The following is a 224149-nucleotide window of genomic DNA, read 5'->3' on the forward strand; positions in this document are numbered from 1 at the left end:
CACCCAGAACTGGACACTATACGCCAGTTGAGGCCTTATAGGTGGACCCTATCTCTGTTCAGCAGTCCTTCCCAGAACATCATCCATGGTCAATGAAGCCGAAGCCCTCCTGGTGATACCATCTGCCCAGCTGTGCATTCACCACCAGGGTGTCTGTCTTTGCCCAGGCCCCTACCCTTGACCATAAGGATCAAAGAGAACACCACCTCCCAACTCCTTCATCCTCCCTCCCAGAACCCTATAGTCGCTTCTGATTTGCTCAGTACCTCGCAGTATCATTAGTGCCTGCATGGATGAGTAGCATGATCCTCAACAATCCCTCCATAACTTCTAGATACAGGCCACTGGCAGGCAGCACGTCTCCTGGGATGCCACGTCAGGGTGACAGATGGGTGCTTCTGTCCTCTTCAGAAAGGAATCACCAACCACCACTATCCTACGTTTCCTCCTGGGAGTGGTGGCTGCGATCTTCCCAGCCTTGGGGGTACATGGCTTCTCCTCCTCACTTTTGGGGGTGATTCCTCATTGCTCGTTGCCAGGGCAGCATAGCAGGGCACTTGCTGGAGGATTCTCTGCTCCTTGAAGTCTTTAAACCACGATTTGAGGACTTCAAATAGCTCAGACATAGGTGAGAGATTTTTTGCAGGAGTGGTGGGTGAAATTCTGTGGCCTGTGTTGTGCAGGAGGTCAGACTAGATGATCATAATGGTCCCTTCTGACCTAAATATCTATGAATCTATGAATCTTGGGGCTCTACCGAAGGCCTGGTGTTCCAAGCCCTGAGTGCTGACCATTACCTCCCTGGAAGGCACATCGTGAACGAGGCAGGCAGACTGCAGGAAGAGAAAGGAGGGTGCCATGGTGATGGCAGTTGAATGCTGCCCTGGAGAACTGGGTCCTCCCCCTCTCTGACACAGATTTCCTGTGTTATGCTGGTCACGTCACTTAGCCAAGACTTTTCACGAGTGCTCACCAATTGTGTGTTCCTCATTTTCTGGGGGCCTGATGTGAGACCTGGGACCTGCTTTGCAGAAGTGCTGAGCACTCACAACTGCAACTAAAGTCAATGGGAGCTGTGCTGTGCAAATAGAAAGTGCTATAGAATGCTGAGTACTCTCAAAAACCAGGTCCGAGGCATCACAGATTGGACACCCAAAGTTAGTGGATACTTTTGGCCTTAATCTCATGGGCCTCAGTGCCCCACCTGTATAATGGGGACAGTAGTACACCGTCCTCTCACAGGGGTGTTGGGAAAAGAAAGGGTCAGTCCTCGGGCCGGTTTTGTTCAATATCTTCATAAATGATCTGGAGGATAGTGTGGATTGCACCCTCAGCAAGTTTGCAGATGACACTAAACTGGGAGGAGAGGGAGATAGGATACAGAGGGCCCTAGACAAATTAGAGGATTGGGCCAAAAGAAATCTGATGAGGATCAACAAGGACAAGTGCAGAGTCCTGCACTTAGGACGGAAGAATCGCGTGCACCACTACAGACTAGGGACCGAATGGCTTGGCAGCAGTTCTGCAGAAAAGGACTTAGGGGTCACAGTGGACGAGAAGCTGGATATGAGTCAACAGTGTGCCCTTGTTGCCAAGAAAGCCAATGGCATTCTGGGCTGTATAGGTAGGGACATTACCAGCAGATCGAGGGATGTGATCGTTCCCCTCTATTCGACATTGGTGAGGCCTCATCTGGAGTACTGTGTCCAGTTTTGGGCCCCACGCTACTAGAAGGATGTGGAAAAATTGGAAAGAGTCCAGCAGAGGGCAACAAAAATGATTAGGGGACTGGAACACATGACTTATGAGGCGAGGCTGAGGGAACTGGGATTGTTTAGTCTGCGGAAGAGAAGAATGAGGGGGGATTTGATAGCTGCTTTCAACTACCTGAAAGGGGGTTCCAAAGAGGATGGATCTAGACTGTTCTCAGTGGTAGCAGATGACAGAACAAGGAGTAATGATCTCAAGTTGCAGTGGGGAGGTTTTGGTTGGATATTAGGAAAAACTTTTTCACTAGGAGGGTGGTGAAGCACTGGAATGCGTTACCTAGGGAGGTGGTGGAATCTCCTTCCTTAGAGGTTTTTAAGGTCAGGCTTGACAAAGCCCTGGCTGGGATGATTTAGTTGGGGATTGGTCCTGCTTTGAGCAGGGGGTTGGACTAGATGGCCTCCTGAGGTCCCTTCCAACCCTGATATTCTATTCTATGATTTATCACTGTGGTGGGTGGGTTGGGAGTAGGAGTTGAGCATGGCCTGCTGCCAGAAGTAACCAGAGGTCAGTGTCCTCCCTGTGACAGAGCCATATCCTCCTGCCCCGGTGGTGTGATAGCAGTCCTCTCTAGGTGGATAGCTTCCTCTGCCTTGGATGTCTCCATATGAATACTCTCAATGAATTCCTCATGGGCACAGATGCTCTTCAGCCTAGTCACCTCCTCCTGTAGCTCTCCCAGCTGCTTCCTCAGAAATTCCACCAGCAGGCACCTTTTCACACTGGATCGTCTCCCCAGCCTGGCTTTCTGAGAGTGGGAGATGTAGGCCATAGTCTTTGCAAATCCACACCTGGATCTGGGTAGAGGCCTCCATGGTCATGTTCTCTGGGCTTGTCTACACTACCGCGCGGGGTCGATCTAGATACACAACTTCAGCTACGTGAATAGCGTAGCTGAAGTTGACGTACTTAGATCTACTTACCGCGGTGTCTTCACTGCGGTAAGTCAACAGCTGACCCTCTCCTGTCGACTCCGCTTGCGCTCCTCGTTCTGGTGGAGTACCGGAGTCGACAGGAGAGTGCTCAGCAGTCGATTTATCGCTTCTATACTAGACACGATAAATCGACATCCCCTGGATCAATCGCTGCCTAGTGTAGACAAGCCCTCTGTCTGGTCACAGGTGGAGGAGACAGGCGCAGCGTTGACACTGGTGATGCGGCACTTCCTAACCATAATAATTATATTACAGCTCCCTCCCACAAACCCCCACTCAGACTCCCGTTTGCATGTAGGTGACTTGCTCAAGGTCACCCAGCAGGCCAGAGCCAAGACTAGAACGCAGGTCGCCTGAGTCCTAGTCCAGGGCCTCATCCACTAGGCCACACTGCCTCCTCTCTGGCTTCTGCCCACTGAGGCACAGCACCCCTGTGTGTATAGATCTCATGTCAGGCATGGGAGCCATGGCTAAGCCTCAGTTCCCATTGACCTGTTGTTGGTCACAAAGCTCTAAGGTTTCAAGATCTGCCTGGGCAATGGTTCCCTGGCTCCAAATACAGTAAAGGGCGGGAGGGGTTCTCGGTGCAATTCTGTGATCCAGAGTGGGGGCACTTTGTGCTGGTCTGAGGGTCTCCCAATCCAGCTCTTGACTCAGTTCCTCCTGGCTGAGCTGGTGGGAGCAGGGAGCTGCACAGAATTGACCCTTTCAGGGCTGGGTGTGGTAGAGAGGTGCTAGGGCAGGACTGGCTCAGACCCAGATGGCCCCAAAGGAAAAGGTGAGGGGCCCAGTAGTGGGGCCACGGACTCTCCATGGCTGCAGATGGGGAAGAGGAACAGGTGAAATTCTGCCCTAAGAATCAGTGACCCTTGACCTCACCATGTTTGCTCAGCTCCCTGAGTCTCCCCTGTCTGCCCCCAGGAGCAGAAGCTGATACCTCTCCCTCTTCCACAAGGTCCCACACAGCTGCAGGTTCCCTATGCAAAGGGGTGAATGCTGCTGCTGCTGGGATGGGGGCAAAAATCCTATGGGTGCCAGTGCCTCCCTGACCGCAGCCAGGCCATCTCGACCCCAGATGGTATTCCACCCTGCTCTGGAGGGTGAACAGTGGGACCAGGCAGCCAGGCCATTGCTGGGGAGAGCTGCTGCACTGGTTAGAGACGCTGCACCAAAGGAAAACAGATCGCACATAAATCAGAGTCCCACACAGTTCGCCTCCTCCTGAAACTCTGCTGCCTCATTGTGGGGCCGCCAACCCAGGGACCTCAGAGTACGTCACAGACATTCCTAGATTCCAAGGCCAGAAGGGACCAATGTGACCATCTGGGCTGATCCCCTGTGTGACTCAGGCCAGAGACCTGCCCCCAAAATAACCCCTGGAGCAGAGCTTTTAGAAAAACAGCCAGTCTTGAGTTAAAAATTGTCAGTGATAGAGAATCCACCTTGACCCTTGGTCATGCGGGACAAGTTTGGGGTGCGGGCTCCGGCCGGTGTTGCTTACCTCAGGCGGCTCCCGGGTGGCAATGTAGTGGGGCTAAAGCAGGTTCCCTGCCTGCCCTGACCCCGTGCCACTTCCAGAAGTGGCCGGCATGTCCAGCAGCAGCTCGGGGGGGTGGGGGTGGGAAGAGGGGCAGGTGGGAAGAGAGGCAGGTGGCACCGCATGCTGCCCTTGCCTGCAGGTACTGCCCCCACAGCTCCCATTGGCCATAGTTCCCTGTTCCTGGCCAATGGGAGCTGCGGAGGCGGTGCCTGCAGGCAAGGGCAGCGCGGGGAGTTCTCCTGCCCCTCCCACTCCACCCCCCAGAGCTGCTGCTGGACATGGCAGCCGCTTCTGGGAGCAGCACAGGGCCAGGGCAGGCGGGGAGCCTGCCTTAGCCCGCTGCACCTGCGGACTGTTAGCTGCAGGAGAGTTGGCAACCCTATCGTGATCGACTGGTTAATTGTGGAGCCTCCGACAGTGACTGAGACTGACTGTCAGAGGCTCCACAATTGACAAGTCGATCGCGATCTACCGGTTGGTGACCACTGGGCTAGATGAACCTTTGGGCTGCCCTGTTATGGACGTTCTTATATTTGTTCCCCGTGTAGGTACTTACAGACTGTGATCAAGTCACCCCTTAACCTTCTCTTTGTTAAGCTGAATAGATGGAGCTCCAGGATTCTATCACTGTAAGGCAGGTTGTCTAATCCTTTCATCATTCTCTTAGCTCTTCTCTGAACCCTCCCCAATTGATCAACATCCTTCCTGAATTGTGGGCACCAGGACACAATATTCCAGCAGCCGTCTCACCAGTGCCAAATACAAAAATAAAATAACCTCTCTACTCCTACTCAAGATTCCCGTTTATGCATCTCAGGATCGCATTAGCCCTTTTGGCCTCAGTGTTGCATGAGCAGCTCATGTTCAGCTGATTATTCGCCACAATCCCCAAATCTTTTTTCAGAGACACTGCTTCCCAGGGTAGAGTCACCCATATGGCCTACATTTATTTCTAGCCTAAGACAGGAGGCCTTGTCTCAGAGGCCCAGTAGGAGGCCTGAGGCCTGAGCTAAAGTAGTGGCCAAGCCTGCTACTATAAAGCAAAGTTAGCAAAAGCCAGGCTGTGAGCAGAAGTCGGGCTCTGCCTGCATGTAAAGCTCACAGAAACATCACATTTAGCCATATTAAAAATGCAAATTGTTCACTTGCGCCCAGTTTGCCAAGCGCTCAAGAGTGCTCTGAATCAGTGACCTGCCCGCCGCATTAGTCCCCCCCGTTTCTGTGTCATCTGCAAACTTTACCAGTGATGACTTCATTGTGTCTTCCAGATCATTGATAAAAACATTAAATAGCCTAGGGCAAAGAATTGATCCCTGCGGGGCCCCACTGGAAACACACCTGTTTCATGATGCTTCCCCATTCACCATTACATTTTGCCAGTTTTTAATTCATGTAATTTGTGCAAAGCTAATTTTATATTCTAGTTTTTTAATTACAATGTTGTGCAGTACCCAGTCAAATGCCTTTGAGATGTCTAAGAATATTACATCAAAACGATTACCTTTAGCAACGAAACTTGTAAGCTCAGCCCAAAACAGTACCAATTTAGTGTGATGGTGTCTATTTTCCATAAACCCACCTTGATTAATCGAGTCCTGTATCAGCCGCTCCATTAGTTTTGCCGGGGATCAGTATCACACTGATAGAGCTATAATTACCTGGGGCATCCCATTTACCCTTTTAAAATATGGGCACAACATTCGCTTCCCTCCAGTCTTCTAAAACCCTCTTCAAGAGGTATTGAAAATCAACATTAATGGTCCAGAGAGCTCCTCAGCCAGTTTTTTTCCCAACTGTTGGATGAACAGTATCTGGATCTGCTGATTTTAAAACCATCTAATTGTAGTAGCTGCTGTTTAATACCCTCTAGAAATACCTAGTGGAATGGAAAGAATGTCAGCATCATATGACATGCCTACATCATCATTTCCCTCAGATACAGAATAAAAATATTTATTGAATACTTCTGCATTTTCTGTATTATCATTGAGAATTCTACCATTTCCATCTAATAATGGACCAGTACCATTGAACCATTAATGAAACCTCATATCCCACAAGGAAGCAGGTGTAATTGTCCCATCTTACAGATGGAGAAACTGAGGCAGGCAGCAGCAGTGAGTTGCCCCAGTTCACACAGGCAGCCTATGGAAGAGCCAAAACCAGAACCCAGGACTCCCAGGCCTCTACTTTAGCCATGCACATGTCATCTGCCTTTTACCCTCTCTACTGTAGCTATCTTCCAGCAGCTCCCACCTGCATCTGCCCCTCTGTTTTGCTTGGCGCTGGCTGCCTCAGCCAAATAGAAGAAGTTATTGCATCTGTTGGAGGGAGGAGAGGTTGGCATCTGCTGCATAACCTCCACCCCCGGCATGGAAAGTCACCATGCTGCATGTCCTCTCATCTGGCATTTCAGGAGCAAGTTGTTGCAGCTTCTGGTCATGCGGCAAGGGCAGGCTCAGGGACCAGGCAGGTGGGTGGCATCACCCTCTGTGCCCTCCAGTGACAATCTGCATCTGTTGCATTTGGCCGCTGCAAAGGGCACTTCATGCCGAGTCTGTTTACCTCTCCATTCCGTCGCTCAGTGTTAAACGTCCCTGGGCTGTGTCTCCTCCCGTCTGCTCAGAATGGACCAGCAGGCACATTCTGAGCCCAGGAGGCTGGACTCTGTCCCTGCTCTCATCCCGAGCTGATGGGCTGATCTGTATGTACCAAGGCAAAGGGGTTACAGTTATCACAGTGCAGAAACACATTGGGAGCCAAGCTCAGCCCCAGCATAAGCAAGTGCAACTCCTCTGGCTTCATTAGAATCAGGCTGATTTATAAAAAGAAAAGGAGGACTTGTGGCACCTTAGAGACGAACAAATTTATTTAAGCATAAGCTTTCTTGAGCTACAGCTCACTTCATCCTGAATTTCGTCCTTGGGCCTTGGAAACCTTTCCAAGCTGTGCCTGAGCAGAGTCCTTCAGCACAACACAACAGCTGCAGCCAGGCCTCTCAAGGCTGGGGCAATAGCTATGGTCCAGCCCCAGCAGCTCCCCAGCACCAAGCTATCCACTGGGCCACTTGTGAGCCCCCTCCGGCTCTCCTGGGCAGGCGAAGGAAAGCAGTAGGTGCACTGTGTTACACACAGGCAGAGGATGGCAAGTTGCTAGAAGCGCTGTGACCTGCTGCTTGGGGCATCGGCTGTCGGAAAGGCCCCCCCTGGCGTTGACCTTCCGGAGTCCTGGTCATGTGGGAATCAGGTATAAGAATGATGGGTAAAACGATCAATACCAGTAGCAGGATAGCGATCCAGAACACAGCCAGGCGACGGTCCCACAGGAGCTGGCATAGCCCCCTGCACATGGACAGGTGGGAGGCATGGTGGATACCTATCAGATCTCTTCCACTGATGTCCCGAGGGGCTGGGTTGTATAATAACTCCACTGTAACCAGCATCTCGGGGGCTTCTTCACCGGCTCTCACTTGACAGGGCAAGGACGGCTGTTTGATCCAGCACAGTCTGTGTCCATCTAGCCAGACCTCCTGCAGGGTCTGCAGCCATGGAGGGAACTGGGTCACGATGTCCATATTGGGCGGGAGTTTGGGGATCCCTCCGTCGGGGACAGGCACTTGGGTTCTGCAGAGAGGGCAGGGGAAGGTCTGGGCTTGTTTCACGAAGACGCAGATCCTCGACAGGCATTCCAGGCAGAAGGTGTGAGCGCAAGGGAGGAGCAGGGGCCTCTGGAAGATGTTGTCGTAGGGGCCGTAGCAGATGGGACACTCGGGGATGGACTGCTGAGGGGTCTGCAGCTCTGTCTGGTTGGGAGGGCTGGGACCCCAGTCCATAGCCAGAGTCTATCCACAGCCCCAGCAGCCCGGAGCTGTTTAACCCGAGGGGCACTTGCCAGGGGAGCAGAGTTGAGTAAGTTTTACCAGAGCCGCCAGCAGTGAGTGAAGCTTTTCCTGCTTCTCAGCCCATCTCAATGCTTGTTGCTGCATGGCCTGGGCTGAGACCCTAGGCTTGGACTCCCTCCTCTGCCCGGCCGGTCGGCCAGCACTGCTCCTGCTGCATAGCCAGCCTGTTGTGAGTTCCTTCGCTTAGTAACTGACATTGAGCTCTAACTTTTGCTAAGCCAGGGTCAGTTCAGTCCCTCCCTCCTCACATAGCAACTCCAGCTCTGCATACACACAGCCAGCTCACTGGGACACAAAGGAGACAGAGGCAGCCCTGGAAACTCAGAGCTCCCCAGGGTGGTGCAGGCATGCTCAGCACCCTTCAGATAAGCTAACAAGTGGCACGGCCCAGGATTTGGGCTGCTATGGTGCCAGGCCCAGTGGCACACGCTCCCGGGCCCCCATTGTTACAGGAAGCTACCACACCTAGGGAAAAGCCGAGCCCAACCTGCTCTGTCAAGCAGTGAAAGAACCATGGCCTTTCCTTAGTCATTATTAGCCGCAATTGAACCGAGAGCTGAAGCCAGACTTGATGGAGCCTGATATCCCAGTTGCAGGGCTGGATCAGCCAGCTGCCCTGGCTCTCTCAGGAGCGCAAGGGGGTGGTACTGATCTCCTTCACTCACAGGGAAAGCTGGGTGAGCCAGGAGCCACCAAAGCCCTCTCCAGCCGCTCAGGTGTCTGTCCAGCACAGAGACCCCAACAGCATCGGCTGAGCAGGTGCCAAAGCGCAGCAGGTGGGGGGGAGCGCAGGGGATGCCTTCTAGTCTCTGAATAGGAGCCGATGGCATAACAGGTATCAAAATAAAACCATGTAGTGGGCTGGGCAGCTGGGAAGAGAGCCTAGGTGCGCTGAGCTGCTGCAGGGCGGGGCCCGGCTGAAGAATCTAGGTAGGTTGGAACAGAGGGTCAGGCGATGCTGGCCTCCTTAGCAAGAAGGATGGGTCACTTCAGCAAGGGGCTGATTCACCTGGGTGTTGTCATTTACACCTGTGCTAGGAGGGGGAGCAATCCAGCATGCATTCTATCGCCAACTCTTCTCCCATACAATAACCCAGTATGGCCAACCGTGCCCGCTAGCCACTAGCCCCCCAGCCAGACCCCGCAAGGGCTGCCTCGTCTTCCCCAAGCTCAGCACAGCCGGTACAGCTGAGGCAGTGCTGGAGTAAGTCCCTGCAGTGTCAAAGTGCCTTGACTCGGCAAAGAGGGTGCAGTGCACTTACTGGCCTGTTAGCAGAATTACAGGTTTCAGAGCAGCAGCCGAGTTAGTCTGTATCTGCAAAAAGAAAAGGAGGACTTGTGGCACCTTAGAGACTAACCAATTTATTTGAGCATAAGCTTTCCTGAGCTACATATGATGAAGTGAGCTGTAGCTCACCAAAGCTTGTGCTCAAATAAATTGGTTAGTCTCTAAGGTGCCACAAGTCCTCCTTTTCTTTTAGCAGAACTAGACAGTGAAACTGCACTTGTTAAAGACATGCAGCCATCCAGAGCTGCAGAATTTACCTACAAAGACCCCTCTGAACCGCTCAACCTTCATACCGGCCCATGCCTGACAGGAGCCAGCTGTGCATGTGACACAAGAGCAAAGTGTGCAACGCCTGTTTCTGGTTGTGTTACACAAGTGACAGAGTTCACAGAGGCTTTAAGTGAAGAATTAGCTGATTCTGCTAGTTTTTAATGTTTTTTTATAACTAAGTTTGTCCTTAGGAGAAACATATGAATGAACTTTACAGGGAGGGGGGAAGGATATGACATAATATAGGTCCAAACATGCAGATCAACATTAGCAAACAGCTGCCTACACTCTACATTTTAGGCCCTGTGTGATGCTGCCCCTTGGCCCAATATGTTAGCAAATGTTGGGATGGGGGGGGGGGGGGGCGCGAATTTATGGTAGAGTCAGGTATTGCTTTGGGCAATTCTGCTTATTTAGAAAGCACACACGCATAGCGCTGCTTCCCTGAACACACCAGGAACAAACAGCAGCAGGCAATCTCCTTGTTGACAGTTCCGAGCCTGCTTCTGCCGACAGCCCTGTAGCCCCAGAAGCTCTGTCTCTGCTCCTGCTCTGGGCTATCCACATGGCTGCTTCTCTGGGATTTCTGGCCACTTTCTGCCTCTGACCCTCACAGTCACAACCAATCAGTGTTCCACCCCTGCATTTTAAATCAGTCCCCAAAGAAACTCCTCTTATTTGCCCCTAGTTCTTGCTCAGGCCTTCTATATGGCCCAGTGCCTTGGGTGGTGGCTTCCATTATTTCAGCTTTTCTACGCCATAAATGAGCTTAATTGCTTCTTCCATTTAGCCTGAAGTAAGGATGGCTAGCACACCCATCCATTTCAGTGTGGCATGTGATTGCCTGCAGATCAAAGCTGTGCACTGCAGCATAACAGCTGTAACACTGGATTTCCTCTGCAATGTTCATTCACATGTTTCTCCTCATGTGAAAAATCAGCAAAGTGCTAGTTACAAAACCCCATAAAAATCCACTCAAACCCATCAGCTAGTCACAATGTCGATAATGCCACCAGTGCACCCAGCTCATTACAGACAAGGAAATAAGACCATAACATAAGAACAGCCATACGGGGTCAGACCAAAGCTCCAGCTTGGCCAATATCCTGCCTTCTGACAGTGGCCAATGCCAGGTGCCCCAGAGGGAATGAACAGAACAGGGAATCATCAAGTGATCCATCCCCTGTCACCCATTCCCAGCTTCTGGCAAACAGAGACTAGAGACATATCCCTGCCCATCTTGGCTAACAGCCATTGATGGACCTATCCTCCATTAATTTATCTAGTTCCTTTTTGAACCCTGATATAGTCTTGGCCTTCACAACATCCTCTGGCAAGGAGTTCCACAGGTTGACTGTGTGTTGTGTGAAGAAATACTTCTTTTTGTTTGTTTTAAACCTGCTGCCCGTTCACCTCCTTGGGTGACCCCTAGTTCTTATAAAGAGAAGAGCCCTGTCCCAGAGCACGCACCCAGCTGGAGTGGCAATGCTGGCACACACCGGATTAGCTCCATATCTGAGAAATGCATTAGCATGTCAGAGGGAGTGAGGGGTTTACAACCTCCTACAGACAGCAAGGCCTTACTGGCCTCTGGAAGCCATGTGGTTATTTCCAGGGGGGACTCTGGCAAGCAGCAGAGCAAATAAATGGGGAAGTTCCAAGCCTTGAGGGCTGCATGGAAGAAGGTGCAGAGCGAGTGTGAGGGGGATGTGAAGAGAGCAGTGCATTGTGGGGCTTAAGTGGAGTGAAAACAGAGGGGAATGAAGAGTTGTAAGAACAGTCCCTGCTCTCCTGACAGCCTGGGTCCTTCCAGCTCAGTATTTCTATTGCTGACGGGCTCCTCGCCATGGCGGGGCTGTCAGCAAGACAGATGGGCTTCTGTTAATTACAGCTCCCATTAGCAAGTTGCCTGCCAGCGCAATAACACGGACTCTGATGACTTTGAGGCTGCTGTATTTGGGCTCCCTGAGCTGCTCTCTCCTCTCGGGATGTGATGGTTGCACCAGACACAGGCCCTTTGAAATACCTGGGCCAGTGCTGCTGCCAGACTTTCCCCAGACTATTGGCGTGCTTCCAGAGAGTCTCACAAGGCAGGGCGGAGGCAGTACTCCAGGACATATGCACAGTTGGACCTGTTCTTAGCAGAGCCTTTGCCAAGCTCTCCCCCATCTGTTTACACAGCATGCAGTTCGCTGATCCAATTAAACATTAACCCAGATGGTAAGAAAACAATCCTTAATTAGCCCTCAGTTCCCTGACACTGGCTCTCTAACGCAGCATTTCTCAAATGCGGCCACCGTGGACGCATACGGCCACCAGGGACTTCTCTTGTGGCCACGGCCTTCTGGGCTGTGATGTGGGGGCGGGGGGGGGGGGGGCAAAGTAACGCCCTCTCCCCCTCCCTGTTGCTCCTGGATGCACTGCTTTGGTGTTGGTTGCTACCAGCAGGGATTGGGCCCTGCCCCCCTCTGGAGTCACCTGGGGGACAACGCTGGAGGAGCAGGCAGCCAGTGAGTTCCCCACCTTCCCAGGGGCGGTGGGGCTCGGGCACTGGGCTTCAGCCCTGAGGTGGCGGGGCAGCAGGCTCTGGACATGGGGCTTCAGGCTCCAGCCCTGGGCTCTGACTGCATGACGGCAGGCCCCACACCCCGGCCACACGGCTTCGGGCTCTGTCCCTGGGTCCTGTCCTCCAGCCGCAAGGTTTCAGGCTCCGGCCCTCCGCTACCTCTCCCAGCCTCCAACCCCCATTTCCCCTAACCCTCACTGCCTCCCCCGACCCTCCATCCGGGGCTTATTTGTCCCCAGGCTTGCCAGGGCTGAGTAAGTCTGCTGTGAAAAGTGATACTTGTATGTTTGTTAATACCACTTTTCACAATAGACGTACTAGCTATCAATAAATAAACTCCAGTGATTTGGACATATCTATGTGCATATTTATTTGGTTTTCCTAAAGCTAATGAAGTATTTTAGGAAAAAGTGAGAGCGGCCACCAGCAAGAGTTGGGGGCCGCATTCTGAGTCCACCAAAAAATTTGTCCTGAGAACCCCTGCTCTAGCTGGAGTGATGAATGTTTGATACATGTAGATGTGCTGGACAGAAAATCCAAAGCCATCTGATAAATCCACTGTGCCTGACTGGAAAGCCGCCCCACAAGTCCAGTCTTTGGTGTTGCATCGGGATCATGACTCTGGACGTGCAGTGTGAGAGCTCAGCAGACTGCCTGGAATTTGTGACCATTGCTCTGACTGAAAGCCTTGGATTTCGCCAGCCACACTCACATCCATGGTACTTGCTGGTCAGGAACAGTCATGTCAGTGAGGGTTCTTCAGGGGACAAGTCCCCTCAAATCTGCTTGTTTGCAAACAGGGGGGTTTGTGAGAACCAGACATTACCAAACCTATGGTCACCCAGTGAGAGCAGCAAAAAAAGCATGTGACAAATCATAGCCTGCAAATGATGAATGTGGAGTAGCACGGTACTCGAGAGAAGCATATAGGCAGGAAGGGTTTGCATGAACTATTGGCTGAATAATTGCGCATTAGGAATAAACCAGTAAAACCCCAAGTCACTTTTGGGGATAATTCATCCCCAGAAACAGTGGCCACATTGATTGATCGATCTTGATTTTGATCTTAAAATCGGCCACTCACCACAGGGTGCTCATCCACCTCTCTTGGATGCCCTTGGCATGTATTTAAACACACTGTGCAGGAATCTGCATCAGTCAATGAATTCTTTGCATCAGTCTTCATGGCTGAGGATGTGAGGGAGATTCCCAAACCCGAGCCATTCTTTTTAGGTGACAAATCTGAAGAACTGTCCCAGATTGAGGTGTCATTAGAGGAGGTTTTGGAACAAACTGATAAATTAAACAGTAATAAGTCACCAGGACCAGATGATATTCACCCAAGAGTTCTGAAGGAACTCAAATGTGAAATTGCAGAACCACTAACTGTAGTTTGTAACCTATCATTTAAATCAGCTTCTGTACCAGATGACTGGAGGATAGCTAATGTGACACCAATTTTTAAAAATGGCTCCAGAAGTGATCCCAGCAATTACAGACTGGTAGGCCTGACTTCAGTACAGGGCAAACTGGTTGAAACTATAGTAAAGAACAAAATTGTCAGACACAGAGAGGAACATAATTTGTTCGGGAAAAGTCAACATAGAATCATCATAGAATCATAGAATATCAGGGTTGGAAGGGACCTCAGGAGGTCATCTAGTCCAACCCCCTGCTCAAAGCAGGACCAATCCCCAACTAAATCATCCCAGCCAGGGCTTTGTCAAGCCTGACCTTAAAAGCCTCTAAGGAAGGAGATTCCACCACCACCCTAGGTAACGCATTCCAGTGTCTCACCACCCTCCTAGTGAAAAAGTTTTTCCTCATATCCAACCGAAACCTCCCCCACTGCAACTTGAGACCATTACTCCTTGTTCTGTCATCTGCTACCACTGAGAACAGTCTAGATCCATCCTCTTTGGAACCCCCTTTCAGGTAGTTGAAAGCAGCTATCAAATCCCCCCTCATTCTTCTCTTCCGCAGACTAAACAATCCCAGTTCCCTCAGCCTCTCCTCATAAGTCATGTGTTCCAGTCCTCTTATCATTTTTGTTGCCCTCCACTGGACTCTTTCCAATTTTTCCACATCCTTCTTGTAGTGTGGGGCCCAAAACTGGACACAGTACTCCAGATGAGGCCTCACCAATGTCAAATAGAGGGGAACGATCACGTCCCTCGATCTCCTGGCAGTGCCCCTACTTATACATCCCAAAATGCCATTGGCCTTCTTGGCAACAAGGGCACACTGTTGACTCGTATCCAGCTTCTCGTCCACTGTCACCCCGAGGTCCTTTTCTGCAGAACTGCTGCCGAGCCATTCGGTTCCTAGTCTGTAGCGGTGCATGGGATTCTTCCGTCCTAAGTGCAGGACTCTGCACTTGTCCTTGTCGAACCTCGTCAGATTTCTTTTGGCCCAATCCTCTAATTTGTCTAGGGCCCTCTATATCCTATCCCTACCCCCCAGTGTATCTCCCTCTCCTCCCAGTTTAGTGTCATCTGAAAACTTGCTGAGGGTGCAATCCACACCATCCTCCAGATCATTTATGAAGATATTGAACAAAACTGGCCCAAGGACCAACCCTTGGGGCACTCCACTTGATACCGACTGCCAACTAGACATGGAGCCATTGATCACTACCCGTTGAGCCCGACAATCTAGCCAACTTTCTATCCACCTTATAGTCCATTCATCCAACCCATACTTCTTTAACTTGCTGGCAAGAATACTGTGGGAGACCCTGTCAAAAGCTTTGCTAAAGTCAAGGAACAACACATCCACTGCTTTCCCCTCATCCACAGAGCCAGTTATCTCGTAATAGAAGGCAATTAGATTAGTCAGGCATGACTTGCCCTTGGTGAATCCATGTTGACTGTTCCTGATCACTTTCCTCTCCTCTAAGTGCTTCAGAATTGATTCCTTGAGGACCTGCTCCATGATTTTTCCAGGGACTGAGGTGAGGCTGACTGGCCTGTAGTTCCCAGGATCCTCCTCCTTCCCTTTTTTTAAAGATGGGCACTACATTAGCCTTTTTCCAGTCGTCCGGGACCTCCCCCGATCACCATGAGTTTTCAAAGATAATGGCCAATGGCTCTGCAATCACCTCCGCCAACTCCTTTAGCACTTTCGGATACAGCGCATCTGGCCCCATGGACTTGTGCTCGTCCAGCTTTTCTAAATAGTCCAGAACCACTTCTTTCTCCACAGAGGGCTGGTCACCTCCTCCCCATGCTGTGCTGCCCAGTGCAGTAGTCTGGGAGCTGACCGTGTTCGTGAAGACAGAGGCAAAAAAAGCATTGAGTACATTAGCTTTTTCCACATCCTCTGTCACTAGGTTGCCTCTCTCATTCAGTAAGGGGCCCACACTTTCCTTGACTTTCTTCTTGTTGTTAACATACCTGAAGAAACCCTTCTTGTTGTTCTTAACATCTCTTGCTAGCTGCAACTCCAGGTGTGATTTGGCCTTCCTGATTTCACTCCTGCATGCCCGAGCAATATTTTTATACTCTTCCCTGGTCATTTGTCCAATCTTCCACTTCTTGTAAGCTTCTTTGGTGTGTTTAAGATCAGCAAGGATTTCACTGTTAATCCAAGCTGGTCGCCTGCCATATTTACTATTCTTTCTACACATCGGGATGGTTTCTCCCTGTAACCTCAATAAGGATTCTTTAAAATACAACCTACTCTCCTGGACTCCTTTCCCCCTCATGTTATTCTCCCAGGGGATCCTGCCCATCAGTTCCCTGAGGGAGTCAAAGTCTGCTTTTCTGAAGTCCAGGGTCCGTATTCTGCTGCTCTCCTTTCTTCCCTGTGTCAGGATCCTGAACTCGGCCATCTCATGGTCACTGCCTCCCAGGTTCCCATCCACTTTTGCTTCCCCTACTAATTCTTCCCCGTTAGTGAGAAGCAGGTCAAGGAGAGCTCTGCCCCTAGTTGGTTCCTCCAGCACTTGCACCAGGAAATTGTCCCCTACCCTTTCCAAAAACTTCCTGGATTGTCTGTGCATGGCTGTATTGCTCTCCCAGCAGATATCAGGGTGATTGAAGTCTCCCATGAGAACCAGGGCCTGCGATCTAGTAACTTCTGCGAGTTGCCGGAAGAAAGCCTCGTCCACCTCATCCCCCTGTTCCGGTGGTCTATAGCAGACTCCCTCCACGACATCACCCCTGTTGCTCACACTTCTAAACTTAATCCAGAGACACTCAGGTTTTTCTGCAGTTTCATACCAGAGCTCTGAGCAGTCATACTGCTCCCTTACATACAATGCAACTCCCCCACCTTTTCTGCCCTGCCTGTCCTTCCTGAACAGTTTATTTCCATCCATGACAGTACTCCAGTCATGTGAGTTATCCCACCAAATCTCTGTTATTCCAATCACATCCTAATTCTTTGATTGTGCCAGGACTTCCAGTTCTCCCTGCTTGTTTCCCAGGCTTCGTGCATTTGTGTATAGGCACTTGAGATAACTCGCTGATCATCCCACTTTCTCAGTATGAGGCAGGAGCCCTGCCCTCTTGCGCGCTCCTGCTCGTGCTTCCTCCCGGTATCCCGCTTCCCCACTTACCTCAGGGCTTTGGTCTCCTTCCCCCGGTGAACCTAGTTTAAAGCCCTCTTCACTAGGTTAGCCAGTCTGCTTGCGAAGATGCTCTTCCCTCTCTTCGTTCGGTGGAGCCCGTCTCTGCCTAGCACTTCTCCTTCTTGGAACACCATCCCATGGCCAAAGAATCCAAAGCCTTCTCTCCGACACCACCTGCATAGCCATTCGTTGACTTCCACGATTCGACAGTCTCTACCCAGGCCTTTTCCTTCCACGGGGAGGATGGACGAGAAGACCACTTGTGCCTCAAACTCCTTTATCCTCCTTCCCAGAGCCACGTACTCTGCAGTGATCCATTCAAGGTCATTCTTGGCAGTATGATTGGTGCCTATGTGGAGAAGCAGGAATGGGTAGCGATCCGAGGGCTTGATGAGTCTCGGCAGTCTCTCCGTCACATCGTGAATCCTAGCTTCTGGCAAGCTTTGTAATGATACCTTACAAGAGACCTTTTACATGAAGCATATTCCAGTTACATTATATTCACACTCATTAACATATTTTCATAACATCATATGGAGTGCACCGTCACAGGGGAATCTAGTGGATATAGTGTACTTAGATTTTCAGAAAGCCTTTGACAAGGTCCTTCGCCAAAGACTCTTAAGCAAAGTAAGCTGTCATGGAATTAGAGGGAAGGTACTCTCATGGATTGGTAACAGGTTAAAAGATAGGACACAAAGGGTAGGAATAAATGGTCAGTTTTCAGACTGGAGAGACGTAAATAGTGGGGTTCCCCAGTACTGGGACCAGCCTATTCGATATATTCATAAACGATCTGGAAAAAGGGGTAAACAGGGTGGTGGCAAAATTTGCAGAGGGTACAAAACTACTCAAGATAGTTAAGTCCCAGGCAGACTGTGAAGAGCTACAAAAGGATCGCACAAAACTGGATGACTGGGGGCAACAAAATGCCAGATGAAATTCAGTGTTGACAAATGCAAAGTAATGCACATTGGAAAACATAATCCCAACTACACACATAAAATGATGGGTTCTAAATCAGCTGTTACCACTCAAGAAAGATCTTGGAGTCATTGTGGATACTTCTCTGAAAACATCCACTCAATGTACAGCGGCAGTCAAAAAAGTGAACAGAATGTTAGGAATCATTAAGAAAGGGATAGATAAGACAGAAAATATCATATTGCCTCCATATAAACCCATACGCCCACATCTTGAATACTGCATGCAGCTGTTGCTGCCCCATCTCAAAAGATGTATTAGAACTGGAAAAGGTTCAGAAAAGGGCAACGAAAATGATTAGGGGTATGGAACAGCTGCCATATGAGGAGCAATTAATAAGACTGGGACTTTTTAGCTTGGAAAAGAGATGGCTAAGGGGGGATATGATTGAGGTCAATAAAATCATGACTGGTGTGGGGAAAGTAAATAAGGAAGTGTTACACAAGAACTAGGGGTCACCAAATGAAATTAATAGGCAGCAGGTTTAAAACAAACAAAAGGAAGTATTTCTTCATAAAACACACAGACAACCTGTGGAACTCCTTGCCAGAGGATGTTGTGAAGGCCAAGACTATAATGGGGTTCAGAAAAGAACTATTGAAGTTCATGGAGGATAGGTCCATCAATGGCTATTAGCCAGGATGGGCAGGAACGGTGTCCCTAGCCTTTGTTTGCCAGAAGCTGTGACTAGGTGACAGGAGATGGGTCACTTGATGATTCCCTGTTCTGTTCACTCCCTCTGGGGCACCTGCACTGGCCACTGTCGGCAGACGGGACGCTGGGCTAGATGGACCTTTGGTCTCACCCAGTCTGGCCGCTCTTATGTCATTCAAGGCTGCAGCACTTTTCTGGCCACCCCTCGGCCCTTAAAGGGACAGGCACTGGAGCAGGGATGAGCTGGCCCAGGCACACTCTGGAAGGGCAGCACATGGAGACAAATGGCAAGAGGCTATTTGGGGCCGATGAGAGAGGAGTCCTTGTAGCTCTGTGAGCGCCTTCCTCTCTGCTGTACGCTCAAGCACCCCTGCTGATCTCACTCTGGGCCGGAGAGGGCGGTGTCTTTCAAATAGGTAGGTCAAAATCTTCAGCTCCCCCTGGACCCCACCGGCAGCCAGAGCAGACCCTGTAGCACCTGGCCAGGACCTCTGCTGGCCCTGCTCTCTCCTGAGCACTCTCCCAGCTCAGCGTGCTGCACAGACATTAACTAACCCACCCATGCAGCCCTCCAGAGGTTGAAGGCAGCAGGGGGCAGGGCCATCCTTAGGCACACGCAGCATATACGGCTCTGTAGGGTACCCGAAAAGTTGGGGCACCACCAGGACAGCAGGTAAGAGCGGGTTGGCTCCCGCAGACTCAGCGCACGCTCCATTCTCCTTAGAGAGGGCCCATATTCACAGAGCCGAATGCACCGGCGCCGTGCATTCTGCGTGAGGCAGAGGGTCCGGGGATCTCTGTGGGGAACTGTGACTCTCCGTCGCTGTGAGACGGGCCAGGTGGCTCAATATCCTTTGCTGTCTCATCCTTCCTGCCAGAGCTGCAAGCCGAGGCTGACACACCATCTGCTGCATATGAAGCTCGGTGTGTGTGAGCAATGGGAGGGAGGGGTCCTTCTGGGGGTCCGTGGGTGGGGGGGTGTCTGTGCCCCAAGTCGCGCATAGGGGCACCAGTTTAATAATATTGCATATGGCCCCATAAATCCTAAGGATGACCCTGGCAGGGGGCAGAGCTCCCCTCTCTGCTGAAAGCAGATGGACACCCCCCGTTCCTGTGCCTGGCGAGGATGAGCTCCCACGCTCAGCTCAACCCACTTTTGCCACCAGAGAGGGCCACCCCAGGACTATTAAGAGGTGTGTGGGGAGGTTATTGGGTCAGGCTGTCTGCACTCAGGTAGACAGGACTGCTTCAGTTGCACTTGGTTTGCACAGGGAATGTTTTCTTCACATCCCAGGGGGTTTTACTTGCTAGAAATGAAAGCTCAGATTCTGGGGGATCTGGCTGCACAGTGTGGCCCCTAAATACAGCAGGGGGGCTTCCTCTTTCCTGGTTTAGATTCTACAGTCACCAAGTGTGCAGGGTTACAGGCATCAGGCTCCCAGTAGAATATCGGTCCTTCCCACTGGCATGCCTGATTGCTGCCCTGCCCATCCCATCGCCACCTTCCCTTCACCCTGTGCTGGGAGCGCAGGTGTCACAGATCCACAGAATCGGTGCAACGCCCACAGCACTGGGACAGGCTCTAGGAGGAACCCCTTCGATGTGCCAGACCCCCAGCTGGGCTCACTCTTCCTCCAGGGCAGACCACACAGACTCATTGCCTCCTGAGACTGAACCTCTGGGGCCCAGCTCTCCTGCTTCACCCCTTGAGCTCTGCCCAGCGAGTCCAGCGGACAGACTCCGGGTCAGAGACGTGTTCACTCTGCAGGGACTCATACACCTCGTGCAGCATTTGCAGCGACAGGCAGGTTTATTAGCAGGACCAGCTCTAGGCACCAGCAAAGCAAGCACGTGCTTGGGGCGGCATGTTTCCAGGGGCGGCGTCCGGCAGTTGCGCTCTCGGAGCTTGGGGCGGCAAAAAACCTAGAGCCGGCCCCTGTTTATTAGTCAGCCTGAACACAGCATTGGAAGTCCTTAGGTTGGCAGAGAGAACTGAAAGTTAAAGCATAGACCATTCTGGTCATCCCAGAGCCCAGCCAAGCTATAGTGAACCCCACTGCTCAAGCTCTGTCTCTCTCCGTCTGACCTCCTGGGTCAGTTCCCAGGTGAGAGCCCTGATGCCTTCCAGAAGCCAACTCTTATCCCCCACCTCACACCACCCCAGCCCTTTGTTCTCCAGCTGGGGACTGTGCTCAGTTTCCCTGCTGACAGGTGGGGAAATCCATCTCCCTCTGGGCCTTGCTTGCTAGGTATCGCTGTGCTGGTGATTGGCTTTGCTGTTGTCTTTCAGATTCTCCATTGAGATGCGGTTGGCCTCGTCCAGTCCTTTTTAATGATGGTGCCTGGCTCAGGCATCTAGGTGCCATTCATACCCATGTCTCCCAGCCTGCCCTGAAAGCAAACAGTCCTTTTTCACCCACTGGATAACAATACAACATATAGGGGAAACGGAGGCACACATCAGGGTCATAAAAATATTACTGAAAATTCCCACTTTGTCAACCAGGTTCACAGTGTCCAGTGTAGTCCTGGCCTGTCTGCGTGGCCCGGCTGTGCCAGTGCAGGCTGCTATGTAAATGTGCTGATTTGCATGGCTAACTTCCTGTAGCAAAGCACCCTTTCCCTGGCACACCTGGCCTGCGCTCAGTAAAGCTTGCAGGCATCAGCCAGTTCAGAGGAGGTAGGTTTGATCCATGGGGAGGGCTGAGTTTCTGCTGGCTCCTCAGCCTGAGGACGCTCTGCTTGGACTCTGCAGCCTGCTTGGCACCCCATGGGTAAGAAGTTACTGAGTCTGACTTTGGCCTTAAGAGCAAAATCCAGGGGAAAAAAAAACCTGAAATAAGAAATCAGAAGCTGCCCAGGGTTGTTACTCACCTTGCTGATATCAAGATGAAATATGCTGAAGTAGTGACTCTCTGGGAGAAGTTAGAGGAACATGTTCGGGGTTCTTAGCATGCTGGTTCACCTGCTTTCTCCCCTTACAGCTTTTTGCAAAGTTCGTGTAATCCTTCATGTGACTGCATTAATGCATAAGTAATCCAGTGCTAGCAATCCAGGAACAAGTGTGCTCAGCGTCCAAGCACACCCCTGCCATAACAATGTAGTGTGCAGTGTGCACCAGGCAGCCTTTCTGATCACTGGCCATTAAACAAACAGCATTTTCCAAAAGCCACTCCTGCATTGGTTTAGTTGTTGTTAGTGGTGTTACTGGAGCATCCAGGAGTCCCAGCCACTGAGCAGCCCCCCAGTGTGCTTGGTGCTGGACAAACCCAAACCAGAAAGCTGGGCCCTGCCCCGAGGAGCTCTCAATCTGAGTTAATGCAGCTCTGTAAGTGTAACCCTTCCAAAGTATGCTGGTCTGTTCCTGGTTAACAGCTAGAACGCCCAGGCATAACGCCTTGCTATAGCTGGTTGAATAAGGACCAAACAGACTCATGAAGAAATTACTCCGATTCAGTTCAGTGCCATTCGTATGCTGATAAAGTCTTTTCTGTGCCAATGTTCTCCTAGCCAGGTACTCAGATACCAGGGTGATGGGCCCAGTGTAAGAACCAGATGGAAATACTGAAAGGTTCATGTGTTATATCAAAGAACAAGTTGTTCCCAGGTCACTCTTTGCTGTTCACCAGGTGCTTTCTCCTCTTAAAAGGGCTGCTTGATTCAGAACCGGACCCTGGGGCTGATCACACATGTGAAGAGTCAGAGCGAATGGTTCAGCTAAGCACATTGATGGCTCCTACAGAGAGCACAGACAGTGGCAGATTTGCAGGGGAGGGGTTTAAATTAGCCAGGTTTCAGCTAGCCAATGGTGGGTCACTGACTTCTGCACAACTATGGGGTGGATGGGCTGTAGCCAGCACGGTGGGGTGGATGGGCTGTAGCCAGCGCCGTGGGGTGGATGGGCTGTAGCCAGCGCCGTGGGGTGGATGGGCTGTAGCCAGCGCCGTGGGGTGGATGGGCTGTAGCCAGCACTGTGGGGTGGATGGGCTGTAGCCAGCGCCGTGGGGTGGATGGGCTGTAGCCAGCGCCGTGGGGTGGATGGGTTGTAGCCAGCACTGTGGGGTGGATGGGCTGTAGCCAGCACCGTGGGGTGGATGGGCTGTAGCCAGCGCAGCAGAGTGGATGGGCTGTAGCCAGCGCAGCGGAGTGGATGGGCTGTAGCCAGCGCCGTGGGGTGGATGGGCTGTAGCCAGCGCCGTGGGGTGGATGGGCTGTAGCCAGCACTGTGGGGTGGATGGGCTGTAGCCAGCGCCGTGGGGTGGATGGGCTGTAGCCAGCGCCGTGGGGTGGATGGGCTGTAGCCAGCGCAGCAGAGTGGATGGGCTGTAGCCAGCGCCGTGGGGTGGATGGGCTGTAGCCAGCACTGTGGGGTGGATGGGCTGTAGCCAGCGCCGTGGGGTGGATGGCAGGGGGCAATTCCCAGAGTGACCTGCCTGTGCGCAGCCCAGCATGCAGTAAGCAGCCCTAGTGCAGCCACACAAGGAGGGAGGGGGCCAGTAGCTGCTGCACTCGGCCCCTCACTCTGGGTTCCCGGGGCTCGGTGTCTCGTGGGCCAGGCTAATCTCACGGCTGTTCTTGGCAGGGTCTGCTTGGGGCGTGTGTTAACGCATTGTCTGGCTGCCTGTGGACCGGCCGCCATGGGGTCCCCGGAGGAGCCAGCCCCCGAGGCGGAATGTGCCGTCTGCTTCAGTCACTACAGCAATGCCTTGTGCACACCGAGGTGCTGCCATGCTGCCAACTGTCTGCCTGGAGGGCCTGGTCTGCCTTAGCCTCAAGTCCCAGCCGCCAGCCGACATCCAGTGCCCCCTGTGCCGGCTCTGCACCGGGCTCCTGGCCAGCGGGCTTCCCCGGCCGCACAACAACCTTGCCATCCTCCCGGAGCGCATGGAGGGGGCCTGCAGTGTCCACTTCAGCCGTACCGAGGGGCAGCTCTGGGTCTGGCCCCAGGACTCCTGTGTGGCTGGGAGGCCACAGAGCCGCACGAGCAGCATCAGCCACAGCTCAGAGGTGAGCTGCCTGCCGAGGCAAGAGGAGCGGCCCCGCTTTGTGCCGCATCTTGCTGGTGATGGCAGCTGTGGTCCCGGTCACCCTCCGGGTCAGCTCCATTCTACTCCTCACTATGCCCCACCCCTGCAGTGCCAGTCACAACCTGACAGCCTCCAGACCTCCTGGGGCACTCCCCAGGACCCCCTAACGGCAGGTGGAGCAGGGCTAGCACTGGCTCGAGCAAAGAACTGGTCGATCCCCGCCCACAAGTCAGCAAACAAGATCGTGTCTCTTTCCCTTTCACCCGATCTCTTCCCAAACTGCCTCTCTCACTTTCCTTCCCTCCACGCTCCCCACCCCTCCTTCCCGCCCTCCGGCCGCTCCCTCTCTGGACTAAGTCATTTGTCTTCTGGCCCCTCTCCGCCAGCGGCTCATGCTTGTGGGTGGCTCCTGAAGCCCAGGGCTCTTCCCGCCAGACGGTTTCTCCCTGCAGCCAAGCTGTTCCCAGAGTCATGGTGTCTTTAGTGGTCTCTTTCACAGCCTTTGGCCAAAGCGGCCCCGGGGTTTCCTGCCAGGCACGCCATGATCAGGAAGATGCTGCTCAGACTAATCCACCAGTCTCCTCCCATGGAGCTGACGGACCTCCAGGCTGCAGGCTCAGCACTGGACAACAGCATGGTGCAGCCACATACACACGCTACTGCATGGCTCTTGGGTGCCTATGGGAAAGGAACGAGGTGTCTCAGGGTGGTTCCCAAGACACATGCATACATCACAGACCAGCCACCCCCCCCGAGTGGTACTAATGGCCGACTGTGCTGCCCCGAAGCCTGCCCTCCCCCTCACTCCTGGGGACGCTCCCTTCAGCTCACCCTGAGGGACACTGGCAGGGCAGTGCTGGGAAGCTTGTGGTGCCAGGGCAGGTCCTGTTCCATGCCTAAACCAAGGCTGTTCATCTCCAGAGATGCCAGGCTGGCATCTTCCCCACGCTGAAGTCATACAAGAAACCAGACGAGCCTCACATCTGTTGAGATGACAAGTTTGGCCGATAAAGGCAATAGTGATGTCATATGAGACAGACTTCTGTCAGGCGTTTGACTTGGTGCCGCACAACATTGTGATTAAAAAAACTAGAAAGATAGCAAATCAACATGGCACATGGATTAAAAGTTGGCTAACTGATAGATCTCCACATGTCGTTTCAAGTGGGGAATCATCTTCAAGAGGAGGTGTTTCTAGTGGGGTCCTGCAGGGATCAGTTCTTGGCCCTACCCTATTTAATGTTTTTATCAATGACCTGGACGAAAACATAAAATCATCACTGATAAAGTTTGCAGATGACACCAAAATTGGGGGAGTGGTAAATAATGAAGAGGACAGATCAGTGATACAGAGCGATCAGGTTCACTCGGTAAACTGGGCACAAGCAAACAACATGTTTAAATATGACTAAATGTAAAGTCACACATCTAGGAACCAACATAGGCCACACTCACAGGATGGGGGGGCTCTATCCTGGGAAAGAGTGACGCTGAGCAGGAGTTGGGGGTCATGGTGGAAAATCAGCTGCACATAAGCTCCCAGTGCGATGCTGTGGGCAAAGGGGCTGATGCCATCCCAGGATGCATAAACAGGAATAATCTCAAGTAGGAGTAAAGAGGTTATTTTACCTTTGTATTTGGGGTACTGGTGCAAACGCTGCTGGAATCCTGTGTCCAAGTCTGGTTCCCACAGTTAAAGGAGGATGATGATAAATTGGAGAAGGTTCAGAGAAGAGCCATGGGAATGATGAAAGGATTAGAAAACCTGCCTTACAGTGATAGATGTCAGGAGTTCAATATATTTAGCTAACACAGAGAAGGCTAAGGGGTGACTTGATCACACTCTATAAGTACCTACATGGGGAACAAATATTTAATACTGGGCTCCTCAATCTAGCAAGAGAAAGCTTTAACATGAGCCAATGGCTAGACATTGATGCTAGACAAATTCCAACTGGAACACAGGGTACATTTCCCATAGATTACCAGGATTGGAAGGGACCTCAGAAGGTCATCTAATCCAACCCCCTGCTCAAAGCAGGACCAATCCCCAACTTTTGCCCCAGATCCCAAATGGCCCCCTCAAGGATTGAACTCACAACCCTGGGTTTAGCAGGCCAATGCTCAAACCACTGAGCTATCCGTCCCCCAAGTTTTCCAAGTGTTGTGGTGGATTCTCCATCATGGGCAATTTTGAAATCAAGTGTGGATGTTTATCTGCTCTAGCTCAAACAGGAATCAATCTGGGGAGGTTTTCTGGCCTGTATTTTCTGGGGGTCAGACGAGCGAAGCACAGAAGTCCTGACTGGCTAGGAATCTAGATTGGGGCTGGCTCAGCGCAGGGGTTTGGGGCGCTGGGTTCAGCCTTGCAGGGGGCACTGACAGGACTGCCCTGCTCTGTGGAGGAGGAAGCACATAGAGCAGCTTGGTTAAAGGGCTGCTCCTCACAGGGTGGCTGTCCTGGCAACAGGAGGTGCGGGGCGGGGTCCCCAGCCCTTCCATCCACCCAATGGGGCAGGTGCCCAGACCAAGGGGAGCCCAAGCCTCAGACCCACCGCAAAGGGATTCAGGAGGCTCAGCCCACTGACAGGATGGCACTTGGCTGAGAATCTTTGAGGGAGCAAAAAGGGCCCAATCCTGCTCCAGCTGCCTGGTCAGATCCTGTTCCCAATGACAGAACTCTGGACGACTTCCCCGGTTGCAGAACTGGGCTCCTAGTGTCCATGGGACCAGGGATCCGTGGCTCCGGCTGAAAACCAGGCAATGCCCTTTGCCTTCCGCAGCCGTTTCACGGGCTCCAGCCGTGGCACAGCTGCACATGCCCAGCGCCCCTAGAGGAAGTGCTGCACTCCCCGGCAGGGCCCTGCCCTCTGTCCAAGCAGGGGCTAAAGATGGGCAGAGCCTTTCTGGGGCTCCCCAGGCTTGTGCAGCTGTTGGTTTATTAAGGCACCGCTGACCCTGCATGGCAAAAGAGTCAGGCCGACAGGCCTTATCCCAGCTCTGGAATAAGCAGCGAGTGCTTGCAAGGCTGGGGCTGACGCCGGCTGTCTGGAGTCACCTCCAGGTCCGTGCTTTCATGGGGGTACAGATCTGGGCTACAGTCTGCACCCACCTTTCCTTCCGTTCCGCCTGAGCTCCCCTCTGCTGAGGGCGGCAGAAGGCAAGGTGCCACCCGAGGCATCGGGAGCCTGGGGGCTGGGCCCGGCCGTGGCAGTGAATTACTGAGTAAGCTGTTTGCTTTGCCTCTGCTTCCCCAGGTGTAATATGATCCAGCCTGCGCCTGGTGCAGTGGGGATGTTCTCAGTGAGGTGCCGTCATGAGTTCAGCCCCCCGCACAATTCACCAGCCGGTGTGTTTGCATCAGATCAGTATTTCTGCCTGCTAAGGGCACCTTGACCATGAGCTGCATCTGCACCGCCCCCTCCAGACAGACAAACTCGCACTGTCCTCTCTTTGGGTGTAATTGCCATGGTTACTGTTGCTTTCTCACCTCACTTTGGCTGTGGCATGGCTTTAGCTGGGACAGGTGAGCAGTGAGGGGCACGTGACCTTAGGAGCCAGAAATGCAGAAAACTGGCATGAGAGCCAGCCAGGCTCTGTGCCCTGGGAAACTCTGGAGCCAGCAGCTGGCCTCAGGCCCAACCGCTTGGGGCCAGGGGCTTCCACACAGCTCCAGGAAGTGTCTGGAAGTGGTTTCCTGCAGAGGTATTGCTGAAATCAGCCAACAGGAAGGAGGGGACCTGAGGTTTGATTCTAGCCACCAGCTGGAAGCAGAAGGACGGGGGCATTGTCTTGCTGCCAAGGCCATATGAAAGCCAGCACAGGCCTGGAGACAGCTGCCCTCAGCCACAGCCCTGTGGAATTGTGCTTACACCCCCAGGGTGATCCATGGGCTTGTCCTAACTGACCACTAGGTGTCACCATGATGCCACAGAAATCAGCCTGCAGGGAGCACCCTGGGGTGTGGGCATTGCTTTGGGCAGCAGCAGGAACTGCCCACATGCACCATCCACCAGGCACTGACCCTCAGGAGAGCTGCTGGGAGCTGCTGGCCATACGGGAACACGGGACCCCACGCAGGGGGACGAGAGAGAGCAGAGGGATGCTGCCTGTCACTCGGGGAGGGAGGGGGGTGACACATGTCACTCAGGGGGAGGGAGGAGAGGTGACACCAGTCACTCAGGTTGGAGTGGGGGAGGGGTGACACTTGTCACTCGGGGGGGAGGAAGATGAGGGGCAGCTATTTGGGAGGAAGGTGCTCAAGGTGTGGGTGGCTTGGAGGCTGAGTCCAGGTGGTGGCTGCTGACAGTTCTGGGGCCCTGAAATGTGCTCCCGGTTTAGCCTGCCCATGCAGGCCTGGCAGGTGCCCCAAACCCCTAGGCCTGACACCCAGTGACACTTGGTGGCCATTTTCTCCACCAACAGCACCATTGTCCCTTCCTCCCCCATCACAGCTGCACTTCAGCAGCACTTAGCCCCTTATCCCCTGCTCACAGCCCTGCCAGCTGAGGACAGGGAGACAAGGCTCCCACCTGGGCCCAGAGGACACTAAGCACTGGGCTATGGGGCTCTGGACCTGGGAGATGGTCCAGCTGGACTTGCCAGGAGCTGGGCGCACCTTCAGCAGGGTATCTGCTGCAGATGGCACTTCTAAATTTTGGAACAGGGGTGCTGGCACGCCTGAAAAACAGGTCCCGGGGACTGGGCACCCAAAAGCGGAAAGACCCAAATGTAGAGGCCATGTTTGTCCATTTAGGCCTAAGTGACTCAGTCCCAATCTGCAGGGGAACATTGTGCCAGTTTAGCTAAAGAAGTGATTGGGGCATCTCATTAAAGTGGATGCTCTGGTTACTGTTTAACCTGGGCTTAGTCTGGTTTAGCATAAGTCACTAGGAACTGTTGATGCTAAACTGAAATAAACTGCTCTAAACTAAAAACTGAGCAGCCCTGGGTTTGCAGCCATTGAACTAAAGGGTTTAAAAACCCCTTTGAGTTAAACCAGCACAAGTCTCTCAAGCAGCCCAGGCCTAGGCAGGGCTGGTGCTTGCAGGGGGAGGACCCAGGCCTCTAGCTTCAGCTGCCCCCTTGTAGGACCCTGCTCCAGGGCTTTGAGCCCATTGCCAGGAACACATTTCAGGGCTAGTCTGCTGCTCTGTCTGTTGGCCGGGTATCCAGCCCAGCGCTTTGGCTCTGGGGGAGCCCACAGAAGACGAAGTGCAGTAGTTGTTAGCAGGCAGTTCCCTTTCCAGAACCAGGGTGCACCCCAGGGGAGGCAAGGGTGCGTGGGGCAAATGCTTGGGCTGGGATGAGAAGAAACATGGCTTGGGGGGGGCGGGGTTGTGGCCATAGCAAGCCTGGGGGAACGACTGGCATGTTACCCTCCCCAATGCTCAGGGGTAAATGAGAGGGGAGCAGGGCCAAGGTCACAGCCACAAGAACTTGGCAGGTTAAGTCAGACAGGCACAACAGAGCCTGGAAGGGATGGGGATGGGGACAGGTAGTGCTGCCCTGTTGCCCCAAGGAATCCAGTGTGTCTATGTTGCTCTGTCGGGTGGTTTTGCCTCTTTTGAATGGGCAGGTGCTAGAGCAGAAGCAGGGCCTGGGGTGAACGAGGCCGAGGGAAGCAGTGTTGGAGGAGAGGCCGGGGTGGGGGGCAGGGGCAGTGGGGATCAGTGCATTTCAGTGAGCTGGGGGAAGGGAGACGGGCTAGGATGGTTACTGGCACAAAGGGGAGGCAGGATGGCACAGTGCTTAGGGCTCTAGCTTAGGATTCAGGAAGAGCCATGTTCAGTGTCCTGGTCTGCCACCAGTGTCCCGTGTGACCTTGGCTGGCTGCTGGCATTCCATGTGACCCCAGGCTGCCAAGTCCCATATGACCCCGCCACGTCCCAAGTGACCCCAGGCTGCCACGTCCCATATGACCCCGCCACGTCCCATGTGACCCCAGGCTGCCACGTCCCATATGACCCCGCCACGACCCAAGTGACCCCAGGCTGCCACGTCCCATATGACCCCAGGCTGCCACGTCCCATATGACCCCGCCACGTCCCATGTGACCCCAGGCTGCCACGTCCCATATGACCCCGCCAAGTCCCATGTGACCCCAGGCTTCCACGTCCCATATGACCCCGCCACGTCCCATGTGACCCCAGGCTGCCACATCCTGTGTGATCCTAGTCTGCCGCCGGCGTCCCATGTCCCTGGTGGGGTGAACTTTAAGCACTCTCTTAACAAAGCTGCTGCTCTTGCATTAGGCTAGACACCCTCCCACCCATTTTAAGCACTGGCCTCTTCCAGTGCCATCCCACGAGCCTCAGAAGAAAAGGGGGTTGGCCTCATGGCTTATCTGGCCCATCCCCTCTGCACTGAGGCTGCAAGCAGGCCGCCTGTCTATCCATGGGGTGCTGTCTGTGAGCTGGTGTGTGGGGCCCAGCAGCCCTAGACAGAAGGGCTTTCCCTCCTGACCCACCAGGTGAGCCTCAACCCTGAGCTGCCCGGGCCTGCTCTGGGGGTGGAAGCTGATGCACATGACCTAATTCCCTCCTGTTGGTATTTTTATCCCCTCCCCTGCCCGCGCCTCTCTCCGGTGCCAGGTGCACTCTGTAAACAACAGCCACTGCCAGCCCCTTGGAGCTCAGTGCCCTGTGTGCTGCTCCATGGAAATCAGTTGCAGCCTTCTCAGGAGCAGCTAGTTCATGGATGGCTATTTTCCCCTCCCTCTTCTCTCCACTAGAAACCTGTTTGTCGAGGCCACTGCTGGCCCTGCCCACTGCTAAGCCATGGTGTGTGGCTGCAAGCGAGGAGCAGGCAGATGCAGACTGCAGAGGAGGATGAAGGGCGAGGATTATTGCACAGGGCATGTTTGCTAGCCTCTCTGAGGGGCAGGAGGAGAGCCCTGCTGCCCTGTGCCCCCTGCCAGGGGTTCCTGCTTAGCAATGGTGCCGGCGTTCAGCTGTGATACCGGGCCCCCTTTGTGAAAGTAAGTGTCCCCTGCAGCCTCTGGTTCCCCAAGGGCAGCTGGGAGGGAGCTTTCTGTAGCACAGCCAGGTGTGTTTCCTTGCTGTGCCGTGGCTGGTTGTTTGTCCGGGGCGGGGGTAGTGCTGATTCTTGGCAATCAGTCAGGAGCCCTCCTGAGTGGTGCTTTTGTGCTAGTGCCAGGCGCTGCTCTCAGGGTGCCCCTCTGCACTGTCGCCATTCAGCAGACCATGCCCAGACCGCCCTGGCTAGGGCGTCTCTCCAACGCCCAGGCTGGGAGCCCAGCACTGACTCCCAACGGACCCTCGATTTGGGTGCTGTACGCATTGAACAGATGTGGCCTGCTGGATCCAAGTGTTTGTCAGGCAGAACTAGCAGCCTGGTGCCCCCTTGTGCTCTTGATCTGAGCCCCTCCCCCAGTGGGAAGGGCCCAGGGCATTATGCTGACCCTGCATTGATGAGGGGGTTGGTAACCAGAGCATCTTTCTACCTTCTCCAACAAGAGGCTGAGACCTCTATGCAATGACAAACACTTGGATTTTCTTTGAAATGTGTTTGTTGCTCTGGCTTGAGGGCATCTTTGGGGGAAGGCCAGACCTGCTTCTGGGTATATTTGCTCAGGGCCTGATCCTGACAGGGGCCTCTGCTGCTATTGGGGTAGACATCTTGGGCGTGCTCCAGCCTGGCCTTTGCCCACAACACAGCAGCCCGTGTTCCCCGGTTTCCTGGGCTGATTGAACGCATCAGTCCTGCATTAAGGGTTCCCCAGGACATTCTGTATCAGGGTTAGCTGCATTCCCCGCTAAGGCCCATGATGGCTGTGGGCCATCTGAGAGACAGCTTTAATGCCACCTGAACGGGCCAGACCTCCGAGTTCACAATCACCAGAGGATTTGTCTGAGTTCCAAGCTGAAGTCGCTGGGAGGAAGAGCCTGGCATAATGGCTTCATGGCTTCTCCCATCTGTTTGAAAGCCCATCAGATCACATTGGAGCCTGCGCAGCATCTCTCTTGCTGTCACTTTTACCAGGCCACTGGGAGCATGGTTTTCATGTTCAGTTCCCTGTAGCAACCATCCAGCTCCCTGCCTGGGGTCAGGTTCTTCACTGCCTCAAGGGATTTCGCTGCTGGTCGGACTGACCTGTTACCTGTACCGATTCTCCCCTTCCCGGGGTCCTTGCAGTGTGTGGCTGGATCAGCCCCTGCCCTGCTGCCCAGCTCATCTTGTCCTGTCCTGAGCAGGGTATACGTGCCTGGGGAGATTAGCAGCTCACTGGGGTGCAGAGGGATGCATTGTTACTGGGCCTTTTGTGTTGTTCCAGGCAGCTGGTGGGATCATCTTTCCTGCAACCCTCACAGCAAATGGGCTTCATGGGTGCAGCAGCTGGGGATGGCACCTTGCCCCACTGAGACCATGTCAGAAGGGCTGTGCGGGGAGTCAGAGGCAGACTGCCCGGTTTGCTGGAACCCCTTCAACAACACCTTCCGCACCCCAAAGCTCCTGGAGTGCCAGCACTCCTTTTGCATCGAGTGCCTGGCACACCTGAGCCTGGTGTCCCCTGCCCGCAACCGGCTGCAATGCCCACTCTGCCGCCATCCCACAGTGCTCCCCTCCAACCAGCCCATCACCGAGCTGCCCACCAACTCGGATGTCCTGCGGCTGCTCAAACTGGAGCCCAACCATATCATCCTGGAGGGCCGGCAGCTGTGCTTAAAGGATGAGCAGAAATCACGGTACTTCCTGCGCCAGCCCAGGGTTTATACCCTCAACCTGGGAACAGATCCAGGGCCCAGGCTAGGTAGCTCCCAGGCTTCCCCTAGGCCGACCTCCATCCCCAGCCGCTCTTCCCTTCGGCAGTGCATACGCAACCCCCAGTTCCGCATCTTCGCCTACCTGATGGCCATCATCCTCACTGTGACGCTGCTGCTCATCTTCTCCATCTTCTGGACCAAGCAGTTCCTGTGGGGCATAGGCTGAGGGCTTGGCAAGCCCCATAACTGGAGCCCAGAGCTCAACGTCTTCTCAGACAGCAAAATGTCCCAGGCGACATCAGCCACTTTGCATCTGCTCTGGGCCTCTTAACCCTCTCTGCACCCTCCAGGGCCATCACTGCAGCCTCTGGCTAATGAACTTTTTTCCTGATCTCTTCTCAGTGATACACCCAGTCATGCTAGTGGCCTGGCTGCATCCAAAGGCCTGGGGGCTCCCCAGCAGCCACGCTGAGCGATGTGCACCAAGAGAAGCAGAACCTGGATGGCGTTCAGGAACTGCCCCATCAGCTGAAGCTCTTTGCTGCCTGTCATGGGGTCTGGGGCCAAGGCACTACGGGACATGAGTGCCAAGGCGCTTCGGGAATACAGATGCTCATAATAGTGGGCAACAAGGCCATTATACTGGATGGTCATGACCCAAGAGGAGGGGATGCTGCAAACCCCAGCCCAAGAGGAATGAGCCAGAATCTTATGGAAACAGTGAAGATTTCCAGAGGCTCTCCTGTGACTCATCTTCTTGTCTCTCCTGGGATAATACCATGGATCTGGGTGCCACCAAGGACAACATGCAGGCCAGGACATTCATGTCCACAGACTGACACCATCTGTTGTGCCAAAGGTCCTCACGGGGGGGGGGCAGCGCTGTTTCCATCTGCTGGATAAGCAGACCCCTGACCCACAGCAAAGACCTGCAAGAAATTTCATCTTTTGTCTTTTTGAGCTAATTGTTGCACTTTTTTGTTGTGTTGTTTACAATCAAACACATACAGCTCCTATGCCAGGGTCCGAGCTTCTCCTCTGCTCTCACCCCTCAACCTCACTTTCTTTTCTAGAGGCAAGAAAATAAATGTGAACGGTTTCCATTTCCATGGGGCGGACACGGATTGCCTGTTTTGAACAGAGAAAGCAGCAGTGTCTGTCCTGTTTCCTTCTCCTGCCTCCAGATTAGGCGAGTGGGCTCAGATTGCAGCAGCTTTGTTTGAAGGGGCAGCATGGGGAAGGTTGTTCCAACCCCCCAGGTTCACGCTGACATGTGATTCCTCAGCTGTGCCTATTCTGCACCTAGATGGGCTCAATAGCAGTGACAGTGTTCCCCATTGTGTACCTGGCTGGCAGCTAGCAGGAACTGCATGGTACGCTCACTGTGGGTAACTGCATTAGTCCCCAGGAATGCTCGGTATCTAGGCAGCCTGAGCAGCTTTGTTTCTTTAACATTTGCTCCATCAGCCCATCATAAGTTGTGCTTTAGCCAAACTGAGCAGCCCTGGGCCTTTCTAATGTGGATGGGAGACCTTTAAGGAAGCAATAGCCATGAGCCAGTCAGGGGTCTCTTCCCTTTGCATCCGCACTCAACCAGTGTTCTGGAGGTGCTGTCTTTAGAAGGTGAGTCAATAAAGAGCAGGTGTGGTAGCCACTGGCCACGTGGATAATTATATTCTGCTTCCTGCAGTAAGAGTTATGGAAGTTTGGCCTCATGTCCTTCCCCAGATTGTTGGGGAGGGTTACTGTGTGCTGTCATGCAGTAGGTGTGTTTCACCTCAGAGGTGGCTGCCTTTGAGTGGTGGGAGCTGCAATCCGAGAGGTAGGAACATACTTGCAGCAATGCTGGAATTCAACTGCCACAACTGGGGAAGGAAAGGGACCCACTTTTAACGTTTGTTCAGCCATCAGGAAAGGCCTTGGGCCGCAGTGTCATGGAGAAGAGGTGGAGCTTCCTTCTTCCTGCAGGCTGTACCCCACCACCCCTTTGGGAAGCCCCATTGGTGGCTCAAGTCTCCGTCATAGCAGGCACTTCCTGTTGGTGTGAGAAAGGGGGCACGTAACATGATGATGGGACCCATCCCTTCTGCTAGAGACTGACAAGTCTGGACTCCTGTGCGGGGAATGACAGCCTGATGGATGGGGTGAGGGCAGGAGGAGGAGAGAAAACTGGAGAAGCTGGAGTCACTAAGGAAACTATAAGGGACTGGATGGCTTCAGGAGTGCAGGCTGCTGCTCTGGATCCAGTTGTTACCATCTGAGAGCTGTCATGGGCCTCTCTGCAATGAATTCCATGCTTTCAGAAGGCAGGTGGCTACATTTGTTTAGTAAAGCAAAACCTGCTAGGTCAGAGTCCAGCTAGATCTCAGCCTGTTCCAGCAGCAGCTCCTTCTGCGGGCACCTCTAAGGTCACTGTAGCTGGTGCAACCCAGAGGAGGGACAGGGCTGGGTAGCTGCAGGGAACTCAGCCAAATGAGGTCTTGCTGCGGAGCTCAATCAAGTGATTTCTATTTGCCTGTAAACTACAGTATAACCTGCTTTAAGGTACTGTCCAGAAGACCAAACATTGGTTGCTTAGTAGAGTTAGATCTTAAAAGAGCAAATTGCACTGGATAGCTCACGGGACATTTCAAGTGGTGTCTCCAGGCCAGGGCTGGCTGGAGGTGGGGACCCCAGTGAAGGTCATTGTACAGGCTGGGATTATGGTAGGATTTGTTTTGGGTTTATGTGCAAAGTCTGTGCTGCACTTTGGCCATTATGTTGCCACTGCAACCCCCCGGGCTGGAAAGATGGCCACTCCTAGCAGACTATGCACTGGGCATTGGTCAGCTGCCATTGTTTCCTCAGGGGAAACCCTCTCACTAATGAATTAGGGGTGATGGGACAAAGAGCAGGTGAGACCAGATGCTTCATGTAGTCAGCTAGAGAGACAAGGAGTAACCCCACTTTCTCAGCCAAAAGGGTCCCATTTCATTCTTTTTCACTAACCATGATCCCCCACAGCACTTAGGGAATTGGTGGTGGTGAAGAACTACTCTGCTGCGGGTATGCACAGCTACTCTTGAAAGGAATGGGAGAAGATGAAGCTGCTTCTCCCTTGCTGGGGGCACTTTTTAGAGACAGCCCACAACAGACAGCTGTTCCACACTGCACGGCTATCTGCATGTTTGGAACTCTCCTATCTCCCTCGCCCTGTTTAATGCATTGGTTCGTGCATACAAACAAAACACAGGGAAGGGTGCAACTGAGAATGAGCAACCCTGTATCACCCATCCACTCTCCCACGTACATACACTGCTGCATGTAAGGTTTTCATATCGCTGAGCCAAGTGTAGGGAGAGAAGAGGGACAACAGCTGGCTTGATGCCCCCTGTGATGCTTCCTGGGTGCACAGCTGTGGCTGGTCACAGATGCTTTAGGCCCCTCCCCGGCACAGCTCCAGCACAACCAAAACGAGCAGACACTGAGGTCACAACAGGTTTCTTAGAAATAGGCACCTGCAAAACTTCCCTGGAAAGATTTGAGAAAGTGAATGTTCTCTATAGTTCTCTGTGCGGGGAGGGATAGCTCAGTGGCTTGAGCATTGGCCTGCTAAACCCAGGGTTGTGAGTTCAATCCTTGAGGGGGCCATTTAGGGATCTGGGGCAAAAATTAGGGCTTGGTCCTGCTTTGAGCAGGGAGTTGGACTAGATGACCTCCTGAGGTCCCTTCCAACCCTGATATTCTATGATTTCTATAGTGTGTGGCTAGAGCAAGAACCTTAAAGTGAAACAAACTAGCATCAAAGCTGTAACTGACACCTCTGTACGCACTGGCTCAGCAGAGACTTGCAGGCAGCTTAAGCTGGAGAAGTCCATGTGATTTGAAAGTGTTTGTGTTTTAATACGCTGAAGTATCAGAGAGGGGGAAGGGGATCTTGGGCAGTTCAAGCCTCATTTTGCATCAAGAGAAACTCCCTCCTCTTCCCGTGCTTAAAATTCACCCAGAGCAGATGCCCAAGGGGGCATGGGCTTCCACATTCTGCAGAGATCCAGTCTCTGCGCTAGGAGAACCAATGTGCCATATTTAAATGACTGAAGCAGCTGGCTCTTTGCCAAAAGCAAGATCATTCAGACTCCATGGCTGGGGAAAGTCTCCTACAAAACTGATCTCGAGGGTGATACCAACCGATGGGCTTTACGGCACAATGCATCTGAAGGGGGTGTGGGTAGATACAAACAGGTATAACAAAGAGAGTAAAGCCCATGATGGAGGGGAGGAAGAGCAGATGGCTCACACCAGAATTTCTCCCCAGAGGCAGGGGGCAGAGATTCTACAAAGCAAATCCTATACAGTGAGGTTCCAGCATCACTCCAGGAGCCCAGCCCAACCCTGACTTTGGCCAACTCCCAGCACAGGGGACACGCCGGCACCATGGGGAAGCCGATGCCAGCCAGCAACTCCAGCCACCATTGTAGTTGATGCAACAGTTGATTTTATATTTAAAAAAAAAAAAAAAAAGCCAGGAACAGCCCAGTCTGTGATGCTCCCTGTCCCGGGTCACTGGCAGCTCGGAGCTACTCTGCCATCCACAGCTTGAAGGTTCTGTCATATGAGCATGTTGCTATTAGCTGCCCATCTGAGGAGATATCCAGTCCCATTACTTTTCCCTCGTGGCCAGCCAGCGTTTTCAGAGGGGACCAGCCTGGGTGAGTCCAGATCTTGGCTGTGTTATCATAAGCGCCGGTGAGCAGGAAGTTACCATGCGTAGCTGCAGTGAAGGAGAGGGGAAGAGGTGAGGTTCGCATGTAGAAACAGCAGCAGAAAACAGATTGCCAACACCAGATTGCAGATTCTGGAGAGCAGTCAGTTGAGTTTTGGGATTTCTGGCTGTTACCAGCACTGATTGTTCTGCAGTTTTGTTGCACATACTGCCATCCCAGCCACATCAGGCCAGGGAATTAGGAGGAAGTGTTGCTAAGCAAACCGAGGTGTGGGAGGGGAGATACTTACGTTCAAACTTCACTCCGGTCACCAGGTTCTGGTGGGCAGGTATGGTGTAGACACACTTCCTCTGGCGGAGGTCCCACACTTTGCACGTGTTGTCTCCACTGCCAGTCGCTATGTGATATCTGCCATGGGGAGAAGGAAGAACACACTGGTCTCAGTTGGAGTTCATGCTCCCAGAGCCCCAGCTGCACCATGCCAGCTCCCTCCTTACCCATTCGGGGAGAAATTAATCCCATAGATTTCCTTCAGGTGGCCCTCCAGGAACATGATACAGCGCCCAGTACGCAGATCCCACACCCGACCAAAGGCATCCATGCCACTGGGGAAAGAAAACTCAGCATTGACACTTCTTAAACACACAAGTGTGGTCACTAGCCCAAACGCTAATCTTCAGCAACACACCCAGCCCAGCAAGAGGGCACCTGATCCTGAGCGACAACCTTGCTAAGGTTCAATGTAAATCTTACCCAGTCCCAGCAAGAGAGCCATCAATGTGGAAGGCGATGTCATAGACCCCCTTGCTGTGCCCCTCCTGATGGAGAATCTCCTCTTGAGCTTGCAGGTCCCAGAGGCGCCAGGAGTGATCATAGCTGGAGAAACAAAGCCATGTGCCCAACTCAGTGTATTTTTCAGAAGTCTAACCTTGGCCCAGACGACAAGGTATGGGGGTGCTCAGACACGGTTAGAAACACACACAGATAATAACTGCTTCATTAGCACATCACTGCTGGTCAACCCAGAACCTCATCTGCCGCACAGCGTGGGATGACTAGGAACGAGCCTCGTCACCCTGATGACACTGAGAAATCCTCAGTGTTCTGCAGTGTCCCTGCAATGTGCTGGGGAAGAGGACGCTTCCCGAGTGCCACATGACAACGGCAGCCAGCTGGCCAGCCACCAAAGAGAGCACAGATCCTGCCAATAAAATGAACGTTTCACTACTGAGTGCCCAGTGTGGTATAAATGCAGTAGCACACGCAGGCCTGCGGTAGTGCCGCTGGGACAAGTCAGCCTTGTGGTCAGATGTTTGGCTGCGTGTGTGTTCTTTCTGTGTGCTGTACTGACTCTGGCCAGAAAGCCCACATAGGAGGCTCCAATCAGACTGCCCAATAAATCCACAGACTAGGTTCATAGCGAAGGCACTTGGTCAGGTTTATTGTCAACGTGGTCCTAATTCCCTGACTCAATTGTTACAGGTACACTAACACATGTATGCCCATTGCAATGGACTAGCTCAGTTAATGGTGGGACTTTCCATTGTCCGCAGGCCAGCCAAAGACACTCACTCTGAGATATCTTTTATACATCAATACAAACAAGTTACTATGTCAGAGGGGCAGTGTGTTAGTTGACACACTCTGACAAAGCCAGTTACCACCCATCACCTTGTACATCTCTATCCATCACACTGTCATCCTGACCTTATCTTTACGATGGGTCAGTGTGTTCCTGTTATCTTTCGGGAATGTGTTGGCATCGAGGTGTTCTGGTACCACCCTTCTGGAATGTGTTTGTGTGAATGCTCTGTGCCTAGCACCTCTTAGGAGTGTGTGTTTTTGCAATATCAGCCCTGTTCTTGACAGATTCTGTGAGCAGGGCCTGTCTCTAGTTCACAGCCCGATTTTGCTTTATATCAGCAAAGTTTTGAACGCTACTTTAGCCCAGGCCTCAGGCCTCATACCAGGCCTCTGACATAAGGGCTTATGTTTCAGGCCCCCTTCCTACTACAAGCCTCAGAGAGCAGAGCAAAGATGTGTATTCACTGCCCACACATGGAGAATTGCATTTGCCCCACACTGTCAGATGCTCTCCTACAGCTCACTGTGCCCAGCTTTCACTCCACAGGCAGGTTTCCTAGCAGGGGGCTGAAAGATGCAAGAGACGGCACCTGAGTAAGAATTTGTTTCTCCAGGTAAGGCAGTTAGTCATACTGACAAGATGCCAGTTTGCATCATTTCGGTTCCAAGGGGAACTGACTGGCAGATTTCCGAAGAGCATGTGAACTTTGGCACCCAGTGCTCTGGGAAGATTGGCAGATATTTACTTACGGGGCTGTTGGGAGAGAGGCATTATTTTTAACATCTATGCATAGTTTGAGGAGAGGGGAAGGTGAGTCCCCATTTAAACAAAGAGTCAGGTGATGGTTTAAAGACCCAGGAAAAGTACGTTATAACCTGCCAGTTACAGATGCAAGACACAAAGCAGGGAACAGAGTTTGGAGAGCCCCTGGAACTGGAATGGAAGGAAGAGAAGCGGAGAGTGGGGTCACTGACTCATGAGGATTATTACTGTTCTCCCTGGGGGTATTTCAAAGAGATTCCACTAAGCAGCAGGGTCTGTGGCTCCTTCTGGAGCCGCATTTCAGATATATTTGAACTATGTGTACGGCTGGGTTTCAGGGTAGACCAGACCCTCTGCCCTCAGGGTATCTGGGTCTTAACAGTGACTCAATAGGATCTGCTCCACCCCCTGCCCAAGCCCATTTGCAGGAGAACCTGTATTCCAACACTTATTTACTCATGCTTTCTACTGACCAAAATCAGTGTTAACCACGAGCAGCTGTGAGCAGTGAGCTGATGGCACGGCTCGACAACAAGGCTTTGACAGTTGGCACATCCCAAAAGGCAGGAAGTGGTTATTCCACAGGGATAAATATTATTCTGACAGCTTGTACTTTATACCCACTTGGAGACCAACAGGGTCTCTCTGGAAGGGAAGAGAATGGAGGTCTGTCCAGGGTCCTGCCCTTTTAAGGCCCCAGCCTGCAGTAACCTGTGGCTTATTGCAAAAAATGGCTGGGTGTGACCTCTGTTGGACAGTTTGAGGTGAGATGTGCCCCCTTACTTTGGCAATCAGTTTGCCAACCCCGCTCTGCAGACATACAGCAGCTCCTATTTGTTCCTATAATTTAAGAGCAAAAGCTTAGCTCCCTGAGTACGGTAAATCAACGCCACATACCACGTGGTGCCCAGGAACCTCCCGGAGGGATGCCACATCACTCGTGCCACTCTCATTGTGTGGCCCTCGATATCTGCCACCGGTTCATCACTGAAAGAAACAAACCAATGGTGTTACGCATTCTCTCCAGGGAGGACAGGCCTCACCTGCACTACTGCAGCCACTAGGGTCACACAGCAACATGACTGACAAAAACCTGTATGCACATGAGTGTGTGTCCAGGGCTAGAAACACCCAAGAGAAGGGTCGCCCCAAGAGAGAATTAATTAGAATGTTAGAAGCGCCTATTGTTTTCAGGTGCTTTGTAATTAAAATAGCAGCAGCAACATAAACAATAACACTGTTAAATGACTGAGCTCCCTGGGGCAGGGACTATCTTGTCTGTGGCTGTACAGCACCTCCTAGATGCTACGGTAATACAGAGAATAATAAACAATGGACACGAAATCTGAACATGGCAGAGAGGAGCAGCAGTTATCACCATCCCAGTTGCCCAGAATCAGTACAGTGATGGGAAGACATGACACCAGCCATGCAGAAGGAGTCACATGGTGGTCATGAATGGGCTGGTAACAGTTCTGCCATAATTACACTCACCAGCCCAGCAGCCACTAAGAGGTTTGAAAGAGTATCAGAAAGAAAAGCATTCATCCAAACAGGCCAATTAAAGAGATAACCATCTCCATGTCCACATGGGACAAATAACTACATCTCCCCGGGTGCAAATTTACTGCTGCCATGCCAGAGGCAATTAAAAATCATCCCTAAGAGCTAATTGGAAGGAGCTGAGGCCCTCAAAGCCCCCTGTGTCTCATGCAGAGACACACTGTAGGGCTTTGCTTTTAAAACAAGCCAGATGTCAATATCCTGCATTCCTCGTAGTTTTATTCTTGCCAGACTGAAGGCTGGACATGGCTTTCGATGACAGCTAACTCCATGCAGTGGTGTTCAGCTCCTGCTTCTGATCCCAACAAATGACTCTTCAGTAGCAAGGTGGTACATTTGGTCCATTCCTCTCCTGATACTGGTTTTAGCTGAGAGCCCAGGCAATGTGAAAAGTTAACTCCTTAGCACCTGCAGCTGGGAATTTTCTCCTGGCAGAAGACTACGGTGAAACACTGAACTGCCAGTGCAGGGTTTTAAGACCTCAGCAGCACTTAGAACAAAGTCCATTACCCAAAACTGGGCTCCACTGTCAAGCAGCAAGTCATCAGGCAGACTTTTCTGATCCTCAGCAGAGGACTCCCCTGCCCCAAATCATGTAAAAGACAAATGGGTGTGGAGAGAGAGCAGAAGAGACTCCCATGGACGCTGCTGAATTCTCATATCCAGCTGTTAGGTACAAGGAAGAACAGGACGTGTTTGCATAAAGGCGCTAAGTGCCCAATAAAACAAAATCAACAATACTGCAACTGTCCAGTATCATTCTGACCTTTCAAGGCTCCAGAGTTTGACAGAGCCATCAGCTGCACAAGAGGCCAGGTTCACGTCCTTCTTGTCCAGGGAGACAGTAGCCTGGGGATGGAACACTATTGCTCCTACGTTGGTGTTGTGCCCTTGGCAGGGGTGGGGATGAGAGAGAGAAAGAGAAAGTCAAAAGACTGCATGCTCTGCTGGATGATCTCTGCTTCCCCCCATCAGCTCTTCTGACAACAGGTTTTATCGGGTCGGAATTGTGCAACCAAGTTCTGGCTTATTGGACATGGAACCCCAGGACTCTTCCTCACTGTGAACTAGCCAGGGACTTGGACATCTGGCTAAGCACAGCAGACTAGGAAAAAAACCCACCAATTTCAATGACCAGCAACAAACAGTGAGCTCATGGCCCCCTCTCATCCCCTCTCCATTACTGGTGAAAGTTGCGGAGAGTCACTCACAAAGAATCCAGTTCCCAAAACATCTTTAGCCAAATAGCAATGGTTTACATTATAAGCGGACTCTGAGGGGAACAAGGTACTTAGCAAAGAGCTTGCTTCAGCAAAAGCACCTCTACCTCGTAAAGTATGAACAAGATTGCAGTCAGGCACAGACCAGAGCTTGCACAGGCCACTCCTGTTGAACACAAAGAAACATGGTCAGAGTCACACTGTCACAGCACAGGAGGGAGTGTGAACTCCAAGAGCACAGTTCAAAAACGAACTAAGAAAACAGAGTGTGGGGCTACTGCAGTGACTAAAATACTGGTGAACACTGACTTAAATCCCACAAGACTGATCCCTGACGGGTTAGAGGGGTCTTTGGCAGGCAGTCCACTGAACAGATGAGAAGTCTCCTCCCTTGAGGAGTGATTGTGGGTTAAGGGCTCAACCAGTAGGAGAGGGGACAGTTCTCACTGCTCTGCAGCGCCTCTTAGCCAATGCAAGAAGAGCCACCTCCAATGTAGAGGTGGAATGTGCCACTCAGTGTTTTGTGTGTGTGTGTAAACTGCAGGCTCAGATCCTCTTTGTGGTGCAGCCACTAGAGCATGACATGATCCCACAAACCACACACTGAAGGGCTGGGCAGAGGGGTGAGGGCCTGAGGCACAGAAGGGAAAAGCGAGGGCATGAAATGAAGCTGCCGGGAATGCTTTGTGACCTTGCTATAAGAGGAACAGATGCTCCAAACCCTTGCTAGGAACTAGAATGGGGTGAAGGCAGGGTTTAGAAAAGCAGGTATAAGCCTTACTGAGATCTCAAATCCCTACTCCTGGGGGAATTTGGCACCACTGTGCAAGCGCAGAATTAATGTCCACCGCAGTCTTTCCCCGCCCTGCAGAATAATGGATTCTGACGAGGTGTCAAAGGGAAGCTGTGAGAGAGGTCACACTGAAATTACAGGGGCTGATGTGGTGCCAGAAAAGAGGGCACCTGACTCCGTGGCTGGAGCAGCCAGCCATGGAGAGGGAGGGGCCAGAGGCTGCCTTCCTCACAGCGCCCTGCCCCGCAGGTCCAGGTGAGAAGGCACGGGATATGATGGGGGATGGACAGAGCAGGGCACATGGGGATGCTGGGGGTGGTACCACACAATGGGGTTCAGAAGAGTTAGTGCGGGAGGCAGACTGGGGCAGGGGCACAGGAGCTAGTGGGGTGACATTGAGCCAGGGGCTGAATGGGATTGAGGGTCTAGGGATACATAGAGACAGGGGCAGCTATGGCTGGCTGAATGAAGGTGCAGGGCCACATAGGGACAAGGAGGTACAGGACCACATTGGGACATGTGCAGATATGCCTGGCTAAATGGGAAGTTGGGGTGCAGGGACACACGGGGATAGGGCAGATGTACTTGACTCAATGGGAGAGGCTAGGGGTCAGTCAGGGTCTACATGGGGATGCTCCCTAACAATCCCTGCCCCCCCAAAAAATCCTATTCCATAGTTCTCCCACCAACACCCAACAACCCTCTGGGTTCGCTCCCAGGCTGCTTCCCAGCAATTATTTCCCTCTCCCTCAGCTCCTCCATTACCCCTGTCTCCCCAAAGCCTTCTCACTGCTTCTGTGGGGTACGGAAAATACATTTCTGTATTATAGTTTAAAGGAATCATTACTCAGAGTTCTGTATTAATATGCCTAGTAAGGGATCTATTTGTCAAAAAAACATTTCCTGAATCTTTTTTGTTGTCTATATTGTTACAGACACTTGCTGAAAGGTATTTTGAAATAAATTACCAAAATAATTGAAAGTTCGCATGATTATATTGTGTTAATTTGACAAAAAATATGCAGAATATTAAAATATTGTTCGCAATTTTAAAAAAATTTGGCACAGAATTCCCCCAAGAATAAATCCCCCAGGACTCTGCCACATCCTTCTCACCCCTCCCCTCCCAAAAAGTATTGTAAAAGGAAACTGACCAACAGGCTGTAGCCAGGAGTTTGGAATTGGGACTGAAATGGCAGTAAGATATCGGGCGGTCATCCCCAATCTGACTGCAGAAATTATTCAAGGACTGCAAAGACACAAAGACAACTCTGACTTAAAACAGCAGAAACCAGAAAGAGCCTCCCCTTTTAAGGAGGCCATTCAAGCAACACACCCAAGCAAAGAGAACAGAGGCCTTCACCAAGTCCCTCTGCAAAGAGGTGAACTGCCCCAGCCCCATGCTACCTCCATGCAGCAGACCCATTCTACTGTAGGGCAGGTCTATACTACAAAATTAAGTTGACTTAAGTCGATGTACAGCCACTGCAGTAATTAAAGTGGTGGTTCACGTCCACACTATGTTCCTTCTGTCTGTGCTGTGCGTCCTCACCAGGAGCACTTCCACCAAGACATTGTGGGGCACTGACAGCTGTGAGCCCTGCACAGGGTGGGGCTGACAGCCAAAAGGTGATGTAAGTAATGCAGTGTCTATGTGGACACAGTGTCACCCTAACTACATTGACCTAAGTGCTACGCCTCTCACGGAGGTGGTGTTATTAAATCAATGTAGTAGGCGACTTACATCAGTGGGAGCTACATTTTAGTGTAGACACTTAAAGTTAGATCAGCATAAGCTGCCTTACATCGACCTAATTTGTAATGTAGATCAGGCCTAAGTGCTGAGAGCTAGTTCTGTCTAATGGCACTACTTGGCTCTCAGCTTACTGGGCCCTGCACTGCTGGATATGTTTGAAGGTGCACTTCAAAGTGTTAGTTCTGATCCAGAGAGCCCTATGTGGTCTGGGCCCCTCTTCTCCTCCATACCAGGTGTAATCACCATTGATTTCACCAGAGCTGGTGCCAGGGTGCTCTCAGGAAAGAGTCCACCCATCTAAAGCTGCCCCCCTCTGGAGGTATTAGGTAGAATATTACTGGCTTTAGAGCACAGTGTGAGAATGCTCTTTTAAGCTCTGAATTGGCTTCCAGCTCCATTTTAACAGCAGGGGAGAGGGGGGTTCATTGACTCATTCTGAAACAATTGTTACCGTGTTGGTTTTTTCAATTGGTTTAAGACTCCCAGGTGCCAAGGAAGCAGATGAGAGAATAATCTTTAAAAAAACCATGATCCCTCTTCCCTGCTGAGCAAGCCAGTGACAAGCCCAGGCAGTTTCTTTATCGTCACAGGCTACTCATGCAGAAGCGTCTCCATCCCTTTGCCCTGCAGGCAGAGGATTAACAGAGCTGCGCGGATACAAATTTATATCCATGGATGCGGATATCCGCAGCTATAAATCGGTATCGGTGGAACTGCAGGGCTCTCCCAGGAACTGCAGTGGGGAAAGGAGCAGAATGTAGGGCCCCTGCTCCCAGGAGCCAGTGCCCCATGCTGGCAGGTCCTCTGGCAGGGCTATATCACCCCCGCCCTGCCCCCATCCCTTCCATGCAGTTGTCTGCGTCTCCTGTTTGAGATATAAATTTGTATCCGTGCAGGGCTCTAAGAATTAAACCCAAGCCCTGACCTCTGAATCACTGACGGGACAGGGCCATTTTAGGTTCAAGGCCCAGCCTGGTCACACAATCAGAGAAGGGGCAGAGCATGCTAGACAGGGCTTGGAGCGTAACACGCAGCTGGGAAGTCACTCTAGGTCTGGAAGCTTTGCTCTGGTAGAGCCACCTCTTGCTGATCACTTACGATCAGAGATGAAACCACTCCTTACCCTCAGGGATTTGTGCAGTTCTTGCTTCTGGGATGTCCTGGTCGCCTCTGGAATCTCTTTGTACAGACGGGCTTCTTCCAGCCGCTTCGTTGCCCTGTGGAATGAGCAAAATTAGAGTGATTAGACCTCACATCCCCCTGCTCTAGGGTTGACACAGGTCCTGTCCTCCCCTTCCTGGTCTCAAAGCTAGGCTATTGCCAGCGCTACTCATTATGTATACAACCCCATAGTCCCTTATGCCTGGCTCCAACCACAGCTATGAGTCCCCTGTTCTCAAGCTCCCAGCTTTGCCCACCACAGGGCAATCATTAGCTTGGTTTAACAAGTCTGCTGCTCCTTATAACAGCTTATGTCTTCTCCCACTGTTTTCAATTTGTAACCTGGTTCCTTACCTGGGGAGTGAGTAGTTGGCGATCCACAACCTAGCTGTTTTCAGGCTGTTAGGCCCTTCATGGTACCAAGTTTGCTGATACTAAAAAACAAACCAACCCAGAAACAGTTTGAGTGATGTCACTATTCTATTTGGTGCCCTACATTACATCCATCACCATGGTACCAGAATGCCACTGCAGCATCTGCTGGTAAATCTGTGCTGAGAGTGGGAAGCAGCTATTTTCGGGGGTTTATAAAGTGTGGATTAGTGTGATTCTACTATCCCTAGAGAAGGGTTTAAGGCAGATATGTCACACATACTGTCTCATGGACCAGATTTGGCTTGTCTGAGATGTTTACACAACCCACGTGCCATGTTCAGATTGCACAGTCTCAGCTTTTCATTTAACCACTGCATAACTAATTATTTTAGCAGACGGAAAGGGGAAGGAAGTCCAGGGGGTGGGAAGTGAGAGTTGCTGCAAGGAAGAAAATGCAGAGAGAAGAACAAAGGAAAAACAAAATTAAGAGGGAGAGAAAGGAGGGTGGAGAAAGGCAGAAATAGTGGTGTGATGGCTCAAAGTGGGTGGGGCAAGGGGATATTTGCCCACTAAAAGACACTGAATGTGGCAATAAAGTACTTAATAATAATAGTAACTAAAAGGTTAATTACTCTAAAAAGACATATTCTGGCCTTGCTCTTCATGCAGTCCTCTCATTGCCAGCAGCAAGTGTTCAGCTGTGGAAGGAGACGGGCATGGAGCCCTACATCTACACTTCTGGCTCCTGGACAATAACTAAAAGTGGAATGCAGCCCTCTCTACACAACAAATTTGACACCCCTGATTCAATAGGTTATAAAAGTGGAAGCAACAGGCTTTTTCAAATGGGCAGCAGTGGCAGGAAGGGATGATGCGTGGAGTGAATTCATATTATCAGACCCTCTATTGAAACAAGAATCCACCAGGACAGAGGCCTGGAAATAATACAGGCTGCCAAATAGGCTGTCAAGAAGTCTCCTCCTCTCTGCATTAACAGCCAGCAAACACCAAGAATGGGAGATTTTACCTCTTCTTTGGATTTCTTAGATTTTTCATCATCTTTCTTGGTCTTTTTTAAGGCGTCTGTGCCAACCACCGAGAGGATATTTCTCAGTCTGTAATGAGATGCATCAAAAGTTAATCCTATTCACTCAGTGAGTTCTAGATAATCTTGGCCAGGAGAAATGGTCAGTTTCTTTCACTGTCTCCTCCCCTCAACTCCTACATCACCATGAAGACTCACAGGACAACAATACTCGCTGCACTCAACACCTCAAGGAATTTGACAGGGGATTTGAGTGGGGTGGGGGTGATTACCACTATCAGCCACACAAAGGGCTCGGCACAGCACCTTTCTCTCCGTTCTGCAGGCCCCTCTCCGAAGAGCGTGATGGGCTCCCCAAGTGCTCGTAGGCACGCCTTGACTTCAGAGTCATCCGTGGAAACGTTGATCTGCCTGGCACGCTTCCTGCGCTCAAACTCAGCCAACACTTCTGCCTGACGCTCACTTATGTGGTCTTCAAGATCAAAGACCTCACCTACGCCAGAAACAGAGCCATCAGATTAAAACAACAACAAATGAAATTAAAGCAGCAAAGGTTTGGACAATTCTAACAACTAAAAGCTATACATAATTTAAAAATGATTCTCACAGCCATTTAAAGCAGGGATATTTGGTACCAGCAATGGCCACGTTCCTCCAGACACTCTGCTCAAATCAAGATGAAGCATTGGATACTAGAACTTCTAGTCTCAGCAGGCCCAACCTCTGTATTAAAGAGCAGCAGCTGATTAAGTGCAACCCTCAGGCTTCTGGCAAGCTGCCAGCATGCCTAGGGTCCTATGAAATCCATTTTATTTTTGTGGATTTTTGGATTTATTTTTAAAAAATTAATTCACTCTTCTCCAGCCCTGGGGCCACAGCCGGGAGCGAGAGAGGGAATTCCATGTTATTGTTTTGATTCCGTCTGTGTTCTTGTTAATGTGGATTTCATAGGCCCTCCATGCCTTTCAGCTGGGCAAAGTTTGAGCATCTACAACTTTGGCCAATATTCAAACCTAAACAAAGACTCATTATCCTTATAAACGTCTCAAAGTCAGCTAAAAATCTTTATGCGGGGTTTTTAAATCAAGATTGTTTGATACACTGACAATAATTAAGTAGCCTTACTATGAATGCATAAAAATGTTCAGAATTGGATTGCAATGGGAAAAGCGGTGTTAGGATATAGATATTCAGGCCTGTCTGTAAAGGCCTGTACTTTAAGAATTTAGGGGTATTCTTATCACTTGGCTAGTTCTAGAGGTATAAAAGAAAGAATCAAAATCACTGTCTGCTGGTGTAAGGGCCTTCTCTTACTGTGACAGTTTGAGGCCCTGTTCTTAGGCTAAGGCCTTTGGCTAAGCAGCAGAGGCAGCCATAAGCCAGGAAGCGAACAGTCACATCCTCACATTCCAAACTAGTCACATTGAAAGAAGGTGCTATTGGGCTGTTAGGACTACAATCCTGTCCTGAATACAATCCTGTCCTGATAATTCCTATCACCTCCAGAGAAAGGGAAGTGCCTAGAAAATGTAAAAGGAAACTTAGTTTGATAGCATCCTGTCTGGCAAGAACTCACTTATCAATAGCTGGGATGTGAAATCCTCACTTCTGTATTGTTTTGTCATTAGAGTTCCCACTTTGCTATTGTTTGTCTGTATAATCTCTGTCTGGTTCTGTGATTGTTTCTGTCTGCTGTATAATTAATTTTGCTGGGTGTAATCTAATTAAGGTGGTGGGATATAATTGGTTAGCTAATCATGTTACAATATGTTAGGATTGGTTAGTTAAATTTCAGTAGAATGACTGGTTAAGGTATAGCTAAGAATATTACTATATAAATTAGGGGCAAACAGGAAGTAAGTTGGGATTCGAAAATAAGGAAAAGGAACTTGTATTTAAGCTTGCTGGAAGTTCACCCCAATAAACATCGAATTGTTTGCACCTTCGGACTTCGGGTATTGTTGCTCTCTGTTCATGCGAGAAGGACCAGGGAAGTGGGAGAGTGAAGGAATAAGCTCTCTAACAAGCGGATTTAAAAAAAAAAATTCCTACAATTTAAACAAAACATCCTGCAAAAATACAGTATGTGGTAAAAGTGACACATTTTAAATCACCTTTTAAAGTAGCACTCAGTAATATGACCAATCTGACATTGCTGAACAGTAACACAAGAAGTCCACAGAAGTGCGTGTGTGTTAGGGGAGTGAGACAGCGTGTGTATTAGGGGAGTATGTCTGCACGCTGTCTCTTTAAGCAGTGCACTCACCAGACTGAACATTTGTTCAGACAGCAGCCAGGCTGAGCCAGAGGCTGGTGCAGACAGGTGCCCCTTTGTCCCCCCACCCCAGCTGAGACTGGGTATACCAGCAGGGGGAGGGGGACAACCTGACATCTGTGTGCCTGCCTTCCCTCCCCTCCCCCCCCCCCCCCCCCCCCCCCCCCCGGCACACACCATAGCAGATCAGGGGGCTCCCAATCGGGAGCACCTTGACTCTCCTAAGTGCGGCTGTACCTAGCTCAGCCATGCAGCCCTCCCTGACGGCGTCCTGCAGCTGCCTTAGTACCAGGGAGAGCAGGATTCCACGTTAATGTTTTCATTCTGTCTGTGTTCTTGTTAATGCAGATTTCACAGGGCCCAAACAAGAAGAGGGTGTTACGCAGAGTGCACTCTTACCGCTGGTTATGTTAATATTGCCTGCCTCAATCGCAGCTTTCACTCTATCTCTTCCCAGCAGCCCTGATTCTCCTTTGGCAAGACGTTCCCTTTCCTTCTCCTCCAAACTGCCGTAGAAGATATGGGATCTCTTGGGTGGGGGAGCATCACTGTCCTCTGAGAGCTTGTTTTTTGTTGCCTGGAGAATAAAGGCAGGATTTCAAAAGACTCATTTTATATTTATCTGGCTACAAAGCAGCAATTCAGCAATCTCTTCAGCTACGTGAGACAGCATCCCCCAGTGAGAAAGAGTTAATGACGTCATCCAGGTGAGAAGCCCCGAAATTATATATAAAAGGTTCACTTGAACATTGAGACTATTCCCCAGCAAAACTGTGTTAAAGAAGAGTTAGCTGCAAAGGAGTTTTTAAAAAACTGGACTTGTGATCTTTTCTGCTTCTTTATGATGTTAACAAAAATCCTTTCAGGCTTTCTTTAACCATTTTTTTTCCTGCTAGTTTCTTCCTTTGGGGCTACACTTGAAAGTTAATTTTGATTAAGGTAGGTGCAAATTTAAACAGCATCAACTATTTCCAATTAACTCCCTGCGTGGATGCTCTTATTCTGAAATAAGAGTGCCACCTTGCTCCTCTCGATTCAGCTAAACCAGAACAACACACTCATGCTCCAGAATATGAGGATACACACAGAGATATTGCTGAATAACTCCATGTAGAGACAAGCCCTTAAAATGTAGAGTCTGCTCTTCTCTAGCTTTGCTTGAGGACCTCTGGGTGATATAAGGCATGTTTGGTGCAAGCTCTTAATACTCTAACTGAAAGGAGGAAGGATCTGAATCTTTCACAGGGAATTTCACTATTCAAAACATTACTTAGCCTTAGAAGCTAAATAAGTTTTACTAAAAGTAAACAGAAGAAAAATTTTAAACAGTAATCCCTTCTCCACTTTACAGCTGAACCTTCTCTGATCTTCTGATGTCATCATGATGACATTACAATTGCCATCATTTCACAAGTTCTCCATCAGAGAATCTTTTAGTATAGACAGGTCCTTAATTTCTCCTGTAGAAAACAAGCAGGAAAAACAAACTTAAAAACCCTTTCTTCCCTTCTTTATCCATTAGATAGAAGCAAAAAGGGTACAAGACTATTTGCTGGTCACCTTTAAGACTGACAACGTTTTTCAATGGAGTCCAGCTAATATGCACAACAAAATTACACTCCCTACAAATAATTAAGACCTCCAAAAGCAAAAAGACCCCAGACTGTTGGAAAACGTAGCTGTGAAGCTGAGGGATTCAGTAAGTTCCTTCCCCTTTATAACACATTCCACTGACACCCTACCCCACCATACTCCCCAGTTTTTCCAAAATATACACAAAGGTCAAACCAACCAGTTACTAGATTATAACATTCTATTCCCTATGTAAAGGATCCATTTCCAATGATCTCATAACATCTTTGGCATAACTCCATGTTTAGATGCTACTATTCTGGAATAAGAGTGCCCTAAATGGTCCCAGTTACTTGACATTTTTCCCAGTTAGTGTATGGCTCTTATTAAGCCTTTGGTGGACCAAAGTGAAAATGGTATTTGAAAAAGAGTTAGGCCTACAGATGGGCATGAGACTAGCACACACTGGATTACGCTGTGCATGTGCCCAAGAGGTTTGCTAAACAGACAGTAAGCACAGGACCTGAGTGGGTCAAAAGGAAACGTTACAACCATGTACTTGAGCAACCCCCATGCACTGGAAATTCAAACCCAGCCATTGGTAGAAAGCTGAAAATGAAACGTAAGAATGTGGCTACAATCTGCCTCTGTCAAGGGGTGTTTTGTTTTTTTCATTTTGGGGAAATGTAATCTGAGCACAGCAGAAAATTCAGAAGGTGCTCACACTATTTTTGAAAATAACATAAATTACACAGGCAAATGCCTCCTGGGATGCGGGGAATTAAAGGGTGGAGAAGCAGTGTGGGAGAGGGCTTTGGGGCAGGAGCAAAAAGAGAGGGGATTAAGGACAGGGGAACAAATGGGTATGGGTGATAAGGGATGGATGATACGGAAATATGGGGAAGAGATTGGGGCAGGGGACACCTCCCATTTTCTCTCCTTCCATGTGTACAGGGATCTGGGGGTATCTGAGCCCCAGACTCCACTCTCTGCTCCCCCATGTGAGCTGGCATCCAGGGAAGCCTTGCCCCTCTAGGTGGGGAGCTGAGAACAGGCATGCTAGGAACATGCCCCAAGAACACACTGCTGAGAGATGGGGTGAGGAGCTGAGAACAGATGCTTGACATGTGTCACAGGCCCTCAAGACTGGCGAAAAGGGATGAGAACACTGACTCAGGGCACGTCAACACAACCTGCTGCAGCAGCACAGCTGCAGCCGTAGTGCTTCAGTGAAGACGTGCCCTTCTCTGATGGAACGGGTTCTCCCACCGGCACAAGTAATCCACTGCCCTGAGAGGTGGTAGCTAAACCCAGAGGAGAACTCTCCTGTTGACCTAGCACAGTCTACATCAGGAGTTAGGTCCATTTAACTATGTTGCTCAGGGGTGTGGATTTTTCTCACCCCTGAGCAACATAGTTATGCTGACTTAATTCCCTAGTGTAGACCAGACTTCAGATGAACAGATACACATCTCAGAGCTATTGTTTCAGGCTCCATGGGGCATTCCTCTTCACATGAGTACATCACAGTGAGCTCAATGGGCCTCTCCACACACCTCTCTGAGCCTCCTATGCTGGAGATGGAGATGTAGAACCCCTTCCAAGGACTTGTCTACACCACGCAGCTTTTAGTGACAAGGCTGTGTGGACACAGCCTTGTCGCTAAAAGTCAGCATGTGGTAAACATTCTTTTTCGGTACTTTCTTGACACTTTTGCCGACAAAATACTTCCAGCCCCATAAGCGGCGTTAGCTTTTTCGACAAATCCATGCTCACACTGCCACTTGCATCGGCAAAACTTTTGTCTTTCACGGCGGGGGGCTTTTTTAAGTACCCGTGTAAGACAAAAGTTTTGTCGACAACGTCACAGCGTAGACAAGCCCCAAGTCACTACACCTCTTTATGCCTCTGTTTCCCCATCTGTACAATGAGGATAAAGTGCTTTGAGATCTAGGTATTCTCACTGTTACCTAGCCACAGTAGTGTCTCAGCTGCCAACCTAAATAACTACAACTTCCCAAATGATCCCTAAGGCTGCGTACACTGCCATTTTCAGCGCTAAAACTTGTCGTCCAGGGGTGTGAAAAAACACCACCTTGAACGACAAAAGTTTTAGTGCTGAAAAGCGCCAGTACAGACAACTCTTGATCGCCAGGAGCCACGCTCCCAGCAACAAAACTACCACCACTCGTTCGGGGTGTTCTTTTTAATCACTGGAAGAGCTCCCCCCGGCGATAACGCGTGATTACACTGCCCATGTCACAGCTCGGCCGCGCTGTACTGTGGGCAGTACAGACGTGCCCTTACTCCGAACACCAACATTTCCCTTTATGTTTAAAAAAGTAACATTCGCTGCCAAAGAGCTTCGTTCACACAGAGCTACGGCTGCCCATTTCAATCCGGTTTCCTCCAAAACATCAGGCTCAGCAAAACTCCGACTTCTGACAACCAGGAAACGCAGAGTTAATTACCTTGCCTCTGCCCTCCGTGAGGGATGCCCCAAGGGGCCCACCACACACCCTTGCTCTCTGCCCTGGCCTGCCCCGGAGCTCGCTCGCCTGCCCGCCGGAGGCTACGGCACAGCCCCTTCCCCTACACCGGGCGCGCCCCCCCCCCCACGGCTCTCCCCGGGCCTGGCCGGCGGCCCGCGCGAGGCCCGGGGCGGGGCTGTCCCCAGGCACGGCCCGCCCGCCGCCGCCTGCTCGGCCTGTCGGAGCGACACCGGGGGGTGCGCAGCGGCCCCCCAACGCCCTCGGAGCGCCCGGGCGAGACCCTACCCGCGGGGATGGAGCCGGGCCTGGCTGGGGAAGCGGGGCCCGCCCCGGGACGAGACGCATGGCGGGGGCCCGCGAGGAGGCCATGCTGCTCGGGACGGGAGGGAAACCTGGGCAGCGGGCCGGCCCGGGCCTCACAGCCACTTCCGGGTCACAGGGTGAAGGTGTATGCGTGTGCTTCCGGGTCACAAGGGCACGCGGGGGGGTGCTGGCCGGCCCGGAACGTGGCGCGGGGCATGCCGGGAGGCGTGGGCCCACGGGGCGGCGGCGCCGGGGCCGGTCAGGTCAGGGCCCGTTTGCTTTCGGCGGCGCCGGGCCAGAGTGGGTGCGGCCGGCCGGCCGGCGGTGAGTGCGGGGGTCGGGGCGAGCTGGCGCCCGGGCGGCGCGGGAGGGGCTGGGGCGCGGGAGCCCATTGGGGCTGCACCCCCCCACCCCCGCGGGGCCGTTCAGTCTGAGGGGGCCATTCTGGGAGCAGTAGCCGGCCCGTGGGCCCGGCCGGGGGCAGGGGCTCGGGATGGTCACGGGTCTGTTGCCGCCGGAGCCCAGCCCAGCCCCTCCTCAGAGGCGGCCGGCAGCAGTAGCCCGCGGGGCTGCTGTCGCGCTCCGGCGCCCGCTCGCGAATCCCGCTGAACGGCCGCTATCAGGGGAGCCAGTCGAGCCGTCTCGGCTACGTCGCGCTTAGTCGCCGGCACTTTACAGCGCCCAGACATGTGCCCGGGTCTCCCGTGTACTAGTGCAGGGTTGGGCAAACTGGGGCCTGCAGGCCGCATCCGGGCCGCCAGCCCTTTTAATCCAGCCCTTGAGCTCCTGCTGGGGAGCAGGGTCGGGGGCCGCTCCGCATGGCTCCCGGGAGCAGCAGTACGTCCCCCCCTCTGGCTCCTATGGGTCAGGGCAGCCAGGGGGTCTGCTCTGCACGCTGCCCCTGCAGCTCCTATTGGCCAGGAACCGCAGCCAATGGGAGCTGCAGGGTTGGCACCTGCGGACAAGGCAGCATGCAGCAGAGCCACCTGGCCACACCTCTGCGTAGGAGCCAGAGCAGGGACTTAAGGTAAGTGCTGTTCTGAGCCTGTATACCTGAGCCACCCCTTCCCCCCCCCCCCCCCCCTCCAAACCCCTCGGTTCCAGCCCGGAGCACTCACCTACACCCCTCATCCCTAGCCTGCACCCCCAGCCAGAGCCCTCACCACCTTGTGCACCCCAACCCCAATTTCGTGAGCATTCATGGTCCACCATATAATTTCTATACCCAGATGTGGCCCTTGGGCCAAAAAGTTTGCACGCCCCTGTACTAGCCAGGTTCTGCTGACCCTCTATTAAAAATTCAAACAGGAACCAGTTTGGCTGAGAAGTGTTCGAAATGCTGCGTCGGAAACCAACCCGCCTGGAGCTGAAACTAGATGATATAGAAGAGTTTGAGAGTATTAGAAAGGATCTTGAGGTGAGAGTAAACCTTCTGGAGACACCCTGTATGGAAACCAGGTGACTGAACCCTGGTAATTCGGATTTGTGTATAATGGGGCTTGTCTGAGAATAGAGTCTCACTCTGCAGCAGTGTATGAGCATGTAGGTACCCCTCAAAAACCAACAGAAAATTTCAGCTAGTGCAGAGCAGCAGCCTTTTTACTTAGTGATGGTTCATGCACCGAGCATCTTACTCCTATGCTCTGCAGTCTCTGCGGCTTCCAGGTAATGTCTGGGTGCAGTTCAAGTTGGTTGATCATTTGGCTGCTGTGTATCTTAGACATCTGCTTCTTTCCTCTTCTCAGTAGTCGAGTGAAGTTGGGAGTCTTGATTTGACACTCCCTAAATTGGTAGCTTTGGGGCCTGTCATTCTCAATGGAGAACTCTGATCTTGGAACTTGCTTTCTTGGGACCCTAATGTTGTGACCTTCGGGGTATCTTGCAAGGCCTGCCTATCTGCTCAGGCTGTCCCTGAGGGGATGGGTGAGTGGAAAGGGACTCTATCTATTTTTGGTAGGGGGGGCAGAGGAGCATTAATGTAGATTTATCATTGTGTGAATGACATTTGTATTCATGCACTTGCAGCCATTGGGACAAGCATAATATTTACACTGAAAACGTAGAATGATGTTAGTTGGGAATCTTAGGGCTATAGGTGTGTATTAGTTCTGTGAAAAGCTCTGGAACGTCTTAAAACTTCAGAGCCATCAGAATCCCTTCCTGGAATGATAGCCCCATAGCTCAGAGTGTAACTGGCCTTCTCCATTTCTTCAGGGAATGGCTGTGCACCTGACCTTCCACTCCCCCCACATTTTGTGAGTAACTTTATCTCTAAAGACAGGTTTCAGAGTAGCAGCCGTGTTAGTCTATATTCGCAAAAAGAAAAGGAGTACTTGTGGCACCTTAGAGACTAACCAATTTATTTGAGCATAAGTTCAAATGCATCCGATGAAGTGAGCTGTAGCTCACGAAAGCTTATGCTCAAATAAATTGGTTAGTCTCTAAGGTGCCACAAGTACTCCTTTTCTTTTTATCTCTAAATGCATCCTGGGCAAGACTTGGCTTGACTGAGTCCCTTAACTTGCAGTGCACTGCCATGCACCTATGTGACTGTAGCATCATCCCTATTAATTGATGGTCATTTGTATACATGCAGGTTGTGAGGTGTCTTAATACACAAGTCACAGCATTAACACTTATGGCACAACATATTTTCATTAGGGCTGTCGATTAATCACAGTTAACTCATGCAATTAACTCAAATTAATTGCGATTAAAAATTAATCAGAGTTTTAGTTGCACTGTTAAACAACAGAATACCAATTTAAATGTATTAAATATTTTCTACATTTTCATATATATTGTTGTAATTGAAATCAAAGTGTATATTTGTAAAAATATTTGCACTGTAAAAATGATAAAATAAATACTATTTTTCAATTCACCTCATACAAATATTGTAGTGAAATCTGTCGTGAAAGTGCAACTTACAATTGTAGATTTTTTTCTTGCATAACTGCACTCAAAAATAAGACGGTGTAAAACTTCAGAGCCTACAAGTCCACTCGGTCCTACATTTTGTTCAGCCAATCGCTAAGACAAACAAGACTGTTTACAATTTACAGGAGATAATGCTGCCCTCTTCTTATTTACAGTGTTACCAGAAAGTGAGAACAGGCATTTGCATCGCACTTTTGTAGTTGGCAGTGCAAGGTATTTACATGCGAGATATGCTAAACATCCTTATGCCCCTTCATGCTTCGGCCACCACTCCAGAGGACATGCTTCCATGCTGATGACGCTTGTTAAAAAAGTGTTAATTAAATTTGTGACTGACCTCTTTGGGGGAGAATTGTATGTCGTCTGCTCTGTTTTACCTGCATTCTGTCATATATTTCATGTTATAGCAGTCTTGGATGATGACCCAGCACGTTTGTTTTAAGAACACTTTCATAGCAGATTTGACAAAACGCAAAGATACCAATGTGAGATTTCTAAAGATAGCTACAGCACTCAACCCAAAGTTTAAGAATCTGAAGTGCCTTCAAAAATCTGAGTGGGGTGAGGTGTGGCACATGGTTTCAGAAGTCTTAAAAGAGCAACACTCCGATGCAGAAACTACAGAACCCGAACCACCAAAAAAGAAAATAAACCTACTGCTGGTGGCATCTTACTCATATAATGCAAATGAACATGCATCGGTCCGCATGGCTTTGGAGTGTTATGGAGCAGAACCCATCATTCAGAGCTGTATGTCCCCTTGAATGGTGATTAAAGCATGAAGGGACATATGAATCTTTAGCGCATCTGGTGCATAAATATCTTGCGACGCCGGCTACAACAGTGTCATCATAACGCCTGTTCTCACTTTCAGATGACATTGTAAACAAGAAGCAGGCAGCATTATCTCCTGAAAATGTAAACAAACTTGTTTGAGCGATTAGCTGAATGAGAAGTATGACTAAGTGGACTGGCAGGCTCTAAAATTTTACGTTATTTTACTTTTGAATGCAGATTTTTTTGTACATAATTCTACATTTGTAAGTTCAACTTTCATGATAATGAGATTGCACTACAGTGCTTGTATTAGGTGAATTGAAAAATACTATTTTTTTTACAGTGCAAATACTTGTAATCAAAAATAAATATAAAGTAAGCACTGTATACTTCATCTGTGTTGTAACTGAAATCAATATATTTGAAAATGTAGAAAACATCCAAAAATATTTAAATGGTATTCTATTGTTTAACAGCATGATTAATCATGTGATTAATCACAATTTTTTTAATTGCTTGACAGCCCTATTTTTCATCCTTATGGCTATTCAAAAATATCCAATGAAATTGTTCAGTCTGTAAGTAGTTTTCCTGTAATGAAATCAGCTTACCTAACATTTTCCCTACCTTCACAGTTTGAAGGCTTTCCCTGTGATCAGTTGTCAGAGCTGAAATGGACATCTCCTTGACAGTGCTAACATTCCCTCCATGGAAGTTTCTCTAGTTTTCCATTGTCCTTATTTTTAGTTGATCACTTTTTCTCCCCCCGCCCCTTCCCCCAGAGTCGCAAGAAGCAGCGTGAAGATGTGGATGTAGTGGGAGCCAGTGATGGAGAAGGAGCTATTGTTAATGACCACAAGAGTCGAGAACAAATGATAAATGACCGAATTGGTTACAAACCTCAACCCAAACCCAACAACCGTTCCTCCCAGTTTGGAAGCTTTGAATTCTAGAGATTTGATGGCCTGCTACCTTCCACGGGCAATTGAGTATTGGACCCTGATGGGGTGTTCATCCCAGACAGTGCTGGCAGAGATGTTCAAAGGCTGTTTGGGTAGCTCTAAAGTTGGCTGGGATGGACCTGTGTTTGCCAATGTGTCTTGGGCTTTAATAGGGGAAAGTGCCTTTCCCTAAGGCTGGTGGGATGTGTTTTTAACCTGACTTGTTACTGTACCTCCAGAAACCCCTCTGCCCAGCCACTTTGTTTTAAATAAATTTTTTTTTTAAATGAGATGCTCTTAATGTATCATAAAATGCACAGAGGGGCAGGTAAAGAGGAATGGAAAACGTTAACAGCAGAGTTGGCCTCCTGTGGGGGAGAAAAATAGGAATCAACCGTGGCCACTGTCCCCATGGGAATTTGCACAGAGGCAAAGCTCTGCCTCCATGGAGCAATCTTTTTGGTGTTCTTAGAAACCCAGCTCCAAGTGGTGCAGGTGTGTGAGCCCAAGGGAGTAATTCAGAGAGGTGTCACGCACATTTTTATGGACTGAGTACCTGTGAGTGAAAGCCTCAGTATCTCTGCACACCAGGGGGAGGCAGGGCAAGCTTCCCTAGACACTGCGCTCATACAACTGCCTTACTGTTTACTCCCAAGTTGTCGAATCCTTGGCCTCTCCTGAGCATGCCACGAAGGGAGCCACGATGGCTGCTGTGTGGATTGCTGGTTTACAAGGAAATGGACCAGGCTTCAACTAATTTCACAGAAGTCATTTCATAGCCGCATTCAGACAGCTACTGCCAAGCTGAGGTGGATTTGAGGCTCAAATCCCTTTCACAATCCAATCTCCCTCTCCAAATACTTCCAACAGTATAAATGGGAGGCTGGGGAGGTGACTAACTTTGTGGGCTTTCTGATGAATAAGTTTGACTTGGACAATGGAAGTAGTAAATAATTAAAAGCCAGACAGATTAACTAGGCTGTAGCTGTTTGGAGAGGATTTATAGAGTGCTGAGGGGCGTTGGCTGTAAAGAGCAAAGGCCACCAATCGTAGCTGCATAGCTTAATGTCACAGACAAAAAATACCCCTAAATCGATTGTTTTCTGGCAGAGGCTGATCAGCAAAATATACAGGTCTGAGACAAAGGAAGGTTAGCAGTGCTAGGGTTAACTGGCTGCATAGCCAGCACCTATACCTAAGTGAGGTCATGGTCAGCTAAAGGGATGGAAAGGAGTACTTGTGGCACCTTAGAGACTAACCAATTTATTTGAGCATAAGCTTTCGTGAGCTACAGCTCACTTCATCGGATGCATACTGTGGAAAGTATCAAAGATCTTTTTATATACACAAAGCATGAAAAAATGGGTGTTTACCACTACAAAAGGTTTTCTCTCCCCCCACCCTACTCTCCTGCTGGCAATAGCTTATCTAAAGTGATCACTCTCCTTACAATGTATATGATAATCAAGGTGGGCCATTTCTAGCACAAATCCAGGGTTTAACAAGAACGTCTGGGGAGGGGGTGGGGGGTAGGAAAAAACAAGGGGAAATAGGCTTGAATAGAGACTGGGAGTGGCTAAGTCCATTATGCAAGGTAACCTAAGTTAATTGTATCCAATTTGCAATGTGGCTGATGTTATTAGGCCCTGTGATGGCGTCCCCTGAATAGATATGTGGGCACAGTTGGCAACAGGCTTTGTTGCAAGGATAGGTTCCTGGGTTAGTGGTTCTGTTGTGTGGTATGTGGTTGCTGGTGAGTATTTGCTTCAGGTTGGGGGGCTGTCTGTAGGCAAGACTGGCCTGTCTCCCAAGATTTGTGAGAGTGTTGGGTCATCCTTCAGGATAGGTTGTAGATCCTTAATAATGCGTTGGAGGGGTTTTAGTTGGGGGCTGAAGGTGACGGCTAGTGGCATTCTGTTATTTTCTTTGTTAGGCCTCTCCTGTAGTAGGTGACTTCTGGGAACTCTTCTGGCTCTATCAGTCTGTTTCTTCACTTCCGCAGGTGGGTATTGTAGTTGTAAGAATGCTTGATAGAGATCTTGTAGGTGTTTGTCTCTGTCTGGGGGGTTGGAGCAAATGCGGTTGTATCGCAGAGCTTGGCTGTAGACAGTGGATCGTGTGGTGTGGTCAGGGTGAAAGCTGGAGGCATGTAGGTAGGAATAGCGGTCAGTAGGTTTCCGGTATAGGGTGGTGTTTATGTGACCATCGTTTATTAGCACTGTAGTGTCCAGGAAGTGGATCTCTTGTGTGGACTGGACCAGGCTGAGGTTGATGGTGGGATGGAAATTGTTGAAATCATGGTGGAATTCCTCAAGGGCTTCTTTTCCATGGGTCCAGATGATGAAGATGTCATCAATATAGCGCAAGTAGAGTAGGGGCGTTAGGGGACGAGAGCTGAGGAAGCGTTGTTCTAAGTCAGCCATAAAAATGTTGGCATACTGTGGGGCCATGCGGGTACCCATAGCAGTGCCGCTGATTTGAAGGTATACATTGTCCCCAAATGTAAAATAGTTATGGGTAAGGACAAAGTCACAAAGTTCAGCCACCAGGTTGGCCGTGACATTATCGGGGATAGTGTTCTTGACGGCTTGTAGTCCATCTTTGTGTGGAATGTTGGTGTAGAGGGCTTCTACATCCATAGTGGCCAGGATGGTGTTATTAGGAAGATCACCGATGGATTGTACTTTCCTCAGGAAGTCAGTGGTGTCTCGAAGGTAGCTGGGAGTGCTGGTAGCGTAGGGCCTGAGGAGGGAGTCTACATAGCCAGAGAATCCTGCTGTCAGGGTGCCAATGCCTGAGATGATGGGGCGCTCAGGATTTCCAGGTTTATGGATCTTGTGTAGTAGATAGAATATCCCAGGTTGGGGTTCCAGGGATGCGTCTGTGCGGATTTGATCTTATGCTTTTTCAGGGAGTTTCTTGAGCAAATGCTGTAGTTTCTTTTGGTAACTCTCAGTGGGATCAGAGGGTAATGGCTTGTAGAAAGTGGTGTTGGAGAGCTGCCGAGCAGCCTTTTGTTCATATTCCGACCTATTCATGATGACGACAGCACCTCCTTTGTCAGCCTTTTTGATTATGATGTCAGAGTTGTTTCTGAGGCTGTGGATGGCATTGTGTTCTGCACGGCTGAGGTTGTGGGGCAAGTGATACTGCTTTTCCACAATTTCAGCCCGTGCACGTCGGCGGAAGCACTCTATGTAGAAGTCCAGTCTGCTGTCTCGACCTTCAGGAGGAGTCCACCTAGAATCCTTCTTTTTGTAGTGTTGGTAGGGAGGTCTCTGTGGATTAGTATGTTGTTCAGAGGTATGTTGGAAATATTCCTTGAGTCGGAGACGTCGAAAATAGGATTCTAGGTCACCACAGAACTGTATCATGTTCGTGGGGGTGGAGGGGCAGAAGGAGAGGCCCCGAGATAGGACAGCTGCTTCTGCTGGACTAAGAGTATAGTTGGATAGGTTAACAATATTGCTGTGGCCCCTTGTGGCAAGTAGTAGTTTAGAAAGTTTAGTGTCCTTTTTCTTTTGTAGAGAAGCAAAGTGTGTGTTGTAAATGGCTTGTCTAGTCTTAGTAAAGTCCAGCCACGAGGAAGTTTGTGTGGAAGGTTGGTTTTTTATGAGAGTATCCATTTTTGAGAGCTTGGAGTTCAGGCCACAAGTAAGTGACAGAGAGAGAAAGCTAGGTTACAAAAACTGAGGGAACTGAGTCTCTGTGTACAAGATTGACACTCTACTCCCTACTGGCTGAGCCTGGGGACAGAAGGCAGGACATGGGCCCTCAGAGACAAAGTTAACATCTCTGTCACCTGTCCAAGGTTGTTTCCCACTAGCTTTTGATGTATTAGCCATTCTTGTTCCAAGTAGCCGAAGTGATGGAGTAACCACCATTTTTTGTACTATATAGTGGCAATTTTTCCCTGTCTTAGTTTTGTCCTGCTACTCCTAGTTATAAACTCATCTATCATAGTAAATTCCTCTCCAGCATTGCTGTTCACCCACTTGAAACAGCTGTAGATTTATAGGCCCTCTGCTCAGGATGTATATAGAAAGCAGATTTTGGAGGAGGTTGTGCTAACTACTGTTCCTCTACTTGACTTTTCCCATCCATTGTAAGCTTACATGAACAGAAAGTTACCCTTTGGAGGCTGTTTTTCATGTGCTGGTACTGGTACTCAAGTGCCCCAGTAGATGCTGTTCCTTTTCTCCATTCTTAAACACAGCAAGCCTGGTACTCAAAGCCTCTGCAGTGTACTTGTCCTGTGAAGGTGGGTCGACTGGAAAGGGGCTGGGGGTAAGGCCACGTTGAGCAGTCTAGGTGCTGACTCCATAGGCCACTTACAGCTGGGTAGTTACTCCTTGTGGAGGCTGGTGGTGCCTGCTCTGGCTCAGTGCCCAGCTTCACCTTTTCCATGTTGGAGGTACATGTTCCAAGACACTTCCACCCCAGTAAAATGCAGTCTACTTTATTGACTAATTATATATAGGAGGAGCTCTATTTACATTTCAGACAAGTTGTTTCCAGAACAGTGAATTTAAAAACAATATCATGGTCCCCTGTAACCAACCCTGTGATACAGCTGGAATCAGCTATAGTTCAACTAAAAGGCAGTACCCCCAGTTGTTTCCTAAAGGCACTTAGATAAAAAAGCAACAAAAAGTTTATTTGCAACAGAATTCAGAGCCTAGGAGATGAGTGAACACTCTGTAATTCATCCAAGGTCACAATCAGGAGGTACAGTCTGAAAACAACATACTTGCATACAGCCCACCATACATTATCTTCAAGCATGTTAAATACATGTATCATTTAAGAACAATTATTAGTCATTGAAGGGGGAGGCTTTCCTCCAATAGAAGCCTAATGTCAGCATCAGGAGGTCTGCCTCAAACACTCCTGCAAAAGATTCCAGGCAGGAAAAGGGGCGTTACTAGAAGGTGCTCTAGGGAGGTTGGCAAATCAACCAGCCTGGGCCAGGAACATAGGGATGTTAGGACTGATGTACCATGTGGAGATTGTAACCCAGTAAGGGACATGGCTCTGTCAGTTTATTTTATAAACACACCACTGGATTGTCAATTTACATTTAAGCACAAAGGGTAAAAACTGGCCATGGATTGAAGGCTCATGAAAAGCCCACAGAGATAATAGAGGCATACTCATATTAAGTGAGCCTCAAGGTTAAGACTTGGCCCTGGCCACTCTTAGCAAACTTGTGAAATGCAATGATTCAGGCTAGTAAAGTTTGTGGAGATTGTAAGAGGGCAGAGTCTCATCAAGCTGAGAAAGCATGCTGCAGCCAGGGTAGGGTAGACAGGCACAATTCATGTATGGGGGATGGGGAAGAGTAGTTTTGAATTGTACTCATTACCGCTGCGCCCCTCTCTTCCTCTCCCAGCCTTGGCTTGACTAGCACCAGAACATACTTCACCCACTTGAGCCAGTGCCAGCCCCTCTGCTCTCAAATGCAAACTGCCTTCTGCTGTTTCCCAACCTGAGGGAGTGGAGGGTGAGTAATGTCACATTCAGACAGGAGTCTGAGGAGATAGGCCCAGGCAGAGAGAATAAGGAGCGAGACCCCATGAGTCTGAACCATACCAGTGCTCAGGAACACTTCTACAGGAGCACTGGGAACCAGTTTCCATGTCATGTGCACCCAACTAGCTGGCTTCCAAAGAGTTACACATTTCATAAACAGCAAGAGGAAGGATGGGCCAGTGGTTAGGACACTAGCTTGGGATACCAGGGACATGGGATCAATTTCCTGCTCTGCCATAGACATGCGACTTTCAGCAAGTCCCTCCGGCCCAAATGCACAAAGGTATGTGGGGTTCTAACTTCCAATGATTCCAATGGAAGTTAGGACTCTAAACACCTTTGTGGATCTGGGCCTGAGTTCCCCAGCTGTAAAGTAGGGATAATAGCACTGTCCTGTCCTACAGCATAGTAGGAGGCACGCAGAGATGAAGGTCATAATATACATAAGATTGTTCTTGCTGGATCTTTCTCCTAAGAAGACCTGTAGCTATGTCCCAGAACATGATAGAAAAGCTAACAGAACAAGGGACAGAATTGTATAGGAAGTGTCACAATGCTTGGATGACACAATGATTATACACCCCATGAACACAGGTTAATTGGCTCACCTGAAACAGAGCCACAAATGTGGCTAGAAGGAGTGATGGGTGAGGAAAGATTAAGCAGCTGGGGGTTGTCAAGTTTGGAAAGAGTCTGTGTCTAAGGGTGTATGAAATAACCAACATCGGCATGAAAACCACCTAGTCACTGCGTCCCATAAGAAAAAGGAACATCTCTAGACTGATCAAAGGAGACTGGTTCACACAGAGCTGAACTATGGAATGCATTCATGCTACTAAGCTCAAGGGTCAATGTGTAGAAGGATTAAAAACCAGACCCTGTCATCAGCTGTTTTAGGTTTCTCCAAAAAGCACTGAAGTTACTCAAACTTCAGGACATGGAACTGGGGGGCAGAAAGGACCCCCCCACACACACACAATCCCCCCCTCTGAAGTGCTATAGCAGGAGAGAATTGTTTGAAGTATATTAGGAGGCTTTTTCCTTCCATGATGCAGCTGGTACAGGCCATTGCTGGAGACAGGACATCAGTCTGGCTGGAACTTTGCTGCACTACTGTACCCTACCTAGTTTTCACTGTACATTAGTTACTCCTCAAGAGGCCACTCCTCCCACATCATCTTGAACATTTATTTGGGTCTGGAAAACACCAGGAGTGTAAAGGGAAAAACCTGCACTGCCAGGCATGGAAGAATGGAGCCAGGGGTCTTCCTTATCTCCCATCAAAATCCAGGAAGGGGTGGTCACATCTGATCCCCTTGATTTTCATTCACATGCTGATCAGCTACATGAAACAGCAAGAGCTGCAACTAAGTTCAGTGGGTGTTCGATTTTGGGGTAGACATTTGGTTTGACTTAGATTAGTCTCCCTTTGCTCCAGTTTGTGCTGCTCTACAAAGATGAAAAGCACAAATACCTTGTATCATCAAACCAGGGTCCCAGCTTTTTGAAAGAGTGGGTGACAGCAACGAGAGCTCAGGGCAGTAGGCCTGCCAGTGGCAATGCATGATAGTTCTGAAGTTTTCTTCTAAATGCTGTAGAGGAAGGTAGGTTTTTGTAGGGTAGCACACCTCGAGAACCCAACCAGAGAGCCATTGTACTAGGCCTGCACATGCTCACACACCCTGCCCCAGACAGCTTACAGGCTAAGGGAGCTTTTGACTCTCCGTCTCTCTCTGTACTGAAAGCTGCCAGAGCATGTGAACGTAGAGATACTCTTCTCAAAAGGACACACTGTTTATACGCTGCAGCCTAGTTCTCACATTATCTTGCCATAATCTCCCACCTATACCCCGCCCCTGACCCCCCCCCCCCCCGCTCCATTTATCACCCACCAGTCCTGGCACTGTTCTCCTCCTCTCCAGCAATTCAGGCACTTAGAGACTCTACAAGGAGTACACAGTGACAAAAGAAACGCTACTGCCAGTGCACCACAGCTGAGCCCATAGCTTTCTGGGACATTAACTGCTGTCAGCAGTTGCTTAAAGTAGCAGCAAACCACAATGTGCTGAGAGGTCAGTGGCTATTTGGACATGACCTGAACATGAGCTGGAGTTCATCTTGGGACTGATTCTAAGGCCGCACTGACCATGCATCCCATGGGCCAAACTAGCTTTTTTTCTTCTTTGCCTCTGCCATTTCTCACCCTCTGGTGATTTTATGTAATTTCAGAGCATCTGGGGATAGTAGAGTTTGTGTGGCAGGCTGCTCGAGACCACACAGCCCTGCCTCTCACATCACATTCAGGGTCTGTATAACAAATGGCATTTCTGTAGCATCTTTCATCCCAAAGTATCTTACAAATGAGGTAATCAACTCTGAATAGCAGCAGTTCTCCAGCTTTCCCATTCGTTCCATGACACTCTTTGGGAGAGACCCAGGCCACAGTATGAGAACCAACAATATACAGAGATCATGTCAAGAACCTGAGCAGCCATTTCACACCACACGGCCACTTAGGACAGGAGATAAGGGGTAAAATAAACAGTGAAGCTGCAAGGGGATTTGAGGAGGCAGAACAGCATTTCTCCCATCAGAATCAGGCCATCACACTCAGCTAACAGCCCACCTCCTACCCAGAAAACAAGGGCTCTTTAACAAGCGGTCAGGAACTCAACTTTACATCTCATCTCTAGCACCCTAGCAACACAGAATTCCCTAGTTACACAGTTTAGCTGTGACTCAGAGGGAAGACCACCAACTATTGAATCAACCCTGCTGCCCACAGCATCTGGGTATTGCCAGGGATCTCCCAGCAAGACCTGAACCCTGCCTTGTTCGTGAGATCTGTTGGGCTCCTAGCACGAGGGGCCTGGCTGGAGGGTGGGAAGCTCTCTTCTGGCTGCTATCCAGCTCTGACATTGGCATTGGTTGCTCCAGCACAGCCATGTTGAGAAGTTCCAGGTTTGGTGATTATGACAAAGAAGAGTACTCAGGGTTGAAACTCCTTTTACTGACCCTACAGTCTCTTATCCCCCAACCCTCATCTAAGAGGAGCAAGTTTTAAGGCTGCTATATCCTCCCTATACAAGTTTGGTTCTTTACCTGCCAGCCCAGCCAAGGAATCTCCAGAAATGTCAACCTTTAATAGCTTTCTTCGTGTCACTTGGTTTAACCGGAAAGAAAAAAGAAATCACAATATTATAAACAGTCAGAACAATAGAGCCAGCTGCTGACAATTTTCACTGAATGACAAATCTGAGTCTCTAACAGCACATGGCTGCAAATCGAGATGAAATCAGCAGGGCTTCAATGCTTTATTTAAAGTCTCTTTCTGCTACTTAAAAATGTGATTGCTGATTTGCATTTGGGAGTACATTTCCATGATCAGTAAGCCGAAGTGGCCAGTTTGAAATGTTCCTGCTGTTCATAGCTGAGCAGAGCAAAGATACAGCAGAAAACCAGCAACATTAAACACACCTGTATGCTTGAAAGCGGCCCCAGGCTGGCCCAGATACACATAGATACAACATACCCACAGGAGTTAATAAGAATGGTGCACACTTCTCGGAGCAGACCTGAGCCCATTAGGCCTCTGGTGATTTACCAGCAGCACTCTGTAATTTTGTGGACAGAACTTTCTATAAACTGTCCCAGAGGGTGTGGCTGGCCCAGAGGTCAGTCATATCCCCGTCTCCATCCCCCAGGCATTAAGCACAGAATTTTTTAGAAAATTAAAACAGCCATTGTCACATACTGGCGCCTTTATCGAACATTCATAAAACCCCCCAGATCTGAGCATTTATTCTTTAAAAATAAAATGTTTTAAAACGACATTTCAATAATCTTGTAAATTTCTACTTGCTATGTAATTTCAATCAGGGAACAATCTACAAATGCAACATAAATTGTGGTCAAGGGTGGCTCTGGTGTGACCCCAAGAGCTGGTCCATCTAGTGTGGGTGCCAGGTTGCTTGGTGGGAAATCCCCAACACCAGGAATCCCTGTGAGCTGCCCAGGCAGTGTCCTGACTAGGACATTGGTGGTAAAACACACACTGATTTTCATGGTTATTGTTGGTTCTCAGGCAGCCGGGGAATGATCCCCATTCTCCTGGTGACTGCAGTTAGAGTGAGGGAAGGGGTAGAGAGAGGCTCTCACGCTGTGTCCAGCATTAATGGCAGTGCTCTGTGATATCCACAACAACTGCCTTTTTCCAGCTGAAGAGGAAGTAGCCAGTGCCTGCGCCTGCTGCCACGGCTATGCAGAGGTATGCGTTGTAGGTCATGAAGATCAGCATGAGGAAGTAACTGACCACCACTTGTATGATGTGCAGCACTGTCTGCAGGAGATGAGGGAAGCTCAGCATCTGTTGTCTGAGGAATCAGAAAAGGACGACCAGTCAGTGAACAAGAGTCACAGGATGGGAAATGCAGGGTCCCCAGAGAGAGAAAAAAACCCATGGGCTGGAAATGCCAAGGTGGCCATGAAACACCAAGAGAGATGGGACAGTAAAGGGCAGAGATCTCCTGTCACATGTATACGTCATAGATGATTGCAACGTCCTCCATGAAGCTGGCTGCTTTGTAATAAAAGCCGGTTATTCCTTGATAAGGAATAATGATGTTCACTGGGTGATCAAAGCTGCTAAGGTTTGAGGGTCAAAATCATTCCAGCTCGTTTTACTACCTGGCCCTCACTGCCAGCCACACAGGGCAGCTTGTCTGCAAACAGAGGCCTTGACCACTCATGGGCACAGAAAGATCCTTTGGTTCCTTATGTAAGAATAGACAGAGAGTCTAGTGTCCTAGCCAAATTCAAATCTGGAAACAGCATCCCACCTCCCTACGAGCTTCCCCTGCTTTTATTCTTTGTTTCCCCTTCGTTAAAAGGGCCTCACGTGGCTGGTGAAGAGTAGCTGTTGCATTCCCTCCCCCCGCCCGAAAAGGGAGCTGCAGGTTCCCTGTATTTATAGTTTGTATAGGATGAAGCGTGTACAAGCATGAAGTTAGTTTTACTGCAGAGGACTATTTGATCTGCCTAGAATTTTCTATGTTTCAGTTTTCCCTGTGTTTTCTGCTGAGATGAGCAGCGTTTGTGTTAGAAGGAAAGTGGATTCTTACCCGACTGTTTTGTGCGTCTCCATCAAAGTGGTGCCATTTGGTCCCGGGACAGGCATGGAGTTGTAGCGAATGCTGACCTGTGATTTACGGAGCAGACTCTCCCGGGCTATTTTGAGGCCCTCATAAAACATGGCTAGGAAGAAGACTGCGACGAAAGCACCAGCCATTTCTGATAGACAGGAAAGGACAGCACAAGGTTACTGACTGCACAGAATGAGTCATCTGCTTCAATCACACAGAGAAAAGCACCTAACCATGCAACAAACAGCTCCCACTACACAGGCCAGATGGAGTGCGACGTCCAATTCCATAAAGTGAAACTCTCAACCACATTCGCTAAGGCTTGTGCAACACCTGAATAGTGACACAGGAGTCATCTCATCACCTTCAGCCTCTGCGCCCCAATTTCCAACCTGTTAACCACCTTGCCCTGGACATTCTAGGAACCTCTGACCTCATGGGATGGGGTCATTCACACAAGACTGCTAAGTAGCAAGCCTTTGGTTTGGCCTGGGGTGAGCAGCAAGTCAGCCGATTTGCTAACATAGCTGTACTAACCTCCAGGTGTATTGATCACCAATCCAGAAAACAGCAGCGGCACGTTCTTGTAGCTGAAGTGGAAAGTCATCTCCTGGCCAAGACAGAAAAATCATTTAAAACCTCAGCAAGATGCCTAAGCTCCAAGGGAGGGAGACAGAGCTTCACAGAACACAGACAAGCCCTTAGGACGTTAAATGGAAGGACTTTGTGCCGATAGAACTAGAGTTAACCTCGGGGGCAGTCCATTCTGGTCAGTAACTAAGTACATAGTTGAAATAACATTCTACAGCAGCGGTGGGCAAACTACGGCCCGCAGGCCACATCAGGCCCACGGGACCATCCTGCCTGGTCCTTGAGCTCCTAGTCGGGGAGGATAGCCCCCGGCCCCTCCCCTGCTGTCCCCCCTCCCCCGCAGCCTCAGGTGGCTGGCTTCATCTTGGCAGCGGGGCTGCGAGCTCCTGCTCCTCAGCAGCATGGTAAGGGGGCGGGGGCAGCAGGGGGTGGGTTGGATAAGGGGTAGGGGGACCTGGGGGGCAGTCAGGGGACAGGGATCAAGGGGTGGAGTTTCTGGGGGGGTGCAGTCCAGGGACAGGGAGCAGGGGGGGTTGGATAGGGGGTGGGAGTGTGGATAGGGGTCAGGGAGCACGGGGGTTGATGGGGGGGGGGAGTTGGGGCAGGCGGTCCTGGGAGGGGGCAGTCAGGAGACAAGGAGCAGGGGAGGGTTGGATGGATCGAGGGTTCTGAGGGGGGCAGTCAGGGGACGGGAAGTGGGAGGTGAATAGGGGGCGGGGGCCAGGCTGTTTGGGGGGCACAACCTTCCCTACCCGGCCCTCCATACAGTTTCACACCTCGATGTGGCCCTCAGGCCAAAAAGTTTGCCCACCCCTGTTCTACAGCAAACCTAGTGTAGCAGAAACACAGACTGCAGTGCTAGGTATTGCTGTGCACACTCCGGTTACAGCTGTAACTAGTCGCTTGTCCATTTGTAACAATTTTAATTGAAAAGTCACTGGATTTTACTCTAAAAGTTCTCAAGCAGCATTTTTCTTACTTTGCCTATATGTAAATTTCAATCATCATCAATGGATTTCTTTTGTCAGTTTGTGTGTGCACGGTGATTAAAAATTATCCATAAAAATCTCACCCTTCAAAGCCTACCTATAACTTAAATAAAGGGCTTTTATTGTTTTGTTAATTTCTTTTTAAAAGTGATTCCACATAGGTCATTAAGGTGTGCCCAGTGTGTTGTCTGAAGATGCAAGGTTCTGTGGCGATGCACCATTGCTTTATTTTTCAGGGTTAAAAAGATCTAGTGGATTTTCTCCCCTCTTTGAATCTTACTGGCAGATGTTTTCAGGTTATTAAAAGATGACAATGTAAATTAAACAGAAAACAGAGAGAGAGGATGCTTCTTCTTCAGGCAACTAACAGAAGTTACTAGATCACAGGCCCTGGTTCTCATAGGGGACTTCAATCACCCCGATATCTGCTGGGAGAGAAATACAGCAGTGCACGGACAATCCAGGAAGTTTTTGGAAAGGGTAGGGGACAATTTCCTGGTGCAAGTGCTGGAGGAACCAACTAGGGGCAGAGCTCTTCTTGACCTGCTGCTCACAAACCGGGAAGAATTAGTAGGGGAAGCAAAAGTGGATGGGAACCTGGGAGGCAGTGACCATGAGACGGTCGAGTTCAGGAGCAGAAGAATATGGGATGGGATATGAGTTACCACAGAGAATTCTTTCCTGGGTGTCTGGCTGGTAAGTCTTGCCCACACGCTCAGGGTTTAGCTGAGCGCCGTATTTGGGGTCGGGAAAGAATTTCCCCCCAGGGCAGATTGGCAGAGGCCCTGGGGGTTTTTCACCTTCCTCTGCAGCGTGGGGCACAGGTCACTTGCTGCAGGATTCTCTGCACTTTGAAGTCTTTAAAGCACAATTTGAGGACTTCAATAGCTCAGACATAAGTTAGGGGTTTGTTACAGGAGTTGGTGGGTGAGATTCCATGACCTGCGTTGTGCAGGAGGTCAGACTAGACGATCATAATGGTCCCTTCTGACCTTAAAGTCTATGATTCTATGATTCTCCTCTAAAAAAAACCCCAAACAACAAAGAAAGCCAAACCAAATTAAACAAAAACAAAACCCTGCAGCAGCAAGTCTCAGAGCCTGAGTCAACTCAGTGTGGGTCAGCTAACTCAGGCTTCTGCTATGGGGCTAAAAATAGTAGCATAGATATTCCTGTTTTGGCTGGAGCCCAGGCTCTGATACCTGGTGGGAGGGGCAGGTTGCAGAGTCCAGGCTCCAGCGGAGTAGGAATGTCTGCACTGCTATTTTTAGTGCTGTGGTGTGAGCCCGAATCCACTGATCTGGGGTCTGAGACCGGTGTTGCATTTTTTTTTTTTGTAGTATTGACGAGCTCAAAATGTCACTCTGCTGTCAACGCTAAGCCATCAAAAGTGACAAAAGAATCTGCCATGAACACCTTTTCTAAATCTCCGCCTGCTCTGAGGTTGTTTAAACCAATTCGCTACAAGTCAGCAGGAGACAAAAGCATCAGACAGTCAGATGCCAAAGAGCTACTTTGTTTAAAAACAAAAAAGAAGCTAAACCCTTTTAACAGTTCAAATATGTCAAATATGTTATGTTGGGGGGAGGGATAGCTCACTCAATTTGAGCATTGGCCTGCTAAACCCAGGGTTGTGAGTTCAATCCTTGAGGAGGCCTGTCAAGGTTCCTTCCCCACTCTGAACTCTAGGGTACAGATGTGGGAACCTGCATGAAAACCTCCTAAGCTTTCTTTTACCAGCTTAGGTTAAAACTTCCCCAAGGTACAAACTATTTTACCTTTTGCCCTTGGACTTTCACTGCCACCACCAAACGTCTAACTGGGTTTATTATTGGGAAAGAGTCGTTTGGAAACTTCTTTTCCCCCCAGAATCCTCACCAAAACCTTGCACCCCCCTTCCTGGGGAAGGTTTGAGAAAAATCCTCACCAATTTGCATAGGTGACCACAGACCCAAACCCTTGGATCTTAAGAACAATGAAAAAAAAAGCATTCAGTTTCTTACAAGAAGAATTTTAATAGAAGAAAAAGTAAAAAGAATCACCTCTGTAAAATCAGGATGGTAAATACCTTACAGGGTAATTAGATTCAAAACATGGAGAATCCCTCTAGGCAAAACCTTAAGTTACAAAAAGACACAAAGACAGGAATATCCATTCCATTCAGCACAGCTTATTTTCTCAGCCATTTAAAGAAATCATAATCTAATGCATATCTAGCTAGATTACTTACTAAGTTCTAAGACTCCATTCCTGTTCTGTCCCCGGCAAAAGCATCACACAGACAGACCCAGACCCTTTGTTTCTCCCCCCTCCAGCTTTGAAAGTATCTTGTCTCCTCATTGGTCATTTTGGCCAGGTGCCAGCGAGGTTATCCTAGCTTCTTAACCCTTTACAGGTGAAAGGGTTTTTCCTCTGGCCAGGAGGGATTTTAAAGGTGTTTACTCTTCCCTTTACATTTATGACAGGGCCATTTAGGGATCTGGGGCAAAAAAAAAAAAAAATTGAGGATTGGTCCTGCTTTGAGCAGGGGGTTGGACTAGATGACGTCCTGAGGTCCCTTCCGGCCCTGGTATTCTATGATTCTATGTTCAGATCTCTGTAGAATCTGATGCCATGTCTTCATGTACAGTGGCACAGCTGTACTGGTACCTCTGCAGCGCATCTAGTGAAGACACTCTGTGCTAATGGGAGAGAGCTCTCGCGTCGGCACAAAAATACCACCCCTGCAGGCGGCAGAAGCTGACGTAGCACCATGCACACTAGCGCTTTTGTCAGTGTAATTTATGTTGCTTTGGGCGGTGGAATATTCGCACCCTTCAGTGATATACGTTTTGCCGATATGGGCGGTAGTGTAGAGAAATTCCTCAGCTTTAACAGGACTGGAAAAATATGGAGCTGATAAAATTTGTTTCAAAAGTTAAGGCGTATACAAAAAATAAATCTTCTACTAAGATGCTTGGTCTTTGCTCTGAGAGGCTACCCAGGTAGCCCAGAGGCACATAGCAGCTGCATTATCAGCTGATTTAACTGGAGGGGTGGAGAGGAAGCTTTGTAAAGTCTGAAACACAGGTGGCTGTTAACGACCTGGAAAGCTCACTGCATGGTGACCTGTACATTTCAGGCCTCTGCTTTCCCGGTGTTATTTTCCCTATTGGCACACAGCCTCTTATTTTCAATAGGGAACTATTCTAACTAAAAGGCTTTCTGTTGAACCATCCCAGCAGACGCTGACCCAACGCTTTTGATTCTCTAAATCTGAAGAGCCCAGCTAGAGTCCTGCTATTTACACATGATCTAGACAAGTTCTGAATTCATCTCACACACATCATAACTTTTATAAAAGACTGAAAAATAAGGAGATGTTTGCTGTTGTGTATGGAATCTGCAATGAAGTTAGGACTGGTCTACACTAGAAAATTAGGTCAGCATAACTACATCACTCAGGGGGGTGAAAAATCTACACCCCAGGCGGCGTAGTGAAGCTGACCTAATTCTCAGTGCAGACAGTGTTAGGTTGACAGAAGAATTCCTAGCTACCACCTCTTGGGGAGGTGGATTACCTACGCCAATAGGAGAAACCCTGCCATTGGCATATACAGTGTCTTGAGCCCTAATCGGATTTTTCCTCCAACATCCCTTAATGTGTATAACTTCTCCTAATTAGCAAATGGGGACAGACACTAAGCAAAGCTGCAACATGTTACTCCTCTCCAGAAGGTGCTGGCCAACTGCTTGCATTCAGCAATTACCATGAATCAAAGATTTAGTGAAAACCTGCACACACTCTACAATATAGATGAGACAGCTTCACAGAAAAGAGTCCTGACTCCACCAGCCCACCAGAAATGCAGGGTGAGTGTCTGGGCTGGTACCGGCAGGATTCGGGAAGCTGTATTAGCAGGGAGGGAAGTCACTCATCTCATTCCCCATGGCAAACTGGACAGCAGCCAATGCCAAGTGAGTGGAACGGCCCCTCTCTCCAATGGGCCATAGTATGCAGGCTCCACTTATGGGAGCAGCATCTGCAGTGGCTGCCACATAACATTTAGTATGAAAATGGGTGCAAAGACACAACTCTCAGTCCTAGGGGGAGGAACAGTTTGTACTGGGAAAAAGCAGTACAAATACCAGAAAGCTAGTGGAGTCAGTCAGAAAGGTATTTCCACCTGTGGTGAACGGAGAACAATGGAGACAGGCAGCTAGGGTGTATTAGAGGGAAAGTTTCTGTCTCCCTCTGCTGGCAAGAGGGCTCCTATGCCCTCCCCCAATCAGTAGAGGAAACAAGATGGCGACTGACACACAAACTGGCACCCACCAAGATACTGCACGCTCAGCATGGCACTGTCCTGAATTCAGGGCATGGGGGTGAGTTAAGGAATGGGGCTGGTTACTTTGAGTCAATCATAACTTAGATCCTGCTCTCATTTATTACAGTGAGTGTTCTTTACAGAGCCCGTTAATGTTCTTGCTAAGAGCTCAGATGAAGAGTTCTATTTCAGGGATTCTCAAACTGGCGGTCAGGACCCCTCAGGGGGTTGTTCGGTTCTTACATGGGGGGTCGTGAGCTGTGAGCCTCCACCACAAACCCCACTTTGCTCCAGCATTTATAATGGTGTTAAATATATAAAAAAAGTGTTTTTAATTTATAAGGGAGGGTCGCACTCAGAGGCTTGCTATATGAAAGGGGTCACAAGTACAAAAGTTTGAGAACCACTGTTCTATTCATTTCCTTTTGTCTATAGGAAAATCCCAGTAAGGAAAGACCACACGTTCTTTGGTCTAAATGACTCTGAGCAGCTATCCCAGCAAATGGCTAGAGAGGCCCTTCCAGAAACACTAGGAGCATGTCTTCTGCTCACAAAAGGTAGGGTGCCAAGCATGCAGGCTACCTGGCTTTCTGCAAGGGAAGCACAGTTTGCAATAAAAGGAGCCCAATTCTTGAACACATTTCTTATGGCAGAATGTCCTCTGGGGAAACTGCCTCTGTCGCCTCTCCCAGCTCCGACACAAACCAGGGCAGGACAGATTTTCATGTATGTTAGCAGCTGCCACTGAAGACAGAACAGCACATTTGGGGCAAGCAGCAATATCAGAGGATTTAAAGAATCCTTGTAGAGAAACACCCCTCAGGAAGTGAGCTCAGCAACTGGGTGAATGGATTTAGTGCTATTAAGTCATGCCCTCCCTGCAGCTAAACGTTAATAAATAAGCATTTTAGAAAACTGATTCTGACTCCTGGCTACAAAGAGCCACCTGTTCAGGGAGGCAAAAGTCTTTGGACTTTGGAAACCGAGCTCAGATTAAGCTCTGGATGATGCGTACTTTTCTGGACTTCACTTACCATCATCATCATCCCTTCTCCATGATTGTGCCCCGGTGATGTTGTAGGGTGATGATGTTCCGAGGTCGGATGATAATGCTCAGAGGTGGATTCCATGGAGCTGTTCATCACATGGTTTGTGTGGTGGCTGGACATCTTTACTGCAGACTTGTCAATGATGGCGCACGCAGGACAGTGGGAGCCTTGAAGAAAGATGGAATAATGGACGTTAGGGCAAGAGTCACAGGAAACACTTCCCCAAACAGAAGGCAGTTTCTGTTGTCCACAAAGAAGAAGTCAGGCCTCCAACAAGCCGCACCCCGAGAACTACTGTCCGAGAGATGTGGCTCATAGCCTGGGACATACCATCCTCCCTCAAGCTCTGTACACAGAACTCAAAGCAAATGCTCAATTTCCAATGAGGTGTGTTTCCATTAGGTTAATTTCTTTAATATCTTTGCAACTCTCTAGTGGGTGGCAAAGTCACTACCCTGAAGAGCCTACGATCCAATTGAGAAAACATGCAGCAGGGAAGAAAGGATCATTTTTAATTCATTAAGTGAAAAAGTCTCCTCTAAACTCCAGACATCAAACATGCAAAAGCTGACTTCTGTTGCTTCAGAATCTAATTGCTCCCAAGCCCCATTTTCATTGCATCTATCAAAGGATCAGGCTCACAGTTCTCTTAATTGGCAGCCATGCATTTGATTGGGAACAGGTCTATCCAAAAATTGCATTAGTTTGGGACAAGAGTTACTGCTGATGGAAAGGTCTGGAGCAGCCCCAGGCAAGCCAGTCTCATTTCCACAAACTTTCGTTCTTCACCTCTCCCCTCTAATTACTTTAGGCATAACCTGAGAGAGAGAAAAACATACAGAAGGCTGCAAATCCAAATCCATTAAATCTGTTTACTGCAAATCAAGTGGGTCTGGACAGGCACTTTAGAACAAGGGGAGAGCAAATAAATGGTTAATGGTGGTCATGGTTTCTCCCTCTCCCTGGGGTGAGGTGCCTGTCACAGGAGCTGATCTCAAAATGCTCTGCAGAGTAAAAGAGCAAAGGCAGAAAGGGATTAAGGGTTAGAGGAGATGAAGAAAGGAGCTGGAGTGTCGGGTGAGGCAGAGAGATATAGAGAAGGAGACAATTTATACCTCATATCAGACATTGAAGTGAATGATATAGCTAATGTAATCTAATGGGCGGAGAGGGGAGAAAGAATCCCTCTTTCCATACTTACTATTCAAACCCAAGGGTTTGGCATGAGGAGTACAGAGGCCACACAGGCATGATCAGACTGTGAGCAAATTAAGGGAATATTAAGGGCTAGTGCAAATAGCAGAAGAAAGTCACTACTGTATCCTCAGCGCTCTCGCCTGGGAGCAAGCATTACAGGCGGGCTCAGTGTTTATTTGTTCAATGCATTAGAAGTGCCTATTGCCTCATCTACATGCACATACAACTGTAAAATTTCAAAGCCATAGAACCAGAGTGGAGGAAACACACACACACAAACACACACCCCCAAGCTTCAAATCTCTCCTTCCCAAGCAAAGGGGCAAACAACTACACAGCCCTGTATATTAGGTCATACAAGAGACATGCTGCATGGGCACTGCAGAGCAACCAGGGCCTTGGGCATAAGCACGGTGCCTCAAATAGACTGGGACTCAGGAGACCTGGGCTCTCTTCCCAGCTCTAACACCAATTTGCTGCGTGGCCTTAGTTAAGTCACTTAGCACCAGTCCTGAAGGCTCTCCCAGTGCTTCACAAAGCTGAAAAGCATTGCTCTGTTCCCCTTGGAGAGATGTGCTAGGTAGCCCTATTGACTACAACAGACTGTGCTCTGGGTCCTTTATGGTCTAGGATTCTATTCACAACTAAAGGATCCAATTTTAAAAAACCCAGTGAAATGAAAACCCACCTCAACCCTCCTAAAGCCACAAGCTACAGGAGAGAGTAGGAAGGGGAGTGTTGTGTGCAGAAGAGATGGAGAAAGGTCCTCAATACAGGGGCAATGGTGTTGACGAAACAACCCAGCTTTAAGAAAAGGAGTACTTGTGGCACCTTAGAGACTAACAAATTTATTTGAGCATAAGCTTTCTTTTGTGAGCTACAGCTCACTTCATCGGATGCATCCGATGAAGTGAGCTGTAGCTCACGAAAGCTAATGCTCAAATAAATTTGTTAGTCTCTAAGGTGCCACAAGTACTCCTTTTCTTTTTGCGAATAAAGACTAACATGGCTGCTACTCTGAAACCCAGCTTTCACAGTCGGTGGTTGGGATGTGGAAGGGGGAGGCTGAGATAAGCACACCAGAACCTGATGCAGGCTGGAGTTAGCTCATCCAGTGGCACTCAAACTTTTTTCATGGTGACCCCTTTCACATAGCAAGCCTCTGACTGTGACCCCCCTTATAAATTAAAAACACTTTTTAATATAATTAACACCATTATAAATGCTAGAGCAAAGCGGGGTTTGGGGTGGAGGTTTACAGCTCATGACCCCCCATGTAATAACCTTGTGACCCCCTGAGGGGTCCCGACCCCCAGTTTGAGAACCCCTTTAAGCTAAATAATTAAGTGATGTTTCCAGAGTTTGAGGATTTTGTGCATTCTGCCACCCCTCCCTTCCCACAGTAGGATAATATGAAAGAAAAAAAAAAACCCACAGAAAACTGCCTTCATTCCCCCACTGATGTCTTTAATGGCTTTTCCCTGGATGCACCAGTGTCCAAATTAAACAACTATCCCTCTGTCTTAGAGTTTTAAACTGCCACCCTTCTCCCTAGCATACGGAGACCTGTAAAATCAACAGCAATAGCCAAGCCCCTAGCAGACTCCAGGGAGTCTCGGCTCTTCTTCCTTTTCGGGTAAAAGCCTGTGGGGCAGTAGGGATTATTTTTTAGATTTTAATTATTTACTCTTTGTCTTGGGTTGCTGGGACTGCAGAGGATGTCAACAGTGGGAGGAGCATTCAGAAAAAGCTAACTACCTTAACAAAATGACAGTGAAATATTTGAGTGAGAAGGTGGGGTTTGGTTCTGTTGTGCTGTTTGGGGGGCGGGGGATTGGTTTTGTTTTTTCAAGTCTGAGTTGTCTAATACTGCCCTTGGTGATGTTCACACAAAGCCCCCACACCTGCCTAAGGAACGAGGACCACTGCTCTTCCCCCTGCCTCGCACACACCCCGAAGATCTCTACAGCTATTTGCCAAGTGTAGTAAGATATTTTATGAGTCCTTAAAGTAAGGTAATGGTGTAAATGGGTAAGACAGCTCAAGCCATTGTGCAAAGGGAATCAATACATGGAAAAACTATTTAAAAACAAGAGTCACCCCCCTGGAGAGCAGGGAAAAAGTCAGCCCGGCTGCATAGTGAGAGCACTAATCGACTGAAGTTACAATCAAGGATGTTCACTCTCCCCAGCTCATGGTGGGAACAGATGGTTTGGAGAAGCAGCTCTAGTAAATCAGTGGGTCTGTAACAAGTCTTAAGGAAGCAAGAGCAATCCAGAGTAACAAGCTGGCTGCTGGCTGCAGGCAAGGGGCACGGCTTTTACAAAGCCATAGTCTAACTGGGGCCAGACACTAGCTCCTATTATGGCAAAAGCTTTAAATAGGTTCAGTCCGGAGCACAGACCCAGCAGTCAGCGGCAGGTATTTTTATGCGAATGGGAGGTTTGCTCTCCGGACTGCACTGCTGCCTGCTCTAGCACTTGTTAACGCACCCAGGGAAGGAGATAAAATTCCATAGCGACTACTGAGATCTGGACAGGTTCACTGTCTACACAGCACTTCTAGCACATGTGCACATGCAATGGGTTCACCTGTATCCTCAACAGTATTCTACTGGGTAAGGAGGAAAAGTGGGGAAGGGAAGAATAGGTTAAGGGATAAATTTCCTCAGCATCTTGTTTTACTGCCCCTTTCACATCACAGTTTAGTTCTGGGGCCAGCTCTCTATACAGGGGCAGTGCCTTCCATTTGAAGGCCCATCAAGACATTAAGAGAAGCAGACCAGGACTTACACACAGGACTGGGAACGATGAACCAGATCCTGAGCTCTAATCCCAACTCCGGACACCAATTCCCTCCATCGCTTTGGGCCAGACACCCCGCCTCAGTTCCCACCCACCGACCCCACCCATCCATGAGCCGAACCAATTCTCAGAACATGCAGACAATGCAGATGCAGGTGGGGTCACTCTGTGAAGCCCTGGGACTGGAGTAGCAGAGTATTACTGGGAATGATAGATAGCGACTGAAGGAAGACTGGCCACCTCTCAGCTTGCTCTCAGAAGATGCAAGACAAGCACTGGTTGGACCACAGGGATCCTGATACACCCTGCTTCCCAGGGGATCTGCAAGGGCCAGTTAAGAAGAACGAGGTGCTTTGAGGAGGCCACACACTATGTAAAGGACAGTCTATTGCGGCTCTTCCTTAGAGACAGCCAGTCCTGTTGCTCAGACCTCTCTGGGCTAAGCTCTCCAGTAGCAGCCAGTCCTTCACACATCCCAGAGACACTACAGGTCATGAAAGGTCTAGACTGTGGGAGGGATCCAGACAAATGCTGAAGAGGAAGCACTCAGCCCGGTCTAAGGGTCTGTTTACACCAGAGGTGGGCAAACTATGGCCCGCAAGTCACATCTGGCCTGCGGGACCCTCCTGCCCGGCCCCTGAGCTCCTGGCCCGGGAGGCTAGTCCCTGGACCCTCCCCTGCTGTTCCCCCTCCCCCGCAGCCTCAGCTGCGCCACCAGCGCAATGCTCCGGGGGGCCGGGCAGCGGAGTTGCAGAGCTGCGGCCTGACCCGGTGCTCTGGGCGGCGCGGCCGTAGCGCCGCCAGCCTCGGGTGCTCCAGGCAGCGCGGTAAGGGGGTAGCGGGGGTTGGATAGAGGGCAGGGGAGCTGGGTGTGGTGGTCAGAGGACGGGGAACAGGGGGGGTTATATGGGGCAGGGGTCCCGGGGGGGGGGGGGGGGAGGCAGTCAGGAATGAGAGGAAGGGGGTTGGATGGGGCGGCAGGGGGCAGTCAGGGGTGGGGGGTCTGGGGACAGGGAGCAGGGGGTGGTGGATAGGGCAGGAGTCCCGAGGGGGCTGTCAGGGGACAGTGGCATTGGATGGGACAGGAGTCCCGAGGGAGCCGTCAGGGGGTGAGAAGCAGGGGGCTTGGGGAAGATAGGAGGCGGGGGCCAGGCCATGCCTGGCTGTTTGGGGAGACACAGCCGCCCCTAACCGGCCCTCCATACAATTCTGGAAACCTGATGTGGCCCTCGGGCCAAAAAGTTTGCCTGCCCCGGTGTACACTTAACTAGAGGTGTGACTGCAGCCCACGCAGACGCACCCAGCCACTCTGACCTAGCTAGTGCGAATACCAAGAGCAGCAAAGCCCTAACAGCACAGGCTTCAGCCCAGGCCAGCCACTCAAGTCGCTACCTAGGGTCCCCGGCAGGCTTGTAAATCCCACACTAAAGACTGTGCTGCTGCATCTTCACTACTCTTGGCACCAGAGCTAGACTGGGTACGTCTCCACATGCTGCAGCCACACCTCCCACCGCAGCATGGACAAACCCGAAGACTCCTAGTGGGCAAAGGGAGCCCTTCTTGCCAAGCCAGACAGCTACGCGGATTCCAGTACACTGAGCCCCCTTTGAAATTAGTACCCATCACTGATATAACCACGGGGCATAACCAAAAAATAATCAACTCCCACAGCACTTAAACATGCTCCACACAATAGAGTTGTGTAGCTTTTCACACCTCAGCTATTCAAAGGAAAAAAAGCCATCCATTTCCTTGGCTACTGCCCAGAAGAATGGAACCCTTGCAAAACACCTAACAGGTTTCTCTTATATGAGGGTTATTTACTCTATTCCTGGAATAGTGTTTGTTTGTCAGAGGTCCTAGTGACAAAACATGTATCAGCCATGTTGGGAGGGGGCACAGTTACCACATCAGTCCCCAGATGGTTCCATCTTGCAACACAGGGGGACAGTGTTCCTGATTTGGGGGACTACTATGTGGTCAATGGGTCTCCCGACAGGGTTGATTTAGTAGCAAGGACAGCATTTAGTGGTTCACAAACTAAAGCCAGCTAATCTCTACATTCCCCAGAACAGGTAGCAAAAGTTTCAGGATTTAAAGCTGATGCCAAACTGTAATGAAAGCCCTGAAAGCAAACCTAGAGAAGAAGAGAAACTGAACTGTCGACAAGTCATAAGCACAAAAGACACTGTTTCTGTGCCATTCCCAAGCCATGAATCTTCCAGTCCTGCGTGACGCTAAGAAGCGATACATACAAGAAATACATGGCAGTTATCAGCAGTCTACTTACAGCAGTCCAGCTGGCAGCCAGTGATTTCCAACCTTCCTGACTCACTCTGAGCAGCCACCCTCGAGCTCAGAGCTTTTCAAAGGAAGACACTCCACCCAGAGGCGGGAGGGGGAGGAGAGTCCATAGACACACTGCAGCACTGTTCACTCACTCAACCTGTGGTCTTCAGTGAATGGTCTGAGCTAGTCATCATACGACCAGAATGCTGCCTCTGATTTATTCCATTTCCTGACACCCTTGCCAGCTTCAAACGCTTCCTCTCCAAATAAAACCCTGCCTCCTGGGCACCACTAAACCCAAGGAGATAGTTGATGGTACACTCAAAAGCAACCAGCATATTCTACCTACTTGTATTTCATGAGTTGGGGTTCTAAAGCCGTATTTCTTGGGTTTCCAGCTCAGCAAGGGAAGGTCATTCTGGGTCTGGACTCTGTACAGTATTTCTCAACCCAGGATCACAGTGGCTGTAAACAGTGAAGTACGTAGGATGCGACAGGTTGATATCCTGATCCACCTCAAAAGGCATGGGGAAGTGGGTCTTTGGGGGTTAAAAGGAGGAGAGGGCAGCCCTTGTGACTGTTTAGCTGGGAGATGCCAGAAATGGCTAGGCGGGAGTGAAAGAGGAGGGGCAGGAGGCGAGGAGAGCAGGGATGTGGCCATGACACAGCTGTGTTGAGCTGTGAAGGGGAGGATGAGTGGCTTGGATGTGATCTGAAAAGGAGGGTGGAAGCCAGCAATGGGATTGGAGAAAGGGAGACGAGGACAGACTGGCAAGTGAGGGAGATGGGCATTTGGGCAGCTGCATACAGCATGCACCAGAATTGGGGGCTTCTGTTTTTTAAAGAACAAAAATTGAAAGAATTCACAGCCTTGTTACCATTTAAGATAGATTTCCAGAGGTCTTTGAAAACCTCAGCCTAGGAGCATTACTGCACAGACCTGGCACCCCTTGCTACGGGCCCAAGGGATCTGCCTTGCCTCCTTACTGCACAGGGCCATGGTGGCCTGTAACAGCCCAGGCTGACCTGTGCCAGTCCCAGGCATTTTTCGTTAGCCCATGTGCAGTCAAACCTCGGAGATCATCCTAGTCCTGACAAACCTAGAGGTTATAGGAACCGGTCTCCTGAGAAAGATGGAGTAGATCCCCACCTATGCACGGCAGGAGGGTTTGGAGGGTCTATTAGGACAGGTTCAAGTACAGAAATGTCCAACTCGTGGGCCCATTTCCACTTTTAAATACAGTCCGTGGGCTGGAGTTTAGGACTCCAGCTTTCCTCAGTGCCTGTCGGATCTCCCTGCCAGCAGTCACTGGAAGGGTCTGGGTCTCACCAGGCAGCCTCACAGAGATCTGGGGAGAATCTGGCCATATGCAGTAAGTAACAGGGTGGTTTTTTGTTATTGTTTTTTACATTTGACACCACTCAGTGGAAATCTCCCCTTCTTAGGGCCGCTGCTGCTGCCCTTTGCCCCCTTTCCTCCCTTTCCCTAACTTTTGTTTCTCTCCCTCCTCCCCGTCTCCTGTTTCCTTCTCTCTTTACCCACATTCATGCCTCCCGACAGACAGAGCTGTGCCTTCCACACCCAACTGTGTGTAGGTTCCATGGCAGGAGGCCCACCAGCTTTCACACTCTGCTTCTGCACACATAAAACAATGGCCTGATTTGAGCAGGGGCTTGGTTCAAATGCTGGCTCATGTACATTTCCTCAAGCTGCACAATTTTGATAGGGAAGCCAGAGAACACAGCAGCACTAGTTAGGCTTTAATGAGACTCTTATCAAAGAAAGGCCAGGGAGGACTAGATGGCATGACAGCCTACATCTGACCTATCCACATTCTCTCTCTTTGCCCCAGAGACAGAGCTGCAGACGGGCTTTTAGGAGGTACTCACTGGAGCTAACTTAGCGTATGCGCAGGCACACGCACACCCTCCACTAGAGGAGAGGCCAGTGCTCTTCCTCTTAATAGGATTAGGATCACATTCCTTCATGGAATTTATTTTCATAACATAGAAAAAAACTCGTCCAGTCAGTAGAGCTCAATTAATCTACTCCCCCCATAAACAGAGAGTCCTAATCTTCCAGCCTGTTCAGATTTCCCAGGGACAATTCTGAACTTTCAACACAATAGGAGACGAAATAGGGAATTAAGGACAATACCTCCCTACAAGGACAATGCCACAGAACTCTATGAAACAAAGCTTTATTCAAGCAGAGTTTACTACAAGCAGTTTCTACTGTACTGCAAGACAGCAGAGAGCAATACTGGATGGCAGACAAAAGCTTTCAGCCATAAAAACAACAATGGGGAAGGGATATTGAGAGGCACAGGAAAGGGTGTAGATACAATTCAACAAAGACGGAGATACAGGGGGGTTGAGAGATAGAATCATAGAACCACAGGAGTCATCTAGCCAAAATGCAGGATTTGTTGTGGCTAAACAGATGGCTATCTAGCCTCCTTTTGAAAACCTCCAGCGAAGGCACTTCCACAACTTCCCTAAGCAGTTTGTTCCATTGTCCTACTGTTCTTACAGTTCAAGTTTTTCCTGAGATTTCATCTATAGCTGCTGTGCTGTAGTTTGAACCCATTGCCTCTTGTCCTGCCCTCTGTGGCAAGAGAGAACAAATTTTCTCCATCTTTTTATGGCAGCCTTTCAAATATATGAAGACAGCTATCGTGTCCCCTCTTAATCTCCATTTTTCCAAACTAAACATTGCCAGTTCCTTCAGCCTTTGCTTGTATGGCTTGCATTCCATCCCTTTGGTCATCTTTGTCCCTCACATCTGGATCCTTTCCAATTTTTCTCCTTTCTATACTGCGGTGACCAAAATTGGACACAATCCTCCAGCTGAGGCCTAACCACTGCCAAGTAGAGTGGTACTATCACCTCCCATGACTTGCATGCTTTGTTAATGCAACCTAAAATTGCATTTGTTTTTGTTGCAACAGCATTGCATTGCTGACTCATGTTGAGGTTGTGATCCAGCACACCTCCCAGATCCTTCTCAGCAGCGCTGCTGCCAAGCCAGTTATCCCCCATTCTGTATTTGTGCATTTGGCTTTTCTTTCCTAAATGTAGCACCTTACATTTGTCTTTCTGGAATTTCGTTTTGTTGTCGATAGCCCAGTTCTCCAATTTATCAAAATCCTTTTGAAATTTTAGCTCTATCCTCCAAAGGGTTGGCAATCTCCCCTACCTTGGTGTCATCTGCAAATTTGATCAGTATGCTCGCTATACCTACATCCAGGTCATTAATAAAGATTTTAAACAACACAGAACCCAGAACAGATCCCTGGGGAACCCCAGTGGAGACCTCCCTCCAATCCGACATCATTCCATTAATAGTTATTCATTATGGTTGTTTAAACAATTATGTATCCATTTAATACACATTTCTCCAGCTTACGAATGAGAATGTCACATGGGACTGTGTCAAAAGCCTTGCTAAAGTACAGGTATATTATATCCACCGCATTCCCCCTATCCACCAAATCAGTTACCTTGTCAAAGAAGGAAATCAAGCTGGTTTGGCATGATTTGTTCTTGGTAAATCCATGCTGGGTGCTGGTGATCACCCCTCATCCTCCAGGTATTTGCAAATTGAATGTTTTATACATTGCTCTAGTAGCTTCCCAGTAGGGATGTAAAAGGTTAACTGGTTAACCGGTACGCATTAGGCTTACCGTTAACTGGACCTTAATCGTTAACCCTGATGGCCGCATGGCAATAATGTGTAGTGTTAATGTATGGCAATAGTGAGTAGTGTCAATTTAAATGCAAATTAGGTGCAGTTCTCAGGCTCCTGGCAAGCTGCTAATGCAGCCCTCAACATAGGATGTACCAAGTGTCAGAGGGGTAGCCCTGTTAGTCTGTATCCACAAAAACAACGAGGAGTCCAGTGACACCTTAAGGACTAATAGATTTATTCGGGCATAAGCATCTGAAGAAGTGGGTTTTTTACACACGAAAGATTATGCCCAAATAAATCGGTTAGTCTTTAAGGTGCCACCGGATTCCTCATTGTTTTCATAAGATGTAGGCACCCTATGAATAAAAGTTGTGGTTCCAGCTGCATTGTGCCCATCAATGGGGACAACCTCTTACCAGAGTTAGACGCACACTGCATTAGGAAACTGCAGAGGTAGTAACGGTCACAGTACCAGGAGATAGCACGTGCACACACAGTGAAAGGGGGGGAGGAGGCAGGATCAAGGAGCCATCCTTTGTTTTTTCTGAATGACTGCCCAAGCTCAGTTTAACTTACAAATGCAGCCCCTACCACCTAGTCCCCTCACTCACACACTAGGGTTTGTACCAGGCTAATGAGTAGCTGTGTCAACCCTGCCTTCTGACCTGGGATGCCCTTTATATTGCTTTGCTGCTGCAGCCTCCAGTCTGGACTGCTCACAAACAGCCTCCAGCATGGAAGTCACTCCCAACTACGTCCATGTGTGCTGCAGCCAGCCAGCCATGCCTTGGCTCTTAGCAGCCTTGGTTAGAATAATAGAATATCAGCGCTGGAAGGGACCTCAGGAGGTCATCTAGTCCAACCCCCTGCTCAAAGCAGGACCAATCACCAACTAAATCATCCCAGCCAGGGCTTTGTCAAGCCTGACCTTAAAAACCTCAAAGGAAGGAGATTCCACCACCTCCCTAGGTAACGCATTCCAGTGCTTCACCACCCTCCTAGTGAAAACGGTTTTCCTAATATCCAACCGAAACCTCACCCACTGCAACTTGAGACCATTACTCCTTGTTCTGTCATCTGGTACCACTAAGAACAGTCTAGATCCATCCTCTTTGGAACCCCCTTTCAGGTAGTTGAAAGCAGCTATCAAATTCCCCCTCATTCTTCTCTTCTGCAGACTAAACAATCCCAGTTCCCTCAGCCTCTCCTCAGAAGTCATGTGTTCCAGACCCCTAATCATTTTTGTTGCCCTCCGCTGGACTCTTTCCAATTTTTCCACATCCTTCTTGTAGTGTGGGGCCTAAAACTGGACACAGTAGTCCAGATGAGGCCTCATCAGTGTCGAATAGAGGGGAATGATCACATCCCTCCATCTGCTGGCAATGCCCCTACTTATACATCCCAAAATGCTGTTAACCTTCTTGGCAACAAGGGCACACTATTGACTCATATCCAGCTTCTCGTCCACTGTAACCCCTAGGTCCTTTTCTGCAGAACTGCTGCCTAGCCATTTGGTCCCTTGAATGTCGTCAGATTTCTTTTAGCCCAATCCTCTAATTTGTCTAAGTCCCTCTGTATCCTATCCCTACCCTCCAGCGTATCTAACACTCCTCCCAGTTTAGTGTCATCTGAAAACTTGCTGAGGGTTCAGTCCACGCCATCCTCCAGATCATTAATGAAGATATTGAACAAAACTGGCCCGAGGACCGACCCTTGGGGCACTCCGCTTGATACCGACTGCCAACTAGACATGGAGCCATTGATTACAATCCATTGAGCCCAACTATCAAGCCAGCTTTCTATCCACCTTATAGTCCATTCATCCAGCCCATACTTCTTTAACTTGCTGGGAAGAAGAATACTGTGGGAGACCGTGTCAAAAGCTTTGCTAAAGTCAAAGAACAACAGGTCCACTGCTTTTCCCTCATCCACAGAGCCAGTTATCTCGTCATAGAAGGCAATTAGATTAGTCAGGCATGACCTTCCCTTGGTGAATCCATGCTGACTGTTCCTGATCACTTTCCTCTCCTCTAAGTGCTTCAGAATTGATTCCTTGAGGACCTGCTCCATGATTTTTCCAGGGACTGAGGTGAGGCTGACAGGCCTGTAGTTCCCCGGATCCTCCTTCTTCCCTTTTTTTAAAGATGGGCACTACAGTAGCCTTTTTCCAGTCGTCCGGGACCTCCCCCGATTGCCATGAGTTTTCAAAGATAATGGCCAATGGCTCTGCAATCACATCCCCCAACTCCTTTAGCACCCTTGCATGCAGTGCATCCGGTTCCATGAACTTGTGCTCATCCAGCTTTTCTAAATAGTCCTGAACCACTTCTTTCTCCACAGAGGGCTGGTTACCTCTTCCCCATGCTGTGCTGCCCAGTGCACTAGTCTGGGAGCTGACCTTGTTCGTGAAGTACATGGAGTACATTAGCTTTTCCAACATCCTCCATCACTAGGTTGCCTCCCTCATTCAGTAAGGGGCCCACACTTTCTTTGGCTTTCTTCTTGTTGCTAACATACCTGAAGAAACCCTTCTTGTTACTCTTAACATCTCTTGCTAGCTGCAACTCCAAGTGTGATTTGGCCTTCCTGATTTCACTCCTGCAGCCTGAGCAATACTTTTATACTCCTCCCTGGTCATTTGTCCAATCTTCCACTTCTTGTAAGCTTCTTTTTTTGTGTTTAAGGTCAGCAAGGATTTCACTGTTAAGCCAAGCTGGTCGCCCGCCATATTTACTATTCTTTCTACACATCGGGATGGTTTGTTCCTGTAACTTCAATAAGGATTTTTAAAATACAGCCAGCTCTCCTGGACTCCTTTCCCCCTCTGCTGCAGGTGCCTCCAACATACATTTCTGGGAGAAAAATCTAAGACTGGGGGTATGTCCTGTACTGCCCAGCCCTCTCCTGGGCAATACAAGTTTATATGAAGTCTGGTATTGTTTTAATAGAAATAATATGCACATAACTTGCCACCCCAAATGGAGTTTTCCAGACACTTCAATTTAAACACGTTGAATTAGATAAACAATAAAACAAGTTTATTAACTACAAACAGAGAGATTTTAAGTGAACACGTGTAATGAGGAATAAAATTCAGAAATGGTTACAAGAAAGATAAAACTCAACTGGTGCCTAATTTACCGAACTATGTCAAACTCGAAGCAAAAGTTCTCTCACATGCTCTCAGCAGCTTTACTGACCAAATTTCTTAGGTCAGGACCCTAGAATCCCTAGAATTCTCCCTAGAATCCACCAAGCACTTCCTTTGTCTTGTTGCTTCAGGTGCCGTGAATGCTATAAAGGGGCGGACCTTGGGGCGCTTGTCCCTCCTTTTTGTATTATCAGTCCGCCTCTTGAAAAACCATTTCCGGCTGAGATTCAGGAGACAAAGCGTCAACAGGGAAGGATGTTCCCTGCTGCTTTTTCCTCACCTATTAGAGAGTCCCTTTGTTTCTCTTCCTGCTTGATGATCCTGTTTACTGCTTAAATGCAAATTAAGCAGAGCACATGTTCCTTTGTTTAAGACAGCCCTGTATGCCAACTTCTGCTTGGGTAGGGCTGTGGTTTGGAACACGTATTAACAACACCATACAGTGGAATATTGTAACATCACATGCAATGTTGTCATATACATTTTATCAGGATAATAATGACCAGCTAATCATGAGTTTTCAAACGATATCTCACAAAATGTACTTTGTAAAAAGATTATTAAGATAGTGCATAGGGTGTGGACACATGGTTACATTCTGTTACACCCTCCCCCTCTTATCTTATCTCCACCCTCATTCCAGTATTGCTTCATTCTCTCTCCTTCCTCATTTATTCCATACACTGCATTCATTATCTCCTCTCCACTGCTCACTCTGCTCTCCCCCATGCCCCTCACCTTTCTCTGTGTGTACATCATATGACCATTTTTCCCCTCTTTCCCCCAGGCCTCCCCAGGACAGGTGGCGCGAGAGGACGGGGGAGTCCAGGATGCCCCTTTCTTCCCAATTTCATCCCCTCATGCTATGTAAGAACTAGGGGAGAACCCAGATCCTGCTGTTCCAGAACCACAAACCTGTATCACTTGAGCTAAAGGAGAATCTCCATGAACATTACAGTACCTTTGACACCTTCCATCCAGCAGAGGGCAGTGACAGAAACACACCCTCCACAGGTCAGTACAATCATTTTTAAGTCTCTAGACCAGTGGTTCTTGGGCTCAGGGCCCATCTGTAAATGTTTATGGCCTGTCACGACCCAGTAAATAGTCTGAGAGTGGGGGCCCTGAGATGGTTTCAGTTGGGTCTTGCCCAGCACTCACCCCACAGCAGAGGCTCCTGCACTATGAGGCTGGCTGGGCTTGGTTCTCGGCTCTGGTTTGGCCCTACCCCCCTGACTGGACCAAATCTGTGATAGCGGAATTGTGAGCTGGCTCATGGGTTGCAGGGCCACTCACTCAGATTTGGCCTGCCTGGGCTCCCATCATCATGATGGCTAAGCCAACCTTGAGTGGCGCGGGGACCCCAGGGGTTGCAGTGCCTGGAGTGAGGAGGGAAGCCCAGCCAGCCCTGTGGGACAGGAGCCACAGGAAATGCTATGTGACCCTTTGAAACATTCTAGTAACCCAATTTTGGATCCCAACCCACAGGTTGAGAAACCCTGCTCTAGACCATAATTAACATATTTAAAGAGAAAATGTTTCCAAAAGGAAATCACTTGCCACATCAGGAAGCTTCTGAAACTAATGATTTGGAGACACTCTTATCTAGATTCCTGGATTTTGAGAAGAATGTATCCCAAAAGATGCAATGGCCACATAGTAGCCCTCCAGTGGGTACTGATCAGCAGCAAGGCTGGTATTAATAATTTGTTATAGCAACAGCCATATTACTCAACTCTTGCACTGCACGGTGCTTTGTCTTGGCACGATGAGGCACAGGGACAGCCTGATAAGATCTATTTACGCAAGAGTCTGGCACGGAATTATAATTAGGAGCAGGTTGCTTATCAAAGTTACCTGCTCAATAGCAGAGATGTTATTAATGCAATGAGCAGCCTGGTCATGATCAGATTGGATCTTAGTCCCCCATCTGGCCTGGGCACTCATGGAGAGGTCAGAAAAACAGTTGTGACAAGACAGCAGGTTTGAAAGGCACAATCCTCACCCTTCCAACTAGGGGCAGTTTGCCTACAACAGTATTACCTTCCCATGTGTATCTAAGAGAAAAGACAAGATAGGTGTAAGCTGCTTTAGAGAACCCACTGTCAACTCTGCCACTAATTTCTAAAGATATTTTAATGACCAAAGTGCCCGCATTAGAGCATGCAGGCACCGTACATCCTAAACAAGCCATTTAAAAGATACCTTCAGCAATAACACGCAATTAAAAGCAGATGTTAATGTGCTCCCAAAGAGGGCTGATCCCAGGCACCAGGAGGCAACTTCAGAAGATCCTTCTGGATGGCCCCTGTGTGTGCAAAGGACACTTGTGAGAATCTCATCAGGACCATACTGTTACAACTGCACCTCTGCTGTGTTCTGCCACATGCTATAAATGCAGAGAAAGCATGACAGAGGGATGCAATGAGCTCTGCTCCCACAGTATTGGTAATGCAGAGATGGGTGAGCCTAGCTAGAACAGCAAACACAGAGCACCCCAGAGAAGGGGCATCTGCATGATTCTATGAAGGGCTAACAAAGGGCAAAAGAGGGCACGCACAAGCTGACTGGCTCATTCTATACTTTTCCCTCTTCTGCTCACTGGCATTGCAGAGTGCATTGACTTTTAGTAGGCATCAGACTGGCTCTCTGGTTTCTCATGCTCCCACGTCAACGGTCTTCAAGCTTCTGCTTTCCTGTGACATGAAGAGGAGATGCTTTTCAGAGTAGGGAGAGTCTTCATTGTGTCCTGGACAGCACAGATGGTATTGAAGCACGGACAGTCAGTCTAATCCTTGTGCCGAGTTAATCTCTGCTGGGGATCTGACCACTTCATGGATGCTTTTCACCCTACTCTTGCTTTGGCACGAGGAGCTCTGCTAAGTGTCATGTTTGCCATGGCCATGATTTCTGTGGCAAAACTCAGGAATATTTCATGGTCTTTCCCTCCAGCTGCATGCTACTGAGTAAGCCTTTTCCATGGACTGTTCTCACACATTTCACTGTTGTGCTGTTTTGATAGCTGTCCCTAATAGTCTGAAAGCTTATGAAGATATTTTCCATTAGAAAAGGATTAAGCTAACAGTCACTAAAACGGCATGGGCCTGGACTTTTTGTAAACTAAAATTATGACCTTTGCACCGTTGTCATGACTTTCCATTTGTTGTCACTTCAATCAGCCCAAGCAGGCTTGTTAGGGGAGCTGGAGTTTGCAGCAGGGTCTTACATAAGAACTTACTCATCTCCAAGCCTCGTGCAGCCTGTACAAAAGCCACCCCTCTGCTTTTAGGACACATTTTTAGATGTTTAGTTGCACAAACGCTGAATGAATTATTACTTGTACTTTACACTTCCACAGGGCCTTCCGCCCAAGTGTTTCAGAGGTGGCTCAGCATCATCCTCCCTATTTGACAAAAGAGGGAAACTAGACAGAGAGGTCAAGAGGAGGAATCCAGATCCCATTCCTCCTACTCTCCTGGGGTTTTCACAAAGCAAAAAAAAAAGTCAGTAGAAAGATATTGCAAAAACGGGTCATTCTGAACCCTGTGAAATGGAAACAACTAACATTTTTCACAAAGTCATTTACCTGTTTTTAGCCAGCTTTATCAAAGAGTCTAGGTAGAGAGTTTACCATCCAAAAACAAGGGATAACAGCCAAGATTTACCACATCCAGGTATTTGTTTTTACCTTGGGACTGGCAGCTATTCCCAAATTCATAACAGATTAGATTAAATACCACAGCAATATCCAATAGCATGTTTTAGCAGCAGTCACTATACTAACAAGACATTACTGCTACTTTGATCACATATAGACAATTTCCTCTTTCACAGCTTAGAACAATTCATCTCAGTAACACACAGAAAGCACTGCTGGAGATCTTAAAAGGACACAGTCTACTTTAAAAAATATTTCAGACTGGTAAAAACACAAAAACAAAAAAACCCCCACAATTACTGTTACAATACCCAAGATGCCGATAACTGAAGGAGTATAAAGAAAAAGGTTATTTATTTTTCCAGTTCATTTATTTTTTATATTTAGCACTGCTGTCAGTTGCTGGCTGAGTGTGTTCTCTCCATGTGCTGCACTGGTTCTGGCCAGGTAGCCAGCACAGCAGACCTTGATCAAACTGTCCAAGAAGACCACAGACTCAGTTCAGTGGTGAAGGCAGTCAGCCAGGTTTATTGTCAACGAAGCACAGTAATAGCATCCCATAGATTCTACAGGGATACTAAAACAGGTATGCTGTTACAATGGACCACAATCAGTGAGCAGCAGGCCCTTCGGCCAGATAAAGACACCAGCAGTGACAACTCTTTTATTCCCTGATACAAACCAGTTACATATTCCTCTGATGTGGTTAGTTACCACACTTTACCTTGTACCTCTTGGTTCTATCAAAATCTCGATCCCGGTCATCCTGACCTTATCTTTAGGAGGGGTATCAGGGTGTTCTGACATGACCCTTCTGGAATGGGTTTATGCAGGTATCCAGTGTCTAGCACTTCCTAGGAGTGTTTGTGGTTTCGCAGCATGAGCCATGTTCATGGACCAGACAATGAACCTGCGAACAGGCATGTTTTGTAACAGGGCCTGACTTTTGCTCATAGTCTGACTCTTGCTAACTTTGCTTTATCTCAGCAGGGCCCGACTTTTGTTTAGGCCTTAGGCAGCATACCGGGCCCCATGTTTCAGGCGCTCTCCTTCTACTACAAGCACCAGCACTATGTGAGCAGTTTCAGTTTTCAACTGTAAAGTTTTTCCATCAGTTTCTTCTGCTGTTTGTGTGGGTCTTTCACACAGCAATGAGTACATGGGGGCCAGGGGAGAAATGTAACAAAGCTCATAAAAATGGACTCGGGGAGTCCCACCATTGCAAGTTGTGACATTACCCAGGGTACAGTCTGGACTGTTGAACAGCTGTGTCCCCTCAATTCTCCAATCTGAGGTGCCTTGTACACAGCTTTGCTGTGAGAACCACCACTCATGGCCAGTTCACACACAGCCTCTAGCATGCAAAATCACTCCCAGTTGAACTGCATGAATGCTCTGGCCTGCCACTCATGAATTACATACAGGGCAACACCAGCAAACTCCCAGTCCCAGATCTTCCCCCGGAAATGTGCATCTTATACTGCTCAGCTCTCTACTGGACAATGGAAGCTCATATAATGTCCATCATTTCATCAATGGCAAATGATATGCACAAACCTTGTTATCTCAAGTAAAGGTTCCTAACACTTCATTCCAACACACACTGGCTTAGATAAAACAATAAAACCAACTTATTAACTATAGAAAGATAGATGTTAACTGATCACAACTAATGAGGCTTAAAAGTCAGAATTCGTTAAAAAGAAAATAAAAAGATAAAATGCAGACTAATATCTAACTTAGCAAGTTAAATGGATTCAAAGCAAAGGTTTTTCTCACCACATGCTTTACAGTCTTTACTGTCTGGAAGCCTCCAGACCAGGACCCCTCCCCCAGTTCAGTGTTTCTTCAGTTGTTGTTGCCCTGAACAGAGCACAGTACAGAGGTAATTTATGTTGTGGGTGTTCTCTATTCTTATAACTTTCTCCTCTCTTTGAGGATTATCTCCAGTCGGGGTTCAGCTGACAGCCAGTCTGTTTACAGGAACCCCCAGCTGTTCTATTGTCTATATGTAAAGTTCTTGCTTACACCCTTCTTCCTGCTGAAGAATGGCTGCTTACCTAAGTGAGAGTTTATGATAGTCCATTTGATTATGCTGATCAACCTGGCCGAGGCGTCAATGTGTCTTTTGTCTCTGAAGAACCGGTTTGGGCCTGCTTTTCTAACTTCGGGACATGTCACTGCAGTGTTATCCAGCAGACCCTTATAACTTTACATACAATGTTGCCACACATATTTTACCAGGAAAACAACATTCAGCAGATTATGAGTTTTTAAATGATACTTCACAAGCAATGTTCCCTCTAATTTTTTACATGCATGTGCAAATGAATTTGGTTTTGTGAACCAATATGGAGGTGATGTGTGGCAGGGATGGGGCCGAGGGGTTCAGAGTGTCAGAGGGGGCTCAGGGCTGGGGCAGAGGGTTCGGATGCGGGGGGGAAGGAGCGGGTGAAAGCTCTGGGGTGGGGCCAGGAATGAGGGGTTTGGGGTGTGGGAGGAGGCTCAGGGCTGGGGCAGAGGGTTGGAGTGTGTGTGGGGGGGGAGGGTGAGGGCTCCAGCTGGGGGTGCAGGCTCTGGGGTGGGGCTGGGATAAGAGGTCTGGAGTGCAGGCTGCCCAGGGGCTGTGGCAGGGAAAGAGGATTCCCCCCAGGCCTCTCTCGTCGCAGTAGCCCGGGGCTGGGGCACCTCTCCCCAGCCGCAGCAGCTCCGAGGTTGGGGCCGAGGGAGAGTGGCTCTCCCCACCTGTGCAACCCTTGACAGCCTGCTGCACAGCCACGCAGCTTAGAGGGAACTTAGCTCACAAGGCATAGTTTGTACAACATTTATCATAGTTTTGTAAAAAGGATGATCTTAGGGATACAGTTTTTCACACAAGTATAGTACTTGAAAGGCCTTTCTGGACCCCAACTAGATTTTGACTTGACAGCGTCCCTTTGACCCCCACAAACAAGCTCCAGATCACGACAGGTTCTCTGTTATACAGATCTTGTGAAGAGATTGTGCCATCAATCCTGCGGCTACTTTATACCATGAAGTCTACAGAGTGTCCACATTCATCGTTCACTAAAGTCAGGAGGAGTCATTAGAAAAGCGTGGCAGAGTCTGGCCAGTGTAGTTATTAGGAGCCCATCTGTACGTTCAATATCAACTTCAAGATTTTGGCTGAAGTTCTAGCCATCTACCAAGAGCAATGCTTCTCAGACCCACTGTAAGTGGATCCAACTCCATTAGAGTTCAACCTGCTTAACATGGGTAAAAAGCGGGCCCACGATTTCTTAGGCTCAGTCTACACTAGGAGCACTTCACCAGTACAGGAATACCAGTCTATTATACCAGCAAGGCACTTCTAGTGCGGCAGCTGTTATATTGGCAAAGCAGCACTCTGTACCGCTGCAGGAAAACCACCCTGCATGAGTGAAACAAGCTATACCAGTAAAAGTACAGTTCTGCACCTGTGTTGATACTAGGGGTTTCTGTGGGTCAGGGCTCACACCTCTTCCGACTCAACAGGAGACAGCTATGCCAGCAGAAGTCTCTAACATTGAGCTGGCCTGGGAGTCAGGTCACATTCACGGAAAGCCACTTTGGCCCAAACAATACTCATACTTCCTGGAACACGACTCAACATGCACATAAGCAACCCATGGCAGCAATGGTTCTTGGACTGCAGATCATCCTTTGGACTTTCACTCCCACTCCACCGGCTTGGTCTTGGTTCCAAGCTCATTAAAGCTAGTTTTGTTATTGGGCGATAGTGCCCAAAGCTTCTAGTCAGAGGGATTCTCTGCACATAATTCGGCTCAGAGACACAGAGCACTCGCTGGTCAAGTGGGGAGAGCTGGCCAATCAAACATTACTGGCTCCCCTCCTGTCACCAGTGGAGAAGGACAGAACAGCCAGGAAGGGAAGAGGCAACAATCTCCTCTTCCTCATGTAATTAACTCTTCCCAAAAGAGACAAACCGCATTCAGTAACAGCACTTTCCTAACATTACTCAACCACAGCACAACTGCTGTAGTTGTCACAGAGGTGTTGTGTAATTGAGAGTGAGAATGTGACCATGAGATGGTTGAGTTCAGGATCCTCACAAAAGGAAGAAATGAGAGTAGAAAAATACAGACCCTGGACTTCAGAAAAGCAGTCTTGTCTTCATCAGATTTCTTTTGGCCCAATCCCCTAATTTGTCTAGGGCCCTCTGTATCCTATCTACTTCTCCTCCCAGTTTAGTGTCATCTGCAAACTTGCTGAGGGTGCAATCCACACCATCCTCCAGATCATTTATGAAAATATTGAACAAAACCGGCCCGAGGACCGACCCTTGGGGCACTCCACTTGATACCGGCTGCCAACTAGACATGGAGCCATTTCCCTTAATCTAAAGTAAACAAAAGAAGATAATAAGCCATACGACTGTACTTTGCTCCTTCACTTTATCTCTTAATGTCTATTTAGAGAATGTTTCACAGGTGAGCCTCAGTTCATTGAGATTGGGGTGCAGCTCCTGTACTGACTACACAACTGTGACTTCTGGGGATTACCCATGCAAGTAAGGGGTTTTGTCACCACCCACCCTCTAAACTTTGGGGTGCCTTAATGCTATGCTACTGTGGTTCAGCTCTCTGACACCAGTAGCCTCCATAAGCACAAGGTCTCCCACTAGCTTCCACCAGCCTTGTTACTCCTTGAAGGGTTATAACCAACAGCTGTTCTGGTCCAAAGTCTCCCCAAATCTACCCACCCAGATTCTTAATTACCAGACAACTCTGACTGTTCCCCTTAGGTTAGTCACCCGGGAAGGCATGAAACCTCTCCACCCCCACCCCCCAGTTATCAGTTCACTTTGGTGCACACACTCCACACAGTTTACACAACAGAGACCCGCTTGGAGTATTTAATAGAAAAACCACGGATTCAAAGATGAAATAGTAAGGGAGGGCATACGTATACAAGTTACACAGAAAATAAACAAAGACCTAACCCCAGCCTTGACACCTCTACGTTCGATAAATTCTAGGGCTGTCAAGTGATTAAAAAAATTAATTGCAATTAATCGTGCGATTAATCATGCTGTTAAACAATAAAATACTGTTTAAATATTTTGGATGTTTTCTACATTTTCAAATATATTGATTTCAATTACAACACGGAATAAAAAGTGTACAGTGCTCACTTTATATTTATTTTTGATTACAAGTATTTGCACTGTAAAAAAAACAAAATAAATACTATTTTTCAATTCACCTAATACAAGTATTGAAGTGCAATCTCTTTATCATGAAAGTTGAACTTACAAATGTAGAATTATGTACAAAAAAACCTGCATTCAAAAATAAAACAATTGTGACAGGGTCGGGCCAGATGGCTATAGGAGAGTAACAGAAGGCAGATATATTAGCCCCAGGTTAAGTAGGTCCCTTTTCCCTGGGTAAGGTAACAGGGAAGGTTCTAGAACAATCAGGAACCTTCTGGAGACAATTAAGACAGGCTGATTAGAACACCTGCAGCCAATCAAGAAGCTGCTAGAATCAATTAAGGCAGGCTAATCAGGGCACCTGGGTTTTTAAAAGGGAGCTCACTTCAGTTTGTGGTGTGTGTGTGAGGATCTGGGAGCAAGAGGCACTAAGAGCTGAGAGTGAGAACGCGGACTGTTGGAGGACTGAGGTGTGCAAGCATTATCAGACACCAGGAGACAAAGTACAACAAGGAAATAGTTTCCATTCATTCATCCAGGAATGGGTGAGAGCCAGGATGACACCCTGGGAGCACTTCCCCATCGTCCAGTGCATTTGAGAGTACCAAAACCATTAAGATATTTTTGCGTTTATGGAGTCAAAAACCTATCCCTCAAAAAACTACCATCTTTGTCAACTCACCAAGACAGCAGTTTTCTCCTCTGTGGGGATTGGGAGGGTGGGAAGGGAGATGAGAGAAGATGGCAAACAAAATCCTCTGGAAGTGATAATGCCTTTAAAGGGTATTTTAGGTGGGCAAGACAGCTTGATCATTCTTACGGATCACTTTTAGGGCTTGGCAAACACAGCACTGGATAGGGAACAATCAGGGACCAACAGAGCAGTTTGCTCCATGGTCTAAATGAGGACTATCCAGCACATAAAACACCCTATTTCCTTCAGCTCCTAAGGTTTGCAACACCCCCATAAACCCTCCAAAGGAAGCCAGAGTCACGGCCAGAGAAGCTCTGCTAGGTACTTACTTTCCCAGAGCCAGTTTTCCCATCCACTGTCTCCAGGAGACCCGTCTTCCCCAATACAGCAATCCTTAGATGGATCAAAGTTTTTAAAAGGGCAATTTCACATAATGCTGACAAGCAGAACCCAGATCCATTATCTCTACCTTGTGACTAATTATTAACTACTACGCAGATTTAACTAATACCTTTTCCTACTCTCAGCGCTTTTACTGCTATCTTAGTCCTTTCGTTGCCAAACGCCAATCCTATCCCAAATCAGGTCCATTTAGTCCAAGTAACTTCAGAGAGACCGAGTCACTCTTGGCATATTGGAGGAGGGAGGGTTGGGGGAGGGTGTGGATCATGGTAGCGGCTGGAGGCAGGAAGGATTCAGCACCATTCCATCCGGAGTCAAATAATCCGTCCTCCAAAACACTGATATTTTCAATTAAACAAAGCCAAAGACTTATAACTACGTGTCTTACACAGTACAAACTGGTCCAGCAACAGTTCTGGGGAGGCAGCCTGCTGCAAGCCTAGCTGGCCGCATAAGAAAAGAATCTACATGGGCAATGAGGGGGCTGGGTGGCTGGAGTGAGGCTTCCCTTTCCCCATGGGGTATCTATCACCTCTCTTATAGGTGGATGCTATGCTTCCAGAAGCAGCACAGTTCGTAGTTTCTTCCCAGCTGGCAGAACGAGGACATCATAGTTCAAGCTTTTAAAATACAATAAGGGGCTGAGGCAAAGCAGGGGGCTGGCCTGTGGGGTGACTTGAGAGGAATGGTCACAACCTAGGGACTCCATTTTCCCCTCTACTTGTAGACGTGGTTGGCACTGAGGCAGGGAGCACAGAAGAGAGGGAGTAGGCAGCACATATGCAGCATGCTCCCATGCGCAAGTGTCAGGGAGAGCCCCTGTGTGGAGCATGATCTCCCAACAGGTTCCCAACTGGAAACCCTGTGGGACATAATGGTGCTTCTTACACTGTGAAATCCCCACCCTCCAGCACATCTACCTCTCCCCACATTTTAGTGTAATCTGCGAACTTCCTGAGGCTGCAATCCATCCCATCATCCAGATCATTAATAAAGATGTTGAACAAAACCTGAGGCACTCCTCTTGATACCGGCTGCCAACTAGACATTGAGCCGTTGATCACAACCTGTTGAGTCCGACGATCTAGCCAGCTTTCTATCCACCTTATAGTACATTCATCCAATCCATAATTCTTTAACTTGCTTTAAGAATACTGTGGGAGACCATAACAAAAGCTTTGCTAAAGTCAAGGTATATCACATTCACCACTTTCCCCATATCCACAGAACCAATTATCTCATCATAGAAGGCAATCAGGTTGGTCAGGCACGACTTGCCCTTGGTGAATCCATGTTGATTGTTCCTGATCACCTTCCTCTCCTCCAAGTGCTTCAAAATGGATTCCTTGAGGACCTGCTCAATGATTTTGCCAGGGACTGAGGTGAGGCTCACAGGTCTATAGTTCCCCAGGTTCTCCTTCTTCCTTTTTTTAAAAACCACGAACACCATATTTGCCTTTTTCCAATCATCCGGGACCTCCCACAACTACCATGAGTTTTCAGAGATAATGGCTAATTGCTCTGCAATCACATCAGCCAATTCCCTCAGCACCCTCGAATGCATTAGATCTGGACCCATGGACTTGTGCACGTCCAGCTTTTCTAAATAGTCCTTAACCTGTTCTTTCACCACTGAGGGCTGCTCACCTCCTCCCCATACTGTGCTGCCCAGTGCAGCAGTCTAGGAGCTGACCTAGTCTGTGAAGACCGAGGCAAAAAAAGCATTGAGTACTTCAGCTTTTTCCACATCATCTGTCACTAGGTTGCCTCCCCCATTCAGTAAGGGTTCAACACTTTCCCTGACCTTCTTGTTACTAACACACCTGTAGAAACCCTTCTTGTTACCCTTCACATCCCTGAAAGAACCTAAAGTTCGAGAAACATTTCTCAGTTTCTCTAATGCTTATATTTTAAATTTTACATTCTAGACATTTGTTCCCACCTTTCATAGAATCATAGAATATCAGGGTTAGAAGGGACCCCAGAAGGTCATCTAGTCCAACCCCCTGCTCGATGCAGGACCAATTCCCAGTTAAATCATCCCAGCCAGGGCTTTGTCAAGCCTGACCTTAAAAACCTCTAAGGAAGGAGATTCTACCACCTCCCTAGGTAACGCATTCCAGTGTTTCACCACCCTCTTAGTGAAAAAGTTTTTCCTAATATCCAATCTAAACCTCCCCCATTGCAACTTGAGACCATTACTCCTCGTTCTGTCATCTGCTACCATTGAGAACAGTCTAGAGCCATCCTCTTTGGAACCCCCTTTCAGGTAGTTGAAAGCAGCTATCAAATCCCCCCTCATTCTTCTCTTCTGCAGACTAAACAATCCCAGCTCCCTCAGCCTCTCCTCATAAGTCATGTGCTCTAGACCCCTAATCATTTTTGTTGCCCTTCGCTGGACTCTCTCCAATTTATCCACATCCTTCTTGTAGTGTGGGGCCCAAAACTGGACACAGTACTCCAGATGAGGCCTCACCAGTGTCGAATAGAGGGGAACGATCACGTCCCTCGATCTGCTCGCTATGCCCCTATTTATACATCCCAAAATGCCATTGGCCTTCTTGGCAACAAGGGCACACTGCTGACTCATATCCAGCTTCTCGTCCACTGTCACCCCAGGTCCTTTTCCGCAGAACTGCTGCCTAGCCATTTGGTCCCTAGTCTGTAGCGGTGCATTGGATTCTTCCATCCTAAGTGCAGGACCCTGCACTTATCCTTATTGATTCCTTATGCTATTTTTGGAATCCTTCTTCTCACCTTAAAAGCATCTAACTCATCCCCTCCAATTTCTGGCATTCCTCCTCTCACATCTGAATTCACTGTAGCCTAGCCTCATTTGCAGACTGCACTAATTCTTCTTGCAATGAGAGCAAACTAAATCTGGAACCCAACGTTATATTAATAGACTTTTCACACTGTGCGAGAACAGTCTTCTAGACTCCACTGCAGGAACACAAAACATGTTGTAGGTTCTTACCAAATTTTTGTTAAAAATATTCCTACAAAAACTGTGCATAAAATCCAGCTTTTAGGAGATATTGCCAAGATAGGTACAGAACCCAGCAGTCACTATAAACAGTCCCTTGGTTTAGCCCTTAAGGGTATATCTACACTGCAATTAAAAATCCACGGTTGGCCCATGCCAGCTGACTCGGGGTCTCAGGCTATGGGGCTGTTTGATTGCAGTGTAAACATTCTGGCTCAGACTGGAACCCATGCTCTAGGACGCAGTAAGGAGGGAGGATCGCAAAGCTCAAGCTGCAGCCTGAGCCTAAACATCTACACAGTAATATTCCTGGGGGAATTCTGCACCAAAAAATGTAAAATTCTGTACACAATATTTTAAAATTCTGCATATTTTATTAATCAAAAAACCACAATATAATCACACCAGTTTCAATTATTATGGTAATTTATTTCAAAATACCTGTCAGCAAGTATGTCTGTAATAAAACAGAAAAAACTAAGATCCAAGAAATATTTTTAACAAATAGATTCCTTCCTACTCATATTAATACAGAACTTTGAATAATAATAATTCATTTAAACTACAATACAGAAATGTATTTCCCACCCCCCGCATAAGCAGCGAGAAGGCTTGGGGGAGTCAGAGGTAATGGAGGAGCGGAGGGAGAGGGAAGTAATTGCTCGGAAGCAGCCTGAGAGTGAACGTGGAGAGTTGTTGGGTGTGGCTAGGAGAAGCATGGAACAGATTTTTTTGGACGGGAGAGACGGGATTGTTAGGGAGTTGGAGAGCATCCCCCATGCAGACCCTGGCTGATCTGTAGCCTCTCCCACTCAGTCAGACACATCTGCCCCTGTCCCTGTGTATCCCTGCACTCTTCTTTCCCCATCCCTATGTGACCCTGCACCACCATTCCCATTCAGACCCTGGCTCAATACTATCACCCCATTAGTTCCTGTGCCCCCACCCCAGTCTGCCCCACCTCCCACTAGCCCTTCTGAACTCCAGTGTGTCTGACTCCCCAGCAGCCCCATGTGCTCCACGCTGTCCGTCCCCCCCATATCCTATGCCTCCCCACCTGGCTGTGCAGGCAGGGTGCTGTGAGGACGGCAGTCACTGCCCCCTCCCTATCAATGGCTGTCTACCCTCTGTTCTGATGCCACAGCAGCCCCTGGTGGGCAAAAGGTGTAATTGCAACTGGTAGAATCTATTTTCTGTGGTGGGGAGGAGGGGAATTCTGCAGGGGACATGAATTCTGCACGTGCACGGTGATACAAAATTACCCTAGGATTAAATTAAACAGCCCGTCAGACCGAGCCCTGAATCAGCCAGCATGGGCCAGCCATGTAGACTAGCATGCTTATATTGTGGTATTTTGACTAATAAAATATGCAGAATTTTTAAAATATTGTGCACAGAATTCCCCCAGGAGTACTACTTGTTGGGGCAAGGGGAGGAGAGATATCTGCTTATTCCAAACATCTTTGTGTTCATCACATGAAGGATCATTTTACCCTAGGTTTGCGCAGAAAGGTGGTAACAGCCAGCTATGTGAAATACGCAGATATGGAGGCAGTGAACACTTAGAGGTAGAGTTTGCACATCAACTCCAGTGTCCCCTTAGTATTCTTCTATTAAATTAAAGTCTAATTTAAACCTCATAAAGAGTTTCAGAAGATGATGCTCCACAAACAGGATTACAGGGATGCTAATATGGCTTAAAAGATACTGTGACAAAGTTCCTCCTCTACCTTGGTGGGTCCTGCACTTATTGGCGGATTTGCTCACCTCAGAGATTCATGGTAGCCCTCAATTTGGCCACTTTCGTAGCTCAAATCTGCTGTTTTACTCGGATAAGATCATCACTGGCCAACATGGGGAAAAAGAAGGAGAACAATCCCCACAGTCTCTGCTGGTCCACCTAGTGGGTTGGGGGACAGGCCAGGGACCTTCCCCTCTGGTGGGACCCACAGTGCAGGTCCTGTACAGGTCCTCCTCCTGTATCCAATAGGGGAATGGGGGGAACCCGGACCCGCCCTCTACTCTGGGTTCCAGCCCAGGGCCCTGTGGATCACAGCTGTCTACAGTGTTTTGTGTAACACCTGTGTGACAGCTACAACTCCCTGGGCTACTTCCCCATGGCCTCCTCCCAACACCTTCTGTATCCTCACCACAGGACCTTCCTCCTGATACCAGATTGCGTTTGTACTCCTCAGTCCTCCAGCAGCATGCCCTCTCACTCTCAGCTCCTTGTGTGCCCCTCACTGACTGAAGTGAGGTCCTTTTTAAACCAGGTGCCCTGATTAGCCTGCCTTAATTGATTCTAGCAGCTTCTTAATTGACTCTAGGTGTCCTAATTAGCCTGTCTGCCTTAATTGGTTCCAGCAAGTTCCTGATTGTTCTGGAACTGCCCCATTACCTTACCCAGGGGAAAGGGGACCTGCTTAACCTGGGGCTAATATATCTGCCTTCTATCACTCTCCTGTAGCCATCTGGCCCGACCCTGTCACAATACATACATTAATTTTAATGAAAAAATAATTGTAATGGCTTGCTCAGTTGCCTCTGAGCCCAAAGTAAATTAAAGTCAAATTGTTTCAAAGTGAATGTAACAAATGCTTCTGAATAGACTTTAATCCCCCTCAAGGTGCCACATTATAGTGCTCCCATAAATTTAATTGTTTGGGGATTATTCATGTCAGAGAAAGCATGGCAAAATAGTTATACCATGGGACTGCAGCATGAACCTGAATGTGTCACTTATCCCCTTTTTACAGATAGGCTAATACTTGTGTGTGCTGACTTTCAAAGTTTATGAAGTGTTTTAATCCTCAAATGAAAGGTGCCCTAGGAGGACATGCATTATTAGTAGTACTAAAGATGCTGTGCTTTATCTCCTTACATTGCTTCGTAAATATCTCATATACAAATGAAATTGGATAGAAAGGGTAAGATTTCCAAAAGCATCTAAGTAACTTAGGAGCCTGAATCCTATTTTCAAAAGTGACTAAGTCACTTCAGAGCCTAAGGAGTTAGACTTGTGAAGAGGTGTGGTTTCTGATTGACAGCGCTGTTCCAGAAAAAGCCCCTAGTGTAGACACACTTATACTGGCAAAACTGTGTCTTTGTTCATATAGCTTATTTTGCTTGGGCAGGGGAGGGGGGAGCAGGGGGAAGCCATTGGAATAAACTATACGGGCAAGAGCACAATTTTGCCAGGATAAGCTGCATTCACACTAGCAGCACTTTGCCAGTATAAAAACAACAAGGAGTCCGGTGGCACCTTAAAGCCAAACAGATTTATTTGAGCATAAGCTTTCGTGGGTAAAAAAACCCACTTCTTCAGATGCATGGAGTGAAAATTACAGACACAGACATAAATATACTGGCACATGAAGAGAAGGGAGTTACCTCACAAGTGGAGAACCAGTGTTGACAGGGCCAATTCGATCAGGGTGGATGTGGTCCACTCCCATCAATAGATGAGGAGGTGTCAATTCCAGGAGAGACAAAGCTCTGGTCCACTTCCTGGACACTATAGTGCAAATAAGCGATGGTCACAAACACCACCCTCTACCAGAAACCTACTGACTGCTATACTTACCTACATGCCTCCAGCTTCCATCCAGGACACATTGCACAATCCATTGTCTACAGCCAACCCCTAAAATACAACTGAATTTGCTCCAATCCCTCAGACAGAGACAAACACCTACAAGAGCTTTATCAAGCATTCTTAAAACTACAGTACCCACCTGGGGAAGTGAGGAAAAGATTGACAGAGCGAGACAGGTACCCAGAAATCACCTACTACAGGACAGGCCCCACAAGGAAAACAACAGAACACCACTGGCCAGCACATACAGCCCCCAGCTAAAACCTCTCCAGCACACCATCAACGATCTACAATCTATCCTGGAAAACGATCCCTCACTCTCCCAGACCTTGGGAGACAGGCCAGACCTTGGGAGACAGGCCAGACCTTGGGAGACAGGCCAGACCTCTCTTACAGACAGCCCCCCAACCTGAAGCAAATACTCACCAGCAACTACACACCACACCACAGAAACACTAACCCAGGAAACAATCCCTGTAGCAAACCTCGTTGCCTACTCTGTCCCCATATCTACCCTAGCGACACCATCAGAGGACCCAAACACATCAGCCACACCATCAGAGGCTCATTCACCTGCACATCTACTAATGTTATATATGCCATCATGTGCCAGCAATGCCCTCTGCCATGTACATTGGCCAAACCGGACAGTCCCTACATAAAAGAATAAATGGACACAAATCGGATATCAGGAATGGTAACATACAAAAGCCAGTGGGAGAACACTTCAATCTTCCTGGACATTCTATAACAGATTTGAAAGTAGCTATACTTGAACAAAAAAACTTCAGAAACAGACTTCAAAGAGAAACAGCAGAACTAAAATTCATTTACAAATTTAACACCATTAATTTGGGCTTGAATAGGGACTAGGAGTGGCTGGCTCATTACAGAAGCAGTTTTGCCTGTCCTGGAATTGACACCTCCTCATCTATTGTTGGGAGTGGACTACATCCACCCTGATCAAATTGGCCCTATCAACATTGGTTCTCCACTTGTGAGGTAACTCCCTTCTCTTCATGTGTCAGTATATTTATGTCTGCGTCTGTAATTTTCATTCCATGCATCTGAAGAAGTGGGGTTTTTACCCACGAAAGCTTATGATCAAATAAATCTGTTGGCCTTTAAAGGTGCCTCCGGACTCCTTGTTGTTTTTGCGGATATAGACTAACACGGCTACCCCCTGAAACTTTGCCAGTATAGTACACCAGTACAGGTATACCTAGAAGCACGCTCCTAGTGTAGACATAGTCTCAGTTTCACTTAGCTTAAGAGGCTTCACTGCAAAAAAGGTGTGTTTTTTACTAATTCTATATAGAATCCTAGCAGAGGCAAGACTCTCTACTTTTTACCTCAATATAGCTGGGTGGGGTCGGGGATACAGTATTGACCTTCACTTGCCACATCAAAATAAAATCTGCCTGTTGCCTTTTCTCCACTAGGATCTTTCATTGAGATAGGGGTTGTGGTATGTGTTTTGTTTGCAGTGAAGATACAGCTTTTATTTATGTCTGTAAAAGATTCAAATGCAATATTCTCCACGGAAACCAGATTACCACTCAACATTTCCCCCTGCCCCTATCCCATAGGAACCTACAATTACACTGGCCTACTGTCTGGATCTTCTTCATCTCTAGTTCTGGATCACTAAAAAAAAAAAAAACCCTCTAATCCAATGTCAGTTCAGGCCCACTCGTTTGAGGATTACAAAGGATGAATATAAACAAATAACAAGTACATAGGGACAAAGGATGAATATAAACAAATAACAGAAGTATGTAGGGACAAAATTAGAAAAACCAAGGCACAAAATGAGATCAAACTAGCTAGGGACATAAAAGGAAACAAGAAAACATTCTACAAATACATTAGAAACAAGAGGAAGACCAAGGTCAGAGTAGGCCCATTACTCAATGAGGGGGGAAAGACAATAACAGAAAATGTGGAAATGGCAGACATGCTTAATGACTTTTTGTTTTGGTTTTTACCAAGAAGACTGGTGGTGACTGGACATCTAACACAGTGAATACCAGTGAAAATGAGGTAGGATCAGAGTCTAAAATAGGGAAAGAACAAGTTAAAAATTACTTAGACAAGTTAGATGACTTCAAATTACCAGGGCCTGATGAAATGCATCCTAGAGTACTCAAGGAGCTGACTGAGGAGATATCTGAGCCATTAGCAATTATCTTTGAAAAGTCATGGAAGATGGGAGACATTCCAGAAGACTGGAAAAGGGCAAATATAGTGCCCATCTATAAAAAGGAAAATAAGGAAAACCTGGGAAATTACAGACCAGTTAGCTTAACTTCTGTTCCCGGAAAGATAATAGAGCAAATAATGAAGCAATCAATTTGCAAACACCTAGAAGATCATAAAGTGATAAATAACAGTCAGCATGAATTTGTCAAGAACAAATCATATCAAACCAACCTGATAACTTTCTTTGACAGGGTAACAAGCCTTGTGGATGGGGAGAAGCGGTAGATGTGGTATATCTTGACTTTAGTAAGGCTTTTGATACTGTCTCCCATGACCCTCTCATAAACAAACTAGGGAAATACAACCTAGATGGAGCTACTATAAGGTGGGTGCATAACTAGTTGGAAAATTGTTCCCAGAAAGTAGTTATCAGTGGTTCACAGTCATGCTGGAAAGGCATAACAAGTAGGGTCCCGCAAGGATCGGGTCTGGTTCTATTCAATATCTTCATCAATGATTTAGATAATGGCATAGAGAGTACACTTATAAAGTTTGTGGATGATACCAAGCTGGGAGGGATTGCAAGTGCTCTGAGGATAGGATTAAAATTCAAAATGCTCTGGAAAAACTGGAGAAGTGGTCTGAAGTAAATAGGATGAAATTCAATAAGGACAAATGCAAAGTACTCCACTTAGGAAGGAACAATCAGTTGCACACATATAAAATGGGAAATGACTGCCTAGGAAGGAGTACTGCAGAAAGGGATCTGGGGTCATAGTGGATCACAAGCTAAATATGAGTCAACAGTGTAACACTGTTGCAAAAAAAAAAAAGCAAACATCATTTTGGAATGTATTAGCAGGAGTGTTGTAAGCAAGACACAAGAAGTAATTCTTCCGCTCTACTCTGCTGATTAGGCCTCAACTGGAGTATTGTGTCCACTTCTGGACACCACATTTCAGGAAAGATGTGGACAAATTGGAGAAAGTCCAGAGAAGAGCAACAAAAATGATTAAAGGTCTAGAAAACATGACCTATGAGGGGAGATTGAAAAAATTGGGTTTGTTTAGTTTGGAGAAGAGGAGACTGAGAGGGGACATGATAACAGTTTTCAAATACATAAAAGGTTGTTACAAGGAGGAGGGAGAAAAATTGTTCTTCTTAACCTCTGAGGATAGGACAAGAAGCAATGGGCTTAAATTGCAGCAAGGGCGGTTTAGGCTGGACATTAGGAAAAACTTCCTAATTGTCAGGGTGGTTAAACACTGAAATAAATTGCCTAGGGAGGTGGTGGAATCTCCGCCATTGGGGATTTTTAAGAGCAGGTTGGACAAACACCTGTCTAGGATGGTCTAGATAATACTTAGTCCTACCTTGAGTGCAGTGGACTGGACTAGATGACCTCTCGAGGTCCCTTCCAGTTCTAGGATTCTGTGCTCTGATTTGATCATAAACTGTAAAGAGTAGAAACTAGAACTACTAGTATAAGGCATTTGACGCTCAGTCCAGCAGCTTACAAGTTATCAGGCCTTAGACTCACACTATTCTAATTTTTCTTATTAGTTTTCTTTCCCTCATACTTCAGATCCATTGCAATTTCAGTGTCACCTAAGCTCTGGTCTGCTACAGCTAAGAGCCAAGACTACAGCCACTTAAATGCAGACAGGAATCCCTGCTTTCCAAGGGTAAAAAAGCATTCTTTTCGGAAGCATGATCTGCTAAAATCATCATGAAAAGGCTTGGAACAAATTCCTTGCTGGCAGGACCAGTACAAACCTTTTCAGGACCAGTAAACTTTTCCAAGTATTGGCCATGAATAAGGTAGGAAAAATAGCAATTTTGTGTTCCATTTTCCTTGAAATATTTACTTTTGCAAAACTTCCTCATGGAGTTGTGTATTGCACAACACTTCCTGCACTCCAGGCCACTTCTCAGAAACCAGACCAAGTCCAGAGCATGGAGGACTGTCTACATCTTTTATTATCCCTCCAACACAGCAAACTGTAGATTTACATGGTCACTGCTCAGATCCATAAGCAAAGCTGTAATGCCCCTTGCTTGGCAAAAACAATATTGTGCTCCTATAAACAGTAAAGTCTTGACATATTGTTGGTGCCTGACCCTCCTGCTGCACTTGCACCTCTACCACTGAAATAGTGAGTGTGTGTTAAAAATAGTATGTAGAGATTTTCTCATGGGCAGTTCTAGCTCTCCCCTTAGAAATCAATACTCTTGTAAAAACAATGAGGAGTCCTTGTGGCATCTGATGAAATGGGTTTTAGCCCACGAAAGCTTATGCCAAAATAAATTTGTTAGTCTCTAAGGTACCACAAGTACTCCTCGATTTTTTTTGCTGATACAGACTAACACAGCTACCACTCTGAAACCTGTCACAATACTCTTGTGTGAGGGGAGTAAACAGAAGAGATCTGCTTAACAGCAACCTTCCCATCCACACTAGACTAACCCCATAGACTCACCAATCAGCACCATGTTCCTACCCACTCACCTCACCACAACTTATGAGTTCAGGGATGTGCCCCTGGGTCAGAACCTGGTGCATCACTGCTACCTAACTCCTATTTCTTTGTGCACAGTGTAAGCAACAGTGAAACTTGGAGCACCTGAAGTCTCAGAATCATACCAGATTCCTTCAATTTGGGTTCTGCTCAGGCATCATTCCATAGAGGGTTAAAGGACAGACAACTCAGCAGGAAGTGGAAGGTAATGGAACTCATGGTCCAGAATAGAAGCCAGGCCGGAGTTAGTCATTAAAGTAATTTAAAACAAAATTCTTTCTCCCCTCAACACACCATCCCTACAGCTTTTTTCGCAGAGGGGTTGTATTGAGAAATGCTAACCAAGTATCAGTGGCAAAGCTTGAAATGCAAATACTACTACATCCGCCAATAGCCGGGTTCAAACCAGCAGCAGTCTAAGTGTTGTATAGTCAGAATTCAAGTACAAGGCACTTTACTCAGAAACCCTATAGCCATGCTACATCATGTGCTGTGATCATGCCAGAATTCATAAGCTAAGGAGGACTGGGACAGTCAATGCGCAGATACGAAATCCTCAATGAAAACGAGCAGTGCTGCAGAAACTGGTGCTGGTGGCTGAACTGGGGGGTACCCCTCCCGCTGAGTCTATAATGACCAAAGCCCCTGTGTGCGTCCAGTGAGCACTGGTTATAAGAGGGGTCATTTTGGATGGGACGCCAGACCCAGGGCTTAATCACCGGTGGCATTTCTCATAGGAATATGGAGCAGTCTCGAGGTTCCTGGCCAAACTCCAAGTTGAGTACGTTCAATCTGCCTCCCTAAACGCCCTCTACAGTGTCATTCTCTTCGGTTACTCTGCACTTTTATGTCCTGTCCTAAACTGCGGCCCAGGCTGGCAGCCAACGTCGAGCAGCCGCGGCGCCCCACGCCTGCCCCGGGGACGCGAACGCCCGGGGCTCCCAGCGGAACGTGCTCTCGGGGGGCGTCGTGCAACCGCGAGCTTCGGCTCCCCCGGAGACAGCGAGGGGTCAAACCCTCTGCCTCCAGCGCGGCACGGACGTCGGGGACCCGGGCCTCGCCGGCGGGCGCGCGTCCCGCCCCAGGATCCGAGCCGGCCCGGCCGGCCGGGGCCCCGCCGCACGGAGCGCGAGCGGCAGAGGGGAAGGGCCCGGGCGAGCCGCTGGCAGCGCTGGGAACGGGACCCAGGCGTCCGGGCTCCGCCGCCGGCTCGGGCTGCAGGACCCAGGGCGGCCCCTGCAAGGGACAGGCCGCCGCCGCGCCACTCACCGCTCCGGACCGGCCACCGACACGAGACTCATCCGCCGCCCTGGACTGCTCCAGGGCTGCAGACCCCGCCCCCTCGGACGTGGCCTCGGAGCCGGGACCTGCCCTGGAAGGCGGGATGTCGCCCCATTGGGCAGCGCGATCGGCTCCCGGGACGGGAGGGGCGCTATTGGTCCGTGAGGCAAAGGCCCGCCCCCAGGCCCAGCGGGAAAGCAGGCGAGGCCGCAAGCGCCGCTGGGCGACAGTTTTGCGACACAGGCGAGAGCTGTCTTGGCCGCTGCCCCGTTCGAGGGCACCCGGGCCGCAGAGACCGGCCGCCGGAGGCAGCATGTTCGGGGCCGCGGAGGAGGACGACGCGGACTTTCTGTCCCCTACGGGCGGGTGAGCGCCCCTGGGTGGGTCTGTCCACCCCGCCCCCGCGCGGGGCGCCGGCAGTTCTCCCTGCCCGCTCGCGCTGGGTCGGCCCCGACGGGCCTGCCTGAGGCGACCCGCGAGCCACCGGCCGAGGGGCTCCTGCTGCCCGCGCCCGGCACCCGCCGCACGGGGTCGCTCCAGTCACTCCCACACTCGCTTCCTGTCCCAAATCACCGGGCGGAGCCGGGCCCGGCCGGGTCGTGAGGCCGGCCCTTCCCGCGACTGGCAGCGGGGCCGCAGCGGGCCGCCGCCTCCCTTCGCGCGTGGCCCTTGGCGACAGGCCCCGGGCTGGCCGCGCCGGGACAGCTCAGTGGCACGGCCGGCTCCGGCCTGGGGCTGCCGGCCGGGCCTCTAACCGCGGAGCTGCGCCGAGGTCGTCCTGCCGCCCGCCGTAGTCCCCGCCGCGCGGGTAGCCCTTGGCGGGGAGCTGCCGCGCTCGCATTGTCCTGTCGCTGCGGCTTCTAAAAGCGGCCCGTTGGCAACCTGAACCTGGGACCTCCGCGCTCTTTGCCTTCATTGTGGCTGACTGGCTTTTCTGCTGTCAGTCTGAGTGGTTGGTGTAAGCCTGGTGGGTGGCCAGAAGGACTCAAAATCTGTTTGTGGACTCTTGAAATTCGGGCAAAGGAAGGAGTGAATTTGGTGGCCATTTATTTTGACAACGTGCCTTGTCGGGAGGCGGAAATCCTTTTTCCAATGAAGTAACTTCTCTCAAAGCTTCACTCTCTAGTGCAGTGTCTGTTACAAATACAATAATCTGGAGAGGGCAACAGTCTAGTTGAAATGACTAGTCTAGGCAGGCCATACATAAGTGTAAGCTTGATATAAATGGAATTGCAAAATGCACAGTGCTACAGTGCATTGAAATGGTAGGACACTTTTCATTAACTTCACTGTAAAAGTTTGACATAAGAGTAAAGTCTGTAGGCCTGTTCCACTGTGTTTCCAAGGGTTGAACTAGATACTGGTATTCAGAGGAGTATTTTGAACAGTTGTCTTTCAACATTCCTGACTCTGGGGAAGGAAATGACAGCTCATGCTGGCTTTCATAAAGTTGTTTAGAATTGAAACTACAGCTAATCACATGATTTAGCAGAATTCTTGTTTAAATGGCTAATAAGTCCGTAATGTTGACACTTTCCTTAAGTGATAAAGGAATGTATTTCAGCCTCATGTTTAAGGCTGCTTTTGTGTAGCCTATTTTAAGAGCTTTCTACGGAAAAACATTCATCAGAATTGTATAGTTTCTAAAAACAGGATCTTGCCACTCAGAAGTTATATAGGTTTTTTTCATATGATGTAGCTTAATAGTTCTAGTAGTTGCTCTGGGATCATTTATCTTTACTTGAAAAAGTCCATAACTTTTAACTGTTGCTTCAGGTTATATATGCATTATATCCATCAGAACTAACTAAAATTGGTAAAAGTAAACTCTGCAGGGAGAATTAGGGCTTTATATCTGAGTTCAGACTATTGTGAATTGCTGTTGCAAGGTTGTCATGAAATGAGAAACTACAGGTCAAATTTTGCAAATGGAAAAGTGTTCTTCAGAGAGTGTGTGTGTTAAATAAAAGCTGCATTCTCGACCTGGGTCACTATTAAATGTGGCCTTTCAGTAAGTGGGGCTACAGAGGCAGCAAAGAGCGCATGCTGCAAAGCCTCATGCAGTAGCAGGACTTCTGTCCAAGCACTAACCAGGAGAAGGCAGCTCTGGTGCAGTCAGAGCAGTATCATTCAAGTACTCCTCCAGGACAGACAGAACTATTGGAGAATATAATGTTGTGAAATACCGTCCTCATTTTAAATCCCATGCTAGGGAAATCTTGTTGGTACCTACAGTGACCTTTTGTGTTAGAGATGGGCAATGACCAGAATAATTGTCAACTGAAAGGTAGAGAGACAAGGTAGTTTGGTTTGGCAGTGCCAGCTCTGGCCACTGGCTCCCAGTGGAAAATAATTGTCTTCCCCCTGAGGAGAAAATTCTTAGAGGACCCTCCATAGGCTTGTTGTATGAGGAAATATGGTCCAAGGGCCTGTGACTTGGGTGACCTAAGAATGCCTGTGTGTGCAAGGTCATTTACAGTATGTCTATGCTGCAGCTGGGAGCATGCCCCCAACCCAGGTAGTCAGACTTCCACTAGCTCTGCTCCAGCTAGTTCACTAAAAATAGCAGTGTGGGCGGTGGAGCACAGGTGGCAGCTTGGGCTAGCTACCTGAGCTCAGCTGGTGGGGTGGGGTGCGCTTGGACTTACGTGGCTAGCCTGAGCCATTGCCCATGCCGTAATATCCACTGCGCTATTTTTACCACACTAGCTCGAGAGGAGCTAGCACAAGTCTGTCTGCCTGGTCTGGAGGCATGTTCCCAACTGCAGTGTAGTCACACCCTCAGTTTCTCTGTGCCTCCATTCCCATTCTGTCCAATGGGGATAATAACACTCTCCTATCTCACAGGCGTGGGTGCGTGTAAGGATAATGCACTAAAAGACTGAGGTGCTCAGTTACTACAGAGATGGGGGGCGGGGGGCACATAAGTACGATAGATACGTGCTCGATTGAGAAGGAAATATCCATCTATCATGACATCTGGTCTTTGGTTTGGCAGTTCCAGTGCTGCTCTCTGGCTCCCAATGGAAAAAGGACTAGTACTAGATCCCTCAAAAGCAAATAATTCACTTTTATTTAGGGTATCTATCTTCTCCCTGTAGCAACCCTTACAAGCAGAGGTGGATCTGCGGTGCTCGCAGTTTTGTCACAGAAAAACCTGGTTTGTTAGGGCAGGTCTACACTATGGGGTTAAGTTGACCTAAGTTATGCAACGCCAGCTACATGAATAATGTAGCTGGAGTTGCCATAGCTCGGGTTGACTTATAGCAGTTTCTGCACTGCGCTGGGTCGACTGGAGAAACTCTCCTGTCAACTTACCTTATGCTTCTCCTTCAGAGTCAATAGGAGAGCGATCGGTGGTCAATTTAGAGGGTCTAAGACCCACTAAATTGGCCCCCAGTGGATCAATCGCAGTAAGTGTAGACAAGCCCTTATATTAGAAGACCTGCTGCTGCTTCCTTATTTTCAAAAGGAAGTGGAGTCAGGCGGGTGTGATGGTCTTGTGATGAGGTTAATTGTGTTTGCAGACAAAGTTGACTTGTGACCCATCTAAGCATCTCTTCCATTTTTAGTTTTTGTAGATTTAAAAAAAAAAACAAAGCTGAACACTAATCCCCTTTTTCCACAAACTCCTCAAGTACAAATAGCAATCAGATGTTTGAAATAGTCTACTTAGACGGTCACGTGCTTTCAGAAAATCACTGCTGTGGAAAAAAAATGCTGTTTAGAATCAGTTTCTACTACTGCTGTTCCTGTGGGGAAATATGCTGAGGTGCTACATTTCACAGAGAGCTGCAATAAAGCTTGGGCTCGCCCCACAATTTGTAATAGTGTTAGAAAAACACTGTACAGAAAATGACCTTTCAGAGCATACCATCAGGAACATGGAGCCTGGAATATCTTTGGCAGGAAATCGGAGTTTGTTTCCATAGAGGTAGTTTGATTTTATAGACATTCTCTTGATGGTAGCTGACACCTCACAATCTGTACCTAAAACTGATCCTCATCATACCACACTTTTAGTTTCAGTTCAGAACAAGCCTTTTGAGTTTCTGATCTCATAATGAACTAATAACTCTTTTTTTCTACTATCCATTTAATATGGAAGTTCACTAAAATGAAGGAAGTCTAGCAATGTTTTCTCTCTAAAATGCAGTATGAAATAAAGTTACAGTATAAGCTAAATCTTCTTGACCTTAGTAATAGACTCAAGTTCTCAATCTGTTTAGCTTAATAAATAGAAGGTTGGTTGCAGTCTGTTCCCCACACAGACATTTAAAAATATTTGATAATGAGCTCTTTAATACAGCAGGCAAAGTTATAAAGATCCAGTGGCTGGAAGTAGAAACTAGACACATTCAAACTGGAAATAAGGTGTCAGTTTTTAAATCAAGATTGGATGCTTTTCTAGAAGATATGCTCTGGTTCAAAATTATTTTGGGGGAACTTCTCTGGCCTATGCTACCCAGGTCGGATTAGATTATCACGATGGTTCCTTCTGCCCTTAGAATCAAAGAATATGAATTTGATAAAAAAGAAAAAGAAAAGACTTGAATCCGACTTTTAGGGCAGGAGCTGTGTCGAAGAATTTGTTAAGATTCTAATCTTATTGCTAGATGATACTTGCGCAGGAAAAAATACCTTTTTGAGTTTTCTCTGATGTAAAAAGTTATCAAGGCTGTAAATTTTATGGTTTGCTGGCCTATGTTTCTTAAACTGTGCATCACAATACCAAAGTACACATTAAAAATACAAAAAGAAAAGGAGTACTTGTGGCACCTTAGAGACTAACAGATTTATTTGAGCATAAGCTTTCGTGAGCTACAGCTCACTTCATCGCATTTCGTGAGCTACAGCTCACTTCATCGCATCCGATGAAGTGAGCTGTAGCTCACGAAAGCTTATGCTCAAATAAATCTGTTAGTCTCTAAGGTGCCACAAGTACTCCTTTTCTTTTTGCGAATACAGACTAACATGGCTGCTGCTCTGAAACCTGTCATTAAAAATACACTAAATCCTGAAGTTTCCTTGCTCTGATAGGGTTTGTTTGTTTTTTTTTCTCAAGGAGCAGGAAACAGACTTAAAGCATGTAGGGCTTTTATTCATACAATTGAGATGTCGGATGTTAAACTTTAAATGAAATGTGCTGAAGGGGGGAAGCATTTCAAGCCTAGACCACAGCAGCCTTGTCAAAGAGAAGTAGTAGTGAAACTGACTGGAGTAGTTCAATTGTGAAACTTCAAAGTAAACCTCTAGTATGAAAGATGAAAAGTAAATTAGATCCACACTCTTGCACCCTTAGTTCCCTAAGGTGGTGGTAATGCAGTCAAGAAAAAACAAGATTTTTAAAGAGGTATTTCTTGCACACCAGTTTTGTTTGGAAATAGGTTTACGTTAACATCTGAAAATGAGGCTGTCTTCAAAGACTGAAAGCAGCTGTGTGTTAAATTCTTGCTATAGTAATAAATATGCTCTTACAATTTTTTAGGGATGAACACTAAGAATAATAGGGGTTGCTCACATTACATCATACTAATATTTACTTAACCATAACAATAAAATCATATCCATTCAATAGTAAGCACTCTTTAACCATTAGCCAGTGAACTCATAGAATCATAGGATGCAGAGTCCTGCATTTAGGAAGGAAGAATCCCATGCACCGCTACAGGCTGGGCAACGATGGACTAAGCAGCAGTTCTGCAGAAAAGGACCTGGAGAGTACAGTGGACGAGAAGCTGGATATGAGTCAGCAGTGTGCCCTTGTTGCCAAGAAGGCCAACGGCATATTGGGCTGTATTAGTAGGAGCATTGCCAACAGATCAAGGGAAGTGATTATTCCCCTCTATCTGGCACTGGTGAGGCCACACCTGGAGTATAGCGTCCAGTTTTGGTCCCTGCCACTACAGAAGGGATATGGACAAATTGGAGAGAGCCCAGCAGAGGGCAACGACAATGATTAGGGGGTTGGGGCACATGACCTATGAGGAGAGGCTGAGGGAACTGGGGTTATTTAGTCTGCAGAACACGTAAGTGAGGGAGGATTTGATAGCAGCCTTCAACTATGTGAAGTGGGGGTTCCAAAAAGGATGGAGCTAGGCTGTTCTCAGTGATGTCCGAAAAAGAAGTAATGGTTTCAAGTTGCAGTGGGGGAGGTCTAGGTTGGATATGAGGAAAAACTATTTCACTAGGAGTGTGGTGAAGCACTGGAATGGGCTCCCTAGGGAGGTGGTGGAATCTCCATCCTTAGAGGTTTTTAAGGCCTGGCTCGACAAAGCCTTGGCTGGGATGATTTAATAGGTGTTGGCCCTGCTTTGATCAGGGAATTGGACTAGATGACCTCCTGAGGTCTCTTCCAACCTTAATATTCTACGATTCTGTGATTCATTCTGATTCTCTTTATCTAGTAGCATTGTATATCAATGATGAGGTAGAATGTAAAGAAATAAGAAGCGATGGAATGGAAAAGACAGAGTCCGTCTGGGCAAAAATCACATTGCGGAAGAAAACTACTAGAGCCTCCCCTGTGATAGTGCTTGGGGTGTGCTATAGACCACCTGAATCTAATTTGGATATGGATAGAGCCCTCTTTAATGTTTTTAATGAAGTAAATACTAATGGAAACTGTTTCAGAGTAACAGCCATGTTGGTCTGTATTCGCAAAAACAAAAGGAGTACTTGTGGCACCTTAGAGACTAACCAATTTATTTGAGCATAAGTTTTTGTGAGCTACAGCTCACTTCATCGGATGCAAATGGAAACTGTGTGATCATGGGAGACTGTAACTTCCCAGATATAGACTGGAGGACGAGTGCTAGTAATAATAGGGCTCAGATTTTCCTAGATGCGATAGCTGATGGAGTCCTTCATCAAGTAGTTGCTGAACCGACTAGAGGGGATGCCATTTTAGATTTGGTTTTGGTGAGTAGTGAGGACTTCATAGAAGAAATGGTTGTAGGGGACAATCTTGGCTCAAGTGATCATGAGCTAATTCAGTTCAAACTGAACAGAAAGACAAACAAAAATCTGTGACTAGGGTTTTTGATTTCAAAAGGGCTGACTTTCAAAAATTAAGGAAATTAGTTAGGGAAGTGGATTGGACTGAAGAATTTATGGATCTAAAGGCAGAGGAGGCCTGGGATTACTTTAAGTCAAAGCTGCAGAAGCTATGGGAAGCCTGCATCCCAAGAAAGGGGAAAAAATTCATAAGCAGGAATTGTAGACCAAGCTGGATGAGCAAGCATCTCAGAGAGGTGATTAAGAAAAAGCAGAAAGCATACAGTGAGTGGAAGATGGGAGGGATCAGCAAGGAAAGCTACCTTATTGAGGTCAGAACATGTAGGGATAAAGTGAGACAGGGTAAAAGTCAAGTAGAATTGGACCTTGCAAAGGGAATTAAAACCAATAGTAAAAGGTTCTATAGCCATATAAATAAGAAGAAAACAAAGAAAGAAGAACGGGGACCGCTAAACACTGAGGATGGAGTGGAGGTCAAGGATAATCTAGGCATGGCCCAATATCTAAACAAATACTTTGCCTCGGTCTTTAATAAGGCCAATGAGGATCTTAGGGATAATGGTAGCATGACAAATGGAAATGAGGATATGGAGGTAGATATTACCATATCTGAGGTAGAAGCAAAACTCAAAAAGCTTAATGGACTAAATCGGGGGGCCCAGATAACCTTCATCCAAGAATATTAAAGGAATTGGCACATGAATCTGTAAACTCAGGGGTTGTACCATATGATTGGAGAATTGCTAACACCGTTCCTATTTTTAAGAAAGGGGAAAAAAGTGATCCAGGTCGCTACAGGCCTGTTAGTTTGACATCTGTAGTATGCAAGGTCTTGGAAAAAATTTTGAAGGAGAAAGCAATTAAGGACATTTTGAGGTCAATGGTAAATGGGACAAAATACAACATGGTTTTACAAAAGGTAGATCGTGCCAAACCAACCTGATCTCCTTCTTTGAGAAAGTAACAAAGATTATTTAGACAAAGGAAATGCAGTGGATCTAATTTACCTAGATTTCAGTAAGGCATTTGATACTGTGCCACATGAGGAATTATTAGTTAAATTGGAAAAGATGGGGATCAATATGAAAATTGAAAGGTGGATAAGGAATTGGTTAACAGGGAGACTACAGCGGATCATACTGAAAGGTGAACTGTCAGGCTGGAGAGAGGTTACCAGTGGAGTTCCTCAGGGATCGATTTTGGGACCAATCTTTTTTAATCTTTTTATTACTGACCTTGACACAAAAAGTGGGAGTGTGCTAATAAAGTTTGCGGATGATACAAAGCTGGGAGGTATTGCCAATTTAGAGAGAGACCGGGATATCATACAGGAAGATCTGGATGACCTTGTAAACTGGAGTAATAGTAATAGGATGAAATTTAATAGTGAGAAGTGTGAGGTCATGCATTTAGGGATTAATAACAAGAATTTCAGTTATAAGCTGGGGACGCATCACTTGGAAGTAACAGAGGAGGAGAAGGACCTCGGGGTATTGGTTGATCACGGGATGACTATGAGCCGCCAATGTGATATGGCCATGAGAAAAGCTAATGCGGTCTTGGGATGCATTAGGTGGTGTATTTCCAGTAGAGATAAGGGGTTTTAGTACCGTTATACAAGGCACTGGTGAGACCTCACCTGGAATACTGTGTGCAGTTCTGGTCTCCCGTGTTTAAGAAGGATGAATTCAAACTGGAACAGGTACAGAGAAGGGCTACTAGGATGATCCGAGGAATGGAAAACCTGTTTTGTGAAAGGAGACTCAAGGAGCTTGGCTTGTTTAGCCTAACCAAAAGAAGATTGAGGGGAGATATGATTGCTCTCTAAATATATCAGAGGGATAAATACCAGAGAGGGAGAGGAATTATTTAAGCTCAGTACCAATGTGGTCACAAGAACAAATAGATATAAACTGGCCATCAGGAAGTTTAGACTTGAAATTAGACGAAGGTTTCTAACCATCAGAGAAGTGAAGTTTTGGAATAGCTTTCCAAGGGAAGAAAAGGGGGCAAAAGACATATCTGGCTTCAAGACAAAGCTTGATAAGTTTATGGAGGAGATGGTATGATGGAATAACATGATTTTGGCAATTAATTGATCTTTAAATATTAATGGTAAATAGGCCCGATGGGATGTTAGATGGGGTGGGATCTGAGTTACTACAGAGAATTCTTTCCTGGGTATCTGGCTGGTGAATCTTGCCTATATGCTCAGGGTTCAGCTGATCACCATATTTGGGGTCGGGAAGGAATTTTCCTCCAGGGCAGATTGGCAGAGGCCCTGGAGGTTTTTCGCCTTCCTCTGTAGCATGGGGCACGGATCACTTGCTGGAGGATTCTCTGCTCCTTGAAGTCTTTAAACCATGATCTGAGGACTTCAGTAGCTCAGACATAGGTGAGAGGTTTATCACAGGAGTGGGTGGGTGAGATTCTGTGGTCTGCATTGTGCAGGAGGTCAGATCATAATGGTCCCTTCTGACCTTAATATCTATGAATCTAGCTTGCTACTGTTTGGGTTAGAGCACTCAAAGGGAATGCTCTTAATTTCTTCTCTGCTTTTTTAAAAAACTTGTGTTTAAAAAGTGCCTTACATCCTTAACTCCTGTATCTCCATTGTCTATAAATGTCTGCAGTTGGGGTCCCTGGGGTATACCAGTGTGCATCCTTGCTAATATGGAGCAATTCAGTTTTGTTGTTCTCTCAATCTTGAGTGTGTATTAGGTTTGGGGAAGCATAACAAAATGGATGTTCTCTCTATTCCCCCACTACAAGTAGTTAAAATGATTTTGTGCATCTAAAACTCCAGCTTTTTCCAAATTTAGTGATCAATTAGTCAGTACTAAGCTATTTTATTTCAATCCAACTGCAGGTCTCTAAAACAGCAAGTGACACTTTATATCTTGGTACAATTTAAAGTTAGCAACTTCCCCTTCTTTAAAAAATAAGGAAAGAACTGTCCTGTAAACAAAATGAATTATTTCTTTTCTCTTAGCAGCGCCAGATTGGCCTCTCTCTTTGGATTGGATCAGACAGTATCAGTCCATGGAAATGAATTCTTCCAATATACAGCACCAAAACAGCCTAAAAAAGGCCAACCAGCGGCGAGTAAGTAACTGGTGTGATGAATGTGTGAATTTTAGCAATTTTTATTATTCTGATACGTGCTTCAGTTTCCCTCTGGGCTTTGCAGCACTATGCACTGAGTGTGAAGAGAAGGGATGGGACAGAGTGTTAACAAACTGAACAAAGTCTACACATGTGACCAGAAAATCTAGACTATACAATGGAAACCCCAGTATCTGGAACATTCACACTTCACAACCAACACCTCAGAGGAGGGAGATTCACCATCTTAGGCCTTGTCTACACTACGAAATTAGGTTGAATTTATAGAAGTTGGTTTTGTAGAAAGCGTTTTTATACAGTTGATTGTGTGTGTCCCCACACAAATGCTCTAAGTGCATGTAGTCAGCAGAGTGTGTCCACAGTACCGAGGCAACCGTCAACTTCCAGAGCGTTGCACTGTGGGTAACTATCCCACAGTTCCCGTAGTCTCCGCCGCCCATTTGAATTCTGGGTAGAAATCCCAGTGCCTGATGGGGCTAAAACATTGTCGTGGGTGGTTCTGGGTACATATCGTCAGGCCCCTGTTCCCTCCCTCCCTCCGTGAAAGCAAGGGCAGACAATCATTTTGAGCATTTTTTCCTGAGTTACCTGTGCAGATGCCATACCACAGCAAGCATGGAGCCCGCTCAGCTAACCATCACTGTATGTCTCCTGGGTGCTGGCAGACGTGGTACTGCATTGCTACACAGCAGCAATTTATTGCCTTTTGGCAGCAGACAGTGAAGTATGACTGGTAGCCATCGTCGACGTAGTCCAGGGTGTTCTCTTAACTGACCTCGATAAGGTCAGGGGTGCCTGGGCAAACATGGGAGTGGCTCAGCCAGGTTATTTCCCTTTTAAGTTTTGTCTCATAGCGATTCAGTCCTACCGGCAGTGCACTGTCTTTTAATCTACAGCCAGCAGAAGACGATGGCCAGCAGTCATACTGCACCATCTTCTGCTGAGCACCCAGGAGATGGCTAGCGGTCGTACTGCACAGTCTGCTGCCAGCAAGATGTATAAAGATAAATGAAGTGGATCAAAACAAGAAATAGACCAGATTTGTTTTGTATTCATTTTCTCCTCCCTCCCTCCGTGAAATCAATGGCCTGCTAAACCCAGTTTTGAGTTCTGTCCTTGAGGGGGCCATTCTGTTTCTCCCAAAGTCACCCCCCTTTTTGATTTTAATTCCGTGTAAGCCAACCCTGTAAGCCATGTTGTCAGTCGCCCCTTCCTCCATCAGAGCAACAGCAAACAATCATTTCCCACCCTTTTCCCTGGATTGCCCGAGCAGGAGCAGATGCCATAGCACAGCAAGCATGGAGCCCGTTCAGCTCACTGCAGCAGTTATGACCGTTGTAAACACCTCATGCATTATCATAGAATCATAGAATCATAGAATATCAGGGTTGGAAGGGACCCCAGAAGGTCATCTAGTCCAACCCCCTGCTCAAAGCAGGACCAAGTCCCAGTTATCATGCAGTGTGTGCAGAACCAGCACCTGAAAAACCAGGCGAGGAGGCGATGGCAGCGCCGTGATGAGGACATGAACACACTTTTGTTTAAAACCACGTTCCCCCGCAATTTGGAGATCATGGTGTTAATGGGGCAGGCTCATGCTGTGGAACACTGATTCTGGGCCCAGGAAACAAGCACAGAGTGGTGGGACCACATAGTGTTGCAGGTCTGGGAGGATTCCCAGGGGCTCCGAAACTTTTGCATGCGTAAGGGCACTTTCATGGAACTTTGTGACTTGCTTTCCCCAGCCCTGAAGCGCAAGAATACCAAGATGAGAGCAGTCCTCACAGTTCACAAGCGAGTGGCAATAGCCCTGTGGAAGCTTGCAATGCCGGACAGCTACTAGTCAGTGGGTAATCAATTTGGAGTGGCAAATCTACTGTGGGGGTTGCTGTGATGCAAGTAGCCAACGCAATCATTGAGCTGCTGCTATCAAAGGTAGTGAGTCTGGGAAATGTGCAGGTCATAGTGGATGGCTATGCTGCAATGGGATTCCCTAACTGTGGTGGGGCGATAGGGACATGCGTTCCGTCTATCTTGAGACTGGACCATCAGGGCAGCCAGTACATAAACTGCAAGAGGTACTTTTCAATGGTGCTGCAAGCACTGGTGGATCACAAGGGATGTTTCACCAGCATCAATGTGGGATGGCTGGGAAAGGTTCATGACGCTCGCATCTGCAGGAACTCTGGTCTGTTTAAACGGCTGCAGGAAGGGATTTACTTCCCAGACCAGAAAATAACTGTTGGGGATGTTGAAATGCCTATAGTTATCCTTGGGGACCCAGCCTACCCCTTAATGCCCTGGCTCATGAAGCCGTACACAGACACCCTGGACAGTAGTCAGGAGCTGCTCAACTATAGGCTGAGCAAGTGCAGAATGGTGGTAGAATGTGCATTTGGACATTTAAAGGGTAGCTGGCGCAGTTTACTGACTCTCTCAGACCTCAGCGAAACCAATATTCCCATTGTTATTGCTGCTTGCTGTGAGCTCCACAATCTCTGTAAGTAAGGGGGAAGACGTTTGTGGTGGGGTGGGAGGTTGAGGCAAATCGCCTGGCTGCTGAATACGCACAGCCAGACACCAGGGCGGTTAGAAGAGCACAGCAGGAAGCGGTGCACGTCAGAGAAGCTTTGAAAACCAGTTTCATGACTGGCCAGGGTACTGTGTGACACTTCTGTTTGTTTCTCCTTGATGAAAACCCACCCCCTTGGTTGCCTCTAAATTCCCTGTAAGCCACCCGCTCTCCCCCCTTCCATCACAGCTTGCTTGCAAAGAAAATAAAGTCACTATCGTTTAAAAAACCTGTATTCTTTATTAATTGATTATAAAAATAGGGAGATAACTCACAAGGTAGCCCGGGTGGGGTGTGGGAGGAGGGTAGGAGGGAAGGAAAATCCTCCCCGTGTGGCTAACTGCGGGGAGGATTTCTTTTCAGCCACAGGCAAACAGCCCCATAGGAACGGGCACCTCTGAATGTCCCCTTAATCAAATTCCCCTATTTCAACCAGGTTACCATGAATGATATCATTCTCCTGAGGATAACACAGAGAGATAAAGAACGGATGTTGATTGAATGCCAGCAAACACCGGGACCATACACTGCCAGGCTTTACCACGCCATGCTAGTAGCAAGTAATCTGGTATCATTGCATGACAAAGCGTCCTATCATGGAGGACGGAATAAGGCTGCTCTCCCCAGAAACTTCTGCAAAGGCTTTTAGAGTACCTCTAGGAGAGTTTCATGGAGATGTCCCTGGAGGATTTCTACTCCATCCCCAGACATGTTAACAGACTTTTCCAGAAGCAGTACTGGTCACGAATGCATCCCAAGTCCTCAGGGCTACTTAATCATTAAAAAACGCTTGCTTTTATAATGTGTATTATATTTAAAAAGGTACACTCACCAGAGGTCCCTTCTCCAGCTTGGTTGGGTTGGGAGGGTATTTCAGTCAGGGTGATAAAAAGATCCTGGCTGTTGGAGAGAACAGTGTGCTGTGTGCTCTCCTCAAGCTCCTCCTCATCTTCCCCATCCACAAAATCCTCAGGCATGGCGGAGAGTGTCCCATCACGGACAGGGGTGGGGTAGCGGTGGCGGCCTCCCCTAGAATTGCATGCAGCTCAGCGTGGAAGCGGCATGTCTGGGGCTCTGTCCCGGAGCATCCGTTTGATTCTTTGGTTTTCTGGTACGCTTGTCTGAACTCCTTAAGTTTCATGCAGCACTGTGTTGCGTCCCTGATGTAGCCTCTGTCCCTCATGGCCTCAGAGATTTTTTGAAATGTTTTGGCATTTTGTCTTTTGGAACGTAGTTCTGATAGCACGGATTCCTCGCCCCATACAGCGATCAGATTCAGTACCTCCCGTTCGGTCCATGCTGGAGCTCTGTTTCGATTCTGGGACTGCATGGTCACCTGTGCTGATGAGCTCGCCTGGCCAAACAGGAAATGAGATTCAAAAGTTCCTGGGGCTTTTCCTGTACACCTAGCCAGTGCATCCGAGTTCAGAGTGCTGTCCAGAGTGGTCACAATGGTGCACTGTGGGATAGCTCCCAGAGGCCAATACCTTTGAATTGCGTCCACACTAACCCTAATTCGAAACGGCGATGTCGATTTCAGCGCTAATCCCCTTGCTGGGGAGGAGTACAGAAATCTGTTTTAAGAGCCCTTTATGTTGAAAAAATGGCTTCGTTGTGTGGACGGGTGCAGGGTTTATTCGGATTTAACACTGCTAAATCCTACATAAACTCGTAGTGTAGATCGGGCCTAACTCTGCTCTCAGGGAAGTAGAGCAAAGGCCCTGAGCTGGAGACATTGATGTTAGGTGGCTGTGGTAAGAGCTAAACTCAGACACAGGGCTCTCGTGGGGTTAAGACAAAGGAACAGAGACAGAAGGGAAGCAGAGACTGTTTTCTACAGCAACATGGCTCAAGAGTGCCCTAGAATTTGCTGTGTCTTAACCTTTGCTTCTCTATGTAGACCTAAGGACTTTCAGATTCCGTATGCCAGGTGACTAACAAATTATTACATTGTTTTGAAAAGGCTGCCTGATGTCGCTGCTGAGAAAAGGTACAGAACAAGTCTCCTACAGTTGTCTGTCTTGGCTGCAGGGAGCCCCTAAGAGGGATTGCAAGCACCCAAAGACCCAGTTTTGGAGCTGTGGAGCCATGGGCCTGCCCCTCTGGAACGGTGTGGAACCCTGGAGTCTGGCACACTAAAGGGGTCCCTCCCAAGGGATTGGTTACAGGCTGGGGCATAGATCAGATCCTATGAACACATGATAACTGGGTACACACATGAATAGCAAACCCTCTAGGCATGTGTGCTGCTGGCTAGAAAAGAGAACTAAGGCCAAGACTAACAGCAAACTAACTTAGTAGCTGTCTTTTTTAATAAATAACATACAGCAGTAGGCCTTTTGTATTTTTAAGGTGCCTTGGAATTTGCCACAGGCTCTTGCAACAAAATAGTGCTCAGGAGTATAAGCTCTCACTTAAAGTTTCCAGTCCGCAAGGTGCTGAAGAGAGTATTGAAAATATTAACTAAATGTAAATAAATTTAAAAATCCAAGGTTGTCTCATAGTTTCAAGCTGACTCCAGACTCAATCTGACAACTCTGAACTGCCCCAGTTATCTAAATGGGCTGGTAACTATGAAACTTATGGCATGTGTACACTTACCTCAGGAGTGATCAATCCAGTGGGGGTCAATTTATCACGTCTAGTTGAAGACGCAATAAATCAACCGCCGAGCACTCTCCCGTCATCTCCGGTACTCCACCAGAGCAAGAAGTGTCGACGGGGGAGTGTCAGCAGTTGACCTACCGCAGTGAAGACACTGCAGTGAGTAGATCTAAGTACATCGACTTCAGCTACGTTATTCATGTAGCTGAAGTTGCGTAATTTAGTTCAATTCCCTCCCTCTCCCCCTCCCCCTAAGTGTAGACCAGGCCTAAAATGGCAATTTAAATTTCAATATTAACTCTTTCACTGCTGAGCAGTTCACCAGAAAGATCTGGCTAAGGCTTGAATCTTGAAATGCCAGACTGTTTTCGCAGTTACCGAAAGTACCAACTACCAAAACTTCAGCACCTTCTCCTGACAACTTTGCATGGTTCTGAATTGCCAATACATAATCTGCTTGCTGCAGATTGAGGCTTAGGCCAGAGATCAGTCTCTTCATGCTGCCTAATACCAATAATTGCTGCTGGGAGCTGATATATAATGAGCTGATTCAGGATGGCCCAGATCTGTGTTTCAATGGCTCTTTGCAGCCCTGTAACTTTGTCATATTCTCCATTATAGACTCTTAAGGCATCTATAATTCTGCTTAGCTTGCTGTTAGGAAATCCTCTTCTTGGACCAGATAGTAAATGTGGATAGCTTTGTTTCCATTAGTTTATCTGTATTGGTTGGCTAGCTCCTAGTAAAAACATAGGCTGTTTTGAGGCATTAAAAGTGCCTGAAATAGCCAAATTATTAAAGGTGCATGTATTTTACTCTGCATGTGCGTTTGCACTGAGCATGCTGAAGGTCATGTTTGTTCTTCTGACTAGGCTGAGTATTAAATAATCTGCTCTTTGAGGTCCAGAAAACCCTCTCTTGTTATATTTCAATACCCTGCCTGATCAGTTGAATCATGTAGAGCATCAGGGTGTGCATGCACATCAAGTTAGTGTCCTGTCCACCAGAAATATGAGGTTCTAATTTCCTCATCACAGAGCAGCAAGCCTTTCTTTTTTTTTTTTTTTTTTTTTTAAAGGTGCATGTTCTTGTTTTACATCACTTACATTTTGGTCCCATCAAAAATTGGTATACGAAGGGCCAGATATTTAAACGTATCTAACCGCTATTGACTTCAGTGGGAGTTAAGCACTGATAGTTGGGCCTACAAATTTATTCTAACTGTGAGTTTAATTGTAAAAAGTAGTTCATAAGATGTCACAATAATCTGCAAGAGCGAATGTTGATGGGAAAAGTTGTGAAAGGGAGACTGAATTAGTCCAAACAAAAAGTTCTACTGTGTTAAGATCATGCTAGGTAGGGAGACAAGAAAAGTGTGGACCATAAATTAGTGAACTGAAATTCGTGTGTTGGAAACTAGGCTCAACTGGTGGATAAAATGATGAAAGGACGGGCTATTCTGCCCATCACTTCCTTTCTGGTTCCATAAAGAGACTTTGGGGAGAAAAAATGGCTACTGCAGCAAGCTTCACCCTCATGGCTGCCATACTGATCCTGAAAGTTGTCCTGACTAGACTGGGCCAAAAGAGCAAGGGAGCCAGATGGCATTGCGACCTCCACTGGCTGAAATCCAAAACCCCCCTGGGATGTGACACTCCCCTGGCCCACCACCTTCCCCTCTTATTTCTTGTCTTTCCTATCCCTCTAATTTTTTCTTCTGTTTAATGAGTCTGGTTTAGCCAGCTAAGATTGTATATTTTGTGACACTGCTGTTAGCTTGTGACCAGAGGGGCAATGAAAGGCAGTGCTTTAAACAGCCCAGTGCTGGTACAAGTTTATCAAGTCTCTGAATAGCTCATCAGATCATGTGATTGACCTGTACAGTAACTCTTCACTTAAAGTGGTCCCAGTTAATGTTGTTTCGATGTTACGTTGCTGATCAATTAGAGAACATGCTCGTTGAAAGTTGCGCAATGGTCCCTTATAACGTCCTTTGGCAACCGCCTGCTTTGTCCACTGCTTGCAGGAAAAGCAGCCCGTTGGAGCTAGCTGGTTGGGGTTTGGAACCAGGGTGGACCGGCAGCCCCCCATCAGCTCCCCACTCCCCTAAGTTTCATGTGCAGCAGCCACCCAGCAGGCTATCAATTGCCAGCAGTTCAGCTGGCCGGCCATCCCCCCCACTGCCCTGTGCTGCTCCTGCCCTCTGCCTTGGAGCTGCTCCCCGGATCCTCCTGCTTGCTGTGCAGGGCAGGAAGAAGGGAGCTAATGTCTGGGTGTCCCCCTCCCCCCTGCTCCTGCACCTCACTTACCCTATCTCTGTAGAGCAGGGAGGGACACAACAGGGCTCAGGACGGAGGGAGCTTCCTGGCAGCAACTTCTGTCTCAATTTGCTGATCTACTTAAAAAGGCAGTGTACTTAGAGTCTGGTCAGCATACTTAAAGGGGCAATACGCATCTCTCTCTCTCTCTCTCTTTTACACTTACACACGTTTTCTGTCTCTGTCTGCCATGCTGTCTCCCCTCCTTCCATTCGTGCTGACTTGTAGATTGTGAGGCTATATTAACAACAAGAAAAGGAGTACTTGTGGCACCTTAGAGACTAACCAATTTATTTGAGCATAAGCTTTCATGAGCTACAGCTCACTTCATCGGATGCATACTGTGGAAAGTTAGAAGATCTTTTTATACACACAAAACATGAAAAAATACCTCCCCCCACCCCACTCTCCTGCTGGTAATAGCTTACCTAAAGTGATCACTCTCCTTACAATGTGTATGATAATCAAGTTGGGCCATTTCCAGCACAAATACAGGGTTTAACAAGAACGTCGGGGGTGGGGGGGGGCAACAAGGGGCAATAGGTTACCTTGCATAATGACTTAGCCACTCCCAGTCTCTATTCAAGCCTAAGTTAATTGTATCCAATTTGCAAATGAATTCCAATTCAGCAGTCTCTCGCTGGAGTCTGGATTTGAAGTTTTTTTGTTGTAATATCGCAACTTTCATGTCTGTAATCGCGTGACCAGAGAGATTGAAGTGTTCTCCGACTGGTTTATGAATGTTATAATTCTTGACATCTGATTTGTGTCCATTTATTCTTTTATGTAGAGACTGTCCAGTTTGACCAATGTACATGGCAGAGGGGCATTGCTGGCACATGATGGCATATATCACATTGGTGGATGTGCAGGAGAACGAACCTCTGATAGTGTGGCTGATGTGAGTAGGCCCTGTGATGGTATCCCCTGAATAGATATGTGGGCACAGTTGGCAAGGGGCTTTGTTGCAAGGATAGGTTCCTGGGTTAGTGGTTCTGTTGTGTGGTGTGTGGTTGTTGGTGAGTATTTGCTTCAGGTTGGGGGGCTGTCTGTAGGCAAGGACTGGCCTGTCTCCCAAGATTTGTGAGAGTGTTGGGTCATCCTTCAGGATAGGTTGTAGATCCTTAATAATGCGTTGGAGGGGTTTTAGTTGGGGGCTGAAGGTGACGGCTAGTGGCGTTCTGTTAGGCCTCTCCTGTAGTAGGTGACTTCTGGGAACTCTTCTGGCTCTATCAGTCTGTTTCTTCACTTCCGCAGGTGGGTATTGTAGTTGTAAGAATGCTTGATAGAGATCTTGTAGGTGTTTGTCTCTGTCTGAGGGGTTGGAGCAAATGTGGTTGTATCGCAGAGCTTGGCTGTAGACGATGGATCGTGTGGTGTGGTCAGGGTGAAAGCTGGAGGCATGTAGGTAGGAATAGCGGTCAGTAGGTTTCCGGTATAGGGAGGTGTTTATGTGACCTTCGTTTATTAGCACTGTAGTGTCCAGGAAGTGGATCTCTTGTGTGGACTGGACCAGGCTGAGGTTGATGGTGGGATGGAAATTGTTGAAATCATGGTGGAATTCCTCAAGGGCTTCTTTTCCATGGATCCAGATGATGAAGATATCATCAATATAGCGCAAGTAGAGTAGGGACGTTAGAACAACGCTTCCTCAGCTCTCGTCCCCTAAGTCAGCCATAAAAATGTTGGCATACTGTGGGGCCATGCGGGTACCCATAGCAGTGCCGCTGATTTGAAGGTATACATTGTCCCCAAATGTAAAATAGTTATGGGTAAGGACAAAGTCACAAAGTTTAGCCACCAGGTTAGCCGTGACATTATCGGGGATAGTGTTCTTGACGGCTTGTAGTCCATCTCTGTGTGGAATGTTGGTGTTGATGGATGTTGTTAAAACCTGTATTTGTGCTGGAAATGGTCCAACTTGATTATCATACACATTGTAAGGAGGGTGATCACTTTAGATAAGCTATTATCAGCAGGAGAGTGGGGTGGGGGGAGGTATTTTTTCATGCTTTGTGTGTATAAAAAGATCTTCTACACTTTCCACAGTATGCATCTGGTGAAGTGAGCTGTAGCTCACGAAAGCTTATGCTCAAATAAATTGGTTAGTCTCTAAGTTGCCACAAGTCCTCCTTTTCTTTTTGCAAATACAGACTAACACGGCTGTTACTCTGAAACCTGTCATATTAACAACAGTTGATTAACCCTTGAGGACTCAGCTGATTGCTAGTTCATCATTTAGCAGTAAGGCATTCCCTAGGAAATATCCCACCTTTTGACTTCACCACCTCAACCAAGCTTCACAATCATCATCGCTGTGTACCAGTATTAAATTGTTTGTTTAAAACTTACACACACACAGAGTGTGTGTGTGTGTATATGTGATATATATGTCTTTTGTCTGGTGAAAAACATTTCCCTGGAACCTAACCCCCCCCATTTACATTAATTTTTATGGGGAAATTGGATTCACTTAACATTGTTTCGCTTAAAGTCGCATTTTTCAGGAACATAACTACAACATTAAGCGAGGAGTTGCTGTATTTCTTCAGCTTTGAGGCTGCAAGTGAGAGTCCTCACCAGAGATAGAAGCTGCATTTTCTCTCTTGCTGTTCTTTTTCTCTCCCCTCCTGTGTGTGGTTTTCTTTCTAGGAAACGGAATTGACCTTAAGAACAACAGCTCCAGTCCATCTCAACTAACTTCTCTTTTCCTCCAAAGGACAGTCATTCCATCTTTAATACCACCTAACAGACTGTGAGACAAGCGTGTTTCCCTTTAGCTGGAGAGTTTGGAAGGAAAAGGGAACAAGGGATGTTGTTAAAATGAAAGCCTTACTTAGTACTTTTCAAATGCTTCAACTTTTTCCTTTTCTGAATCTTTAATAAAAGGTTAAAAGGATTTTAATTGTTTGCCATGGTACTAAGCAGGCTGAGATCTCTGTAAACCAAACCTCGAACCTTGTTTAATGTTGGACTGTGATTGCCTTATGTTAACACCTTTAGCCCATGTGTATTCCATCTCAATTAATACAACAACACCTAAATAACTTCAAGAATGTTTTGTGTTAAGTCCCTTCAAGTAACAAAACTTGCCTGACCTGATGTACTGTAACTAGCATCCATAATTTCTTCAATATATTGTTCCTTCTACAGTACATGTAAGATGGCAGTGAGGTATTAGCCATCGATATTCATTTTATGATGCACAATGCTTGTATAATTTTCAATGTGTGTGTGCTGGCAAGCAGTTTTTCAAATTATACAGTACATTACAGTCTGTACTTCACTGTACAGTATGAATAGTAAAACAGCTGCTCGGAGTGTGTAAAAATGCAAAGTAAAGGTTTGGTTGCTGCTGTTGTGAACGATCACTGTTGTGATTGGAACAGACCACAGACCTGTTGAGAGGTCAGTAGGCACGTTTTCCCTTTTTATCAATACATAGCATTTCTATAGTATTTCACCCAAAGCTCTTCACAAAACGTGAACAAATTTTACCTTTATCTTACAGCTGAGTAAGTGAGAGTTCAGCATAGAACAGGGTCCCTTGTCTTGGGGCTTGTCTGTATGGAGATTTCGTGCATGGTAAGTAACAGTATGTATCGAGAGCGCCTCAGCCTGCTGCACGTAATGTGATCGTGTAGACCCTGCTGTTGCGCACTAGAATTTCCCTTTTTGCACTTTGACCTATTACGCTGTTAAACAGCAGTAGGTCAACGTGCAGTAGAAACTCCTAGTGCACAGTAGTAGGGTCCACACGGACACTTAGTGCACAGCAGGCTGGTTTACTGTAGATTTACACCCTGGCTTGCTGCACACAAGTCTGCTTACAGACAAGCCCCAAGCAAGGAACCCTGTTCTATTCTAAACTCTAGGTAAACTAAGGATTGAACTTCAGCCTTGGTAGTTTCCTTTGCTTGTTTGGGAAATGGAGACCCTTAATACTGTTGCACTGTTGCACAGTGATCTATTACCTGGGTAAAATCACAATGATAGCTATCCCAATAATTCTGTCAGTTGCTGTCCCCTCTGACCCTCCATTTGAGATTTGCTGCAACAACAGCTTTGCAACAACTCTAGTTGCACTAGTAGCAGTTGATGGGCAAAGAACAGCTCTCTGACTCCTGTTTCTCTTCTGAATTTGGTTCTTTGCATTGGTAAGGGCTAGTTCTAGGTAAATACAAAAATGGATTCACCATCTGGCCCTGTGGATGAGGGGAAAGCAGTGGAAGAGTTATTCCTTGACTTTAGCAAAGCTTTTATACGGTCTCCCACAGTATTCTTGCCAGCAACTTAAAGTAGTATGGGCTGGATGAATGGACTATAAGGTGGATACAAAGCTGGCTAGATCATCAGGCTCAACGGGTAGTGATCTATGGCTCCATGTCTAGTTGGCAGCCGGTATCAAGCAGAATGCCCCAAGGGTCGGTCCTGGGGCTGGTTTTGTTCAATATCTTCATTAATGATCTGGAGGATGGTGTGGATTGCACCCTCAGCAAGTTTGCAGATGACACTAAACTGGGAGAAGAGGTAGATACGCTGGAGGGTAGGGATAGGATACAGAGGGACGTAGACAAATTAGAGGATTGGGCCAAAAGAAATCTGATGAGGTTCAACAAGGACAAGTGCAGAATCCTGCACTTAAGATGGAAGAATCCCATGCACTGCTATAGACTAGGGACCGAGTGGCTTGGCAGGAGTTCTGTAGAAAAGGTCCTGGGGTTACGGTGGATGAGAAGCTGGATATGAGTCAACAGTGTGCCCTTGTTGCCAAGAAGGCTAACAGTATAAGTAGGAGCATGATCATTCCCCTCTATTCAACATTGGTGAGGCCTCATCTGGAGTATTGTGTCCAGTTTTGGGCCCCACACTACAAGAAGGATGTGGAAAAATTGGAAAGAGTCCAGCGGAGGATAACAAATGATTAGGAGGGTGGAGCACATGATTTATGAGGACAGGCTGAGGGAACTAGGATTATTTAGTCTGCAGAAGAGAAGAATGAGGGGGGATTTGATAGCTGCTTTCAACTACCTGAAAGGGGGTTCCAAAGAGGATGGATCTGGACTGTTCTCAGTGGTAGCAGATGACAGAAACGAGGAGTAATGGTCTCAAGTTGCAGTGGGGGAGGTTTAGGTTGGATATTAGGAAAATATCACTAGGAGGGTGGTGAAGCACTGGAATGGGTTACCTAGGGAGGTGGTGGAATTTCCTTCCTTTGAGGTCAGGCTTGACAAAGCCCTGGCTGGGATGATTTAGTTGGGGATTGGTCCTGCTTTGAGCAGGGGATTGGACTAGATGACCTCCTGAGGTCCCTTCCACCCCTGATAGTCTATGATCTGGGTCAGTCTACATGCACCTTGCTATTAGTTTGATAATCTGTCTACAGTAGACAAATCAATGCAATCTTAAACTTAACACTGTTGTATGCTGGTCACTTCCAATTGTGAAGAAAGTTCCACTGCTGTCCTTTCTCTCTCTGGTTTATTCTTCAGCAGGTCAGCCAGCCCAGAAGATGCCTACAACCACGGCGGCTTCAGCAGCCCCATCGGTATTTGTCGCCACAGCAGTTCATGCCTTTCGATAGTAAGTACCATAGTGGGCCGAGCTGAGAGTTCCCACGCTGGCCTTTCATTGCTAGAGACCTGGACTCCAATTTTCAGGTTTTATCGCAAGAGGAAAATATTTTTGGGCTAGGAAAGGGATTTTTATGTCTGTGTCCCCATTACACAAATGCCACGTGATCTGGTACAATTCTTGGGTCAAAAAAGCCTATGAATGGAACATCTGTGTTCTGCAGGTTAGGAGTACATGGTCCATTGCCAGATGTCTGGGAAGCCCAGGACTTAAGCAGTGAGGGGTGTTGCATGTTTTGATTGAGGGACAGTAATTGCACTGTTTGTGACTAACTCTGTCAGATGCTCTTTATCAATGCTAAATTCACACTTTGAAAACCAGAGTGGGGAGCCTAGTACTAAAACTGTACATTATGTCGGTCTGTGTTCTGCTGTGGAAAGATGACTCAAGTTTAAAAAACACCAAGATTTAAGTTCCCTATGACTTTTTTTGGGGCAAGCAAAAAAGATTGAGCTCTACTGAGTTAAGGAGACGTCAGTCTGACATAGAATCCTATAGGAAGTGGTCCTTGGATACCAAAGTGAAAAGCTCCTCATAAACACCAAAGAAATGTGAAGAGGGAATGGATTTGCAGCTGACTATCTTACTTTGCCTTTCAGCACAAATGGGCAGTATGTGAAGCAAGGCAAGTATGGAGCAGCTGTGGTGGGGAACCATGCTACCAAAGAGGTGAGAGAAGCTGCATTTCTCTTTAACATACTCCTACCCTAAAAGCGCATCTTGTGCAAAACTGAATTGCTTCTCATTTCTCATGTTCTCATTTTTAGCACCATTCCTGTTTGGTAATTTCCAGCCCTGTTAGGTTTCTTGTAGCTCAGGTGCTGAGTCACCAGCTACTTTTGCAGCTGCACCTGTTCTCTGAGCAGTCAGCAAGGCTACTGTAAATAGATTTTCCCACCTGAGACGGAAACGCATTAAACAAGGCGGAATGTCTATCCGTTGCAGTCTTTTTACGCAAAAGCTATTTTGGTATTCGTTTGGATGCCTTCAAACTGTGAACCTGATCTCAGATCCATTAGCAAATACATATGCATATCCCTTATAATTGAGTTCATGTAAACAAATTGATATGAATTATGCTCTTTGACCTTTTTATACAAAAAAAAATCAGCTATACGAGTGGAGCTGCATTCAAGAACTATCTGCCACTCTAAGTGTAGAACAAAGGAGTATTTAGCAAGCTATATTAAAAGAAATAACCTAAATCCAATCTGCCCTTGATCTGGTGCTGCCTCTTACCCTGCACCCTGCTAGCTCCAGCTTCCCTTCTTCTGTTGTCTCCCTAAATGGGTGGGTTGGTCGGTTGAATGGTTCTTACAGTAAACTGACTTTTGAGACCTTTGGGTTGGTTTTTTTTTTTTTTTAACTTCCTCCCCCAAAAAATTCTCGGCTGAACAGGGAAGTGGAGGGCTGGCCAGGCATGAAAGGGAGGTGTTTATACTACCTTTAAGGCTCTCTCAAATCGTGCTTTCATAAAGGAATTTGTATGCACAGGTATGCAACTGCATGCTTAGCCTGCAATATTAACACACTTGTTAACCTTTGTTTGACTATTGTTCAGTAAACCAGTGATGTGTATACGTAATATTGCTAGAGAGCCACTAGCCTTTGCTACCTGATCCATCAGAGAATTGAGGAGATCTTTTCATCTTTCAAAGAACAAAAAAAGCGTGGGAAATTGTCAGACTGTTGATGCAAAACTATGGCTGCGTGGTTAATTCTCAAAAGTCAAGAAATCTAAAAGTTATAGTTGAACACCCATCCTTTACCATATCCCTCGCATATAGGTAGTCTTATGTGCTGAAGGGTTCATATGTTCTAAGGTCAGATGGAATTATTGTGGTCATCTAGTCCAAGTGTAGACAATGGGCAGACCACGGGCCAAATCTGGACCACCACGCTCTTTTGAAAGGACCCAAAAATCTTTTTATTTTGTTGTTTTCTCTGGAGTCTGGACCTTGACTATACCTTGACCAAGAAATTTGGCCCTTGACAAAAAAATAATTGATTACCCCGATCTAGTCTGACTTCTGAAGGTGAAATCACTTGCCTATGGTCACCCAGCAGGTCAGTGATAGGGTTGGGAATAGAACCCAGGTCTCCTGAATTCCAGTCTAGTGCTCTATCTGTTAGGCTGCACAACATCTAGAGGAGACTGTGACCTAAACACAGGTCCTCTAGACAGCTCAGCTACCCTTACAGCTGTGCTGTTAGACAGCACAGTGGGAGGAAGCAGGATACAGAACAAGAATCAAAGCTGATTTGGTATAATCAAAGCAAGGTGCATCAGCAAATGAATATTTAAGAGCTGTGAGGTGAGTTTCCAGGCCAAGTAAGTGTGTATGGAAAAGTGTTGAAACTATATGCACATTCTGCACGTGCTGTAATACAGAAGTGCATAGATTCATGCTGAGTACAGTACAACCTGCTATTTACATTTCAGCAGTTAAACTTCATTGCTTTGAATGCACCTACTGCTGGTGCATTTGGCAGACACAGTAGCATTAGGGCCATAGTTTATCTCTCATAGTGCACACCAGAATTTCACAGACGGGAGGTTTAATTTTGTTTTTGTTTTTCCCCTCCTCCCTCCCTCCTTGTGGAATCCAGTATAAGATCCTCCTTTATATCAATCAACAGCAGCAGGTCACGGTTGCCAGGATCCATCCAGGGTTTGTGCTCACGGTAAGACTCTGCATTCAGAAATCTTTTTTTGGTAGTCATATTTGTTTGTCTTCACTTAAGCCTGGTCTACGCTACAAATTTACATTGGTATAACTATGTAGTTCAGGGGTGTGAAAAAAAACCCAGTGTAGGCAGTGCTGTGTCAACAGGCAGGCTTCTCCTATTAACCTAGCTACCGCCTCTTGGGGAGGTGGATTAACTGTGCCAAAAGGAGACGCTCACCCACTGACACAGTAGCCTCTTCACTGAAGCAATGTTTTAAGTGTACACCTGCCCTTAAGCTTCTGGTACACTGTACTCTGTACAGCAGCTAGGAGTTATCACCTTCCCTCTCCTGAAATGTTGTCCTAGGTCTCTCTTGGCTATAGATTGTAAAGTCTTTGAGACAAGGCATGTGACTCAGGCCTGGTCTACACTAAAGGGAAAAGTCAATCTAAGCTACACAATTTGAGTTATGTGACTAGTGTAACTCAAATTGACGTAGCTTAGATCTACTTACCGCGGGGTCCACACTACGCAACATCGACAGGAGACACTCTTCCATCGACTCCCCTTACTCTTCTCGATCAGATAGAGTACAGGAGTCAACGGGAGAGTGATTGTAGACAAGCCCTCATTCATATTTTCTAAAGTGCACCATGAATTCAAAATGTTGTATAACTGTTCTTTCTCCTCCTATCATAAATTGCACAAGGAATTCTTTCAACAGTAGATCTCACAGCAGTATACAGTGGAGATAAGCCTCATTTTACAGAACAAATTACATTGCTTTGCTTTTCTTGTACACTTGCAATGGGATCAAAGAAACCCAAATTCACATATGTCCTAGACTTTACTTAAATGATTATGGGAATGGAAACAAACAAACAAACAGACCCTGTTTGATGAAGAGAGGGCAAGAAAATGCCTAAGCTCTGTGTGAAATCTGACCACATGTTTGTCTTTCAGTAAGAATTTGCTAGGTTTTTGCAAGCCTTTCTGAAAGTTTCCATTTAACTTTTTCTCCAATTGCAGAGAGAACCAGAGTCCTGAATAGGTTAAAAATAGCTATGAGTAACAAGCAGCAGGAAAGATGACAAGCCACCTCCATCCCCTTATTTGATTTCAGAATAATTCCTCTTTCCCTTTAGCTCCATAATCCATTTTCAGCAAGTTTGTGTTATAAAGCAATTTCAGTCCATGGGTAGAATCAGGTGTTTATAAACAAACATGGAGCCAGATCAGTGATCTTACTAAAATGTTTTGCCAGTGCTGACGGCATGGGATCTCAGTAAGAAATTCTAAACTAGATTCTATCCTGTTTTAATATTGACTTAACAACTATCGCCAAAACTTTCAAACCTGGTATCACAGACCAGAGCCTGTGGATCTATCCCCAGCCTGTAACCAGTCTCTTGGGAGTGACCCCTTTAACGTACCGGGCCCCAAGGACCCAGGCAATTCCTCCAACACTGGGCCTCCAGCAGCAGAGATCCTTGTCTCTTTCTTCATAGATCCCTGCAGCCAAGTCAGACCCCTGCAGGAGGCTTGTAGTGTACCCCTTTGGGGTGCAGTGCTCTCACTGAAGATTTACAGTGACACAGGCAGCCTTTTCAAAACAAGGTAACTATTTTAGTTGCCTGGCTCACGCACCAGCTTAAAATCCTTAGATTAGCTGCAAGAGGCAGAAGTTACACCATAGTCCGTCCTGGCCAAGTCAGTGCCATCAGCCAAGTTGTGATGGACTCTATCCCTTGCTCTAGTTCTCTGTACCCTTTGTTTGCCCAGGTCAGAGCTGTTGTGTCCGTCCAAAAGGCAGCCGTTATTCCAGCCACCGGACACCTCTTCCCCTTTGTTCTCTAGTTCAATTCACATGTCCTGCCTGCTGGGGTTTCCTGGTGTTAAGTGTTGATTGTTCAGTTGCTGTGGGGGGATTGTGTCTTCGGGAGAGAGAGGGGGGTATCTCTTTGTCATCCTGCAACCTTTGTTGATTTGGGTCAGTTTCAGCTGCTTCTTTTAATTACCCGTTCAATCCACTCAGCCAGCTAGACTGCGTGCACACACATACCTGTGTCTTAGTCTGTCCTCAGAGCAAATTTAATCCTTTTCCTCCTACTGGGCAGCAACGCAAAGTATGGAGGGACACAAAAGTACACATAAGATTCATTTAAAAAACAAACAAACAAAAAAACCTCCAACTGTCACACTTGGGTGCCTAAAATTAGACTCCTAAATTCATGGTTATGGACCCAAATTGAGATAGCTGCTCAGCACTTCTGAAAAATCAGCCCATCAGCTCCCACTGATTGTGGGAACTAGGTACGTTCTGCATCTCTGAAGATCAGGCCGCTCATGCTCAATGGCCTAAATAGAGATTTCCTAGCCTAACTTTAGGCATCCAGTTTAGGAAATTGTGGCCTATATGAAGAACTTTGTAAATCATCTATTTAACAAGTTCTGAAGCATTTTTCTTCAGGGTACTGATCAGAGGAATAAAGGCTAACTTCTGGCATCTGAGCCTGGTTCGTTTTTAAGCAATAAAACTCCTCTATCTCATTTCAGTAGATTTTTATCATAATTTAAAATCCAAGTGCTTGAACACATTTCTAATTTTGATATGGGACTGATTTCTTTTTCCATAGGTTCAGCCCAACAACTACAGTACATTTTATGATGATCAGAGACAAAACTGGTCAATCATGTTTGAGTCAGAAAAGGCAGCCATGGATTTCAGTAAACAGGTAATCTTCTTAATCCAGCAGGCTGCACTCTTGCACTAACCATATCTATGCTGTTGGTGCTGTATCATGTTCAGAACAGCAAACAAAAATCATGGTTGCTCACAACTTGCTAAGCTGCATTCTTAATCAAAGCCCAGTTCAGTCTCATCTCCCCACTAAAGTAAAACTGAAATGCATATTGCAGCTTTGTGAATGTGCTGAGTTCTGGCTGAGCTTTGATTAGCTGGCGTTCTGTTTGGTTCACTTGAATACAGGGTAGCATGTCTCAAATTGTGACACTTCATACTTCTGTAGCGCTTTCATCACAAGATGTTAGTGTTTTAAAATGTTAATTAAACCCATCAACACGCTGTTGTGAGCTAAGTGGTTTTCTCATTTTACATATGAGCAAAGTGCTGCATAAGGAGATGAAGCATCAGTAATGTCCACATGTGTAAAGTCTATCAGTAACACTTTGGTCTCACTGTATCAGTAAGAACCTATCAGATATTGCCCGTCTTCATTCTAAGTAGAATTTGTTGTGCTGCTGCAGCTGGCCACAGACAAAAGGAGCTAATGTTCGGACTTCCTTTGCAGTTATGCATTGCTAAATGCAACAGCATCCCTTCACTGGACTCGGTAGTGTACCAGGATCTCGTCGTTGGAGAGGGGCAGGGATTGGAAGTCGGAGACTCTCTGGAGGTTGCCTATACCGGTTGGCTGTTCCAGAACAATGGGCTTGGACAGGTAAACGGCTTTTACTACTAGAAATGTTTTAATACTAACCCTTCTCAAATTAAGTCATTGGAAGAGACCGTAATCTCAACACCATTGGATGGGCAAAGTATTCTCTCCATCACAACTTACTTTGTGACAGTGTCAGTCACCAGTCCTGAGGACCTGTGACTAAGAGGCACCCATGTCTCTTAGTTTGCCCTGAGAGCAAACTTATTCCTTTCCCCCACACTGGAAAGCAATGCTAAATATAGGGGAAACTGAGGTACACATAGGATTTGTAAAAAATATTACAGAAAATTCCCTTCATAAATTCCTTTGAGTATTGAATGGTGAAGATAGATACTGGTTCCATACGTGCTCAGGAAGAGATGATCAAAATTCTTGTGACCTGTTAAATATCCATGTTGGATATTAAAAATAAAAGAGCCATGAAAACAGAACTAGTCATCCTAGCTTTGAAAATGGCTTGACCGGGCATCAGGCGTAACTTTATATCTGCCATCAGAGCCTCTTTTCTCTAGAAACTTAGGAATGTTTGAAGATGTTACTCTTAAACCACAAGTTGTGCTTTTGTTTAGTAACTCATTCTTAGGAAAGTGCTTTGAGGGAGGTGAGGAGCATCTTATTCCTAAAAAGTCAGCTGCTCATGCTATGTGGGAAGAATGCTTTTCCTCCAATAAGGCATGCAGATATGGTCAATAAGGTGACTTCATTTCTTCTTTGGGAAGCAAGTCACTAGGATGTCAGCATAATGTGATGTTCCCATGGTCCTGTGGCTCGTGATCTCTGCTACTGTATAGAACAGGGATCAGCAACCTTTGCACGCAGCCCATCAGGGTAAGCCCCAGCGGACCGGGCCCGTTTGGCCGAACCTGCGGACACAGCAGGTAAACAATCGCAGCTCCCACTGGCCGCAGTTCGTCGTCCCAGGCTAATGGGGGCTGTGGGAAGGGCTGCCAGCTCATCCCTCGGCCCGCACTGCTTCTCGCAGCCCCATTGGCCTAGAGTGGCGAACTGTGGCCAGTGGGAGCTGCTATTGGCCAAACCTGTGGACGCAACAGGTAAACAAACTGGCCCGGCCCGCCAGGGGCTTACCCTGACTGGCCACGTGCCTAAGGTTGCCGATCCCTATGGAAGATCCAGGTCTAATTTCCTTTCCTTGCTGTAGGACACTGTCATCTGTCCACTTAAATTGGTGGTACATAAAGCAGAGCACTAAGGTTACACAGTTGTATAACGGTTTACAGAAGTTAAAATCTAGTTGTATAGTAAACTCCCAGAGGTCACTAAGCTAGCAACAGTTGGCTGGGCCCATTGTACTATTGCTATGGCAATCTGGCTGTGTAGCATTTAATTTGATTCACTCTTGCCCAAGCTGTAGAATTTAAAATTGCTTTTCAAGCCTAAGTCTCCAGTTACTGCATGCCTACAAAACTGTCAATGTGCAGTTGGTTAGAAATTTTGGGCATGCTATGTTTTCTTCCCCCTCCCCCCATTCATTAGCATTCATTTTTGAAGTTACCACACTGGGAGACACAAGTGGTGGTAGGTATTTATGAAATAAAGGACATTGTGCTCTATTTTTTTTTTAAACATTATTTACTAGTTTGAATACTGCTTTACAACTGCAAACTTCATCAGCCCCATGGTTGGAAATCCTAGTGATTGTACCCTGTTAACTTCCAATTCCATAGGTGTTTGATTCAAACGTCAACAAGGACAAGCTGTTGCGTCTGAAGCTGGGTTCTGGAAAAGTCATTAAGGTAGAACTTCTGGCATTTTACCTTCATCTTCTGCGTACTAAAGTCTCGGATCTTGGAGGACTTCTGAAAGTTCTGTCTAGATTCACACAAACCATAATAACTTCTGTTGTATTTTATGATAGTATAAGACTTGTGCTTGCATCAGTGACATGAAAGAAATTGCTGACTTTTTAAAATCTCTTCTTTCCTTGTTTTGCACAGCATCTTGCATCTATACTTATTGTCTTGACTTCCAATAACCAAGCCTCCTTGTTCTCTGTCGGTAGTAGAGAGAGCGAAGTCCATAGAACTTTCCTGTGCAGTAGAAAGGAAGCTGCCTATTTGAAAATAAATCTTTATATCAGAAGATGCCTTGATACTTTTCTGGTGGCAGCACTTTTACCCTACACAGCTTCCAGAAAAGTAGCTTCCTTGTGAGGAAACTCGGTCCAAGAAGAACTTATTCTGTTACGTTTATTCACGTGTAGATCACTTGAAGCTGTGTGGGGATTTTATGAAACTCCTCTGAAGACAACCTCTGCATCATGGCACCCCCTCTGGTCCATCAAACTGGTGCAGATCTGAGATTCTTTCATGGTCGGGGAGGAGGGACAGTTTTTTGTCTACTAGGGGCTTGTCTGTGCGAACACTTAATTTGGGGCATAAATCTACCCATGCTAGCCTGCTGTGCCCTAAGTGTAAGTGTCTGCGTGGACCCTGCTGCCATGGACTACAGAACTTTTAGTTCACGGCAGCAAGATCCACACAGACAGTTTAGTGTGTAGCAGGTTAGCGTGGGGTAGATTTACACCCCAGCTTGTCCATGAACTGTTTGTGTAAACAAGCCTCAGGATTTCAAAACCAGTTTTTCCCAATTTAAACTTTAATTACTGCATTAATAGTAATCTGTACTAGTCCTGTGGCAAGCTGCCACTAATTGAAGACGAATTCTGTCATCTCTCTGTTTTAAATGCATATCTGCATGTTAATCCAGTAGCTGATACTGCTATAAACTGACTCTTTAATTTGCTCCATTAACTTCTACATTTCTCTACCCATAATCAGTTTCCTTAAATGCTATGTCTAAACCTAAGCATGGCACTTAATTGGCCAGATAACTAACATACAGCAGAAGTTACCAGAGGTTACTCTTTAAAGTATCCAAGTGTTGACCTGTGAAAACTATGGATATGTCTACACTCAAACCACTCCAGCAATACAGCCGCAGCTGTGCCGCTGTAGTGCTTAGTGTGACCATTATCTATGCCAATGGGAAAGGTTCTCCTGTTTGTGTAGGTAATTAATCTCCCAGAGAGGCAGTATTAGGTTGATGGAAGAATTCTTCCATCAACCTAGTGCTGTCTTCCACTCGAGGGGGGTTGGCATAGCTACGTCACTCAGGAGTGGGTTTTTCACACCCCTGCAAGACGTAGCCATGCCAGTGTAAGTTACCAGTGTAGGCCAGCCTTGAGTTACTATGCAAGGCTTCATCCAAGCTTCTGGAACCCAAATAGAGGTCTTGGAAGCTGGCTGCATCTCCGTATTAAAGATGGCAGCAGGTGCAATCTGCTCCACTGTTTGTATGTTAGGTGTTGTCTCCTGACGCCTAGAAATTAATATTGCTACTCTTAATTGGATATCATGGGTCCTCTACTCTAAAGGTTTTTTATCCTAAATGGAGCAACGCTGTATCCCCAGGGCTTTACAAGAAACTCTTCAATATGCATACTGGAACCTTTATAACCTGGCCTAGAACAGGCTCATCAGAATGATTGCAGATATTTTTGTGTCACTGAGTCAGACTGCTGCTTACAAATCAATTTTCTCTTCTTTTGTATTTCTGAAATGTAAAGGGTTGGGAAGAAGGGATGATGGGGATGAAGAAAGGGGGGAGACGACTTCTCATTATTCCTCCAGCATGGGCTTATGGGTCCCAAGGAGTAGCCAGTCGCATTCCTTCTGATTCCACCCTGGTTTTTGAGGTGGAAGTTAAGCGGGTGAGTGTCTCCTTCCAAATATATTTTTGTACATCTGGTTTGGGCTGTTGGTTGGCAACACTTCTGTCATTTCTACCTGTAAAGTAACAACACCCCTGTACATGAAAATTCCAACATAGTTAGAAGCTTCTATATACCCAGTAAAATGTCAGGATAAGTGCAAAGATATAACTGCATTACTAAGACACATCTGATTTGAGGTATCTTTCTTCCACTTGCATGTAAGATGTCCAGGAAAAAATAAATCTAGCCTTCATCAGGTTATTAAGAGTGAGATGGAGAGGGAAACTTCAAACCTATAATTCTTAAATAGATGTAAATTTTCACTCTGCAGCAAATGATAGTGTGATGAACAAAACATTGGCCAGAAAGAAGCAGAATACTAAAGAGTTGTTTCAGGACCCAGAACAACAGGTCTGTGTGTAATACCTTCATCGTGGTTTTCTTAGGTGAAGCTGGTAAAGGAGTCTGGCACTGATGGGCAGAGTATTGGTTCTAGGGATTCTTCTGCATCTTCCCCAGTATCCAATTCGGACAGCTTCTCCGCAGACCCTGTAGGATTGCCTCCTTCGACAATACCTCTCAAGCCTGGGTAAGAAAATAAGGAAGCAGAATGAGCTCAGAGCTCCTAGAACTTAGTATTTGTGAAAATACCTTTAAGACCCAAACTGATGGCAACCCCCTCTTGGTATTATCACTTCCTCATCAATTATTGAGAATGGACCACATCCACCCTGATTTAATTGGCCTTGACAGCACTGATTCTCCAATTGTAAGGTAACTCCCTTCTCTTCACATGCCAGTATATTTATGCCTGTATCTGTAATTTTCACTCCATTCATCTGAAGTGGGGTTTTTTACCCACAAAAGTTTATGCCCAAATATATCTGTTAGTCGTTAAGGTGCCATTGAACTCCTCGTTATTTTTGGGGATACAGACTAACAAAGCTACCCCTCTGATACTTATCATCAATGACTTGTGTATTTTGCAATTCCACAGTCATGGAATTTGCTACAGAATAGTGGTCCAGAATCTCTAAGCTGTCATATATGGTTACAAATAGCTTTCCGAACATGAAGTGTTGAAATATCTTATGATGGAAAAGTGAAGTTTTGCTTGTGGGGACTACAGTTCACGGGTATGTTCAGCGATTTAGAGATGTAGCATACTCTTCATCAGTTCTTCAGAGATTTTTTTTTTTTTTTCTAACTTTAATCCCAACATATATTTATTTCCTCTCTGCAGAGAGCCAGCTGTTCGGACCAAGTCTAACTCTATAAATGAACAACTAGCAGTAAGTGTTGCTTTAATTAATGTGAAACGTACACAGGAATGTCCAAATATTTAAGTCTTGCCCAAGTTATTAAAATAATGCTAAGGGCCTATCTGAAATGCATGTAAGCAAAGCATGATCTCTTTAACACTTCTATTGTGTTACCCAGAAGCCTCACTTGGGATCAAAGCCCAGTTTTGCTGTGTGCTGTACAAACCTGGGAAGGCTTAGTCCTTGTCCATTCAGAATTAAGATTGAAACTTTGTCCTTAAATGAACAGCAAGAGTTTTATACTGTAAACTAAGCTCCCTGGATCACTAGTGGAATGTGTCAGTATATGCAGCCTAAAATAATAGATTTAAAAAAAAGTTGGATAACTATTGTCTGTCTGTAATATACAAGCCCCCTGGGGTTCATGATTTCCTTAGAATAGCCAATAACCTCTACTCTTCAGGGAATTCTGCACCAAAAAATTAAAAATTATGCGCAGAATATTTCAAAATTATGCAAATTTTATTTGTCAATATGTCACAGCATGGCAGTGGAGAGCACAGGTCACTGGCTGCATTGAGGTGGGAGATCATCCTGAAGCCCCCACCTCATCTGGTACAGAGACTCAGCAGTGAGGTTCACCTGATCCTGACACAGTGCAAGGGCTGGGCCTGCCCCTCTGCGCCAGGTGCACCAGGTGTGGGTGGGCAGGCTCAGCCCAGCAGGATCCAAGTGTGGAGGGGCTTAGTGTGGGGGGGATCCAGGTGTGGGGTGAGAGGTTGCGGTGTGGGACAATCTGGGTACAGGCGGCTCAGTGGGAGATCTGCATGCATAGAGGCTCATTTGTGGGGTTCCGGGTGCAGGGGCAATGGCACTGTGCAGGGGATACTGGTGCAGGTGATTGGGGCTGGGTATGGGGAGATAGGGTTCTGTGGAGGGGGAGGTCTGGCTGGGTGGGACTTGGTGGGAGGGTCTGGATGCTGGGGGAGTGGTGCTTGATGGAGTGGGGGTCCAGGTGCAGCTGGTTGGGATCAGTGGAGTGGGGGTCCGAGTTCAGCTGCAGAGTCAGCGGAGCCGAGATAGATGGCCTCCTTCCTCTGGGCAGCTCTGCGCTTGCAGAATGAGTGGGGGCAGTGGCATGTAACCTCGTGTGACCCCCTCCCTCCCTCCCCCCGCTTCCCTTTGCTTCCCTGCTGTTTTCTGCGGGGAAACACAGGAAATCTGCGGGGGGGGGGGGGGGGGGGGGCACGTTTTGTGCAGGTACGCAGTCCTGCAGAATCCCTCCAGGAGTAAACCTCATGGGAGCCTGAAACAACTCTGTCCCCTGTGTTCAGGGGCTTTGTCATCACTGACGGTTTGAAAGAGAAATGCTAGTCTTAACTCCTCCTTCGCTTCCCAGTGGCCTCTCATTTGGTAAATTGTTTTAAAATGTTGCATCTCTCATCCTGTTAATGGTTAGGGGCATATTCAGTAGCTCCATACTTTAGAAAAGCTTTTCATTTCATCTTGTCCAGTAGCATAAAGGTTATCACTTGAGGGTCTGGTTCTCCCCCACTTCCCTGGATGAGGCCATGTCTACTGAAGTTAAAGCAACAGTTTCAGCCTTGAATCTGACTGACTTGATCCTATACAAGGAGAGCTTGAGGATTTCTCTGTCATTTTTAGTTGTGATGTGGGGAACTCAAGGAAATATGGGTCTATATGCTTTTTTAAAAACATTTGTACAATGGCCCTAAAAGGGTAATTTTGTATTTAAGGGTGTGGTTTCTTTGGCTCTGTGGGTGCTAATAGAACTATAACTGTCTTCTCATATGTACTGATCAGATACCATGGTGATAGTCAACTTAATACTCCTTGCTATCCATTTTATTTTTGCAGCCCTCAGAAGTAAAGCTTGTTAGCTGCAATAGTGTGAGGTGGTCTCCTATGTGCTACAGAATAGGATGGGCTACTGTCAAGAAATCTGGGCTCCTTTGTATCCGTTATGCAGATGGAGCACAGTCATAGAATGAAGGAGTTGGTTAACTTTGAAAATCAGTTCTAGGAGTTCAGGCATGAAACTCTCCATCTTTTGCAGTGGTGTTGTAGCCATGTTTGTCTCAAGCTATGAGAGAGACAAAGTGGGTGATATATCTCGTATTGGACCAACTTCTGTTCGTGAAAGAGACAAGGCTTTGGGTTTCACAGAGCTCCTCCTCAGGTCTGGAGAAGGAAACCATAGTGTCCAAGCTACATACAAGATGGGACAGATTGTTAAGCATAACGGATTCACACCTGTTGTAGAAGACAACTTAAAATTAATACTTCTGCAGTTGTAGGATAATGGAGAATTAGTAGGCAGCAGTGTGTTATAAGTTGTTGTAATGGGCCATAAAACCAGTCTCTCTGTCAAGTCCATGTTCTTGAGTGTCCAGCAGAATTATGAATTTAAGGTCCCAAGCTTGTGTATTGAAGGTGTCATGCAGGTTTCCTTTAAGGACGTGGACTGAAGTCAGTTATGGAGTGATTGCTTTGTGAAAAGTGTTTGCCAGTCAGTGACAGGGTGTTTTGTGTCTTATTTTTCTGCATGAGTTCTTCTGAGAGCATGGTGACTGTCTAGTTTCACCCATGTAGCTGCTGTTGGGGCATTTGATGCACTGGATGAGGTACACCACTTGTGATAGAAGTGTATAAGACCTATGAATCTAGAATGATGTGTTGTGTGGGATATTGATTATTGTAGAAGTGGGGATATGGCTGCAGGTTTTGCATCTATTGTTTTGGCAGGGTCTGGTGCAGCTTTGGGTTGGTGTGTCTTGGTCTGTGGGCAGCTTTCTTCTGATGATTTTGCAGAGGTTGCAGGGTTGTCTGAAGGCCAGAAGAGGGCATCCTGAAAGAAATATTTCCTGGATGTGGTCCCCATCAGGTATGGGTTGTAATTGTTTGATACCCCATATAGGTTCTAATGTGGGGTGGTAGCTGACAAGTAGGGATATGCATTGGTGGGTTTTTTCTGTATTGAAGCAGCTTCTCCTGCTGTATGTGGGTGGACTGATCCATGTTGCAATCTACTTCTCTGGTGAAGTGTCCTTGTTTGATGAAGGCAGTTTTAAGTGTGTTAAGATGTGTATCTCAGACTTCCTCCTAAGAGCATATTCTGTGGTACCTGAGTGTCTGTAGATAACAGATTTCTTGGTGGGTCTTGGGTGATTACTGGATTGTGAAGGTAGGTGTGGTGATCCGTGGATTTCCTGTGTATAGTTGTCTGTAGGGTTCCATTGCTGAAGCTTATCCTGGTGTGCAGGAAGCTGGTGTTGGTGTGGAAGAGAGAGTTTGATGGATAGGGGATGTGGTCATGGTGGTTGAAGCTGTAATGGAAACTATGAAGGAGTTTAAGTTGTCTGTTCAGAGGATGAAAATATCTTTGATGTATCTCAGGTATATTACTGATTTTTGTGTTGCATTTTTCTAGATGTTTTTCCTCAGTACCCCATAAAGAGAATGGCATCTCGGGGACCCATCCTAGTACCCATGGCAGTTCCCAGAGTATAGACAAAGTGTTTGTTAAATGTAAAGTTATTATCAGTGAGGATAAAATGGATGAGTTTGGCGATGTTTGGGTTGGATTTCTATGTGTGGTCCATTGTCTTGTGGAGACAGTAACTCCTCACTTTATCGTCCCAGTTAACGTTGTTTCGTTGTTATGTCGCTGATCAGTTAGAGAACATGCTTGTTTAAAGTTGCACAATGCTCCCTTATAATGTTGTTTGGCAGCCACCTGCTTTGTCCACTGCTTGCAGGAATAGCAGCCCATTGGAGTGAGCTGGTGGGGACTTGGAACCAGGGTGGACTGGCAGCCCCCCATCAGCTCCCCTAAATTCCCTGTGCAGCAGCCACCCAGCAGGCTATCAATTGCTGGGCAGTTCAGGTGTCCCTCCCCCCACTGCTGTGTGCTGCGCCTGCCCTCTGCCTTGGAGCTGCTCCCAGGAGCCTCCTGCTTGCTGTGGGGGGGAAGCGGGGTGCTGATGTCAGTGTCCCCCTCCCCCTGCTCCTGACCCCCGTTCCTGTACCGCATCTCCACAGAGCAGGGACGGGGACAAGACAGGGCTCAGGATGGAGGGAGCTTGCTGGCAGCAGCTGCTATCTCAACTTGCTGATCTGCTTAAAAAGTCAGCGTACTTAGAGTGAGGTCAGCGTACTTAAAGGGGCAATGCACGTTTCTCTCTCTCACGTGTGTGTTTGTCACACACATGCACCCCTGGCACTTTGGAAAGTGGAGGGAGCGGTGAGCTCCAGTGGGATAGCATGGGTTCATCATCGCGTTCGGTTTCCACAAGGAATGTTTGCAGCCACTGCCATTCTGTGTCTCCTCCCTCCATTCGTGCTGCCTTGTAGAGTGTGAGGCTACATTAACAACGTGTTAACTCTTGAGGGCTCAGACAAGTGCTAGTTAATCATTTAGCAGTAAGGCATTCCCTGGGAAATATCCCACCTTCTGACGCCACCACCTCAACCAAGCTTCACAATCATCATTGCTGTGTACAGTATTAAATTGTTTAAAACTTACACACATACATACACACAGTATATATGTGTGTGTGTATATATAGTCTTTTGACTGGCGAAAAACATTTCCCTGGAACCGAACCTAACCTAACCCACCCCTTTACCTTAATTCCTATGGGGAAATTGGATTCGCTTAACATCGTTTCGCTTAAAGTAGCATTTTTAAGGAACATAACTACAACGTTAAGTGGGGAGTTACTGTATTTGAAGCAGGCAGCAATTCCATCATGATGATTTTGGTGTATAGGGAGATTGACATCCATGGTGGCAAGGATGGTGTTATAAGGGAGGTTGTTAATGTCATGGAGTTTCTGGAGGAAGTCCGTTGTGTTCTGAAGGAAACTGCCCCTTGTGTGGTGAGTGGTGTGAAGGTGGCTTCTGTGAGTCCTGATATTTCTTCAGTTAGATATGATGGCTTTGCCTGGGTTCCCTTGTTTGTGTATCTTGGGAAGCATGTAGGAGGTCCCTGGGGTTTGTCCCTGGAGGATGAGGTTGTAGAGTTGTTTCGGGAAAGATATTTGATTCCCTTCAATTCCTATGTGAATTTTCACAAAGTGAATACTTTGTATCTGACCTCTGTCATGTTCTCAAAGAAAATCTGCACACCTTCAAAAGCTATGCTGCAACATGTGTACATCTTATGCTTAACAATCTGTCCCACCTTGTATTTAGCTTGGATGCTTTGGTTTCCTTGTTCCGATCTTAGGAAGAGCTCTGTGAAGTTCATCCCATCCACCAACAGAAGTTGGTCCAATAAAAGATATTACCTCGTCCAGCTTGTCTCTTTCTATCTTGTTAATGTGTACAATAGATAGCCATACAATACTCATGACTGTAAAATCAGATGTAAAAACAGTATATTAACTCTATTCTCTCTTTAACTAAAGTATTATCTAAAGGACCAAAAGATCTCGGGAATTCTCTAAATACAGAGACTTTCTTCATTTGATACCTGGAAAAAGACTGAACAAAGCTTCTGCAACCGAGTCAATATATAATTCTGGGCTCTATAGAACCATAGTAATCCGGGTTAGTGTCAAGAGAGCACTGAAAAATGGGTTAAAAGATACGGAGACAATGTAATTGCAAATGTTTCTTCCAGAATCCTGATGTAGCAAAAGCAAAGCTGATTTCTCGGATGGCTAAAATGGGACAGCCTATGCTTCCTTTCCTTGCAGGAACAGCAGGCACCCAGCTTGACTCCAGTGACTCAGAAATAGAGGTGCGTCACCAAGCACTCATATTCCTTAAAGTAGGCGTTGATATACATCCCAGGCTGTGCGAGAACTGCTGCTGAGTGCACAGTGGCTGCTCTGCCTGCCTGCGGGATGACTGCTCTGTCAGTGTTTCACTTGTGCCTTTTTGAAGCTCGTGGGTCACCTTGTATGAATGAAATTGTTGACATTCAGTTCCACATGAGGCTAGCATTCCTGTCAAGCTTAAATTCCCTGTCTCTACGTGGGTGCATTGCTGTTAATCATATCTGGTCTTAGGAATAGCTTTTATCCAAACTTTTGGCTAAGTTGTTAGCTCAGTAATACTGACTGAAATCCGTGAATGTTTTAGGACCCAAATACATTGAGAGGAACAGCACAGCCTGTCTCTTCATCCCCCAAGAGACCTTTCTCGCAGCCAGCTCATGCAGTACTTCCTCAGTTGACAACACAAGGTAATGAATTGGTCTGTTTGGGTTTGATAGGTAAAAACGGCACTCGTGGACTGGCATGTTTAACCATTTTCTGCTGCATGAATGGTGTGTTCCTTTAAGGAACTGAAAAGAAGACGTGACTTTTGAGTGACGCTCCCATCACTCAGCTCTCCAGGAGGCTGAGTTATTTAGGGTGCGTGTTCACTGCAGTGTCAGTTCTAGTTATCTGCACTGAAGTTACTTCTCATGAGTTAGTCTAGCTTGAGTGGAAGAGGACCACAAAGCAAAGTAACATTTGAGCTCTTATGTCCATACTGGCACTGCACTTGTCTGTCACTAAGACTTCGGGGGGGCACATCCCATGGCTCGCTGAGCTGCTGTAGGAATTTTCCCAATGGATTGTGGGAGACTATCTCTGTCCTTTCTGTGTACATGAGGGGGAGAGAAGGGGAATTAGGGGAAGGCATTTGAGGACTCGTAGCACTCGAGTGGAGCTAGCTGGCTTCCACACTGCAGAATTGTAATGTTAACAGCTGAGTTGTGTTCACTCAAGTTTTAACCTTGACCTCCTGGCAGGCCAGACAACTTGAGTTAAAAACACTATCACATTTGAGTTAAGCATTTCTCTGTGTGGAGAGAACTCAGGTTAGGGGCAAACTCTTGCTTGCTTTGCAGTGAAGACAGCCCCTTAATCTTCCTCAGATGGATTCACTTAGGCAAGATTGTGGGCAGTCTCACATTAGCCTTGGTCTGTTCAGTGTCTGTAGTTACTTGAATCATGTAGGGGTCCCATACACTTACGTCAAGTAACTTAAGCAACTGAAAATGACTGTCAGCAGCAAAGGATAGACTTACTGTGCTAGATATCTTCTCTTGTTCCTTTTCAGTACCTCAGCCATCTGTTTCTGGGCTCCAAGCACCCTCTGCTGCCTTAATGCCTGCAACCCTCCAGTCCCATTCAGCTCTCCCTGGAAGTGCACAGAGTTTTCAGGTATTGAAATCAGACTAGTGGAGACCTCTGATGTATGCTCTTCTCCATTGTTGGGAAGAGAGGATCCACAAGTGGAATAGAGGAGCCACCCAAAGAAGGAGCCATCTAACCAAACTGAAGGACATTGAAAAATCCGAGGGCTCAGAGAGAGAGCCACAAGAATAATTAAAGAACATAAGAACAGCTATACTGGGTCATACCAAAGGTCCATCTAGCCCAGTATCCTGTCTGCTGACAGTGGCCAGTACCAGGTGCTTCTGAGGCAATGAACAGAACAGGCAATCAGCGAGTGATCCATCCCCTGTCATCCAGTCCCAGCTTCTGGCAGTCAGAGATTGCGGGGGACACACAGCATGGGGTTGCATCCCTGACCATGTTGGCTAATAGCCATAGAATCATAGGACTGGAAGGGATCTCGAGAGCTCATCTAGTCAAGTCCCCTGCACTCATGGCAGAACTAAGTATTATCTAGACAATCCCTGTTAGGGATTTGTCTAACACGCTCTTAAAAATGTCTAGTGATGGAGATTTTCACAACCTCCCTAGGCCATCGATGGACCTATTCTCCATTAACTTATCAAACTCTTTTTGAACCCGGTTATACTCTTGGCCTTTACAGCAACCCCTGGCAATGAGTTCCACAGGTTGATAGTCCATTGTGTGAAGAAATACTTCCTACCCATTAATTTCATTGGGTGACCTCTGGTTCTTGTGTTATGTGAAGGGGTAAATAACACTTCACAAATGGTGTGGTGAAAATGATAAGGATTTTATAGACCTCTGTCCTATTCTCCCCCCCTGCCCAGTCTCTCTTTTCTAAGATGAAAAATCCCAGTCTTTTTAATCTCTCCTTGTACCGGAGCTGTTCCATACTTCTAATCATTTTTGTTGCCCTTCTCTATGCTTTTACCAATTGTAATGTCTTTTTTGAGATCAGGTGACCAGAAGTGCATACAGTATTCATGGATTTGTATAGTGGTATTATGTTTTTCTGTCTTACTATCTATGCTTTTCCTAATAGTTCCTAATATTCTGTTAGCTTTTTTGACTGCTGCTGCACAATGAGCAGATCTTTTCAGAGAACTGTCCAAGATCTCTTTCCTGAGTGGTAACAGCTAATTTAGACTCCATCATTTTGTGTGTATGGTTGTGATAATGTTTTCCAGTGTGCATTACTTTGCATTGAATTTCATCTGCCATTTTGTCACCCTTTGTCACTCTTCGCAGTCAGCTTTGGACTTAACTATTTTGAGTAATTTACTATTGTCTGAAAACTTTGCCACCTTACTGTTTACCTCTTCTTCCAGATCATTTATTATTATGTTGAACCACACTGGTCCCAGTACAGATCCTTGGCAGACCATGGTATTTTACCCCTCTCCACTGAAAATTGACCATTTATTCCTACCCTTTGTGTTCTATCTTTTTCAACCAGTTATCGATCAATGAAAGGACCTTCCCTCTTATCCAATGACTGCTTACTTTACGTAAGAGTCTTGGGCAAGTGATCTTACAAAAGGCTTTCTGAAAGTCCAGGTACACTATATCCACTGATTCACCCTTGTTGACACCCTCCAAGAATTCTAATAGATTGGTGAGGCATGATTTTCCTTTACAAAAGCCATGTTGACTCTTCCCCAATATATTGTGTTCCTCTGTGTGTCCAAGAATTCCATTCTTTACTATAGTTTCAACCAATTTGCCGGGTATTGAAGTTAGACTTGCTGACCTGTAATTTGCCCGGGTCACCTCTGGAGCCTTTTTAAAAAAAAAAAAAAAATTGGTATTACATTAGCTCTCTGCCTGTCATCTAGTGCAGAAGCTAATTTAAGTGATAAGTTACATACCGCTACCACTCTGAAACCTGATACCACAGTTAGTAGTTTTGCAGTTACATATTTGAGCTCCCTCAGGACCAGATGGTATTTATCCAAGAGATCTGGTGACTTATTACTGTTTCATTTACCAATTTGTTCCAAAACCACCTCTATTGACACCTCAATTTGGAACAGTTCCTCAGATTTGTCATCTGAAACGAATGGCTCAGGTGTGGAAATCTCCCTCACATCCTCTGCAGTGAAGACCAATGCAAAGAATTCATTTAACTTCTTCTTCTTTAACTTCTTGAGTGCTTCTTTAGCACTTTGATCAACCAGTGGCCCCACTTATTGTTTGGCAGGTTTCCTGTTGCTGATGTACTTACAAAAACTAAAACAGCAATTTTTGGTGGGTTTTTTTGTTTGTTTGTTTTTTTGCTCATTGCTCTTCAGATTTGTTTTTGGCTTGCCTAATTATACTTCCACGCTTGATTTGCCAGAGTTTTTTCCTTTCTATTTTCCTCAGTAGGTTTTGATTTCAAATTTTAAAAAGTTGTCTTTTTGTCTGTAACTACCTCTTTTACTCTGTTTAGCCATGGCAGCTTTTTTTGGTCCTTTTATTTATTTATTTTTAATTTGGGTTATACTTATAGTTGGAGCCTCTATTATAGTGTTGTTAAAAAGTTTCCATGAAGCATGCAGGCATTTTACTCTTATGACTGTTCTTTTTAATTTCCATTTGACTAGCCTCATTTTTGTGCAGTTCCCCTTCTTTGAAGTTAAACTGTGGTGTGTTTCTTTGGTATTTTCCCCCTACAAGGATGTTAACTTTTTATTACATTATGGTCTGTTATGTAGTCGTTCAGCTATATTCACCTCTTGGACCAGATCCTGTATTCCACCTATCTGTTTCCCCCACCCCTTAGTTTAAAAATGCCTCTAGACATTTTTTAATTTTACATGCCAGTACTCTGGTTCTGTTTTGGTTTAGATGGAGCCCGTTCTTCCTGCGTTGGCTCCTCCTTTCCCAAAAATTTCCCCAGGTCTCAATAAACCTAAATTCCTCCTCTGAACTCCATCTCATCCACTCATTGAGATGCTGCCGTTCTTCCTGTCTAAATGGCCCTGTGTGTGGAACTGGAAGCATTTCAGATACACTACCATGGATGTCCTGAACTTCAGTCTCTTACCTAGTGGCCTAAATTTGGCCTCCAGGACCTCTCTCCTACCTTTCCCTATGTCACTGGTACCGACATGTACCATGACCACTGGCTCATCCCCAGCATTGCACATAAGTCTGTCTAGATGTCTTGAGAGGTCCTCGACCTTCACACTGAGCAGGCAACATACCATGATGACTGAGAGAACCACAAAACCCAACCATCTATATTTCTAATACTCTAATCCAGGGGCGGGCAAACATTTTGGCCTGAGGGCCACATCTGGTTTCTGAAATTGTATGGAGGGTGGGGTGGGGGAGGCTGTGCCTAATAACATGCGTCTCCACCTTCATGAGAGGATACCAACTATGGTATCATTTCCCTCCATTCCACCTTGATGTTCTCCTTCCCCAAGACTTTCATCCTCCTCAGCAGCACAGAGGCTGTCATGTGGGGAGTGGGACTTCTCTATTGTGTTCCGAGAGTCTCATCTATGTGCCTCTCTGTCTCCCTTAACTCCTCCAGTTCAGTCACTCAGCCCTCAGGGCACGTGCAGGCTCTTGAGACTAATCTGCCACTTGCCCACAAGGCAGGTAATAATACATGCTGCATTCAGTGCAGTAAACTAGATAGCCTCTACTCTGCTGTTGGACTTGTGCCTGCATTATTTGTACTCTTGCAGGGTTTTTTTGTGGATGTTTTTTGTGGGTGGGGTGTTAATTGGCGTAAATTTAGAGAACATTTACTAGGTGCATCTCGCTCACACGCTCCCTTGAAAAACTCCTGTTTTGGACTAAATGGAAAGTCTTTGAGTTAATAGCATTTGTGACACCCAGATGCTTCAGTTCACTTACATTGAGTGAGGAAAGCTTGTCAGAAGAAAAGTTATTTGGGTTTTGTGGTTGTCCTACCTAGAGATGACCAAAGTGAATGGGTTTTATTCTTGTTCTTCCTTAAAAATGGCTTCAGTGACATTCGCTGTCTTAGCATCCATATTTAATCTACAGATGCTCCACTCAGACCTTGTTTCTCAAACTTCATCCATAACAGACATTATAGAGAGTAGCATGTAACTGAAACTGTTAGAACAAAACAAAACGAAGTGTCTTCTTCCCTTAGCCGTATGCGGGAATGGCATATGCCTATTCACAAACTGCAGCTGCTTCCCAACTCCAGCCTGTAGGACAGATGTATCCAGCACCTTTCCAAGGTATGTCAGGAAAATGTGCACCATATGAAATCTCTCAGCTGCTCTGATGCATTGTAAATTAATTTTTTGTAATATTCACACAGGACTGGAAGCAGACATACACCCATCCCGTTTAGAGCCCTTACATCTGCTGGCTCAGTTTTATGTTGTGCCATGTTTGTTTTTTTAAATGCTGGATAAGGACAAATGATACTTAATAATTCAAATTCCGCCCCTGCCCCGCAAGGTGCACTCAGGGGAGGGACTAATATGGGGAAAAAATTCCTGAGATCTATTCCCGAGTGTGCACATGGCTAGTGACTCTAACATAGTCACTTAATAATTTATAATGAAATTTAATAATTGTTTATCCTGTTCCATGTGTTTTAAACATTTGGCAGCCGAAATGACCATCTATAAATTCCTACATGGGGAACAAATATTTAACAATGAGCTCTTCAATCTGATAGAATGGTGTAACAGGCCAATGGCTGGCTGGTGAAACGAGATAAATTCAAACTGGAAATACGCCATACATTTTTTACAGTGAGGATAATTAACTATTGGAACAATTTACCGGGGGTCGTGTTAGGTTCTCTATCATTAGCAATCTTTAAATCAAAATTGGATGTTTTTCTGAGAGATGCTCTAGGGCCAGTGGTTCTCAACCAGGGTTCCTGGGCCCAGTGGTGGGCTGCAAGCAGGTTTCAGGGGGGCTGCCAAGCAGGGCTGGCATTAAACTTGCTGAGGCCCAGGGCAGAAAGCCGAAGCGCCACCGTAGGGGGCTGAAGCCTGGGGTCTGAGCTCCGCCACCCAGGGCTCAAGATGAAGCCTGAATAACTTAGCTTTGCAGGGGCCCATGTGGTGTGTGGCCTCAGGCAATTGTCCTGCTTGCTACCCCCTAACGCTGGCTCTGGCTTTTGTATGCAGAAAAACAGTGGTTGTGACACAGGTAGGCTGTGGACATTTTATAGCATGTTGGGGGGTGGGGAGGAAGAGTAAAAGGTTGAGAATCTCTGCTCTAGGGATTATTTTGGGGAAGTTCTCTGTCCTGTGTTACACAGGAGGTCAGACTAGATGATCACAATGATCATTCTGGCCTTGGAATCTATGAATTGCTGTAAACAAGTCCATTGATTTCCTGCAACTATAGACCTGGTTTCTTATAGTTAAAGCAATAACATGCCTTGTTTTCTAGATCTTCTTAATCACTGACCTTTAGGAAGATGGCAGCCCCTGTAGCTGCCAGGCTTTGAACGTAGACCAATGCTAATACTGTACTTCTGCTTCTGTGGTGGTCTTTTTGCCAAGCTAACTGGTCACTTTTCTCCTTCCCATTCTAGCACCTAGTGATGTTACTTCATTCTTGATGACAGAAGCTCGACAACATAACACTGAAATCCGAATGGCTGTTAGCAAAGTAGCTGATAAAATGGATCATCTAGCTGCCAAGGTAATGATATAGACCTGGCAGTAGAGGAGAGAGATCTGATGTGGAGCGGGCTTGTTCACAAGGGGATAAAGCCACTTGCCCTTCTCAACCATATAGTGCCTCAGAAGTAGGTGTTATGTTGAAGAGTTCAAGCTGCTGTGCTTAGCTTTTACATTCTGCAGTAGCTTAACCATATAACGGTGGAGTTTTCACTAATTGTACTTCACGTGTGATTTGACTACTATAAAAAATGCCCAGTTGCAGCAAGATGATCCTCATGAAGGAGCTGTCTGTTATGATTGTACACTTAATGCCTCGCCTCGAAGGAATCCCACAGCCCTGCACAAGGTGGCATGGCTGTAGTTTATATGCGTATTCTACAACTGCTGTATGAATGATCAGGTGAAGCTAGAAAGCTTGTATCATCCACCAACAGAAGTTGGTCCAATAAAAGACACTACTTCACCTACTTTGTGTATCTCAGGTGAAGTTGTGACGTGCTAAATGCTCACATTAACATCCTGCTGAAGTGACTTCCATGGTTTATTCCTTACAGGTGGAGGAGTTACAGAAACAAAACACTAGCAACAACTTGCTGCTACCTGGCATCTCTTCAGTTACCATGGAAACTGCCATGATCATGAGCAACATCCAGCGCATCATTCAGGTATGGGTGGCTGAGTGCTAGGGTAGCCTTGCTGGTTCCTCAGTAACTGATATTGTGTTCTGTACGTGCCTAGGTAGTAACAACATTACTATTAAATTTCTTCTGATCATGAAATCAGCTGTAGGTGGCATTCCCTATGTCACCCCAAATAAGGTGACTGTGCTCATACTCTGTGGTTACACCTTAGGAGAACGAGAGGTTGAAGCAGGAGATATTTGAGAAGAGCAACCGGATTGAAGAACAGAATGAGAAGATCGGCGAATTGATTGGGCGGAATCAGCGGTGAGGAATGGGCGAGTGCAAAACTGCACTTTCTCTTTTTTGCCTGTAGAGGAGGTCTTCATTTCACTGCCAAATGGAACAAAGATTACTGAATTCAGGGACGGGGTCCTAGATTCTTTGGGTTCTAGCACAAGGACATGCCTTTCTTGTAGGTACTTAAGGTGTGCATATCTCTGAAACTGGGGCTGGGCATAAACTTGGAGCACAGCAGGCAGGTAAAGACCTGTTGTTGCCTTTCCTGACCACATCACAACAACAATCCTTATGGCCAAAGGGAGATGGGTCTGCTCTCTCTGGGTATTCTTATTGCTGCTCCTTCAGGTCAACTGGAGAAGGGTGCTGGTGCATGGGATGTATTCCCAATTTATCACCGTTCTCAGATATGTGCTGAACAATGTCTCTAGAATGGAATGGTCTCCCAAAGGAAGTGGTGAAAGCCTCATCACTTGAGATGTTAAACATTTCATTGTACTGCAGCAACACTGCTCTCTTGGCAGGAGGATGGAGCAGAGATACTAACCAATTTCCTCTATCTCCAGATTCCCCAATGTTTCTGTAACTTGCATCATACTGTCTCTCTCATCTGGAATACTGTGTACGATCCTAGTCACCCATGTTCCAGTCTTTAAATTCATTTTGAACTAGTGCAACGAAGAAGATCAAGGGAATGGAGGACTAGAATGCTAGAATGATGAAGGAAATAGAGGGCCTGTCTTATGAGAGGAAACTAGAAGAGCCTGACTTGTTTGTTCTAGCAGAAAGGCAGCTGAGACGGGATATGATTGCTCTCTCTAAATACATTAGGGAGATAAATACCAGGGAGGTTGAGAAGCTATTTTAAACTGAAGGACAGTATTGGCACAAGAACATATGGACGTGAACTGGCCATGAACAAATTCAGGCTGGAAATGAGAAGATTTCTAACCATTGGAGGGGGAGGTTCTGGAACAGCCTTCCAATAGGAGCTGTGGGGGCAAACAACTTAATTAGCTCTAAGAGAGTAGGACAAATTTGAGTGCAATTGTGTGTTGGTGCTGGTCAGAGCTCAGCAACCATGGAGCTCACTTCCGATTTATCTCTTACGTTCCTAAAGCTTATGCTTCAGGGTTTCAGCCAGCCAGGAAGGGAACTTTTTCTCCCAGTGTATTCTGGGTGAGTTTTTTCCTTACCTTGGAAGCATCAGGGATGTCTATGGCTAGAGATGGGACATTGGGCAGGGTGGGCCAGGGCTCTGAGATGACACTAAGCATTCTGTCTCTCGGGTGCTTGGCTGGTTCTTGCTCACATGCTCCGAGTCTAACTCATTACATATGTTACATCAGAAAGGTATTTTCCCCCAAGTCAGATTGGCAGTGACGTTGGGGGGTTTCGCCTTCCTCTGCAGCATGTGAGTGCATGTCATTTGCCAAGATTATCTGGGTGTATATCATTTCATCATTTCCCTGGCATTGAGGGCATGTGGGTGCATGTCATTTGCCAAGATTATCTGGGTGTATATCATTTCATCATTTCCCTGGCATTGAGGGGGGCCTGAAGTACTGGTACACCTCAGTCCCTCCTATTCTGTGCCTCTGGCACATAATAATCTAGTCTCCTGTGATCTGTAGTGCTTTGATTTTGTTTTGGTTGTTGGGTTAGCGTGCAAGTGTTGGGTGGTATTGGTGGCCTGTGCTGTACAGCAGGTCAGACTAGGTGCCCTAATGGGGTCCCTTCTGGCCTTAAACTGACAGATCTTAAATATCCACATATCCCTAGTTGCATTTGTGTGCAAGACATCACACAGAGTGGTTTTGGAACTTATTCTGTTCATGAGGCTTTTTCACAAACACTGTTGTCTTTCTTCCACAATAGGCTTTCACTTCAAGTCCCCTTTTGTGTTTTGTGCTCAAGTCGTTTTCTATGATTTCCCCCCCCCCCCCCCTTTTCCTAGGTATGTTGAACAGAGCAACCTGCTGATGGAGCAGAGAAACAACTCATTGCAAACGACAAATGAACACACTCAGGCAAGGGTGTTGCATGCAGAGCAGGAAAAGGTAAAACTAGCCAAGCAATAAGTATAAACACAGAGCTCTGACCAAGGCTAGAGAAGGGTTTGCAGTTCTATCTAACAGACACTGGGGATTCTGACCTAAAACTCTCCTAAAAAGAGAACCCAGGGGTTCTCAATCATGGATTCTAAAGCCATTACCTTAGTTTTCATTCTGATCTGTCTAGGTGTTTGCATGGCCCCAGCACTGTAGCATCTGTGCTTCTATTGCATAAGGCTTAAAGATGACTTAGCTTGGATATTCTTTCAATTGCTAAATTGGTATGGAAGGTACAAAAGTTACTCTTAACTTTCTGTTTTCATACACACAGTAGCTTAGCTACCATTTGATTATTAGCAGGGCCTCATAACTATTTCAAAATGCACATTGCCTATTTTACTACACTGTCAGATTCCCAAAAAAGCTCCTCTCCTACTGCTAAATGGCTGGTAGAACTTGGGCCACCAGAATATCCATATAACAATCTTCTTACCTGCTAGATTTGATTCTCTGACAAGTTGTCTTGATTTCAAAAATCGGTGAAACCTCAGGTTTCAGATACAGTAATATAGTGTTATATGTCAGACTCACTTCTAGTAGTCATTTGTAGTGTAACTGTGTTGGTCCCAGGATATTTGAGAGACATGGTGGGTGAGGTAATTTCTTATTGGACTTACTTCTCATCCACCTTGTCTCTCAAATAGCCATGTGGAACCAGATGTTTCTTTCCATCCTGCTGCCTTCCGTTATTTACCATGTGTAGGAACCCAGTTAAATACAGCCATATATTGCTTGTTAGGCCTGTGCAGATTCATTTGGAAGACTGTAGCCCATTCTAATATACTAGTATGAGAGGGCTTTGAGTATGTTGCTAGCAATTGCTGGCCCCTTTTGTACTTTGCCAAAATAACGTATGAACCTTGCACTGCCATGCCCTGCTGTGTGGTGTGCACTCCATTTTTATTAATCTATTTCCTGTTTGGCGTTAATCATAAGTGCTTGCATTTCCTCTGCTTTCTTGTATGAGAACAGTGAATTGGTGGGCTGTAAAAAAGTGAAGACCCTAGTTCCTAAAGTATAGTAGCTGCCTTTCCTGTTGGTTAGGGAACACAGAGGATCCAGAGAAATGAGTGGCTGAATATATGCTGGGTGCAGCTAGACCATGAAGCAAGGAGTACTTTGCTGGGGTACGTTCTCCAGCAACAGTCCGTGGCAAGCTACAGAAACAATAACTATAGCAAGTCAGCTCCAGCCATGTGGCATCAAAGACTGGGGATACTGATAAACCTCCATTCCTGTCTGAGCACACAGCGTCACTGTGGCAACCACAGCAATTGCTTACGTGGGAAAGTATCATTCTAAGTATTTTCTTAGAGAGAGTGCATCCATCCTTAAGCCCTGTCCGTGCTGAGACTTGACCCAATTCCAGCAGTCGATTGCAGTGGTTCATTTGGCTCCCCTGTAGGTTAGAAAAGCCATGATTTGCACTGGAGATGCTTACCCTGGCTTCAGACGTGAGTCATCTGCATCACTGCAAACTCTAGCTTTCTTGTCTATCCTTGGGGTTTGCTTTGGTGTAGCTATGTCAATTGTTGCAATGGAGACAAATTCCTGATGTAGACATAGTTTCAATAATAACAAACCAGGGGAGAGAACCATGGAAGATCTGAGAGGATTCTCTGCTCCCGTGTATGCAAACTGGGGGTAGCACTCTATCCTGGCATGGCCCAGGTCTCAGTGAGGAGCAATGAATCTGTAACTTGTGCCCTTGGGGTAATACATTTCTGCTTAGCACTTGCAGAGTACTTAATATCAAAGTTTTGCCATGTTCTTGTAAGGTTGGTGGTATCATCGCTCTCCAGAATGGTGAAATGACTTGCTGTCACTGGCAATACAGAGATTAGAATGCAGAAGCTCCTGGCTCCCAGATGAGTGCATAGTCCATTTGACCATCCATCTTCCATACAGTCCTCCACATTTGGAGAGATTTAGCCCCTTTTTAAACATGGCTTCACTGCTGTTCTTTCTGTTTTTGAGCTTTTGCAGCTGTCAAATAAGGAATAGGTTGAATGCTTCTCTTGTCACATTTTAGCCCCTGTAATGCCACACTAAGCTGTTCTAAGTAATTAATGCTTTTGCCTTTCTACTTGGCGTTCTTAACTCTTCCTGTTTCCTGTCACTGCTTTCTCTTCCCAGCACATGCTGCCAGTGGATCGGGGCTGGGACCAGGTGAGGCAGTGTGTCCCTGACTCTCTAGAGCCTTGGGGTTTCTCTTCCATAACCTACAGATTACACATGCCTCTAACTTTGATAAAGTCTCTTTCTGAGCTGAAGATTCTCCTGCATCTTTACAGTCCACAGCCAACACTTTTTGACAGGAGGCTGGGTAGGAAGAATTGTGAGCAAAATCCTTTCAACTATTTGAACTGAGTGGATGAAAACTTCCTAACCTTAGGAGTTCAGATACTGCTGCACAGAATACAGAAGTTAATGGGGGGGAAAACAAACAACAAACCCCACTCTTTTTTTTACCGAGGCTGATTTCAGCACAGAAACAGTCTTTGTTTTCCTTTGAGTTTATGAAAACTGCTGGAGGCAGCCTATGTGGAGATTTTAAAAAAAAAAAAAAAACCCACAATTTACAAGCTGCATTCGTAATGATCTTTTTTCACCCTTCCAAAAGAGGAGAACAAAAGGGAATGCTGTGCTAGGAACTATGTTAATATATAGTCATCACTGATCACTTCACATTGCTCATCCACAGATGCTTAATCCACAGGTACTGGTACTTTGTTGTTTAATTAAGTGATCACACAATTTCTCCCACTGGGGAAGTGTGATTGGCAGCCCAGTAACTAAGATACTTTGGAGAGAGGTCTCTAAGTAAGATTAATGAATAGCCACAGTGTCAGTCTCTGGTGTACAGAACCATTTTACAAGTTTGAGACCAGCAGTAATTCAAGACCTGAGGTAGTTCTCTGAATGCCAGCAAGTAGCTAGCCCAAGAGGAAATTGGGCTGGAACTATGTGGGGCACAACAGAGAACCTGTTCGGAATCTGAATGTAACTTTTAACTACAATAGGAACTGTTTAAGTTCCCACTATTATAATGCAGCCTGTCTTTACAGCATATCCTTCATGAATTTTTGGCCCTATCCCAAAAGATTTGGAGCTGGATCTAGTTTGTATCCTTTTCCTTGAGAGTCTGTGAGCCTTTTCAGTTTTTTTTTACAACATGTAATTAACAAGTTGTCTATGAGAGCCCCTATTAGATCTGGCTTCCTGTGAATCACTGACTTGAATAAAATCCAAATGTAAAAGCTTGATTAGAACAGTGATCACTGTTAGAAGTATCTAATACTTGCACTTTACAGTGAATAACTTGGCAAGCCGGAAAAATACCTTGACAAATTAGTATGTACCTAACCATCTTGCGAATGCAGAGTACACATCCTGCTCTGAAATTCCCTCTCCACAGCTAGTCTTCATAAACTGATCCCTGTACTCACTTGAAAATAGTCTGCATGTCCACTACCCATCCCAAACAGCTTTATCCCCATGAGCATATCATCCGGTCCATTTTAATTGTTTGACAAATCTAGAAGGGCAGGGGCAGAATTGTAACGTCAGACTTGCTACCCTGGCACAGTCTGTTTGCAACCTGAAGAGAGCTGTGTGTGTCTGGGGGTGGCAGACTCCTGCGAGGCTTTTTCTGGGCAATTAGGCTTCGATGTCTCGCTGGCCAGCTGGTAGTCCCAAAGGGGTGAACAGAGCAGCCAACCAGTGAAACACGTCTTTTTCAGAAAAAAAACTTCCTGAAGTGACCTGCTTTAATCTATCTTGGAGATGAGGTTGTCGCCAGCCACTAGAATAAATCAGGGTGGAGCGTGTGGTCAAATAGGGCCCACAGTGCTCTACTATGTGTCCCAGAGCCACCCTGTTTTTAGTAGGGCAGTGAGCCTATCCCAGCATGCAGTGCTGCTGCCCCTCAACTCAATATACAGTGCTTCATCTTTGGCCTGCAACTTCCATCAAGCTGTATCTCTAATGGAGGAGGGTGTCTGACATCTAGTTATGCAAACCAAGCATGGAATCTGGGTTCCTAGCACTGCCCTGTGAGCCAACTTTTGGAAACCCCACTTAAGTACTCAGGAGTTCTGATATTTCCCCCTGTTCTGTGCTACAGGTCAAAGTTGCAGAGAAGCTGGCAGCTGCTACAGCACAGGTCTCCCATCTGCAGTTGGAAATGACTGCTCACCAGAAGAAGGAGATGGACCTGCGCACACAGCTGACCACAGCCCTGCAGGAGGCAGAGATGAATGAGGCACAGCTCAACAAACTGCAAGCACAGCTAGCCGGTAGGGGGTCGGTCAAGGGGGTGGGTTCTATTGCCTAGATCATGATCTAGTTCTCTGTTAACTTGGTCAGCTGTATTGGTGACCTTAACTCTATACTTCAGTGGCAGCTGTCTGAATTGCCAAAAAAATATATTTAGCATAATGTGCCTTAGCTTTCAGCTAGAGGGGCCAACTAGGGGAGAGAAGGAAGCTCTGGCTCTGTGCAAATCAATGCTTCGCCTCCCTGCTGAGACTGCCAACAAAAGAGCCTGTTAGGATGGCCTCTGATGTTGAACCTTCCTGTTGGGCTGGTGGGCTCCGTCCAGTACCTATCGCGTATGTTTCTACTGAGTTATACTAGATTTAAACTGATATACTAGTGGTTCCCTTTCATCCACTGAGGGTGGCCCTGCCAGAGAGCATGGAAGTCCTTAGTGAGTCGTGCAACTAAACCTCTCTTGCAGTTGGGTCAACTAGTCCATCTTCCTATAGCAGCATTATCCCAAAGATTACTGAAGCCAGTTCTAGTGTGGAACACAACCAAGGCTTAAGAGAAGAAGTCAATAATTAGCACAGGGGCAGGGATTAGTTAGGCATAATGGAACTACCTGAGTTTGGACTGCATGTGAGATACACCTGCTTTCTGACATTAGCATCTCTTGGGTGAGGAGCCTTGTTGAAATGCCATAGTTCAGAATATATGCACTAACCTGCGGAGCCTCCTGCTTCCTTCCATAAGAAGCTATGGAGATAAATAGCTTGGCAAGATAGAAAAAAGGATATGACATTTAGATGAATAGTAGCCCATAAAATGACATGGGTTTCAACAGTCCTCATACTCTGACAGCATAGGCTGATCACCAGAGGGGGTCAAAAAGAAAGCTTCTCCTCCCCATACTTAATATTGCAAAGCAGAATGCAAAACCAAAAAATTGACTGAACACTTCAAAGCTTTTGCTGCTTTTTTTCTCACCACTCAGTCTCCTGAATTCTCCTTGGTAATGTGCCTGGAAATCAGGAAGGAGGGCCATACAAAGTCTGCCCTGTTTGCAAATGTGGCTTAATGATGTAAATGGGTAAAGAGTGCCTTGTTTCTATGGCACGTTCAAGGCTGGAGGAGCCCACAAAATAAAATGCTCTGAGTTCTTTGCAAATGTTTCTCTAAGAGCAGGTCCTCCTCTCCGCTTTTCTCTTCTACCTTTTCCTTCAGGCTTGGATTAAGCTCCTTCATGGGATAGAGACTTTGTCATGCACACCAGTAGTGCTTTGCAACTGGGTAGCTTCTCAGCATTCATTGGCTGTTTAGTGGACATAACCTGCTGATTGTTTTGCAGACTGTGCAGACTCTAGTAACAAAGTTAATTTCCCTTCTTGGTGAAATCAGTGACTGGAAAAATGAAAACCCATATATTTCACCATGGCTCAATCTTGATTCTTTCCAGGTAAACACAGATCTGGCCTTAAGTATTGTTGTTAGCTGAGACACTGTTCTTGCAATTTCTGCTTCATCTAATTAGAGACCCCTTTTTAGCTCACTATTAAGCTCACTATTAAGCTTTCCTTGGCTCTGTATAGGCGCTTGCCTTCAGGAGACTGTGTACTATGAACCTGAAGAGGAGTTGTTAGTTGTTCGTTTGTTTTTCCCCCACTATACTGACCAATTCCTCCGGCCCCCAGGCTGAATCCTGGCTGCTCTGTCTTCAACTGACATTCTGCTCAATCTGGTAGTAGAGAAGCTGTCAAGGTTCCTTCCCCACTCTGAATTCTAGGGTACAGATGTGGGGACCTGCATGAAAAAACCCCTATACTTATTTTTACCAGCTTAGGTTAAAACTTCCCCAAGGTACAAACTATTTTAACTGTTGCCCTTGGACTTTATTGCTGCCACCGCCAAGCATCTAACAAATATATAACAGGGAAAGAGCCCGCTTGGAAACATCTTTCCCCCCAAAATCCTCTCCAAACCCTACACCCCCTTTCCTGGGGAAGGCTTGATAAAAATCCTCACCAATTTGCATAGGTGAACACAAACCCAAACACTTGGATCTTAAGAACAATGAAAAAGCAATCAGCTTCTTAAAAGAAGAATTTTAATTGAAGAAAAAAATAAAAGAATCACCTCTGTAAAATCAGGATGGTAAATACCTTACCGGGTAATCAGATTCAAAACATAGAGAATCCCTCTAGGCAAAACCTTAAGTTACAAAAAGACACAAAACCTGGAATATACATTCCATTCAGCACAACTTATTTTATCAGCCATTTAAACAAAACAGAATCTAATGCATATCTAACTAGATTACTTACTAAGTTCTAAGACTCCATTCCTTTTCTGTTCCTGGCAAAAAACAACACACCGACAGAGAGAGCCTTTGTTTCTCTCCCTCCCCCCCCCACCCCTGCTTTGAAAGTATCTTGTCTCCTCATTGGTCATTTTGGTCAGGTGCCAGCGAGGTTATCCTAGCTTCTTAACCCTTTATAGGTGAAAGGGTTTTTCCTCTGGCCAGGAGGGATTTTAAAGGTGTTTACCCTTCCCTTTATATTTATGATGCCCCCCAAATCACAGATAGGGTGAAACGCTGGCTGTGATTTTTTTTCCTGGAGCTCTAGGAGAAAACAGAGTTAATAAGATGCATGTACCTCTAAATATACTACCAAGTGTATAAAGACTAACAATATTTTCCACATCTCAAGGACGATTTTAACCAGTTGATTCTGGGAAACTTTCACGGGAGAGTGCATCAGCCACTTTTAGAAGCTCCTGAGATGTGTTGGATGTTGAAATCAAAATCTTGGAGAGCTAAACCCCACCAAATAAGTTTTTTATTATTTCCCGTGGCAGTGTGAAGCCATTGTAGCGCAGCATGGTCGGTTTGCAGGTGGAAACGCCGTCCCCAAACATATGGGCGTAGCTTTTCCAGAGCGTAGACAATGGCATAACATTCTTTTTCACTGACTGACCAGTTGCTTTCCTCTCAGACAGCTTCTTGCTGAGAAACACTACAGGGTGCAATTCTTGATCCGGTCCTTCCTGCATTAAAACTGCTCCCGCACCACACTCGGACGCATCTGTGGTTACTAGGAACGGTTTGTCAAAGTCTGGGGCCCTTAGCACAAGGTCAGACATGAGTGTTGCTTTAAACTGGTTAAAGGCCTTCTGACACTCTTCAGTCCATTGAACGGCATTTGGCTGTTTCTTTTTGGTTAGGTCTGTCAGTGGGGCGGCGATTGGCTGTATTGCGGTACAAATCGCCTATAATATCCGGCCAAGCCTAAGAAGGATTGGACCTGTTTCTTTGGCTTTGGGACAGGCCACTTTTGGATAGCATCCACTTTGGTCTGTAGGGGGTTGATAGTTCCTTGACCCACCTGGTGTCCAAGGTAAGTCACTCTGTTTAGGCCTATTTGACACTTCTAAGCCTTAAAAGTTAGTCCTGCCTCCCTTATGTGCTCGAAGACTTTTTGTAGATGTTCCTAGTTTCTGCCCAGGAATCTGAAAACATGGCCACATCGTCAAGGTAGGCGATGGCATATTCTCCTAATCCCACTAGGAGACCATCTACAAGTCTTTGGAAGATGGTGGGTGCATTCTGCAGCCCGAAAGGGAGTACATTAAATTCATACAGCCCAACGTGTGTGGTGAAGGCTGACTTTTCCTTGGCGGATTCATCTAGTGGGGCGGGCTCTTTCCCTGTTATATATTTGTTAGATGTTTGGTGGTGGCAGCAATAAACTCCAGGGGCAAAAGGTAAAATAGTTTGTACCTTGGGGAAGTTTTAACCTAAGCTGGTAAAAATAAGCTTAGGGGGTTTTTCATGCAAGTCCCCACATCTGTACCCTAGAGTTCAGAGTGGGGAAGGAACTTTGACACGGTGGCAGCTGTGGGATTTTAAAGGTGTTTACCCTTCCCTTTATATTTATGACAGAAGCGGACTGGGTGCAAGCAGAAGTGCAGGTTTTTTTTTTCCTGGCAGCAAAATGTCAGATTTGCAGTAGCTTTGGTCAAGAGTCCTGACCTGTCCTGGCTTCCCCTGGGCCAGAAACCTTTCCACCTCTTTCTTAAAACAGCTAGTTTCCCAGGTGTCTTCCATGTAGGAGCCATACAGACTCTGAAGGGTTAATTCTGTCAATATGTAATATACCAGTATTTCTTTAGGGTAATAAAATCAACACAAGTAGTCAGTCACTTCATTGGATATCTTTGGAGTTTAAGAGGTCATTGCGCAATGAGAGACAGAGACTCTTATAAATGTGATGCAGTTCTGCAAAAGGCTAATATCATTGTGGGGGTGTATTAACAGGAGTGTTGTATGTAAGACTTGGGAAGTAATTGTCCCACCCAGCACTAGTGAGGCCTGAGCTGGAGTACTGTGTCCAGTTCTGGGTGCCACACTTGAAGAAAGAGGAGGACAAATTAGAGTCCAGAGGAGAGCAACAAAAAAGGGATTTAGAAATCCTGACCTATGAGGAAAGGCTAAAAGAACTCTTGAGGGAAAAAAAGACTGAGGGGCAGGGGGTGTTAGGGGGCTTATTCCTTCACCCACTTACTTCCCTGGTCCTTCTCGCATGAACAGAGAGCAACAATACCCGAAGTCCAAAGGTGCAAACAATTTGATGTTTATTGGGTTGAACTTCCAGCAAGCATGATTCCAGTTTCCTTCCTTAGTGTCCCCCTTCCCAGCTCTGACACCACAGAGCCTTACCTGTGTCCCTGTTCCCATTCCTGCCCTTAGCTAAACATGATTCCAATTTCCCCACCCCCATTCCCTGTTCCCATTTCCCCCCCACTTCCTGATTGCCTGCAGACTATATAGTAAAACTTGAGTTCTGCTTAGCTATACCTTAACCAATCATTTTACTGAAATTTAACTAACCAATCCTAACATATTGTAACGTGATTATTTAACCAATTATATCCCACCATCTTAATTAGTTTACACCCAGCAAAATTAATTGTACAGCAGACAGAAACAATCACAGAACCAGATAGAGATTATACAGACAAACAATAGGGAAATGGGGACTACAGTGATAGAACAACAAAGAAATGAGGATTTCACATCCCAGCTATTGATAAGTGAGTTCTTGCCAGACAGGATGCTATCAAACTAAGTTTCCTTTTACATCTTCTACGCAATTCCCTTTCTCTGGAGGCGATAGGCATTATCAGGACAAGATTGTATTCCTAACAGCCCAATAGCACCTTCTTTCAATGTGACTAGTTTGGAATGTGAGGATGTGACCATTCGCTTCCCAGCTTATGGCTGCCTCTGCTGCCTAGCCAAAGATCTTAGCCTAAGCACAGGGCCTCAGACTGTCACAGTAAGAGAAGGCCCTTACTCTGGCAGACAGTGATTTTGATTCTTTCTTTTATACCTCTATAACTAGCTAAGTGATAAGAATAAATCTAAATTCTTAGAGAGTATAGGCCTTTACAGACAGGCCTGAATATCTATATCCTAACGGGGGGATCCGATAAGTCTTCATATATGTTAATGGCTGTTGTTATGAGTACTGATTGATGGTTCTTCTTGTCCACTGAAGGTAGGACAAGAAGTAATAGGTTTCATCTGCTGCAAGGGAGACTTAGGTAATAGGAAAAACTCTCTAACTATAAGGGTAGTTAAGATCTGGAATAAGGTTGTGGAATCCCCATCGTTGGAGGCTTTTAAAAATAGGAGGGACAAACACCTGTGTGTGGGGGGCTGGACTTGATGATTTCTCAAGGTCCCTTTCAGTCTTCCATTTCTGTGATTGTGTAAAAGACCTGTTTAACTCTTCCCGTGATCTTTGTACACGTTTGGGGAGTCCCTGATTTCGATGGGTTTTGAGCCACTCTTCTTTAAGACAAGCCTCAGTCTGATTATCACAGCTCCATGATGTTGAGTTACTGTTTACCGCAGTGTCTTGCTGATCAACTGTCACGATCCTAGTATGCATCTGTTTTGGGTTTGTTTTCATTTCTGCTGTGCAACATTTGTGGGTCACGTTCTGTTTAACAGTCTCTAAGCAGCTAATGATGGAAACAAAACTTGGTTTTTCTGGGTCAGTAATTTTATCCCACTTGAGGCCTCTTCATGCTTGTTGAACAGATACTCTGCTTCATGGAAATACAGCTCTAGACAAGCTAAGGCATTTAATAATCTCTGCAGAGCTGAACTGTGCACCTCTTTGGAGTTCTTGGCCTTGAGCTCTCCACCCAAGCCACTGAAATGTTCAATAAAATGGATGAAATATGCTCCCTTCCAGCTAAATAGCTAACTTAAAATGGAAATGACATGAGGACACACTGTGGATTCAGTGAAGAATTAATCCGCCCCAGGTAAAATTATTTCACAACCTCTCCTCCATCAGGGCAGGGAGCAGTAGAAACGGTAAAGTGCAAGTGGCTCAGGCACCTGAAGGTGTGTTGTGTGCTGCTTCGACTGAGCTCCCTTCTGTCGCGCATCTCCCTTATGCAGGCCGCGCATCTGCTGCCTGCCTTTATGGCAGCTTGTCATAAACGTACAGCTACAGGTAGCATAAAATCCGTCCTTTACCTGTAAAGGGTTAAGAAGCTCAGATAACCTGGTTGGCACCTGACCAAAAGGACCAATAAGGGGAGAAGATACTTTCAAACCTGTGGGGAAAGGTTTTTCTTTGTGCTCTCTCCAGACAAAGAGAGGGACCAGGCAAATTCCACCTTTTCTGTGTGTGTGTGTGTGTGAGTATATATATGTATATCTTCTCACTATATGTTCCATTCAATGCATCCGATGAAGTGGGCTGTAGCCCACGAAAGCTTATGCTCTAATAAATTTGTTAGTCTCTAAGGTGCCACAAGGACTCCTGTTTTTTCTTTTGGCTGCTTGGAAAGCAGGGAGGTGGTTGTTGTTTTTTAAAAGGACACTTTTTGTTTAAGCTGAAAGCAACTGGAGCTTTTTTTCTTTGCCTGAAGGCAGAGTAGTTAAGTCCTGCAAGGGAATTCACAAGCTCTTTTTTTTCTTTCCTAGCTCTCCGGTTAGGCTAGGCTAAGTGCAGAAAGGCTAAAATGACACACACAAAAAAGTGCCGTCTAAAAAACCCTGACATTAGTCAGATTTAAAGCTGAAAAAAGACGGGGAGAAAAAAAAAAAACATAAAAAACAAATGGCCTTAAAGCATTTGGAGTTGAAAGCAGAGGAGAGAAAACAGGCAAAACGCTTGGAGACGGAGTTAGAGCTGAAGCACTTAGATCTGGAAAGGGCTAAGATGGGTCTACCGAATAGCCCTAACAATTCTTCCCCAAAAATCCACAAATGGGAGCGACTATGTCCACAGTTTAATAAATCCAGTGATATTGCTAAATATTTCATCACCTTTAAGAAACTGTGCACTCTCCATGCAATTCCTAGCAATCACAAAATGACCACATTGGTAGCAAAATTGACTGAAAGAGCTCTAAACATATTTAACAAGATGCCTATTAAGGATGCTTCTGACTATGGTAAATTTAAGGATTTGGTTTTAAAACAATTTCAAATTACACCTAAAACTTACAAAGTAAAATTTAAAGCCCTTGAAAGAAGGCCTGGACTAAGTAATGTTGCTTATGTAAACCAAATGAAGGATCTGTTAGATAAATGGGTCAAAGAAAGGGGTGTAATTAGCTTTGAAGGAATGTGTGATTTGATTGTCCAGGAGCAGTTCCTGACTGACCAATAATGAAGTAAAACAGTGTTTATGGAATAAAAAAACGAACTCAGCAAAAAGTCCTTGCTTCTTATGCTGATCAATATGAACAGTCCCAGACTGTCAGAAAGGCGGGGCAAATCGGAACAAAACGGGTGGAGGTAGCAAAGAGGAAAAACCTGGTCGCAGTTTGGGTGGATACCAGAAGGGACACCCCAAGACCACACCCTACCACCGGGGGCAGCTCAAGGCCCCAACTACACCCAAAGAAAACCCCAGACACCTTATCGTCCCACCACACTATTCTCCAGCAACCCACCTCGCCCCAGTGACCAGTCAGCTGGACGATGTTTTAAATGTAACGAGCTGGGGCATGTGAAGGCCAACTGCCCCAAAAACCCCAACAGATTGTAGTTCATTGCACCGGGGTCACACCAAAAGTCCTCAGGCCCAGATGCCTCCCAGATACCCTCAGAGCGAAGGGACTCTGTGAGTGTGGGCGGGAAGAAGGTTATCGCGTGAAGGGACACTGGAGCACAGGTGTCAGCTAACCACCAATCCTTAGTGGACCCCAAATTTATCAACCCAAAGGCACAAGTGACGATTCAACCCTTCAAGTCAAACTCTTTTGACTTGCCTACAGCCAAGTTGCCTGTCCAGTACAGGGGCTGGTCAGGAATGTGGACTTTTGCAGTCTATGATAATTATCCCATTCCCATGCTGCTGAGGGAAGACTTGGCCCACCATGTGAAGCTAGCCCAGAGGGTGGGAATGGTCACCCGCAGCCAGGCTAAGTGAGCCTTCCCACCTAGCTCTGTTCCTGAGCCTTCTACCAGGGCCCCGTCTGTGTTACCAGAGACCCAGACTGAAGTGGTGGAACCGGATCCCAGGCCAATGTCTGTGACAGCAGTAGTGGATCCAGTTGCAGAGACCCAGCCAGAGCCAGGCCCAGAACTGGAACTGGAGGAGCAACCAGCACCAGAACCACTGCCAGCCCCGAGTTCAGCACTTGCAACCCCAACACCAGAGGGCCCCACCAAGCCCGCCCTGGCAGCAGCAGCTGAACCCGCACAAGAGGCTCAGCTAGAGCCTGAACCCCAACCTAGCGCACCCATGGAGAGCGGGTCACCGTCCCTGGAACCAGCCCCGTCCCCCGCATCGCTTCCCGAGGGACCAAGCCCAGGTCCACCATCCAGTGAGGAACTGAGGTCTCCAACATCAAGGGAACAGTTCCAGGCAGAGCAGGAAGCAGATGAAAGCCTCCAGGGAGCTTGGACAGAGCAACCCACCACCTCTCAGCTCTTCTAATTGATCCCAGTTTGTGGTAGAACAAGGACTTTTATCCAAGGAAACTTTCTGTTGGGCACCGGGAGGACTGGCATCCGCAGAGACAGTTGGTAGTTCCAACTAGGTACCGGGTAAAGCTCTTGAGCTTAGCCCACAATCATCCTAGTGGCCATGCTGGGGTGAACAGGACCAAAGACCCTTTGAGGAAGCCCTTCCACTGGGAGGGAATGGGCAAGGATGCTTCTACCTATCTCCAATCTTGTGAGGTGTGCCAAAGAGTGGGAAAACCCCAAGACCAGGTCAAAGCCCCTCTCCAGCCACTCCCCATCATTGAGGTTCCATTTCAGCAAGTAGCTGTGGATAATCTGGGTCCTTTCCCAAAAAAGACACCCAGAGGAAAGCAGTACATAGTGACTTTCATGAATTTTGCCACCCGATGGCTGGAAGCAGTAGCTCTAAGCAACACCAGGGCTAAAAGTGTGTGCCGTGCATTAACAAACATTTTTGCCAGGGTAGGTTGGCCCTCCAACATCCTTACAGATACGGGAACTAATTTCCTGGCAGGGACCATAAAAAGCCTGTGGGGAAGCTCATGGGGTGAACCAATTGGTTGCCACCCCTTACCACCATCAAACAAATGGCCTGGTGGAAAAGTTTAATGGAACTTTGGGGGCCATGATACGTAAATTCGTAAATAAGCAAGCCAGTAATTGGGACCTAGTGTTGCAACAGTTGCTCTTTGCCTACAAGGCTGTACCACATCCTAGTTTAGGGTTTTCACCATTTAAACTTTTGTATGGCCGCAAGGTTAAGGGGCCATTACAGTTGGCAAAGCAGCAATCGGAGGGGTTTACGCCTTCTCTAGAAACTAACATACTGGACTTTGTAAACAACCTACAAAATGCCCTCTGAACCTCTTTAGCCCTTGCTAAAAAAAAAACCCTAAAAGATGCTCAAAAAGAGCAAAAAGCCTGGTATAATGAACATGCCAGAAAGCATTCCTTCAAAGTCAGGAACCAGGTCATGGTCTTAAAGGCGCTCCAGACCCATAAAGTAAAAATGTTGTGGGAAGGGCCATTCACTGTCCAAAAGTGCCTGGCAGTGTTAACTATCTCATAGCATCCCCCACCTCCAACCGAAAGCCTAAGGTGTACCATGTTAATTCTCTAAAGCCCTTTAATTTTTTGGAATAAAAGGTTTGCCAGTTTGTCAGTCCTGGTGCAAGTGCTGGAGGAAGCAACTAGGGGCAGAGCTCTTCTTGACCTGCTGCTCACAAACCGGGAAGAATTACTAGGGGAAGCAAAAGTGGATGGGAACCTGGGAGGCAGTGACCATGAGATGGTCGAGTTCAGGATCCTGACACAAGGAAGAAAGGAAAGCAGCAGAATACAGACCCTGGACTTCAGAAAAGCAGACTTTGACTCCCTCAAGGAGCTGATGGGCAAGATCCCCTGGGAGAATAACATGAGGGGGAAAGGAGTCACAGAATAATAGAATATCAGGTTGGAAGGGACCTCAGGAGGTCATCTAGTCCAACCCCCTGCTCAAAGCAGGACCATTCCCCAATTAAATCATCCCAGCCAGGGCTTTGTCAAGCCTGACCTTAAAAACTTCCAAGGAAGGAGATTCTACCACCTCCCTAGGTAACGCATTCCAGTGTTTCACCACCCTCCTAGTGAAAAAATTTTTCTTAATATCCAACCTAAACCTCCCCCACTGCAACTTGAGACCATTACTCCTTGTCCTGTCCTCTTCTACCACTGAGAATAGTCTAGAACCATCCTCTCTGGAACCACCTCGCAGGTAGTTGAAAGCAGCTATCAAATCCCCCCTCATTCTTCTCTTCCGCAGACTAAACAATCCCAGTTCCCTCAGCCTCTCCTCAGAAGTCATGTGTTCCAGTCCCCTAATCATTTTTGTTGCCCTTCGCTGGACTCTCTCCAATTTATCCACATCCTTCTTGTAATGTGGGGCCCAAAACTGGACACAGTACTCCAGATGAGGCCTCACCAATGTCGAATAGAGGGGGACGATCACGTCCCTCGATCTGCTCGCTATGCCCCTACTTATACATCCCAAAATGCCATTGGCCTTCTTGGCAACAAGGGCACACTGCTGACTCATATCCAGCTTCTCGTCCACTGTCACCCCTAGGTCCTTTTCTGCAGAACTGCTGCCTAGCCATTCGGTCCCTAGTCTGTAGCTGTGCATTGGGTTCTTCCGTCCTAAGTGCAGGACCCTGCACTTATCCTCATTGAACCTCGTCAGATTTCTTTTGGCACAATCCTCCAATTTGTCTAGGGCCCTCTGTATCCTATCCCTGCCCTCCAGCGTATCTACCACTCCTCCTAGTTTAGTATCATCCGCAAATTTGCTGAGTGCAATCCACACCATCTTCCAGATCATTTATGAAGATATTGAACAAAACCAGCCCCAGGACCGACCCCTGGGGCACTCCACTTGACACCGGCTGCCAACTAGACATGGAGCCATTGATCACTACCCGTTGAGCCCGACAATCTAGCCAACTTTCTACCCACCTTATAGTCCATTCATCCAGCCCATACTACTTTAACTTGCTGACAAGAATACTGTGGGAGACCGTGTCAAAAGCTTTGCTAAAGTCAAGAAACAATACATCCACTGCTTTCCCTTCATCCACAGAACCAGCAATCTCATCATGGAAGGCGATTAGATTAGTCAGGCATGACTTGCCCTTGGTGAATCCATGCTGACTGTTCCTGATCACTTTCCTCTCATGTAAGTGCTTCAGGATTGATTCCTTGAGGACCTGCTCCATGATTTTTCCGGGGACTGAGGTGAGGCTGACTGGCCTGTAGTTCCCAGGATCCTCCTTCTTCCCTTTTTTAAAGATTGGCACTACATTAGCCTTTTTCCAGTCGTCCGGGACTTCCCCCGTTCGCCACGAGTTTTCAAAGATAATGGCCAATGGCTCTGCAATCACAGCCGCCAATTCCTTTAGCACTCTCGGATGCAACGCGTCCGGCCCCATGGACTTGTGCACGTCTAGCTTTTCTAAATAGTCCCCAACCACCTCTTTCTCCACAGAGGGCTGGCCATCTACTCCCCATGCTGTGATGCCCAGTGTAGCAGTCTGGGAGCTGACCTTGTTAGTGAAGACAGAGGCAAAAAAAGCATTGAGTACATTAGCTTTTTCCACATCCTCTGTCACTAGGTTGCCTCCCTCATTCAGTAAGGGGCCCACATTTCCCTTGGCTTTCTTCTTGTTGCCAACATACCTGAAGAAACCCTTCTTGTTACTCTTGACATCTCTTGCTAGCTGCAGCTCCAGGTGCGATTTGGCCCTCCTGATTTCATTCCTACATGCCCGAGCAATATTTTTATACTCTTCCCTGGTCATATGTCCAACCTGTCACTTCTTGTAAGCTTCTTTTTTATGTTTAAGATCCGCTAGGATTTCACCGTTAATCCAAGCTGGTCGCCTGCCATATTTACTATTCTTTCGACACATCAGGATGGTTTGTCCCTGTAACCTCAACAGGGATTCCTTGAAATACAGCCAGCTCTCCTGGACTCCTTTCCCCTTCATGTTAGTCCCCCAGGGGATCCTACCCATCCGTTCCCTGAGGGAGTCAAAGTCTGCTTTCCTGAAGTCCAGGGTCCGTATCCTGCTGCTTACCTTTCTTCCCTGTGTCAGGATCCTGAACTCAACCAACTCATGGTCACTGCCTCCCAGATTCCCATCCACTTTTGCTTCCCCCACTAATTCTTCTCGGTATGTGAGCAGCAGGTCAAGAAAAGCTCCCCCCCTAGTTGGCTCCTCTAGCACTTGCACCAGGAAATTGTCCCCTACATTTTCCAAAAACTTCCTGGATTGTCTATGCACCGCTGTACTGCTCTCCCAGCAGATATCAGGAAAATTAAAGTCAACCATGAGAACCAGGGCGTGCGATCTAGTAGCTTCTGCGAGTTGCCAGAAGAAAGCCTCATCCACCTCATCCCCCTGGTCCGGTGGTCTATAGCAGACTCCCACCACGACATCACTCTTGTTGCACACACTTCTAAACTTAATCCAGAGACACTCAGGTTTTTCCACAGTTTCGTACCGGAGCTCTGAGCAGTCATACTGCTCCCTTACATACAGTGCTACTCCCCCACCTTTTCTGCCCTGCCTGTCCTTCCTGAACAGTTTATAACCATCCATGACTGTACTCCAGTCATGTGAGTTATCCCACCAAGTCTCTGTTATTCCAATCACGTCATAGTTCCTTGACATCACCAGGACCTCCAGTTCTCCCTGCTTGTTTCCAAGGCTTTGTGCATTTGTATATAAGCACTTGAGATAACCTGTTGATCGCCCCTCATTCCCAGTATGAGGCAGGAGCCCTCCCCTCACAGACATTCCTGCCTGTGCTTCCTCCCGGTATCCCGCTTTCCCACTTACCTCAGGGCTTTGGTCTCCTTCCCCCGGTGAACCTAGTTTAAAGCCCTCCTCACTAGGTTAGCCAGCCTGCTGGCAAAGATGCTCTTCCCTCTCTTCGTAAGATGGAGCCCGTCTCTGCCCAGCACTCCTCCTTCATGGAACACCATCCCATGGTCAAAGAATCCAAAGCCTTCTCTCCGACACCACCTGCGTAGCCATTCGTTGACTTCCACGATTCGACGGTCCCTACCCAGGCCTTTTCCTTCCACGGGGAGGATGGACGAGAACACCACTTGCGCCTCCAACTCCTTTATCCTTCTTCCCAGAGCCACGTAGTCCGCAGTGATCCGCTCAAGGTCATTCTTGGCAGTATCATTGGTGCCCACGTGGAGAAGCAGGAAGGGGTAGCGATCCGAGGGCTTGATGAGTCTCGGCAGTCTCTCCGTCACATCGCGAATCTTAGCCCCTGGCAAGCAGCAGACTTCTCGGTTTTCCCGGTCAGGGCGGCAGATAGATGACTCAGTCCCCCGGAGGAGAGAGTCCCCGACCACCACCACCCGCCTTCTCCTCTTGGGAGTGGTGGTCGTGGAACCCCCAACCTCAGGACATCGCATCTCATGCCTTCCAACCAGCGGAGTCTCCTTCTGCTTTCTCGCCCCAGACATATCATCTGGTCCACTCTCCGCAATGGTACCTGTGGAGAGAACATGAAAGTGGTTAGTTACCTGTGTCTGTGTTACTGGAACCCGGACATTCCGCTTACCTCTTCTGGAGGTCACATGTTGCCAAGCTTCTTCACTGGCCTCTTGGCTCCTCTGTGCAACCTGCTCTATATCTTTAGAGCTTTGTGCCCCTAGAAGCCTATCCTGAGTTTTGTCCAGAAAATCCTCAGTTTCTCGTATACAACGCAGGGTCGTTATCTGTTGCTCCAGACCTTCAATCTTCTCTTCCAATATGGAGACCAGCTTGCACTTTGCCTTACCGGGTGTCTCCTCAAGCCAAAACTACTATAAACCGGAAGATCCAAAACATGTTACAAATGGGTGTAATCTGCCCCCTAACAGTTCATGGGCATCTCCAGTCGTTCTAGTTCCCAAACTAGATGGAAAGATACGCTTTTGCGTGAACTACCGTAAGCTAAATGCTATAACTTGCCCAAACAGCTATCCAATGCCACGCACAAATAAGCTATTAAAAAAACCAGGACGTGCCCAGTTCATCTCTACCTTAAACTTAACCAAGGGGTACTGGCAAGTACCGCTGGATAAATCTGCCAAGAAAAGCAGCCTTCGTCATCCATGTAGGGCTGTATAAATTTAATGTGCTTCCATTCAGGCTGCAAAATGTACCCGCCACTTTCCAAAAACTTGTAAATAGTCTCCTAGTGGGATTCGGAAAATCTGCAGTCGCCTACCTTGACAATGTGGCCATCTTTTCTAATTTGTGGGCAGAACATGTGAAGCATCTGCAAAAAGTCTTCGAGCGCATAAGGGAAGCAGAACTAACTGTTAAGGCTAAAAAGTGTCAAATAGGCCTAAACAAAGTAACTTGCCTTAAACACCAGGTGGGTCAAACTATCAACCCCTTACAGGCCAAAGTAAATGCTATCCAAAAGTGGCCTGTCCCAAAGTCAAAACAGGTCCAATCCTTCTTAGGCTTGGCCGGATATTACAGGCGATTTGTACCGCACAACAGCCAAGTCTCCACCCCTAACAAACCTAACCATAAAACACAGCCAAATATAGTTCAGTGGACTAAAAAGTGTCAAAAGGCCTTTAACCAGCTTAAAGCAACATTCATGTCTAACCCTGTGCTAAGGGCCCCAAACTTTAACAAACCTTTCCTAGTAACCACAGACGCATCCAAGTGTGGTGTGGAAGCAGTTTTAATACAGGAAGAACCGAATCAAAAATTCCATCCTGTCGTTAGCAAAAAACTGTCTAAAAGGAAAAGCCACTGGACAATCAGCAAAAAGAAATGTCACGCCATTGTATAAGTTCTAAAAAAGCTACGCCCATACGTTTGGGAACGGCATTTCCACCTGCAAACCAACCATGCTGCGCTAAAGTGGCTTCATACCGTCAAAAACAATAACAAAAAACTTCTTCGGTGGAGTTTAGCACTCCAAAATTAAAATTTTGGAATACAACACATTTCAAAACCTTCTAACAAGATGGCTAATGCACTCTCCTGTAAAACTTTCCCAAAATCAACTGGTTAAAATCGTCCTTAAAATGTAAAAAATATTGTTAGTTTTTATATAATCAGTAGTATATCTAAAGGTGCATGTGTCTTATTAATTCTGTTTTCTCTTAAAGCTCCAGGAAAAAATCACAGCCAGTGTGGAGCAGGCTGTCCAGCACTGTCTATAATTTGGGGGGCATGTCATGAATATACAGCTACAGGTAGCATAAAATCCTTCATTTACCTGTAAAGGGTTAAAAAGCTTAGATAACCTGGTTGGCACCTGACCAAAAGGACCAATAAGGGGAGAAGATACTTTCAAATCTGTATGGGAAGGTTTTTCTTTGTGCTCTCTCCAGACAAAGAGAGGGACCAGGCAGAAAAAATACAACCTTTCCTAAACCATTCCTAAAATAAGCCTCTAAAATTACAGATTGTAAGTACAGCAAAAAAATGCTTTAGTTTATCTTTTTTGTTTTAGCTTGTAAATTTTCCTTGTTCTAAGAGGGAGGTTTATCCCTGTTTTTTGTAACTTTAAATTTTGTCTAAAGAGGAATCCTCTGTGTTTTAAATCTAATTACCCTGTAAATTTACCTTCCATCCTGATTTTACAAAGGTACTGCTTTTACTTTTTTTTCCTTTATAATAAAGTTCTGTTTTTTAAGAATCTGGTTTTTAGTGTCCTAAAAACCCAAGGGTCTGGTCTGTGCTCACCTTACCTATCTGGTTGGTAAATTATTCTCATGCCTCCCCAGAAAAGGGGGGTAAAGGAGCTTGGGGGGATATTTTAGGGAAACAAATACTCCACGTGGTCCTTTTCCAAAATCTTTGTCTAACGCACTTGGTGGTGGCAGCGGTACTCATCCAAAAACAAGAAAGAATTTGTGCCTTAAAGTTTTTAACCTAAGCTGGTAAAAATAAGCTTGGGGGTCTTTCATGCAGGTCCCCATATCTATACCCCAAAGTTCAGAATGTACCCTAACACAGCTATTCATATTTTCCCTAGGATCACTATCAGGGATATTTATGCTCTCCTCCCACCCCAGCTCAGGAGTCTCTCAGCATTTATTTTATTAACTTTATTGCCAGCGTTGGCTACGAACTGGGCTGTATTGAGTTGTCCTATCACAAGACAGACAGTGAGACCTTTGTAAAAACCAGCTCAAGAGGGGAAGGTGGAACTGGTGCTTTCTCAGCCTTGTATCTTTTGAGCCTTTTTGAAAAATGACAGCTTTTATAATGGTGTTACTGTAATCATTGGTGCTGAGGCCATTACATGGAGGGGAAGGTGTAGAGCAGATGACCTGTTTAAATATTTGGAAATAACCCCCACACAAGAGCTTTGAGTGTTACCATGTCACAGGTTTTAGTTCCCATAGAAGCCACTAGACCCTTCTGTGTTCTACTCTTGCTATGAGCTCTAAGTTTTCTCCCACTCAGATTAACCTGAAATATGAAGTGTGGAAACCCACAGTGAGCTGTGTTCTTGCAGAGCTCCAAGAATCCTCAGAAGACATGCAAGCTAAATTCAGAGCTGAGAAGCAGAGCCGCAGGCAACTGGACCTGAAAGTTACGGCGCTGGAAGAAGAGCTTGCAGACCTGAAAGTGGAGAAAGAGAACCTGGAAAAGGTAGGCCCAGGCATCTGCATTTCAGGGGAGATGCACAGTTCCAGCTGTGTGCTAGTGTTTCTGTAGACCCACACGAGGCAAGCCAAATTTTGGATTGGCAACTCTTTCCCTACAAACACCACAGTTTTGGCACATCAGTTCAGGAGTGCACTTACATAGATTTTAAAGTTCCTTGTACGTTAATGATAGTAATGACAATGAGATTGCCCACAGTGCCCCAGGGGATGAGACACTATCTGGATGCAGTCCAGACCTGTGCTCAGACATACTATCTGTTCTCCAGAATCTTGTTGAGAGGAAGAAGAAATCCCTCTTGGAGAGAAGCCAGGCTGAGGAAGAGATGGATGAGATTCGCAGGTCCTACCAGGAAGAACTGAACAAACTTCGACAGCTCCTGAAGAAGGCACGGACTTCAACTGATCAAGCAGCAGCAGAGCAGGTGAGGGGACCTCCTCCCACTGGATAGGTTTGTGAGAGTTCCAGCTGGAAAGCCTGTTGATTATAGATTGCAAATACACATTGGATAAAGCTGCATCAGTTGCTCAATGAAGAAATAGCACCCTGCTTCGCTAAGGGGATTTGTCTCCAGTGCTTCTCCTCTGCTTTGCTGGCCTTTGTTGGCTTTGCCTTTACCTCCTGCTCCAGGATTCTTACCGATGACTCCAAAGAACTACGTAACCCAGGCAGACAGAAAACTATACTAGGTGGGGAGTAAGGAAGGCTCCTAACTTCAAAAGAATGGGCTGTGATTCTGAGTTTGGTCTCCAGCCAGCTGTTATGTGGCTTTGGGGCAACAGGAGAAGCCTCAGTCCTGATGAGTGCAAATCTTGCCTGCTTGGTCTTCCAGAGCAAATGATGCAGTGATCAGAAGATAGCCAAAAGGCGTACACCCTTGTGCCAACAGAGCAGAGCTCCTTTTTAACTGGTCAGAGTGGAGTTGGGGAAGAGTAGAGTTGTTGGTAGAGGGAAGGGTGAACGGGGCTCCATCGCTGTTGGGGACCCTTCAAATAGCAACAGCAACTGGTGAAGCAAGGGGCTGCAATCTGAGCCAGCATTAGAGAATTGCCCTCCCATGGAGGATAGAATTGTGCTTTGTGTGAGGAGGAAATGGTGCAGGGATAGAACACCAACCCCAAGATGGCAGAACTAGGTAGGAGAATTTGCCTTGCTCCGGCCCCACCCCAGAATTCTCTGCTCATAAGAGTGAATGTGACTGTCATGTATTGGTAGTTCCCTGCTAATCACTTCTGTTACTTCATGGGCAGCTGTCACTCATTCAGGCAGAGCTGGAATCTGAGTGGGAAGCAAAATGTGAGCGCATGCTGGCCTCTGCCAAGGAGCAGCACTTACGGCAGTATCAGGAGGTGTGTGAACAGAGAGACTCCCAACAGCAGTGCATCACCCAGCTGGAAGAGAAGGTAGACTGCCCTCCCTTGCTAACCACTTGTCTATACATTCACTTCTCCACCTCCTTCCCACATGCTGTTGTCCTTCGGAAGCAAATGGGAGGGGTGTAGTGGGGAATCACGTACCCAGGAGTGCTCTGCCACCTTGGTGTGGCTAGTGTTTTCAGTTTCCTGGCTTCTCAGAGGAGATGATGGTTCCCCTCTTGGCTGGAGGATGTGTCTGGATGTTGCCCCCCTTAACTCCTGGGTGGTTGGGATTAACGAGGAGACTGGCTGTTGATGTATTAGCAGGGGTTCTGTATGGGGCAGAGAAGGGGCATGCTGACCTCAGGACAGAATTAGCTAGCGGGAAATGCTGCAGCTGATGTCTACCGAGCATGACAGTTTTTCTGAGGGGAAAGGTCTGATAGGTCTGGTGGAAAGGGAATAGTAAAATGCATCTCTGCTGCTGATTAAATTAAACATAAAGAACCAAAAAAGTGCCACCATAGCTAAACAACAAAGTAAAAGAAGCAGTGAGAGGCAAAAGAGCATCCTTTAAAAAGGTGGAAGTTAAATCTTATTGAGGAAAATAGAAAAGAGCATAAACTCTGACAAGTAAAGTGTAAAAGTGTAATTAGAAAGGTCAGTAAAGAATGTGAAGAACAGCTAGCCAAAGACTCAAAGTAATACCAAAAAAAATGGTAAGTACATCAGAAGCAGGAAGCCTGCTAAACAACCAGTGGGGCCATTAGAGGATCGAGATGATAAAGGAGCAGTCAAGGACAATAAGGCCATTGCAGAGAAACTAAATGAATTCTTTGCATCGGTCTTCACAACTGAGGGTGTGAGGGAGATTCCCAAACCTGAGCCTTTCTTTTTAGGTGACAAATCTGAGGAGATTGAGGTGTCATTAGAGGAGGTTTTGGAACAAATTGATAAATTAAACAGTAATAAGTCACCAGGACCAGATGGTATTCACCCAAGAGTTCTGAAGGAACTCAAATGTGAAATTACAGAACTAACAACTCTGGTGTAACCTATTTAAATCAGCTTCTGTACCAGATGACTGGAGGATAGCTAATGTGATGCCAAGTTTTTAAAAAGACTCCAGAGGTGATCCTAGCAATTACAGCCCAGTAAGCCTGACTCAGTACTGGGCAAGCTGGTTGAAACTAAAATAAAGAACAGAATTGTCAGACACAGATGAACATCATTTGTTGGGGAAGAGTCAGTGTGGCTTTTGTAAAGGGAAACTATGCCTCATCAATGTACTAGAATTCTTTGAGGGGGTGTCACGGAGTCCCTGGGCGATACTCTGGAACTGCTCCCCATGAAGCCAGTCAGGACTCTGGGGCAGTCGCCTTTCTGTGAGCAGCCTGTCTTCAGGACACGCAGCTCACACAGCTTCCACCTTCCTGGGTCTGACCTCGGAGCATTCAGCATCCTCTGCCCCTCCGTGCGCTTCCCCCAGCGAGTCCGCTCAGGCAGGGCTCCTGGGGAAGCCAGAGGGTCCTGCACCCCAACTTCGCAGTCAGACTTGACTCTCAGCCAGCCAGTAAAACAGAGGTTTATTAGATGACAGGAACATGGTCTAAAACAGAGCTTGCAGGTGCAGAGAACAGGACCCCTCAGCTGGGTCCATTTTGAGGGGGGGGCAGTGAGCCAGACAACCACGTCTGCACTTCACTCCATGTCCCAGCCAGCCCCAAACTGAAACTCCCCCCAGCCCCTCCTCCTCTGGGCTTTGTTCCTTTCCCGAGCCAGGAGGTCACCTGATTCCTTTGTTCTCCAACCCTTTAGCTCTCACCTTGCAGGGGGGAAGGGCTCAGGCCATCAGTTGCCAGGAAACAGGGTGTCGGCCATCCTCTGTGTCCAGACCCCTGTACACACCTGCCCTCTAGGGCTCTGCAATGATCATACACCCTTCTCCCACCCCCTAGATACTTAAGAACTGCATAGGGGAAACTGAGGCACCCCCACAATATTCGGAGGAAACATTAAGAACAGTCCCACTTCGTCACAGGGGGTCAACAAGCATGTGGACAGGGGTGATCCAGTGGATACAGTGTACTTAGATGTTCAGAAAGCCTTTGACAAGGTCCCTCACCAAAGACTCTTAAGCAAAGTAAGCGGTCATGGGATAAGAGGGAAGATCCTCTCATGGATTGGTAACTGATTAAAAGATGGGAAACAAAGGGTAGGAATAAATGGTCCGTTTCCAGACTGGAGAGACATAAATAGTGGTGTTCCCCAAGGGTCTGTACTGGGACCAGTCCTATTCAACATATTCATAAATGATCTGGAAAAGCGGGTAAACAGTGAGGTGGCAAAATTTGCAGATGATACAAAACTACTCAAGATAGTGTGATGGGGCAAGGCCAGATGGCTATAGAAAAGTAGTGGGAGACAGATATATTAGCTTCAGGCTAAACAAATCCCTGGTACCAGGTTAAGTGAAATGGAAGCTGCTCCAGGTCAATTAAGACACCTGGGGCCAATTAAGAACTTTCCAGAAGGCAGGGAGAATGCTAGGTTGATTGGGACACCTGAAGCCAATCAGGGGCTGGCTGAAACTAGTTAAAAGCCTCCCAGTCAGTCAGGTGGGTGTGCATGTCAGGAGCTGTGGGAGGAAGTTGCGCTGTTGGAGAGGCTGAGTAGTACACACCATATCAGGCACAAGGAAGGAGGCCCTGAGGTAAGGGTGAAGCGGAGCTTGAGGAAGTGAGGGCTGCTGTGGGGGAAGTAGCCCAGGGAATTGTATATGTCATGTTTCTAAAAGGTCAGCTACCATAGCTGATACTATTAGGGTCCCTGGGCTGGAGCCCGGAGTAGAGGGTGGGACCCCTTTGCCCCCTGATTAATCACTGAGACTGGGAGACAACAGAGACTGTGCAAGGAAGGATAACTTCTCCTCACCTCCCTCGCTGGCTTATGATGAAAATGGCTCAGTAGACTGTGACCCTTGTCTCTAGAGAAAGAAGGGTTACGTGGAGTGTCATTGAGCCTCTGAGGCTAGCGAAATCCTCCAGGAAATGCGGAACCCACGGAGCCAAGGACAGAGCTTTGTCACAATAGTTAAGTCCAAAACAGACTGTGAAGAGTTACAAAAGGATCTCACAAAACTGGGTGACTAGGGGCAACAAAATTGCAGATGAAATTCAATGTAGATAAAAGGAAAGTAATGCACATTGAAAACATAATCCCAACTAGACATATAAAATGATTGGGTCTAAATTAGCTGTAACCACTCAAGAAAGAGATCTTGGAGTCATTGTGGATGGCTGAGTGGATGTTTTCAGAGAATGTGCAGCGGCAGTCAAAGTGAACAGAATGTTGGGAATCCTTAAGAAAGGGATAGATAATAAGACAGAAAATATCCTATTGCCTCCATATAAATCCATGGTACGCCCACATCTTGAATACTGTGTGCAGATGTGGTCGCCCCATCTCAAAAAAGATGTATTAGAATTGGAAAAGGTTCAGAAAAGGGCAACAAAAATTATTAGGGGTATGGAACAGCTGCCATATGAAGAGAGATTAATAAAACTGGTACTTTTCAGCTTGGAAAAGAGACGACTAATGGGGGGATATGATAGAAGTCTATAAAATCATGACAGGTGTGGAGAAAGTAAATAAGGAAGTGTTTATTCCTTCACATAACACAAGAACTAGGGGTCACCAAATGAAATTAATGGGCAGCAGGTTTTAAAACAAACAAAAGGAAGTATTTCTTCACACAATGCACAGTCAACCTGTGGAACTCTTTGCCAGAGGATGTTGTGAAGGCCAAAACTATAACAGGTTCAAAAAAGAACTACATAAATTGATGGAGGATAGGTCCATCAATGGCTTAGGATGGGCAGGGATGGTGTCCCTAGACTGTGTTTGGCAGAAGCTGGGAATGGATGAGAGGGGATGGATCACTTGATGATTACCTGTTCCGTTCATTGCCTCTGAAGCACCTGGCATTGACCACTGTCGGAAAGGCTAGGTGGGCCTTTGGTCTGACTCAGTATGGCCGTTCTTATGTATGTTCTTATAATTTTTTGTTTCTTTTTTCAGCTCTCCACTCTGAAACGCTCTAGAAATGTTGAGGAGCAGAAACTCTTTGTGTTTCAGGAGCAGCTGGCGCAACTGGGGCCGATCAACGAGAAGGTAAAGGGTGAACGCTGAGGCCAACCCTCACTTATGTATTATCTTGACTGAGGCCACCGATGTTGTCCCGTTGGGAGAAGGGGAGAGCTTTGTGTTGCTTCGAGTGGCTGATATGGGCCCAGTGACAGGATCTAGCCCTTCTACCAGAGAATGCTGCTGCATAGCATCCCAGTGCAGTCATGTCCCCTCCTTGATATCCCAGGGTTGGGGGAGTCCACAGGCTCTTCCTTCCCAGCATGACTATTATCTTCACAGGGGTGGGGCGATGGTGGCTGTTGCTGGGACAATTCTGAGGGAGTTTTGTAAATGCCTCAGCTAGTGAAATCCTGCATAAAGCTGCTTTAATCAGGAACAGGAGAAAATTGCAGCTTGTGTGCGTTCTGCCTGTTAGGAGCTCTCTGCAAATTTTAGGCTTTTGTTGTTGGTTTTTTGTTTGTCTTTGCAAGAGATCTAAAAAATCATGGCATTGTGAACAAATGTGCTTCTGTCACTAACCTGTCCTGCTGCAAACTGGGCACAGCAGTAGCAAGATGTGAATGTCAGTGAGGACCTATTGAGCTGCTCTGACTTCCTGTTTCCTTTGACAGTATTCAGTCCTACAGTCCCATGTTGCTGCCCTGAAGGCTCGCTATGAAGAGCGTATCAGGGAGCTGGAGAAGGGTTCTGTACTAGAAAATCAGGAGAGATCTCCGCCTGCAGACACTACAGAGGAGGTGAGCTGGCCCAGCCAGGGTGGTCTGGTTTACCCTCATCAGAGAAGTTCTCTCTACTCCATGTGTACCCTGAACTTTTTCCCTAGGTAGGGGGAGAGTTATTTATTAAACACATGGCAGTACCTTATTCTTTGGGGGAAGCGTACCCAGAGGATGAGCTTGTTCCTGTGTAGAGTACTACTCCTATCAGGGGCCTTGGAGGGAAAGATGCAGTGTGACTCCTGGTGTGAAGTCCTGACCCCTCAATACAGATTACAACTCATAGATTCATAGATACTAAGGTCAGAAGGGACCATTATGATCATCTAATCTGACCTCCTGCACAACGCAGGCCACAGAATCTCACCCACCCACTCCTGCGAAAAACCTCTCACCTATGTCTGAGCTATTGAAGTCCTCAGATCATGGTTTAAAGATTTCAAGGAGCAGAGAATCCTCCAGCAAGTGACCCGTGCCCCATGCTACAGAGGAAGGCGAAAAACCTCTTCCAATCTGCCCTGGAGGAAAATTCCTTCCCAACCCCAGATATGGCAATCAGCTGAACCCTGAGCATGTGGGCAAGATTCACCAGGCAGACACCCAGAAAAGAATTTTCTGTACTACTTAAAGAATGAAAATCCTGGTAGTCACCTCCAGCTCTGGGGTGACGTACCATTTGCACCTGACAGTCTCCAGCCCTGGCATGCCTAATGTGAAAGGTGCAGTCTCTTAAAACAGAACTGTGGGCCCTCTTGACTTGACTGTTCAGCTGTATGGAGAAGCCTACGATGTTGGTTTGGTGACCCATTCTTTCTTACATGTTCCAAATGATGCAGATATCATGTTTATATGCTCCTCTTCATTGTTCTCAGGTGAAAAAGATCATGAATGGGGTATTTCAGACTTTGAGGGGTGAATTTGAGCTGGAGGAGTCGTACAGTGGCAAAGCGGTTCTTGGTGTTGTCATGAACACCATCAAGGTACAGTACTGATGGGATACAAACCAGCAACGGTGAGAATGAGTCTTGGGCCAAAAGAACACGTGTACCTCTAGCCGGGGTCTGGAATAGTGTGAAGCTGTGATTAGTAACCATGATAAAAAGGGTATTATAAAATAATGGGAGGAGATACAACAGTGAGGGACAGTAAAATATGGGAACCTCTTCTCCCAGAGAAACTAGGACAATGCACCTGATATGTTCAACATTCTCGTTGAGCTTTCACAAGGCAGTAGGGGATAGGCTAAATAAGACAAGGATGGTTTAATTAGATTTAATATTAAGGGAAACTGGGCACAAGAACTTGGATTATTTCTTTTAGAGATAAAAATTACCAAGTGCAACAATGCAAGCTGTCACTGTGGTACTGGAGGAAGTGGATCAGTCAGAATATGGGCATTGGAGGTGGGTACCTAGCTGAGAGGACTGAGTTCATGTTGGCTTTTTGCTGACTTGAATTTAAGATGTTTGCTCTTGCCCTTCCCAATGTACTTTAGAAAGTACACATGGCACTTTTCCAAAACCCAGCTGCCTGCTGTACCCACTCTTCCCTCTCAGATCAACTTGAGAGAAAACAGTTTTCGGTAGATTGTCTCTGCCCAGAATCCCCACACATGTAGCAGCCTCAGGATTGTCAGGTTAGGTTTGGGGCGTCAGTAGAACGTTTACACAGCCAGAAGTGAATTGGACAAGTGCTTCCTGTGTTGGCACTTGGGGGTAGGGGAAGGAAGGGTTGGGAGCTGAGAGCATTCAGGATGAGATATGACCTTTGACCTTCAGGACATGACTCAGTCCTGAACATGTCAACAGGTGGGATGCTGAGTATTGGCCGTAGTGGGAGTTGGGTGGAGAAAACATGTCTGCTCAGTGGCTGCTTTGTTGGGAGGCTCAGCAGAGAGGGCAAAGTTGAAAGTCTCATCTCCCCAAAGTGCGCTTCCTGGGTTGGTTTCAAGCCCCATTGGCTGGGGGAAGGAAGAAGGACTCTGCGCCTGCAGCCTGTGCTGTGTAACTGGACACTGTTGCCTAGTGGCTAGAAACCAGGAGTTAGGAAACGAGTTTTTAATTTCATCTCCCCTCAGTTCCAAGAACAGACAGTGACTTGCTGTGTCCCGCCCAGCCTTTGTTTTCCCATTTGCAGGTAATGCAATGCCTGCCTCTTTGGGGATTAGGGCTGCCTGATGCTTGTCTAATCTTCGCTGCAATCTTCTCAGAGTTCAAGTGCAGTTTCTACCTTAGATAGTTGCCTTCTGCAAGAGTGTAGGAACTGATCTGAAAATGCCTCAGAGGCCCAGCTAAACAAGCACCACTCAAGTGCATCTGGCTGGATGATCCTCTTCCATATTAAAGCATCAAGAGACTTTCCTTCCTTCAGTGGATCAGCAGCTGTTACAAACAGTCATGGTGGTTTGTATCTCTAGTGATTAACACTCCCTTGCCTTTTCCTTTGTTTTCCAGACTGTAACTCTGCAGCTGCTCAGCAGACAACAGGAGAGGCGAGAGAGCAACAGTGACGAGGAGGAGGAGCCTAGAACTGGAGAGAGGAAACCGGAAAGCCCACCAAAAACGAAGGAGGACCATAAAGGTGCTGTCCAATATGGGCCAGCACCAAGCACTGTGTGTCCAACTAAACCAGCAGGTGAGTCTGCTGGTATTGCTACACCTCCCAGATCTCCTGAGGAAAAGCAGAGGACCCAGAACACTACAGCATCAGAAGTGAAGATGATCCAGGAAATGCATGAAGAGCATACCTTCTCTGAATCGGTTCAGCCAGTAAAGCCCAGCCAAGGGCTGGTGGATCCTGAGGAGGATGTAGACTCTGTACTGGCTGAGCAAAGGCAGGCAAGTGCTCCCAGTGGGATAGCTCAGCATGAACGCAGCTCACAAAAAGTAGCATCTGTTCAGGCAGAAACTCCAGAGCCCTCTATTCTAGACACAAAGCTGGAAGCAGTGGAAGAGGCCATGCCTTCGGAAACCCCAGCTACAGAGCACAAGGCAGAGGAGCCTGCAGGAGGACTGGAATCCCTGCCTCTGAAAAGTGCAGAGTGGGGCAGTTGTCTGGGAATTCCAGATGCACCCAGCTCTGAAATGGGTACTAGCATTTCTGAGTTAACATCTGAGATGGCAGAGAAGGATCCAGCCACCAACCACAAAACTACAGAACCCCAAGGACTGGCATCTAGCCCCAAGCAGAAGGATTCCAGGTTAGTGGTGGTTGGAGAGTTCTGTGGCTACAGTAGCTCCTTTCTCAGTTTCCCACTGTTGTGCAGTTGCCCTGCCACTGGTGGTGGGCTAGTGTGGCCTAAACATCCGGCAGCTGGTGCTGTTACCCGTTGGTGCAGGGCAGTGTGCGAGGCTGGGCTGGCCGGGCAGTGTGCGAGGCTGGGCTGGCCGGGCAGCTAGGTACTTGTTCAGCGCAAATCTAAACAATGGTGGCTAAAATATTAGGAGCTGCAGGTGTCCAGTCTAGTGCTGTCTCCAGGGGAGAAACTGAAAAGTGCTAGTATGGCTGAGACCTCCGGGGTAGGTGATTGCAGTGCTGCACTACAAACTGGGCAGTCAGTATGATCATTGTCCCTTGTTTCTAGCTGAATCAGTGATCAGCTGTTATCAACAGCTAGCTATTGTGAAGTTCCACTCCTGGCGGCCTAAAGGGGAGTCCTGTTACTTTACTGTATAAGCCCCAACTAGTTTCACACATCCATGAGTAGCCTGTTACTACTATACAAACCTGAGTGGTGGGACTAGAGCTTATTCCTAAAGTGCAGGCAAATTGCTCTTGGCTTCCTTTCCCACACTGAGAATTAGATTCTTTTAATTCTCTGTCCTTTTCTAGTCTCGCTGAGAACGACGATGACTTGTTCAAAGTTGCAACCCATAAACCACTAAAGCCTGGAGTTTCACCCGAAGAGGAGGATGAGGAAGAAGTGGTAAGAACTTGGGGTGTGATTCACAAAGTAACTTAGGTGCCTAACTCTGGAGTTCAGGTTTCTATACGCAGCACCACTGCAGTCCACAAAACTAGATCCCTGCACCCTGACCCACACCCAGTTGGACGGGACTACGAGTGTCAGGTTTGGGATGGATGTAAAAACAGCTGGACTCTCTCAGGGTTGGATTGTGAAGCTCCCCTCCTCCTGCCCATGTGGTTGGGTGATGGCAGCTGCATGCCCTGCTCCTGCCATCCTTCACCACCTCATTGCACTGTGTGCATTGCGGTATGGAGTGCACCAAAGAGTCGCAGCGCACTCTGCAGCAGGGAGCAGCAGATGGAAGGATCAAGGCATGCAGCTGCTGCCATGCCAGCCGTAGGGGCAGGAGGCACTGCAGCAGTAACAACAGTTTAGGTTTGAGGGGAAGTGTCGGGATTGGATTGAAATGGGATTGGATTCAGGGGGGAGGAATAGCTCAGTGGTTTGAGCACTGGCCTGCTAAGCCCAGGGTTGTGAGCTCAATCCTTGAGGGGGCCATTTAGGGATCTAGGGCAAAAATTGGGGGGTTGGTCCTGCTTTGAGCAGGGGGTTGGACTAGATGACCTCCTGGGGTCCCTTCCAACCCTGATATTCTAAGAAAACAGCTCGACCCTTGGGGGCTCCAGTCAGGTTGGGTCCAGGTTGGGCCTAAAAGCTAAGGGAAACTCCTGCTTGGCTGTCACCTAACACTGTAGGTGCCTCACCTTCCACTGGAAACGTTCCCTAGACACCTGAGTTCTAGATCCTGGGGTATGTGCACTGCTGCCTCCCTCTAGGCATTCAAGTGCCTGTCTCCCACCTAAGCCTGAGGGCGCTTTGCGAACCGGGGAAGACAGGCGTTGGTCCGCCTAAGTCGAGGCCCATTCCGGTCGGCATGCTCAGAGGCTACCTGCTGGATTAGGTCTCATACAAAATCCAGGAGGAGGTGGTGGTGCTCAGTGCTTAGAGAATTGCTTGGGGTGTGTGGGAGACCCAAGTTGAATTCCCAGCAGAGAGGGGCGTGGCGGGGAGAAAGCACTTGGACAGGGATCTCCCACCTCTCAGGAGAAGACTCTAACCACAGAGCTGGGGTAGTATGATGTGGGACTCCCTCAGTCTCTCCTGTAGAAGCTATTCCACTGTGGATAACTAATGATGGAGTGATGGAAGCTGTGGGACTGGAGTTGGGATATCCCACCTCCCAGGTGGGTGCTCTGACTGCTGGGCTATGGAGTCATTCCCACTCTCTCTGGCCCAATGACTATTTTAAATATTTGTTCCACTGGCTGGGGATAATCATCCCAGGGGAGGGGGGGCAGGGAGTGTGGTCTGGTGATTAGAGCCCCAGCCTGGGAGGTAGGAGGTCCTGGGTCCAGTCCCCTAGCTCTGATCACTTTTTTCATTAGTTATCCACAGTGCAACAGCTTCAGCAGGAGAGAGAGGGAGCCTCACACTGGAATATCCTAGAGCCTAGTGGTTACAGCACTATCCTGGGATGTGGGTGATGCAGGTTCAATCTCCACCCCCTGCCTGTAGGGGAGAAGGAGAGGTCCCTGTTCAAATCTCTTCTCCCCTTGGGCAGGGAGAAGGGAAGTGAACCTGGATCTCCTACATCTGGCCAAAAATGTGCCCACCCCTGCTGTACGGAGACTGAACTCTAATAATCTAACCCTGCTTTCCATTTGGGCTTTCAGAGCATGAAAGGGCACCCTCCCCCAACCCCACTCTTTGGGGATGATGACGATGATGATGACCTGGACTGGCTGGGATGAAGAGCTGGAAGATGATTTGGATGTGGCAAGCAAGCCTGTGAGCTTCCCCTTTGGGCACATGGCCTCTTCTCAAGCGTATTTTGGACTTACCAGCTGCATTTCCTTGGGATGTAAATGGAACAGGCTTGGGACTCTCCAAAGTCCCAAGGTTGCAAGTTAACTGGGGCTGTCAGCAAGTGACAGCGCTGCTGGGCAGTTGGACCCAATCTCGCTGGCACGATCAGCTAGCCCAGTTTATGGGCAAGTTTAAGCAGCCAGCCACTCGTCCTGCATGTTCCTGTCGCTGTCCTTTTGTGTGAGCCATCAATTTGTTAATCTGAAACTCTGATGTAAGTATGAATTTTGTAACCAGTTCTGGAATAAGCAAGTCTGGCAGGATTCTGCAGCAGATACAGTGACGAAAACAGGGCAGAGAAAATTGCTCCTTTCCCAGTACAATTGATACTAAAACAACAAATATGGAATTCCAAAGATCTGTGGGATGTCAGATTAACCCTTCACTAGACACTTCTGGATCCACCTGCAGGGCTTCACATCCGGCCATCACAAACATGCTCACCGAGCAGTTAGATGCCAATTGAAAGTACATGGAGTAGGTTACTATGGAGACTTCTAATCCGAGTATTTCCTGCTCTCACACATGCCTTGTGGAAACGGAAGGAGTTGAGGTAACACAGGCGTTGAGTGTTGAACACTGAGCTGTAGAAAGCAATCAGTGGTGCTGCCTGAGCCAAGGGCTACTCTGCAAAGGCTGTGAATGCATCACAGCGCCATGGAGCTCTGATGGGCTGAGACCAGAGTGCCAGGAGAACGAATATTCTGTTAAATATGGACCTGCAGCTTCTAGTAAGTGCTTTAAAGACTCCTCTAGTGTTTCCCTTTGTGAGAAGCTAAATCCCTTTACCCTCCCTCACTAAAATGAGTGACACTGAAGGGTTATAGTATGTTCATGTGTATGCAGTATGTTCTTAATGTGTGTGCCCGCACATCCTGTAAAACTAATCCACAATCCCCTGCCAATGGAGGCACCAGGCTGGCTGAGTGTAGGATCAAGGGCGAGACTGAGATTGCCTTTCTCCTAGCCCCTCTGCCTATTGTGAACCTTCATGCTTTTAGGGCTGAGCTGTCCCACTAGCCTGACCAAACCACAAGCCGAAAAGCCTGCAGAAGAGGCAGCCTGTTGCTTACCAAGTGTACAGGTGCAGTGAAACAGAACAATTTGCAGCTCCCATTGACCATTTAACTGTGTGTGGCACTTGGCAGCAGTGCAGTTCTGATTAGGATAAATATCTGCACAACAAAACTTTTTGCCTCCTACTCACTGCAAAATCTGACTCCGTGAAACCGTTGTGTCCCACAACCCCTGGCTGTTAGCACTCCCCACCAGTCCCACAGAAGGCGCAGTCTGGTCACCACACAGTCTGCTTGCACCCACGTCCGTACTTCATTCACATCATGTATGTCCATCTCTGATGCTGGTTAGATCATCTGAGGCTGCACTTTGCCATTGGCAATAGAAAACCCACAACAACAGCACTACAGACGACAAGAAGTTAGTGGGCTCCCTGTCCAGACAGAGGAGGCAGTTACTCTGGGCAGTCATTTGCCAGTCTGCTGTGCCTTTTCTCTCTGCTGCTAAACGTGGCAGGATTGTAGTATAAACTAGAACGCCTTAGATTAAAGGGGCACTATTAAATTATAGATGAGGATGTATATATCTTAACTGGCTTATTCAGGACACCATAGGTTATTGGAACAGAATTTGTAAATCCAATTTTCATTCTTTGTGCTCTGTTTACTTTTCACTCAGCTGTGAAGTTTCAGTCTTATTTATGTTCATTTTCTAGTCATTTCACTTCCTGGGTCTCTCCTGTACACAACCCTGCAGCATTTTGAGTTGCAAATATTGCACATGAGGGGAGGGAATAAATTGCTTTTAAAAACAAACACTTCCACTTAAATTATAATAGCATAATGGAAACTGTTTAGATCTGTTCTTGGTTCTGTGAACACTTTTACAAAAATACCTGAGCAAAATTTGCAAGTGTTCCATTAAATATAGAATAACTTATTTTAACTCAGGCAGTGCAGAGTACAAACTTGATTGACAGCAGTGACTCAATACCCAAGGGCTGCTTTGTTTTAGTGAATAAAAATGGAATAAGTAGCCAAATTTAACTAAAAATATGAGAAGGACTAACTCCTGTGAACCAGCCAATGTACTGAAGTGTAAACACTTGTTTCACATAAGTCCTTTAGCTTGGGGTAGAGCACGTTGCTCTCAAGTAGAAGCTATCTAAAGTCAAAGTATGGAATAAATGTGTAAGAGCAAAGGGATTAACACATGTAAACCAGGTTTTCCAGAAGTCTCCCTTCATTGTGATGGTCTCTCTGTATCTGTCCTTTAAGTGTGATCTTTGGAATCAACATGTCTGTGGAAACTGTCCCCCACTGGAAACACCACTAACTGTATAACAAATGCTATGTCTTTGTCTCTTATACAGATTTGATAAAACCTAAAAAATAAAAGTGCAATTAAACAAATCTATTTCTGGATCATACTGTCTTTAATTCCTGCTTTTAATGTACATGTCTGCAAAGCTCACCAAGCTTAGTTGTAAATCCAGACAACTCATTTTATTCATTCTTTGTCCAATTTCCATGAAATTCCTGTCCAAAAGGAGCAATGGGCTCCTGACAGGAGGCCTGTTGAGGTGATCCAGGGTTTTTTAGGAGGTCTCTCCAGAAAGGTGAGTAGAGCCTGTACGATTAGCCCCAGAATCAGGAAGTGACTGAGATGCTACAACATCCTTTGCAATTCCACAGAGCTCAGCATAATTTGTTGCTCATCTTAACAGGCCAAGTGAATTCTTCCGTTGACTTTGCTGCTGCCTTTTGAGGGCGTGAACTAATTACACCAATGGGAAAAACTCACTCACTTGCTCACACTCTCTCTCTCCACCTCTTCGCCCAAGAGCCCATCCCCTTTTCACCTCTTCTCTTCCCCGAGCATGCCCTGTCCCCACTCTTCCCTCTCCCTGCCAGCACCTCTTGCATGCCGTAGAACAGCTGATCGTGGGGGACGTGAGGCACTGGGAGGGAGGGTGGACTTAGCTGCCGGTGGGTGCTAAACACCCGCTTTTTTTTCCATCAGTGCTCCAGACCTGGACGGATTCAGCGCCTATGACAGTAACATGGCTGCATCCCTGTAGCTGTGCCTCAGTGGTGTAGACATAACCTCAGGCTTATAGATCACAAGACCAGAAGGGACCACTGTGATCATCTACTCTGATTTCCAGTATAACAGACCATAGACCTGCCCTGAAATAATTCCTGTTTGAACCTTGGGATGTTTCTTAAAAACCACCTAGTCTTGATTTTAAAACTGCCAGTGTTGGAGAAACCACCACAGCCCTTGATAAAGCGCTCCAATGGCTTAATTACCCTCCCTTTTACAAATACTATGCCTTATTTCCAGTCTGAATTAATCCAGCTTCAACATCAACTTTGTCTGCCAGATCAAACACATATCACAGTTTTTGTTCCCTATGTAGGTACTTACAGACTGTGATCAAGTCACCCCTTAGCTTTTTTGTTGTTAGAACTCATTGAGTCCGACATGTTTTCTAATCCCTTAATCATTCTCACAGCTATTCTCTGAAGCTTTCCAATGTTATCAAATTGCAGACAGCAGAACTGGCCACAGTATTCCAATAGTTGTCACAGAAATACTAGAACCTCCCTTTGCTATCCGAGATTCCCGTGTCTCAGGGGGAGCTCATGTTCCACCATGACTCCCAAATCTGTTTGTCACTGCTTCCCAGGAGAGTCCCCCACCCTGTCGCTATGACCTGCATTCGTCATTCCTAGCACCTAGCCATTGTACGACACCAGCATTCCTGTGCTCCTGACGCATCGCTCGTGGAAAGAAGGTCTCCAGCTGAGGGTGCTGCTCACCTAGCTGTGAGCTGTAGGTGGGTGCAGTTTCTCCATTTGGCTGCTGTGCCGTATATGTGAAGCTCTTTTTACCCAGGCCCCCTTTCCAACCAAAATTAGAATAGCAGAGAGATTCCAAGATCCAGCTGCTTTGCCAGGGCTGCTGAGAGAGTTGAACTCTTAGCTCCTGGTTTCCAAGGCCAAACCATGAGCTCCAGAGTCAGGTGGAAAGATCTCTACTACAAGTGTGGGACATGTCCTTATGTGTGAGATGGTGGCCACAATGACAAGGGCAGCATGTAATACCCCAAAATGAGCGCTGGAGCATGCCCAAGATTTTCCTGCAGTAGTGGAGAAGCTTTCGTCTTGTGCTGAATGGCCAAGCGGTTATGGAGATGGACGTAAACCCCCAGGGTGTGAAGCTATTAGGGAGCTGACACCCGGTTAAGCACCAGCAACTCTCACTAGAGGCAAGGGAGTAACTCCTGAGTACCCTGAGAACTGTCACAGCCCCATGTAACTGAAGCTTTTTTCACCCACCCCCTCCCATTATTGCCAAGGTGACATTAGAAGAGGAAAATGATTCCAAGAACCAGTGACTTTGCCAAGACCCTGGCAAGATCTGTCCTCACACCCCCTGACTTATGAGACCAGTGTGCTAAGCCCTGAGTGTCAAACCTATCTGCCACAAGTGTGTGTTATGATCTTTACACATGAGATGGTGGCTTTAGAGCCCAGGGAAGAATGTTATTACTGAAGGCAAGAGCGCAGGAGCATGCCAAAGAGCATTCTGTTGGAATGGAGAAGTCTTCTTTTAGTGTTCACCACCTTTAGCACTAGGCCATTCTGTTTACTCAAGTCCCAGTGGACATGTGCCTCTGTGGGTTCAAGGCCACTTCTGACTGCCCTGTATAGGGTTGTTGCTGCTTCCTTTTTAACAATTTGTACAAGAATTCTTCACAATACTGCTTCCCTTTAACACAGACCCCTTCCCCAGAAACACCATCACCCTCAGGGGATAACCTCTCTCCCTAGAAACTGCTGATTTGCCCAGGCCCCTGGGAGATTTGAACTTATGACCGCTGCTTTGTAAGATTAATGCACCAACCTCCTAAACGACAGAGTCAGGCCTGGTGTTAGGCCCTCATGCAACCATAGGTGACATTGTGCCTGCAATGGTCACGTGGGGATGGATACAAATAGAGCTGGGTCAGAGACATCCCACGAAGTTGCTGTTTTGCTGCGAGAACCTTCATGGAGTCAAGCAGGACGGCCACAGTTACAGTGTTGGCCTTAAGTTCCAATAGGCGCGTGTCTACGTACAACTACATGGGAGAAGAGATGTTGCATCTGAGTTTGACTTATAACTGTCCTACGAATCTGCTCCACATCCCATCACATAGGACTGTGGACTTAAAAATCCACATCACTGGAGTCCATCAAAGAAGGAAGCCATATTGATTAAAGAAATAACCTGCTTTCAAGGAGAAGTGAAAGCAGCCAGATCTATATAACAAAGGGAAGTTGATAGCAGTGAACATCATAAACTAGAAGCTAGGAATTGTAGAAAATTGATAAATTAAGCAAAGAGAAATCTATGACTAACAGAGTTAAGCACAAGAAGAGGGAGTTTTTAAAATATGTTAGGAACAAAAAATCCTAACAATGATATTCGTCCATTACTAGATGGAAATGGCAGAATTATCAAAAATAATGAAGAAAAAGCAGACGTTTTAAAACAAACAAAAAAAACTCTGGTCTCTGTTTGGGCGGGGGAGAAAAACAGCTGATGAAGCCATAGCCTGTAACACTTTCCATTCCAGGCGTATCTCAGAAGGATGTTAAATAGCAACTACTACTATTAGACATTTTTAAATCAGCAGATCCAGATAACTTGCATCCAAGAGTTTTAAAAGAGCTGGCTGATGCGCTCACTGGACTATAAATGCAGATTTTCAATAAGCCTTGGAACACTAGGGACATTTCAAAAGACTGGAAGAAAGCTAATGCGCTAATACTTAAAAAGCGTAAATGGGATGACCCAGCTAATTACTGGTCTGTCAGGCTGACATGGAATTCTTCCCTTGACCTAGCTATTGCCTCTCGAAGAGGTGGATTAACTACAGCAACGGAAGAGTGGAAGCTGTGTCACTGTAGCATTTTTAGAGTAGACAAACGTCGAGCATTTTAATATGAGTAAATGTCTACGTCTAGGGACAAATAATGTAGGCCACACTTACAGGGGGGACAGGATGGGGGACATGATCTTGGGAAGAAGTTACTCTTGAAAAAGTTTTGAAGGTCAAAGTGGATAATCAACTGAACATGATCTCCCAGTGTGCTGCTGTGGCCAAAAGGGCTAATGCAGTTCTTGGATCCATAAACAGGGAAATCAAGTAAGGGTAAAGAGGTTATTTTACCTCTGTATTTGGCACTGGTGTGACTGCTGCTGAAATACTGTGTCCAGTTCTGTTGTCCACAATTCAAGAATGGCATTTTGGTTGATAAAGTGAACAGGGTTCAGAGAAGAGCCAAGAGAAAGATACCTGCCTTATAGTGATAGACTCAAGGAGCTCAGTCTATTTAGTTTAATAATGAGGTGTATGTATACAGGGCCATATATAGGAAAATTAATCTGAATTAACAGAAGGAGTGAATTTGAAGTAGATTAGTTAAACCCGTGTGTGAACTTCCAGAGTGTATTAAACTAAATTAAGCTGTTTTAATTATGAATAACAGTGTCTGCACAGGGATTTAATGTGGAGTAACCAATCCACTTCAAATTCACACCTTCAATTAATTTGGATTAACTATCCAGGGAGTCCCTGTATAGACAAATCCAAAAACAAGTTTAAGGAGTGGCTTGATCACAGGTTAGAGGGAGAACAAAAATTTGGATAATGGGCTCTGCAGTCTAGCAGACAAATGTGTAACAAGATCCAGTGACTCGATATTGAAACTAGAATCAATCATAGAATATCAGGGGAAGGGACCTCAGGAGGTCATCTAGTCCAACCCCCTGCTCAAAGCAAGACCTAATCCCCAACCAAAACATCCCAGCCAGGGCTTTGTCAAGCCTGACCTTAAAAACCTCGAAGGAAGGAGATTCCACCACCTCCCTAGGTAACGCATTCCAGTGTTTCACCACCCTCCTAGTGAAATAGTGTTTCCTAATATCCAACCTAGACCTCCCCCACTGCAACTTGAGACCATTACTCTTGTTCTAGCATCTGGTACCACTGAGAACAGTCTAGATCCATCCTCTTTGGAACTGCCTTTCAGGTAGTTGAAAGCAGCTATCAAATTCCCCCTCATTCTTCTCTTCTGCAGACTAAATAATCCCAGTTCCCTCAGCCTCTCCTGATAAATCATGTGTTCTAGCCCCCTAATCATTTTTGTTACCCTCTGCTGGACTCTTTCCACTTTTTCCACATCCTTCTTGTAGTGTGGGGCCCAAAACTGGACACAGTACTCCAGATGAGGCCTCACCAATGCCAAATAGAGGGAATGATCACGTCCCTCGATCTGCTGGCAATGCTCCTACTTATACAGCCCAAAATGCCATTAGCTGCCTTGGCAACAAGGGCACACTGTTGACTCATATCCAGCTTCTCGTCCACCGTAACCCCTAGGTCATTTTCTGCAGAACTGCTGCCTAGCTGCTCAGTCCCTAGTCTGTAGCAGTGCATGGGATTCTTCTGTCCTAAATGCAGGACTCTGCACTTGTCCTTGTTGAACCTCATCAGATTTCTTTTGGCCCAATCCTCCAATTTGTCTAGGTCCCTCTGTATCCTATCCCTACCCTCCAGCGTATCTTCTACTCCTCCCAGTTTAGTGTCATCTGCAAACTTGCTGAGGGTGCAATCCACGCCATCCTCCAGATCATTAATGAAGATATTGAACAAAACCAGCCCCAGGACCGACCTGGGGCACTCTGCTTGATACTGGCTGCCAACTAGACATGGAGCCATTGATCACTATCCATTGAGCCCAACAATCTAGCCAGCTTTCTATCCACCTTATAGTCCATTCATCCAGCCCATACTTCTTTAACTTGCTGGCAAAGACTAGACAAAGTCAGATTGGAAATAACGCACAAATGTTTATCAATGAAGGTAATTACCCATTGGGATACTTTACCAAGAGTCGTGGAGGATTCTCGATGAGTGGCAATTTCTAAATCAATACTGGAAGTTTTTCTAAAAGATCTGCTCTAGCACAAACAGAAAGTAGTTAAGGGAAGTCCTATGGCCTGTGCATAATGATCACACTGGTCCCTTCTGGCCTTGGAATCACTCAGTCAGGGTAGGGAATGTCACCTGTTCAGAGGAGACAGACACCAGGACGTCCACTCTCTAAGGTCATGTCTACATAAGGGTGAAAAGGCAGGTGTTGGGGACACTGGGCATGGCCACTAGGTAACTCAAGGGGATGGAAGACCACGAGTGTCGATGAAGCCTCCTCGCACTAGGCCCAAGTGTCCTTGGCTCCCCCGCCCAGAGGCACTCGCAGCAGTCATGCTGGGGATTTCGCAACAATATGTTGCAAAGTCAGACTGCCTGAAACTAAACAAGGCCAAACAGGGCAGATATGGCAGAACAATGCTGAACAAAGCAGCTTTATAGCTATAGTTTAATAAATGGTACAGAGAACAGGGAACTGGCTGGCTATATGGATACTTAGGGCAGCTTGCTATTGGATAAGTATGCTGAAGAAAGGATGTATAAAAGTCTGTGTAATTTTCTGCTCTGTGTACAGGATTTGAGGTGAATATCTCCCTGTACCATATTGAAGCTTCAAATAAACTTTTCTGCTTCTCCACCCCGTTGTGATTATTGGGTGACGCACACCGGGCAACGAACCTTGCTGCTGTTCGCCTCGGGCACTCTGAGCCAGCAACACAGAGGTTTTTAATCAAGTTAGCTGATGACTCACAATAGTGCTCAGCACTGCCTGCAGAGGTAGTTAAAGGGGTGGTTCAAAACCAGGTTAGCACATTGACTATAAAAATAAAAGCCCAAGCCTAAACGTGGGGACAAAAAATCCCAGGAGGGGCAGGGCTTAGCACCATCTGGGCATCTCCTGAAAGGAAAGTCCTGACAGCCCTGGAGGAGACAATTTAGCAGACAGCCTCTGCTGGTGATCAGGATTCTAATTAGCTATTGCTATTCATTAATTTGCTGCCCTGTTCTTTAACTATTGACACAATGAGCTCCTAGGGCCAGTGCCGGGGGCTGCTGTGTGCTGACTCAGCATGCTAGAAAGAAATAGCTGACGAAAGACCTGTACTGGTCAAATGCCTCTTGCTCTGCCTTTGGGACAGGACCCAAATTGGACCAAATGTCCTTGGAGGGAGGCACATTCCAGCAATTCCAAAGTAGGAAGGCATTCGTACTCCTTGTTGTTAACAGTGGGACTGGAGACACAGTTACCAGGGGTGTGGGAAACAACTCCTTCCAGCCTCTAACCACACCAGGGATCTGATTACATTTGTTTGGTCAGCACTTTCCTCTTGAGGGCTGCTGGGCCATGGGCTGCTCCCATCCCCAGGAGTCACGGCAGACTGTGGCCCCTGCTAAGGAGGGGAGGCACCAAACATGCCAGCTCCTGCTCTTAACAGATCATCAATTAGTGATTAAAGTTCAGCCAGGGTGTGGCCTGGCTAAGCCAGTAACCAGCCATTCTCGTTCCCGGCCTTTATCTCAGTGCAAACAGTGCCCTGCAGTGTGGCACTCCCCAGGCCGAGTGCTGGCCTGTTACTCAGTGACTATGGTGCAGCCGGCCAGGAGGTTGAAGGCTACAAAAGCAGACTGCTCCTGCTGGGCTCAGAAATCACCTTGGTGCCTCCAGGCAGGTCTCGCCATTGCAGGGCACCGCTGGCTCCCAGGGCTGTGGCCAGCACAGTTGAGTCACAGCGAGGAGCTGAGGCAGCCACGCCGTTCCTGCTCCCGCTGCGTGTGTCGGCTTTGGCTCGCCTCAGGGACTTCGCGCTCTCTGCAGTGGCAAAGTCACAGCCCAGGATCCGGCTCAGGGCAGGATCCGAGGACCCAGACAGCCAGCAGGACAGCCAGGACTCTCTTACAGGCTGATTTCATCCCTGGGGGCAACTTTCCTCAGCACCCAACTCCCCTGGGGCGGGAGCCAAGGCCAGTCCAGCTCCTGCCACCCTGGGGATGGGCCCTCAGTAACGGCCTGAGCCAGCGAGCTCAGCTGGAGCCCTGCTACTTCCCAAGGCAGCAGGTCCCACCCCAGCCCAGGCCTCATGGCCCTGGCTCCGGCTGACGTCCCGCTGGACGTGTGTGCCAGGGAATGTGGGATTTGCTACGAGGCCTACAAAGCAGCTTCCCCGTGGCGGGTGCCCAAGCTGCTGCTGTGCCAGCACTCGCTGTGTCTCGCCTGCCTCAGGAAGCTGGTCTGCCAGGCCCGGGCCATCTCCTCTGTGGTCTGCCCCTTCTGCAGGACGGTGACCCTGGTGCCCGAGCAGGGGCTGCAGGCCCTGCAGAACGACGAGGACATTCTGCGGGAAGCGTCGGCCCTGGGCAGCCCCAGGGTCCTGGCGGGGGCCAGCTCGGCCCCAGGGGAGGAGGAGAGGGAGGAGGAGGCAGCCCCCAGCGCCTCGGAGTACTCCACAAGCGACTCCTCTCTCTCCCTGGACGTGGAGTTTAACTACGTGACCCATTCGTCCATCTTCACCATAAGCAGCGTGGTCTCCCCGTACGGCTTGGCGGTGCCGGGCAGCCCCAGGGCCTGGAGCGGTCTCCGTGTGCAGGAGGTGCAGAACACCTTCTTGGTGGGGCTCCCGGGCCCAGCGGTACCCGCGGATGCTCAACCACCCATCTCCTCGGTGGAGAATCTGCGCCTGTGCTTCGCCATGGGCATCCTCATCCTCATCCTCTCCGTCTTCTTCCTGCTGGTCTTCCTGAAGTAGGCCAGGACCTGGGGATGCAGCCGGAGGGGCGGCTGGAGCCGGCTCAGGACAGAACTGACCCAGTAGCCACGGGGGCCCAGGGCCAGGCTGCTGATGGAGCAGTGGGGAGAGGCCTTTTCAGATGGATCAGCTGAGCCCTGACCTGGGACCCCTGCAGGAGCCCAAACGCGGCAGCCTCCACCCAGAGCCTTGCTGAGCCACGTGCATGGTGTCCTTAGTGCTGGGGACGCAGGGTGGGCTGAGCGTGGGTGCCAGGGGAATCCCCCACAGCCACCTAGTGGCAGCACGAGAGTTGGGGTGAACACTGGGCCCCAGGCTTGGTCCCAGCCCTGAGTGTTGTGGGGTGGTACTTAGCGTCTCTGGGCAGGAGGCAGCCCGCTGCGTGGCTGAATTGGCTGCAGCTTTGTCTATGGGTCAGTGACTCAGCGTGGAGTGGGCACTAGAATAGTTGGAGTAGGAGTTGCATGGGTGTGGATCCGGAGCTGTCTGCTGGGTGCGGGCGTTGTGAATGCGCAGCACTGTGGACAGTTCAGCCCAAGCTAGCCCAGCTGGCCTCCAGGACCCAGAGGCAGTCAGAATTACAGGCCCATTTTGGATCCGGCCTCATGTAACAGGCAGGGATTGAACTGCTCCCTGCTCTAGCGTGACTGAGTTCCTGGCTAGAGCTCACAGCAGCAGTAGCAGCCGCTGAGCCTCAGCTTCCTTAAGTGCCAAGGCTTCTAGCCCCAGAGCCTGAAAGGGGCTGGGGGCTGCCGCCCAATGTCCATTGACGTCCGTGGGCATTAGGGGCTGACATAGCTTTGAGGGTCTGGGCCGTACTGCCTGTGCACGCTCGGGTGGGTGCGCTCGTGGGGTGAGAACCCCCCTCCCCCTCCACCTGGAGTTGCTTCCCTTTGAGCAGTCTCAGCACTGCCAGCCAATAATGGTCAGGGGTCAGGCTGCACACACAGAAGCCTGAACACTGATATTTTGGGTTCTTTGGCTTTGCTGCTGGTTTCTGAGGCTTTAGCTCACGGTTTTAGGCTTTTCTGCACAACCATGAGGGCCAGAGAGTGACTTTTTTGTTGTGTTTTCTTTTTGTTAATGCAAGTTGAGCTTCTCTCCTAATCACATGACTCCAGGTGCAGGGGCTTCATGAAACATCTCGCACTGTGCAAGGGTTGTAACACTGCCATGTTGAGTGATGACTCCCCAGGCTGTAGCTCCACACTCAGCTGCTAGTTTTTAAATATGGCAGCCAGACCTGGGAGGCAAGAGTCATCGGGTCTGTTCTCAGCTCTCACAGGCTCACTGAGTGCCCATGGATGAGTAACTCCCCTCTCAGTGCCTCAGTTTCCCCTTCTGTAAATCAGGGATAATGACATGGGCCCATCTCTCTAGGGGAACTAGAATAGGGGGCAGTGTCATGGTACTAGTGCTGTGGACCAGCCCTGGGATGAATCCTTGCATGGCCGGCCGCCCTGCCCTCACAGAGCCAGCAGCCCGTGGAGCCCACATGGTGCACTTAGGGCAGGGCAGGGATAATTAGGGCCATGAAGCCCAGCAGTCCCAGGTTGCAGCAAATGGCCCCGACCTTGACAGCACAAGCCGACCTGCTGCTGCTGGCGCCCCACAGCGGGCCACTGGTCTCAGTGGCTACTGACGCAGGTCTCTCAGGAAGGGAGCCAGGCCTGTTGCTAGAGTTCCCCCACCTGGCCGAGGTTCCAAGCCCTCATGGGGACTGGGTGCTGCCTTCGCCATCATGCACCGTCCCGATGCTGGGCATGGCAGGATCCCAAGGGTGGGGGAAGGAAGGACCCTCGGTAGGGGGGAGGGTGAGTGGTGTGGGCAGCACAGGGAGTTGTGGGGACCAGGAGATGAGAGAATGAGGCTGGTAGGAGAGAGCGTGAGGGGGGGAATAGCCCAGCTGAAGCTCTGGCCAAGCTCCCAGCAAGGGAGGGGGGAGCTGGGGTAACCAGAAGGGTGCAGGACATTTAGGGAACCCCTTGAAAGGGAGCAGGACTCTGGGAAAGCTCCTGTTTGGCTGGACAGGAGCAGGAAGCTGCAGAGGGGGCGGGGCAGAGCAGCTCCCATGGGCAGGAGCTGTGCGGGGAGATGGGGGGTGCTATTCTGCTGCACCCTAAGGGTATATCCACACGGCAGAATTTTACCTGGAGTTAACTGATGGGGCATTAACTGCAGCTAATTAATGATTGTAAAGCTGGTGTGGACTCTCCCCAAATGTTATCCAGGGTACAGAGTCCTGCCCACCCTTACAAACATGTTAATTACCTGGAGTTAATGGGCAATCAATTAACTCCAGGGAACTCTCTCATGTAGAAACAATGAGGAGTCCTTGTGGCACCTTAGAGACTAACAAATTTATTTGGACATAAGCTTTCGTGGGCTAAAACCCACTTCATTGGATGCATGGAGTGAAAATACAGGAGCAGGTATCAATACATGAAAGGATGGGGGGGTTGCTTTACCAAGTGTGAGCTCAGTGTAATGAGTTAAATCTATTAACAGCAGGATACCAAGGGAGGAAAAATAACTTTTAAAGTGGTAAGAGTGGCCCATTACAAACAGTTGACAAGAAGGTGTGAGTAAGAGTAGGGAGAAATTTGTATTGGGGAAATTAAATTTAGGTTTTGTAATGACCCAACCACTCCCAGTCTCTATTCAGGCCTAATCTGATGGTATCTAGTTTGCAAATTAATTCCAGCTCTGCAGCTTCATGTTGGAGTCTGTTTTTGAAGTTTTTTTGTTGAAGAATTGCCACTTTTAGGTCTGTTATTCAGTGACCAGAGAGATTGAAGTGTTCTCCTACTGGTTTTTGAATGTTATGATTCCTGATGTCAGATTTGTGTCCATTTATTCTTTTGTGTAGAGACTGTCCAGTTTGGCCAATGTACACGGCAGAGGGGCATTCCTGGCACATGAAGGCATATATCACATTCGTAGCTGTGCAGGTGAACGAGTCCTTGATGGTGTGGCTGATGTGGTTAGATCCTATGATGGTGTCCCTTGAATAGATATGTGTACAGAGTTGGCACCAGGGTTTATAGCAGGGTTTGATTCCTGGGTTAGTGTTTCTGTGATGTGGTGTGTAGTTGCTGGTGAGTATTTGCTTCAGGTTGGGGGGCTGTCTGTAAGCGAGGACTGGCCTGTCTCCCAAGGTCTGTGAGAGTGAGGGATCGTCCTTCAAGATAGGTTGTAGATCCTTGCCTCTGCCATGTACATTGGCCAAACCAGACAGTCTCTATGCAAAAGAATAAATGGACACAAATCTGACATCAGGAATTATAACATTCAAAAACCAGTAGGAAAACAGTTCAGTCTCTCTGGTCACTCAATAACAGACCTAAAAGTGGCAATTCTTCAACAAAAAATTACAAAACCTAAACTTAATTTCCCCAATACTAAATTTGTTAGTCTCTAAGGTGCCACAATGACTCCTCGTTGTTTTTGCTGATACAGACTAACACGGCTATCACTCTGAAATCTATCATGTAGATAAGCCCTTCATGGCAAGTTGGCCAGGAGCCCAAGGTGGCTAGCAAGGAACTCTGGGCCAGATTTTCAAATGTATTTAGGTGCCTAAAGATTCAGAGATTCCAAGGCCAGTGTGGACCCTGGTGATCATCTGGTCTGACCCCCTGTACAGCACAGGCCAGAGACCTGCCCCAAAGCAATGCCTAGAGCAGAGCTTTTAGGAAAAACATCCAGTCTCAATTTACAATTGTCAGCAATGGACCCTTGGTAAATTGTCCCAATGGTTATTTTACCCTCAAAAATGTACACCTTATTTCCGGTCTTAGTTTGACTAACTTCAATTTCCAGCCATCGGATTGTTATACATTGCTCAGCTAGACTGACAAGCCCATTATTAAATCCCAGTCAGTCAGTATGGCCTACATTTGTTCCTAGTTGTTTACATACAGCCGTATTAAATGTGTATTGTTTGTTTAGCCCAGTTTACCAAGCAAGCTATCCAGCTCTCGCTGTGTCAGTGACCTGTCCCCTTCATTATTTACCACTCCCCCAATTTTTGTGTGGTCTGCAACCTTTATCCATCACTGATATCCATCACCTTTATCCATCACTGTTGTATTCCAGGTCATTGATAAAGATGTTAAATAGGTACAGCCAAGAACTGATCCTTGAGGGACCCTCCTAGAAACACGCTCACTTGATGACAATTCCCCATTTACAATGGCATTTTGAAACCTATCAGTTAGCCAGTTTTTAATCCATGTAATGGGTATGTTGATTTTATGTGGTTCTCGTTTTTTCATAAAGATGTTGTGTGGTACTAAGTCAAACCTCTTCAAGGATATTACGTCTGCACTGATCCTGTTACCAGCCAGATGCAGAGCTGGGCCTGGGCATCCGTCCACAAAGAGATTTAGGCTCCTAACTCCCGTTGAAATGAACTGACACTAGGAGCCTAAATACCTGTGTGCATCTGGGCCTGTGTTGTAGGCACATGCCTCCATCCTTTAGGCACCTTTACTGTCTTACAAAAATCTGTCTGTGCCTGAATTGGGCTCTCAAGAAATTTGATCCAATTACTGTGATCTCAAGCCCTGGCTCCGCTCACGTTTGTAAAATCCCCTGAGGGATTCCCGCCTTAGCTGGGCTCTGGTTGTGTAGCAGCATGGATGGTGGCACTGCCAGCAGGAGCAGGGTAGTGTAAAGGCCACTTAAAAAACTGCTCTGGAGCAGAGTGGCCTGGTGCCTGTATTTCCCTCTCCCCAAGGGGCAAAACATTTTCCCCTTTTCTTTTCTGTTTGTTTAAATTCGGCATGGTTTTCACAGCATGAATGATTGTGGGGCGTGCTGTGGGGAGCTGGGCACTGGGGAAATGACAGCATCACAGGAGCCGAGTAAGAAAACTGCACCATGGAGAGAAGGAGGGATTTTTTTCTTCAGCTTTTAAACTCTTGGACTTGGCTCTCCTCTGTTACTACTTATTGCCTGTCAGTGACTAACATATGGTTGGGGTAAAGGAACCCTTGGTAAAGATCCAGCACCCTTGTCTCTGCTGAATGCGCTGGCTCTCACAGCAAACCTCCCTGAGCCCACCTGGGGTTCTCCTGCAAAAGCAGGGCAGAGTAAATATGCCTGATTGTTCTAAGGTGAAAGAGATGCAGTTAAACACACAAACAAACGAATCCCCCTTTCAGGCTCTATTAACACATGATAAAGCAGGAAAAAAGGGGAATAAGTCCAATTAGAAAAAAAACCCTCTGCAACAGCAAAGTCCAGGTGGCAGGTGGAGAGGGGCCTGGACTAGCAAGACAGGAAGATCGTGGACCAGTAGGAGATGATGTGAGTAACTTCTCTCTGGAAGGGGCAAAACACTTATTGTATTACAGACAATTAAAATATGTGTCACTGCCATGTATGGAATTGCCATAGGGCTGCTCCATGCTTGAAAATGCAAAACATTCTCTCCACCACCATGCTATGAAAAGTTTGAGGTAATCCATTTTAATCCACCCCTTGAGCTCCTGCTGGGGAGCGGCCAATGGGAGCTGCAGGGCGGCACCTGCGGACAGGGCAGTGGGCAGCAGAGACGCTTGGCCGTGCCTCAGCGTAGGAGCAGGAGGGGGAATATGCCGCTGCTTTCGGGAGCCACTTGAGGTAAGCAATGCCCTGAGCCATGCCCCCGCGCCCCAAGCCCCTGCCCCACCCCCAGCCCTGATCCCCCTACTGCCCTCCAAACCCCTCGGTCCCAGCCAGGAGCACCCTCCTACACCCCAAACCCCACACCCCCAGCTGGAGCCTTCACCCCCCCCTCACACCCCACCCTCCCTGCCCCAGCCATGAACCCCCTCCCACACCCTGAACACCTCATTTCTGGCCCCACCCGAGCCCTCACCCTCTGGCGTACCCCAACCCCAATTTCATGAGCATTCATGGCCTGCCATACAATTGCTATAGCCAGATGTGGTCCTCTTTGCCAAAAAGTTTGCCCATCCCTGCTCTAACAATAGGTAGGTTAGCTGTAACGGTTCTCACATCCCTAAGAAACTGCACCCAGAACTATGAAAATGTATTGAGGAAAAGTCTACAAATTCAAGCAAGAGAGTGAGACCTCATCTTGCAAGGCAGGCAACCAGAGCAGGGAGGGAGTATAGGGGAAGGTTAGTAGTAGTTTAATTTTTAAACTTGGTGATCTGTTCAGGCATTTCCAAAAGATGGGCACTGTCTGCTCAGCCTTAAAGTTTTGGACACCTGACCCTGATACTTGGCACAAGGCACTTAGCCGTTCCTGAGTCACTCCCTGAACATGCCTAGTCAAGAATCAAAGGGCCTTGCTTCTGTTTATCTTATCCCACAGGGGGAATAAGGCCCTGCTTCTGGAAGACACGTCCACACTGAGTTATTGAGGCATTGCTTTTCCTGCAAGGCACCATGTGTGAACAAACCCTTAGGGCTGGGGTGCTGAACGATTTCCTAAAGGCTGGTAGGTTGTTCCCATTTTACAGCCGGGGTAAGAGACTTGCGTAGAGAGCTCATACTTCTCCTAATTCTCAGCCTACTGCCTAAAACAGATAGCCGACACTCTCCTTGACTAGTAGCTGTAATCCATGATAAGGAGTACTTGTGGCACCTTAGAGACTAATCTTTCGTGAGCTACAGCTCACTTCATCGGATGCATACTGTGGAAAGTGTAGAAGATCTTTTTATATACACAGAAAGCATGAAAAAATACCTCCTCCCACCCCACTCTCCTGCTGGTAATAGCTTATCTAAAGTGATCACTCTCCTTACAATGTGTATGATAATCAAGGTGGGCCATTTCCAGCACAAATCCAGGTTTTCTCACCCCCCCCCCCCCCACACACACACAAACCCACTCTCCTGCTGGTAATAGCTTATCTAAAGTGACCACTCTCCCTACAATGTGTATGATAATCAAGGTGGGCCATTTCCAGCACAAATCCAGGGTTTAACTTTAACAAAAATAAATTTGTTAGTCTCTAAGGTGCCACAAGTCCTCCTTTTCTTTTTGCGAATACAGACTAACACGGCTGCTGCTCTGAAACCTGTAATCCATGATGTTACTGTGTGCTCTGCTCCATATGCCAGAGCTGCAGCAGGCTTATGTATAGTTCTGTGTCGATGGGCTGACTTTACAGCTAAGCCGTGTCTGCTGGTTGCTAGCAGGAATCCAGACACACCTCTGTAGTTCGTGCATTTCCCTTTTGTTTCTCCTGGGGGGGATGTTATCGTTCACGTTCCCAGCGAACTGTACGCTCTGCATGTGAGGGACCAACAAAACAGCAATGAAGTTGAAGCTGTGCTGCACAGAAAATTAAATGAACCACCAACCAGTCCTAGGAACGAGAAGGCAGGAAAGCCGCAGGCTCCTCAGTACGAGACATACTTGTCCTCCCTCCACAGAGCGATAGAACTCCTGCCCAAGTAGCTGGGCCAGATCCTCAACGCATTCCAGGTGCCTAACTCCCATTGCTCACAATGACCAAATCTCCCGGCCTCCTGCTTCAGCCTGGCTGCAGGAGCAGGACCACTGTGTCTCTCCACCCCACCGCACGGGACCTCCTGAGCCAGCACAGAGCCCCCTTGCGCACCAGGCCTGACGACCCCCACGGTGGGACAAGGGGGGCAGTTCTACCCAAGGCCTGGCTGTCCTGTGGCAGGAGCACTGTGCCTTTCCCAGCACAGCCAACCCCACCCTTGGGAGCCACACCACTGAGCTGCCCCCTTCGGCTGCTCGCAAGATGGGTACTACTGCAGGGAGCAGGGGGCTGTGTTTGTGATCCTCCCGTGGCAGGCAGGCAGGCCCCATCTCCCTCCCACACACAGGGTCCCCTAGAAGCGCTCTGTCCCAGCAGCTGCAGGCAGGGCCTTCCCTTGAGGCTTATCCGAAAGTGGAGAGGGAGGGGGGATAAGCCCATTGCAGGGACGCTGCAGCCTGAAGGCGAAGCCCAGGGCAGGGCTGCATGGCCTGGTACTGGCAGTTTTCCGGCTGGGCTGGAGGCTTTGCTGCTCCAGGTTCCCTTTCCCTGTTTGCAGGAGTGGGCCGGGATCCCTTGGCTCATTAGCGGGTCCTGTTCTGCCCCATGGGGTGCTCACAGAGACCCAGCACGCCGGGGTGGGGGTGAGTGGGAAGCTGCCTTTATTTCCTCTTTCCACAGACCCTTACTGCCTTGCTCTCAATGACCACCAGAGGGGCCTTGCCAGATTGTTCCAGACCCAGGGAGCCCCCCAATGCCTGGCACCCCACCACACACACAGCCTGGGCCAGCTCCTGTCACTTCTGTTCGTAACACAAATGTAAGCAGTGTCGGGATGAGCTCCACCCTGACATCTGGTGGTGAGGTGTGGCAAGTTGTGGAAAAGAACTTTGGGGGCTGAGCTCATTTGCATAGGCACACCCATCGCGCCTAGAATGAGGCCATAGCTGCCCAAATGGTCACTTTGGCTGCTGTGGGACCCCCAGTGTCTCTGTTATTGGGGCAGGAAGAATAAATTGTTATTACCCTGATTATGGGAATCAAGGACAGTGGAACTGTACTTGGCCTTTTGTTATGATGGAGGGACTCGCCATCAACTAAGTAGCACTCGCTAGGCAAGGGACATGGGTTCCAAAACTCTGTGAATAGAGAGAGGCTGGGGACAAGTATTAATACTTGGTGGCATGGGCCCTTGGGTGAGGGCCTTACATGCTAATTGCACTTCCTCCTCTCTCCGCTGTGGAATATCAGAGCTAATTTTGATTTCATTAGAAGTCTGGTTACAGGCTGCTGAGCTCACTTTAGGCTAATGGTGCACCAGCACTGAGGCTCCCCTGCTACAAGCTGAATTCACTTAAGAGCTGAAATCACTGAGTGTTGTGTTAAGTAGTGGGGGAGCCTGAAGATATAGTGTGGAGAAGTTTGTGGGACGGCTGGAGTGCCTTGTGGAGAGGCTGGTGGAGCAGTTCATAGGACGGCGGGAGCTGTTGGTGGGATGCGGAGCAGTTTGTGGGACGGCGGGAGCTGCTTGTGGGGCATGGAGCAGAGCAGAGCAAAGCAGTTTGTGGGGTGGCTGGTGGAGCGGAGCGGAGGCCTATGGAGCTGTGGGGCGGTCAGCTTCAGATCATGTAAGGTGCTTGCGAGAGGGGAAGTATTGCCTTTTGGAGGTGCCCAGAGGGGGTGGTATATATTTGTCCCAGGTCACTGGGTGGGGGCTCCAGCCGGTTTGCATTGTGTTATTGGAATGGATCCCCTAGATATCGAACCCAGCCCTTGTTGCTGCCAACTCTGACGGGCAGAAGGGTTACACAAATATTCATGTTAGGGCTTGTGCTGGATAGTTGTAGGGGATTCCCCTGGCACCCACGCTCAGCCCACCCTGCGTCCCCAGCACTAAGGACACCATGCACGTGGCTCAGCAAGGCTCTGGGTGGAGGCTGCCGCGTTTGGGCTCCTGCAGGGGTCCCAGGTCAGGGCTCAGCTGATCCATCTGAAAAGGCCTCTCCCCACTGCTCCATCAGCAGCCTGGCCCTGGGCCCCCGTGGCTACTGGGTCAGTTCTGTCCTGAGCCGGCTCCAGCCGCCCCTCCGGCTGCATCCTCAGGTCCTGGCCTACTTCAGGAAGACCAGCAGGAAGAAGACGGAGAGGATGAGGATGCCCATGGCGAAGCACAGGCGCAGATTCTCCACCGAGGAGATGGGTGGTTGAGCATCCGCGGGTACCGCTGGGCCCGGGAGCCCCACCAAGAAGGTGTTCTGCACCTCCTGCACACGGAGACCGCTCCAGGCCCTGGGGCTGCCCGGCACCGCCAAGCCGTACGGGGAGACCACGCTGCTTATGGTGAAGATGGACGAATGGGTCACGTAGTTAAACTCCACGTCCAGGGAGAGAGAGGAGTCGCTTGTGGAGTACTCCGAGGCGCTGGGGGCTGCCTCCTCCTCCCTCTCCTCCTCCCCTGGGGCCGAGCTGGCCCCCGCCAGGACCCTGGGGCTGCCCAGGGCCGACGCTTCCCGCAGAATGTCCTCGTCGTTCTGCAGGGCCTGCAGCCCCTGCTCGGGCACCAGGGTCACCGTCCTGCAGAAGGGGCAGACCACAGAGGAGATGGCCCGGGCCTGGCAGACCAGCTTCCTGAGGCAGGCGAGACACAGCGAGTGCTGGCACAGCAGCAGCTTGGGCACCCGCCACGGGGAAGCTGCTTTGTAGGCCTCGTAGCAAATCCCACATTCCCTGGCACACACGTCCAGCGGGACGTCAGCCGGAGCCAGGACCATGAGGCCTGGCCTGGGGTGGGACCTGCTGCCTTGGGAAGTAGCAGGGCTCCAGCTGAGCTCGCTGGCTCAGGCCGTTACTGAGGGCCCATCCCCAGTGTGGCAGGAGCTGGACTGGCCTTGGCTCCCGCCCCAGGGGAGTTGGGTGCTGAGGAAAGTTGCCCCCAGGGATGAAATCAGCCTGTAAGAGAGTCCTGGCTGTCCTGCTGGCTGTCTGGGTCCTCGGATCCTGCCCTGAGCCGGATCCTGGGCTGTGACTTTGCCACTGCAGAGAGCGCAAAGTCCCTGAGGCGAGCCAAAGCCAACACACGCAGCGGGAGCAGGAACGGCGTGGCTGCCTCAGCTCCTCGCTGTGACTCAACTGTGCTGGCCACAGCCCTGGGAGCCAGCGGTGCCCTGCAATGGCGAGACCTGCCTGGAGGCACCAAGGTGATTTCTGAGCCCAGCAGGAGCGTTTCAGTTTAGCCATCACCTTCCCCGACCAAGTGCTTTTCCCATCAGCATAGGCGATCCCCCCTCCCCGACAGGGGGTTGCTAGGGGAATGGGAGAATTCGTCTGTTGACCTACCACTGGCTACCCCACGGGTTGACTTAGGGGGCTTTACTCAGGGGTCTAGATTTTTCACACCCCTGAGTGACATATTTAGGCCAACTGAATTGTCTAGTGTGGACAAGGCCTGAGGCTGTGGCTAGAGCGGCCGCTGTGCCGCTCTAGTGTAAACACTTTGTACAGTGAGGGAAGGGGATTTTCCAGTGCAGTGACAGCCACTTCCTCCCCAGGTGGTAGCTAGGTTTAAGGTGGAAGAATTCTTTTGGTGACCACACTGCATCCACCCCAGGCTAGATCCGATTATCTCAGGACTCAGAGCGTAACATTTCTGACTGTTCTGATCGACATAATTTCTAAGTGTAGCCCAAGCTGGAATAACAGGCCAGGGCTGGGGAGTCGAACACTGCAGGGCGCTGTTTGCACGGGGTGAAAGGCTGGAAACGGGACCAGCTGGTCACTGGCTTAGCCAGGCTATACCCTGGCTGTGATGAGCTGTTAACAGCAGGCGCTGATATGTTCAGCTTCCTCTCCCCTCCTTAGCCGGGGCCGTGGTGTATCCGCACCAATCTGCACCCTCACAGCTGTGACTCCTTGGGGGCAGGAGCAGAGCTTGAGAGGAAAGTGCTGGCCATACAAACACAACCAGCAAAGCGGGGAGGGGGAGACTGAGCTGGACGGGGTAGCGCCCCCCGCCATTGTGAGACAGGTCTGGGCGCTGGGTGTGTGTGTGTTCCCACAGCCCTCTTCACTGTTGGTAGGCCCCACAGCTAGCCTGGAACAGACAATGCCTGGCTGGGGTGGCTTATTGTTATTATTTATTGTGTGTTTTACCATCGCTCCTGGGAGTCTCCACCATGGGCCAGGCACCCAGGGTGCTAGGCGCCATGCAAGGACAGGACAAAAAGTCCCTGCCCCAAAGCGCTGACACTCAAAGCAGCCCACACAGACCCTGGGCAGGGCAGGGAGAGCAGAGCACACCCCAGCAGGGACCATGGGACAGTGGCAAACGGCATGGCAGTGCCATGTTTTTTTGGGGAGGTGGTGGTGGTTAGGAGGGAATAAGCTAAAGGGAAGGGAGAGGGGCCCTGAGGTGAAAAGGGTGAGAGGTTGCAGGGGGCAGAAAAGGGTAAGGGGAGTGATGCTGAGGTGAAGCGGGTGTGAGGGATGGTGAGGGTGGGAGCAAACAGGCAGTCAATCAACTCAGGGCAGAGAAACCTGGAGTTGCAGCTAGCAAGAGATGTTAAGAGTAACAAGAAGGGTTTCTTCAGGTATGTTAGCAACAAGAAGAAAGTCAAGGAAAGTGTGGGCCCCTTACTGAATGAGGGAGGCAACCTAGTGACAGAGGATGTGGAAAAAGCTAATGTACTCAATGCTTTTTTTGCCTCTGTCTTCATGAACAAGGTCAGCTCGCAGACTACTGCACTGGGCAGCACAGCATGGGGAGGAGGTGACCAGCCCTCTGTGGAGAAAGAAGTGGTTCGGGACTATTTAGAAAAGCTGGACGAGCACAAGTCCATGGGGCCGGATGTGTTGCATCCGAGAATGCTAAAAGAGTTGGCGGATGTGATTGCAGAGCCACTGGCCATTATCTTTGAAAACTCATGGCAATCGGGGGAGGTCCCAGACGACTGGAAAAAGGCTAATGTAGTGCCAATCTTTAAAAAAGGGATGGAGGAGGATCCTGGGAACTACAGGCTAGTCAGCCTTACCTCAGGCCCTGGAAAAATCATGGAGCAGGTCCTCAAGGAATCAATTCTGAAGCACTTAGAGGAGAGGAAAGTGATCAGGAACAGTCAGCATGGATTCACCAAGGGCAAGTCATGCCTGACTAATCTAATTGCCTTCTATGACGAGATAACTGGCTCTGTGGATGAGGGGAAAGCAGTGGACGTGTTGTTTCTTGACTTTAGCAAAGCTTTTGACACGGTCTCCCACAGTATTCTTGCCAGCAAGTTGAAGAAGTATGGGTTGGATGAATGGACTATAAGGTGGAAAGAAAGTTGGCTAGATTGTCGGGCTCAATGAGTAGTGATCAGTGGCTCCATGTCTAGCTGGCAGCTGGTATCAAGTGGAGTGCCCCAAGGGTCAGTCCTGGGGCCAGTTTTTTTCAATATCTTCATAAATGATCTGGAGGATGGTGTGGATTGCACCCTCAGCAAGTTTGCAGATGACACTAAACTGGGAGGAGTGGTAGATACGCTGGAGGGTCGGGATAAGATACAGAGGGCCCTAGACAAATTGGAGGATTGGGCCAAAAGAAATCTGATGAGGTTCAACAAGGACAAGTGCAGAGTCCTGCACTTAGGACGGAAGAATCCCATGCACAGCTACAGACTAGGGATCGAATGGCTCGGCAGCAGTTCTGCGGAAAAGGACTTAGGGGTTACAGTGGATGAGAAGTTGGATATGAGTCAACAGTGTGCCCTTGTTGCCAAGAAGGCCAATGGGATTTTGGGATGTATAAGTAGGGGCATTGCCAGCAGATCGAGGGACGTGATTGTTCCCCTCTATTTGACACTGGTGAGGCCTCATCTGGAGTACTGTGTCCAGTTTTGGGCCCCACACTACAAGAAGGATGTGGAAAAATTGGAAAACGTCCAGTGGAGGGCAACAAAAATGATTAGGGGACTGGAACACATGACTTATGAGGAGAGGCTGAGGGAACTGGGGATGTTTAGTCTTCAGAAGAGAAGAATGAGGGGGGATTTGATAGCTGCTTTCAACTACCTGAAAGGGGGTTCCAAAGAGGATGGCTCTAGACTGTTCTCAGTGGTAGCAGATGACAGAACAAGGAGTAATGGTCTCAAGTTTCAATGGTGGAGGTTTAGGTTGGATATTAGGAAAAACTTTTTTACTATGAGGGTGGTGAAACACTGGAATGCGTTACCTAGGGAGGTGGTGGAATCTCCTTCCCTAGAAGTTTTTAAGGTCAGGCTTGACAAAGCCCTGGCTGGGATGATTTAATCGGGGATCGGTCCTGCTTTGAGCAGGGGGTTGGACTAGATGACCTCCTGAGGTCCCTTCTTACCGTCATATTCTATGCTTCTGTGAAATACCACACTGGGAGGCACCTGCCAGGGAGGATTCCCTGCCACATTTCCCACTAGTCTGCTTCCTTTCCCACCTTGTTGTGCACGGCTATTTGGTGCAGTGTGGGACTTGGCCTAATGCCACAGCCTTGAGCTCACTACAGACTAATACATAACCCACTCCCCCAGCAGCCGTTTCAGTTCCACTCCCTGCCCTGTCCCGCTCCCTCAGGCTCAGCTGGATCGGGCGAAGCCCTGTCTGTCAGAGCCCACGCGACGTACTGACCGAACTGGCCGGTAGGAGCAGAGCGGGGAGGGGGGGGTGAGGCAGCTCAGAGGACCTGGCCCAGCAGCAAAACCGGTGGCTCTTTGACTAATCCAGCAGCCCCAGGTCCCCATTGCTGAGGATGGGAGCATGAGCAGCAACCAGGGACGTGTTTCTGCCCCCACCTTTACTGCAGCCATCCCCGCACCAGCTCAGCTGCTGAACAGAGTCAACCCAGCCAGCCAGCAGCAGGCGAGCCGCTGAGGAATCTGCTTCCACTTGCGGGGGCTCACCAGCTGCACTCCCCCAAGCTGCCAGCCCCCTCGTCTGGCACTTGGCATGAAGAGCAAGGCGATGCAGTGTTGCATTGGGAGGAGCCACTCACTCATCGCGGGAGTCACTGGTTACTGTGTGCGCGACAACAGCCTTGGAACAGGGAACATTCAGGGAAAGGGGAAAGCCCTTGGCCCCTTCCACCATCCTTGCGTCAGCTCCCCTCATGAGCCCAGCCCTGCCCCTACGCCAGGAGGGTGGTAGCACTTCAGGGCTCAGCGGTAAACCCCCATGTGTGCTGTGTGCTGCAGTGCAGACAGGAGGGGGCCTGCAATGAGGGGCTCCCAGGCTGCCCCTAAGGCTGCAGTGGGCTCAGTAAGCAAGCTACTGGCTCAGGAAGGGCCCCTCTCCCCCACCATGGCTGGAGTCGGAGCACTTACCCCAGCTTTGCTGCCAGGCTTTGCTTTGACCCCCTCTACTGCCCGGGCGTGGGGTGGAATCCTCCCCATCTTTCCTCGCCCCCCTCCTCTGCCCCCAAGTGCCTAGCTGGTTATCTGCAGAAGGCAAATACAGCAACTGGCTGAGACGGCTCAGGCCTGACCCCCCCCAATTTATCTCCCCCACAGCACCTATTGATAGGAGGGTGTTGAAATCTGATTTCTCCTCCCTAGGGACCCTGGAGTTGCAGGACAAGGCCTTTCCTGTACGTGCTGCAGCACACGCAGGCTCAGGCTCGGGCAGCATGACACACCCAGGCCTCAGCGTGCCCCAGAGTTTATGGATGCTCTGAACCTCGCGCCCTCCCCCATCAGGCATTTCACCAAGCGCCCAGAGGTGCTGGGCTGGCACAGCTGCCCTCTCCCAGGGAACGCCGCCTCCATCCAACTGCCTCCAAAGCGCAGTCTGAAGGTGCAGAATCGGGCCGCCAGGCTACCTTGACCCACCCCCTTCAGCTGCCACAAAGCTCACAGGCTCTGTTCTCCACAGGCACCTCCCTCTCTCTTGTATCCACTGGGGTCAGCGGGACACCCTGGCCGTTTCTGACCACGGCCCCCTGCACTGAACACAAGAGGAGTTGTTTCCTCGGGTGCTTTGCTATGTTGCTTTCACCACAGCACCTCATGAATTCAGCTTCACGCCACCCAGTGCAAGGAGATGGTAGCCTCATCCTCCTCGGTCAGCCGGTGAACACAGCACAGAGCAGGGAAGGCCAAAACCACCAATGGTGGCTACTCGGTTTAGTCGCCCAACTTGTGACACAGCTCCTGCTTTTCCAGGCCAGTTAGTGTTTTATAGCCCGTTCTGTGATCGAAGCAGAGCGCCAATCAACCTCAGCTGCCACGGTTGCAGAGCCGGCCCCAGGTACAGGTGGCTATTGCTGGAGGGGGCTCAGCCCCCCCCAATCTATCAGCCCAGCTTCCCAACTGCCCCCCACATGCACGTCCAGCTCAAGGGGAAGCCCTGATCCAACCTGTGGTGAGAAGGAGCCAAAAGGCTGGGGGTGGGAGGTAGCTGGGCTCAGGCCTGCCCCCTCCATGGGACAGGACACAGCTGGGTGGGCTTGCTCTGCAGCCCCCTGTGGCCATGGGACAAGAGCTAGCACTGCCCCAGATGAGTGCACAGCTAGGCTAGCTTGCTCTCTGACACCCCCCAGTGAGTGCAGGGCCCAGTGAGCTCGCTGTCCTACCCCTGCCCTCCAGGTAGCTGTTAAGTGTTAGCTCCCCCAAGCAGTAGTCACCCTCCATCTCCCTACGGGCCAGGGGCGCGCACTGGGTATCCAGAAAACGAGGAACTGTGAAAAGACTGGTGTAAGTGACATACCCATCACCACACACAAACTCTGTGGCAGAGGCAGGGATAGAATTGAGTCCTCCAGGGCAGCATTCAGCTGCCGTAACCATGAGACTCTTTTCTCTTCCCCCAGCCCTGCCTCATGCATTGCCCAGCACCCAGCTTCTGCACGAAATGTGACGTGAACACTGCATATGCACAAGGAGGCTGAATCCCGCCCCCCATCATTCCCCTTCCAACCTCTGTTCTGCAGTTCAATGTGCTTCCTCCTCATTGCCTAGACCCAGGAAGGACCAAGGGGGGGAAGTAGGAGCACAGGGCGAGAGACCTTGCGCTCAGTACTGGTGCCCGGCCCCACAGCAGTCCCCAGTAGCTGGGAGCAGCAATTGCAGGAAAAGTCCTGCTCAGCCCTGGTAGCTCTGGACTCAGGCGATCTGTGTGCGTGTGTGTGTGTGGGGGGGTTGCATATGCCCAGTTTGGCCAAATTTGTGTGAATTTCCCCGTGGGTAGCAAAAGGCACATCGCTGACACCAAGGCCACCCCCTGCCACATTTCATGTCCCTGCTCCGGAGTGAAACAGGGGTCAGAGTTTTTGATTGACATGGGCACAAGAACGTATTTTACCTGAGAAGTGGCTGAATGGTTTTTCTGAAGCTTCCCAAAACCATTCAGCCTGAGGCAGACACTGGGCCTCGGAAATATTAGCCCAAATGCATAATGTTTGGCAAAGGTAAAAGCACTGAAAACAGGGTCTTCTAAAGGGACGCGTCAGGCCACCTTAACGATAGGGGACACTGGCACCTTTGTGCAGCATTGCAGGGAGGGGTTATGTGGAAGAGCATGGGTATTGACTGACTCCAGAGTAAATCTGCTTTGTTTGAAAGTAAACAAGTCTCTTTGGTAGCCCCAGCCCCTAGGATCCATGTGACCATTGTGCACAGAGAGCATGTGGCTCCCCCACGGCACGTCTCGCAGACTTGGGCCCATAAGCCTTCCCATTTTGCCATCACCAGTCATGGGGCTGGGGACAGAGAAGTAGCAAGTGGGTCCGACGTTCTGGAGCCTTCCTTCCAGAGCTCAGCCGCTGAGGAGATCAGGAAGGGAACTGTCTAGGGCTGCTCTGGAGAGCCAGGCCTGGCATCAGCAGGTCTAGCTCCACCTGCCCTGAGTCCTACAGCCTCCTATTCCAGTCCTACGCCGTGTCCTTCCCCCCCACAAGCTCTGCCCACCACTGGTCTCTGGGAGGGAGGTGAGCCAACACCACCGGCTCTGAGGAGCTGGGCCTCGCTGATGCAGACAGATGAGGATAACCAGTGAGATCCCAGAAGTCCCATTGCCACCGGCGACCCAGGGCAGGCTTTGAACCTCAGCCCCTGGAGGTAAAAGGCCAGCGCACAACACTGAGTCACCCTTCAACTGCCCTCTCGCTTCTCGAGAGAAACGTGAGTAAATTGCCACCAGCACAAGCTAGCTGCACCTGGGGGACAAGACAGGCTGGTTAAGCTTGTAGGTCAAGGTCTAGAGAGTGGGGACTTACTGAAATCGTTATGTATTAATTAAAATGGAGAAGCAATCAACCAAATGCCCTGCGCCCAATGCAAAGCAGCCAACAGCTACATGAAGAACATCACTCTCCCCCCCATGCATGGCTAGCTCCAGCCCATAGCTTTGGCAAGAGGGCCCTGCTCTCCCCTGCACCGCAGTAGTGCCCTGAGGAAATCAGAGCCTTAGCTCAAGAAACGCACATCTATTTTCAGCCAAGACCCGGCAGGGC

At 47.8% G+C, this 224149-nt stretch overlaps 6 protein-coding genes and 1 pseudogene across 33 annotated transcripts; 3 read left to right on the plus strand and 4 right to left on the minus strand.

The window, feature by feature from the left end:
* Nucleotides 1-5887: 5887 nt before the first annotated feature.
* LOC114021266 lies at nucleotides 5888-8865 on the minus strand (annotated as a pseudogene).
* A 21277-nt stretch (nucleotides 8866-30142) lies between these two features.
* Nucleotides 30143-33338, plus strand: LOC102943805 (E3 ubiquitin-protein ligase RNF183). Its single transcript, XM_037879441.2, has 2 exons — nucleotides 30143-30484; nucleotides 31802-33338. The coding sequence occupies exon 2, from the start codon at nucleotides 31870-31872 to the stop codon at nucleotides 32455-32457; it is 588 nt and encodes a 195-aa protein (XP_037735369.1). The 5' UTR covers nucleotides 30143-30484; nucleotides 31802-31869; the 3' UTR covers nucleotides 32458-33338.
* A 3350-nt stretch (nucleotides 33339-36688) lies between these two features.
* On the minus strand, nucleotides 36689-53951 carry PRPF4 (pre-mRNA processing factor 4). 2 transcript variants are annotated; one of them, XM_037879439.2, is made up of 14 exons: nucleotides 53819-53951; nucleotides 49869-50046; nucleotides 47501-47687; nucleotides 47177-47264; nucleotides 46129-46208; nucleotides 45737-45830; nucleotides 44012-44106; nucleotides 42172-42230; nucleotides 41611-41734; nucleotides 40179-40268; nucleotides 37688-37810; nucleotides 37432-37539; nucleotides 37224-37342; nucleotides 36689-36981 (listed from the first exon to the last, which is right to left on the minus strand). In XM_037879439.2, the coding sequence occupies exons 1-14, from the start codon at nucleotides 53900-53902 to the stop codon at nucleotides 36788-36790; spliced, it is 1623 nt and encodes a 540-aa protein (XP_037735367.1). In that variant the 5' UTR covers nucleotides 53903-53951; the 3' UTR covers nucleotides 36689-36787. The 2 variants fall into 2 exon arrangements, with proteins under 2 accessions (XP_037735367.1, XP_037735368.1); XM_037879440.2 differs by lacking the exons at nucleotides 46129-46208; nucleotides 49869-50046; nucleotides 53819-53951 and having other exon boundaries at nucleotides 47501-47643.
* A 4-nt stretch (nucleotides 53952-53955) lies between these two features.
* CDC26 (cell division cycle 26) lies at nucleotides 53956-58784 on the plus strand. 2 transcript variants are annotated; one of them, XM_043530641.1, is made up of 3 exons: nucleotides 53956-54061; nucleotides 55145-55253; nucleotides 58336-58784. In XM_043530641.1, exons 2-3 carry the CDS (start codon nucleotides 55173-55175, stop codon nucleotides 58504-58506), a joined length of 252 nt encoding a protein of 83 aa, XP_043386576.1. In that variant the 5' UTR covers nucleotides 53956-54061; nucleotides 55145-55172; the 3' UTR covers nucleotides 58507-58784. The 2 variants fall into 2 exon arrangements, with proteins under 2 accessions (XP_043386576.1, XP_037735372.1); XM_037879444.1 differs by having other exon boundaries at nucleotides 54004-54160.
* An 8532-nt stretch (nucleotides 58785-67316) lies between these two features.
* On the minus strand, nucleotides 67317-111880 carry SLC31A1 (solute carrier family 31 member 1). Of its 4 annotated transcripts, none has more exons than XM_037879442.2 (5): nucleotides 111755-111880; nucleotides 76089-76270; nucleotides 69705-69777; nucleotides 69147-69315; nucleotides 67317-68399 (listed from the first exon to the last, which is right to left on the minus strand). In XM_037879442.2, the coding sequence occupies exons 2-5, from the start codon at nucleotides 76221-76223 to the stop codon at nucleotides 68198-68200; spliced, it is 579 nt and encodes a 192-aa protein (XP_037735370.1). In that variant the 5' UTR covers nucleotides 76224-76270; nucleotides 111755-111880; the 3' UTR covers nucleotides 67317-68197. The 4 variants fall into 4 exon arrangements, with proteins under 4 accessions (XP_037735370.1, XP_043386572.1, XP_043386573.1 ...); XM_043530637.1 differs by lacking the exon at nucleotides 111755-111880 and adding an exon at nucleotides 94673-94758; XM_043530638.1 differs by lacking the exon at nucleotides 111755-111880 and adding an exon at nucleotides 91460-91543.
* A 52-nt stretch (nucleotides 111881-111932) lies between these two features.
* On the plus strand, nucleotides 111933-197914 carry FKBP15 (FKBP prolyl isomerase family member 15). 23 transcript variants are annotated; one of them, XM_043530617.1, is made up of 31 exons: nucleotides 111960-112132; nucleotides 121779-121888; nucleotides 134896-134986; nucleotides 135637-135706; nucleotides 137648-137722; nucleotides 140344-140442; nucleotides 141019-141168; nucleotides 142854-142922; nucleotides 144755-144898; nucleotides 145348-145490; nucleotides 146145-146193; nucleotides 151811-151930; nucleotides 152275-152377; nucleotides 153244-153347; nucleotides 157444-157534; nucleotides 158857-158966; nucleotides 159502-159612; nucleotides 159800-159894; nucleotides 161825-161927; nucleotides 164118-164150; nucleotides 166108-166279; nucleotides 181919-182005; nucleotides 183277-183413; nucleotides 183697-183852; nucleotides 184679-184831; nucleotides 188864-188956; nucleotides 189544-189669; nucleotides 190521-190628; nucleotides 192102-192847; nucleotides 193480-193573; nucleotides 195289-197914. In XM_043530617.1, the coding sequence occupies exons 1-31, from the start codon at nucleotides 112080-112082 to the stop codon at nucleotides 195364-195366; spliced, it is 3873 nt and encodes a 1290-aa protein (XP_043386552.1). In that variant the 5' UTR covers nucleotides 111960-112079; the 3' UTR covers nucleotides 195367-197914. The 23 variants fall into 23 exon arrangements, with proteins under 23 accessions (XP_037735366.1, XP_043386559.1, XP_037735365.1 ...); XM_043530619.1 differs by having other exon boundaries at nucleotides 111976-112132; nucleotides 134899-134986; XM_043530620.1 differs by having other exon boundaries at nucleotides 111978-112132; nucleotides 121776-121888; nucleotides 184694-184831.
* Nucleotides 197915-215551: 17637 nt separating this feature from the next.
* Nucleotides 215552-216470, minus strand: LOC122463148 (E3 ubiquitin-protein ligase TRIM23-like). The gene has a single exon (XM_043530684.1). The coding sequence runs from the start codon at nucleotides 216468-216470 to the stop codon at nucleotides 215811-215813; it is 660 nt and encodes a 219-aa protein (XP_043386619.1). The 3' UTR covers nucleotides 215552-215810.
* Between the last annotated feature and the right edge of the window lie 7679 nt (nucleotides 216471-224149).

Source organism: Chelonia mydas, chromosome 16 (assembly GCF_015237465.2).
Source record: "Chelonia mydas isolate rCheMyd1 chromosome 16, rCheMyd1.pri.v2, whole genome shotgun sequence".
Classification (NCBI taxonomy): Eukaryota; Metazoa; Chordata; order Testudines; family Cheloniidae; genus Chelonia; species Chelonia mydas.

Excerpts from the sequence above, each read along its gene's own strand:
- FKBP15 (XM_037879434.2), top strand. The coding sequence starts at position 112,080 with ATGTTCGGGGCCGCGGAGGAGGACGACGCGGACTTTCTGTCCCCTACG. Across the intron at positions 137,723-140,343 it reads ATCCAGGGTTTGTGCTCACG|GTTCAGCCCAACAACTACAG; the intron begins GTAAGACTCTGC and ends CTTTTTCCATAG. Across the intron at positions 184,832-188,863 it reads TCACCCAGCTGGAAGAGAAG|CTCTCCACTCTGAAACGCTC; the intron begins GTAGACTGCCCT and ends TTCTTTTTTCAG.
- CDC26 (XM_043530641.1), top strand. The coding sequence starts at position 55,173 with ATGCTGCGTCGGAAACCAACCCGCCTGGAGCTGAAACTAGATGATATA. Across the intron at positions 55,254-58,335 it reads GTATTAGAAAGGATCTTGAG|AGTCGCAAGAAGCAGCGTGA; the intron begins GTGAGAGTAAAC and ends CCCTTCCCCCAG.
- PRPF4 (XM_037879439.2), bottom strand. The coding sequence starts at position 53,902 with ATGGCCTCCTCGCGGGCCCCCGCCATGCGTCTCGTCCCGGGGCGGGCC. Across the intron at positions 45,831-46,128 it reads GCCAACTACTCACTCCCCAG|GGCAACGAAGCGGCTGGAAG; the intron begins GTAAGGAACCAG and ends CTCATTCCACAG. Across the intron at positions 37,540-37,687 it reads GGCTCTCTTGCTGGGACTGG|TGGCATGGATGCCTTTGGTC; the intron begins GTAAGATTTACA and ends TTCTTTCCCCAG.
- LOC102943805 (XM_037879441.2), top strand. The coding sequence starts at position 31,870 with ATGGCACCTTGCCCCACTGAGACCATGTCAGAAGGGCTGTGCGGGGAG.
- LOC122463148 (XM_043530684.1), bottom strand. The coding sequence starts at position 216,470 with ATGGTCCTGGCTCCGGCTGACGTCCCGCTGGACGTGTGTGCCAGGGAA.
- SLC31A1 (XM_037879442.2), bottom strand. The coding sequence starts at position 76,223 with ATGTCCAGCCACCACACAAACCATGTGATGAACAGCTCCATGGAATCC. Across the intron at positions 69,316-69,704 it reads GGTGATCAATACACCTGGAG|AAATGGCTGGTGCTTTCGTC; the intron begins GTTAGTACAGCT and ends CCTGTCTATCAG. Across the intron at positions 68,400-69,146 it reads GAGACGCACAAAACAGTCGG|ACAACAGATGCTGAGCTTCC; the intron begins GTAAGAATCCAC and ends CTGATTCCTCAG.